The 245204-nt window shown below is 45.1% G+C and overlaps 2 protein-coding genes and 2 pseudogenes across 13 annotated transcripts; 1 reads left to right on the top strand and 3 right to left on the bottom strand.

Moving 5' to 3' along the window:
• Nucleotides 1-38738: 38738 nt before the first annotated feature.
• KANSL1 (KAT8 regulatory NSL complex subunit 1) lies at nucleotides 38739-159442 on the top strand. Of its 2 annotated transcripts, XM_081109042.1 has the most exons (14): nucleotides 38739-41150; nucleotides 93967-94108; nucleotides 108400-108498; nucleotides 114734-114846; nucleotides 115318-115513; nucleotides 139787-139958; nucleotides 149548-149730; nucleotides 150157-150345; nucleotides 150675-150823; nucleotides 155155-155276; nucleotides 156126-156183; nucleotides 156391-156503; nucleotides 157102-157354; nucleotides 157663-159442. In XM_081109042.1, the coding sequence occupies exons 1-14, from the start codon at nucleotides 39865-39867 to the stop codon at nucleotides 157888-157890; spliced, it is 3303 nt and encodes a 1100-aa protein (XP_080965168.1). In that variant the 5' UTR covers nucleotides 38739-39864; the 3' UTR covers nucleotides 157891-159442. The 2 variants fall into 2 exon arrangements, with proteins under 2 accessions (XP_080965168.1, XP_080965169.1); XM_081109043.1 differs by lacking the exon at nucleotides 150157-150345.
• On the bottom strand, nucleotides 83279-83659 carry LOC308532576 (large ribosomal subunit protein eL31-like; annotated as a pseudogene). Its single transcript has one exon. The product of its transcript is annotated as a large ribosomal subunit protein eL31-like (transcript).
• Nucleotides 159443-163924: 4482 nt separating the features above from the next.
• MAPT (microtubule associated protein tau) lies at nucleotides 163925-244510 on the bottom strand. Of its 9 annotated transcripts, none has more exons than XM_081109045.1 (12): nucleotides 244331-244510; nucleotides 204493-204651; nucleotides 200670-200741; nucleotides 198044-198130; nucleotides 194061-194126; nucleotides 189192-189247; nucleotides 185098-185224; nucleotides 181587-181852; nucleotides 171967-172059; nucleotides 169011-169092; nucleotides 166063-166175; nucleotides 163925-164398 (listed from the first exon to the last, which is right to left on the bottom strand). In XM_081109045.1, exons 2-12 carry the CDS (start codon nucleotides 204632-204634, stop codon nucleotides 164183-164185), a joined length of 1320 nt encoding a protein of 439 aa, XP_080965171.1. In that variant the 5' UTR covers nucleotides 204635-204651; nucleotides 244331-244510; the 3' UTR covers nucleotides 163925-164182. The 9 variants fall into 9 exon arrangements, with proteins under 9 accessions (XP_080965171.1, XP_080965172.1, XP_080965173.1 ...); XM_081109046.1 differs by lacking the exon at nucleotides 244331-244510 and adding an exon at nucleotides 242967-243359; XM_081109047.1 differs by lacking the exon at nucleotides 198044-198130.
• Nucleotides 205762-208108, bottom strand: LOC308531941 (vesicle-fusing ATPase-like; annotated as a pseudogene). The gene has a single exon. The product of its transcript is annotated as a vesicle-fusing ATPase-like (transcript).
• Nucleotides 244511-245204: the final 694 nt, after the last annotated feature.

Genomic DNA, 245204 nt, shown 5'->3' with positions numbered 1-245204 from the left:
GAGAAACATCTATCAGCTGCCTCCTGCACACCCCCAACTGGGGATATGCCCGCAACCCAGGTACATGCCCCTGACTGGAATCGAACCCGTGACCCTTCAGTCCGCAGGCCGACGCTCCATCCACTGAGCCAAACCGGTTTCGGCCCTATGGAAATTATTTACCGCTTTCTGTCTATATCAGGGGTCTCCAGCTTTTTTATTGGTAGCCATGGGTAAGCAATATCAATGAAGTTTGCTGTTTCTAGGTCCAGTTTTCAGGGTTAGGGTATGGGTGAGATGGGAGAGGAACAAGGAGGAGGAGAATTGGATGAGTTGGAGAAAAGAGCAAAATGAAGATGAGGTGGAGAGAATAGATAGATGGTCTTTGGTATGTGATACGGTGCCTCCGTCAGTTGTCTCAGTTAGCTCTGGCTGTTCTGTGTGCTAAACCGAATTATGATGAAAGCAAGTAAAAAGTATTCTTGACAAACAAAAGGACAGAATTAAAATATAATTCAATATGATATGGAAAGGTCTCCCAAGATATAGTTAGGTGATAAAAGCAAGATGCAGAACAGTATGTATGATGTGTTACCTTTTGTGTTTTGTTGAAGAAAGAAATGCAGAAAAGAAAATTTGTATTGGCTTGTATATGCATTAAAAGAAACTTTAGAAGAATAAACAAGAAAATGGTGACATTGGCTACTTGTTAAGTCTAGGGACTTTGCAGGCAAAGGACATTGTGGGAAGGAGAAATCTCACTATATTATATTTTTTTATACTTTTCTGTTTGTATCAAAATAAAAAAATTAAATACAAAATTTAAAACAAAACAAAACAAAAAACCCAGTATCTCAATCCTTACATTTTTTTCTTCTCCTGTGACTGGAAGTCAAGGAAACAGTAAGGGGCCACAATTGAGCACAAACAGTCCTTGACCAATGGCTGAAGGGGTACATGTACATGTTGTCCTGGGATCTTGAAGAATTTTGAATTTATAGATGTATATTTCTAATACTAAGTTATAAGGCCAAGCATTTAAAAATTTCACCTGCTCTTAAAGTTTAGTATAGAAATATTTTTATGTTTTTTCCTTCATGTTGGCAAATTAGATACACTATCATGGTTCTTGGTTGTAAGATACTGGGCAATTTCTTAATCTCTCTGATAGGGCCCTCCTTTGTATTGGTAATAATATTTATTTCAGAGCATTGTTGTGTATGTTATATCGGTAAAGGACTTAGTGTCTGGCTTAATGAACTATTAATAATAGTTCTTTTAGCCTAGTGATAAGAGTCGGGGCTGTGGCTGATTTTGGGCAAGTTCCTTAATCTCTTAGAGCCTTGATGTGTCCTCATCTGTAAAAAGGGTATAATTATAATATGTGGATCCTGGGGTAAACCTGAGTTTCTTGATGCCAAGTGCTATCTAATAACACTTTGTATGTGCTCAATAAACACTAGCTGCTTATTTTCTTCATGACACCTGCTTACCGGGGCTACTATAACAAAGTGCCACACACTGAGTGGCTTAAACAACAGAAATTTATTGTCCTTCAGATCTGGAGGCAGAAGTGTAAGGGCAGGGACATGCTCTCCCATTAAGGTGCTAGGACAGGATCTATTCCAGTCCTCTCTTCTAGCTTCTGGTAGTCCCTTGCATAACTCTAGTCTTTACATAGAGTTCTCCCTATGTGTGTGTCTTTGTGTTAAAAAAAAATTCTCCTTTTTAAAAGGACAACAGTCATATTGGATAGGGCCCAACCTAATGACTTCATTTTAACTTTATTACCTCTGTAAAGACACTATCTCCAGCTAAGGTTACATTCTGAGGTACTGGGGGTTAGGAGTCCAAACTAACTTTTTTTTTGGGGGGTGGGGAGTTTCACAATTCAACCCATAGCAACATCCAGTAGCTTTGTCAGCCCCAAAGATGTCATTTATCATGGGTGGCACACCCTTAACACCTATACATAGAAAATGAAAATTTTGGTGCAAGTTGGTAACATGATTTAAAGAACTAGATTATTATTATTATTTTTTAATTTATCTTTAGTGTTGAAAGTATTACTGATGTCCCCCTCCCCCTCCCCCTCCCCCCCAGTAGGTTATTTCTTTAGGTTTTTTATGCACTTAAGCTTATGTACAGATTTTTGTTATCATTGAAACTATAGATTTATATAAAATTGAAACTTTAGAAGGTAAGATTATTCTCTTTTTTTTTGGTATCAAACCAATCTGATTTGAAAAATTAGGGTCAAGATTACAGTCTTTCTCTCTCTCTGTCTCATCCTTTGTAGACATTGATGGAACCTTGGGATTTCCTTAATCTGTAAGAATTAGGCCAGGTATCTATCTGTCTCTAAGGGACTTGGATACCAGTAATATGGAATTAATACCCCTTTCCCTGTGTGAATAAAGAGACATTTTACATTAATCAGATGTCATATTTGAAAAAGCTCGAACATTTGGTTTCAAATTACATTGGGATAGGCAGTAGGGATCACCCCAGAAATAGCAAGGCCTTAAGGAAGTTGCTCTGGCCTGACTGATTTGGCCAGCCCTCTACTTGTGTTCCCCTCCTGTCTGTGTTTAGGATAAAATTCAAACTTTTCAACATAGAATATAGACTCCTGATGATCTGGCTGCTGATGACCCCTCTGTTTTATTTATTATTATTATTATTTTAATTTATCTTTATTGTTGAAAGTATTACAGGTCTCCCCTTTTCCCCCACATCGACTCCCTCTTCCCTACACCCACCCCCCTAGGCCTTCACCCCACTGTTGTCTGTGTCCATGGGTTATGCATATATGCACATAAGTTCTTTAGTTAATCTCTTCCTGCCTTGCTCTGTTCTGTTTTTATTTGTATTTTTTATTTTTTTGTTCTGTTTTTAAATCATGCCTTTCACCACTGGCCTGTATGCACCTCTCCTGAAACTTCTAGAGTTAAGACTTAAAAAAGTTATCATTTAGGTGAAAATCTTTTCAAAAGTTATTTTATGCCTGTCTGCCTTAAAGAAAGCACCCTGAGTGAAAAATTTTTTTCTTCACAGTTTTTTTTATTATTAAACTTATACTTTGTATTGATTACAGAGAGGAAAGGCGAAGCAGAGAGAGAAACATCAATGATGAGAGAAGCATTGATTGGCTGCCTCCTGCATGCCCCAGGCCCTCAACCCAGGCATGTGCCCTTGACCAGAATCGAACCTAGGACCCCAGGCTGGCATCTACTCAGGGCCCAAACTGGCTAGGGCCCTGAACAAAATTTTATCTTTTAGTAGCAATTCAAAGTTATCAAAGATCCTCACTATGCCCATCAGTTATTGTATTGTGTGGAAATATAATGTGTCTTTGGAGACCATAGAATGTATTGTATTAGTGGATTAGTATGTACATCCTATATAATAAAAGGGTAATATGCAAATTGACCAAACGGCAGAATGACCTGTCGCTATGATGTGCAGTGACTACCAGGGGGCAGATGCTTAACACAGGAGCTGCCCCCTGGTGGTCAGTGCGTGGTAGTGCCGCTCAGCCAGAAGCCCAGAAGCTGGGCTCATGGCTGGTGAGCGCAGTGGCCGTGGCAGGAGCCTCTCCCACCTCTGCTGCAGTGCTAAGGATGTCCAAATGCCTGCTTAGGCCCACTCCCCACAGATAGGCTGATACTCTCCTTGTTTTTTCCTCTGTTTTAATGCTTTCTTTCTGATAGGCTAGAATACCAGCAAATAAAACTTGTATAAATTATTTGCCAAGGAAGAGTAAATAGATCTTTAATGATGGTTAGAGGGACTTTTCTGTGGATAAAATACATGAAGAATGACAGGTTTTTGGCAGCCTGATGCAAAATGATACGGTTTTGCCTCTGTGCATTTTATGGATGGGAAGGGTTCATTGCTTTGCTCAGATTTTTTTTTTTTAATTTTATTGATTGCAGAGAGGAAAGGAGAGGGGGAGAGATATAGAAACATCAATGATGAGAGAGAATCATTAATTGGCCGCCTCCTGCACACCCCCTTCTGGGGATCGAGCCTAGAACCCTGGGATATGCCCTTGTCTGGAATCGAACCTGGGACCTCTCAGTCCGCAGGCCGACGCTCTATCCACTGAGCCAAATAGGGCCTTGCCCTAACCCGTTTGGCTCAGTGGATAGAGCGTCGGCCTGCGGACTGAGAGGTCCCAGGTTTGATTCCGGTCAAGGGCATGTGCCTTAGTTGCGGGCACATCCCCAGTGGGAGGTGTGCAGGAGGCAGCTGGTCGATGTTTCTCTCCCATCGATGTTTCTAACTCTCTATCCCTCTCCCTTCCTCTCCGTAAAAAATCAATAAAATATATATATATAAAAAAACCAAATAGGGCCTTTACTGAGATTTTTACAGTGGTCTGGGACTGCTCTAGATATGTACATGTTATAAAATTGCTTTGTCAGTTGTTCTCAGATTTTTTCTCCCTATTTTTCCATCCTGGAGTGCAGGAGTTTATAGTATTAGGTAATTTTGTTAGAACTGTGTGAAGAAAGACCATTTCACTAGTCCTGAGACAGTGCTGACCAGGCTGAGGCAGAGTACAATTGGTAGGGCTGGAGTGAGGAAGGGAAGTTAGGTAGTTGGCCAGAGAGCAGCTCTGGGCATTATTGGCTGGTTTGCTCCAGAGGACAAAGGGACTAGCCATAGTAAGTTCTGGAAGCTCAGGGAATACATATTTAGGTACTTGATTTGAAGAAATTAAAAATATTATCTTTTTTAAAAATTATCTTTTTATTTTGAACCTAGTGATTTTAGTTTTTGCTAGTCTTTCTTTTTTTTTTAGAAATCATCTTGTGAAATGTTTGCAATCTAGACCATACTTGAATGAGTGAGACTTGAATAAATCAGGTGAAGTGAAAACAGGAGTAAAATAATTCAATAAAAAATATAAATTAAGGTTGTAACTCTAAAAGCATCTTACTATGGGGGCTTCTTCAGAACTTAAACACCTGCCCTCCCCCAATGTCTTTCTGTCTAAGGTCATAGAGCAAACAAAGCCTGATCAGGAGGACTGTCTTCTTGGGCCTATCCCTGTCCTTGCTTTTGTCTCTTCCTATATTAGGCCCACCTTGGTCTTTTGAGTTATTTTCTTCCTCCTTGTAGGCATCTCTGGCAGACAGTTGTTTCTTCCCAACCAGTTTCAACCTCTCATTCCCTGTTGGCTCTTGTCCCTCAACTTATTAACACACTCTAGTCTTTCTCACTTTTAGGAATACAAAACCCTTAAACCACATCCCTTAGTCCCCATCTAGCTTCTACCCATGTGTTCCACTGAAATTGCCCTTACAGAGTTATCCCTGTTGCCCAAGGTAAGAGGATCCCTTTCTGTTATTACCTTGTGAGGCCTCCTTATATTTCTTTTCATTTCTTTTTTTTTTTAAAAAAAAAATATATTTTTTTTTATTGATTTCAGAGAGGAAAGGAGAGGAAGAGAGAGAGAGGATCATCAGTGATAAGAGAGACTCATTGATCAGCTGCCTCCTGCATGTGTCCTGACTGGGAATCGAACTGTGACCTTCTGGTTCATAGGTCCATACTCAACTACTGAGCCACACCAGTAGGGCAGGCCTCCTTATATTTCTGACACTGTGGACCATTCCCTCTGGCTGTGGTGGTGGTCCCTTCTGGTCTCTTTCTTGTCTTAATTTCTGAGAAGCATTGTAGAAGAATGAGACGGAACATGGAATTTGGAGCCAGGCTCCTAGATTCAAATTTCAGCTCCTCCACTTATTGTGTATATCTTGAAAAAGTAATTTAACTTCTCTGTGCCTCAGTTACCTCATCTGAAAAATGGGAAAAATAATAAGATAATATAATAACACCTACCTCACAGGACTGTTGTGAGGAGGAAATGAGTTAGTACATCGGTCACCAACCTTTCGAACCTCACGGACCACCAGTGGTCCATGGACCTCCAGTTGTGACCGCTGAGTTAGTACATGAAAAGCACATGGAAGAGTACCTGGCTCACAGTAAAGTATAAATGTTGTGAGTGCTGGCTCTTTTTATCATTTTTGTCATTTCTGACTTTCTCAGTTTTCTTTGCAGTCTTTTTCTCTTTCACATCAGTGTTTGCCTTACTTTGGCTCTCTCCCCCTACCCTGTCCAGTTCCTGGGGGACATCTTAGACATGTTGTGTCTCATTCGCCATCCATACACTGATGATTTGCAAATGAATTTTTTCCAGCTCCAGTCCCATACACACAGCTGTCTCCTGGACATCTACGTGTGGATGTCCTTTGTTCATTTCAAAATGACCTTAAAGTTCAACCTCTTCCTATCTTCATATCCCAGTGAGTGGTACCATCACCCATCTAGTCATTTAATTCCTTCTTATGCCATAGTAGTCACCATGTTCTTGAGATCCTAGCTCATGTTTCCCTAGTCATCTACACTTCTCCCTTCTGAGTTTAGACCTTGGCCACCCTTTGCCTGCATGATCTGCAATCACCTTTTGATCATTCTCCTTGACTGCCTTCCAAGTTGCTGTCATTGTAAAATGTAGATCTCATCATATGATTATGTACCTCCTCCCCCGCAGCTTACCTGGCTTTTGAGGTAAATGTCAGATGCTTTTGCCAAAGCACCCAGGCCTTGCCAGATCATCTCTACTCCTGCTTGAGCACTCTGTACTCAGCAGTGCTGAATTGCTTGAAGTTTCTTTTGTGCACCTTGTTGCTCCTGCCTCTGGGCCTTCACACAAGCAGTTGCCTCTGTTTAAAATGGCCTCCATCCTGTTCTAGAAAGTAACAGTGGTGATAGTAACAGTGACAACAATAGCTGATACAGCTTCATATGGACCCAGGCGTGGCCTTTGAGTGTGTGTACATTCCTAGTATTTCTCTTGTACAGTGATTGCAGGTTTTCTTCTCTCACCCCGCTAGCTAGTCTTTAAGTTCTTTGAGAGTAAGGGCTGTGTCTTGTCTTTTATTATCATTGCTTGCTGTCTGATGACACTTAGTAAATGTGTAATGAATAGTCTGAGGACTGCTTTGCCCAATCTGTGGAGTACATCTTTAGGGAGGGGACAGTGGAAAAGCTGAGTTAGTTACATCCATTCACCAATCCTGACTTTACCCTTTGGAACTATAGGATCCAGTCTGTGCAGTGTAGCTTGGAATAAGGCAAGAAGGTGTTTGTTTGTATTTTAATAATCTTCCATTGAATAATGAAGGGCATAGGTGTTTTTGCTTTCTTAGTGAGGACCTGTTTTTTGACAACCCAGTGTCATCTGGTAGCTACAATATTTTCACATTAGTTAGAATAAAGTATAGGGAAATGGATATTAATTAGGTTTGTGATGTTCCAAGCAGGTAGTATATTTGGCAGTGAACTGATGGTAGAATTCCTTGTGAAATTAGTTTTTATACATTAGTGATCAGGTGTCCCCTCTCTCCTTCTCCATCACAGATGTGTTAAGTATGAGTTTAGACACATAACATTTTATCTTTTATCACTGTGTGTTTGTAGCAACAGTCTAGAACAGCCGTGGGCAAAGGCCCTATCAAGCCGTTTGAAATGAATAAAACTAAAAAAAAAAAGCCCATACCCTTTTATGTAATGATGTTTACTTTGAATTTATATTAGTTCACACAAACACTCCATCCATGCTTTTGTTCCGGCCCTCCGGTCCAGTTTAAGAACCCATTGTGGCCCTCGAGTCAAAAAGTTTGCCCACCCCTGGTCTAGAAAATGGACAAGATTGTAATTGTAAACTATTGTTTTTTTAAATCTAGGTCTTGATCATGGTAGCAAATTTTTGGCCAGCAGGGTGAGCTAAAGTCACTAATATGTGTCTCCTCAACTGGTTTTCGAAGTTTGTCACAGCCAAAAGAAAGAAAAGCCTTACTGACAAAGAATATGATCAGAGTTCACAAAGAAGAAATATAGTCGTTACCTTGTTGCCAATAGAATTTGCAATCCCTCCCCCCTATTTTGCATAGAACATCATATTGTCTTTAGGGAACATTTTATAGTTATTCAAAAATTCTTTTTTGACTGGAAGCTATGAATCCTTTAGGTACAATTTAGATTTTTAAAAATACATATATTTTTATTGATATCAAAGAGGAAAGTAGAGGGAGAGAGATAGAAACATCAATGAGAGAGAATCATTGATCAGCTGCCTCTTACTGGGGATAGAGCCTACAACCCAGGCAGGTGCTCTCAATCAGACCTTTCAGTCTGCAGGCCAACGCTCTATCCACCTAGCCAAACCGGCTAGGGCACAATTTAGATTTTTCTTTTCTGTAAATGCCTTACTTTTCATTTGTGCATGCTTAACACCTGTCACTTCCCTGCCTGCAGTATTTTAGCCTCTTGTATCTCAGTATGTCTTCAAAGTAAAATAGAGTAAGAATTAGAAGGCTTAACCTTATGTTGAGTTGAAATGTGCATCTCTGCAGTTTCCACTTTGGGCCTAATTTGTCTATACAGGAACTGCGTAGAGCAACTACTCTAGTTTCTCTTTTGCTCCACAGCCCTTCTGCTATTTAGACAACTTTCATGCTTGCCAAAGTATTCTCTAAGCTGAAGAAAAACCACCTAGTTTTTCCAAATGTCTCTCATTAGTGTACTTAAAAATCCTTTTCACCTCATTTCTCTTATTTTTCACTAACAGGGAACTCATCATTACATCTACAAAATGGAGAATTCTCTGTATATCTCTCATGTAATTTATTAAATTACTAAATATAGCATTTCTAAAACAATACCTAAGATCAATCTTCTGCTTATATTTCTTTATTTGGGAGAATGCCATGTATCCACCCATTAATTTTCTGTCTAAATCATGCTCTATGGTAAATATTTTCAATTTTGGGGTCACTCAGGTTTTTATAGATCTTATCAAGGCTTTTATAAAAGCCCACATAAATTATATTCACGTACTTACTTTTTCCTCAGAAAATTTGGGTAGACTGGTGTGGTGAGATTTTCTCTTTTACAAGCCTTGTCTTTTTCTCAGAAGATTATTCATGCCACTATGTATTCTGATCTCTACTAGAGATTTGCCAATTTGACTGATTTGAAGCTCACAGCCAGAGCCCTTCTCTTGAATAGATGGGAGTTTTTGTTCATTTTGTTCAGTAGACCTTTATTGAATGCCTGAGTATGCAGGAGTAAAGCCAGAAGCTGGGTAAATGTTGATAAAGGACACAGATCCGGATTCTATCCTCCTACCTAGGTCTCTAGGAGGTCACTCCCCCTCATATGACTGTCAGCAGTAGGTTTTTCCGTGAAATTTTTTAATGTTATACTTAAGTTCTTTTAAAATTCAGAGAATGCTTTGGGACTCCATAACTACCTAATAGCTAACTTATTAGTTTGGAAGCATCTTGTTTATTGAGTGATGAATTTGATTCCCTGTCCCTGATTTGTATATTTTAAGAATAATTTAATAATAGGGTATTCTTTCTCCTATCTTCTTCAGTAAATATTTAAGCAAAAAAAAATAAAATTCAAGCAAATTAAAGTTGGGCCTATCAGCTGTCTTGCTTTTATCACTGTTTATACCCTACTTATCAAATGACTCATCCAGTAATTATTTGGCATCTGGATTTTTTATTTTTGGTGCTGAAACCCAGGATCATCTGGCTTTTTATATACTTAAGCTTCCTCTTGTGGCTTTGCATTTTCTTGCAATGTTTTAATTGTTTTGCCTACATAGGTCTTAGTGCTCCTGATCAGTTACAATTTATGGTGTTTTATTACTTTTCTGCATTTTTGTTTATCTTAACTATTTTGAGAAAAGTTGTTTTCCTCCTCCTCTCCTGCCCGCCCCCCACATCCCTCCTCCATCCCCACACTACTTAGCAATTCAAAACTTATGGTTGAGCACCTGCCTTTTTTATTTCTTGCATGGAGTATTTTAAACTCCAACTCTAAGCTTTGTATTACACATTTGCTTTTTAAACATAATTTTAATTTTATCTAACTAAAGTCTAGATTTTCTTTCTTAAAATTGGGTAACCATATATTACATTTTTAGTTTTTCCTGACTTACAGAATGTTGGTTATGCATTTTTTGTTTTTTTAAAAATATATTTTTATTGATTTCAGAGAAGAAGGGAGAGGGAGAGAGAGATGGAAACATCAATGATGAGAATCATTGATCGGCTGCCTCCTGCAGGCCCCTACTGGGGATCGAGCCCACAACCTAGGCATGTGCCCTTGACTGGAATTGAACCCGAGATCCTTCAGTCCCCAGGCCAAGGCTCTATCCACAGAGCCAAACCAGCCAGGGTGGTTATGCGTTTTTTATGTCTATTACTAGTAAGTCATATATGTCAGTTTCTGATTATAATTTAGTACCAAGTTCTGTTATATGCATATGTCTTAGTAGGTTCTAATTTATTTTTTGAGATGCGATTTATTTTATTATTTAAATTTTTATATCAGTTCCCTCCCAAAAAAGTTTTGGGTTGTTAAACACATAGATTATTGAACCCTTCATTATTGTTATTGTAGTTCTTTTATGTTTTTGATTTGATGAGCTTTAAGTTCAAAGAAACGTGATTTAAGTTAGTCAAGCTCTCTTGTTTTCTACATGAAGAAACTAAGAGCAGTAAGGTCATTTGCCCAAAGTCACATAGCTACTTAGTGATAGAGCTAGAACTTGAATGTCAATCCAGTATTAATCATATCAGTCTAATGATTACTGGGTGCTAAACTTATACGCCAATCACATTTATATGGGACCATATGCAATCAATTGTTGATTTATGGGAGAAAAATGAAATGAACAATCTGGATTGGAAATGAGTTGACTGATCATCATATTCTTTCTTGTTTAGCACATATTCTTCCTCTCAAATCCTGTATTTGTGGATCAGGGTGCCATCTTTATAATTCTGATAGTGCTGTGGATGATAATGACAAATTCTTTCTCTTTGACTACCCTTTTATAGAAGGCTTGCCAATCATCTGTTATAATTCTTCAGGGGGAGTATAATATTATTGCTTTTGTTGAAGCTTTTAAAATACTGATATATTCCAATCCTTTCTCACTGAAGATAACCCTTGCATTAATAGGATTTGTGTTTTTTAAACTCTTCACTTACTGATGCCCTAGTTTTGTATCATTTCTATAGATGACTGATTGTATCAATTACATGTTGAGTCTTCCTCATTTCATTCTCACAAAGTAGAGTAACTTCAGTTTGATGAGAACCTAATCTTTTTTTTTTCCTTTTTAAGTTAAAAAATGTTTTTCTTGCTCTAGCGGGTTTGGCTCAGTGGATAGATTGCCTGCCTGCAGACTGAAGGGTTCTGAGTTCGATTCTGGTCAAGGGCATGTACGTTGGTTGCAGACTCCCGGCACTGGTAGGGGGCATGCTGGAGGCAGCCAATCCATGTGTCTCTCTCACATCAATGTATCAATGTTTCTATCTTTTCGTCTCCCTTCCACTCTCTAAAAATCAATGGGAAAAAATATCCTTGGGTGAGGATTTAAAAAAAGAGATGTTTTTCTTTCTTTTTTTTTTTTTTAAAGGTGGGTACTTTTTTTTTTTTTTAAATACATTTTATTGATTTTTTACAGAGAGGAAGGGAGAGAGGGATAGAGAGCCAGAAACATCGAGAGAGAGAAACATCAGCTGCCTCCTGCACATCCCCCACTGGGGATGTGCCTGCAACCCAGGTACATGCCCTTGACCGGAATCGAACCTGGGACCTTTCAGTCCGCAGGCCGACGCTCTATCCACTGAGCCAAACCGGTTCTGGCGAGATGTTTTTCTTTATAGTAATCTATTATGCTGCAAAATTTCATTTTTGTGAATATGATGTGCCAGGTATTTCCAATGTATAGTTACATTTTTTTATACCTATATTTTGAGGTATCACCAGTCCTATTTTTTATTTCTTTACATGAACAGATTTTTATTTAAAAAATTTTAAACTATGGCAAATATCAGTCTTTTCTTATATATACTGCTGGCAATGAGTTTGCAAGTATAACATAAAGGCAAATTAGTGCTCTGAGGTAGTCTCTCAAAGGGAAATACTAGTAAATAGCAGAATTATGGCATGCCTTCTGACATTTTCACAAGTGGTTCAGCATTTTTTTTCAAAGTGAAATTGTTTAGAAATTAAGTATTTTGAAATCATTTTTTACAGCTTTATTGAGATACATCTCATATATCATAAAATTTACCCATTTAAACATTTTTTAGTGTATTCACGAAGTTGTGCATTCATCAGCACAATCTAATTTTAGAACATTTTTAACATATCTATCAGTAATCATTCCCTATTCTCTTTTGTCCTCCAGCTTCTGACAAGCACTAACCTACTTTCTGTCTCTATGATATGCCTACATTGGACATTTCATATAAATGGAATCATATAATATGTGCTCCTTTATAACTGGTTTCTTTCACTTAGCATGTTTTCAAGGCTCATCTGTGTTGTAGCATATATATCAGTACTTCATTCCTTTTTATGCCAAGTAATATTCCATTTATATGGATATTCCCCATTTTGCTTATTCATCAATCAGTTGGTGGACATTTGGGTGTTTCCATCTTTTGGCTATTATGAATAATGCTATAAACATTATTGTGCAAACTTTTGTTTGGATACCTTCTTAAAAATATATTAAAAAAATTGATTTTAGAGAGAAAGGTGGGGGAGAGAGAGAAAGAGACAGAGACACATTGATGTGAGAGATACATGGATGGGATACCTCCTGTATGTGCCCAACTGGGGATTGAACATACAACCTAGGTATTGAACATATGACCTTGTAATGCACAGGACGACACTCCAACCAGTTGAGCTGTGTTGGCCAGGGCTGGATCCCTTTTTAAAAATATATATGTTTTTATTGATTTTATTTTAGAGAGAGAAGGAAGGGAGAGGGATAGAGAGAGAGAAACATTCATCAGCTGCCTCCAGTACACCTCCTACTGGGACTGCAGCCCCTGACCCAGGCATGTGCCCTGACCAGGAATTCAACTGAGACCTCCTGGTTCATTGGTCAACACTCAACCACTGATACACCCTGGCTGGACATTTCTACACATTTTATTCTTTTTGATGTTATTGTAAGTGGAATTTTAAAAAATCATTTTCAGCCGAAACCGGTTTGGCTCAGTGGATGGAGCGTCGGCCTGCGGACTGGAAGGTCCCAGGTTCGATTCCGGTCAAGGGCATGTACCTGGGCTGCGGGCATATCCCCAGTGGGGGATGTGCAGGAGGCAGCTGATCGATGTTTCTCTCTCATCGATGTTTCTAACTCTCTATCTCTCTCCCTTCCTCTCTGTAAAAAATCAATAAAATATATTTAAAAAAAAAATCATTTTCATATTGTTCATTGTTAATGTATTGAAATACAATTGATATTTGTATAGTGATCTTGTATCCTATAACGTTAATGGATTTTATTATTAGCTCTAATAATTAATTTACAGGTTCCTTAGGATTGTCCATATATAAGATAATGTCATGTACAAATAGAGGTAGTTTTACTTTTTCCTTTGTAATCTGAATGCTTTTATTTGTTTTTCTTGTCTTATTGCCCTGGCTAGACTCTCCTGTACCATGTTGAATAGAAGTGGTGAGAGTAAACATTCTTGTTTTGTTCCTGTTCTTAGGGAGAAAAATATTCAGTCTTTCTTCATTATGATGTTAGCTGTGGGTTTTTCATACATACCTTGTATCAGGTTGAGGAAGTTTCCTTCAGTTCCTTGTTTGCTGTGTAATTTTGCCTTAAAAGGATGTTGGATTTTGTCACATACCTGTTTGTATTGAGGTGATTATATAGTTTTTATCCTTTATTAATATGGTGTCTTACATTAATTGATATTCAGATATTAAACCAATCTTGAATTCCTAGGATTAACCAGTTATCAAAGGTTATGTTGCTGGATTAACTTGCTAGTTTTTTTTGTTGGGAATTTTTACATCTGTATCCATAAGGTATCTTGATCTATAGTTTTCTTTCTATAGTTTTCTTGTAACATGTTTTTCTGGTTTTGGTATTAGGTAATAATGTGATCTTGCCACCATAGATATTCTAGGAAGTGTGACTAGTTTTTCCTCTTCCCTACATAGAAGGATTTTTTTCTTCTTTATTTTATTATTGTTGTTTTTATAATTCTTTTTTTTTTTAAATATATTTTATTGATTTTTTACAGAGAGGAAGGGAGAGAGATAGAGAGTTAGAAACATCGATGAGAGAGAAACATCGATCAGCTGCCTCCTGCACATCTCCCACTGGGGATGTGCCCGCAACCCAGATACATGCCCTTGACCGGAATCGAACCTGGGACCCTTCAATCCGCAGGCCAACGCTCTATCCACTGAGCCAAACCGGTTTTGGCAATATAATTCTTTATTGTTGAAAGTATTACATATGTCTCTTCGCCCCCCCCCGTTGACCACCTCCAGCCCACACCCACCCTTTTTTTTCTTGGTACCACAGAAGATAAAATTCAGCTATTTTATTATTTGTTGTTCTGCTACTTGAAATTAGTTCATTTGCATCTACATTCGATGGTGGGAATTAATCTGGAGTCTGGCTGAAAGTACTGAATACTGTGTTCCATTATTTTTGTCATTCTCATTCAGAAGTGAAAAAAGATTGCTGTTAAGAAAATGATATATGATAAATGAGTGACAGAGATGAGATGGACTTTAGCATTTCCTGAATTTCAGTCATGTTTTCAGTACCTTGTGGTCTCATTAATATTATTAGAGGCCCGGTGCACAAAATTTGTGCACTCGGGGGGGGTGGGTCCCTCAGCCTGGCCTGTGCTCTCTTGCAGTCCGGGAGCACTTGGGGATGTGGGGAGGGGGCCTAAGCCACCAGTCTGACATCCTTAGCGCTGCAGTGGAGGTGGGAGAGGCTCCCGCCATCGCTGCTGCGTTCGCCAGCTGTGAGCCTGGCTTCTGAATGAGCGGCGTTCCCCCTGTGGGAGCGCACTGACCACCAGGGGGCAGCTCCTGTGTTGAGTGTCTGCCCCCGGTGGTCAGTGCGCTTCATAGTGACCGGTCATTCCGCCATTCAGTCGATTTGCATATTAGCCTTTTATTATATACTAGAGGCCCGGTGGACAAAAATTTGTGCACTCGGGGGGTGTGTGGGGGGGGTCCCTCAGCCCGGACTGTGCCCTCTCACAGTCTGGGAGCCCTTGGGAGATAATGACCTGCTGGCTTAGGCCTGCTTCTGGGTGGCAGAGGGCAGGCCCAATCCCTAGGTACAGCCCCTGGTCGGGATCAGAGGAGGGCCGATTGGGGAGTTGGGGCGCTGCCCCCTGTCATGCACAGAGCAGGGCGGATTAGGAGGTTGTGATGCCACCCTCAGTCACGCTCAGGGTAGGGCTAATTGGGGGGTTGGGGCATCGCCCCCTTTCACACTTAAGGCAGGGTTGATGGGGAGGTTGCAGCGCCACCCCGTCACGCACAGAGCAGGGCCCATCAGGGGGGTTGGGGCTCCATACCCTGTCACGCACAGAGCAGGGTCAATCAGGGGGTTGGGGAACTCCCCCCTGTCACTCACAGAGTAGGGCTGATAGGGGAGTTGGGGCACCACCCCCTGTCACACACAGAGCCGCAGGGAGATCAGAGGGTTTGGGCGCTGTCCCCTGTCATGCTGATCCCGGTGCCGGGAGGCCTCGCAGCTCCGCTGATCCCGGTGCTGGGAGGCATATTACCCTTTTTTTACTATATAGGATAGAGGCCTGGTGCACGGGTGGGGGCCGGCTGGTTTGCCCTGAAGGGAGCCTGGATCAGGGTGGGGGTCCCCACTGGGGTGCCTGGCCAGCCTGGATGAGGGGATGATGGCTGTTTGCAGTTGGTCACACACCCTTCAGGGTGGGGGTCCCCACTGGGGTGCCTGGCCAGTCTGGGTGAGGGGCTGAGGGCTGTTTTCAGGCTGGTGGGTGACTGAAGCTCCCAAATGCTCCTTTTTTTCTTTTTTCTTTTTAATTCTGGGCCAGCTTTAGCTCTGACTCCAGCTCTGAGGCCTCTGCTGCTGAAAGCAGGTATCTGGTTTGTTTGTGTTCTATAATCGAAACACTGTATCAACTCCAGCTCTGAGATCCCGGCTCGGCTCGCTGAAAGCAGGTTTCTGGGGTTTTGTTTAGCTTCTATATTTGTTACAATGTTTCTTAAACTGCAAGCTCAGAGGCCGGCAAGGCAGGCGGGGAACGTTGGAGTCCTCCGTCACTGAAGCAAGCAAGCCTCATGTTAGTTTCAAGCTGCCTGGCTGGCAGTTAATTTGCATATCGCCCTGATTAGCCAATGGGAAGGGTAGCGGATGTACGCTAATTACCATGTTTCTCTTTTATTAGATAGGACTAGTATGTTGGGGTCCAGCCCCAGCAGGTCCAGGGGTTCCCAAAGGTGTGGACAGAGTCGGTGAAGAAGGAATGACACAGAGGCAGCGTTTAGTTGATCAGCAGCCTAGCCAGGATCTCTAGCCAAGTTCTGTCCAGGTTCTCTCACTAGGTTCTCCAGCCAGGTTCTGTGTTTTATTGTCTTATTACATCTGTATTTATACCAGTTGATTTTAATCCTATCAATTTCTATTCCAAAGGTTAGGGTGTTTCTTATCTCCATTCCAGGGAATAAAGGTTATGTAGCTTAATCGTGATTGTTCGTAGTTAAAGTGATTACCCGCCTGGCACTTAGTTAAGGGGTTTTATTCCCTCCCTAACTTAAGGGAAAAATCCCTACCTGGGGAAACAAACTTTCTCGGAGAGGTGACCTTGGTTAAAACACATAGCTCTAAGAAGGGGAGCAAACATATTAAGAACAGCATGCCATATACGCCAGGTACCTTGAAACATATGCTGTGCAGATGTTTCTTCCCTGCAGCGACTGCGTTGAGTGTCTGTCCCCTGGTGGTCAGTGCGCATCATAGCGACCTGTTGTTCCACTGTTCCGTCGATTTGCATATTAGCCTTTTATTATATAGGATTCTGCTCAGGAATTTCTTTCTGGCTTGTTAGAAGATATATCGTGGGTAAGTTAGAGTACCTTCTTGGAATATGTTTATTGTATAGATGAGAGTAATAAATCTGAAGTTGGAATATCCATAGTTCTTGCCTTTAAGAGGTTCTCAATCAGCTTCAGGAAGGGAGATGATTTATGAAAACAACCTCAGAGGAATTACAGAGGTCATATAATCAAGAGCAGAATACCAATAGTATCAATTACCTACATTATTGTTAAGTGAGTAAATGATAATGGTTGTGTGGTAGAACATATCTTGAAGGAAAAATAAGTTTGAGGTGGATTGGGGGAGAGGAATGAACAAGGAATGATGGTAATGAGGGATGGTCCTCTTCTTTGCAGCAAGAACACAGCTAAAGACATGGATGGGTATAGAGTTGTATATAGGAAGGAAGGGCCTTTTTGAGGAATAAATAATGTTACGTAAAATAAATGTTGGTTGTTACATTGTTCCTATGTAGCTGGAAGTCCAGAAGTCTTGCAGATATCAGGATTGTTTGGTATAAAGATTTAATACTGTCACTAAAGACAAAAGTTCTTGCCAACTGTCTTCCACCTTTTGATGGTGGCATCTTCAGGCTTGCTGTAAGGTAACTAGTGGTTTGAGGTGTCATGTTTAGCAAGCACTGTCTGAGAAAGAGGGAGTGTTTCTTCCTCATCCTTAGGATTGAAGAAGCTTTTCTCACAATTCTCTTTTGGAGATCATCTGGTGGGCTTTTACCCATGTCTCATTGGCCAGGATTGGGTTCCATGCCCACTATCAACCAATCATTGGCAAAGAGAATGGGTTTAAATGAATCCATTAGGATAGAGTAGATACTGGAGAGTCAACTACAATGTCTAACAGTTACTTGAAAAGTGAGTAGTATGTGTGTGTGTTTTTAATGTCTTGACATCCACTGTGTTTCTGGGGTAAATTTCAAGAAAACATATTTCTCTTCCTAAGATTTTTGTGTCTACTGGCTCACCTTTGAATGTCCTTATTTGTAAAACTTGGTGCCTAAGCAGAAAGAGATCTGATTTGAGTGTAAAACAGATTGACTTATTTAAGTGCCATAAGCACTGTGAACTCCTGAGCTAAGCAATGAGAGAAAGGGAAAGTTGGAATTTATTTTTCCCTAAAACGCATGTTTTGAAATGAGTATTTCCACCTTTTTCCTAATCCATTGAAAAAATGTATTTCATAACCTTGGTTATTTGGGGGCCTAATTAAATCTGGTAGTTGAGTTTTAAAGGTTGAAGCAGTAGTAAGATTATTTTGTGGTGGGTGTCTTTGAACATAATATTTAAGTATACACTGCAAAGGGCTTTGCCTTATTTGGTGTTTTTCATTCTGCTCATTTAGATTTCAGAAGCCTCAGATTAGGGCTCTAGTTCGCCATCTATTGGTCCTGCAATTGTATGTTTAACACCCTTATGTTATACTTTGTGGAATTACTATTATGTGGAAATATGTGTGTGTACATTTTTAATCAACAAAATATTCTTCCCCGGGATTATACATTAAAAAGCCAAAAGCAGGATCTCTTTTGGATGTGTATACAGATATGTATACATATATTAGTTTATTCTTTGTGTAATTTGACTCTGGGACTTTCTTAGCTGGTTGCTTTTGATATTTGAAAACCACTATAATTGAGAGAGTGATTTTTTAAGAGTATACACATGGAAACTCATGGAAATATAGGTGCAAATGCTGTAAGAGCTGGTGAGTTAGTGTAACTTTGTGGGAGGACTAAAGCTGTGTGTTTTTTTTGTTCTGTTTTTTACTAGAAGTGAGGCATACCACCGGATATTGGTTCTGGTAAGCCACAAGAGTATTGAGCACTTCTCAACTTCATTTTTGGTAGTAGAGCATACTCTTTTCATCTGCTGAATATGATGATTGAATTGTTGGAAACATTTCTTTTATTCAGTCATTTAAAGTAATATTTTGATGAATCCTAGGATTCTTTTTTTATAAAAATATCTTAATTCATCTTTTGTCAACTTTTTCTTTAGTTTTAAAGGATGATGGAATATAATTTGTATATTTGTGTAAATGTCACACTTTGCATTATATTACTGATTTTTTTAAATCTATAAAAGGTTCCACTATTTTAAGACCCTATTTTGGGAAATGAATAAAATACTGTACTGACAAACTGGTCATGAGAAATGATAAAGTGCCACTACTTTAAACCAACTCCGGTATGAAGGTGGGAAGTTTGTTTTTTGTTATGAGATTTGGGTTTCTCTTCGGAGTTCTTTGTTAAACTTTTAGCATAGCAGTGAACTTCCTTTTGGTGGCGACAGGAAGCATAAATGCTCATTGTGTAATGCCATTTGCCTGTTTTGGCGGATTTGCCAAGCCATGACACCCAAAACAAGACGCGTGCTTAACGAAAACTACAGTTCCCAGCGGGCCCGGCGCTGGTGGGCCATCACTTCCCCTCTCTCTCCCGGCTTCTCCTTCCCGGGCTGGCCCGGCGCGGGCCCTGGCACGCGCTTGCGCAATGACGACGTGCGCTTTTTTTTTTTTTTAACCTGGCGGCTGCGGAGCGCAGCGCTGGGGCTAGTGGCCAGGCGTGCTGCAGTGTTCGGAGGCAGGCTGCTAGGACAAAGGGCGGTAGGAAGCGCTTCAGTGGTCAAGGAGCTTCCTACCCGGTTCCGCGCGCACGTTAGTCCTGGAATAGTGTGGTACCTCGGCCGTAGCCGACAGTGCAAACAGTTCCTCGCTCACGTCCCCTCGCTCCGCCGCGCCGCTGCGCTTTGCCCCTCCGCCTTGCCCCTCCTAGCCGGCGCGCGGCCCCACCAGCCCCAGTGCGGAGGGAGTGTGACGGCGTCAGTGCCTCAGGTTAGCCTCACCTTGGCCGCAGCAGAGCCCTCTCCCGCCTTCCGCAGTGTCGCGTGCCGCCGCCGCACGTCTGGGAGCCGCTGGGGCCCTGCGCCGCGGCCTCCACAGATGGAAGCGCAGAAAGCAGCGGCCGCGGCGAGGAGCCATGACTGAGGCGGCGGCGGCGGCGGCGGCCGCGCCTCCTGGCGGCCCATGGGGGCGGCGCGGCGGGCGCCCCCTGGCGGCGCGCCGGGGCGGAGCGGCCCTTCGCCGCCGCAGCCGCAGCCGGCGGAGGCGCTGCTGTCCCTCCTCCCCGTGTCCCCGGCGCTCGCCCGCTCGCTCGCTCCATTCTCCCTCCGCTTCAGATTAAAGGGGGGGAGGGAAAAGGAGCTCGGCCGCCATTTTCCCAGTGCCGCCGCCACCGCCGCCACCGCTCGGCGAACCGGCGGGAGAACCGAGCACCGTAGCAAAGCCGACTCATCTCGCCGCGGCGGCGCGGGGGGCGGCCGGAGCGCGCTCCCCGGCCTGGAAGAGACGTTCGGGGTGGCGGCCGGGGTGCGGGTTCGGGCTGCAGACGGCGCCGCTTGTTTGTGCGGGGCGGGGGGGGGCGGCTTCACCCTCTGCCCCCGCCCGCCCGCCCGCCCGGCCGGCCGGGCTGCGGTCCCCGGCCGTGCCCAGGCCCCGCCGGAGCCGAGGAAGGCCGGAGAAGGGGCCCTAAAGAGAAGAAAAAGCAGCCGCTCCTCGCCGCCGCCGCCTTCCCCTCCCCCTCCGCCTCGCCCCCCCGCCCGGAAAGTCAGGGCGGCTCCGGGCGCCGGGGGGGAGGAGAGCGGGGGCCCGGGCCGCAGCCGCCGCCGCGCGCCCCCGCCCGCCGCCGGCCCTCGGCGCCCAGGCCGGGGGCTGTTTGCAAACTGCGCCCATTTTGTGGGGCCGAATCCGCCCGGGCGACGCTCCTCCATCACGTGGTAGGTGCTGCTGCTGCTGCTCCTTTCCTCCACCTCCTCCCGCTGCCCTTTCTCCTTCTCCTCGCTCTCCCCGTGGCTCCCATTTCTCTCTCTCTTTGTTAGTAGTAACTAGAAAGGCAGGGCAGGGCAGGAAAAACCCCCGGAACTTTAAATGGCCTCTCCGGGCTTCCCCGCTGCGGGTCCGGGGCTGGGAGTCGCCCCAAGGGCGGGGGTGTGCGGGGCCCTTCCTCACCAGCTGCCGCCGCGTTCGCCAGCTTTTCCTTTGGCGTTCTATTTAAAAACGAGGCCTTAGAACACGATTTATTCCCGTTAAAAAAACAAAACAAAAACAAACTCTGGCTTTCGCCTTGAACTTCTCGACTGCAAAAGGCCTTTCTCTGCTCGGAATACACATCTTGCGCGTTTCACGGTGTATATCACAACTCTTGATTGTTCTGTGAGATGGTTATTTGTTTCATTTAGTTATTGTTTTTGTTGCCTGTAAATTGAGGTCACTTAGGTTTTCAGATCTAGTTTCCCTCAGGCGGACGTGTTTTTTTTTTTTTTTTTTTTTTTTAACCAAAGAGGAAGAGGCATTTATTTGCTTTTAAGTGAGTTTGGGGGGCCTGTTTTCCGGCTGACGGTCTTTTGATTCTCAGCATATAGTTTGATTGTTCTTCCATATGATAAACAGTATCCTGATGCTTTACTTAAACATCCTTTTGTTTTCCATTTTTGGGATCCCAATGTGGTGTTTTTGAGAAACATGTTACTTAACTATTGCTTATTGGATTGCCTTAGGGGAGAAGGGGTGACATGATGGCGCCACTTTAAATTGCTCTTTCCTCCTCCGTTTCCCCCCTTTATTCTAGAGGTCACTGGTGCCTTTTTTGTGACCTATTAATAAAACTACTTGAGGATATTAACAGTACAACTCTTAGGGCTAGAGTTTGGTCCCTTAAGGGTCGGTAGACTCGAATCTCAAGGTTCCCAAAGTTCCGAGAAACCTCCCTAGTCTTGCCTCGCTTCCCTCCCCTCCATTCACAATCCTGATGTTGCCATCTCCTTTGTCACGTGGCTAGCAATCATTGTGTGTTTCTTTTTTTTTTTTTTTTGGTTTGTTTTGGGATGTGTTTTTATTTTTAAATTGTAGCCCAGAAGAACCTACCCCCTCCCCATTGGAGAGAGCAAAACGTTTCAGTTGTTTTAGTTTTAGAGTCGGACAACATTTGTAAAAAACGATAAAATTACATAATCTTTGCCTTGCGTAATCATGATATAGTTATAGATTGTTACTGAACTTCGTTCTAAAGCACTTTCAAGTATGGAAAAGTAGTACATCGGGGTATACGTTCTTCATATTTCAGCATAGTATAGTTGCTATTTTTCCTACTTTGGGGCCATTTAAAGTACCATTATTTACAAAGGCTTAAGTGGGTGTGTTTTCCCCTCCCCCCTTCTATAGGCTATACTTGGTTCCTTTTCTAACAGTCTGACCAATTTAGAAATTTTCAATTGTCTGCAGGTTTGTCAGTTAAAACTATTTTTCTTATATCCTAACAACAGTAAATACTTTTGAGTAATAATTATGCTTTAGCTAAGAGTATTTCATTATATTTTTATTGTGCTTTTGATCTGGAGATTTTTTGCTTTTTATCTTAAAGTTTTAAATGAATGTTTATTTATCGGTTTCTTCATATCAGTTTTCCTAATAATTGTGTAAATTCCTATTTTATAAATACCAAGTATATTTATCTGTTTTTCTACATAGGTTATTAGCCACTTTTACAATTAAAAAATATGATTTAATAAGCTTTTTTAAAAAGTAAAAATGAAATGTAGTGATTCTTAAGGATGCATTGATTCTTGTTCTCTTACTAATATATTTTCAATGATTTGGGCCATTTTCTTTGCTAACAGTTACATCACATCATGTGATATGTGCAGTGTGATGTGTAGTTCTAAAAATAAGGCAAGGTAAAATGCTCATTCCTTGAGGAATTTAAAAAATGTATTATAAATGTGGGATAACTGATTGATATTTCTGATTTCAATTTCCACTAGGTTTCCCCAACACAGTATGCAATTCTTTTGACTTTAGCGTATTTGGTATATTTGTTAATGATCTCATGTTTGGAGGTGGTTAGCTTTTTATTTCTCAAGTGTTGGAGAGAAATACTAAATGTGACCAAGATTCTGAACATCTCTGTATTATGTATGGTTGGTCTCTGATGACTGCCTCATTGAAGTAAGATACATATGTAAGATAAGCATTTTGATTTGTATCTGTAGATAGTTAAAAGAATGATCAATTAAATATTGATGGACCTTTGAGGGTGGGGTGGGATGGGGTTTTTGGTTCTTTTGCCTATATGAATTTATTAAAGTGAAGTATTTAGAAGTGTTCCTGCATCTTTTCTGAAAGCTTAATTCAGAACATTAGTATTTGGCTGTTGTGCTTTACCAAAGTCAGGTGTTAACTTTTTGTCTGATTTTCTTTTTCCTTGCCTACACATGTTATTTCTATGGCTAAAACTGCAGAGCATTCTTTGGTTGTTAAGTGACTTATCATTATCCTGTTGAGGAAAATTTTGGAAGCTAGAAAATGAGTAAGCCTTAAGTTCACTTTTGAACTTTTATCACGGTGAGAAGAAAGGAAAATAACTGTAGTACTCCATTTTTTCTTCTTCAAACACTGCCAACTCTGCCATCTTATTTGTTACACTGTAACATACATCCTCTGAATTTTATTGGGTTGGCCACAGATTTTAATTGTATTTTAAAGTGAAAGCAAATTTTAGATTTGTTCTGTTGATACAACCTGACTCGTGACCTGTAAACATAGGGCCATGTGGTTGATGGTGTTGGTTGGAGAAGGTATTTTAGTATTTGAGTGGTGCTAGTTGGGAACTTTGTGAATAAAGCTTAGTTATCTTGTCATATTAGAAACACAATTTTTAAATGTTGTAAAAACATCATAATCATGCTGTATTTTCTAAACAATAGTCATTGAAAATTCTTCGTTTAAAGAGTAATACTTATTCCTTTTATATTTAGTCAGCTTGCTTGAAGGCTTGGTAGGATTTGTTTTTTTTCTTCTTGGTGAGGCTATTAAAACAAATTTAAGTAATTTCCTTCTTGGAGAGAGAGATTTAAAAAATTTTTTTTTAATTGATTCTCCCCCCCCCCCCCCCCAAAAAAAATCTCTCCATTGCCTTGAGTTTGGAAAGGAGGGAACAGTGCAGATTAAGTATGTGATCTTCATTTGATTGCCCCAGAGCAAATTTCATCATTTAGTGGTTTATTTAGAGCTCTAAAGCACCTTTTCTTTGCCCTCTTTCTCTATTTTAAGTAAACTTCTGCCTTGATTGGTTAGACCAGTGGTTCTCAACCTTCCTAATGCCGTGACCCTTTAATACAGTTCCTCATGTTGTGGTGACCCTCAATTTCATTGTTAGAAATTGAACATAACTAAAGCATAGTGATTCATCACAAAAACAATATGTAATTATATGTGTGTTTTCCGATGGTCTTAGGCGACCCCTGTGAAAGGGTCGTTTGACCTCCCAAAGGGGTCGCGACCCACAGGTTGAGAACCGCTCGGTTAGACTGTTTTAAGTCTTAGGAAGTGTCTTTACATTAGTGTACTCTTTTGCTTGATCACTTTTTGAAGTACAGTGTAGGTGTCTTAAATAAAAATGGTCCCAAACACCTGGCCTACCTACTATCTCAGTGCAGAGTATTTGGACCATATCCTTTACCCTAAAATAGGACTTTATTTCTTGGAAATCTATATTAAGACTGGTTTTCCAGTCTGCATGTTGGTTCTGAAGATGTAGTTTTAAATGATAGTTTCTATCCCTAATAATTAGTCTCTGGGCATATTAAAAATTTTGTAAAAATATTCTTGCCAGAGTATAATTCATAACAAAATAAGGCTCTTTCAGTACTTCCCATTCTCCTAAAAACAGTGATAGGAAAGACGATATAAATTGGAAAAGACAAATACCCACCGTACTAGAGATCTCCAACATTTGAAGGCCACGAGAAGAAGGTAGGAGGTAAGTGGTATCTTTGGGTATCACTTGCAGATTGTGGGAAGAATTGTGGGTCATAGGAAAAGACCAGTTGGAAGGGTTACTATTAATTATTCAGTAATTATTTGTTTCTCCATTATGTCATGTGCCAGTCTTTTAGGATGTAGGGTGAAATATGTAGGAGAAAATAAACCAGTAGGTATAATTTACCAAAAAGACTTGACTCCAAACAGGACTGAAATTGACTTTTTTTTTTTAATGTGTTATGAGGAAACTGACTTAAGAGTTTGAAGCACAGCTCATATTTATGAATGAAAAGCAGACAAACTTGGATAATCTGAAAGAAAAACTTAAAAGTTTGTATAAGAAGGTTTTAAACCTTTATGCCAAGAGACCCTCAAGGGGGAAGATCTTTTAAATTTTTGTTTCCCTTTGGGTAGAAGTCTGGCAGATAATAGTTGCTTAATAAATGTTACTTCCTGCAAGCCTTGCTTTTCCAAGACTAAGCTAGCTCCATAAAATTTTAACATTTGAATGCCCTAAACCTACTAAGGAATTATTTAGCTATATGTATGTATGTATGTATGTATGTGTGTGTATATATATATACACACACACACACACGTGTGTGTGTGTGCATTTATCTATACATATATATATGCTTTAAAAAATATATTTTTATTGATTTCAGAGAGGAAGGGAGCGGGAGAGAGAGATAGAAACATCAATGATGAGAGAAAAATCATTGATTGGCTGCCTCCTGCACACCCCCTACTGAGGATTGAGCCTGTAACTTGGGCATGTGCCCTTGACTGTAATCAAACTTGGGACCCTTGAGTCCACAGGCTGATGCTCTATCCACTGAGTCAAATCGGCTAGGGCTAGGTATATATTTTAAGGTTGACTATAAACTTGCCTTTTTTTCCTAGTTCTAATTTTTTAAGAATTACAATTTTTCCCCAAGCTTTTGAGAATCAGGAAATGTAAGGTGGAGGTAAATTCAGTGCAGTTTTATCTAAATGTTATCAAAAACTCTGGTTCTTGTTACTTGAACCAGGAATCCCAAATGAGGTCTCACGCTGAATTTTAAGTACAGCAGATTCTGCTCTTGTTTGAAAAAAGTTGCTTGAGTAGCATCAAACTTAATGGAAGTTCCTCACCTTTTAATTTCTTTTTTTAAAAAGGATCAGCTTAAGATCAGAACTGGTTAATCACAGTTGGAGGGGAAGTGTTGGGGAATAAAAAAGATGAATAACAATTTTGTTAGAACGTTAAACCAAAAATTGTTAAAAGCTTACATCCAGGTTTCCTCCTGCTACTTGTTATTTGGTCTTTGTGACTGCTTATTAGCACCTTCACGGAAGGGTGTGAAGGGAAAAGAGGCAAAAAGCTAATTAGTTTAATTTTTTATGTTTGCTAATGTATAGGATTTGAAGAAATACTAGTTTGATAAGTTGATTTGTCAGGAAAGTTTCATTAAACTGTTTATACATTACCATGGAGAACTGAGGATTTTAAAGACCTTAAGCACATATCAAAAAAAAAAAAGTGGGCAACTGTTTATGCAGTTATTGGTTTATTGCTTACTCCTACTTTTTCCTTTGGCTTCCCAAAGGATTGAAAGAAGGATGGTAGTATTAATATTTAACATTTCCCTGGTGTTGGAAAAATGAATTTTTATTTATCATTAATTCAGTACTCTAAACAAATAAGGTAGGCTTCAGTGAGATCCCTGGAATTTGGTCAAGGATGCCCGCCAAAAGAACCCGTTTGCTTTTGAATTGCTTGGATCCTTCAAGAAGTCTCTGATTTTAAGATTGTTCAAGCACTTGTACTGTTAGAGCTTGTTAGAAAGACGAGATTAAAAAGTACTTTTTTTTCCTCTTTGTTTTTATGTGAGGTAGACTGTTAGAAAATTTGAATTCAGTGGTAAACATCAATAAGTATTTTGATAGGTAGTCATCCTTCAAAATTTTTTTTCTGTTTATGTATTTTTAAATAGGAATGGGATCATACTTATGTTCTTGATTCCCCCCCCCCCCCAATTAAGCTATACATCAGAGGATTTTCACATCAAAACATAGTTTTCTAGTGTGTCTTTTTTTAAGTTTAGGGTTTTTTTGTATTACAATTCTTCAGTGAAAGAATTGTACATACATCTTTATGTATCTATGAGAATATTTCTCTTGGATAGGTTCCTAGAAATGTAGCTATTGGGTAAAATTTTGGGTAATTGCATTTACATTTTTGATATATTTTTGCCTTCAAAAGGCTTATGTAACCGAATTTAATAGTTTAAATGCTACAGTTAAAAATTTGCCAGTCTGGGTTCAGGTGCTTGGCAATATAAATGACTGGAACTTGAGGTAGATGAAATCTGTCCTAGATTCAGTTGGTGCCAGCTTCTTGTTAGATCATTATCATTTTATGATCAGACATCCCCTTTAACTTCATAATGGATCTCCAGCTGGTACATTCAACGTAGAATGCTCAGGTTAACTAGCATATATATTGGTCCACTGTCTGCCAGGCACAGTGCTGCATGTAGGGGATAAAGATAAAACAAGCAGTAACCCCCTTTTAAGGAAGTATATAGTCTAGGGAAGGAAGAGGAAGACACATGCCCATATTACATTATGAGCTGTTGCCCAGGGTGTCACAGGGGTGCAGGTAAGACCCAGAGAGTGAGAGGGACCCCTAATTCAACTTGGAATGAATTGGGAATACTTGAAAGAGCATGTGATCTTGGAGAAGAAAAAGTAGCACAAGCAACGGTGCAAGGGCATGGAAGAGCCTAGAACTATACAATTCAGGAAGTTTGGAGCTGGGGACAGGTTGGAGATGAGGCTGAGTGTTAAAAGGACGTAGATATGCTGTGTGGGGAGTTTGGATTCATCCTTACCCTAGTGTCACTAAAAGATTTTAAACAGGAGCACAACATGGTCAGATTTATATTCCCTCTCCTCTCCTCTCTTCCTTTTTTTCCTAATAATCGTTTTGGTAGTAGATGCTATATTGAAGGCTTGCTGAGACAGGAAGAAAGAACAGTTGGGAGATTATTACTGCCTGGATTACTGTAGTACATAATTAGGGTCTGAATTAAGGCAATGGAATTAAGGATGGAGTGAGTGTGCCTATTATTCTACTTCCTATTTTGAACTCTCCCCAGTCAGCCGTCAAAATTCAACCAGAATGTCATCTCTTTCTGGAACCCTTCAGGCAAAACACAGTGCTCTATCATCTGGGTTTTCCTTTGCACCTATTTTCTATCTTTTTTGTGTTGTATGTGATAACCCTCACCCGTGGATATGTTTTCCATTGCTTTTCAGAGAGAGAGGGAGAGGTGGGAGAGAGAGAGAGAGACATCAATATGAGAGAGACACATTGATTGGTTGCCTCCCACATTCATCCTGACCGGGGCCAGGGATCGAACCTGCCACCCAGTTTGACTGGGAATCAAACTCTCTACCCTTCTGTGTGAGGGCTGACGCTCTAACCACTTAGCAACACCAGCCAGGGCTATAGTCTGTCTTCTTTGCATTAATGAAACTTACAATTTTTATTTTTTAATTTTGTTTTATTGCTTAAAGTATTACAAAGAGTATTACATATGTCTCCTTCCCCCCCCCCCCCTTGACATTCCCCGGGCCTCCCCTACCCCCCAGTGTCTTATGTCCATTGGTTATGCTTATATGCATGCATACAAGTCCTTCAGTTGATCTCTTACCCCCCTCCCCACCCCCAACCCTCCTCAGGCTTCCCACTGTAGTTTGACAGTCTGTTCAATGCTGCTCTGCCTCTGTATCTATTTTTGTTCATCACTTTATAATGGTCTTTATTATACATAAATGAGTGAGATCATGTGGTATTTTTCTTTCATTGACTGACTTATTTCACTTAGCATAATGCTCTCCAGTTCCATCCATGCTGTTGCAAATGGTAAGAATTCCTTCCTTTTTACAGCAGCATAGTATTCCATCGTGTAAATGTACCACGGTTTTCTAATCCCTTCATCTACTGATGGGCATTTAGGCTATTTCCAAATCTTAGCTATGGTGAAATGTGCTGCTATGAACATAGGGATGCATATATCCTTTCTGATTGGTGTTTCTGGTTTCTTGGGATATATTCCTAGAAGTGGGATCACTGGGTCAAATGGGAGTTCCATTAGACCATCAACTCCTGCAGTCTTTCTATTATTTGTCTGGCATTCGTATATGTTTAAGTGAGCTATCTATGATATACAATACATCAGTGATTGGGATCAAGATTCATTCACAGTGGGCCCGGCTGATGTAGCTCAGTGGATTGGGCATCATCCCATGGACCAAGAAGTCCTGGGTTTGAGTCCCAGTCAGGGCACATGCCCGGATTGTGGGCTTGATCCCCAGTAGGGGGCGTGCGGGAGGCAGCCTCTCGATGTGTCTCTCATCTATGCTTCTGTCACTTCCTCTCCTTTCCTCTCTATTAAAAAATCATTAAAAACATATTTTAAGAAAAGATTCATTCACATAGGGAATGCTGATGAACAGGAATTGGGTTAGGATTTGGTGTTGGGACCGTGGGATGGATTTTGGATATGGAATAGTTGAAGTAGCAGTATGGATGATGCTGGACCCTACATATTCTTTAGGTTTCAACTTAGATGTTATTCCCTCTGGAAAGCCTTCTATGATTCCACCCACTCTCAGCCTGTGCTAGGGTCCCCTTAATGTGCCCCCCCCAGGATTCCCTGATCACATAGTAGTGTCTTTAGTGGTCTTTGTCATTACTGTAGACACTTAGTGTGGTGCTTTTAATGTTATAGGCATTTTAATGAAATGTTTATTGGAGATAATCAGTTGGTATTCCTCTAAAGACTAAAATTTGAAATCTAGTGTCTAGCAGTTAAGGTCCTTTCAATTTAAAATTAGCGTTAAGTTACTTAGTATAATGGTTTAAGAGTTGTGGACTTTAGAATTAGGGATTTGAATTGGAATCCTGCTTCTGCATTTTAGAAGTTCTGAATGTTAAGTTTCCTCATCTATAAAATGAAAATAAGAGTACTTGCTTTACAATGTTATTGTGAAGATAAATGAGAGCGCATGTAAAACGCTTAGCACAGTGACTGACGTAGTGAAAGGTCAGTTAATGTTAGTGAGCAGCAGTCATAATAATAACCTCTAGTCAGAGCTATGATTCCCTTAGTAATTATAAATGTTTTCGGTTAAGAAGCCCTGTTGACATAGGAAAGTGTTAGGGACTAGCGTGGTGAGGTCCACATTATTTTTTTGACTTGTAATAAAAAAACATGTCTCTACTCCCTATTGTATTTCATATCTACATTGTTTTCTATTTAAAAGAAACATTTTGCATTGTGTCCCATAATGTAGCTTTCAGTACTTTATCACAAATCACTACATACATAGCTGCTTTCCTCTTTTTTATTTTTTAATTTCAGAGAGGAAGGGAGAGGGAAAGAGAGATAAAAACATCATTGATGAGAGAGAATCACTGATCAGCTGCCTCCCACACGCCCTGCACTGGGGATTGAGCCTGCAACCCGAGTGTATGCCCTTGACTGGAATCGAACCCGGGACCCTTCAGTCCGCAGGCCGACGCTCTGTCCACTGAGCCAAACCAGCTAGGGCTGCTTTCCTCCTCTTGAGAAGCTGTATACGTGTACCACTTGGCTCATCCAAATTGCTTGTGAATCATCTCCTAAATCCTTTCCCATTATTTTGTCAGTTTCTTGATTAGAGTTTCCTCATCTTCCTCTGCTTGGCAAAATCTCACCAAGTGTTGTTGTTGTTAATCTTCACTCAAGGATATTTTTTCTATTGGGTTTTAGAGAGAGCGGAAGGAGGGACAGGGGAGAGTCTATTGGTTGGGGGAAGGGGGCATCTATTGGTTGCCTCCCACATGATGGACTGGGGATGGAACCTGCAACCCAGATAAGTGCCCTCGACTGGGAATTGAGCCTGAGACCCTTCGGTCCCAGGGTCAGTGCTGTAACTATTGAGCATACTTGCCAGAGCAAACAAGTGTGTTTTGGCTACTCTAGTTCAGTCAGTAAGTGCTTACAGCACTTAGAGTTTACCGAGCTCTAGATAAAGTTACCGAGTATGCAAGAGAAGGGTCCTAAAGAACACTGCCTGTTTTGAAATATAATTAATAAATTGTGACAATTAGGGAACATTCAAACACATAATTTGAATTGAGTGATGGTGACTTTAAGTGCACTGAAAAATTTAAGCAGGAAGGAAGCAATGTGAACCTGAATAGTAGGGAACAGTTTCTGTAGAGATGTTATGTATTGAAGGATTAATTATGTTTTGGGCCTTTCCGGTAGAAGCAGCAGCCTAGGCAGAGATTGTGGAGTTTGGAATTTAGGGGGAGTTCTGGGTCCATACTACCTGATGTACTTGTTCCGATATTGTTTTACTAGAGGCCCAGTGCACGAATTCGTGCACCAGTGAGGTCCCTCTGCTGGGCCTGTGGGATCGGGCCAAAACTGGCTCTTTGACATCCCCCAGACACTTAGCAAATTAGGTTTTTATTATATAGGAAGTTTCATCTTGGAGAATTTTGACTTGTGAAAAGGCACTGGAAATTATTCTAGAATAGAGAAGTGAGATGATAAAAAAGTATGGAATGTATTGGAGGGCTGAGCTATCGATCAGGAAGCTGCTATAATTTAGGTCTGAGCTGATGAAGACTTGGCTGGGTTTTGGTTGGTAATGTTAAGAATAGAAAGGATATACCACACCTGAACAGCTTTATGAGCAATGCATAGAGAAGACAAAGTTATGAAGGAAAAGAGAGCCTTTTCTCTTGTCCTTAAGAGCCTTTACATTAATGTTTGTGTCACTTATTTGGCCCTCGTGCAAACTTTAGCCCCTCCTAATTTCTGGATTTAAGTTTGGAGAAAACTTTGACCATACTACTGTGGTGACCACTTTAGTTGAGGTTCTTGTTGCATCCTGTCTGGATTATTGCAGTAGCTGCTTCTTTGCCTTTTTGTTTTCTTTTAATCCATCCTACCCAACTGGTCTCTGAAAAGCTCAGTTCTGATGTGTCACCCCCATTTGAAAAGCCTTTAATGACATTCTGCTGCCTTTAAGTCTGAGTAAAGGCTGGCTATTTAAGGTTTTCTGTTATTGAACTGGCTTCAAACTATCTTGCTACCTTTTTCTGTACTGTTTTCTTCTATTAACTTTATATTTCAAGAAAATTGATCATTTAACCTCTAGGATGTCCTATGTTTTCCCACAGCCTTGCCTTTTCCTGTGCTATTTCCTCTCACTAGAATGCCATGTTACCATTCTCTTGTTTTAACCTCTTACATAATTAAATTTTAGCTAATTTAAACATTTCAGCTGACATTTGACAACTTCACGGACACTTCCCTTACCAACCTTCCTTCTTCTCTTTCTTTCCTTTGTGCAGAGTAATGAGGTAATGGGGAAAGAAGTTAGTAGAAGCCACATTATGGGCAAACTTTTCTTCCCCATCTGATTTTTGCTTGTTTTCAGTGCAAGTGTGGTGATTAGCCAGCCAGATGGCCAAACCCTTCTCTTTGGGTTTTTGCAGTTTATCAACATTTTTGCAAGATGGATGCTGCTAGTTTTTTCTTGTGTATTTGGGAGTCCTCTGTTGGAAACTAATGAGGAATAAGGCAAAGTTTTCAGTTGTAGGTATGGAGTGAGTTCTGACTTGCAGTATTTGAAGCAGCCAGGTGTTCTGCTTTCTGGAAAGAACATATCTTACATGTCTATCTCCATAGATAGACATAAAGATATAGTCTGTATCTCTAGGACAGTAATGGCGAACCTTTTGAGCTCGGCGTGTCAGCATTTTGAAAAACCCTAACTTAACTCTGGTGCCGTGTCACATACAGAAATTTTTTGATATTTGCAACCATAGTAAAACAAAGACTTATATTTTTGATATTTATTTTATATATTTAAATACCATTTAACAAAGAAAAATCAACCAAAAAAATGAGTTCGCGTGTCACCTCTGACACGCGTGTCGTAGGTTCGCCATCACTGCTCTAGGAAGTACTTTTCAATTGGGAGGTGTGATTTTTGCCCCCCTATGGGACATTTGACATTTCTGGAGGCATTTTTGGTTGTCATAATTTGTATAAAGGTGTTTCTAGCATCTAGTGCAGCCGTGGGCAAAGTATGGCCTGCGGGCCGGATCCGGCCTGTTTGAAATGAATATAACTATTGAAAAAAAAGACCGTACCCTTTTATGTAATGATGTTTACTTTGAATTTATATTAGTTCACACAAACACTCCATCCATGCTTTTGTTCAGGCCCTCCGGTCCAGTTTAAGAACCCATTGTGGCCCTCGAGTCAAAAAGTTTGCTCACCCCTGATCTAGCGGGTGGAGGCCAGGGATCCTGCTGAATAGAGTGTACAAGAGAGACCTCCCCCCCCTTACAACAGAGTTTCTCAGCACAAGATGTCGGTAGTGTTGAGAAACTCTGCCCTAGGGATATGTTTTTGCTTCAAAAGTGCTACTTGTGTTAGGTCGAAGTTTGTCCTTGAACCTATACTGCAGTTTAGAATAATAGAATCCCAAGTACAGGAAGGGACTCTAGAATTCACATATTTAAACTTTATTCCAACTGTATCCCTCAGAACAGTGTTCCTCAAGATATTAATAGGTGTAATGGGAAAAAGGTGTTTATTTGTTAAATAGGTTTGGTAAAGGCAAATATCTGCATATTCAGTATGATGAGAAATACATTGTGGATCTCCATCAAAGGAAGTGTTTCCCCAAATGTGTTTGCCTGCTGAACCCATTTACCATTTTCCAGTCTCCAAATGCTTCCTTGGAACTGGTAGGGAAACCATTAATTACCTAGCCCAATCTTTTATAGCAGATAGGTTCTTTTGTCTCTTTAAACTTACTGGAAAATCTTAATTTGTGTTAGCTTCATCTGCATTTGTCAGATTGTGGTTTATTAGATGAACTAAAAATTGGGATATTTTAGATTTCTTATTTTGAGTGTACACTAACTTTATTGTCTAACCCCACCCACAAATTGGAAATTATAATAATCTCAGCCTGAAACCTACTACTGCCCAGGCTGTTTTGAGAATTAATAAGTTAATTATAGCTTTTAATGCTTTGTATTCTTAGGAGAAAGGTGACTTATTATAAGCTGTTGTGCTGCTTTTGTAAAACTGCTAAAGTTTGACAGTCTTCTCTGATTTAAATTGTTGGGACAGTGAAACTTTTAGGACTTCAAGTGGGATGGGAATAATTGTTCTAAACAACATTTTGTGGAGTATGTTCAATTTTTAAGAAAAAGTCAGGCCGAAACCGTTTTGGCTCAGTGTATAAAGCGTTGGCCTGCGGACTGAAAGGTCCCAGGTTCGATTCCTGTCAAGGGCATGTACCTGGGTTGCGGACACATCCCCAGTAGGGGGTGTGCAGGAGGCAGCTGATTGATGTTTCTAACTCTATCTCTCTCCCTTTCTCTCTGTAAAAAATCAATAAAATATATTTAAAAAAAGAAAGAAAAAGTCAGTCACTGACATTTTGCCTTACTTAGGTTTTATGGCTCTTTAAAAATTTGCATTACTTTCTTTTTGCATCCTTTCCTTTTATTATATAAGTAATATATGTTTGTGGTAGAGACAATTACATACATAAGCCAGAAAACCAAAGACAGAAGAATATTACCACCTACTTTTAAAACAAAAATAAGGTTATAGTACTTGTTTTGTAACACCTTTAAAAAAATTCCTGAAACTGGTTTGGCTCAGTGGATAGAGCGTCGGCCTGCGGACTGAAGGGTCCCAGGTTCGATTGCGGTCAAGGGCATGTACCTTGGTTGCGGGCACATCTCCAGTGGGAGGTGTGCAGGAGGCAGCTGATCAATGTTTCTCTCTCATCGATGTTTCTGACTCTCTCTCTCCCTTCCTCTCTGTAAAAAATCAATAAAATATATTTTAAAAAAAATTAACAGTGAAGCCGGAACTTTTTCATGTCAGTAAATACAAGTGTGCTTTGTTATTTATTGTTGCATAGTATTCAACAATAAATATAAGTATATGGGTATTTCATAATTTAAATTGTTGGGCATTTGATTTGCTCTCTTTTTATCAGAAATAACATCATGAAATATTAAATGAATTTCTAAGCTTATGTGATGATTTATGGCAATTAAACTTAATATTGAGTGCTAGCTAACCAGATTTGTCATGTCCATTTATATGCTTTTTTCCGTAAGTGAAAAGTCCTCAAGTACAGTGACCTTTTAGAGAAATATTTGCTTAATATTTTTCCTGTGCATTAAGAAGTCTCATAGAAATTTATTTTTATATTTGCTTTTAGTCTATAGGTTATTAATAGTGCAAATAATGGGTGTTTTTGCCAGGTACTAGGCTAAGTAATTGAAAATATTTCATTTAATCATCACAGCAACTTTGTGATTTAGGCTTGTCTTTCGTAGATGAGGAAATGAAGGGAACAGTTAAATAATTTAAATGAGGGTGGAGCCATGATGTGACCTTGGACCTACTCTCCTTACCTGTGAATGCCTTTGGGGGTAATATTGAATCTCAGCATTGCATTACAAGTCAACTAAGGGAGATGGTTGTAGATTTTTATCTTTTCCTATAAGTAATATTGTTTTGGTGTAGAAAGATAAAGATTTAGGATGTAGAAATGGAATTCCTTCTGAAGAGGTTGCTTTTCCCTCTCCCTACTTCTTAGATGATTGTTTTAGTAACTACTCTTTGCAGTGCGTCCTATGGGGATATAGAGACCAAGGAGAGTGTGTAAACAAAATAAACTCTTGCCTTTGAGCTGAGATATGCGTCATTAATGTTGAGTTCACAAATGTACTTTCACAGGGTCAGAGAAATCTTGAAAGATATGGGATTTGAGCCAGCAGATTTAATTCTAAAATCATGATGAAATATTTACTGCTTAAGTACTTCTGTAGTATGTTAATTATGACCATCTTTTTTAAAATATATTTTTATTGATTTCAGAGAGGAAGGAAGAGAGAGAGAGAGACAGAAACATCAATGAGAGAGAATCATTGATTGGCTGCCTCCTGCACGAGCCCACAACCTGGTCATATGCCCTTGACTGGAATCGAACCTGGGACCCTTCAGTCCGCAGGCCGACGCTCTGTCCACTGAGCCAAACCAGCTAGGGCTATGACCTTCTTTTACATGTGCTGTGCGAGCCTGGGTTTTCCTGAGTAAGTTTTGTGTAAGCTGTGTGACATCTGTGCTCTTGCTTGGGTCCCCAGAGGAAGGCTGTTTCCTGCCATTGCTGAGACTTACATATGGTGCTCTTGGGGTAGTAGGTTACAACTACTCTTCTCACCTATTGTATTATTCATCTGGCACTGATAATGTTCCTCCTTGCATTGCAAGTATCAACAATGTATTGCTATCAGTTTAAAAGAGGAGAATATTGGATTGATGGGAAAGATCTGATAGTGATTTTTGTTTATTGCAGAAAATGCTTTGTGTACTATAAAACTAACTCAACATATTTTGCATTGGTTCATCTATCTATTGGTCATTTATACTATATTAGGAAGTAACATTAATGTTAAGATCAGAAATAGAAAAAGTGGACATAAAACAGTTTGTGTTACATACAAAGCCATATACCAAAAGGTCTACTTATTTCATAGAAAATTCATTAAAGTACAATATTAGAATGAGAAACTTTTGGCGCTATGTAGAGCAATAGATAAATTTGAACTGTAAGTGTATTGGTATTTGTATGGATGCTCTCGGTCATTTACTTAAATATTTATTTAAAAACAAATTAAAAAAAATACTTATTTAATGATTTGAATGGTCATAGTGTGAAAAAAAACCTTGGTGTAGTCCTATAGGGTCTATCATCTATATTGTCATTATCTAGCGCTAAAAAAGTTTGACCAAATTGGAAGTTGTCCTCTTGGTTTTTTTTTTTGTTTGTTTGTTTGTTTTTTAAGGAGGGAATAGGTTGCTTTAGTTCAGTGGTTCCCTAGTTTTTTGCTCTCAAGATCCCTTTTCATTCTTAAAACATGTTGAGATAACCACAAAGAACTTTTAAGTGAATGGCATTGTTTTACATTTTTGCAAATCTTACTAATGTCTGGCTTAATAGAAAACACCTGGGTTCTCATATCTGTTTTTGCATTCATTCTATTGTATGTTTTGGTTGTAGAATATAAAGAAAATCTGGCTTCACACAGCTAGGTAGGAGGAAAAAGAGGAGTACTTAATAGTCTTTTTAGATAAGTGTGGATCTTCTTTGACGTTGTACCCAAACTTGACTAGTTGTAGTTTCATTGAGTTTAGTTGCAATATGGAATCTAAAACCATATCAGTGAACCTTTTGTACTGTTAGGTCAGTAATTTTCAATCACTAGTGTGCCACAAGCAATTTTGAAACATGCAATACTTGACTATTTAGTCAGGGGTACTGACCTCTTTTCCCTTAGATACTCAAATGAAAAAATAACAGCCAACGACAATAGCCGTGCAGTGTGAATGAATCAAAATTACACCTATTTTTTTTGTCAGATCAGCAAAAAAAAAAAAAAATTTTTTTTGGTGCGCTGCAGGATTTTAGTACTAATTAGTGTGCCATGAGATGAAGAGGGTTGAAAATCACTATTAGGTTAAAATCTATTGGTCTGTCTTGAACTTACTTTTACCTGTGCATGAGTTTCTCACATGCATTGGTCATTTGGTCATTTACTGAGTTTCCCAGATCTTCCAAATGTTTGCACATTTCATTGTATGGTATCAAAAATTTACATTTATTAATATCAGCAGTAGTATATTTAATTAGAAATGACTTTTTAAAGTAATGGGAATATGTTCAAGTTCATGATGGTGGATACAAGTTTTCAAAATACTTATTTTTTGCTTGAAAACCCAGATTTTATAATTGGCAATAAACATAGTGGGACATTTTCTTGAAGGGACAGGTTCACTTTGTTCATTTTTGAGAAAATGTCTGCTAACTACATAAGTAGTTCTGCCAACTAAAAATAGTGTTAGATGAGAAAAGCTTCTAGTTCAGCTTGCAATCAGTTGTACAGGTGCTTTTTCTCAGACTACTACTTTTTGTTGTTAATTCTTATCCGAGGATATTTTTTCCATTGAATTTTTTTTTTTTTTTTTTTTTTTTTTTTTTTTTTTTTTTTTTTAGAGGGAGAGGGAAAGAAACGTTGATGTGAGAGAGACACATCGATTGGTTGCCTACTGCACGTGCCCTGATGGGCTGGGGATTGAACCTGCAACCCAGGTATATGCTCTTGATTGGGAATCCAACCTGAGACCCTTCAGTGGGTGTGCCAATGCTCTAACCACTGAGCACACAGACCAGGCTCTCAGACTTATTAAAGCTTCAGAAGTAATTTATGTGTACTGTACCTTTCATCACGAAGAATATTTAAAAAAGCAGAGTAGAGATTTAATAAATTTATAATTTTCATAATTTTATCAAGGACACTGATAAATGGAACTAGCTTTTTAAAAAAAATTCTAATCCGAGGACTTGTTTATTGATTTTCAGAGAGAGAGAGATAAAGAGGGTGGGGCGGGGAGACAGACAGACACAGATAGATAGACATTGATGTGTGAGAGAGAGATGATTCGGTTGCCTCCTGTATGTGCCCTGACCGGGAATTGAACCTGCGACTTTTCTGGTACACAGGTGCTCAGCCTTGTTTTTGTACCCTCATTGCAAATATCAACAGAAAAAGAAATTTAAAAAGGCAAATAATTTTTAGGATTACTATGAAAATAGCTCTCTTGGGACCTCTAAAATGGTCTTTGAGCTCCCAAGAAGTCTGTAGACCACACTTTTAAGAACAGTTGGCTTAGTTCTTTACATAGATTTTCTTTTGCTCTCAAACCAAATAGAGGCAAATGACTGAGGCTTTTAGCTTAGATTACTAAATGAAAGCAATACCATTACCAGAGAAAATAAATCTGGTTGAGGAGTAAGTATTGAAAGAAGAAAGTGAATTTTGATTTCCAGGGAGCTTGAGGAACATAGAGGTGGGAATGTTGACTAGTGCAACTCAGCAAGTTTTTCTGAGTATTAGGAGGCCTCACTATACATACTAGAGGTCTCACTGTACTAGTACATACTAGTGGTTGTTGAGAAGGAAGTGGGTTCAGAGAGAAGAGGACAGAAGAAGGAACCTTGGTATCAAGGACATCAGGAAAGGAGAATTTCAAGAATGATTGGTCAGCACTACCTAATGCTTTAGAGAAGTCAAATAGATTGGGGATTGAGACTTAACCATTGAGATTTGATAATGAGATTACTGGTAACTTCTGCCAGAGCAGTAGGAGACAGATTAGAGTGCAGAGGCAGCTATTTATATTATTCTTTTAGGAAGTTTTGGAGTGAAGGGAAGAGACAACTTGGGCAATTAATTTGAGAGGTAGGTTGTACTGAGGACAATAAAGAAAGCTGACAAGTGTGATCCAGTTAAGCTTGTAGTTTGAGCTGTCTTGCTGAGATGTGAGAAGCTGCTGAACACTGGATTGTTTGGCCAGAAAAATACACAGATCTATGACATTTGGCATATGAACTTTTTGGTGGGATGGGGAGTTCTTACTAATTCTTTTCTGTTTAATTGCTAGATGTTTAGTTTGCTTCATTTGCTTTAAATGCACTCATTTTAAGAAGTTTAAAGAGATTTTTCTCTTAAATGAAGGTGATTTGACTTTAATAATCTGTGATTCTCTCAGTGTAGAATTTCTGTTTTAGCTTCTTTGAATCCGTGGTAACAAGTGACAAAAAAAAAGTGGAATTCTTTTTCTTTCTCTTGTACAGAAGAGTGTATGTGCTCTCTCTCTCCCTCCTTCTTTCCTTCCCTCCTTTCCCTCCCCCCCTTTCCCTCCTTCCCCTGATGAAGGATATTCAGGTCTCCAGAGTGAATGTGACTGGAGGCAGAGTTTGGATTATAGCCTCAAGTAGTATTTGTATGAAAAATGTTGTCTATTATGCTTGTATTTCTAACTTCCTTTTGTTCTTTTTTTTTAGTCTGTTCTCTGGGGAGGCAGAAAGGGGCCGTGGAGCTGGCCTCGGCACCGGGAGAGGCTGGACTTCCTGTCTCTCTGTGCTGAATGGCTGCGATGGCGCCCGCTCTCACTGACGCAGCAGCTGAAGCACACCATATCCGGTTCAAACTGGCTCCCCCATCCTCCACTTTGTCCCCTGGCAGTGCCGAAAACAACGGCAACGCCAACATCCTTATTGCTGCCAACGGAACCAAAAGAAAAGCCATTGCTGCAGAGGATCCCAGTCTAGACTTCCGAAATAATCCTAAGGAAGATTTGGGAAAGCTGCAACCATTGGTGGCGTCTTATCTCTGCTCCGATGTAACACCTGTTTCCTCGAAGGAATCGTTGAAATTGCAAGGTGTCTTCAGCAAGCAGACAGTCCTTAAATCTCACCCTTTCTTATCTCAGTCCTATGAACTCCGAGCTGAGCTGTTGGGGAGACAGCCAGTTTTGGAGTTTTCCTTAGAAAATCTTAGAAGCATGAATACGAGTGGTCAAACAGCTCTGCCACAAGCACCTGTAAATGGGTTGGCTAAGAAATTGACTAAAAGTTCAACACATTCTGATCATGACAATTCCAGTTCCCTCAATGGGGGAAAACGAACTCTTACTTCATCTTCTCAGGGGGGTGATGAAATGGTGGCATCTGAATCAGGGGACTTGAAGGGGGGTATGACCAATTGCACTCTTCCACATAGAAGCCTTGATGTAGAACACACAACTATATTTAGCAATAATAGCACTGCAAACAAATCTTCTGTAAATTCCATGGAACAGCCAGCACTTCAAGGAAGCAGTAGGTTATCACCTGGCACAGACTCCAGTTCTAACTTGGGGGGTCTCAAGTTAGAGGATAAAAAGTCTCCCCTGTCTTCCATTCTTTTTAGTGCTTTAGATTCTGACACAAGGATAACAGCTTTACTACGACGGCAGGCTGATATTGAAAACCGTGCCCGCAGATTACAGAAGCGCTTACAGGTTGTGCAAGCCAAGCAGGTGGAGAGGCACATTCAGCATCAGCTGGGTGGATTTTTAGAGAAAACTTTGAGCAAACTGCCAAACTTGGAATCCCTGAGGCCCCGAAGCCAGTTGATGCTGACTCGAAAGGCTGAAGCTGCATTGAGAAAAGCTGCCAGTGAGACCACCACTTCAGAAGGACTTAGTAACTTCCTGAAAAGTGATTCCATTTCAGAAGAATTGGAGAGATTTACAGCTAGTGGTATAGCCAGCTTGAGGTGCAGTGAACAAGCATTTGACTCAGATGTCACTGACAGTAGTTCAGGAGGAGAGTCTGATATTGAAGAGGAAGAACTGACCAGAGCTGATCCTGGGCAGCGTCACATACCTCTGTGAGTAGAACCCATGCATAATGACATTCTGGAGAGAGGGAACACAGGAGAAAGACTTGGTGAATTCCCATCATGGGGAGAATGGGATTCTTTGTTTATAAGTACCTAGATTCCATTTGTCTTTTTTCTAATTTTAGGTAGGTGAATGCATATACTTGTTAGTGACGAAATGGAAGATATTTCTGGTATAGTTGCTGTAGGCTAAAAGCTGCTAATTTATTTTTAAAATCTAATTTATTAAAAATAGACATCTATTTGTAAAACTGTACTCATTCTTTGAGTGAATAGATTTTTTTTTGAAGCTGGACATAAGTTATTTTTATAAGTTTCTATGACTTGACTTCAGAATTTGTTGCTTCTAGTAGATGGGGACAGAAATTTAGTTGACCTAGTTCACTTTGCTGGAGTTTATAGTTGGTTTAATTGAGCTTTCAGTCGAGAATGTAACCCGTCTTCACTTTTAACACTTGCGGTTTCCTCTCCTTTTTAAGGACTAATAATCAGAAAATGCTCTGAGTATTTTATAGGTTACATCTAAGCACAATTCACTTTTTCACAACTTGTCTCTACCTAAAATACCCCATCTTTGTCAGATTTGGATTTTATTTTCTCTCAGCTAAGTTAAATGTATTAGCTTATTTGGGATAAATTCTTATTGGTGTTTCCAAATCTGTTTGTTTGAAGAAAATTCTGCATAAGCTTTGAGTGGCACTCAGTTGGTGTGGTGGAGCTCATATACTTCGCTCCTAATTCTGCATTTGGCTCCTTATGGATTAACAAGGAAGTACAGTATATAAATATATCTCCTTAAAGATAAATCAGTCTATGCCAGGGGTGGGCAAACTTTTTGACTCGAGGGCCACAATGGGTTCTTAAACTGGACCGAGGCCGGAACAAAAGCATGGATGGAGTGTTTGTGTGAACTAATATAAATTCAAAGTAAACATCATTACATAAAAGGGTACGGTCTTTTTTTTTTTTTTTTTTTTTTTTTTAGTTTTATTCATTTCAAGCAGGCCGTAGTTTGCCCACGGCTGGCCTATGCCCTAACCGGTTTGGCTCAGTGGATAGAGCGTCGGCCTGCGGACTGAAGGGTCCCAGGTTCGATTCCGGTCAAGGGCATGTACCTTGGTTGCGGGCACATCCCCAGAGCGGGGTGTGCAGGAGGCAGCTGATCGATGTTTCTCATCGATGTTTCTAACTCTCTATCCCTCTCTCTTCCTCTGTAAAAATCAATAAAATATATTTAAAAAAAAGATAAATCAGTCTACTTTTTTTTTTTAATTCTCAATGAAGGATATGTTTTTATTGATGAGAGAGAGAAACAAACATTCATGTGAGAGAGAAACATTGGTCAGTTGCTTCCCATATGCACCCCAACCAGGGATTGAGCCTATAACCTTGGTATGTGTCCTGACCAGGAATCGCACCGGCAACCTCTTGGTGTACAGGACAACACTCCAACCAACTGAGCCACCTGGCCAGCGCAATCAGTCTATATTTTATCTACTTAAAAGTGCTAAACTTGTGAAAAAGGGAAATATGATAATTTGGAAAAGATGGGCAGGATAGTTGACTAGCAAATCCTCTCTCATTTCTACTTTGGGTAGGGATTTTGTAAAGGTTGGATTACTAGAGAAGGCTCAAATAGGTGGCTATGTTGGAATAATTGTTTTTTCCTTGCCTGTAGTAAAAAGGTAACTAAGATTTTCACTGGAGACTTAATTGAGGCAGCTGTACTTTTAAGTTTAAGTACATTTCCTTTTTTCTTAAATGGATTACTAGTTTACATCACCTTGTGAGTATTTGTGGCATTATCTGTACTGACTTTGCTGCATAAACCATTGCTTCAAAAAAATCTTAATGTTAGCCTATCCAGTTTGGCTCAATGGATAGCATGTCAATCTGCGGACTGAAGGGTCCCGGGTTTGATTCCGGTCAAGGGCAAATGCCTGGGTTGCAGGCTTGATCCCCAGTAAGAGGGCATGCAGGAGGCAGCCAATCAATGATTCTCTCATCATTGATGTTTTAGTTTCTCCTCTCTTCCTCTCTCAGAAATCAACAAAAATATGTTAAAAAAATCTTAGTTAATGTTGAATTTTTTTGTGTTTTAGAGTAATTTCATATAACAAATACTGTAGTTCAAGCATGTTACTTACATGTGCTTGTTTTGTGTATTTGAGAAAATAATCTAGAAGCTTACTGTTTTCAGTATACCTTGTATTGAAAAAGTTTTTAAGTTTTGGTAATGTGGGTAACTCTAATCCAGTGAAATAAAAATAACTAAGAGAGAACTTTTTTTATTCCATGGGATAATCTAGTGATTTGAAAAGACCTTAGTCTCTTCACTCACTACTTAGTTCTGGGCCTTCTCATATAATGAATGGTTTGTTGATTTGGAAGAGTGTGAAGTGCAAGGACAGTTCACAGATATTTTAGGGATCAGTTGAACCCACTTACAATTTAAGTAAGAAAAATATGGAGAACTAAAGATACTGTGAAGTAAATATACTTTTGTACATTTTCATGTAATTGAATCAAAATTAAAAGCACCAATACACCACTACTTCAAAGATCTTGTTGAGCAAGGCCAACAGTTTGACTCCTAATGCAAGTATCTAGCCAGGTGTTTTATTTATCTTTTAATTATACATATATATATATATATATAGAGAGAGAGAGAGAGAGAGAGAGAGAAAGAGATTGATTGATTGAGATTGATTTGTTGTTCCACTTAATTATGCATTCATTGATTGATTCTTGTATGTGCCCTGACCAGGAATTGAACCTGCAACCAACCTTGTTGTATTGGGAGGCCGCTCTAACCAACTGAGCTACCCAGTCAAGGTGGTAGGCAGGTGTTTGTTGACCATCTGAGTGTTTTAAAGATTTTTCAGTAATTGGCCAGACAATGAGAAGGGAGGTATTGCTTTGATTAAAAAAGAAAAAAAGGGAAAGTCTTTGGATGCTGAGAAGCCTTTTCTTAGTGATCTAGTAGTCCATTCCAAATCCCATAACCACATTTAGAATTCTTGAGTCCTAGAATAAATAAAACTGGTGAGTTTAAACTTGTTTTCCCTTTCTGGTAGTCTAATATTTCACTCCTTTACTGAAGAACTTCTGCCAGAGATAAAGTTGCTCCTGTACTAAATATTTTCAGCCATGATGAAAATATTTAGTACAGGATACTGTTGAAATGAAATGTTTTGAAATAATGCTGCTTATAAATTATAAGTGGATGGTTCTGTGAAAATTGCAAGCCTTCACTAAGAATTCATTTGTTTTTTCTTTTCTAACTCTTAAGAGGAAAAACTAAGTCCTAGACCAGTGATGGTGAACCTATGATACGCGTGTCAGGTGACATGCGAACTCATTTTTTTTTGGTTGATTTTTGTTAAATGGCATTTAAATATATAAAATAAATATAAAAAATATAAGTCTTTGTTTTACTATGGTTGCAAATATCAAAAAATTTCTACATGTGACACAGCACCAGAGTTAAGTTAGGGTTTTTCAAAATGCTGACATGCCAAGCGCAAAAGGTTCACCATCACTGTCCTAGACACATGCTAGTAGTAGCAGAATGATTGATTTTTATATGTTGAGTTTTTGGCAAATTGTTTATCATTGTACTAGGGGCCCAGTGCAGGAATTCGTGCAACTTGAAAGGAACTCTGGGCCATGAGGTTGCAGTGGGCACAGGGGCGGGTCTTGGCCCATCCTCCGCACCCCCACCCAGCCGCTCCCACTGCGGCCCCTGGTCCCCTGTCTGCTGGCAGCCCCACTCCCGCCACTGCCACTCCCACATGCTGATGGTGCTGGCCCTGCTTGCACCCACTGACTGATGGTGCGGTGGGATTGGGGCTGGTGCTGGCAGTGGGTGCAAACGGGGCCATCACTGGCAGCAGGTGCGAGAGGTGACTGTCAACTCCCGATTGCCCCTCAGGAGCAGGGGGAGGTGGAGAAGCTCTGAGGGGCAATAGGGGCCGGCCACCACTGCTTGCACCTGCTGACAGCACTGAGGATCAGAGCCAGCGCCGGGCACCAATAGCGTGTGTGGGCAGTGGCTGTGGCGCTGGCAGCAGGTGAAAGCGCCAGGTGGGAGTGCAGTGCATGGGAGCAAAGAATTTTCAGTAACCAGCAGAGGCCCGCCCCAATGACAGCGATTGCCACCTACCTTGGTCTGGCGCTCCCACTTACCTGCTCCACCATCCCACTGCAGCCATGTTCTGCGCTCTGCCTCATTCTCCCCATGTTCCAGCGCGCACCTCCTGGTGATCAGTGCACGTCATAGCAATCAGTTGTTCTGCTGTTTGGTCTGTTTGCATATTAGCCTTTTATTATATAGTATTATACTTTACAAATAGTAAATTCTGTATTACTAGACAGGGCGTTTTAGAAAAATTCTTTCCTTTTTCATATATATATATGAAAAATGTATAAAATATATATAAAAATATATATAATATATATAATATATATAAAAATATATATTTTAAAATCCTCACCTGAGGATAGTTTTTCCATTGAATTTTTTTGAAAGAATGTAAGGTAGGGAGGAGGGGGAGAGAGAAACATTAATGAGAGACACTTTGATTGGTTGCCTACCGCACTGGGGCTGGGAATTGAACCTGCAACCAAGGTGCATGCCCTTGACCAGGAATTGAACCCGAGACCCTTCGGTCTATGAGCCAAACTTATCAAACTGGCCAGGGCTGATTAATATTTTTGGTTAACTGATTTTATGTTTAGTTTAAAACTGTCGCCTTTCTATTTTAAGCTCTTTTGGGGAAATCTTTCTAAAATATATTATGTAATTGTCTTGGTACATGTCACTACTAGTGTGAAAATCAAGGAACTAACAAGAAAGCTGTGTTTTAATAAATACCTTAATGTTTAAAAAAATTTTTTAAAGCCTCACCTGAGGATATGTTTATTGATTTTGAAGGGAGAGACAGAGGCAGAGATATACACTGAGTGGCCAGATTATTATGACCACCTGACGTTTGTAGGCAAATTAGCTATAATTTCCTGCTCAGGTTGCTAGAGGGCCAGATCATTATAAACGTCTGAATAGCACAACATACCTAAGTATAGTTGCTGATCAAGTTCATCTATCATGTTGATGGCGTATCCCAGTGGAGATGGCTTCTTCCAACAAGACAATACGCCATGCCACGGTGCTCGTATTGTGCAGGAGTGGTTTCAAGAACATGAGGGAGACTTTACCTTGTTTAGGTGGCCCCCACAATCACCAGATCTCAATCCAATTGAGCATTTGTGGAACGAAGTTAAGAGAGCCATCAGGCAGCTGGTTCTACAACCATCAAATCTCACAGGACTGGGCAGTGCTGTTCATTAGGCATGGTGTCCGATTCCTCGCATCACCTTTCAACATCTAGTGGAGTCAATGCCAAGAAGAATTGCCGCAGTATGGAAGGCAAAAGGTGGCCCAACGAAGTACTGATGGGGTGGTCATAATAATCTGGCTGGTCATAATAATCTAGCCAGTCATAATAATCTAGCCATTCAGTGTACATCTACTGGTTGCTTCCCATACACACCTTGACTGGAGATTAAAGTTGCAATATGTGCCCTGACGGGGAATTGAACCTGCAACCTTTTGGTGTATGGGACGATGCTCCAACCAACTGAGCAACCCGGCCAGGGCTAATGTTTAATTCTTAATTGTAGAAGTAGAAACAAAAGCATTTATTTATCTCCTATGTATGTAATATACTCTTGAGTGTGTGCTTGTGCGTGCGCTCTCATCTAAACTTTAGTTTATCTTTATATTCCACTTTTTCTTTTCCTCCTAAGAGTTTTGTCCTGTTATTTTGTCATGAATTCCTGAATTTGGTTTTTATTTTCTTGGTCTGTCTATGGTAAGTACTTGCTGTTAAGAAAATATTTTTTTTCAGGTAGATTAGTATTTTGGGTACCTGGACATTAATGTAGACCTCTTTTCCCTAAAAAAATTTTTTTCTTACTGAACTGTTAAAATAGGCTTATCTTGGTGGTTAGCAGAAAATTCATCCCATAAAACATTTCATTGTGACTATTGAAATGTGTTTTATATGTTAAGTATATATTATACAATGCCTTCTCTACAAGGACCTCAGGGAGAAGGACGTGCAAATAAGAGTAATTGTATTTTTCCCTAAGCTTTTAAGTCTGTTTTTATTACCTGGCTGTTGTGATTTGTGTTGTTCACAAAGTTTCTATTTTCCTGTTGGCTTTTAGAACTTTAGAGCCAAGCTTATTGTACTTTTTAAAAGCCTCATTCTTGGCTTCATTTTGTTCTCCTAGTTCTTACTTTATTTTCATGGTTTTATTTCTTCTGCTTTAATTTATTCTAACCTATGTTTTATTTGTCAAGTAGCCTTCTAATGTCCATATCAGGGTTGGGTAAAAATTAAACTAGATGCTCAGTGTAATGACACTAAAGTTATTTGAATTTTGGGTTATCTTGATTGTAGTGACTCTTTACTTTTGAGGAATTTCACACTCTCGGAGTTGTTAATGAAGACTTCCAGATACAATGAATTACTAGTATGTTTGTAGATTTTGCTTTTTCGGTACTCTGGAATGCGTTGTGTTGTAGCTTCTACTTGAATTTATTAAGTATACACAGATGATGTTGCCAAAGTCATTTTGATTTGTGCTTATTTCCCTATTTATCTTTTCACAGAATGATGGAGAGAAAGAAATATTAGCCAGGACCTAAGATCTAAGGGTGGCTAGGATTTCGATACAAAGTTTTCTTTTGGTTGTGGCCTACTGAGGTAGGTTAGTACAGGCACAGCATAAACAGGACAGAGGCTAAAAGGCATGGAGCTTTGGGTGGCTAGAGGGGGGGTGTTTTAAAGACCAGGGCTAACCATGTAATCACTTTTCTAATAAAAATAAGTAGAATTGACCTAGATGACCTCTAGGGCTAAAAGTACTTTGAATTGTGCTACTATATCTTTAAATAACATTGATGGCAAAAGTCTCTGTAAGTCACTGAGGTAACTTGAAACAAAACAGCTTTCTTGGCTTGTGACTCAGAGCTTTGATTGTTTTAATGCCTTAGGTTTTGTTGTTGCTGTCCATAAAGGGATTATTGTATTTCTCTGTGTGTGGGATACATATGTGAAACTAATTCCCTTGTGTTCTTATACAGGTTACTTCAGAGCTGAGTAAACTTTCATTTTGTGAACACCTTTGATTTAATGCCCTTTGTTTTTCTGTTAGCCTGCCTATGACATCCAGTGGCAGAAACAGGAACTTTTGTATTTACTCCCTTTTCCCTGTCCCCCTTTTTTCCTGAGAATATATATATATGCCAATAAAGAGAATTATTCTTGGTGCTTCTTTATATATTTCAATAATGAGAATTATTCTTGGTGCTGCTTTTGTGATTCAGAAGGAAGTTGGGCAACAGAAATTTGGGTTACCTACTTGGTGCAGATCTAATTGTTACAAATGTTTTTTGTTGCCTAAACAAAAGTTGAGTTTTAAGTATTCTTTTATGATTAGTGTTTAAGTAGTCATGTAATAAGTACTTGCTGAATGAGCAAATGTGTGAGACACAGGAGCTGCCATAGGTAAATAAACTGAGTCTCTGTCCTCAAGAAGTTTAAAGTTTTGATGTGGAGTGGAGATATAGTAAGACAAAGATGAATACTTAGTGCCTGGCACATCTAATCTAATAAAAAGGTAATATGCAAGTTAACCGTCACTCTGACACAAAGATGGCGGCGCCCATAGTGTCCGTGCCCTGGCCGTGGAGGGAGGGAGGGCTGCAGACACAACGCGTGGGGGGTCCTCTGCGCATGAGCTGCAGAGGAAACACCTTTTCTGACAGCTCATTGGCTAAGCTCCCTGTATGCCACCACTCGCAGTGTTCTTGGTAATTTGGGTAATAAGAAGCCAAGAAGGTAGGTGATCTAGGGTTTTTCCACCACACTCATGGAGGAAAAAACTAAGGTCTGCTGCTGGAGGGGCTAAGAAATGTCATATCCTCCCTAGCCGGTTTGGCTCAGTGGCTAGAGCCTCGGCCTGCCAACCCCAGGGTCCAGGTTTGATTCTGGTAAAGGGCATGTACCTAGGTTGCAGGCTCCTCCCTGGCTAGGGCCCAGGTCAGGGTTCATGCAGAGGCAACCAATCGCAGGGTCCCTCTCACATTGATGTTTCTCTCTCTTTCCCTCTCTCTTCCAAGCTCTCTAAAAATCAATTGAAACATCCTCAGGTGAGGATAAAAAAAAAAAAAATAAAGAAATGTCATATCCTATGAAAGACACATCTTGAAAATGCCTAAAGAAAGTTGTCATTTTTTTGTGGTGAAGGGACTGGAGTCTGTGTTGATGAAAACACCTTGGTGACTGTGGCAGTGGCAGCAACAGTGGGGTGATGGGGCTGGTGCCTTCCCCTGATCAACTGGTCACCTTTTGCAGAGGGAGGCCAGACTGTGGCTTAGGCCCGCTCCCCATCAGTAGGGCATCCCCTGAGGGCTCCCAGTCTGTGAGAGGGGGCAGCCTGGGCTGAGGGGCACCCCTCCCCCCCCAGTGCACAAATTTCATGCACTAGGCCTCTAGTCTTCTATATATATAAAAGGCAATATGCTAAGTGTCTGACTATCTTACCAGTCACTATGACCCTCACTGACCATTGGGGGCAGATGCTTAACGCAGGAGCTGCTGAGCTGCAGAGACTTGGCAGCAGCAGTTCGGGTGATGCACCCCGAAACCAGAGAGGAGGGAGCCTGATTTCTTGCTGGGCAGTGTGATTCTACCTTCGGCTGTGGGTTATGTTGTTGCTGGGGCATTGTTGGACCCGAATCTGGTTTAATGCACACTTGCATTTGCCGTCGACACTCTGTATGACAGCAACTTTGCAGAGTGCCCTCTCGCACCCCAGGACCCCTCGGGGGATGTCGGAGAGCTGGTTTCAGCTCAGTCCCCACAGGCCAGGCCAAGGGACCCCACCTGCCAGAGGGACTCCGCTCACTCCACAGATGCTGGGTAAGGGACCATGGGAGGTTGGCTTCAGGGCGTGTCCGGCCTGTCTCGTCCAGTCCTGCCCCACTGGCCACCTTCTAATTAGTTTCCTTTCAATGTGCACAAATCCATGCATTGGGTCACTAGTAGTGATATAAAGTAAATGCTGGTTGATACAAATGAAATAGGAACCTATTACAGCTGGTTGATGGTATTAGAAAGAGAGGATAGTAGAAATGAGCCTTGAAGGGTGGCTAGGATTTCGATAGAAAGTTTTCTTTTTGTTGTAGCCTACTGAGGCAGGTTGGTATAGGAAGAAGGCACAGCATAAACAGTACAGAGGCTAAAAGGCCTGGTGGCTAGAGTGGGGCTATTTAGAGACCTAGTAATAAGGGTGATAAATCTAGTGTAAAAAGGAAAAGAGAAAATTCCAGAGATGATGCAGAAGCAGATTTAATAAGACTTAACAGTAGATGTATGGGGGCAGTGAAAGAGGGATCATCATAGATGATTGAAGTTTTAATCTTGGGTAGGTTATAAGCGTACAGTTTTTAAAATAACCCTAATAGCTCATAAGAGTCTGGGTTCTTTACTAGTGTCTTAAAAATGAAGGTTTCTGTATTCCTTACAAGTTACAGCAAGTGTTAAAAATCAGACAATAGACTTTCAAGTAATCCTCTATAAAAAGAGGGAGTAGTGGTCTTGTACAGAGGCTTCAAAGACACACATTGGAGACTTTGGAATTAATTCATTTATCAGATGTATTAGGTTCTTACTATGAGCTGAGGTGCTAGGTATATACTGTGGTGAATAAGAGATACAATCTCTGCCCTGCTCATGGGGGAATATAGGGTAGAAAAAGATATTAATTACTTAAACAAGTGATCCCATAATTAATGATATATTTATGAAGGTTGTGGGTGCCACAGAAATGAAGTTCATAGTGCTATGAGAGTCCATATAGGACATCTAATTAAGATGGGTGGGGATGTCATACAAGTATCCTGAAGAAGTAATATGTAAACTGAGATTTGAATGAAGAGAAGGAATTGGTGGTGAAGAAGAAGAGTGTGTTACAGATTGAAGAAACAGCATATGCTTGCTAAGGACTTGGGAATGGGAGATGCTTGATACTTTCAAGAACAGAGCAAAGTGTAAGGAGAGTGGTGAGAAATAAGGCCAGGGAGGGAGCTAGAAGCCAGGTGATATGGGTGGCTTTGTAGGTCATCTCAGATTTAATTTTTTTCTTTTTAATCTTCACCCAATGATATGTTTATAGATTTTTAGAGAGAAAGGAAAGGGGAAGGGAGAGGAGCGGGGGTGGAGGGGATAGAGATAGACAGACATCAAACAGTTGCCACCCGTACGTACCCTGACCGGGTATCAAACCCACAACCTAGGTATATAGTCTGATGGGAATTGAACTGGCAAACTTTGGGGTATGAGAGGATGCTCCAATCAAAAGAGCCACCTGGCCAGGGCTCAGGTTTAAATTTTTAATGTGAAGCCATTGACAGGGTTTACATATCATTAGATTTTTAAAAGACCCCTCTCTTAATGTGTGAAGAAAGGAATGGATATGGACTTTGGGAGATCAGCTAGGCTGTTGTGGTAACCCAGGTAAGAGATTCTGAATGGTGGACTTGGCCTTTGGCAGGGAAGTGAGAGAATTGGTTATTGGAGGTGGAGTAACTAGGACCTGTGATTGATTTGATGCAGTGGAAAGAGGGAAAGAGGTATTATGGGTGATTACCAGATTTTTTGCAGGAGTAACTGGATTGAATGAACGTATTGAGATGGGGAAGGAGCAGATGGGGCAGGTTATTACTTGCAGTGGGAATATACTAATTTTCATTGAAACATTTTTGGCTGTTGGTATACCCAGAGGTTTCAGTGTCATTTGCAGAGCACCATATTAGATTCCATCATCATGGTAAAATAAATTGTCTTACTAGAAAAGGAAAAGCTTGGGTCCACATTCTATTTTAAATGAATAGTATTTGCATTAGTTTCTCTTTTCTCTTCCTAGACAGAGAGCAAAATGGACTAGATTATTTTGCAAGCTAGGCAGAAATTTATGCTTAAGGTTATGTGCTTTCATATCTACTAGTTTCATTGTCTTTTTCCTATTTCCCATTGTGTATTTAAAATTATGCACATATATTTAATGTAAAGAGAGCATTAAGTGTCTTTTAAAAAAAATAATATATTTTTATTGATTTCATAGGCCATAACCTGGTTCATAGATCAGTGCTTAACCATTGAGTTATGCCAGCCAGGCTTAAATCATTTTCTTTTATATTTATTTTATATTTTTTTAAATTGATTTCAGAGAGGGAAGGGGAGAGAGAAACATCAGCAGTGAGAGTGAATAATTGATCGGCTGCCTCCTACACGTCCCCACTGGGCATCGAGCCCCCAACCCGGGCATGTGTCCTTGATCGGAATCGAATTGGGGTCCCTTCAATCCATAGGCTGACACTATCCACTGAGCCAAACTGTTAGGGCTACATTATTGAATGTAATAAATGGCTAATATGCAAATTGACTGAATGGCAGAACGACCGGTCACTATCACGTGCACTGACCACCAGGGGCAGATGCTCAATGAAGGAGCTGCCTCTGGTGATCAGTGCACTCCCACAGGGGGAGTGCCGCTCAGCCAGAAGCCCTGAGCCAGGGCTCACGGCTGGCAAGCGCAGCCACGGTGGCAGGAGCCTCTCCTGCCTATGCAGCAGTGCTAAGGATGTCCAACTGACCCGGGGGCATCCCACCCAGGGCTCCCGAATTACCCGAGGGCGCAGGCTGAACTGAGGGAACCCCCTGAGTGCATGAATTTCGTGCACTGGGCCTCTAGTTTTTTTATGCATGTTTTACTTTTGTCTAATAGAATAAGTGTAGTGACCATTTTCTTGCTCACCCTTTAATTGATTCCTATTTGTGCTTCTGGTACTTGAAAGATGCATCCTGAGAAAATAGAAATTGGGAGAGATAGAGCTTAGTACCTTTGGGATTTAATGTGAAACCTGGGAGATCAGAGTCCCAGGAGGATTTTAACTGAACTGATTTGGTAGAGGTAGGAGACAACATTTGAACCAACTTAGCCTAATCAGACAACAGAGTTGAGACATATTGATAGAGCAAAACTAATAGCCTGCGTTTGTTGAATATTTTGAGGTAGGCAGTGTTATGAATGCTATACACGCATTATTTTATTTAATTTTATAATACAAAGAAGTAGATAGTATCTTAGTTTTACAGACTCCGACTGAAGAATGAAACATTTAAGTAACTTGCTAAATGTCACACAGCTAATAAATCTAATATATAAGAAATCAAAAGTATTACTCTAGGCTCTTCACCCACAGCCTTAGCATAAACACTATTAGTAAAACAATCAAATTATCCTTTAGACTGGGTTGATGAAAAGAAATCTAAACATAAAATGTTATTTCACATTATATTCAAGAGACTTTATAGTAATACTAAGTAATTTGGTAATGTATTTTGAGGAAAGGTACATGGTCAGTATCCTTTAGGCAAACTACGACCAGCTTGAAATGAATAAAACTATTGGAAAAAAAAACCCGTACCCTTTTATGTAATGATGCTTACTTTGAATTTATATTAGTTCACACAAACACTCCATCCATGCTTTTGTTCCAGCCCTCCGGTCCAGTTTAAGAACCCATTGTGGCCCTCGAGTCAAAAAGTTTGCCCACCCCTGCTTTAGCCTGAAGTAGTACCCTGCTACTCATTTCTTTCATAGAATATAATTTAGATAGGTTGCGAAGGAGCTAAATTGATTTTTAGGAAAGAAAAAGAGAACCAAGGGAATTTATATGTATTGATTACACCTTCTATATTAGGTGGTTTACAGTATTTAACTTTTAAAATATGATGAAGTGATATCACCATTTTACATTTGAATCCCAAGACTATAGATGTGTTAAGTAATTTGCTGGAGGTCAAGGTGAAGATAAAACTAGTTCTTTGTTACTGCTCTTTTCGTTTTTTCTTTGGGAACTTTTTGGGAAGAAGTCGGAGGAAGATTCTGTTTTGAGAAATGCAGCAACTTGAAGGCACATAGCTTTTTAGAAGCCTCTTTGACAGCGTTTTACACTGATGGACATGGCATTGACTAGGAAGGGTGATGGGAAGGTTAAATAGATTTCCTCTACTGTAGTAAATCTAGAGAAGTGACCTATTTTGTAATCCCCCCCCCCCCATCAAATGGGTGAAAAAACATTTTTGACATGCTAAAGGGATGATTTGTATTTTAACTTATGTGGAAAAATCCTTTTATTTCCCCAGTTGCTGGAAAAAGAAATATTTTAAGATGTGAAAATATTTTGTGCTCTTATTTTTTTATATTCTTTATTTTTTAGTCTTCTTTTGTGGTTACAGCTAATATATGAATCATAAACATGTATTTAGTCTTTATGAAAATATTTTCCTCAAGAAATCTCTTGTAAATCTGGTTACATTGCTTTGGAAATTAAGAACTTGAAAGGCATGAAATAGCAGAATACTCTCATGAAATAGCAGAATACTCTCCTGATTGGTTTCTACCCACTTATATGAATTTGTGTTGTTTCACTGTCTGATTCTGATTAACATTAAGTATCTTATTTTTATTGATTTGATAATCACCAGACAAACCTGAAGGATGAACTTGAGGTTTTCTTAGCCTTTGTGGGATTAGTACTAATCAGGAGCAATATAGTAGAAAGGATTCTGGACTAATGTTGAATTGTTAATTTTAGTTTTGTGTTTTAATCTTCCTAGGTTTAAATTCCTCATTTTAGACATATTATTTATACCTTTTTGAATAATGATGAGACACAGGCTGGGATGGGAAAGGCTTTTGTCACTGTTAGGCATACTGTCTGTTTTGCTGAGGTATGCTGAGTGGCCAGGTGACCCTTTGAGTAGCTCATATTACCTGCATTTCCATGGGGAGTCTGCAAACTGGGTCCCCTCAGGGAGTTAGTAGTAGAACTGAAGCAGTCCGCTCACTGTTTCTCTCATGAGACAACCTGGTGACAGTGTGTGTGCCTGTATTGTGGTAACTGTTATTTTATTTTATATTTTTGTTGTGTTCCACTTATGGCAATGAAGAAACCTGAAAGTAAGGTTGCAAAGTATAGACCCTGAGGCTGAGGTTTAGTGAGAAGTGAAGACAAAGGCTTTACCAGATCTGTGTCCATTTCTGTTACTAATGTTATGCTTTGGAAATAAATATGAAAAACAGTCATCTATCCTCTTCTCTTCCCCCAGATAAGCAAAAACAATAAAAAATTTTCATTTTAAAAATAAATAAATAGCTCTTTTTTATTCCTGTTTCTTAGACACAATTGGTTAAAATTATTATACGTAGATTGTAAAGTTCATTTACATAGAACAAATAAGGGACCAGCTGCCTTTTGACACTGCCAAATATAAAAGCAGAATTTCAATGATTGCTTTTTAGATACATAGAGTTGACAATGTTGAATCCTTCAGTGATTCATTTAGTTGCCTTTCAGGGGATTTTACTCTTTAGAATGAAAAGATCTGGAGTTTTTCTTTAACAATTCTCTTCAGATCTTGAGAGTTTTCTCAGATTGCTGCAACCACTGTTTCTCCACATTTCCAACTGGGTGAAAATGTTTGTTTTTTTTTGAACTGGCACTCCCCTAGCAGATTTTTCCAGCAAATATTTGGGCACACCCTATACACAGTAAGATGAAAACAGAGGGAAGCTTGCTTAAGACTCATTTGCTTCTACCCAACTGTATTAGAAATTTATCTCTTATGCAAATTCAAGTGTTCACAGAAGTGGAAAGGCTAATTTTGTATTTGCAGGAAGTTTGCTTGGTGCAATGATTGTCTTCCCAATTTGTTCTTAATGATAAGTTGATAGTAAGTAGGTCTCAGACCCAAGAGTTGAGACTGTGAGGTGACTTTGATATTTGCAAGAGTATATGAGTTTTGGTTTTACATTTTATTAGGTGTGGGAGGTTAGTATTTTTACTCAATGTGCGAAGCAATGTTAGATTATTTACACTTTCATGATTTATTGTAAACAGGTTGATAGTATTGATGAATTAAATTTCCTTAATTTTATCCATGAACATTAAGATTGGCTGACATATTTGGGTGTTTCCTAGTAGACCAGCATTCAAAGAGCTTACATTCCTTTAATAGTCCTTTAACAGTGATCAGAGAAGCTACCTTTGCTGATAATCTGAGTAGAAACTAAGATGTATCATCATTGAAGGTAGTCAAAAGTATCCCTGTGGAAGTTCCAGAAAATGAGATCCAGAATTCTCTTAGCAAAAAATAAGTATAAAAAGTTTCAAGGTGCCGAAACCGGTTTGGCTCAGTGGATAGAGCGTCGGCCTGCGGACTGAAAGGTCCCAGGTTCGATTCCGGTCAAGGGCATGTACCTGGGTTGCGGGCACATCCCCAGTAGGAGATGTGCAGGAGGCAGCTGATCGATGTTTCTCTCTCATCGATGTTTCTAACTCTCTATCTCTCTCCCTTCCTCTCTGTAAAAAATCAATAAAATATATTTTTTTAAAAAAAAAAAAAAAAAAAAAAAAAAAAAAAAAAAAAAAAAAAGTTTCAAGGTAACTCAGTTATTTGGAGACTAGCTTTTCAGGAACATCTACCATCAAGATTAACCTTGCCCCAAAGGGCAAGGAAACACTTCTCTGATAGTAAAATAAGAAATGATGGAGATACTTAAAAAAGAACTAAGAACTTGATTCTTGCCTTCAAGGAATAATTTATGTGACTGATCCCTCTTCCCCACCACCTTCAAGTAGAAAAGGAAGCATTAGAATTATGCAGTGTATATTTAGTACTAGATACATAGTAGAGACATTAATTGCTGAACTTTAAGATGGAGTGATTACTATGGGCTAAGGTGATCAGAATACCTGAGAAGAGATGGCACTTTTGTTTGGATCAGTGATGTCACTTACCTTTCTAAAAGGAAGTAGCTTGTTTCAGGTCCAAGGATGAGGGAACTCAGGTGAGGATGTTGGTGTTGGCCGAGAGGAGAGCTATCTGCCAGAGAGAAAAGTTTCAATAAAATGGAAGATGAAGTTGGAGAAGGGTAAGTTAGGATCACATTGTTTTTGAATGCCATTTGGTGCATTTGGATTTTATCCTAAGAATAGTGGACAATCATGAACATGAATGGCATAATTAAAGTGCTCATAATAGTTTTTGATAGTGGTGTGGTTTGGATGGACTGAGATTTAAGACGGTTTGGAGGAGGGTAAGGCTTTAAAAGCAACACTCTATGAATAAAAGTTTGGAATTGGGGCAGTGGACATGAAATGGGAAGAAAGGTTCAGATACAAGATTGACATAATAGAGAATTTTAGAGCTCTCTCTGGACATGAGCACAGATTTATTAGTTATAGATGAGAAATGTAGGTGCAGAGAGGTCAAGTGACTGTGCTAAAGATTATTAGGATAAGAGTCAAAGTTGTACTGGATTTTTAACTCCAAGTCATCTAACGTATTTCATTGATAACACACTTTAGGAAACTTGGTGATGGGACTGGATTTTGATCTTGGGAAATTGGCAGAATATTGATGGAACTAGGAGGGGCAAGAAGAGATGTCAGTGTATGGCCTTTTGTTGGAGAAGAATTTCCCTAAGAGGAGTGACTGTGCTTAACTTTTATGTTAGCTCTTAAAGATTAAGAAAAGTTTTTTTCTAATTGTGGTATAATTGACATACATTATATTAGTTTCAGGTGCATAATATAATGATTTGATATTTTTATACTGTTAAATGATCTAGCACAGTAAGTCTAGTTAACATCGACACCATAAATAGCTACAGAATTTTATTGTCTTGAGAACTTTTTTTTTTTTATAAATATATTTTATTGATTCTTTACAGAGAGGAAGGGAGAGGGATAGAGAGTTAGAAACATCGATGAGAGAGAAACATCGAACAGCTGCCTCCGAGAATCCCCCACTGGGGATGTGCCTGCAACCAAGGTACATGCCCTTGACCGGAATCGAACCCGGGACCCTTGAGTCCGCAGGCCGATGCTCTATCCACTGAGCCAAACCGGTTAGGGCTTGTATTGAGAACTTTTAAGGTTTACTATGTTTGTAACTCTTAAATATGTAACACAGTATTATTTACTACTAGAGGCCCGGTGCTGGCTGGGGAGGGACCACAGGAGGGCACTGATGGGGTCCCTCAGCCTGGCCTGCGGGGATTGGGCTGAAACTGGCTCTCCGACATCCCCGGAGGGGTTCCTGATTGTGAGAAGTGTAGGCCAGGCTGAGGGACCACGCTGTGCATGACTGGGGCGGGGATGAACTGTGAGAGGGCTCCAGGGCATGTCCAGCCTGTCTCGACCAGTCCCGATCAGCTGGACCCCTGCAGCAAGCTAACCTACCAGTTGGAAAGTCCTGCCCCCTGGTGCTCAGTGCACGACATAGCGACTGGTAGAACAGTCAAACGGTTGGAGGGACAATTAGCATATTAGGCTCTTACATACACACACTCTCTCTCTCTCTCTCTCTCTCTCTCTCTCTCTCTCTCTCTCTCTCTCTCTGTCTCACTCTCTCTCTCTCTCTCTAGAGGCCTGGTGAAGGAATTGGCATGGGTGGGGTCCAGGCATGGGTGGGGGTCCGGCCGGCTGGGGAGAGGGGCCGCGGGAGGTTGGCTTTTGGCCCCACCCCCTATTGGGGCCAGGCCAGCGGGGGGATTGGGCCATGGGAGTTTGGCAGGCCAGCCCGCCCCCATTGGGCTGGTTGGCCAGCCACAGTGTGTGTCATAGCGACTGGTCATCCTGGTCATTCAGGTTGCTTGGCTTTTATATATAGAGATTTCCTGGTTCATAATAGAAAGGGTTTTGTGAATTGTGCTAGCTAGATAATTTATGCTTTTTTAATTTAAAAAAATCTAATGGAGCTATTTATTGCATGGAAGTTCTGACCTAAGTAGTTGCTTAGTCCTGAGCTAATAAAAAGGCTGTGTTTGTTTTTCCTCATAGCACCATAGTGTTCTTCAGGAAGATAACTTTTCTGGATAGCTATTATCTTTTCAAAAGTCTAATGAATGTTTAGAGAATCTAGAACTATTTCCGTGATAGATACTACATTATTTAATTAAGAATAGAAAATTTGTTGTCAGTAGATTTGTTTTTGAAAGAATTTTAGGAAATAGGAAAGGTCAGGTGGTGGTGTCTGTATTTGAGATAAGGGATGGGCCTATAGAGGGTGAGTTGGGACATGACATTAAGTGAAAGTGGACTCTTGAGTTTACAAGAGTCATATTAAGAAAAGTGTTTTTCACTTTCATGCAAAACCACTCCACAGTGGCTTGTGTGTGTGTGTGTGTGTGTGTGTGTGTGTGTGTAGAGTGGATTTAAAGCAAAATATAAGAAGCAGATTTTTGGATGGGTTGATGGAATTTGTGTAGTACCTGTCAGTCCTAAAAGATCTATTTTTAGCCAGATTCTCTCTTTTTACCACCTTACAGAGTTTGACTTTGTTACCACTGTTAAGATTTGGAAATGCATTTTAAAAATATCCACCTCTTGGTGAATTTTTAAACAAATTAGTATTTATCTTGATACTTTATTTATTCATTAATATGGGCCATACATATACTGTAATTTTAAATAATTTGGGGAGTTAGAAGAAGTGCCATACATCCTATATGGAAAAAGACACAAGTTAGCAATAAATTTGGCCTCGGAGGCTTCATATTCTCTCTTTTCTGGTAGAATGTTAAGTACAGTGTTATTATCATTTCTTTGTTGAGGAGGGGACTACAAAAGCAAATTATCATTACTAGCTACACTAATGTAATGTTAATTCCATTGTTAGGATTTATCTTTTGCTGTGGGATTTATCTTCAGCTATATTATTGGGGCAGAGGTTCTTTCTAGATGATGTTCTCGATAAAACAAATTGTCGTATACAAATTATGCATATGCAAACCTGTATCTGCAATTCAGGGCTCTTTATAAAAGCTTCATGAGAACATATACTTACGTGATTTTATTTTCATAAACGATTAGAAAGAATGCTGAATCTGAGTATGTATTTTTTTGTATTGAGTTCATTTAGAGAGCCACAGGAATTGGCAAAGTTTGGTTCAACCTGTCTTTGGTTTAAATTTGAACATGCAGTTAGTATATTGGAATTGCAGAAGTTTGTTATTATAGGTCTCTTGTACAAAGGTGGAAATCTGGAATTTCTTGTTCTGTTTTAAATTAGTGTTTGTTCATTCATTCATTCAACAAACATTTCCTAATTATCCTTAGAGTTTTGACACACCGTGTGAAATCTAGAATTGTACAATCTGTATCTGTTATTGTAAATAGTAGAGATTTTGAAAGGACTTGGAAAGTAAGTAAACCTTTCTTCCCTTCAAAATGATAGTTCTATAATCTCATTCTTCCTTGGGCTAATTTTTAAAAAAAGTATTGCCTTTTCCCCTGATGACAAAGTAATAAAAACTTCTTAAAAAAGCAAAGAACCACAGGTATGTGAAACTTATATCAAATGTTTATTTCAAATGTTACTTGGTATGTTGTGATGTCTTTGTAAAAACATTCCTTTCGTTTGGGGTAGTATAGAGACCACATGATTTGGGATCTGACAGACTTCAAGTTCCAGCTTCAAGTCCCAACTTACGGTTCTCAGCATATCACTCAACTACTCTGAACCTTAAGTATTCCCATCTCCTTTGGGAAGACAGCACCCTCACAGAATTGCTGTGAAAATTTTAATGTGTGATCACATAATATGAGAGAGAGACAAACTTTGATGAGAGAGAGAAGCATCAGTAGGTTGCCACCCACGTGCACCCCCACTGGGGATCCAACCTGCAACTTGGGTATGTGTCCTGGCTGGGAATTGAACCTGCCACCTTTTAGTGCATGGGTTGTCACTCAACCAACTGAGCTGCACTAGCCAGGGCAATATTTGACTCCTAAGTGGGTATTCTCACCCTACTTTTTGCTTTTCACCTCATTTCTTTAGTAACTAATGATGTTGATTCCATTAGTATATTCATTTGTATATCTCTGATGCTTAACAAAAGCTTTAAATTTTGTTATAACCCATTTATCTTTGTGTGTGTGTTTCTTTTGGCTTTTTGTGGCATAGCATAAGACACTATTGCCTGACCCAAGTTCATAAAGAATTCACTCCTATGCTTCCCTCTAGGAGTTTTATAGTTTTAGCTCTTAGATCCTTTTTGAGTTAATTTTATATAAGGTGTGAGGTAGGGGTCCAAATTATTCTTTTGCATGTTGTTCCAGCATCATTAATTGAAAATACTATTCTTTCCCCATCATGTGTTTTAAAATGGAAATGAATATAATTATTTAATGGAAACATACTTGTTTTTAAAAATTTTGGTGATTGTATAGGTGATATATTCTTTATGCTGTTTAAAATTTATTATGAGGTTTTATTTTGGTAATTAAAACAAGTAGAGCCCAGCCATAGTGTCGTCCTTTGCACCAAAAGATTGAGGGTTCGATTAATGGTCAGGGCACATATCTGGGTTGCATGTTATTGATGTTTTTCTCTCTCTTCCTCCCCCACCCCAGTGTCCTCTGGTGAAGGAATTAAAAAGAGAGAAAAGAAAACAAGTAGAAAATAATTGTCTCTCTTGATCATGCTGATTTACTTTAATTATTATGGCTGCTTTTAGATCAGGGCCAAAAGTGCTTGTTTAATTTTAGGGTTTTGGGTGTGTGTGTGTGTGTGTGTGTGTGTGTGTGTATGTGTTTTAAGACAGTGTTTTCTAAGAATGCTTTCTGTTCCTGGAGTGATACTTTTCAGAGTCAAAGTATGCTATTATAGGAGAAGGAAGAGGAAAGGAAAAACTCCCTTAGAGGCTATTACTGACACTATGCTTTTTATATACATAATAGGGGCCCAGTGCACGAATTCGTGCACCTTGAAAGGAACTGTGGGCCGCGAGGCTGTGGTGGGCACGGGGGCGGGTCTCCGCTCATCCTCTGCACCCCTGCCCAGCTCCTCTGGCATTGGCCCTCTGTCCCGTCTGCTGGCAGCCCTGCTCCCGCCGCCACCACTACCACACGCTGACAGCGCTGGCCCCACTCACACCTGCTGATGGTGCAGGGCGATTGGGGCCAGTGCCAGCAGCGGGTGTGAGTGGGGCCGGCGCTGGCAGTGGGTGTGAGAGGTGGCTGCTGGCCCCAATCGCCCCTCAGGAGCAGGGGGAGGTGGAGAAGCCCAAAGGGGCCATTGGGGCTGGCAGCCGCCACTCGCACCCACTGACGGATGTGAGCGGCAGCTCTGGCACCAGCAGCAGGTGCGAGTGGGGCCGGCACCGGCAGCAGATGGGAGTGCTGGACGGGACCACGGCACACAGGAGGAAAGAATTTTCAGTAACCACCAGAGGCTCACCCTGATGACAGCGACTGGCGCCCCGCCTTGGTCTGGCACCCCCTGCTTGCCTGCTCCACCATCCCGCTGCGGCCAACGCCCACCATGTTCAATGCTCTGCTGCTGAATGCCCGCCATGTTCCACACGTGCCCCCTGGTGGTCAGCCCACGTCATAGTGACCGGTTGTTCGTTTGTTCGGTTGTTTTGCTGTTGGGTTTATTTGCATATTAGGGTTTTATATAGAGAGATTTATTAATCCTTTACATTTTTGCAGGTAGGAAAAAATGAGTACTAGACATAATAAGTGACTTAACTGCCATCACATAGCTTAATAATTAATAGTTAAAACCATGAGGTAGAATCAGGGTTTTATTACTTCAAAGCTTGGGGTTTTCTCTGTTCTTTGTGCTAGTTAATACATAGTAAGCAATTCATTGAATGTGTGGATAGGCATATTTTTATATAGGTGGATGAATGATATAATGGTTGGAGGAACCCTGATGAAAAAAAAATGTTAAAAAATAAAGAAGGTTAGTATGGGAAGTCAAATGACTTGAGGAAACCTTTGAACTTGATGAGAGCAAATATTTAATTTGTCACTGTATTCAAAGCATGGTAGGCATTATGCATTCTTTACCTATGAAATATTTAAAACTTGGTTCCAAAAATTTGGCCAAGTGTGGTAAGAAGACGGAAAATAATAGGAATACTGTGAGTTTACTTTATAAAAATGAGGTTTTCCTTCATTTATTCAGTAAATAGAGATAATGTTCTTAAAATATCTCAGGTATTATATGTTCTTACAATATCTCTAGATTTGACGATAGAGCAGTAAGAAAGATTTCTAGCTTTCCTTTTTCCTGTTTTCCCTTTTAATTAACTGACACTAGTCTCTACTCAAAACTTAAGACTTTATAACAAACTAGAGGCCCGACGCACGAAGATTCATGCAAGAGTAGGCCTTCCTTCCCCTGGCTGCCAGCATCGGCTTCCCTCTGGCACCCGGGACCTGGGCCTTTGCTCTGGCCTCCACCTTCTGCCTTGTCTCCGGGCTGGAGCCACCTTCCGCCTTTGCTCCGGCCTTGCTGCCCTCCTGTAGCTCCTTCCACCTCCTGCCCCTCCCCATAGCAGGTGTCCTGGCCCAGCCTCCACCATCTTTGTTGTATCAATTTGCATATTCCTTATTGCCTGTGGGCGCCTCTGTCGTGGAGTGGGGGTCAATTTGCATATTCCATCTTTATTAGATAGGATTAGGAACTTTCAGTGGTAATACTGTGTCTGATGTCTGTAGGATTGATTTTAGCCCACTGGGTTGCAGTGGAGTGTGAATAGGTTTAATGAATTTATCACAGGATTCCTTGTTAGAGGTAAGATTAGTGTGAATCATGTAATTCTGTTATTTTGTGAGTTCTAATCTTGTATATTGGTGGGCTTTTATGATGATCCTTTGACTCCAGTCCTTGCTGTTGGGTGATGCCTTTGGATCAGGTGAAAAATAATTACCTTTTTATTTGACTTACTATCTTTGAATTTGACTTAGCATTTTTAAAGATATTTGAGCCGTTAGACAAATTTAAATTCAAACAGGCAGGCTTGCTCTTGATTTAGGGACTTGAAGGCTAATAATGTCTTTGTAGTGTGTGAATAATGGTTTTCTGAAGTCAAGGCAGGAGTCAGGAAATGTGAATTCTATTCCTGGATAACTTGCTGTACCTAGGGCAGAGATCACTTAACTAGCTTTAGCAGCCCTTAGCCTCTGTTCGTGTCTGAGGGTAGCTAGAGAGCCTGGGGAACTGATTGTAACACACTTTAGCCACCTTTACATCTGGATTTTTCCACTGAAGGATGAGTCATTCTTGTGAAACAGTTTTCAAAACAGGAAGATGGAAGCCATGTTGTCATATTGTTTAAGTGCACACTGAAAAGTTTTATGACAATTGTTTGTATCTAGAGGGGTGAATTCACCATTTTTTCCAATGAATATTGAGTGTCTGCTATATTATAAGGATTTGGAGAGGGAACTCTGAAGATAGCATGCTATTGTTAAACTTTGAGGATGCAAAGTGAGATACATAAGTAGTACATTTGACCCTTGAACGATGTGGATTTGAACAGCATGGGTCCACTTACACATAGATTTTACTTTTCAATAAATACTGTAAATGTATTTTTCTTATGATTTTTTAAAAATAACATTTTTTTTCCTCTGGCTTATTTTATTGTACAAATACAGTATAATTCATATGTCACAGATATGTATTAAGGGACTGTTTGTTATCAGCAAGGTTATGCTATTTGTCGTCAGTAAGCTATTAGTAAAGTTTTTGAGGAGTCATAAGTTATACATAGATGTAAGTTTCGGTATGCAACTCTAAGAATGTTGTAATAAGCTTCTACAGTTTATAGAAAGGGGAAGATAATATCTGGTTGTAAAATCACAATATTTCAGCGAATGCTTTAGCATGAAATATTTTTGTGTGTGCTAATCCTCATTTCAAGGGTATTTTTTCCATTGATTTTAGGGAATGGGAGGGAGAGAGGGAGGGAGAGAAGACCAATTGGCTGCCTCTGGGATCGAACCTGCAACCCAGGCACGTGCTCTTTGAATGGGAATCAAACCCACTACCCTTCAGTGTGTGAGATCTGATAATCTAACCCTTGAGCAACACCGGCCAGGGCAGCATGAAATACTATTTTGACTATCAGACATTAGAGAGGATGGGGTTGGGTAGAGAATAAGTAGGTAGAGTAAAAAGGGGATGAAGGGGGATTAGGGAATAGAGATGAGCCACGGGAGTCAAGTATGAATAGAAGCTCAGCAGAAGAGGTTAGCATAATGTTTTGAGAGAAAAGTTTTACAGTCTCACTGTGTAGCATCTGCTTTCTATACCTGGCGTTACACTGTACTCTAGCTTTGTTGTAACCCCAACCCCAAATAACAAATGTTCAGGAGAAGTATTTTAATCTGTAAATAATTGAAGAATTGTGATATTTTTCTTTATATTTTTTATACTGTCTGTGAGACTCGACTCCCAGCCCAGAAAATAAAAGTAACCTTGACAAACTAAACCTTGAACATTTTGCTTTGTTTTTAATTTACACAGGTTTAATTAATTTGGTCCATGACAGTTAAATTGCGCTGTGTTTTGCCTTCTAGGTCATTAATGCTTTGAACCTTCTGGTTTTCTTCTATTGGTTTTATTAAATTGTGAAGCCTGAGAGGAAAGGTGCTATGTAAATTTAATAAAAAATTTCCCTTCCCCTTTGTTTCTTTTTTCTTTCTGAATATTCTTGGAACTTTCTGGGGACAGAGAACCCGAGTCAGGTGGGCACTGGAAAAGGCCTTTGGATTTGGTTGATAAATGACTAGAAGAAATGAGGGAGGATTGACCTTTGAGCAACCAGTCTATGTAGAGAATTTATGTCATGCATTTTACGATTGAGGATTTCAATTTAAATGTGAGTGTTGATACTGTCAAATTTCTACTTTTTGTGACGCATTTCAATCCTCAGCATTTCTAGGGGAAATTTTTTATTTTAGTAGAAGAGAGTAAAGATTTGGTTTATCTCTACTTAAAACTAAGAAGGATGATTATGGGTATGTGAATATGTACGTGCATATGTAAAATAAATTTAATTTAATTTTGGTGGTGAATTCATAATAACTGTCAGGTTTTAGGAAAGAAAACTTTGATTAAGAAAAGGAACATTAGCCGAAACCGGTTTGGCTCAGTGGATAGGGCGTCAGCCTGCGGACTGAAGGGTCCCGGGTTCAATTCCGGTCAGGGGCATGTGCCTGGATTGCGGGCACATCCCTAGTGGGAGATGTGCAGGAGGCGGCTGATCGATGTTTCTCTCTCATCGATGTTTCTAATTCTATCTCTCTCTCCCTTCCTCTCTGTAAAAAATCAATACAATATATTTTTAAAAAATATTAAAAAAAAGAAAAGGAACATTAGCCCTGGCTGAATGGCTCAATTGGTTGGAACATCATACACCAAAAGTTTGCCAGTTTGATTCCTGGTCAGGGCACATACCTAGGTTGCGGGTTCGATCCCAGCTTAGGTGTGTATGGGAGGCAACTGATCAGTCTCTCTCTCCCATCTCTCTCTCTGCTTACCCCCTTCTCTCTCTCTAATAAATTTTTTAAAAAAGAGAAAAGTAGTATTTTATTTAAAGAATGTGTAGATTAGGAATTCTCATCTTGAAATTGTGGTCTTTTATATGAAGATTACTGTGTGTTATTTTCTGTATTAAATACAGCATCATAATTGACTAGTGTATAGGGTTTTGACCCAGAGAGAGCCTGCAGCACCCAACCTTTCACTGGTTAGTAACTGTTGAGCCTTGTGCATCTCACAGAATGTGTATGATGAATGGTTTTTTAACTATTGTAGGAACACTTGATGTCTACTCAGTTAATGTGTGAAGGTTTCTCTAGTTTCCCAAGCTAATGTAAGAGATTTAAAAAAATGATAAAATTTTTCTAACTCAAGTATATGTCTTAAGAAATGAAAGTGTTAAGTAGAGCCTAGTTTGCCATAGCCCTGTGGAGAATTGTGAGTCATTATTTAAAAATAACAATACAGCCGAAACCGGTTTGGCTCAGTGGATAGAGCGTCAGCCTGCGGACTGAGAGGTCCCGGGTTCGATTCCGGTCAAGGGCATGTACCTGGGTTACGGGCACAGGATGTGCAAGAGGCAGCTGATCGATGTTTCTCTCTCATCGATGTTTCTAACTCTCTCTATCGCTCTCCCTCTCTGTGAAAAATCAATAAAATATATTTAAAAAAAAATAACAATACATAGTTTAGGGAAAAAATATTTTCACCCTGAAATTCCATTGGTGTGCCTTTAAACTTCTAGAATGTCTTGGTCAACGCTGTAAATCCTTGGGTTGTAGCTCTCATTACTCTGAGTAAAATTGAGATATTACTCTTGTGCTGGTGTTTGTCAACTCCTTTTTCCCTTTATGTTTTATTGTAGAAAATTCAAGCTTACATACAAGTGGAGAGAACAGTGCAGTTAAACCCCCATGTGTGTATGTGTGTATCACTCAGCTACAGCAGGCATTAACTCATGGCTATTCTGGTTTTATCTAGACACCCCACAACACCACCACGACACACAACACACACACACACACACACCGATTATTCTGAAGCCAAGTCTATACAACATATTTTTCATCTCTATATATTTCAGAATCTGTCTCTAAAAGATAAAAGCCACGTCTTTTTATTTATTGATTGATAAAGATGTGTAGGAATGAGATAGAGACTATATAGATGGGGCAAAAGAGTAGAGATTGGGTTCAACTAGATAATTTGACTTTCAAAAGAAGAAAATTGGGTAGACCCAGAACTATAAAGGAGATATCAACTAGAATACAGCACATTCGCCTCCCTCCCGCCTTCCCCATTGCCTTCTCTATACAGATTTCTGTTACAGTACTTCAGGGTTTAGTTTTCAAATACCCCCCCCTTCCTTATACTCTCTAAGTATCATCCATACACTAATAATTCCAAACTATATTTTTAGTCCAACTATATATTCTTTCTGAAGTTTAGATTCATACCCAATTTACTGTCTTGTACGTATTTCAGATTTAGTATGTTAAAGCGGAGTTCTTGATTCCCCTTGCTAAAATCCAGTTTTACTTCTCACCACCCTGCAACTCCACCTCCCTATCTCCACCTCATTCCTCATTCCAGTATGTAATAAAGTCTAGGAGTCCACCTTTGTCTTATTTTAGGCTGCTATAAAAAAGTACCACAGACTGGGTGGTGAATAAACAATAGACATTTATTTCTCACAGGTCCAGACGCTGGACATCGGAGATCAGGATGCCATTATGGTCATTTTCTGTGTAGGCTCCATACTGGATTGCACACTTCATACTTCTTTCTCATTATAGTAAAGAGGAAGAGCTCCCTGAGGTCTCTTAATAAGGGTACTAATCCCATTCATAAGAGCTCCACCCTCATTTTATAAGGACCTTGATTCATATTTAATCATTCCTACTATCAGTCTTTTACATGACTTTCTGGTTCTGTTCCTAAAATATATTTCGATCTGTTGACTTCATCTTCACAACCATAATTATCTCTCCTTGAACCTCTCTTAACTAGTTTCCTTGTATTCACTTTTTCTTCTTAAGTCTGTTTTTTATATTGCAACAAAGTGGTCATTTTAACTTAATGTTACTTTCTTGCTTAAAAACCTTTCATTAGTTTCCATTTGCTTTTAGAATAAAACCTAAACTACTTGCTATAGCCTTTAAGGCCTTATAAATGCCATTATTCCTGATTGTTTTTTCAGCCTCATACCTTACTATTTTCTTTATTAATTTATTGTTAATCGTCATCTGAGGATGATTTTCCATTTATCTGTTAGAGAGAGGAAGAGAGAGAGACATTGATGTGAAAGAAACTCATCGATTGGTTGCTGGGCCAGGGAGGAGCCTGCAACCAAGGTACGTGCCCTTGATCGGAATCTAACCAGGGACCCTTGGGTCCGCAGGCTGATGCTCTATCCACTGAGCCAAATTGGTTAGGTCTGTATTCTGCCTTGTACTCTGTCCCCCTTTCCTTGAACCAATCAAAATCTTAAGTTACACCTCTTGGACTTACTGTTCCCTCTAACATCTTTTCCTCAGCTCTTACTTAGCATGGCTATTTTAGTCTCTTACCCACTACAGTTTTTTGTCTCTCATCCACTACAGTGTAAGCTGTATTGTGGTACTTATCTGTAGCCCACTGCCTAACACAAGGTTCCAAACAGTATTGTGTGAATGAAGATAATAGAGAAGGTAGAAATTAAATAATAAATTTTGTTTTTCTGTTTTCTTCTGGTTCCTTTTTATCACTGGTATTGGATTATGCAGAAGGAATACTATTCAACTTGGTTAAATGAATTTGGGATTGAAGGGTGAAGAAGAGAGCTACCCAATTTGTTTACTTAAAATTTTTAAAATTAAAAAATTTATAACACTTATTTTAGATTAAAAACACTTTACTATTATCATTGGGCTTTTATAAATCTGTAGCCATTTTAGTGAGTTGATAACTCACTATATAAAAGTAGTAGGCTCTTGGGAATAGTGAGAATAGGAAGATTGAATAGCAAATATTTTCTTATGCTTTTCTTATATTTATGCTGCAGAATTATGCCATACTAATTTCTCTAAGCCCTGACTTCTGTTTCTTCCTATCTCATAATCTGTCTTTATAGTATGTCTTCGTTGTTCTTTTTCTATTTGAGTGAAGAACAAATTATCATCTCTGTTCTGAGCTTAAAGTAGTGGTAATTTCTGGTATGTTTCATAGGAAAATTATTGCAGCCAATGTGCTGTGATAGAGTAAGAAGACCGGTGTATTTGAGTGAAGTCTTAGGGTGCTTTCAGTACTGCTTCCTTACACCAGTCAGTAGTCCTAGTTCCACTAAGGATTTGGGGATCACATTCTTGGGTTTAAACGTTGACTTTACCACTTAATAATTGAGCAACCTTTGACAAATTATTTCACCTCTCTGGACCTCACTTTTTCTTCTGTTTATGTGGGCTTTGGGGGTAGGGGTGGCTGGCTGGATTGTTAAGAGGACCTGAGATAACAAATGTCAAGTGGCCAGGCCAGCATAATATCTGGCATATAATGGACCCTAAACAAATGGTCGGACCCTAAACAAATGGTCTCCATTGTTATTTTGGACAAGTCACTAAATCTCTTTAGGTTTCTACTTATGTGCGAAATTCGGAGATTTGATTAGAAGCTCCAGCTTTCAAGTTCTTCAACTTTAGTGCTCATCAGAATCACCTGATGGGGCCACATTCATTTTATGATTTGGTGTGTCCTGAGTAGAGCATTAGAATGTGGGTTTCTAAAAATGTTCCCAGGTGTTGCTGAAGCTGCTGGGGTGGGAAACATATTGAGAACCACTAGACTTGATAATCATATAATCCTGCTAGCACTAGGATTAATAGCCAGTATTTGAAACGATGTACCAGCCATTATAAATAGTGCTTTATATGTATTGTATTGTTTGATTCTCAAGGTGATTGGTAGATATATCCTCTTTTAAAAGGCTAGATAGATAAATTGTTGAAATTCACACAGCAAGTAAATGGCAAAGTTGAGTCTGCATAGACACAAATCACCTTACTGTAGGCTACAAGGTCCTACAAGGATGCAGGTTCTGTTTGCTTTTGTTTACCTCTTTGGTATCATATCATCTTACTACTTTTCCCTTGGCTCACTATGCTCCAACCACACTGGTCGTCTTACTCCACAAGGCAAGTGCATTCCGGTCTGTACACTTACTAGTCCCTCTACCTGGAGAACCTTTCTGCTGATCTCCTGTCGGTTTAGTTCTTCATCCTGCTGTAGAAAGATAACTTAAATTACAATTTAAAAAAAATTTAAATTTTAATCCTCACCTGATCTTTTTATTTTCTTTTAAAAAAAATCTTTATTGTTGAAAGTATTACATATGTCACCTTCTCTCCCCCCCCCCCCCCATCCACCCCCTCCAGCCCACCCCTGCCCTGGGCCCTCACCACCCCACTGTCTGCAACCATGGGTTATGCATATATGCATACCGGTGATATTTTTCCATTGATTTTTAGAGAGAGTGAAAGGGAGGGGGAGAGACAGAGATAGAAACATTGATGTGAAAGAGAGACATCAATTGCTTGTCTCTCGCACTCGCCCCAACCAGGGCCAGGGATTGAGCCTGCAACCCAGGTACGTGCCCTTGACTGAAACCAAACAAGGGACCCTTCAGTCCAAAGGCCAATGCTCTATCCACTGATCAAAACTTCTGGGTAGGATCAAATTACAGGTTTTTTTTTTAAAAATTGATGAGAGGGAGGGAGGGATGGATATATATATTTTTGCGCTTGCCAGCTGCGACCCGGCCTCTGGCTGAGCAGTGCTCCCCCTGTGGGAGCACACTGACCACCAGGGGGCAGCTCCTGTGTTGAGTGTCTGCCCCCTGGTGGTCTGTGCACATCATAGCGACTGGTTGTTCTGCCATTTGGTCGATATGCATATTAGCCTTTTATTTAGGATTGTTGGGATAGGAAGATTCTGAAGAGAACAGAATTGAATGCCTTTTTAGGAAATCTGGTTACTGTGTGTCATGATTGGCCTTCTGGTCCTTAGTGTGACTGAAGAGTGAAAATAACCCTTTGAACTCTGTTATAGGGAAAGTGGTGGTGTTCTCTAAAAGACATTTTATTACATACAGTTTTTGCTGGCTCCCATAATCCTACTATGTCACCAAACTTCTGAGCCAGTTATAAATTACTTCTTTTTTTTTTAATATTTTCTATTGATTTTTTTTTTTTTTTTTTACAGAGAGGAAGGGAGAGGGATAGAGAGTTAGAAACATCGATGAGAGAGAAACATCGACCAGCTGCCTCCTGCACACCTCCTACTGGGGATGTGCCTGCAACCAAGATACATGCCCTTGACCGGAATTGAACCTGGGACCTTTCAGTCCACAGGCCGACGCTCTATCCACTGAGCCAAACCGGTTTGGCTATAAATTACTTCTTGAGCTTCCTGTGGCTTTCCTTTTCTTTATTAGCATGATAATCCAGTTGGATATATTACTTAGAGATTGGGTAATGACCATGACCAATTTTTTCTTTTTTTAAAGAAATCTTTATTGTTCAGACTATTACAGTTGTTACTCTTTTTCTTCCCATAGCTCCTCTCCACCCGGTCCCCTCCCCCCGTCCTCGTCCATAGGTGTATGATTTTTGGCCAGACTCTTCCCACACCCCTCACACTCCCTTCCACCCTAGAATTGTCAGTCCACTCCTTTTCTATGCCCCTGATTCTATTCTATTCTATTCACCAATTTATTCTGTTTGTCAGATTTTTTATTCACTTGATTTTTAGATTCACTTGTTGATAGATATGTATTTGTTATCACTTTGTTGTTCATAATTTTTATCTTTACCCTTTTCTTCTACTTCCTCTTCTTAAAGAATACCCTTCAGCATTTCATATAATACTGGTTTGGCGGTGATGAACTCCTTTAGCTTTTTCTTATCTGTGAAGCTCTTTATCTGACCTTAAATTCTAAATGATAGCTTTGCTGGGTAGAGTAATCTTGGTTGTAGGTTCTTGCTATTCATCACTTAGAATATTTCTTTTTTTTTTATGATTTTTTTTTAATATATTTTTATTGATTTTTTACAGAGAGGAAGGGAGAGAGATAGAGAGCTAGAAACATCGATGAGAGAGAAACATCGATCAGCTGCCTCCTGCACATCTCCTACTGGGGATGTGCCCGCAACCCAGGTACATGCCCTTGACCGGAATCGAACCTGGGACCTTTCAGTCCGGAGGCCGACGCTCTATCCACTGAGCCAAACCGGTTTTGGCACTTTGAATATTTCTTGCCACTCCCTTCTGGCCTGCAAAGTTTCTGTTGAGAAATCAGCTGACAGTTGTATGGGTATTCCCTTGTAGGTAACTGTTTTTCTCTTGCTGCTTTTAAGATTCTCTCTTTGTCTTTTGCCCTTGGCATTTTAATTTTGATGTGTCTTGGTGTGGTCCTCTTTGGATTCCTTTTGTTTGGGGTTCTCTGCGCTTCCTGGACTTGTAAGTCTATTTCTTTGACCAGGTAGGAGAAGTTTTCTGTCATTATTTCTTCAAATAGGTTTTCAGTATCTTGCTCTCTCTTCTTCTGGCACCCCCATAATTTGGATGTTGGTACACTTGAAGTTGTCCCAGGGGTTCCTTATACTATCTTCATATTTTTGTATTCTTTTTTCCTTTTGCTTTTTCTGTTGGGTGTTTTTTGCTTCTTCGTATTTCAAATCTTTGACTTGATTCTTGGGATCCTCTGGTCTGCTATTGGATCTCTGTATATTATTCTTCATTTCAGTCAGTGTATGCTTAATTTCTAATTGTTCCTTTTTCATATCCTTGAGGGTCTCACTATATTTCTCAGAGGTTTCTAGAAGATTCTTTTTTTTTTTTTTTAATTAAATCTTTATTGTTCAGATTATTACATTTGTTCCTCTTTTTTCCCCCCATAACTCCCCTCCTCCCAGTTCCCGCCCCACCATCCGCCCTCACTCCCCACCCACTGTCCTCATCCATAGGTGCACGATTTTTGTCCAGTCTCTTCCCGCACCTCCCACACCCCTTTCCCCCCCAAGAATAGTCAGTCCATTCCCTTTCTATGTCCCTGATTCTATTATAATCACCAGTTCATTCTGTTCATCGGATTATTTATTCACTTGATTCTTAGATTCACTTGTTCATAGATGCATATTTGTTGTTCATAATTTGTATCTTTACCTTTTTCTTCCTCTTCCTCTTCTTAAAGGATACCTTTCAGCATTTCATATAATCCTGGTTTGGTGGTGATGAACTCCTTTAGCTTTTCCTTATCTGTGAAGCTCTTTATCTGACCTTCAATTCTGAATGATAGCTTTGCTGGATAAAGTAATCTTGGTTGTAGGTTCTTGGTATTCATCACTTTGAATATTTCTTGCCACTCCCTTCTGGCCTGCAAAGTTTCTGTTGAGAAATCAGCTGACAGTCGTATGGGTATTCCCTTGTAGGTAACTGAGTTTCTTTCTCTTGCTGTTTTTAAGATTCTCTCTTTATCTTTTGCTCTTGGCATTTTAATTATGATGTGTCTTGGTGTGGTCCTCTTTGGATTCCTTTTGTTTGGGGTTCTCCGCGCTTCTTGGACCTGTAAGTCCATTTCTTTCACCAGGTGAGGGAAGTTTTCTGTCATTATTTCTTCAAATAGGTTTTCAGTATCTTGCTCTCTCTTCTTCTGGCACCCCCATAATTTGGATGTTGGTACACTTGAAGTTGTCCCAGGGGTTCCTTATACTATCTTCATATTTTTGTATTCTTTTTTCCTTTTGCTTTTTCTGTTGGGTGTTTTTTGCTTCTTCGTATTTCAAATCTTTGACTTGATTCTTGGGATCCTCTGGTCTGCTATTGGATCTCTGTATATTATTCTTCATTTCAGTCAGTGTATGCTTAATTTCTAATTGTTCCTTTTTCATATCCTTGAGGGTCTCACTATATTTCTCAGAGGTTTCTAGAAGATTCTTGAGTAGCCTTATAACCATGGTTTTAAAGCCTGGGGATTGTAATATAATGGACAGTAGTGAAGGTAAAACCTGATATTACTGAACACAACCACACAAACTGGTCTGAAGGGTTGAAGTGTTGGTTCAACTACATTTTCCTTTAACTCATCTTTTCCTAATCAGTGCACTCTTTTTTTATATATATATATTTTATTGATTTTTTTACAGAGAGGAATAGAGAGTTAGAAACATCGATCAGCTGCCTCCCCACTGAGGATGTGCCCGCAACCAAGGTACATGCCCTTGACCCGAATCAAACCTGGGACCTTTGAGTCTGCAGGCTGATGCTCTATTCACGGAGCCAAACCAGTTAGGGCTAATCAGTGCACTTTTATGTAAAAGTTGGTTTTATTGTATTACTGAGTGGGGTTTCCTTTTTCCGCTCATTTTATAAGAAGTTTCCGCTGAATGTAGGCTAAGTACCTTAATTCACATTAAAGCTTGATACTTAATGAGTATAAATTGTTTGATCAGGATGGATAAATTCACTATTACTAACCATACTTGTAGTTGATAGAAGATTCTCTCCCCATTTTTTTTTTTTTATCCTTACCCAAGGATATGTTTTTAATTGATTCTAGAGAGGGAGGAGGAGGGGAGAGATAGAGAAACATTGTTGTGAGAGAAAAACATGAATCGGTTGCCTCCTGTACAAACCCCGACTGGGGATTGAGCCTGGGACTCTCTGGTACATGGGACGATGGTCTAACCAACTGAACCATACCAGCCAGAGCCTTCCCCCATTTTTTAGAAATGTTCCATATTTTACAATGAGAATACTTGCTTATCTTTATGTATGTGTGGTTAAATTAATCTTTGTCTATATCAGTGGTTCTCAACCTTCATAATGCCGCGACCCTTTAATACAGTTCCTCATGTTGTGGTGACCCCCAATTTCATTGTTACAAATTGAACATAATTAAAGCATCGTGATTAATCACAAAAACAATATGTAATTATATATGGGTTTTCCGATGGTCTTAGGCGACCCCTGTGAAAGGGTCGTTCGACCCCCAAAGGGGTCGCGACCCATAGGTTGAGACCCTCTGGTCTGTATAATAGCGGCCTAAATATGTTTGTTACCCGTGAATCTCTTCCTGCCTGGTATACTTAGTGGCTATACAGTGGGGCCTTGACTTAACGAGTTTAATTCGTTCCGTGGTGGAGTTCATAACTCAAATTACTTGTATGTCAAATCAACAGTGAACAAGTGAGACACGTGATGCTGGGCTGATGTTGTGGCGTTCACTGTGACGTTCGCTGCGCCAACTAGCAGTGGGGTATCTGAAGCTGGCTCGTAACCCGAATTTTAGCTCACAACTCAAAGCAAAAAATCAGCAGAGAGAGACGGCTAGTATCTCGAAAAACTCGTTAGTCGGGACACTTGTAAGTCAAGGCAGATGAGGGATAAGGAATGTAGAGAAGTGCCGGGAGCTGGTCCATGCTTGCTGTTTCAAGGGACCTGGCATATATGGCATACTGTTCTTAATATGTTTGCTCACCTTCTTGGCACTATGTGTTTTAACCAGGGCCTCTGAGAAAGGTTGTTTCCCCAGGTAGGGATTTTCCCCTGAAGTTAGGGAGGGAATAAAACCTCTTAACTAAGTGCCAGGTGCGAAATTAATCACTTTAACTACGAACAATCATGCTTAAGCTACATAATCTTTACTCCCTGGAATGGAGATAAGAAACGCCCTAACCTTTGAAATAGAGATTGATAGGATTGGAATCAACTGGTATAAATACAGATGTAAGAAGACAGAAGACAGAAGAGAGAGAGACAGAACCTAGGCACAGAACCTACACAGAACGTTCTCTAGGGACAGAAGAACTTCGCTGGAGAGAACATGGCAAAAGATCCTGGACAGAAACTGGCCTCAGAACCTAGCGAGAGAACATGGCAAAAGATCCTGGACTGAACCTGACTACAGAAATTGGCAAGAGAACCTGACTAGAACCTGGTGAACCTGGCTGGAGAACCAGGAGAACCTAGCGAGGGAACATGGCTACAGAACCTGGCTGGAGAACCTGGAGAACCTGGCTGGAGAACCTAGCAAGAGACCATGGACACAGAACTTGGCTGGAGATCCTAAACAGAACTTCGCTGGAGATCCAGACCAGAACTTGGCTGGAGATCCTGGCTAGGCTGCTGATCAACTGAACGCTGTCTCCCTGTCCTTCTTTATTCGTCGACTCCGTCTACGCCTTTGGGAAACCCTGGACCCACTGGGGTTGGACCCCGGCAGAGAAGGAGGGGATGCAATATTAAATAGTGTGTTAGGCATGGGGATCTGTGGAGAATACATTTTGGGCTGGGAGTAGTGGGTGACAGCAGGTGCAAAAATACCAGAAACAAAAAGGACAAAACCTTCATGGAAGTGTAACTTCTACAGGGAGAGGGAACTAGTAAGTGGTAAAGTCAGAGAGGGAAAGGAGTAGGTGGAGATAATAGGTCATATGAAAACTGATAGGTTATTATAAAGATTACTAGAGGCCCAGTGCACAAAATTCATGCAGGGTAGGAACCCTAGGCCTGGCCAGAGATCAGGGCTGATCTGCGGGGCATATGGGGGGGGCCCCCCGTTGGCACCTACTTTGGAGGTGACTGGCGGGGTGATTGCGGGGGACGCTGCCTGCTTGCTGGCGGTCGCCTCCCTCTCTGGGGCGACCAGCGGGGTGATCAAGAGCTCCTGCATTGAGCATCTGCCTCCTGGTGGTCAGTACACATCATAGCAACCAGTCGTTCACCAGTCGTTCCACCAGTCGTTCTGTCGATTTGCATATTAGGCTTTTATTATATAGGATAGCTTTTACTATGAGGTAAAAAGTCTGTGTTAGCCCAGCCGATGTGGCTCAGTTCTTGATTGTTGACCTATGAACCAGGAGGTCGCGGTTCAATTCCTGATTAGGACACATGCTTAGGCTCAATTCCCGGTGCGGGGTGTGCAGGAGGCAGCCAATCAGTGATTCTCATCATTGATGTTTCTAGCTCTCTCCCTCTCCCTTCCTCTCTGAAATCAATAAAAATATATTAAAGAAAAAGAAAAGCCTGTGTCAACCTTTGAATAGCGGAGTAACATGATCTTCTCTGGTTTGAAAGAAACAGTGACTGCTGTGGAAGAAGCAGGGAAACCAGATAAACAGGGGGCTATTATAATATCCTAGCGCAGCGGTTCTCAACCTGTGGGTCGCGACCCCTTTGGGGGTCAAATAACCCTTTCACAGGGGTCGCCTAAGACCATCGGAAAACATATATAATTACATATTGTTTTTGTGATTAATCACTGTGCTTTAATTATGTTCATTTTGTAACAATGAAAATACATCCTGCATATCAGATATTTACATTACGATTCATAACAGTAGCAAAATTACAGTTATGAAGTAGCAACAAAAATAATTTTATGGTTGGGGGTCACCACAACACGAGGAACTGTATTTAAGGGTCGTGGCATTAGGAAGGTTGAGAATCACTATCCTAGTGAGAGAGGATGGTAGCTTGGGTCAGGGTGGTGGTGGTAGAGTTTGTGAGAAGTAATGTATGATTCTGGATATACCTATGACAATACTGCCTAACTCAATGCTATTACTAAAAACTAACCTATGGCATTACACCCCCCCCTCCCCCATTTTCTATCCTAAATTCTCTGTCTCTTTTTTTCTTTTTTAGTTGTATTATATACCTGTGTTTGCCTAAAAAATTAGAGGAAAGCCAACAGATAAAAGCTTTGTTGGAAGGGCAGAAATGCTAAGGCAATTGCAAAACATACAGACACAGCTTTTTAAAGTTTCTCCACATTACTTTCGCGTATTTTTAAATTTTACAAAAAAGTGTACTGTAAGTTATTTTATTGGACTTAGATTTTCAACATTATTCCTAGAATTCATCTGTGTTATTTTATGTAGCTGTAGTTCATTCATTACTCACTGCCTCGTTGAGCAAATATACTGTAATTTATCTATTCTCCTCTTGGTGTACATTTGAATTTTCCCTTTTTAAAAAAAATATGTCCAGTGCTATTATTCTGAACATTTTTGAACATGCCTCCTGCTACATTTGGGCTAAAAGGATTTTTGGGTCTATATTCATGAGTAGAATTGCTGGGTGGGCCCCAACTGCTTTCGCTCAGTGGATAGAATGTTGGCCTGCGGACTGAAGGGTCCCAGGTTCAATTCTGGTCAAGGGCATGTACCTTGGTTGCTGGCACATCCCCAGTAGGGGGTGTGCAGCAGGCAACTGATCGATGTTTCTCTCTCATCGATGTTTCTAACTCTCTATCCCTCTCCCTTCCTCTCTCTAAAAATCAATAAAATATATTTAAAAAAAAAAAGAGTCCCGGGTTCGATTCTGGTCACGGGCATGTAACTTGGTTGCAGGCTCGATCCCCAGTAGAGGGCGTGCAGGAGTCAGCCAATCGATGTTTCTAACTCTCTATTCCTCTCTGTAAAATCAATAAAATATATATATTTTAAAAAGAATTGCTGGGTGGTGAAGTATGCAGATTTCAACTTGGTTGGATAATGACTATTTTTATTTTGTGTTGCTGCTTAACAAGCCACCTCAAACTGAATGAATGGTATAAGAGAAGCTATATTTTATTTTCCTTATAGATTCTTTGGGTGAGAATTCAGGGGACAGTTGGAGTGGCTTATCCCTGTTTCAGGATGTCTAAGGCCTCAGGTTAGGAAGATGCAAGTATTTCCAAGATGGCTTCCCCCCTCACTTGTGTGGTACCTCGTTGGGGATGTCTAGAGGACTTTGCTCAACTGGGCATCCTTGGCAAAGTGTGCCTACACTTGGACTCTTCATCATAACAGCCTCAGGGCTGTCAAATTCTGTATTTAGCAAAACAAGGATAGAAGCTTCCTGTTCATTTATAAACTAGTCTGGGTAGTCACCTAGTGTCACTTCCATCAGATTCTATTGACTGAAGTAGTCAGAAGCTCTCTCTGATTCAAGGGGAAGAGACGAGAACACTGCCTCTCAATTGGAGGAGTGTCAAAGAATTTGCAGCCACCTTTAAAATTAAAAAAAATTTTTTTAACACCTTTTTGTTTTGTTTTTGTGTAGAAAGGAAGGGAGAGAGATAGAGAGTTAGAAACATCGATGAGAGAGAAACATTGATCAGCTGCCTCCTGCACACCCCCTACTGGGAATGTGCCTGCAGCCAAGGTACATGCCCTTGACCAGAATTGAACCTGGACCCTTCAGGCCACAGGCCGACACTCTATCCACTGAGCCAAACCGGTTAGGGCTACACCTTTTGTTTTTTATTTATTTTCAATTTTTAGAGAGAGAGGAAGGGAGAGGGAGAGAGAGTGAGAAACATCCAAGTGAAAGAGAAATATTGATCAGTTGCCTTCCTGATGTTCCCCGACTGGGATATCAAACCCACACCTGAGTATGTGCCTTGACTGGAATTATACTGGCCACTTTTCTGGGCATGGGACAGTGCTCAAACAACTGAGCCATACCTGGTAGGGCAAATTGTTCTAAACTTTATCTGATCAGAATCTTTCTGTATGTTGTAATTTATAACCTTCATCTTTGAAGGAATTAACATCTCTGTTAAAATGCTGAAGCAATTATCTGATGAACTTTAATGGGATTAAGACTTGTTTTTTGGAAGCTGGTTACCTATTGACTCAGTTGACTGTCAGTCAAGAGTCTAATGACTCCCTTAGGCATTACTTTCATTATCTAATTTTAAAATGATTTGCACATTCTTTTTTTTTTTTTTAATATATTTTATTGATTTTTTACAGAGAGGAAGGGAGAGAGATAGAAAGTCAGAAACATCGATGAGAGAGAAACATCGATCAGCCGCCTCTTGCACATTCCCCACTGGGGATGTGCCCGCAACCCACGTACATGCCCTTGACCGGAATCGAACCTGGGACCCTTCAGTCCGCAGGCCGACGCTCCGTCCACTGAGCCAAACCGGTTTCGGCGATTTGCACATTCTTTAATAACATTTCAGTCAACAATTATCATTGAGTCCTGGCTGGTGTGGCTCAGTTGGTTGGGCATCATCCCCATGCACTGTGTATGTTTTTCTTTTTATATGGTTCCTGCTTATTTCTTTTTTGTTTTTAAATATATATTTTATTGATTTTTTTACAGCGAGGAAGGTGAGAGAGATAGTTAGAAACATCGATGAGAGAGTAACATCGATCAGCTACCTCCTGCACACCTCCTACTGGGGATGTGCCTGCAACCAAGGTTAGAGATCAATGATAGAGAATCATTGATCAGCTGTATGTGCCCACACCGAGGGTTGAGCCTGCAACCTGGGCAATGCCATGACCGGGGATCAAACCGTGACCTCCTGATTCATAGGTCATGCTGGCTGGGCTCTTATTTCTTATTGTTAGTTGAACCCTTGTTCCATCTCCTTTGCAGTTGCTGCAGGGTTTGCCTGGTATTGTGGGACCAGGGGAGCGAAGAGCCAATCCGGATAGCTTTCTGTTGCTAGAGTGAAAGTCAGGAAATGCCATGCCTGGGTTACCTTCTATTGAATGGGATTTTTAAAAATGCCCTGTCACTATGGTGTTCTATTCCTGAGGTTCCTTATCAGTTCACCTTTCTCTTAAGATGTATTCTTTGTTTCTAAACCATCAGAAGCTCAGTAATATTTCTGAAAGTATGGTCTTACATACTTCTTGCATAAGAACTATCTAAGAGGCTTATTCATGCAGGTCCTCAGGACTTCAATTCTCTGGTATTTCTTATACACACTGAAGTTGTAACATTACTCCTGGAGGTTGAGCATTGATAAGACATGTTTGTTCTTTGATCTTTCAGTACCTGCCTAAGCAATAGTAGTAACTAAGTGGCAGGGTCACAATTTAGAGTTCAGTGTTCACTGACTCCAACACCATGTTCTTTACAACAAGCTATATTTTATTTCTAAAGTGAGAAAAAAGTGTTTCTTTATAGGGATTCTGTTAATATACAGTTAATCTATTCAGTTAAATACAAAGATTTCTTTGTTCTAGAGATAGCCAGAAACAAGTTTTCATGGAATAAGACGAGCTGGCATGCTCTCCCCCCCCCCCCCCCCCTTCCTCCTCCCTGTCAATATGTACATTGTACTTTTCTACTCTTTCACTCTCCTTTAAGGAGCCCAGGGCTGGGGAGTTGGCGAATGGTGAAGAGAGGAGGATTGTTTTATTTCTATCTAAATTGTGATGTTTGTGAGAAGCTTTAAGTTGTAGGATGTGATCCTTGTCAGTCTCTTGCTTAGGTGAGTGAACTGGATAAAATAATAGCTGTTCTTTAATTTATGGCTATTGAGTGATTGGAATTATTTAACTATTTAGGGGTTTCAAAGGAGGAATTAATCTCACATACAGAATGTCAATATTCTAACCTCAGTGTGATTTGTTTATTTTTTTTGAAAGGATCTAAAGTCGAATCCACTCTAAAAAGATGAACTCTCGAGGCAGAAAAATGGTTGGTTTAATCTGGAGGAGCCACTCTGGAGTAGCAGTTCTTTGAATAACTGAGAGCCTTTCAGTATTAACTTTGTCATTTTGCTTTATTCCTGCAATATAACAGAGTTCTACTCAGTAACTAGGCCAGCCGTGGGCACACTACGGCCCGCAGGCCCGTTTGAAATGAATAAAACTAAAAAAAAAAAAAAAAAGACCGTACCCTTTTATGTAATGATGTTTACTTTGAATTTATATTAGTTCACACAAACACTCCATCCATGCTTTTGTTCCGGCCCTCTGGTCCAGTTTAAGAACCCATTGTGGCCCTCGAGTCAAAAAGTTTGCCCACCCCTGAACTAGGCCCATTTTTGTTCTGAATCTTCATGCTTAGATTCCATGTCCAGTCCTATAGCCAGACAAGAAGAACTATAAGCCACTTGCATCTTTTTTTCTCATTCCGTAGTTTTCTCCATCAGAACACTTCATTGTGTTTTCTTAACAATTTGAAATTTAAGCGGTACAAACAGCTAAACACATCTTAGATTTTTCATATTTCCTAGGAATTACATCTTTAAGATAATATTTTTAAAATATATTTTTATTGATTTCAGAGAGGAAGGGAAAGGAAGAGAGAGAAACATCAATGATGAGAGAGACTAATTGATTGGCTGACTCTTGTACGCCCCACACTGGGGATTGAGTCTGCAACCCAGGCATGTGCCCTTGACCCAAATCGAACCTGGGACCCTTCAATCTGCAGGTTGACGCTCTATCCACTGAGCCAAAGCGGTTAAGACCAAGATATTATTGACAATTGATTTACATTTAAAACACATGGCAGGTAGTGTCCCTAAGAAGACATAGATAATTTAGTTGAAGACCAGTCAGATATATATGCCATGACTTGGAAATATACAACATGTAAATAACAAAATAAGAGAATCACAATGAGCTTGAAGAAAATGAAGTAATGAATTATGAGGTACAATTCACCAGGAGAGACTTTCCCAGAGGGAGGTGGGTTTTAGGGATAAAATTAGTTCTGGATATTTTCAAGTTAGAGGCGTATATAGGGTATGACAAACAGATTGGCCTGAGTATTGCAGAGGGGATTATTTTATTATTTGTGGTAGATTATATATTATGTATCTGTTAACCTGATTGTTTTTTTGTTTTTGCAATTTTATAACTTTATTCGACATTCAGTTCTCATCCACATTAACTGCAGGTTTTTGAAAGTGGTGACAGGTACATAGGTGATCAATGTATAAAGAGCTTGTTTGGTGAATCTTCATCCTCATTACGATTTTCTGGACAATTGTACCCAGATAAGAAATGGAACATTCCTTATTCCTTTGGCCCAGACAGCTTTGTTCAGCCTGGTGTTAATGCCTGCATCTTGGAGTTCCCATCTCCTTCTTGGATCTCCTTGCGTGTCCAAGTGGCATGCTTCTTGAAACCCACACCGTGGGTGTGCGTGTGAATGTTGATGGTATTCTCTGGTCACCACCTTACTGATGGCAGAAAAGCCCTTCTTCTCACCACCCTCCTTTGTGGGAGCCATTATGCCCTGTCCAAGTTGAAAAGAAAAAATGTTACCATGTTTAATAAAAAATTGACAGGTGGTCATTGAGAAGTGTTTGAAATATCTTAAATAATTATTTAAAGGTTGGGTGTGTTTTAGTACATAGTCTTAAACATGTAAAAATTAAATGTACAAAAGTACAAATAATTTATGAGCTGATCTACAGAACACTAAATAACAAACTAAAGGTAGTTTAGAAGTGTGTCTGTTTATAAAGTTCAAAAGTGTAGACTTTGAGACAAAGATTTAATTGGCAAAATCCACATTGTGAGGAATTCTAAGGGACAGATAACTCTGTTTTCTACTACAAATAAATTGCAAGGGAAAAAAAGAGGAAATTTGTTACAAATTTGAGATGTATTAACTAAATACAGCGTGTGGATCTTATTTAACCTTTAATTTCGACAAACCAATTGAGACAATCAGGAAATTTGACTGATGTTTGACATTAAGGAATTAGTGGTTTTTAAATTATGAAAGTATGTATACATTTTAAGTAAACTTTACTTTTCAGAGGTACATATGGAAATATATACAGATGTAATGATCTGATGACAGGGATTGGCTTCAAAATTAATCTATGGATTTGAGGGATAGATGTTATAGATGAAGTTGGATGGTCAAGAGTTGCTAGTTATTGAAGTTGCTTGATGGTTATGTGAGAGTTTGTTATATCTTAGTTTGTATTTGAAATTTTTTATTTATAAAGAGTCCAAGATAAATGACAGAATATGGGGCCAAGATCAGGACAGCTTATATTGTTTCATGAAGGTGCCCTGGCTAGTGTGTTCAGTGGTTAGAGTTTTGGCCTGCATACTGGGTCTTGAGTTTGATTCCCAGTCAAGGGCACATACCTGGGTTGCAGGTCAGATCCCCATCCCTGGTTGGGGTGCATTCAGGAGGCAACGAATTCATGTGTCTGTCACATTGATGTTTCTCTTTCCACCTGTTCTTCCCTCCTTCCTTCCTCTCTCCTCCCTCCCTCCCACCCACCCATTGTTGGTCAGGACACATGCCCAAGTTGCAGGCTCAATTCCTTGGTAGGGGGCTCACAGGAGGCAGCAATCTAACCCCCAGGTACACGGGATGCCCAACCAACTGAGCCACACTGGCCATAGCTAAATTTCTTTAAAAAATTCAATGGAGAGCTTGCTTCGGCAGCACATATACTAAAATTGGAATGATACAGAGAAGATTAGCATGGCCCCTGGGCAAGGATGACACGCAAATTTGAAAAGCATTCCATATTAAAAAAATAAATCAATGGAAACAATGTCCTCACTCCTTGGGTGAGGCTTAAAAAAAATTAAAATGAAAAATGTTAACTTGTATTACAGATTTTATATGATCTGGCCCTACCTACCTATATCCAGTATGAACCTCAGTGCATGCTTTACCTTGTTCACTCTCTGAGCTCCATCTCCATAACCTGTATACACATCATTTCTTCCTAAAACACACCACAATTTCCAGTATTTTCTATGTCTCTCCACATTCTCTACTCCTCATCCCAGGCAAATTAGCCTATCCAAAGTCCTAATTTATTCTTTGGAGCTCAGATTAAATGTTTATAGCACAGAGAAGTCCAGATTCTTCCCTCTAAATCTGATGTCATAGTTATTATCTCTTACCTGATATTTTGTATGATTTTTGTTAACATTTGCCTTCCCCGTTGAACTCTAAGCTTAATGAGCCACAGTTCTTGTCTGTTAGTATTGTATCCCCAGCACTTAATAAAACTCTGCTAAAGAATAAGTGCTTAGCCTTGCCTGCGTAGCTCAGTGGTTGAGCATCAACCTATGAACCAGGAGGTCACCTATGAACCAGGAGGTCACGTTTCAATTCTCAGTTGGTTCAGTCCCCAGTGTGGAGCGTGCAGGAGACAGCCAGCCAATCAATGATTCTCTATCATCATTGATGTTTCTGCCTATCTCTCCTCCCTTCCTCTCTGAAATCAATAAAAATATATATTTTTAAAAAGAATAGGTGCTTAACTATTTAATCTTCACTTACCATCCACTGGTCACCAAATTCTCTCACCTGGGTATCACATAATGTCCTGGTTGAGGTCTCTATTAACATTCTTAATTACCTCCCCCTCCCAATGTGTTTTTATCCTAATAAGATCATCCTATTCTCCAGCTTAAAAATTCCATGGTGCTATTCACTTGCTCCCAGCATACAGTTGAACATACTCTTTGTGATCTGAGGCCTCAAATGATAAAGCCTTTACTTACCTACTTCTTGGGTATTTTGTGAGACTCTGACTTTTTGTTAGTCCCTAGGATTGCGAAGCACCTTGCTCAGCACTTTCACAGATTGTGTTTCTTCTGCGTGAACAACTAATCCTTTCATTTATTTGCCTGGTAAACTACTTTAAAAAAAACCATTTTGTTAATTTTTAGAGAGAGAGAGAGAGAAACATCAATTGGCTGCCTCCTGTGAGCCCCCTACCAAGGAATTGAGCCTGCAACTCGGGCATGTGTCCTGACCAACAATCTAACCAGCAATCCCCAGGTACACGGGATGCCCAACCAACTGAGCCACACTGGCCATAGCTAAACTTCTACTTTCATTGTTATTCCTCTAAATGTCACTATGTCTTGGTAATCTTCCTTGTTACACTCCAATTAGTTTTCTTTTACCCCATAAGACACATTTATTGCATCTTGCAATGTTAGCTTATATCACAATCATTGCTAAAAATTAGTTTGTAATTATTTAATGTTTGCTTGTTTTGCAAGATTATAAAGCTCTATGAAAAAAAGAATGGACTTCACGTAGCTCACTGCTGAAATCCCAGGTCTCAATGACTTTTTAAAAAAAAAATGATGAATAAAGACATCTGTAATTGGAAAAAAATATATTTGTTAAATGGAAGGGGGGAGGGGAAGAAGAGTTCAGGAGTTCATGGTGGATTGAAAGCTTGTCTGAAATAATCTGCCAAAATGCACAAAACTTATTTCTGTTTCAGAGATAATCTGGTTTAAGTAGTAACACAAAAAGGTTAAGTGCTCATCCTTCAGAGTATAGGGATGAATTGGCAGTTTAGAATTGGCTCTGGCACATTTGTCTCCTATTACTACAAACCTATAAAAAGCTGTTGTAACCTAGTTAGAGTGACAGATACAAACCGATTTTTAACCCGTTCTCATCCGAGTTTTGTTTTCCAACTGAAACATGGGATATTTCCTCCATTTCTAAATTTTGGTGGAGGGGGAGTAATGTCATTGAAGTTGTGGCTGAACACAGCGTCTATTCTAATATAACTACTTTGGTTTTACTAGTTGGAGTCGAACAGCCTTTCAGATGACTATGAAGCCCAACCCTCAAGAAACTCAGGATTCTATTGCTAACTGAAAACAGCTATTTCCTACATTATTTTGCCTCAGAGTTTTTTTTCTTTTTACTTCTCTTTTCCTGTCCCCTTTTATATCTTTTATGATATGAAATTGAAATCCAAGGTTATATTTATTTATTTTTTAAAAAATATATTTTTACTGATTTCAGGAAGGGAGAGAGAGAGAAAAATATCAATGATAAGAGGAAATCATTGATTGGCTGCCTCCTGCACGCCCCCTACTGGGGCTTGAGCCCACAACCCGAGCTTGTACCCTTGACTGGAATCGAATCTGGGACCCTTCAGTCTGCAGGCTGATGCTCAATCCACTGAACAAAACCAGCTAGGGCTAAGTTCTTTTCTAATGCACATACTATACTTTGCAGTTATGATTACATCATTTTATGAATACATCAACTGGTGAGGCAGATGCTGCTGTCATTTCTAGAAGTCAGTTTACATTGTCAGACTATATACATTTTTAAAAAAAATGAGAACTTGGTTTCAACTTGTCTTCCTGCTCTTTCCCCTATTTGTTTCACACTGCTCTTGAGCCAAGTATTGAATACTGTTGGTATCTACATTTTTTTTATGTGACTTTCAGAAATGCCAAGATTTTCTATTCTTGTCCTATCTAGCAGCTATGTGCTCTGATGTTTGGGGGATGATAACAGTTTTTCTTACTGTATTCTACTAGTTTTATAAGACATCTAAAGAACCTGGAAATTACAGAATTTAGGTGCCTGAGTGGATTGGACTAGAAGTAGGCTTGCAGCCAACATTGATACAGATAATTGTACTTAAAAATGAAAGTATCTTTAAAAAAGTATCTTAAGCTTTGCGCAGTGGCAGTATCATAGCCAGTGAGGTTTATCCGAGGCGCAATTATTGCTTAAAAAAAAAAAGTATCTTGTCCTATCTCAGTGATGGCGAAACTTTTGAGCTCGGCGTGTCAGCATTTTGAAAAACCCTAACTTAACTCTGGTGCTGTGTCACATATAGAAATTTTTTGATATTTGCAACCATAGTAAAACAAAGACTTATATTTTTGATATTTATTTTATATATTCAAATGCCATTTAACAAAGAAAAATCAACCAAAAAAATGAGTTCATGTGTCACCTCTGACACGCGTGTCATAGGTTCACCATCACTGTCCTAGCTGGTTTGGCTTAGCAGATAGAGCCTTGGCCTGTGGACTGAAAGGTCCCAGATTTGATTCCTATCAAGGGTACATGCCCACGTTGCGGGCTCAGTCCCCAGTAGGGGGCGTGCAGGAGGCAGCCAATCCATGATTCTCTCTCATCATTGATGTTTCTTTTTTTCATTGATGTTTTCTCTCTCTCCCTTCCTCTCTGAAATCAATAAAAATATGTTTTAAAAAAGAAATCCATATAAAAAGTATCTTTATAACTTTTGCTGACTCCATCAAGATTACCAACCTATAAATGCCTTGTTTCTAAAAAAAAATAACCCTATATAATAAACACCTAATATGCCAAGTGTCCAGTCGTCCGTCGGTTCAGCCAATCAAAGCGCAATATGCTAATGATATGCTAAGGCCGCTCAACCATTCGCTATGACATGCACTGACCACCAGGGGGCAGATGCTCAACACAGGAGCTGCCCCCTGGTGGTCAGTGTGCTCCCACAGGACAAGCACCGCTCAGCCAGAAGCCAGGCTCATAGCTGGCAAGTGCAGCAGCAGTGGCAGGAGCCTCTCCTGCCTCTGTGGCAGCGCTAAGGATGTCCAACTGCAGGCTTAGGCCCGCTTCCTGTGGGCTTAAGCCATCAGTTGGATATCCCCCGAGGGTTTCTGGACTGCAAGAGGGTGCAGGTTTGGCTGAGGCATACCCTCCCCCACCCCCAGTGCAAGAATTTCATTCACCAGGCCTCTAGTTGGATAATACTTTATCACAATGGTTGACTTGAATGGCTTATATTTGGACCATATAAAAGTTAGGATATCATTGCTACCCTTGGTCTTAATTATCTGTATATATAAAAGCCTAAGCGACCAAACGACCGGTCGACTGGTAGCTGTGACACGCACTGACCACCAGGGGACAGATGCTCAATGGAGCTTCCCCCTGGTGGTCAGTGTGCTCCCACAGTGGGAGCGCCGCTCAGCTGACAACAGGGTGCCAGACGCTGGGCTCACAGCTGGCGAGCACAGCTGCAGCTGCACAAGCCTCTCCTGCCTCCGAGGCAGCACTACTGAGCAGTGGCGGCAGTCCCAGTGGGGCTGGGATGAGCGGGTGCAGAGGCACCTGGCCTGGGCTCAGGCTCCTCCCTGGCTGCCTGCTGCTTCACGCATTACTACATACCCTGAGGGGTCCCGGATTGAAAGAGGGCTCAGGCCAGGTTGAGGGACCCTACTGGTGCATGAATCCGTACACCAGGCCTCTAGTAATATATGATTAAGTATTAAATCATTTCTAAACCTACTGTGGTTAAATTTGTTTTATTATTGACAACATAACACCCTATCAGGGGTCTATGTTAAAGTTTACTTATAGTCACTCAAAATTTTAGGAGTATGTATATTTTGATTGGAAGTGGGCTAAGGACAGTGTAACTGTTGCTTCTTTCTTGAAAAATAATTTTGTGGGAGATTATGAAATACTATGATTACAGATTATACTAGATGCCATGCTACCCCTCTAATATTTAAGGAGCTTTAAAATGTTGCCATGTTTCTTTTTGTTATTTAAAGAGAAGTCAGTGTGCTTGTTTTGGCAGCACATATATTAAAGAGAAATCAAGCATTACATAAGAGGTAGAGCTAAAATCCAATTTCTTCGTTTCCAGACCCTTCTTATGAATTTGTTGTATATAAGTTCTGTGAATTTTTAAAAAATACATTTTTATTGATTTCAGAGAGGAAGGGAAAGGGAGAGAGAGAGAAACATCAATAATGAGAGAGAATCATTGATCAGCTGTCTCCTACTGAAGATTGAGCCTGCAACCCAGGCATGTGCCCTGACTGGGAATGGAACCATGACCTCCTGGTTCATAGGTCAACACTCAACCACTGAGCCACACTGGCATGTTTTTATACATTTATTATTTATGACAATCTTTATTGTATGTTTATTCTTTTTTAGTTTTTTTAGTTTTCTCATTTCACATTGCTGAGATTTAGTCATGTTGATACATGTAATAATTAAACTGATAAACAGTATTCCATGAATTCCTCTACTGGTGTGTATCATAGTATTTATTTTTGTTTAGTTTGTTTTTAGTTTTTCCATTGAACATTGTTCTGAGATATAGTCATGTTGATACAGATAGTTCTAGTTAATATTACTACAGAAAATTTTATAAAAGGAATAAATTATAGTTTATCTATTTTCATACTTTAGCAGATTAGATTAACTGATTTTTAGTTATAACAGGTTCTGTTGCAATGAACGTTTGTGCTTACAGAGGTATAGGTTATGTTCTCTGAATAAAATTTCATGATGGATAGGTATGCACATTTTCCACCTACCCAAGTACAGTATTTCCAAATTGCTCTTCAAAAGTGGTCGTGCCAGTTTTTATTGTTATTAGTAAATCATGAATTGTTGATTTTTACATTTCACTGACACCTGGTTTTTCCAAGCTGAGTTTAAAACTACTTTTTAATATTTGACCTAATGCTAATATTTTAACCAAAATCTAACAAGACATAGCATATTTTTATGTATGTATTGGCCATTTGGAATTCTCTTATGTGAATTTTCACTTTGTTCATCTTTTATTAGATTTTTTTAAACCTTACTGTAGTTATATATTTTGATATTTAATCTTTAGCTACGTGTGTTGTTTTATTTAAATCATTCCCCTGAAGCGCCAAAGATACTCTTCCTTTGTTTTAAGTTTGGCTTTTCAGATTGAGAAACTCTAAAATTATGCAAGTATATCATGAAGAAGGGATCTAATTTTACTTTTTCCATGTAAAGAACTGGCCACTTCAATACCATTTGTTAAATAGTACAGTATTTCCCCACTGGTATGAATGCCAATTTTTTGTATATTCAGTTTTAAGTTTGGGGGCTCTGTATTCTGTCACATAGGTCTTTTGTCTTTCTAGACTGCCTTAATTATCTTAGCTTTCTGTAATTGTGTAATACGATTTTTTTCATCATATTTTTTTTCTCAGAATTTCTCTACTTTTGCTCCCTTTTTCTGTGTAAGTTTTTGGTTCTGTTTGTCAGCTTCCATTAAAATCCCTGTAGGGGCCCTGGCCAGGTATCTCAGTTGGTTAGAGCATCATCCCAATACATCAAGGCTGCAGATTCAATCCCAGTCAGGACACATACAAGAATCATCCTTCTAGGCTGGTGTGGTTTAGTTCAGTGGTCGGCAAACTGCGGCTCACGAGCTCCATGCAGCTCTTTGGCCCCTTGAGTGTGGCTCTTCCACAAAATTCTGTGCATGGGCCACAAAGTTTCAGTCGCACTGTATGTGCGTGCCCGCACGTGGTATTTTGTGGAAGAGCCACATTCAAGGGGCCAAAGAGCCGCATGTGGCTCTCGAGCTGCAGTTTGCCGACCACTGGAGTTGATTGGGTATTGTCCAATGCACCTGGGGGTTTACCAGTTTGATTCCCACTCAGGGTATATGCCTGGGTTGTGGACTCGATCCCCAGTTGGGAGCAAAGCTGACCCATGTTTCACTTTCATGTTGATAATTCTTTCTTTCTCAAAAAGAAAAAAAATCAATAAATACTTTTAAAAAATATACATATATTTTATTGATTTTTTACAGAGAAGAAGGGAGAGGGATAGAGAGTCAGAAACATCAATGAGAGAGAAACATCGATCAGCTGCCTCCTGCACACGCTCCACTGGGGATTTGCCCGCAACCAAGGCACATGCCCTTGACCAGAATCAAACCTGGGACCCTTCAGTCTGCAGGCCGACGCTCCATCCACTGAGCCAAACCAGTCAGGGCAATAAATAGTTTTTAAAAAAGAATCAGTCCTAGCCAGTTTGGCTCAGTGTATAGAACGTTGACCTGTGGATTGAAAGGTTTTGGGTTTGATTCCAGTCAAGGGCAGATACCTCGATTGTGGGCTTGACTCTGTGCCATGGTCTGCAGGCATGCAGGAAGCAACCAATCAATGTGTCTCCTCTCTTGCATGGATGTTTCTCTCCCTCTCTCTCTCTTTTTCCCTCTCCCCCCATTCTCCCTCTCTCCCTTCTTTTCACTCTCTAAAAATCAATGGGGAAAAATATTCTTGAGTGAGGATTAAAAACAAAAAGAACCATCCAGTGAATGCATAAATAAGTAGAACAAATTGATGTTTCTCTCACCTTCTCCCTCACTTCCTCTCTCTGAAATCAATCAATAAATAAAGTTTATTTTTAAAAAGCCCTGTAGGGAATTGGAATTTATTAGAATTTATAGATATATGTGAAATTGCTATCTTTTGAAAAAAATCTCACTATTTATGTAGGTCTTTCTGTGTTTTTTTTTTAGGTTTTATTATTTTCTCTGTAAAGATCTTTTGTGTATAATATTACCATTTGTTGGTGTTGTGAATAGGTTTTTTTATGAGTATTTTTTACTTGTCACATGTAAACACTATTAGTTTTTATATGTTAATCTTGCCAACATTGCTGAATTCTTGATTATATGTCTTATGTTAAAGTAGAAAATACTTCTATTTCCTGGGGAATTAAAACCATTTCAGAGAAATTATGTGCCACAAAATCAGTATACTAGAAAGCAGTTTCAATTAGTTATTTGGGGAGTATCTATCTGTATGTGAATAGTTTTATCATTGTGTGTCCTGTGACAGATAGGGAGGCAGACAAACAAAATCTTTGATTTTTCTTAGCAATAGAGTTGGTCTACGTAAGGGCCTTGAGATGTTAAAAACCTTCCACCCCCATCCTATATAATAAAAGCCTAATATGTAAATTGTCCCTTCTACCGGGAGTTCGACCAAGGGGCTGGGCCGGCCAGCCAACTGCCCGCGGTCCCTTACCCTGGCCGGCCCTGGGCAGCAGGCAGCCAGGGGAAGGGAGGCCCCAGCCAGCAGCCATTAGGGACCCTACCCATGCACGAATTTTGTGCACTGGGCCTCTTGTTTAGTATAAATGTTGCTGCTATAAACACACACACACAGAAGATATGAAGACAGACAGGGAGAACTCCATGTGATCACAGAGGTAGAGACTAGAGTGATGCATCCACAAGCTAAGAACACCAATGATTGACAACGCCAGAAGCTAAGAGAAGGCACAGGACACATCCTTGGGAGGAATCATGGCATTGCCGACACCTTAATTTTGGTCTTCTAGCTTCTATAACAGTGAGAAAATACATTTCTGTTGTTTTAAGTCACCCAGTTTGGGATACCTTGTTATGGTAACCCTGGGAAGATAATACAGACTTTATAAAAATAAAAACATTGGCTCAAAAAACAAAAATCAACTCAAGTAAAAATGAAATGATTGAGTTTTAGCAATGGTGGGTGAAAAGATTGGCAAGTCCTCTTCCCCCAAAACAACTATTAAACTGTATAAAATGCTTACTGCAAAAACCATTATTTCAGGGCTTTGAAATAGACTAAAGGCATACAACAAATTTGAGGAGGATTTATTTAGTAAAAATTGTTAAACTTTGGGTAAGAATAGTAAGAGTCTAGTTTTGCTTTAACATGATCGCCTGCAGCCATTATCATTCTAAAAGCTTTCATTCCAAAAATATTTAAACACACAAATGATACAAGAGGATATTCTTATTGCAAATAGCAAAATGAATCAAATGAAACTCCACATTGATTTCCTATCCTCCAATCTCATCTCATCTCTCTGTCTTGGCGTTACTGTAGCTATACAGAAGCAAATAATTTGGTTTTGTGATTGTTTTGATATTTAAATAGTCATAGTGTACTATTAAAAAAATGTTGCTGCTACTCTTGGATTTCACTCAGTTTATTTTCTTATAGGAGGCGCAGGTCAGAATGGAGATGGGCTGCAGACCGAGCGGCTATTGTCAGCCGCTGGAACTGGCTTCAGGCTCATGTTTCAGACTTGGAATATCGAATTCGGCAGCAAACAGATATTTACAAACAGATACGTGCTAATAAGGTAAGGGATAAAAGTGTCTGGTCTTTTTCAGCCCAGCTAAAATCTACCATTATACCTTTTCTCCTATCCCTCAATGACTTAGCTATGTCAAAGAGAATGGTTTAATATGATCTGATATAGTGGTTTAATTTGTTTAAGAGCCTGCTGTTGCTTAGTGGAGTGCTGATAACACTGCTAGAATACAATGATAAATTGAACATCTGTTTAAAACGAATCAGTTTGTATACCTGAACTAACAGGAAACATAAGATAAAAACCTAGATAATGTATGCCATTGACTATTAACTGTTATTTGTTATATTTATGAAAAAATGGTCATGACTAAGAAATTTCACCTTGTTTTTTTACATAGATGCATTCTGCTTTTCCCGGTAACTAAGTTGCCCTTGCTTTCTTGAGGCAAAATAGGGTCTTTCCTGAAAAGTTGTTCAGGCAGAATTAGACATTGACGGTTAAGATTTTGATTTTCTTGTGTCCTCCCATCTGCAGAGAGCTGATTATTAGTGCACACTTTTATCTTTGACAGTGACACTGTATGTAGTTTTTCTTCTTAAAATTCAACTTAGAAGAATTCTCTGCTCGGTTTGTCTTTGATTGAGGGATAAGTGTACATGGAAAATAAATCCATTTAACAAATAGTTGAGTGCCTATTGTATACTAAGCACTGTTCTCCTTAGTGAGGTCACAGTGGTAAATAAAAATCCTACTTCTGTGAAAATTAAGTTCTTGCAAGGTATTTTTTGTATTCACTTGATGCACTTGAGCTTCATGACTGCACACATGGGTCTAGATCAGTGGTGGCCAACCGGTGGTCCACGAGGTCCGAAAGGTTGGCCACCGCTGGTCTAGATGGAGAACCTACTGCTCCTAAAATTAAGTGTCACGACATGTTTTTGTCCTATCTTAGTGCTGGTCAAAGCCCTCAGAAAATTGCTGTGCTGTGAACTCTGTGCATTAAATTAATGTAGACCAAAAGTTAAAGGATGACCAATTGACAAGATGAACAAAATGATGAGAGATTGAAGTAAAAGTTTTATAGACCCCCAACCTCTTTAAGTTTTTATTTAAAAAATTCCACTTCCAGCTTCTTCCCAAATAGTCTGTATGTAATTCTCCAAAAGTTCAGTAAAACATGTTATAATTGAGGGCAAAGTCCAGAACACTTAACTTTTTTAAAAACAAAACAACATAATTTGTTCCTTTAGAATAAGGAACAAATTAAATCCTGACTACTTTAAAAATTAGCTAGAGCAAATGAAGAGTTAAAGCTAAAAATATTCTCCAAGGGTGGCGAATATTTTGCTTTCTTTTGCTCTTCTTCACAAGGGAAATTCTTCACAAGTGAGATTGTAAAACGTGAGCTGGAATGGTGATAGGAATGACTGGATGTGCCTATCCTGAATGAGAAAAAAAGTTTTGCTCTTTCAGGGACTTTTCTTCAGTGTCTGTTTCTAGGTTATTATAGCCAGTAGTTAAGTGGGAACTTCCATATTTGAGAACGAGAGTCTCTGAGTAACAACTGAGAGTAGTAAAATGGTAATCATATTTGTTGCCTTTTTTATATATACATTCATAAATATGTGTGCATATGTTTTGCTAGTTGTTCCCCATTTTAAAATTACTATATTTCATAGACTTGAAGATGCTACTAATTGTAAGATGCACCATTATTTTATGTGCCACTAAAAAATGATTTCAATTAAACTAAGACATCCCATCAATTGTTAAGGTACATTCTGATTTAAAAGATGTTAAGATGGAAAAGTATGCCTTAGAATTGATGAAAAACTGTGTTATTTCTTAGGAAAGTTGCAAAATACAGGGAAGTATAAAAGAGAAAAGGGGGGGGGGGCACCTTTCTCTTTTTTAAGTTTTTAAAGTAAGAATTTATTTCTATTTAGAAATGCTCCAAAGATTATAAAAAGGCCCAAAGGCTCCCAGGTTTAACATAAGATCCTACTGAGTTGGTGTCTGTTGGTTTTTCCGTTACTAAGGTATCAGTTTGATTCTTGTTCATGAAACACCCCCATGATTCTTCTTAGTGTCATGGTGATTTCCTCTGACTCCCAGTATTTTTCATAAATGGCCATCAGCTCATGAATGACAAAAAGTATATTGCATTATTCTTCAAAACCAAGTCCAGTGATTAGCAGTTTGAAAAGCTGAGATCATGATGTGTGTCATGTGCAAAGACTGGTATTAAATGCAGCTCTTTCAGAACAGAAACCATTGGACACACTTCAAGACTAATTACCCCTTTCTCTCAGTTTTGCTGTAACCTAAAACTTCTCTTTAAAAAAAAGTCTTTAAAAAAAGACACATTTGGGCATGTTTTATTTCACTGTTAGTTTTCTATGACTATAAGTAATTTCTTTAAATATAGTCATTTACATGGGAACCCTGGACATTTTTCTGTCATTTTTTGGAATATATTTTTACTGACTATATTTTATTACCCTTCTTGGTTGATTATTTCACTTATGTACTTTATTAAAATTATACAGGCATACCTCAGAGATACCACAGGCTCGTTCTAAACTACCTCAGTAAAGTGGAGGGTCTTCTTTCTTTCACTTTGTAAAAACTTCAGTATTTGTGAACTGCAATAAAACCAGGTATGCCTGTATTATACAGCACGCACAATAAACATTCTCACCTATGTCACAGTATGAATACTTTCATGTTCTTGATGCATGCTTGTGAGAAATTTTTTGACTCAGTTTACAGTCTCAGTTAAGCTATGTGAGTAGATAGTCTTACTTCATTTTTGGTTCCTGCTTTATTCTTTTGCTCATAACTCAGTAATAATGACAGAGCAGTTGTTAGGAACTTGCAGAAGTCTTAAATATTTCTGGAAAGTAGTTCTGGAATTTTGTATATATATTTATTATCCAAGAGTTTTGTCATGGAGGCATAATATATTAAAGAAGCACCAGACTTAGACTTGGTAATCTTTGGTTCTATTCCTGGCTTTGTTACTATATCTATATATATAAAAGGCTGAGTGACCGACCGACCGTCCGTCCATCCAACTGACCGACCGACTAGCTGGTACACATGACGCGCACTGGCAATTTAAAAATAAACGTCGACTCGCACATGCACAATACATATAAAGCTCTTGGAATGGATATTATTTAAGTCCCCCGTTAAATGGTTTGTAACGGATCTATTATTGAAGCTACCTTTGGAAATAGTATCTTCTATCCATAAATATAAAAGCCTAGGCGACTGTTGCAACCAGATGACCAGCTGGTACCTATGGCATGCACTGACCACCAGGGGGCAGACACTCAATGCAGGAGCTGCCCCCTAGTGGTCAGTGTGCTCCCACAGCCAACTTCCCGCAGCCAGCCAACCTCCCACAGTCCCTCCTCCTGACTGGCTGTCCCCAATGGGCCCCAATCAGGACTGGGCGAGATGGCCCCTATTGGCCCTGATCTCTGGCCAGGCCAAGGGACCCCACCCATGCACGAATTCATGCACCAGGCCTCTAGTCCTATCTAATAAAAGAGAAACATGGTAATTAGCGTACAACCGCTACCCTTCCCATTAGCTAATCAGGGCAATATGCAAATTAACTGCCAGCCAAGATGGCGGCCGGCAGCCAGGCAGCTTGAAACTAACATGAGGCTTGCTTGCTTCAGTGACAGAGCACTCCAATGTTCCCCCGCCTGCCGCTGCAGGCCTCTGAGCTGTAACTCTAAGCAACTATGTAACAAATATAGAAGCTAAACAAAACCCCAGAAGCCTGCTTTAGTCCGCCAGGCTTCAGCCAGCAGGTTCGCAACATTGTAAGCAAAGGCCAGAAACCTACTTTCAGCAGCAGAGGCCTAAGAGCTGGAGCCAAGCCTCAAAGCTAAAGCTGGCCCAGAATTTAAAAAAGAAAAAGAAAAAAAAGGAGCGGTTGGGAGCTTCAGTCACCCGCCAGCCTGAAAACAGCCCTCAGCCCCTCACCCAGACTGGTCAGGCACCCCAGTGGGGACCCCTACCCTGAAGGGTGTGTGACCAGCTGCAAACAGCCATCATCCCCTCACCCAGACTGGCTAGGCACCCTAGTGGGGACCCCCACCCTGATCCAGGACACCCTTCAGGGCAAACCCGGCACCCACCTGTGCACCAGGCCTCTACCCTATATAGTAAAAGGGTAATATGCCTCCCAGCACCGGGATCAGCGGAGCCGTGAGGCCTCCCGGCACCGGGATCAGCGTGACAGGGGGCAGTGCCCAAACCCCCTGATTGCCCTGTGGCTCTGTGTGTGACAGGGGGCGGGGCCACAACCTCCCTATCCACCCTGATCTGTTCGTGACAGGGGAAGGCGCCCCAACCCCCTGATCGCCCTGCGGCTCTGTGTGACAGGGTGCGGCGCCTCAACACCCCCCCCCCCCACCCCCCCGGGCCCTGCTCTGTGTGTGACGGGGTAGAGCTATAACCTCCCCCCATCGGCCCTGCCCTGAGTGTGAGAGTGGCGGCGCCCCAACCCCCTGATCGGCCCTGCTCTGTGGGTGATAGAGGGTGGCGCCCCAACCCCCTGATGGGCCCTGCTCTCTGCGTGACAGGGGGCAGTGCCCCAACCCCCTTATTGGCCCTACTCTGTGAGTGACATGGGGGAGCTTCCCAACCCCCTGATTGGCCCTGCTCTGTGCATGACAGGGGGAGCTCCCCAACCCCCTGATGGGCCCTGCTCTGTGCGTGACAGCGGGTAGCTCCCCAACTCATTGATCGACCCTGCTCTGTGCGTGACAGGGTACAGAGCCCCAACCCCCCTGATGGGCCCTGCTCTGTGGGTGACGGGGTGGCACTGCAACCTCCCCATCGACCCTGCCTTTAGTATGACAGGGGTCGGTGCCCCAACCCCCCAATCGGCCCTACCCTGAGCGTGACTGAGGGTGGCATCGCAACCTCCCGATCCGCCCTGCTCTGAGCATGACAGGGGCGGCTCCCCAACTCCCCAATCAGCCCTGCTCTGAGCCCGACCAGGGGCTGCACCTAGGGATTGGGCCTGCCCTCTGCCACTCGGGAACAGGCCTAAGCCAGCAGGTCGTTATCTCCCGAGGGGTCCCAGACTGCGAGAGGGCACAGGCCGGGCTGAGGGAACCCCCTTCCCCCCGAGTGCACAAATTTTTGTGCACCGGGCCTCTAGTCTACACTAATAAAAGAGAAAAATGGTAAGTGGCGTACGGCGCTACCCTTTTCATTGGCTAATCAGGGCTATATGCAAATTAACTGCCAACTAAGATTGGCAGTTAACTGCCAACTAAGATTGGCAGTTAACTGCCAACTAAGATTGGCAGTTAACTGCCAACAAGATGGCGGTTAATTTGCATATGTAGGCACAATGCAGGGAGGCGAAAGGGAAAGCAGGAAGAAGCCCCCTGCCACTGACAGTGATCTGAAACCCAGGGGGGAGCTAAGAGCTGGGGGGCAGGGCAAAGGCGGCCCTGGGGCCCTGGGGCCGCCTTTGCCCTGCCCCCCAGCCATGATCAGAGAATCAGGCGCCTTTTCCGCCCTGGCCAGTGATAGCAGGAAGTAGGGGTGGAGCCAGCGATGGGAGCTGGACACGGTCGAAGCTGGCAGTCCCGGGAGCTAGGGGTCCCTTGCCTGGGCCTAAAGCGGAGCCCACGATGGCGGGGCCGCTGCAGCTGCTGGTCCCCACTGCCCGAGCCGGACGCCTCAGCCAGAGGCGTCCTGCAGGGGCGGGGGCGGGGGCGGAGCCCGTGCGATCGCGGCGCCCCCCGCTGCCACTGCAGGTCCCCGCTGCCCGGGCCAGACGCCTAGGCCAGAGGCGTTAGGCCTGGGCAGGGGCGGAGCCTGCAACCGCGGGGAACTGGGGGTCCCCTGCCCAGGCCTTACACCTCTGCCGGAGGCCTCAGGCCTGGTCAAGGGGCCGATCCGGTAATTGGTGATCGGAGGGTGATGGGGGTCAACTCCTCTGTCAGAGGCATCAGGCCTAGGCAAGGGGCTGATCCTGCGATTGGAGGGTGATGGGGGTCAACGCCTGAGGGCTCCAAGTATGTGAGAGGGGCCAGGCTGGGCTGAGGGACACCCCCCCCCCCCACACACACACCCAGTGCACGAATTTCGTGCACCGGGCCCCTAGTGTGTGTGTGTGTGTGTGTGTGTGTGTGTGTGTGTGTGTGTGTGTGTATATATATATATAAAAGCCTAAGCAACTGTTACAACCAGTCACTATGACATGCACTGGCCACCAGGGGGCAAACGCTTAACGCAGGAGCTGACCCCTGGTGGTCAGTGCACTCCCACAGCCAACCTCCCATGATCTGCCAACCTCCCATGGTCCGGCCAACCTCCCATAGTCCCTCCCCCTGGCCAGCCAACCTCCCACGGTCCCTTCCCCCACCCATCCTCTGGGTCGACAGGCCCTGATCAGCCCAGCCCTGATCGGGATGGGCGAGATGGCCCCAATCAGCCCCGATCACCAGCCAGTTCTAGGGCCCCCCACCCGTGCACGAATTTGTGTACCAGGCCTCTAGTATCTATAGATAATATTAAAAAATATATCTAATCGTGCAATTGTTTGTCCTATAAATGAGCACGTTCATAAATCAAATGAAATTTTGGACATACTCAGTGGAGATTTTCACACCTATTTGAGTGATGATTCCATCGATTCAATGGATGATGCTAAAAAGGAAAATGTTCCCATTGAATTTCTTAATAGTATTACTCCTTCATGAATGCCTTGTCATAAATTAAAATTGAAAGTAGGTGCAATCATCATGCTACTGAGAAATCTTAATAGTAAATGGGATCTTTGTAATGGTACTAGATTTATTATCAAAAGATTGCAACCTAACATAATTGAAGCTGAAGTATTAACAGGATCTGTGGAAGGAGAGGTTGTTCTGATTCCAAGAATTGAATTGTCCCTGTCTGACACTGGCCTCCCATTTAAATTAATTAGAAAACAGTTTCCCGTGATGCCAGAATTTGCAATGACTATTAATAAACCACAAGGACAAACTCTAGACAGAGTAGGAATATTCCTATCTGAACCCATTTTCAGACATGGTCAGTTTTATGTTGCTTTCTCTCAAGTTCAAAGAGCACGTGACGTTAATGGTAAAGTTGTAAATACTTCATCACAAGGGAAATTAGTCAAGCACTCTGAAAGTGTTTTTACTCTTAATGTAGTATACAGGGAGATATTAGAATAAGTTAATCAATATATCAGTCCTTGCTTTTATCAATGTTTTTATAGCATGTTTTTGTTTTTATATCATGTCTTTGTTATTGTTATATCATGTTATTGTTTGTTAATCAATTTATATATTTTCATATACATTTTATTAATTTTCTTTCATCTCTGACACTTATAGAGAAAGGGCAAATATTTCTTCTAATTAATTTACTTTCAGTGTGCACAAATCCGTGCACTGGGCCACTAGTAGCGATATAACCTTGCAAAGAAAAGTTACTGAACATTTCTGAGCCTCATTTGGCATTCCAGATTTTAATATATTTTCTTTGTCTGCATCTGAATACACAATGTCTGTTACAAAATTCTGATAGGAAGAATAAATGTAGAATGGTAATCCCAGTAGGTAATATATCAAGGAAATTCACAACTTTATTAAGTGCTTATATTTATACAATGTCTATTTATGCAAATGCCTTAGTTTCCTGGGACTACCATAGCGAAGTTCCACAAATTGGGTGGTAAATGTAAAACAACAGAATTTTTTTTTTCTTGTAGTTTTGGAGGCTAGAATTCTGAAATGAAAGTGTAGGCATGGCTAGGCTACTTCTACTTCTGAAAATTCTGGGGATGAATCCTTCCTTGTCTCTTCCTAAGCTTCTGGTGGTACTGGTAATTCTTGGTGTGCCTCAGTTTATAGCTGCATTACTTCAATTTCTGTTTCCATCTTCACATAACCTCCAGTAGTAGCCTGCCTGGAGGTTATTGCCAAATTTCCCTCTTAAAAGGACAACCATTTATGTTAGGATTTAGAGCCCCCATTATTAAATAGCTCTTAACTTGATTACATCTGCAAAGACCCTGTTTCCAAATAAGGTCACATTCATAAGTTCTGGGTAACATAAGTTTTGGGGAGATATACTATTCCACCCAGTATAACAAATAAGAAATGGAATTTTCCCCAAAGATTCATTATTGTGCATTTTGTCTTCATGTTTCACTATAATAATAGAAATATTAATATTTACTATGCATTAAAGATAAACAAATGGAGAGTCTAAGAGGTTAAGTAGTTCATGGTCATACAGCCAAGTGAGTGCATAGCTAATATTTGAGTATCTGACTCTGTTGGTCAAGTTAACAGTTGCTTTAAGTGGTTGACTTTTTGAGTTATAAAAACAGGAAGTTTTTTTGTTTTTTTTAAATATATTTTATTGATTTTTTACAGAGAGGAAGGGAGAGAGATAGAGAGCTAGAAATGTCGATGAGAGAGAAACATCGATCAGCTGCCTCCTGCACACTTCCCACTGGGGATGTGCCCGCAACCCAGGTACATGCCCTTGACCGGAATTGAACCCGGGACCCTTCGGTCCGCAAGCCGACGCTCTATCCACTGAGCCAAACCGGTTTTGGCAAAACAGGAAGTTTTTAACCAGCTTTATTTTAGCGAAGTGGATTGGTGTTCTCAATTCCCACCCTGCTCCAAGATTTTCCAGAGAGTTGCCTGGGTTGTGCAGTTTTTTCATGAGATGAATTTAGGTTTGACTATAAGTAGTCTTTGGATAGGGAATTCGAAGATAAAGCTTTTGTTTTCTTTTTTAGGATTGCTCTCTTGGATATTAAAGTTAATTTTCTTGAAGGAATGTATTCCAACAAAAAAAGTATTTGAAAACTGCTAGGTGATTACCAACTTTTGTTTTGGCAAAAGTTTGGTATTACCTTCCAGACTAGATGTATGTGCTCTTATACAGGTACACAACACTTGTTTAATGCACAGAATAAATCTAACAACTCTAAAGGCTTGAAAGAAGCAGAGCTAAATTTGAACTCAGGGCTATTTATCTGACTCCAAAGCATTTTTTGTCTAACACACTGTGCTGCTGTATCCTTTTCATCATTTCTCTCAAGCATATGTATATTGAAATTTTACAGCTGGTAAATAAAACTGAGGGGGAAGCACAAAGGACCAAGCGGGTTCTGTTACTTGAGACTTTTTTCTCTTAACACATAGTCTTCATCTGTGTCTAGTACATAACATCATATCCCTTTTTAATCCATATTTTTTATCTTCTGATTGATCTGTGAAATAACACAATTGGTAACTACTGATGGAAATACTAGGAATGAGAGGAGAACGAATATTGGAGCTTTTAGGTAGAAGAGGAGCAGAATGGGAATAGCAAAATCCTGGAACACCTTTGTCTTCAAAATTGATGTCGAGTTCCCATCTTTTTTATATATATATACATATATACATACATATATATATATATATATATATATACATATATACATACATATATATATATATATATATATATATATATATATATATTATTGATTTCAGAGAAGAAGGGAGTGGGAGAGGGAGATAGAAACATCAATGATGAGAGAGAATCATGGATCAGCTGCCTCCTGCACACCCCCTACTGGGATCAAGCCTGTAACTCCAGCATGTGCCCTTGACCGGAATTGAACCTGGGACCCTTCAGTCCACAAGCTGATGCTCTATTCAGTGAGCCAAACCAGCCAGGGTGAGAGTTCCCATCTTGATAGAGTCATGAGATGAGTACGGAAGATTGACCTACTTACAATGAAATAGGGGAGTGAATATGTGAAATTTCATCTTTAGTCTATATTCCAAATTAAGGGAAAATTGTGTATCTTGTATTTTGACTCCATACATTATCTGAAATTGGTAAAGGGGGAGCAGGAAACCCCCTTTGTTTTTTCTTTTGTTTCCTTTTTGCTTGGTTTGGCCCTATTTTTGTAATCAAGTTTAGCATAATTCCTTCTACCATTTCTTCCATTTTCAGTTTTGTTTTTCAACTTATGTAGAACAGCTCTGTGTTTTCACAGAGGAATGATTTATTAAGGCTATATTATGACTGCATGCAACTGTGACCCATCCCAGTTCCTTTGGTCTTTATGTAGGCTTTCTGTAGGCCTGGCCAGCCTAGGCATGATCCTGGTTATAATTCAGGGAGTGATGGTGAAGAATGGGTTAGAGACTCTCCCAGCCTTTTACATTGGCCTGTGCTAGTTGCTATTTATTTTAGAGGACAGTGGCCTGGAGATTATTGCCACTCAGGCCTGATGCCATGCAGAATTGACCGAGTGTAAACCCAGAATGCTGGAGAAACCCAGCTTGGGGTTGCCAATACAGGTGTGGAGCAGAACTTTATGAAGTTTTCTTTGCTAATAATAACCTTTGCTTTCATGGCTATTTACTATATTAAGTACTAGAGGCCTGGTGCATGAAATTCATGCACGGGTAGAGTCCCTAAGCCTGGCCAGCGATCAGGGCCTGCTGGCTGCTGGCCAGGGCCTTCCTTCGTTCCGCGTTGCCCCCTGGTGGTAGTGCACATCATAGCGAGTGAGAGAACTAGCTGTTGAACTCCCGAGGGGACACTTTGCATGTTAGCCTTTTATATATAAAGATATTTTAAGGAATTTTAAGTAATCATATTGACCTCTTCTGTAAAGCCCTACTCCCATTAGCTTCTCTACTTAGGCTCTATCTCTTTCCTGCTCTTCGTTATCTTCTGTAGTATTGTCACTGTAATTCTTTGCCTTTAGCCCTAGTTCGGCCTGGATTGGCCTATTGGCACATGACCTTTGACCTGTGTCATCCCTGCTCTATAAAATGATGTAGAATAAGTGGTCCCTACCAAATCTTCTAAAGCTTTCTTAGGAGGGTGTCTTTGCAGAGAGGTATTTTTTTTAGAAATTACTCAGTTTAAGGAAAAATTTTTCCCTTTGGAAACATAGCCTGTTATATCCTGATTTACCTTACCTAAAAAAAAAAAAAATAGATGGAGTAGCTTTATATCTAATAGTAGAATTTATTTAGGCTCTTGGCTATACTTAATGTTTTCTTGTTTGAGGAAAATAATTTTTAACATAAAAACTCAAATTTTTTTATGTATTTGCTTTCTTGGTGTATGATTCTGTTAGGAAATGTTGCGGGGCTCAAATATATTTGTGTTGTGTTTTTTATTCTTCAAGGATCTTACCATTAGTTAACATTTAAACAGCAAATTGAAGCAAAAAGAAATGAAATAATTTGGCCGAAAGTTTTTATCTGGAAATGAGATTTAAATACACAGGATGTAAGATACAATTTTGGTGCTTTAGGAAATTTGACAATGTGGATAAAGCAAGTAGGGGCTCGGTTAACCACGGACATTTTCTTGGAAGGAGATGGGACATGGATTTGACAAGCTCTTTGAAAGGACAAATGACGTTTTAGATAAGTATAAGGGGCAGAATCAATAGGAATAAAGACATAAGAACAGGTAGTATTGTAACCTCTAATTGCATTTGGTTACATACTACTTTATAATAGCCTCCACCTCTCAACAGCAACAAGTTCATATACATCCAAACATTTTTAAAGGGGATAATGAGACTGATATAACTGTAACAATATTTGGAGAAAGTACAGTGGGGCCTTGACTTACGAGTTTAATTCGTTCCGTGACGGAGCTCGTAACTCAAATTACTCGTATGTCAAATCAAAAAGTGAACGAGTGAGACACGTGATGCTGGGCTGATGTTGGGGTGTTCACTGTGACGTTCGCTGCGCCAACTAGCGGTGGGGTATCTGAAGCTGGCTCGTAACCCGAATTTTAGCTCGCAACTCAAAGCAAAAAATCGGCCGAGAGACGGCTTGTATCTTGAAAAACTCGTTAGTTGGGACACTCGTAAGTCAAGGCCCCACTGTAATTAGAAATAGGTAAATAAGGTAGGGGGAGAGGGGCTAGTTTTATACAGGATGGGAGGTGGTTTAGGCTCTTAAGCAGGGAGGATGCTGAATGCAATATTTTGAGAAGGGAATTGTGTGCAAGATAGCTGCTTTTTACAAATAGTTTTTACTTTTAAATGATAAAGTTTATGAAGTCTACTTTATGCTTGTGATTCAGGCAAGAAACTATTTGGCAGCAGCAGTTTTTTTTTAGCCAGAGAAACCTGATTTTGAAGACCAGGCCAAATGTTTCTTGCTTAGTTAATGACCTTTCCCTCTTTTCTGAGGAGTCTGCACATCATTTTCTATGCAGGCTAGGTATGATCTTAATCCAGATTAGGTAAATTCTGTTTCTCTTGCTTTCAGGGGAAAAAAGATGTTAAATGGAGGTAAAAATTTTCATTGTTCCTCTTAAAGTCTCCCCTCCCCCTTTCATTCCATGGAGATTTTTGAGTTAGACAGGACCTCAGGGATGGATCATTGGTTCATTGGCTCACAAGAGCCTGCCAATTATGATGGCCTAGGGAGGCCAAATTGATGCAGTCAAAATTGCTAGGCCCTGAAATCTGTATTTTAGGATGTTAGCTGGAGAATTCTGATGCTGCATCAAAACTGATCAAATTTTTTTTTGTTTGTTTGTTTTCAGTTTAGAGTTTATGTTAGAATTTACCAGGGAAGCCATTTAAAAATTCAGCCCCTCCCCCTAGAGATTCTGAATAGGCTTGATGTTGGACTTGGGTAGGTATCATTTGATAAGACTTGGGTAGGTATCATTTGATGTTTCCCCGGGTAATTTAATACAAAATTTCTGTTAAGGTCTTCTTATCAAATTAGATTTTTTTCGTTTTCTAGACCAGAGAAAGAGAACCAAAGCCACAAAGCGCTAATCACTTTCATCAGTCTTTCTTTTACACAACATTATAACCTGATTTTGGTCACCTTTACTTGAATTCATGTGTGTGGATTTTTGTTTTTGTTTGTTTATTTTTTATAGTAAGCTAACTTTTGCTTTAACCACGCTGGCCCATGGTGATTATGGAGAGGATTTTGGAGGCATGTAAATTGGGTCTTTTCACATTCTTTTAATTTCCTGGAATGAATGTATTTTCTGAATTTGAATTGTCAAGCAGAAAACTAATCTGGAATAATATTTATGCTTATGAGAAACAGGTACCTTTGGAATACCTTTGTTTTTTCTTTTTTAAATAGTTCTTGGTTTCTTTATAGGAACTATTCCACCTTTTTTGCATTCAGTAGTTTTGGTTGCTCTTCATTTATTTTAGCTCATCCTATATAATAAAAGCCTAATATGCTAAATAAGTGTCTACTCAGCCATTCAACCAATCAGAGCGTAATATGCTAATGATATGCTAAGGATGCTCTGCTCGCTATGACGTGCACTGACCACCAGGGGACAGATGCTCTGACTTGTAGATTAGCTTGCTGCTGGGATCTGGCTGATTGGGACTGAGCAAGACAGGCCAGACACGCCCTGGCCTGAGCTTTCCCATGGTCCCTCCCTGACTGGCAAACCTCCCATGTCCCTCCCTGGCCCCATTTGTGCACTGGTGGAGTCCCTTGGCCTGGCCTGTGCCCTCTCGCAATCTGGGACCCCTCGTTGGATGTCAGAGAGCTGGTTTCGGCCCCATCCCGCAGACCAGGTCAAGGGACTCCACTGGTGCACGAACTCATGCACCGGGCCTCTAGTCTTTTATAACTGTAGCATTTCTAGTTTGGTAATACTTAAGCCACATTTGTGACCAACTAAACTAAAAAAGCTGCATTGCTGCTGTTAACACAGTATAGTTTGGTTGGTAATATCATATAAAATACCATATACTGTGATAAAAGATTCCATATCAAAAATGCTAAATGCCGAAACCGGTTTGGCTCAGTGGATAGAGCGTCGGCCTGCGGACTGAAAGGTCCCAGGTTCGATTCCGGTCAAGGGCATATACCTGGGTTGCGGGCACATCCCCAGTAGGAGATGTGCAGGAGGCAGCTGATCGATGTTTCTCTCTCATCGATGTTTCTAACTCTCTATCTCTCTCCCTTCCTCTCTGTAAAAAAATCAATAAAATATATTTAAAAAAAAAATGCTAAATGGTAATAAGCCATGTAGGCCAAAACATTCAAATGGAAGAAAGCGGAAGCTTGGGTCTGAGTCTCAGACCTTACGGTTATTGCTAGACTTTTTGTGGAAATAACTCTTGGGAAAGCATAGCATGAGGGAAAAGGCCTCTGGTAAACTGGTCCCCTTCCCCTAACCCTTTCGATATTAACTTTTAAATTAAATTTGTAACTTTTAATACCACTCACTTGTGCTAATTAAATTTGTAACTTTTAATACCACTCACTTGTGCTGATTTTCTCTGTGTCTTGTAGGGGTTGGTAGTTCTTGGAGAGGCGCCTCCTCCAGAGAATGCAACAGCAGACTTAGTTCTTAGTTCTGAGGTGAAGACAGATCATGGGAATGATAAATTGGTAAGTATAAATACAGAAAGGGGGACATGAATGCGAATTCGGGGTGTAGTATGAACATACAATTTATTCTATTAGAAGGATCCTTGCATTGGCTGGAAGAAGGATAGTGCATCCCCTTTTATCCTTTCAGCATTTAAAGATCTGAATTCCTGAGTATGGCAGTACATAGCTCCTCCTACTGCTGTATAGCTGACCTTAAGAGTTCAAAATTAGCTCCCAACTCTCAAGACAACACAGCCAGAGCATTGTGGCATTAGGGAGTGTTACTGGGAATCAGGAAAACACATGGCTCTGGCACCTTTGACAAGAAAGGCAACCTTTCTGGGCCACTATAAAATCAAAGGTTGGACTAGAGCAGGGGTGGGCAAACTTTTTGACTCGAGGGCCACAATGGGCTCTTAAACTGGACTGGAGGGCCGGAACAAAAGCATGGATGGAGTGTTTGTGTGAACTAATACATGTTAACACTGCTGCTGGTGAAGGAGCAGAGGGGACAGCAAGAGAACCCTCCGCTCTTTCGGCTCCGCGGGCCGGATAGAACAGCCGAACGGGCGCGGGCCGTAGTTTGCCCACGGCTGGACTAGAGGTTTAATTCACATGCTGCATGCTCTCTGGGTTACCCCTTTTAATTCTGTAATGAGGATAACATTGTCATTTTCTGTAATCTTCTGGGTCCAGTTTCTCTCAACGCCAAGGTTAATGTCTTTTCGTTTGATTTCCAATAACACTTTTTGTTTCTTTCACTTTTTTACTTCCCTCAGAATGTCACTGGTTTTTATTAATATTTGCATTTCTTGACTTAAGTAATTTGTTAGAAATTCCAAAGTCCCATGGCAATTATTTGGGAGGCTAGTAAGCAGGGCTAGCTCTTTAAATTGTGGGTTAAACTAGCTTGTCTTCTTGCATCTGCAGATCAGCAAAGCTTATTATCCTTTATCATTATCATTGTTAGCAGGAACTCATATGATATGGTGGAAACTAACTTTCCTAATGAGAGTGCTTAAATAAAGCCAGCCACTGATGCTAGGGGTAAATGCAAGACATTTAGAGATTTGTTGATGGTTCTTAACTGGAAAGTAGTTTTTTTAATCATTTGTGTACCTATTCTAGTGATTGTTCTAACCAGGATAAAACTTGTTACAGATGAGGGAAAACATATTAGTGACGTGGAAGGTCAGCTGGTGATATGTTATTTATTGGAAACATCAGATTTGAAGTATATGTGATTCGGAGTCAGTTTTGCATAGACATTTATATATTTGCGTATAGTATTTAAGGATTCCAAAATTTTTCTGGTACTCTCTTGTACTCAGCACTTATGAGGATAAGATATGATAGTGTCATTGTATTACTCATTCTCATTGTTACATTTATACACATTCACATATGTGCACATGTGTGCTCCATTTATGGATTTGTCCCTATTCCTACCTCACCATTCACTTGCATGTGTATGACCCATATTAGGTTGTCAGATTCTTGAAGATCAAGACTATCTTCTTAATACTGCATTGTTGTTGACCACAGTAGTTTCTACATTGTACAATAGATTGCTTTTTGATTCATTAAAATTGATAATAAGTATGAAAACAAGTATACACTGTCACTCTGTCTTCAAGGAGAGGTCAGTCTTTAGAAAGTGCCTTTCTGAAGAAAACAAATGCCAACAGAAGGCATTACATTTCCATTTTATTACAGCGATTTTCAATTGTTGTGCCCCAAGAAATGTTTTTTAATCCTCACCCGAAGATATGTATTCATTGATTTTTATTTCTTTTTTATTTTTTAAATGTATTTTTATTGATTTCAGAGAGGAAGGGAATGGGGAGAGAGAGAGAAACATCAGTGATGAGAGAAAATCATTGATCGGCTGCCTCCTGCATGCCCCACACTGGGGATCAAGCCTGTAACCCGTGCATGTGCCCTGACTGGGAATCGAACCTCAACCTCCTGGTTCATAGGTTTGACTCGCAACTACTGAGCCATGCCGGCCAGGCACTTCCTTTTTTTAAATGCCAAATATTTGCCAAGCGTGCCTAATATGTCAGTTGCTACACAGTTTTTCATTGTAGGAGGGCACTTTAATTTTGCCTTTTTGTTACCCAACTTGTTTTTTTTTTGAAAAGTGATTTGTATCTTGACTTCTCAGTTTTACTGTAAAAAATGTTAGGTCACATTTGGCAGGGGCAGTTGTAAATTTTCATACTCACATTTAACTTCCCTAGTCTCCTCCCTCGCCCCGCCCGCCCCCCGCCCCCCCCCCCCCCCCCCACTAAAGTAGAACTATATATTACCCTTTCTTCCTCCCCAGTTTGAAGACTTGTGGTTTAAAAATATTGTCAGAGGTATTTTTTGTTTTGTTGTGTTGATTTTTGTGTTTTCATTTATGAAACTCGCTGGGATTAACAACAAAAAATACCCCAGGGTTTTTTTTTAAAGCTGTCAAAATATAGTTTCAAGAAGTTAGGCAGAATTCTCAAAGAAATACATAGTAACTGATTAAGGTGGGAATGTTGGCTGGTAACAGTATCTTGATACTAGGTACTGATTTGTATATGTAGTCATTGAAAGGGAGAGTGCTGGAAAATAAGATTACTCAATAGCATACAAACTTTATTAATATCCTGCAGACTAATAGAGCCATAACCTTTGGAGTTATGTTTTCAACTAAATACAAATCAGCCCTAGCCTTTTTGTCTCAGTGAATAGAGTGTCAGCCTGCAGACCAAAGGGGTCCTGGGTTCGATTCAGGTCAAGGGCACGTACCTTGGTTGCAGGCTCCTCCCCAGACTTAGGGCCTGGTCGGGACTTGTGCAGGAGGCCATCAATTGATGTGTTTCTCTCACATTGATATTTCCCTCTCTCTCCCACTCTCCCTAAAAATTAATGGAAAAAATATCCTCAGGTGAGGATTAAAAAATAAACACATTCATTTTAGCATGTTAATATTCTAAATATAAATATCCAACTTAAGGCATCTGGTCACTCAGCAATTATAAAAAGTAAAACAAAGTTAAATAATTGATGGAGAGTCATAATGACCTTTAGGTGGGCTTGTTACATAATGTTCCAGTGTTACACCGAAAGGACACAATCATCTTTTTGCCTCATCTCCAAATTGAATGACTTTTTAAAAAAGAGAACACATACACATATATATATACACACACACACACCCCTATCTGCTTTGGTTATGAGCACAGTACAGATATTGCTGAAACTAAGTTATTTTTAGGAAAATTTTAAATCCTCACGTGGATTTATTTTTTAATTTTTTTTTGGCCTTAGAGGGAGGGAGGGAGGGAGGGAGGGAGGGAGGGAGGGAGAGAGAGAGAAGAAGAAGAAGAAGAAGGAGAAGGAGAAGGAGAAAAGGAGAAAAGGAGAAAAGGAGAAAAGGAGAAAAGGAGAAAAGGAGAAAAGAAAAGGAGAAAAGGAGAAAAGGAGAAGGAGAAGGAAACATTGATCAATTTGCCTTCCGTATATGCTCTGAACGGGAATTGAACCCAGCACCTTTCTGTGCACAGGCCGATGCTCCAGCCAAGTGAGCCATATCTGCCAAGGCTGAAATTAAGTTATTTTAAAGGGGCCCAACCTGTGATAAAAAAAGAAACCACTGGATGCAGCCCTGGCTGGGTAGGCAGCTCAGTTGGTTGGAGCTTCATCCGGTATAGCAAGCATGCCAAACTCCTGGCCCACAGGCCAAATGCGGCCCACAGTGAATATGTTTGCGGCCCAGCCAATATAATGGTATATAAGAAACGTTTTAATAAAAAATTTGTAACTTAATTTTTATAATATTCTGATATACATAATTATTAATTATTAATAACGCACTACAACGTTCACTAATGACTGATTACTATAATTGTGTTGCATTCATTTCCCTGATGCGGCTTATGTGCAGGCCCACCATTTCTCTCCACTAATACTAGCAGCGAATATTTTAGCAGCTGATTGCCACGTCATTAGTCTTGGACTGACTTGTTTGGTGTGCCCAACAGGAAAGTGTTGGTTGAATTATTTCAGATAGATTTTTAGTGTTGAGTAAAATACTTTATCAAAAGATTTGAACATCTTTATAACTACTTAATGTCACATTACTTTTCAAAAGAAAATCAGTATAGCATTTAAGGCAATGAAGATGTGTGCCAATTTACCATAATTTTGGCATCATTGACTAATGTAATTGTTCAAGATATTTGTGATACCTTGGTACAGTGGTCGGCAAACTGCAGCTCAGCAAACTGCGGCTCGCAAGCCACATGCAGCTCTTTGGCCCCTTGAGTGTGGCTCTTCCACAAAATACCAACCTCTGCGCATGGGCCACGAAGTTTCAATCGCACTGTAAGTGCGCTCCCGCACGTGGTATTTTGTGGAAGAGCCACACTCACGGGGCCAAAGAGCCGCATGTGGCTCGTGAGCCACAGTTTGCCAACCACTGCCTTAGTAGATGTACAGGGTAGCTGAAGAAGACGACGGACAGTTTCCCAGTGTTCACTCATGGTAGTATACTGGTATGTCTTACCTGTTTATTATATACTACTTTGATCTAACTTTTTGGATAATTTGTATTAAAACTTTTAAGTTATCTTCCCTTTCTTGATACTTGTCTATGACTGTTCTCAAGACGGCAGATCCTTTGGTGTTTTTCTCCTGTTGTTGAAAAGATAAAAACGAAATTGAGCAATATTTAATAGAATTTCAGCTCAAAATATTGGCTTTGTGCCCAGGCAGTGTGCCTCAGGGATTGAGCATCAGCCTATGAACCAGGAGGTCACAGTTCAATACCCAGTCAGGGCACATGCCTGGTTGTGGGCTCTATCCCCAGTGCGGGAGGCAGCTGATTGATTCTCTCTCATCATTGATGTTTCTATCTCTCTCTCCCTTCCTTTCTGAAATTAAAAAAATAAAAAATATTGACTTTGTTATGCAGGAAGGAGAACTTCAGAACACCTGCTAAGTCATTCTAAATGTAAGGTGACAAGGAACACAGCCATACTGTGGTATTCCAACAACTCACAGAGCTGAGGAATAACTGCACCTGTGGCTTTATTGCCTACTAGAGGCCTGGTGCACAAAATGTGTGCACTGGGGGGAGAGGTCCCTCAGCCTGGCTTGTGCCCTCTCACAGTCTGGGAGCCCCGTGATGGATCAACCCAAAGAGGTAGGCCCTGCCCACCCGCTGCAGCGCCATCACAGGGTAACCTGGGCCTCCCTCTTTGGGGCGATCATGGACCCCCCCAATTGATCGATCACCCCGCCGGCTGGTTTCCTGGGCCTCCCTTTGCAGGGCAATCATGGGGTGATGGCTGGGCCCCTGACCAATCGCATCACACCTGCCTTGGCTGGCCTGGCACCAGTGGGTGTCACAGCGTGGTCATCTGGATGATTGTTCTGCTGTTCGGCCATTTTGTCAATTTGCATATTACACTTTTATTATTATAGATACTTCAGAGACTCCATATGATTGACAGCTCATGGCTAACCCTACCCCTTCTGAGCCTAGTAAATATATAATTTGCTTCAAAATATTTAAATTAAAACTTTCCAGATTCTTTCCACCTTGCCTTTTTAAAATTTTTTTTTACTGTTTCTAAGCATATATTAGGTTTGTATAGTCCGAAGAAAATAGTTACTACCTGATAACATTGGGTAATTAGTTATTCATTGAGATTTTATTGGTTTTTTATTTTTAACACAAATATATATGTAATTTTGAACAAATTATGGTTTTCTGGAAACAGGCGTTCAGCAACCACTGAAGTTAAGCAGAAATAAGTCATTTAAATTTCCTCTTATTTGATTCAGTACTAAACTTACATATTCTTGACCTTTAGTTGAAGATTCTTGTTACTTCTTATGTAATTGTTTTTGCTAACCTTTTGTTCCGTTGAATTGTTTAGATCAGTGGTTGCCAACCCGTGGTCCGTGGACCACTGGTGGTCCATGAGGTCCGAAAGGTGGGCAACCACTGGTCTAGGTCATTTCCCTCTCAGTAAGCTCTTATTACTATTAGTCTGCTAAATATTATGGTTCCTTACACCCACTTCTCCCAAAGCAAAAGCTAATTAATTTTCTTTTTTTTTTTTTCTTTAGTCATACAAATTTCATTTTTCAAGTTGTTCATCAGAAATTTTACATATTTTATTTAAATGAAATGGTGCTGTATTTCAGACTGGGTGCTGTTGGTTAAATGTTGTTGATAGTGTATTTTTGTTTTCTTTTCCTTATTCAGACCGAATCTGTTTCTCAGCCACTGGAAAACCATGGTGCCTCTGGTCATTCTTCAGAGTCATTATCTACCAAATCATATGGAGCATTGAGACCTGTCAATGGAGTTATTAACACGTAAGTTATCTCTTCTACTTCTTACACTCAATATGCTTGTAAAAGAGCTCTTAAGTTACTCCTAGCCAGGGCTAACCCTGGTTTAAAGACAGAAACCTCATCACATAATAATATTGTGCACATCTTCTACTGTAGCAAGTATAATTAGCATGCTAATGTATTTCCCTTTTACTTACGTCTAAAATTGACTCATCAGGTAGAAAAGTGAAAGGTCCTACAATTATTGTGAAACATTGTGATTGGTCATAGTGTTGGTAGAATTCCTCAGAAGTGTTTACATAAAATCCTCTATTCTAGAACAAATTAAATTTCTAAAGGTTAGCAGTCATCAGCATCGGGAGATGAACTCCTGCTTCAGAATACTTATGTATGTCTATGGCTATTTACAAGTAGAGGAGGTTGAACCAATGTTAGAGGCTTTGTTTCCTTGAGTCTTCTGAAAAGTGAATATTATTCCTTCCTCTTGTGTAGGCTGCAGCCGGTCTTGGCGGACCACATTCCAGGTGACAACTCTGATGCTGAGGAACAATTACATAAAAAACAACGACTGAATCTAGTTTCTTCATCAACTGATGGCACCTGTGTGGCAGCCCGAACACGTCCTTTGCTGAGCTGTAAGAAACGGAGGCTTGTTCGACCCAACAGCATCGTTCCTCTTTCCAAGAAGGTTAGTACCAGTGAGGTTTGATCATTATTAAACCACTAGAGGCCTGGTGCACAAAAATTCATGCACTGGGGGTGGGGGTGGGGGGTCCCTCAGCCCGGCCTGCCCCCCCTCACAGTCCAGGAGCCCTCAGGGGAAGTCCTACTGACAGCTTAGGCCCACTCCCCATGTGAGCAATCTGGCCTCTCTCTGTGGGAGGCGACCGGGCTCATCAGGGGAAGGCACTGCTCCTATCACCCTTCTGCTGCTGCCACTGCTGGTCGCGGCAGCTGAGAGGCCTGAGCCCACGGCTGCCGTGAGCCCCAGGCCTCACAGACACTGTGGCTTTGTCCAGATGGATGTGCAGAAGACATCCACCCTGATTAGCACATTGCCCTTTTATTAGTATAGATAAACCAGATGCTCAGAAGTATTAGTCTTTTGCCAATTTTGCTTCATTTAACTAATATTTTCCAAACTTGGCCAACCACCAAGGTTTCCTGGTGAGTTTTAAATAATACTAGGCTCCTTAACCCTTGTTTCCCAGAGATTTTGATTCAGTTGCTTTTGAGTTAGACCTGGAAATCTTGTTTTTAAAAAAACAAAAACTCCTAGATGACTTTGTAGCCAGGTTTGGAAACTATTGGCTTAAGCTTTTTAATCGAAATGGGATAGAGGAAGTTGAAATGCTGCCATCAACATTTTGAAAAACATTGGTGTCTTCTCATTTGTACTGTTATCACTAAAAATGGTAATGTAGAATGCTTTTCTTTTAAATACGAATTTCCATTAAAATTTCTAAATTGGTTGCTAACTGAATGTTTGTCTTGACAAAGAAAATGGAGATTGATTCACAACTATAGGAAGTTTGATTGCTGACTTTTCAAATAGCAGAGTTGGATTTATCCCAAAACTAATGAAATAATACTCCAGTAAAATTAATGTCATGTAATGTTTAAGAGTATTAACTTTGAAGTGGATAAACTTGGGTTAAAATCATGGCACTGCCACTAGTTTTGTGATTTGGAGCAAGTTAATACCTCCTCCAACACCCCCACTCTACCTCCAGCCTCTGAGATCTCATAGGATTGTTTGAGTGTTAAATGAAATGCATGTAACTTGCTTATTGGGGTGTCTGGCTCATAAGTTACTAGTACAAAGTGTCTGTTGCTGTTATTACTTGTTTTTGTTCATTCACTCATCCAAAAATATGTATTGAGCTCCTACAATGAGTTATATCTGTTCTGTATACTGGGACTACACTAAACAAAAACAGACAAAAATCCTTAATCTCATGAAATAATAAATGGAGTTTACGTTATGTCCTATAATGTTAAGTGCTGGGGAGGAAAAAAATGCAGCAGAGGAAAGGAATGAGGAACATCTGGTTGTTCAGATGGAATTAAGCCTTGAGCATTCCAAGGCTTGTAGATAAGAAAGATAAGGAAGAGAGTAGGAGGAAGGAGTGGAGTTACTAGTGAAGTAGAAGGAAAACTAAGTATGGTATGTGGAAGGCAAGGGAAGAAAAGTGTTTCAGAGAGGAAGGAATGATCATGTCTTAGGGGCCGCAGATAGGTCAAGTTAGACAAAATTGAGACTTGACCATTGGATATGATGGGGGTCAGGGTTGTTGGAAAACTTTATGAGCAGTTTTGTTAGAGGGAGAAGAGTGAATTCTGATCAGAGCAGATACAGGAGAGAATGGGAGGAAGGAATTGAGAAAACTTGTAGATATAGTATCAAAGAATGTTTTCTGTAAAGGTAGGCAGAGAAATAGCCTGTTTCAAGGGGAATCTTTCTTAAGATAGAGCTGTTACAATACTTTCGCTGATGAGAAAAACTAATGACAAAGGGGAGGGTAGAGAAGAGAATTGTTGGAACCATTAATATTTGGACAGTGGATTTTCAGTACTTAGCTTATTTTGTTATAGTATGCATTTAAACTGTATGATGTTACCATGGGTTTTGTTTTTTTTTTAAGAAAAGTATTATAAGTGAAAATTAACTGTCAGGCTGTACCATTTTTCTCGTTTATTCTTCAGACTGCCTGAACTACCAAATGCCAGAAAAGAAAAGACTAAGATATTTTGCAGGTTTCTCATTAATATTTGAAGGTACACATACATTTTTAAAAAACAGTTGAGGCAAGGAAGAGACGCACAGAGCATACTAAAGACCCCTTGATTCCAATGCCAATTTCTAAAACATTCATCCTGTCCTGGCCAGGTGGCTCAGTTGATGGGAGCATCGTCCTGTTCGTCCCATACACCAAAAGCTTGTGGATTTGATTCCCGGTCAGTGCACATAAGTAGATTGCAGGTTCATCTGAATCTGCTGCAACTGATTAATGTTTCTCACATTGATGTTTCTCTCTCCCCCTTTCCCTCCCTTACCCCTCTCTTCCTCTCTTCCTTCCTCTCTCAAATCAATAAACATTTCCTTGGGTGAGGATTAATAAGTAAATAAAATAAATAAAACAATCATCCCGGCATATGTAAAAATAAGCTGCATAGAAAATAAATCAAAGAAATAGATTGAGTTTGGAAAATAAACAATTTGCTGGTTATAGCAGAAATACTGGCCAAAGTTGGAAATAAAGGCCATTCTCTCTATCTTGGTTATTTACAGTGATGTTTGCTATTGAGCAAGCATCTTGCCTTCTGTCATCTTTAGGTGTTAGATTTATTTCCCTATATCATGATTTCATTGTAATATAAGGGCTGATCATTATAACTTGTCTATATTGCTACTTATATTCTTTACTTTAAGGGTCTAGTATGTTAGATGTTAGTGAATTAGCTAAGCCAGTAAAGAAATATTCAAGCGGGAAGTTTTTATAATATATGTCATGTTTATTTTGTGCCCTGCTGCTTCTGTAAGGTAGATGTTTATGACAACCTAAAACATTAGTTTCTAGATAGTGAGATTTTAGGTCAAACAAATTTTAAAAATAAATCTGGGATCAGTGTTGGGTTGCTTTTTATTTTGTCAAGTGGAATGCTTTTATAAATTGAGTAAATCATATTACAGATGGTATTTTAAAAAGAAATAATATGCCTTGAAATTTTGGGGTTGGACTTAGCACTTTTTAATTTTTTAAAAATAGCATTTATCAAATGGTGTGGCAATGTTCTGGCATGATTTTAATGTTTTATAGTCTGTTGGAAGAGTATAATTATATAGGAAGATTGCTTTGGGATAAATTTTCAAGTTATCTTCTGTAGAATTTCCAGTGGGCCTCCACTTTTTCCTCTTACATCACACTTGAGGACATATAGGACATTCTCTTAAGGCCTAGTGCCATGATATTTGTGGTTGAAGACTAAAGAACCAAAATAATTATGAGTTCGTATTAAAAGTGAATAATTTCATATCAAGTGGGATGTGTTCTTTTTTGATAGGGGATTCCTGTGATAGACTTTGGAGGCCCAACTTTGGGGAAGAAGAAAGAGTGCCATGTGGAAAATTGTATTTCCTTAGGAATTAAAGCTACTTAGAATACTCAGAAGTCACCCAGTGCTTAGAACACAAACCTCTAAACTTTTATGAGTATTTTATATATGCACCATACAATTTGAAAAATTGAGGTTAAATAAATAAAAATACAAGCTCTAATGAACTGTCCTCAAGACAAAAGAATTTGTAATGCTTTGAACTAATATTTTGTAATTAACAGAGAATGATGAATATAGCCTTACATTTTTTGATCTTTTCAAATTTACAAATACAGAATTTTATAGAAAGCATTCTTAATTGTTAAATCCATGTATCAGTGGTTATATCCATTTCTTAGTCTTACTTATATTTAGTCTTCTTTCTTGATTAACCTTTTTAGCAGTTTTTCTATTTTAATAGTTATTTCAAAGACCAGTTCTTTGCTGTTAATTCCTTCTTCCTGTGGTCTTCTCACTCCCCTTCCCTTTTTTGCCTTTATTCAGATGGCTTAGTTAATTTTTCTGTTCTTTCTTTTATAATAATAAAAGCATTTAACTTTTTAAATTTTCTTCTGAGGGTAGCTTTGGGTGTCATTCCATAGCCTTTGATGTGGCAAGTGTTCCTTTTGCTATTTGTAGATTGCCTTTGAGTTTTTTAGTTATTTTCTCAAGAGTTAAGAATTGAGTTTCCAAATTCCAAATCGTTAGTTTTTCTTTTTAAATCTTTTGTTATTAATTATTAATTTTTATAGCATTTTGGTCAATCTCTTCTTGGCCTTTTGACTAAGATCAAGTGTATAGTATAGCATTTTGGTCAAAAATGTTTTAGTAGTTTCTGCTAATATTTATAGTCCATGTTTTTTTAATTTTCATTGTTGTCTAGTATAAAGTTCTATATAATTATATCTTCATAGTTAAAGCTTCTTTTTCCAGTAGTTGTTTTTGTCCTACATTCAACTTTTCTTTATATTAATGTTATACAGTATATACTTTTTTCTCACTCATTTACTTTTAGGATTTTGTATTCTGTGTGTTTTTTGAAACATCATAGAAGCAGATTTAGGTGTTTCTTTTTAATGTCTTAAGAAACTCTGTTTTATTAAATATAAATAGAGAATAGTTTTAATTTTATATTCAGTTTTGAAACTAGATTTAAAGGCTTATTTTTACTGTAATACTTTATTGTTTACTGGCAGTCTTTTTTATACTTTCATGTGCCCATTTATTGAGTTCCTAATTTGGATTTTTAATTTTTCAGTGATTAGAGCAACAATTTCATCATGTTTCAAGTTTTCAGACCATAACCTTTTTCCCTGAAAACCCTGTTTCACTTTCTTTTGGTGGGGGAAAAGAGCAATTGTTTATTCTGTTTTGGCATAGAATTAGACTGGTGTCGATCTTACTTTTATTCCTTTGTATTGATAATTGATTCTGTTCTGCCCAATATGATAGCCACTACCCACATGTAGCTTCTTAATATATTTTATTGATTTTTTTTTTGATTTTTTTTTTTTACAGAGAGGAAGGGAGAGGGATAGAAAGTGAGAAACATCTGTCAGCTGCCTCCTGCACACCCCCTACTGGGGATGTGCCCGCAACCCAGGTACATGTCCTTGACTGGAGTTGAACCTGGGACCTTTCAGTACGCTCTATCCACTGAGCCAAACTGGTTAGGGCCCCACATGTAGCTTTTTAAAATTAAGTTTAAAAATTCTGTACCTTATGGCACCCAGACACATTTCCAGGGTTCAATAGTCACATGTGACTATAAGCTACCATATTTAGTTGCACAAATATAGACATTTCCATCATTGCAAAATATAGCTGTCTAGGTTTTTTCTATAATAGCTTTGGGTTTTGATTCCCTTAAATTTGTAGTTGTCTCTGTAAGTAACCAATTATCTATGTTATTTTTCTATTATTTTTATCTAGCTCTTAGTACCTACTCTACGTTATTATGATCATTAAATTAGACCAGAGGCCCAATGCACAAAATTCGCACAAGGGGCTCAGCCCTCGCAGTTGCAGCGGCTTGCCTCTGCCCTCACAGCCCCGGCTTCGTAGGGAATGTCGTCTGGAAGTTCGGTCTAATTAGCATTTTACGCTTTTATTATTATAGATAAGGGAAGTAATTGGCACAGTTTGGCTGCACATAATGAGTATTCAGATGTTAACTGTTAACTTTTCTTGGATTTTTTTTTTTTGTTCTCATATAACGTAAAGGAAAAAGACAAGTTTGTTGCCTGTTTCCTATTTTAATTTCCTTTATCACCAGTTCTGATCTATAGTTGCTCTTAGATAGATTCTATTTCTGCTATAATAGGTTAAGATTTCCTTTTTTTTCTTCTCAGATTTTATATTTCCTTTTTATGTCACTTATTGCCCTTTGCGCTTTCCCTGTTACTATATAATAAAGGCTATGTTGTCTTTTACCATACTCTGTTGGAGATGCCAAAAGTTTCACTAATTGTTTGACCAAATTTTTTAATAGTTTTTCAGAGATATGTATATTCTTTCTGAATTTCTCAGATTTGCTTTCTTTTCCTTTGTTCTGCAGTATTCTACTTGTGAATTTGTCTTTCTTTCATAATTTTTTAAAAGTAACTTGATCTATCCAGACTTTATCACTAGAAAAATTTAGTAACTCACTATTGGTTTCCTATCACAGTTATGGAGGCTACAAGTCTGAAATCAAAGTGTCAATCCTTGCTGCCTCTGAAGGCTCTAGGAAAATTCTTTCTTGCCACTTCCTGCTTCTAGTGGTTGCCAGCAATTCTTAGCATTCCTTTCCTTATGGCAGCATAACTTCTATCTCTGCCTCTGTCTTCACATGATCATCTTACTGTGTGTCTGTATCTCTGCTTCCTGCATTTTCACATGGTCTTATAAGTACACCAGTCCTTGGATTTGAGTCCTACGCTAATCTAGTATTACTTTCTATGTAACTACATCTGCACAGACCCTATCCTATATAACCCTATATAATAAAAGCCTAATATGCAAATTGTCCCCTCAACCAGGATTTCTACTGGAAGTTCCACCTGAAGTTCAACCAGGGGGTGGCAGGGCCAGCCGGCCAATCTCCTGCGGCCCCTCCCCTCAGCCATGTATGCATTCGTGCACCAGGCCTCTAGTCTATAATAATAATAAAAGCATAGTGTGCTGATTAGACTGGACGACCTTCCAGATGAAGCCGGGGCTGTGAGGGAAGCCTGGTGTCTGGGTGCCTGCTGACGGTTGGAGGGAAGCCTGGGTCCCAGTTGCCTGCCGGCAGCCGGGGGAAGGAAGGCCTAGTCTTGCACGAATTTCGTGCATCTGGCCTCTAGTTTACAAATAAGGCCATATTCTGTGGTTCTGGGTGGGCATGGAATTTGGGGCAGGGTCTGGAGAGGAGACCCTATTCTACTCACTATACTGGCCTTTGTATGTTGTTCCTTGTCTCTACTACATGGTAGTTGGATCATTTTCTCAATTCTAAATATGGAAGATGGGTTGATAGGTGCTATTCCCAATTCAATTCTTGTGTTTGCTCTAAAATAGTTGGATTTCCTTTACTCCCTTTGACTGTTTCCTGGGACTCTTGTGTTGTGTACCATTGAATTTATTGTGTGAAGAACTTCAGGTCCCTGTATAAGGAAAAACCTAACTAGTTTTACCTGTCTCCTCCCCTAATTATTTTAATTCTGTGAAGTATAAAAAAATGAAGTAACAGACATCTATGTACATACTACCTTAAAAATTAATATGTTGACTTTTTTCACTTTATGTATTTTTTTAATAGTTATAAGAAAAATACAGGTAGCCGAAACCGGTTTGGCTCAGTGGATAGAGCGTCGGCCTGCGGACTGAGAGGTCCCAGGTTCGATTCTGGTCAAGGGCATGTGCCTGGGTTGCGGGCATATCCCCAGTGGGAGATGTGCAGGAGGCAGCTGATCGATGTTTCTCTCTCATCGATGTTTCTGACTCTCTATCTCTCTCCCTTCCTCTCTGTAAAAAATCAATAAAATATAAAAAGAAAAATACAGGTAAACAGTGTTCCTTTTTTCTGTTATCTCCTTCACCTGCTTTCTTCCCCATAGGCAACCACTATCTGAATTTTTTTTGTGTTTGTGTGCGTATCTTTTTTTTCTTTATTGAATAAGGTATTACATATATGTCTTTATCCTACCCCCCCCACTCCCCCCTAAATTATTTTTATATCTATTTTTTAAAATCCTTATTGTTGAAAGTATTACGTATGTCCCTCTTTTTCCTCCATTGACCCCTTCTAGCCTGCTCCCTGCCCCAACTATCATGAATTTGATATGTATACACCCAGTTCAGGTTCTTATTTGTACTACATGTATCAGTGAACAGAGTGCAGTATTGTTTCATTTAATGTTTGTACAAAAATGTATATATATGTATGTTGTCATGGTGTACATACTCTGCTACTTGGTTGGTGGGTTGTTTATTGTTTGTTAGTTTGTTTTTTAAGTAGAGGCCCTGTGCACGAATTCATGCAGCAGTGGGGTCCCTCGGCCTGGCCTGCAGGATGAGGCCGAAATCGGCTCTTCAACATTCACCAAGGGGCCCCAGATTGTGAGAGGGTGCAGGCCAGACTGAGGGACTACACTGGTGCATGATTGGGGCCAGCGAGGGATCCGGGAGGCTGGCCAGCCGGGCAGAGACCATGGGAGGACAACAGGGTGTGTCTGGCCTGTCTTTCTTAGTCCTGGTAGGCCAGACCCCAACAGCAAGCTGACCTACCGGCTGCAGCGTCTGCCCCCTGGTGGTCAGGGCATGTCATAGTGAGCGGTTGAGTGGCCTTAGCATATTAGGCTTTTATTATATAAGATTCACTGTTTTTCAAGATCTCTATGTTGTCCTAGCCGGTTTGGCTCAGTGAGTCCCAGGTTATATTCTCATCAAGGGTATGAACCTCTGTTCCTAGATCCCCAGCCCTGGTCAGGTGCATGTGGTAGGCAACCAATCCGTTTCTCTCTCTCTCTCTCTCTCTCTCTCTCTCTCTCTCTCTCTCTCTCTTTCTCTTTCTTTCTCTTCCCCCCACCCCTCTCTAAAAATCAATGGGAAAATATCCTCAGATGAGGATTTTAAAGAAAAATCTCAGTGTTGGTATATTTCGCTTAAGTTCAGTTTTTTGTGTTTTTGGTTTTTTTGGTTTGTTTTTTAATCCTCACTTGAGGACACATTTCCATTGATGAGAGAGAGACAGAGATATCCCTTGCCTCCCATATGTGTCTCAACTGGGAATTAAACCCACATCCTAAGTATGTGCCCTGACCTGGAATTGAACCTGAAGCCCTTTGGGGTATAGGATGATGCTCCAGCCACGCCTAGTTCAGCTTTCATTAGTAGTACACATTTCCTTAAGAAAGACACTGTTTGGGTGTGAGCATATTCATATTCTGTTTGTTGACTTTGGGTTTTAAACTTAACTCATATCTTGGGCTTATTAAAAATGTATTCCTCTCTTCTGTATGCTTTGATCTGCTTTGTTTGTTTTTTAAATATATTTGATATGTGATATTGTAAGTTTGAGGTGTACAACATGTTGATTTGGTATTTATATTGCAGCACGATTGCTGCTGTCTAACACTTGTATCGTGTCACATAATTATCATTTATTTTTTGTGATGAAACAATGAAAAAAGAACACTTAGAGCGAGTCTCATCCCAGCTGGTTTGGCTGATGGATACAACGTTGGTCCCGGGTTTGATTCAGGTCAAGTGCACGTACCTCGGTTGCGGGCACCTCCCTGGCGCAGGCCCTGGTCAGGGCTTGTGTAGGAGGCAACCAATCGATGTGTTTCTCTCTGTCTTCCCCTCTCTCTTCCACTCTCTCTAAAAATCAAGGATTAAAAATAAAATCTAGTTTTGCCCTAGCCGTCTTGGCTCAGTGGATAGAGCGTCAGCCTGCGGACTGAAGAGTCCCAGGTTCGATTCTGGCCAAGGGCACATGACTGGGTTGCAGGCTCAATCCCCAGTGGGGGTGTGCAGGAGGCAGCCGATCAATGATTCTCTCTCATCATTAATGTTTCTATCTCTCTCTCCTTCTCCCTTCCTCTCTGAAACCAATAAACAAATATATTTTTTAAAAAAATCTAGTCTCTTATCACATTTGATATTTTAAAATACAGTTGTATTACCTATAATCACTATACCAGGGGTCCTCAAACTACGGCCCGCGGGCCACATGCAAATACAAATATTGTGTTTGTTCCCGTTTTATTTTTTTACTTCAAAATAAGATATGTGCAGTGTGCATAGGAATTTGTTCATAGTTTTTTTTTTAAACTATAGTCCGGCCCTCCAATGGTCTGAGGGACAGTGAACTGGCCCCCTGTTTAAAAAGTTTGAGGACCCCTGCTGACTATACTCTGTATTAGATTTCCAGGACTTTAATATCCAGTAGTGTAAGTTTAATATTTCTCTTATTTCCTCAACCCGCTCCCCCACTTCTTTTTTCTTTTCTTTTTTTTCCCTCACCCGAGGACATTTTTACATTGATTTTTAGAGAGAGGGAAAGACAGAGGAACATCCATGGGAAAGAAACACATTGATTGGTTGCCTCCTGCATGCACCCTAAACAGGACCCAGGCCAGGGAGGAGCCTGCAACCAAGGTACGTGCCTGTTGATTGGAAGCCTTACCAATAACATAAACAGTTGATTAACATAGTTTGTATGTTATATGTATTATTTATTCTTACAATAAACTAAGCTAGAGAAAAAGAAAATCATAAGAAAAATATATTTACTGTATTTATTGAAAAAAGTTGCATGTAAATGGACCCACACAGTTCATACTCATGTTGTTCAAGGGTAAAGAGTAGTGACAAGCATAAAGATCCTTCAGGACATCAAACACTTTCGTGAAGTGTGATTGATGGGTGAATCAATTTGGAGAGCACTTCAAAGATTCATAGATGTTAAAGACCTAAAAGTCTTTTTTTTTTTTTTTTAATTTTATTGATTTTTCACATAGAGGAAGGGAGAGGGATAGAGAGTCAGAAACATCGATGAGAGAGAAACATTGATCGGCTGCCTACTGCACACCCCCCACTGGGGATGTGCCCGCAACCAAGATACATGCCCTTGACCGGAGTCGAACCTAGGACCTTTCAGTCCGCAGGCCGACGCTCTATCCTCTGAGCCAAACTGGCTATGGCCCTAAAAGTCTTTTTTTAAAAAAGAAGAAATGCTTTAATTTGTTTCCCTAACTTATTTGACAAGGGAACCTTTGTAAAGTAATACTGATTAAACATGGTCATGAATTAGTAGAATTCCAAGAGAAATATTTTAGGACACCTGCTTTCTACTCTGTAATCTTTGTAGGTGATATTTGTACACTTGGCAATACTGAAATAAGAAGTTTAAAAATGACACCTTTATCAACATTTTTCAGTTCTTAATATCTCATTCTTAAATTATGAATACATGCAGATATTTTAAAATATTATAAAGTAAATATGATATACTTGCAACATTGACTTAGTTATGGATCCGATTTTATGTTCAAATATAGTCTAATTTTATAGAAAAATAAACTAATAAGATCAAATGATTGCACATTTCGTATCAATATTTTATAAACTTACATTTGTTTTCATTGCTGTGTGTATGTACTTTAGATTTTTGAGTTGCATATATATATTTTTTAATATCAGTACAGTGTGGCCTTGACTTACGAGTTTAATTCGTTCCGTTACGGAGCTCATAACTCAAATTACTTATATGTCAAATCAAAAAGTGAACGAGTGAGACACGTGATACTGGGCTGATGTGGTGGTGTTCACTGTGACGTTCGCTACGCCAACTAGCGGTGGGGTATCTGAAGCTGGCTCATAACCCGAATTTTAGCTTGCAACTCAAAGCAAAAAATTGGCCAAGAGACAGCTCGTATCTCGAAAAACTCGTTAGGACACTCGTAGGTCAAGGCCCCACTGTACTTGGTATTTTAAGAAATATATTTTTATTAATTTCAGAGAGGTTGGGAGAGGGAGAGAGAGATAGAAACATCAATGATGAGAGAGAGAATCATTGATTGGCTACCTCCTGCATGCTTCCTACTGGGGATTGAGCCCACAACCTTGGCATGTGACCTTGACTGGATTTGAACCTGGGACCCTTCAGTCTGCAGACCAGTACTCTATCCACTGAGCCAAACCGGCACAGTACTTGGTATTTTAGATGCTGCAAATGAAGTGATGCTACAGTTTGTTTAACCATTCCACAGTTTATTATTCAATGTTATATATCAGGTGAACCATGAGAATTTTGGCACAAATTTCAAAATCTTTCCCTATTCCATTGTCATCTTAGTTCCTTTGATTGCATCATAAGCTAATTCCTTGGGGATCTAGTTTCTAAAAAGTAAAAGCCTACTATTGTTAGTTCTGTATATTGCAAGTTGAGAGTATATTAAGATTAAATCAGGTAGTACCAAATCCAGTGTTGTGGGTGATTATTGCCACCAGTAACACTTTTAGTTTTAACAGTGATTTTCTACTGTTATCAGAGACTATTCTATTCAGACTAGAGGCCCAGTGCACGAAATTAGTGCACTCAGGGGTGGGGGGGCTCCCTCAGCCCGGCCTGTGCCCTCTTGCAGTCCGGGAGCCCTCAGGGGATGTCCGACTGCTGACTTAGGCCCGCTTCCCCCAGCGGGCCTAAGCCAGCAGTCATTAAGGAGGTGGTGGAGGCTCCCACCACCACTGCTGCTGTGCTTGCCAGCTTTGAGCCCGGCTCAGGGCTTCTGGCTGAGTGGTGCTCTCCTGTTGGAGCGCACTGACCACCAGGGGGCAGCTCCTGTGTTAAGCATCTGCCCCTTGGTGGTCAGTGTGCGTCATAGCAACCGGTCATTCCACCTTTCAGTTGATTTGCACATTAGCCTTTTATTATATAGAACTAGAGGCCCAGTGCACAAAAATTTGTGCACTCGGGTGTGGGGGTGTGGAGGGGGACTCCCTCAGCCCGGTCTGAGCCCTTTCGCAGTCTGGGACCCCTCAGGGGTTGACCACCTGCTGGCTTAGGCCCGCTTCCTGGGGGCGGGGGGAACTGGGCCTAAGCTGGCAATCAGACATCCCTCTGGCAGCCCGGCAGCCCTCGGGGGATGTCCACTTGCCAGCGGGGAGCAGGCCTAAACTGCAGTCGAACATCCTTTGCGCTGCTGAGGAGGCAGGAGGGGCTCCCACCACCACCGCTGTACTGGCAGCCATCAGCCTGGCTTTTGGCTGAGCAGAGCTCCTCCCATGTGAGAGCGCCCTGACCACCAGAGGGCAGCTCCTTCATTGAGCGTCTGCCCCCTGGTGGTCAGTGTGTGTCATAGTGACCAGTCATTCCCAGTCTTTCTGCTGTTAGGGTCAGTTTTCATATTACCCTTTTACTATATAGGATAGAGGCCTGGTGCACGGGTGGGGCCGGCTGGTTTGCCCTGAAGGGTGTCCCGGATCAGGGTGGGGGTCCCGCTTAGGTGCCTGGCCAGCCTGGATGAGGGGATGATGGCTGTTTGCAGCTGGTCACACCCCCTTCAGGGTGGGGGTCCCCACTGGGGTGCCTGGCCAGTCTGGGTGAGGGGCTGAGGGCCGTTTTCAGGCTGGCGGGTGACTGAAGCTCCCAACCTCTCCTTTTTTTCTTTTTTTTATTCTGGGATTTATTTACCTTCTATGGCTGTCACTGGGACTGAGAGGCGGCTTTAGCTCTGAGGCTCAGCTCCAGCTCTGAGACCTCAGCTGCTGAAAGCAGGTATCTGGGTTTGTTTGCCTTCTATAATTGAAACACTGTTGCAGCTCCAGCTCTGAGGCCTGGCTGGCTTAAAGTAGGTTTCTGGGGTTTGTTTAGCTTCTATAATTGCAACATTGTTTCTTAGAGTGCAGCTCAGAGGCCGGCAGCGGCAGGCGGGGAACCTTGGCTTCCTCCATCACTGGAGCAAGCAAGCCTCTTATTTGCTTCAGCTGCCTGGCTGCCGGCCGCCATCTTGGTTGGCAGTTTATTTGTATATTGCCCTGATTAGCCAATGGGAAGCGTGTCGGAGGTACGGTTAATTACCATGTTTGTCTATTACTAGATAGGATAAGTTTCTTACATATTACATGAGATGGTGTAAAACTAATTCTAGGTAGACTATGTATGTTAAGTTCATGGTGCATATTGTAATCCTTAGACACACACACACCACAGAGCAGAGGTATAGCCAAAAAGCCAGTAAAAGCATAAAAAGAGAGAATTATCCCAGAAGGCAGAAAAGGAGTAAGAGCAAAACCAAAAAGGTGGAACAAATAATGGATGGTAGATGTAAATGGAGCCATCAGTTATGATACTAAATGCATATGGATATAGATATGGACTAGCCCCTTTCCTTCCCTGGGCTGGGAATTGGGCAGGGACTCACCTGCATGGTCCCTGAGGTTGGGAACAGAGCTGCAAACTTGCTAGAGCCTTGGCCAGGGCTTAGACTAGGCTGGGGGGTGGCATACTCAGCCCCAGGGCGCCTTATGTTCCGTGCCAGCTCAGCCAAGGGTGATCCTGAATGGGGCGGGGATGAAAGGATTGAGAAAAGACAGACGAGAATGAAAGCTGGGTCTCGGTGGGACGCTGCTCCCTGATGAAGAGACAGCGCCCACAAGCCGTGTCTTTATTTTATAACAGATTCCACGAGGCAAAGTAGGGGCATGATCAAGTTGTTACAGCATTCTCGTGAGTTCCAACCCTACTGAACTACATGCACCTGAACTCTAGCACAAGGCATGTGGGGCTACGTGTTTGAACCATAGGTTCAAGCGTACAACCATAGCTGTTTGCTATGATTGTGCTGGGAGGGCCCTGCCTTTTTAGCTGGCACTTGCACGTGGCAATGAGAGGACCCTGTCCTTTCATTAGTCTGAGGCTTGAATCTGTCCAAAACACTGTAGTCGCGCCCCACACTTCTATAATTGAAACTTTGTTGCCACTCCAACTCCGAGGCCACTGCCTGCTGAAAGCAAGTATCTGGGGTTTAGCTTGTATAATTGCAACTTTGTTGCTTAGAGTGGAGCTCAGAGCTGGGCTGCAGCAGGGAGGAAGCTTGGCTTTCTCCATCACTGGAGCAAGCAAGCCTCCTGCTCGCTTCAGCTGCGTGGCTGCCAGCCCCCATCTTTGTTGGTGGTTAATTTGCATATCTCACCGATTAGCCAATGGGAAGTGTAGTGGAGGTACGGTTAATTTCAATCTTTGACTATTATTAGATAGGATTGCCAAGATTCTCTTAAAATGATTTTCACAGTTTGAATCACGATTCAGATATGGCCCATACATTCAAATGAGTCTTTTAAATGTAATTTTATAGGTTTCCCCTTTATCTCTTTTTCCTTGTGTTTTAAACACTTTTATGATATGCTTAGATGTGATTTCCTTTGCATTTCTGTTCTGCTTGGGTTTTGCAGTTTAAGACTGGATTTGTGTCTTTAATCAGTTTTAGCACAAAGTTGGCCATTATCTCTTCAAATACTACTTCCCCCCCATTCTGTCTTCTCTGTCTGGGTTGCCAACAACAGGTACATTGGGTTTTGTCACAGTGTCCTCCAAGCCCTTTACATTCTATTCTGTATTTTACTGTGGTTTTTTTCCTCCCTCTGTTTCTTATTTCTCTAGTTCCTATTAAACTATCTGCCAGTTCTTATTCTCTCTTCTTTTGTACCTCATGTGAAATTTACTGAGTTATTAAGTTTCCATTTGATTCATTTACACACACACACACACACACACACACATAGTCTTTCTGAGTCTTTTCATTTTTCTTTCCCATTTTTTCCTGAACATATTAATCATTTATATTTAAATCTTTGTCAGCTGACTCCAAAATCTGGATCACTGGGCACTCTGTTTTGTTTTCAGTCAATGTAAGATATTGTTTTTAAGAGGTTTGGCTGCTTTGGTACTCTCCGGTGCAGATCCACTTTTTTTCTAGGCATATATAGAGGGGGGCTGAACACTTTTGGGTGCAAGTTGGGACTGAGCTGAGTTGCACCTGGGTTACAAATTTGACGAGGCTTTGTCCCTCTCTGGTCCATTCTTAGGGCATAACCTTGTTTCTTAACCCCCATCTGAAAATGCTTGGTATGTTGACCAGTGTCCTGTCCCTGAATTCTAATTCTAGTTTCCTCGGCAGAGTGAGACTGCCTCAAACCTCCTCTCTATTTTTCAGAGGCTTTCTACTTAGTTTCTAACCCATCACAGCTTCAGAATTTGCTAAATTCCTTGGAAGGGTAAGTACCTGACGTGTCATATTGGGAATTTGGCACTTCAAGTGTCTAATGTTCTCTCTTCTGCCCTTTTATAGAACCATCAAAAGCTCTACTCATTTCTCTGCCCCCAGAAGTGTCCCTCTATCAAGGCAACCAAATTCTAAGGATCTTTTCTAAAATCACCCATTGTTCTCAAGAAGTACCTCTATACTTCAGTGGTTCTTCCCTCTCTGCATCTTGTCTGCTCAATATTGTCATTGTTTTAGCATTTCTCTTAATAGCTTAAAGTTTTTGTTTTGTCCTTTTAAACTCTGGCCTTACTAGTTATTCTGAGTTCTGATTTGCTGTAAACTACCCCTTATCCTCATAATTTATTTGTTGTGAAAACTCATTTATCCCTTCATATCTGTGGCTTGCTTTTTTTCGGATTATTTACCTATAGTGTAACTTTCTTGCCTCTTGGTATATCTACAATGTTTTATTGGATGCTGGACATTTAATTTTATTTTTTTGACATAATGTGGATTGTGTTATCTTCATTTAAAGAGGCTTTGTTTTGTTGGCAAGTAAGTTCCTTGAGATACAGTTTTTTCTTCGCTGGGGGGTGGTGTAGAGTAGTTTATTTAGTAGTTAAGTCCACTAATAAAAAGGAATCTTCTGGGGTCTTTCTTGAATGCATTATGCCACTTGGCTGGTCAAAATTCAAAAGCCTCCCACTGTGTGAACTCTGAGAATCGTTCAGTTCACAGCTCTTCGTTTGTTCTTTGCCTTACCTGATGGAGTTTCACCCTGTATGTGGGCTTCAGATTAAACACTTAAGAGCAGTGGTTCTCAACCTTCCTAATGCCACAACCCTTTAATACAGTTCCTCATGTTATGTTGACCCCCAACCATAAAATTATTTTCGTTGCTACTTCATAACTGTAATTTTGCTACTGTTATGGATCGTAATGTAAATATCTGATATGCAGGATGTATTTTCATTGTTACAAATTAAACATAAAGCAGTGATTAATCACAAAAACAATATGTAATTATATATGTATTTTCTGATGGTCTTAGGCGACCCCTGTGAAAGGGTCATTTGACCCCCCAAAGAGGTCGCGACCCACAGGTTGAGAACCGCTGAGTAAGAGTATGTCATGAAGATTTCTGTATGGCTCCCTTTTCTGGAGAATTCTTCATAATTTCCAATCATCTGAGCTTCTGAACTTCACCTCTGGGGTTTTGTTTCCTCAATTCCATGAAACCACTATACTCTGCTTAGATCCCCTCTACCTGCTGTGCAGTCTGCAGTGTATTTCCATGCAGAAAACTGGGGCTATCACAGAAGCTGCTTCATGTGTTTCTCAGTTGTAAGCTATATGTTGTCCAGTTTTCTAGTTTATGGTTGAGGGATAAATCTGATCACTGTTGCACGACCCGCGTGGCTCAGTGGTTGAGCGTTGACCTATGAACTAGGAGGTCACAGTTCGATTTCCAGTCAAGGCACATGCCTGGGTTGTAGGCTCCATCCCCAGTGGGGGTGTATAGGAGACAGCCGATCAGTGATTCTCTCTCATCATTGATGTTTCTAACTCTCTCTACCTCTCGGTTCCTCTCTGAAATCAATAAAAACATGTATATACATATACATATGCACTGAGTGAACAGATTATTATGATCACCTGACGTTTGTAGGCAAATTAGCTATAATTTTGCGCTGAAGTTGCTAGGGGGCCAGACCATTCTAAATAGGAAAGCAGGTTGTTTACCACAACAGTAGAAGTGATTTTTTTCTGAAGATATTGGGTAAACAACTCGATTTAACAGCCTTTGAACGTGGGATACACACACACACACACACACACACACACACACACTCTCTCTCTCTCTCTCACACTCTTGAGTGGCCAGATTATTATGACCACCCCATCAGCACATCGTTGGGCCACCTTTTGCCTTCAATACTGAGGCGATTCTTCTTGGCATTGACTCCACGAGATGTTGCAAGGTGATGCGAGGAATCTGACACCATGCCTAATGAATAGCACTGTTCAGTTCTGTGAGATTTGATGCAGTGGTCATCAAACTACAGCTCTTTGGCCCCTTGAGTTGTGGCTCTTCCACAAAATACCAACTTCTGCACATGGGCCACAAAGTTTCAATTGCACTGTACATGCGTGCCCGCATGTGGTATTTTGTGAAAGAGCCACACTCAAGGGGCCAAAGAGCCGCATGTGGCTTGCAAGCCACAGTTTGCCGACCACTGATTTGATGGTTGTGGATCCAGCTGCCTGATGGCTCTCTTAACTTCTCCCACAAATGCTCAATTGGATTGAGATCTGGTGATTGTGGGGGCCACCTAAGCAAGATAAAGTCTCCTTCGTGTTCTTGAAACCACTCCTGCACAATACGAGCACTGTGGCATGGTGCATTGTCTTGTTGGAAGAAGCCATCTCCATTGGGATATGCCTTCAACATGATAGGATGAACTTGATCAGCAATAATACTTAGGTATGTTGTGCTATGCATGAATTAAAGGGCCCAAATCATGCCAGGAAAACATGCCCCAAACCATAACACTGCCCCCACCAGCTAGAAGGATTGTACTCACGCATATGGGGTGCATGCTTTCATGCTGTTTCTTCCAAATTCTCGCTCTGCCATCTGCATGATGCAACTGGAAACGTGATTCATCGGACCACATGACTTTTTTCCAATGCTCGACTGTCCAATCCTTGTGTTCCTGTGCAAATTGGAGACGTTTTATCTTGGTAACTGCAGACAGCAAAGGTGTTCAAACAGGCCTTCGGCTTCCATGTCCCATACGATGCAGTGTATGGCTAAGTTGCCTATGTCAGGTGGCCATAATAATCTGGCCACTCAGTGTGTGTGTGTGTGTGTGTGTGTGTGTGTGTGTGTGTATGTATCCATCCCATGTTCAAAGGCTGTTAAATCGTGTTGTTTACCCATATCTTCAGAAAAAAATCACTTCTGTCATGGGTGTGTGTGTGTGTGTGTGTGTGTGTGTGTGTGTATCCATCCCATGTTCTAAGGCTGTTAAATCTTGTTGTTTACCCATATCTTCAGAAAAAAATCACTTCTGTCATGGTAAACAACCTGCTTCCCTATTTAGAATAGTCTGGCCCTCTAGCAACTTCAGTGCCAAATTATAGCTAATTTGCCTACAAATGTTAGGTGGTCATAATAATATGGCCACTCAGTGTGTGTGTGTGTGTATTAGAGGCCCGGTGCATGAAATTCATATTCTTGGGGAGTTCCCTCAGCTCGGCTTATGCCCTCTTGCAGTCCGGGAGCCCTCGGGGGATGTCCAACTGACCACTTAGGCCTGCTCCCCGTCAGTCGGACATCCTTAGCGCTGCAGCAGAGGTGGGAGAAGCTCCCACCACTGCTGCTGCACTCACCAGCCATGAGCCTGGCTCAGGACTTCTGGCTGAGCGGTGCTTCTGTGGGAGCACACTGACCACCAAGTGGAAGCTCTTGAGTTGAACATCTGCCCCCTGGTGGTCAGTGCACGTCACAGCGACCGGTTCCACTATTCAGGCAATTTGCATATTAGCCTTTTATTATATAGGATATACTTTTTTAAAATTAAATCTTTATTGTTCAAATTATTACAGTTGTTCCTCTTTCCCCACCCTTGCTCCCCTCCACCCAGTTCCCACCCCACCCTCTGCCCCCCCCCACTGTCCTCATCCATAGGTGTACAATTTTTGTCCAGTCTCTTCCCGCACCCCCACACCCCTTCCCCCCCCCCCAAGAATAATCAGTCCACTCCCTTTCTATGCCCCTGATTCTATTATATTCACCAGTTTATTCTGTTCATCAGATTATTTATTCACTTGATTTTTAGATTCACTTGTTGATAGAAGTGTATTTGTTGTTCATAATTTGTATCTTTACCTTTTTCTTCGTCTTCCTCTTCTTAAAGGATACCTTTCAGCATTTCATATAATACCGGTTTAGTGGTGATGAACTCCTTTAGCTTTTTCTTATCTGTGAAGCTCTTTATCTGACCTTGAATTCTGAATGATAGCTTTGCTGGGTAAAGTAATCTTGGTTGTAGGTTCTTGCTATTCATCACTTTGAATATTTCTTGCCACTCCCTTCTGGCCTGCAAAGTTTCTGTTGAGAAATCAGCTGACAGTCGTATGGGTACTCCCTTGTAGGTAACTGACTGTTTTTCTCTTGCTGCTTTTAAGATTCTCTCTGTCTTTTGCTCTTGCCATTTTAATTATGATGTGTCTTGATGTGGTCCTCTTTGGATTCCTTTTGTTTGGAGTTCTCTCCACTTCCTGGACTTGTAAGTCTATTTCTTTCACCAGGTAGGGGAAGTTTTCTGTCATGATTTCTTCAACTAGGTTTTCAATATCTTGCTCTCTCTCTTCTGGCACCCCCATAATTTGGATGTTGGTATGCTTGAAGTTGTCCCAGAGGCTCCTTACACTATCTTCATATTTTTGGATTCTTTTTTCATTCTGTTTTTCCGGTTGGGTGTTTTTTGCTTCTTCATATTTCAAATCTTTGACTTGATTCTTGCGATCCTCTAGTCTGCTGTTGGAACTCTGCATAATATCCTTTATTTCAGTCAGTGTATGATTAATTTCTAATTGGTCCTTTTTCATAACCTCGAGGGTCTCACTAGATTTCTTGAGGGTCTCACTAAATTTATCGGCGGTTTCTAGAAAATTCTTGAAAAAACTTGTAAGTTTGGTTTTGAACTCTATATCCAGTCATTTGCTTTCCTCCATTTCTGTCATTTGTGACCTGTTTCTTTGTCTCCACATTTTTTTATGCTTCATTGTGTTGATAGAGTGGCTTTGTGCGCTGGGTGTCCTCTAGGGCCCAGTGGCTCAGCCTCCCCAATTACCTGAGGTGGACACTCTTGGTGTACCCCTTTGTGGGCTGTGTGCACAGTCTTTTGTAGTTAAGCCTTGATTGTTGTTGGTATCACTGGGGAGAATTGACCTCCAGGCCAATTATCTGTGAGAATCAGCTGTGTCTACAGTGGGAGAACTTCTGTGCTGAAGACACCCTTATGGGGCAAGACTAGCAATGGGGCTTTGGTGCTCACTGAGTCTGCCCCCTGAGTGTGTCCCTTATGAATCTGAGGAGTTGTAATCTGGATGGTCCCAATCTGACCACTGGGTACACGGGCTCATGGATCTCTAAGGAGGTGCTAATTTCACCTCTGCCTGAGGCTACCCCGCAGGAGCTATGGAGAGATCTGCAGATTCCTCTTCTTTGTTTGGAGTTTGGAGGTGCCCAGATGAGACCCAGATGTGAAGCAATGCAAGCTGCTGTGGGGCCTTGGGCCTTCTTTTGGATGTTCTGAGTCTCTCTGACCCAGCTGCAGTTTGTTAGGTAATTTTAGATTGCAAAGGGCCAGGCCTTTTATATGCAAAAGCCTCTGTGCACAGTTTGGGCGGGGCGGGGTCTCAGGGGATCAACAGGGTGGAGCAAACAGCTTTGGCTGATCCTCAGTCCTACCCTAAGAGGCCCCAAGTCTCAGTGTCCTGGTAATCGCAGCAAGCACCTCTGAGAGAAAGCCGCCCTCGAGTTCCAACTGATGCCAGACAGTCCAGTTTCTCCCTGTATGAGTCTGGTCCCCAGAGACTCACCCGGAACTGGAGTTCAGAGCATTTGGGAGCTTGAGACTCCCTCCCGTTTGAAAAAGACAACCGAGGATGTGAGGGCGATCTGGCTGCGACATCTGTCACCCCATTGATCGCCAGGGTTGATTCAGCTGATCTGGCTGGCTAGGCGGGTGTCCCCCTTCTCCCTCACCGATCCATGTGTGTCCCTCCCGAAGCTGCGCGCTTGGTCGAAGAGGACGACCTCCCCCCCCCAGGAGAGGACCGGTCTTCGGTCAAGGGTATACGAGTAGCTGCGCTCCCCTGCTAAAACCTCCAAGCAAGCTCTCAAGGTCCATGAAAAAGACAACCGAGTCCTCAGTTGCCAGCCCTTTCTTTCCACGTGCGCTTCCGTACCTCTGCACTTTACTTCCGCACCTCCTTTGGGTCTCAGTGTGCTTTTCTCTTTCCTTCTAGTTGTAGAATTTTCACTCAGCCAGCCTTCCTGTGGTTCTGGATGATGTCCGTTTTTGTCTTTTAGTTGTATTTTTAAAGTGGTTGTGCGAGGAAGCAATTTCTGGTGTTTACCTATGCCGCCATCTTGGTTTTCTAGGATATACTTTTTTTTTTTTAAATCTCGTCCCTGTTACTCCTTAATTGCTGGAAGTAGTCTTGTGGCAGTATTGTTTTCTTTTCCAAAATTTTATTATGAAATTATTTAAACATGATGAAGTTGAATGATTTCACAGTATATTTACCTGCAGTAACATTTTACCACATTTTATCACATATTCATATTTCCATTCATTAATTACATACTTTTTAGTTCATTGAAAGTCAGTGGTGTTCCTCTGCTGCATTTGCTGAAAACTGGGAGTTGAATATAGAGGCTTGAACAAATTTCATTTTGAACTTTGTCAAGGAAAAAAAAAGGCGTCTTGAGAATTTCCATCAGAAGACATATAATGTCTTGTCTCTCTTTTTGTGTTACCAGCCTCTATTGGTCATTGCCTACACCTATTATATTAGGAGTTGAAGAATTAGGGGTATTCTATTTGTTTAATTTCTGTTTCGTTTATTAGCTAGGCTATATCTATACAAAGAAAATAACTTTTTTGCAATATTGGTTTAAGCAAAGTCATAATTTATACAGAAAAAGGCATGGTTCGTGTTTGTTTCCTTTTGTCCACTAGTTTTCAAAATAACAAGTTGGTTTCCTATTATCTTCTAAGAGCAATCAGTGAAGTCTTTGATGGATGAGGGGGATGTGTATAGATTTTGAAGTCATTGGTTTAAACTTACTTGGCTTATTTCAAGGCATTGAAATTTTTTTGATGTTAAGATTGTCATCTTTGATTAGTAGAAGCTTCTCCAGGCTTGCTCTTGAGTCCTTTTGCCTTGGCTGCAGTAGTCTTGAGAGCTTTCTCATTTTTCACTATTAATATTTAATGGGAACCCACACTTTGAATTTTTCTAGGCGGCCTGACCATAATTTGAGCTTTGTGGTTTTCTATAATTTTGCTTTCCCAGGAAACATTTGGCAGTGTCTGTATTCATTTTTTATTGTCACAAAGGGGGAAGAAGGAGAGTGCTACTTGCACTAGGGACAGAGGCCAGGAATGCTGCTACTTATCTGCAGTGCACAAGGACAGCCCTTTCTCACAATCCAGGAAATTGAAAATTGCTGGACCTTTATTAACAGACTAGAGGCCCACACGGGTAGGGTCCCGAGGCCTGGCCGGTGATCAGGGTCAGTCTGGGCCATCTGGCTGCCGGATGGGGCCTCCCTTCCCTGGCTGCCGGCTGGGTCCTTCCTTCGGTCCACGCCGCCCTCTGTTGGTCAGGACACGTCATAGTGAGCGATCAAACTCCCAGTCGAACTCCTGTGGAGACAATTTGCACATTAGGCCTTTATATAGATAACTTAACAAATGTCATACATCTAACCTTCACAGGACCTTCTTTACATGCCGTCCATCAATATGGTTGCAAAAAGTAGGCATTTGAGGAATGTTGATAAAGAGCATATATGTATCTTTCTCCTATACATGATCATAAAGATAAACACCTTTAAAGTGATATCAGTGCTAAAACTAAATTTAGCTCTTGCAGTTGTTACAGAATTTTTGATAGTAGATTTTTGAGGCTACTCTTCTGTCTTTATTATGATACTACCCTTGTTCCTAGCATCCCTTCTCATAGTGCCATTCCACAGGCTAGTTTTTTCTTCTAGGACCGTGTGCTGCCAGTTAATTGGGGGGGGTGGGGGGGTGGGGGTGGAAAGGCGGTTTGATTTGTTAAATGCTAACCTTGTTCTAAAGCAGTGGTTCTCAGCCTTGGCTGCACATTAGAATCACCTGGGAATCTTTTTAAAATCCTGATTTCTGGGCCTCATCCTCCGGAAATTCTGTTTCTTTGTTATGGTGTGGGGCCACAACATTAGTAACAAAGAAACAGAATTTCCGGAGGATGAGGCCCAGAAATCAGGATTTTAAAAAGATTCCCAGGTGATTCTAATGTGCAGCCAAGGTTGAGAACCACTGTTCTAAAGTGTAGCTAATGAGTTCCATGTAGTCCAGGAAAACTTGTCACCTTATTTGGAACCACCTGAAAGTGTTTCTAGGAAGAGATGTCAGCTGTTGTTGGTTATTAAGGTTCTTAAGTGGATGAAGTTGCTGGAGAGAGCAAGTCATGTCCCACCAGGGAATCTGGAGTCCACTATTCACTTTAACAGATGGTTGAGAACCATGAAAGTGGTAGAAACATGTAGGTTTTGTAAAGTGTTCTTAGAAAGCAGTTTCAATAGCTTTGAAGTATAACAAGTTTGATGCCTAGGTAAGCATTTAGGGCTTCAAAAAGCTGGATTTCATCACAAAGAAGCAAGTTTACTTAATTACTTTGAAGGTTCATGTGTTGGAGAAATGGAAGTGTTAACAAACTAATCAAACTTTTGTTATCGGTGTCATATAGGTATCTAGAAAAAGCCTTTTAAATCTTCAGTGTAATGAGTGGGAAGCTGGGTTTTTATCAGACACTAATTGTCACTTTTGCCTGACTCTTCGCAGGTTTATCGCAACAGCCCAGTGCGTTCTGGCTGTGATGTGAATCCCTTCTGTGCACTGTGTGGCTCAAGCAATGCCAACACCATGCCTCCGGAAATCCACTACGAAGCCCCTCTGTTGGAACGCCTTTCCCAACTGGACTCTTGTGTTCACCCAGTTCTGGCATTTCCAGATGGTAAGAAAGGCCGCAGAATATAGTCTAATAAATGAGACTCAAAGAGTTGAAAGTGAAAGGAAGTCAGCCAAGATCTTGGTACAACTCAGATATTATGATTGTATTGCTCTCTGTCAACAGTCTTCTCAGAATTTTATAGATAGGATGCAACAGATCCATCAGATTTGCTATAAGAGAAAGATTTCTCCCAGCACTTGAAATGGCTAGGCGGGGCTAAGGACAGTTGCTTCCTGCCACAAAGTGGTCTGTTATATCCCTGTATATCTTTAAAAATGTATTACCTGTGTGCCCATTACGTAAAATAGGGTGGGCAGCACTATTCTGAGAGAATGTCTTCCTAGTGGGTGTGTATGTATTACTGGGAGTGGTTACATGACAGCTTTCCATGGTGTACGTGAGCATAGATCTTCATTGTTAGCATGTACTATTTTTCTAAGGCTAACCTACCTTACTGGTAAGCCTTTGTGTTTGCCAGTTTTCCTTTTCATAATTGCTCTTCTCCCATTTCACAAAAGAAAATTATTCCTCTTACCCATATTGAGTCTCTTTTCTGTTTTGTTTTTTCATATTAAGTTTCAATATGGGTCTTGCCCCAGAATATAAATATTTAGGCAGTAGGGACACCAAAGGGACCATTTCCAAGAATTCATGGCTCCTGAAGGAGAATCCTGTGGGAATTAAGTAAAAAAGAATTGGAGTAAATGAAGATGGAGTTACCTTATTTTATTTTGTGTAGATTCTGTGTTTGTCATCTTAGAGTAAATATTAAGAGACTAAAGTTAGACTTCGTTCTATCTAAAAGTCTGATTGACTAAGGTTTAAAAGAAAGATTTTTCCTTCAGCTAATTAAGCTAAATACATTTACATGTCAAGGTCTCGATTAAAATATTTCTGAGTTTATGTTGTATTTTTTTTTAATTGCATTTCATATGGTACAAGTCCATGAGCAAAAATGTTAAAACCACTGCTCTAGATATCACCTGCAAGAATCCATTGCTTTCATAATCTGGGTTATTTCATTCATTTTCAGATAATCTCAGGATCTGGCTCCAACCTACAGATATAATAAGCATTTCCTTTCAAATCACTGGTATTTTATCTGTTATGTTATGGCTGTTTTTAAATTTACTTTCCATTATTTAAATTGTAAGCTTCCTGAGGGTAAGGGACTGTGTTTTTCTTCCTATTCTGTCCTTTATAACACCTCACAGATATTCTGTGCAATTTTTTTTCAAGGAGGGTAATTGAGATAGGAATATGTTAAAAGATAACTGAAAGAGGACTCTGAAGAATGAGAATTATGTGGGATGTAAGGTTTACTTGTTTGTAGGAGAAAAAAATGTTTTAGCATGAGTGGTATGTAAACTTTTTCTTAAAGGGACAGATGCTCAGTAATTTGGATTTTTTGAGCCATACTATGTTTAGTCTGTGCAGCTTCACAACTCTGCCATAGTAGTACAAAAGCAGCCATAGACAATATATAAACAAATGGTGTGGCTGTGTTGTAATAAAACTTTATTTATAAAAACAGTCATTCCCCTAGCTGGCTTGGCTCAGTGGATAGTTGTTGGCCTGCGGACTAAATGGTCCCAGGTTCCATTCCAGTCAAGGGCACATTGCCTGGGTTGCGGGCTTGGTCCCCAGTGGAGGGCGTGTGGGAGGCGGCCATTCAATGATTCTCTCTCATCATAGATGTTTCTATCTCTCTCTCCCCCCCTCTCCTTTCTTCTCTTAAATCAATAAAAATATATTTTAAAAAAACACACACAAAAAACAATCATTAATAGGCCCTGGCCAGTGTGGCTCAGTTGGTGAGTGTCATCCCGTGCACCAAAAGGTTGAGGGGTCTATCCCTGGTCAGGGTGCATATGAGAGGCACCCTGATGTCTCTTTCTCTCTCCATCTCTCCCTGCCTCTCCCTTCTTCTCTAAAATCAGTAAAAGCATTTTTTTAAAAATCATTACTGATATCTGTTCTTTAAATAATGCAATTCTTTTGTTTATTTTGTTAATCCTCATCCGAGGACATTTTTTTCCATTGATTTTTAAAGAGGGTGGAAGGTGGGGAGAGAGAGAAACATTGATGTTAGACACATTTATGTGAGACACATCAATTGGTTACCTCCTGCACCTGCCCTGACCGACTGGGGCTGGGGATCGAGCCTGCAATCAAGGTATGTGACCTTGACTAGAATTGAACCAGTGGCCCTTCAATCCGTGGGCAGATGCTCTATTCACTGAGCCAAACCGGCTAGGGCTGAATTCTTTCTTAACCACCTAAATTCTGTAACTACTCCCTGACTTGTTATCAAAACTCTCTTTGACTAAAGAAAGGACATGGGATAATATTCTTGCTGCCATTTACTTTTAGCAAAAGTAGAAATGCTTAGAAAACTTGAAGCATATGAATAGATAGCTAGGCAGGAGTTTAGGTCAGGAATGGTAGAGCTGTAAATTAGCTTAAAACAGAATGAATCGAAGACACTAAAACATTTTCCTCTGCTTCAAATTCCAGGGTCATTGACTTCTACCTTCTCTTGCCATTGGGTTATATAGCTCATACACCTGCTATTTGTATAGCATTTTGTGGTTTAAAAAGCACTTTTCCCACAACCTGCCTTAATTGCTTCTCATAGTAATCTTGTAAGGTGTTGCTTTCAGCTTTCCAGGTTAAGAAACAGGTTTGGAGAGGTAGTAGTTTTATCTCAGGCTAAATGGCTAAAGACTTTAGATGGCTGAAGAATTCAGACTCAGGTCATCTGATGCCTGACCTTCATTTTTCTCTATTCTGTGTTCCTCCCCAGCCAGGTTATTAAGAGAAGTCAGGTTTCTACTCAGTTCCACACTCTGGGTGCAGATGAAGCCACCAGGAAGACTTAGGAACATTTCTCAGATTAGTTACTCTCTCAGGTTTACCATGTTGAATTGTGTAGTCTCATATTTGAAAAAGAAGTCTGAAGCCTATAACTGGTAGTTATATTCTGATTCCCATAAGGCCTCTTCCATACTCATTGAATATCAACTGATAAACATGGTGAGCATTCCTTTGGCAACAGTATTACCATGTACAGTTTTGAGTTGTCTCCTCCATGTGCCCTTGACTGGAATCGAATAGCTAATAGTTCCCTATTAACTGTCCTTTTGACTGGATCATATCTATAGATCTAACCACTGCCCTTATACTTCCCCACTCCATCCCATTCCAGGCAACTCGAGGTAGCAATGAGGGAGAAAAGAAGGAAAGATCATTTTCCTGCCTGCCTCTATTGTTTCTCCCTTTTTCTCTCTTGTCTTATATACACACAGAGCTCCTAACCATGACACTGGAGTTTGAACAAGAAATGGTCATTAAATTCTCCTTATAGGAAGAGAATTCATATAAAGGAGAATATTTATGTATCTTTTACTATACCAAGTTGGATGGATGGACATTTTTGCCTATGGATAAATTAGACTTTCTGTGAGTTGACCTGGGGTCCTAGATACCATATTAATATTGTTGTTATTCGGATAATTTTGCTTTGTCCTAACAACTCCCACACTCAGAATGCAATCTATTTGTAAACTGGAAGATTTGCAGGGCCACAAGTCCACAGGGCACCATCCTATGTGAATAGTTCCCCCTGAAGTATTGAGATTCCCTGTGTATCATTGTGTAGAATAATGAATAACAGTGAAGACTAGCAGCTAGAATAATGCTGTGTAGGTCAAACAGGGTCACCTTTTTGCATCAGGGTCACCTTTTTGCAACCTCTTCATTTTTAAGTAGAACCAGTTGTGTAGTTTGTGAGGATAGGAACCAACTGAGGCTCGTAATACTAGATTTCCGTCTCCCTTCTTGACCTCATTCACTCCCATTAAGTATAGCTAGAGATGATAGAATTTGAGGAACTGTAAACCAGGCAGGAATGTGGAGGCATTAGGGTGTAATCAGTTTTTAGTATTCCAGAAAGAGCGGCTTGTTTCCTTACCACCTTCCTTAATCTTGGTTAATCTTTAGCTTGAAATGTAGAGGATATATAACCTTGGGGAAAACAATGTTAGTTAAGTTTGGGTTTAATAAGAGCACCACCTGCTGGCCATGAAGATATGTGTTTTGAGAGAGCTTGCCAAGACAACTAGTTGTATAGGTGGCTACCACAACTGGCCAGCGGGAGGAGGAAGTGAGCATTGCAAAACACCCCAAGAAAGTGTGTTTTGAGAAAATGGTGGAAGAGTATGAGCAAAACGGTCAAATGAATTGACCCTGGTGAGCCTGTAGTCAAGGTCTTTTCATTTTGTTTGCAGAAATAGTAACTTAAGGTGTTTGTAATCATTTCTGTTTTCTTGTTACTGACCTGATCAAGTATGTGCAATCTTTATTCTCTAATAATAGCACTTTAATGCCATTGCCTATGAAGATATAGAGCAGTGATGGCGAACCTATGACACGCGTGTCAGAGGTGACACACGAACTCTTTTTTTTGGTTGATTTTTCTTTGTTAAATGGCATTTAAATATATAAAATAAATATCAAAAATATAAATCTTTGTTTTACTGTGGTTGCAAATATCAAAAAATTTCTATATGTGACACGGCACCAGAGTTACGTTAGGGTTTTTCAAAATGCTGACACGCCAAGCTCAAAAGGTTCGCCATCACTGATATAGAATGTATGAAATTCTCTAGCTGAATGGGTCCCTATCATTTTCTTTCCATTTCGTATCTCTTTCTTTGCTTACTTTCAGCTTCTCTATATCCAATCTTATTCCATAGGTTTAGCTCTGCGTGGATCCTAGGTTTCATTTCTTCTTCAGGTAGAGCATGAGTTCATATCAGCAATTCCTAAGAGATCGTTTTTGTTCACTGATTGGGGGATTTACCTGTTCACTCTTATATGAAAGTATTTAAAACACAGCATACTTCTGGCAAAGTGTAGCTACCTGAGTTCCCTAAATATTAGTAGTTCATTATTATCCCTAACTGCTTATTCAGTGGGTTTGTAGGAGGAGTTCCTCAACGCCAAGGATGTCCTCTCTTGTGCTTACTCGAATTGTTTGATAGTGGCTGTCTGGATTTAGTTTTTTCTTTTTTTTTTAAAATATATTTTATTGATTTTTTACAGAGAGGAAGGGAGAGGGATAGAGAGTTAGAAACATTGATGAGAGAGAAACATCGATCAGCTGCCTCTTGCACACTCCCCACCGGGTATGTGCCCACAACCAAGGTACACGCCCTTGACCAGAATCGAACCTGGGACCCTTGAGTCCACAGGCCGACCCTCTATCCACTGAACCAAACCGATTAGGGCATGGATTTAGTTATTTTTTTAAAGAAGAGTCTGCTGCCGAAACCGGTTTGGCTCAGTGGATAGAGCGTCGGCCTGCGGACTGAAAGGTCCCAGGTTCGATTCCAGTCAAGGGCATGTACCTGGGTTGCGGGCACATCCCCGGTGGGGGATGTGCAGGAGGCGGCTGGTCGATGTTTCTCTCTCATTGATGTTTCTGACTCTCTATCTCTCTCCCTTCCTCTCTGTAAAAAATCAATAAAATATATTTTTTTAAAAAAAGAAGAGTCTGCAGTCTTTGGGTCCAGCAGAAACTGTGATTGCTTAGCCTATGTTCCAGTAGACAGAGGAGGTGAGAGCTAGGTTACCAGTCCTGCTGCCTCATCTACAGATGGAGAAGCTAACGCCTGGTTAAGTTACTTGTTCTTGTTTTTCCCTCCTATTCAGTGATGGTACTGGGACCTGAATCCAGGTCTACTTCCAGTCCATTGCTTTTTTTTCACTGTCTCCTTTTTTCCCTGGCTTAATTTTCAGTTTTGGGAGAGCAGTGGCTGAGAAAAATAAAAGGAAAAAATTAAATCACAATGGTTTTGTAGTCTCATTAAATAGCCTTTGCCAAGTGGGAGTAACTTTTCTGGTGACAAAGAGGTATCCTGGGTTATAGAGGGAAGTGTTTTCTCCCCTTTCTTACACCTATATATGTTCCAGCTCAGTCCAGCTTTCAGAATGCCTCTAGACCAGCGGTTCTCAACCTGTGGGTCGTGACCCCTTTGGCGGTCGAACACCTTTAACAGGGGTCGCCTAAGACCATCCTGCATATCAGATGTTTACATTACGATTCATAACAGTAGCAATATTATGGTTATGAAGTAGCAACGAAAATAATTTTATGGTTGGGTCACAACATGAGGAACTGTATTTAAAGGGCCAGAAGGTTGAGAACCACTGCTCTAGACCAAGCGTCCTCAAACTACGGCCTGCAGGCCACATGCGGCCCGCCGAAAACATTTATCCGGCGCCGGGTGTTTTTGCCACCGCTGTCTGTCCTGCTTAGCAGCCGACTCGTCCCGGGCCCGCAGTGCGCTTGTGTGGAATGTCTGAGGGACAGTGAACTGGCCCCCTGTTTAAAAAGTTTGAGGACCTCTGCTCTAGACAATGCTTTATTTCCTAAGGGTCAGTAGTCTATTCTCAGAACTAGAAAATAATGTCTGGTCCTAAGACTGCTTGCCCATTAGGGACAATCATCCCTAAAAATGGAAATATTCTTTGTTTTTAAAAGTATATTTTTATTGATTACAGAGAAGTATGGAGAGGGATAGAGAGGTAGAAACATCAATGAGAGAGGAAGTCATCAATTGGCTGCCTCCTGCACTGCCCCATGGGGATCAAGCCCACAACCCGGGCATGTGCCTTGACTGGGAATCGAACTGGTGACCTCTTGGTTCCTGGGTTGATGCTCAACTGCTGAGCCACACCGGCCAGGCGGAAATATTCTATTTCGTATTCATTCTAGTCCTGAAAGGTCTAGTGTTCAAACTTGGTCTTTGAAATGTCATGAAATCCATGGTCTATACCAGGGGTGGGCAAACTTTTTGACTCGAGGGCCACAGTGGGTTCTTAAACTGGACTCAGAAGAAGGAGCTGCGGCCGTGTTTCCCGACGTTGCCATGTTAACACTGCTGCTGGTGAAGGAGCGGAGGGGAGAGCAAGAGAACCCTCCGCTCTTTTGGCTCCGCGGGCCAGATAGAACAGCCGAACTGGCCGGATCCTGCCCGCGGGCCGTAGTTTGCCCACGGCTGGTCTATACTATAGGAAAGAGTGGTAAAATTCTTTAAAACTGCAGAACTCCCTTGAAAATATCCTGTACTCCCCAGTTCCTTAGGAATAATTTGAGAAACATCAGTCTTTACCTGAGTATTAAACCTCTCCATTCTCTGAGCCAAAGAATAATCTTACGGTATAGTGGCTAAGAGTATGGGCTTTAAGGTTGTGCAAACCTGAGTTTGAATGTTGATTCTTACTAACTAAACAGTGTAACCTGGGACAGTTAATTCACCTCTCTGAACCTGGTTTTTTATCTTTAAAAGGAGCATAATGATGATTTCATCAGGGAATTGTTAGGAAGATGGAATGGTATATACACACAATGCCAGCCACCTAGTAATGTGTTCAGAAAATGGGTTATTTATTCCTCTTTTCTTGCCCCACCCAGTCCTAGTTTATATTGAGCACATATGCTACCCTCCGTGGGAGCCAAAATCCCTCATATGTTTAGAAAATATGTTAAGAAGAGTATGTTTGTAATAGTGCTGAAAAAAGAAGGCAGGGCATCAGTGACTAGTTTAGAATGATTTTTTTGAATAATGGAAAACAGGATAACTGTGGGGTAGGAGCTGTTACAGGGAGGTTTTTTGCCAACAGAGAAGGACACAAGCAGGGATTAGACCTGGGCATTTGTCTGGGTGCTGAATTTGAATTTGGATATCCAAGTTGGATTTTCCCCTCTCGTACCTCTGCTCTATCAGTGCCTATTGCCATCATTCTATGCTGTAGTAGTGGTATGGACTCTGAGGCTAGAACTTTTGAGTATGTCCCGGGTGTTTTAATGGTTCCCAGGAGGAATTGGGAGCTAAAGAGAAATGTGCTGGTCTTCAGATTTAAAAGAACCTTGGGAAGCTTTTCAGAACTCTGAAAAAAACAAAAAACCACCCACACTTATGTCTGTTGTGGTGAAATTTCAGCATATTGAGACTATGAAAAGGAAGATCTGAGTTTCAGGTTGCCACTAGAGGAATCTAGCCAGAACAACAGGGCAAGAAATAGAAATGAAAGGCATATAGATGGAAAAGAGGTGGAACAGCCTCTATTTGTAGATGAAATACTGTGTATGTAGAAAGTCCTAAGGAATCTACAACAGTGAAAAGCTTTTAGTAATGAGTTTAGCAAGATCACAGGATATAAGATTAGTATATTTTAAAAATTACTGTATTCTTATACTATCAATGAACAATTAATTATAAGTTGAAATTTTTTAAGTGCTGTCAAACACAAAATACTTAAGAATAAACTTAACAAAATGTAAATATGATATATACATTGAGAACTGACAAACATTGCTGAGAGAAAATTAAAGAAAATCTTAAAATATGGAGAGAGATACCATGTTCATGGACTCAAAGACTCAGTACTGATGGCAGTTCTCCCCACATTGACCTATTAGAATCAGTTTAATGCCACAACAAGCTTTTTTTGTTTGTTTGCTTGTTTTTTCAAAAGCTTAAAAGAGGAGAACAAATCCACCTACAAGTGAATAAGAATCAGTTTGTCTTACCTGCACACTGGATGTTAGAATACAATGGAGTAAAGCCTTAAAAGTCTGAGATAAGTCTAAAAAGATTAATTTGTGATGTTGAATATTAACTAATCAGCTAAAAAAACTAGATAATCTCAAATTGGGGTGGTGGGGCTCTAGAGGAAAGTGGGGGAATATGGTATAGTTCTTATTTAAGGGGAAAGATGTAGTGCACAATACAGTGCCTGCTACACAGGAGAGAGTGGATATTGAATGGTTATATCTCTTTGTTAAATGGTATTTAAATATATAAAATAAATATCAAAAATACAAATCTTTGTTTTACTATGGTTGCAAATATCAAAAAATTCCTATATGTGACAAAGCATCAGAATTAAGTTAGGTTTTTTCAAAATACTGACACGCTGAGCTCAAAAGGTTTGCCATCACTGCTCTAGAAGAATAGAAACAGGATGTTTATCAGTCTTTCAAACCAATAAAGTTAAACATCAGAATATGAACAGAAAACTCCATCAATTTAACAAAAGGTGTTTGGGGGTGTATTTTGGTTTTGAACTTGAAGAATAAAAAAGGCCAAAGTGACTTGCTTGTGAATAGGAGAATGACCTTCGTAAGGTTCAGATAAAGAGTTATTCTATATCAGCAGCAGCCAACGGGTGGTCCGTGGTATGATGTTTCCCTGGCTGGTGTGGCTCAATTCGTTGGGGCATTGTCCTGTGCACCCAAGGGTTTTGGGTTCAACCCCTTGCCCTAGGGCACATGCAGGAAGCAACCAGTCAATGTGTCTCTTGCACATCCATGTGTCCCCACTCTCCCCCTCTTTTCCACTCTCTAGAAGTCAATGGAAAAAATATTGTGGGGTGAAGATTAAAAACAACAAAAGAATGGTGTGATGTAGATCTTGCCTACTGCGAGAGTCAGAGTTACTGGTGAACTCACCTCACTTCATGAGATAGGCGCCCATAGGCCAGGTGTTTGGACTAACCTTTAGGTGTTTTGTGTTTCTTGCAGATGTTCCCACAAGCCTGCACTTCCAGAGCATGCTGAAATCTCAGTGGCAGAATAAACCTTTTGACAAAATCAAACCTCCCAAAAAATTTTCACTTAAGCACAGAACACCCATGCCAGGCAGTCTGCCAGATCCAACTCGTAAAGACAGGCACAAGTTGGTCAACTCCTTCTTAACAACAGCCAGTAAGTTTTAGAGGACCAGGGAGTCCTCTAGTTATTTTTCTGTTCCTTTTATAGTCTCACGTTACTGGTTTGCTATGGCAGTATGTTGGGTTTGGGAATTGACTATACAAAGTCAGCTTATAGTCTACTTCTACTTGTCTTGGATTTTTTCAGATGGACCCAGAATGCTCAGTGAACAGCCATCAGTGGCACAGCATTGGGCCCATCTGTGAACAGGCTCTCTTCTGTAGCCTGGTGTCACATTTCTCTGGTTGAGGACCCTTTGGGCTCCCTAGCCATTTTGCTATTTGCTAGAAGCATCAGCCCCAGAGGACTGTCCTGCTGCCCCAGGTGTCTATCACTGGCCTAGAGAGAACTCAAGAGCTCGGAATTTAAGTAAGATTAAGAGAAGGTATTTCACAGCTCTTTTTCTGTTCCCCTCTTCAGAGCTGTCCCATCACCAAACCCGGCCTGACAGGACCCACAGGCAGCACTTAGACGATGTGGGGTCTGTGCCTGTGGTGGAGCGAGTGACAGCGCCAAAAGCAGAGCGCTTGCCCAACCCACCACCACTCGTGCATGACCCAAACCACAGCAAAATGAGATTGCGAGACCATTCATCTGAGAGAAGTGAAGGTAGGGCCAGGCCCGGCACCTCTACCTGCATTGCACCTGCTCGGGGCTTTCTGGGGCAGCCTGCGCTTCTCTTAATTGCCCCCAGCTTTGTCCTTCACTCTAGGAAGGCAGAGTAGAGGGACCTTACTGCTTCTAAATGCAGGCCACTTCCTACTGCCGCAGCAACCTCTGCCCAGCCCCTTACCAGTTTGCTTCACCTTTTTATCCTCCAGGCTTAGAAAGCATTTTGCCTTTACTGTGTATTGCTGCAATTCCTAGCCTTTGCTAGGAATTACAAGTAGAGCTGGTAGAGGTAGCCACATATTCTTCTTTTCTGTTGACTTCTGCAGTGTTGAAGCATCACACAGACTTGAGCAGTTCGAGCTACTTGGCAGCCTCCCACCATTCACCGCACAGTCCTTTGGTGCGACAGCTCTCCACCTCATCAGACACCTCTGCATCCACCAGCTCCAGCCCACAGGTTACAGCCAGCACATCTGTAAGTACCTGCATGAAATTGGCCGCACAGCCCCTCTGCAGTTTCAGCTCATTCAAATGTCTCTTTGGGACAGTTTAGAGAGTGAATTATGAAGCCCAGGGCAGTTATGGGGACTCAGCTCATTTCAGAGAGGAAGGGAGAGAGGGGTAGAAACATCAGTGATGAGAGAGAATCATTGATTGGCTGCCTCCTGCATGGCCCCATACTGGGGATTGAGCCCACAACCCAGGCATGTGCTTTGGACTGGAATCGAACCTGGGACCCTTCAGTCCGCAGGCCAATGCTCTATCCACTGAGCCAAACCAGCTAGGGTGTTATGTGTCTTTTTAAAATCAGAGTGGTGGTATTTGATTTTCAACAGAAAATCAAATTGAGTTGTTTTTCATAATAGAGATGGATCTGTGTTGAGCCATCCATAGAAAGCTTGATGCAGAGAAAAACCCTTAAAGTGGTCTATGACTATTCAAGATCTGTGGGACTAAGTTTCACATAGCACTCAACAGTACCATGGCTCTAACCCTCTTAGTCTAAGAAGTAAGCCAATACCTGTAGGTATTAAAGACATTTGATCTCCCAGCTTTTAACTCTACTGGTGAGTGGAGCTACTGTACCAAGAATAAAGACTGATGTTAGGGTGCCTGGAACAGAAGGGAGAAGGCCCATGCTTTTCCGAGGTACAGAGCAGAATTACAGATCCAGCAGGCTACCCTGGCAGTGCTTACTGGTACACTCACAGTCACCTCATAAGTACTGCATTCTATCCAGAAAACTGGTCTCATAGCCATTTCAGACACACATTAGAATTTCGTTATAATATTTAGTTCCTCAAGGTGTGCCTCCTTGAATACATCTACCTGTAGTGGCTTTCTGTACTAAAGGGTCCTTTATGTAGTAATTATAATAATAATGGTAATACTAATAATAAAACATTGCCACTGTAATGTGTCAGTGCTAAGTGTTTTCCACGTGTTCTTTTGGTCAGTTCTATAATACCCTTTGAGGTATAGTTGGTGTTAAGGATTCCCATTTTGTAAACAGGGAAACTAAGGCTTTCCAAAGTTAAATAAATTGCATAAGCAAGGCAATTTGTGATGGTTATAATTGTGATTCAAACCCAGGCCGCCTGGCTGCAGAGCTGGCTCTCTTACATTACATACACAGTGTTGACCACTGGGGCACCCCATAGAAGAGGCACCTTATGCAGGTGCTTTGAAACCCCTTCAGAACTGACATCAAGAAACTTCTAAGCCCACAAAATGTGCTCACTAGGTAACTGTGATCAGGTAGGAATTCACATTGTTCTGTCTTTGCTCTTAATAGTCTCCATGTTCCTTCCTCTTCTTCACCTCCTACATTCCACAAATTTTGTCTAAATAGGTGTATGTAGTATCTATCACAAACTTAGCTACCCATCAGCAAAAGGTAGATAACCAAAAGACCAAAGGATTTCAGAGGGAGTTGAATTCTGATAGAAAATCTGAACTCTGAGATTCAGTATTTCTCACCTGCCAACCCTCCTGTGTCTGGAGACTGTAAACTTGGGCCTGGATCATTTGACATTTTTACTTATTTATTGAATATTAATTTTGTACATAACCCTGTGTTAATCATTAAGGCTCTTGCTGCCCTTTTTTATTTTTCTCTAAGAAGCTGGATTTATTTAATAAAGTGAAAGCCCAGATACTTAAAATAAGGTAGAGAAACTAAAGGACATGGAGAGACATTTAGGGGGACAGAGAGCAGGAAGAGGTGTGTATGCTAGTGCTTCACAAAAGATTGTGGATGCATCGGAATCAACTCAATTACTTTTAAAAATATCCCTGAAGATTCTGATTTCATAGTCAGAAAGGGGAGTCCGAGAATTTTTTTTTTAAAGCTCTCCCTCTTCATCTTGCTTCTGATGTGCAGCCAGGTTTGGGAACCACTGTCCATTCCCATCACCTGCTCTCTCTGATTCTAAACAGGAGAAGAGCAGTTATGTTTGACCAAATTAGTATCTGACGGAATGGGGGTGAGTCATTTTAGGGAAAATATATACCTGTTTCTGGCAGCAGTTTCACTTTTTAAAAAAATTTATTTTATAGAGAAAGAAACATCGGTTGGCTGCCTCATGTACGCCCCCTATTAGGGATCAAGCCCGAAATCTGGGCATGTGCCTGACTGGGAATTGGACCAGTGACCTGTTGTATGGGATGACACTCAGCCACCTGAGCCATACCAGCCGAGCTCGCATTCATTCTTTTTTTTTTTTTTTAATATATTTTATTGATTTTTTTTTTTTTTTTTTACAGAAGGTAAGGGAGAGGGATAGAGAGTTAGAAACATCAATGAGAGAGAAACATCGATCAGCTGCCTCCTACACACCTCCCACTGGGGATGTGCCCACAACCAAGGTACATGCCCTTGACCGGAATCGAACCTAGGACCTTTCAGTCCATAGGCTGACGCTCTATCCACTGAGCCAAACCGGTTAGGGTTCGCATTCATTCTTGATTAAGGTATATGGAAAGCTTTCTGTTGGGGTTTCCTTAAGGAACTCGTCTTATAGTAGGACATACAGTTTCAACAAAGGTGTGGCAGTCAATGACAGTCTATTCCAGTGATTTTCACCCAATATGCTGCAAGAATTTTTAAAACATGCAATACCTGACTATGTAGTCCAGGGCACTGACCTCTTTTCCCTTAGATTGTCAAATAAGAAAATGACAACAGCCAACACAACCATATCCATCTGGTGTGACTGAATCAAAATTATACCTTTTGTTGTTGTTGTTATATCAGGAAAAAATATATTCTTGGGTGTGCCACAAAATTTTACTAATTAGTTTACATGTGCCATGAGATAGAAAAGGTTGAAAATCACTGATCTATTTTCACTTGATAGAGAAGGAACTTCAGGTGAGAAAGACATTGTGATAACCTTAAGTCATAGGTAACGCAGTTAAATTCCTTGCCCAGGAAGCGCACTGCCTTTCAACATTCTCTGAGAATGTCCTGAAATGATGGGGTGAGTCAATTATATGTCGCCCTCCAGAAACAGTAGAGTGGTTGGTTGTAGGGAGCAACCTCTTCCTCATCTTCTTCACTAACCTCTTCTGGGCCAAGCACACATGGTGGTTTGGGTTTGAATGCAGTCTCTTAGGTGTTTCCAGCTGTATTGTCGCCACGGCAGCACATTTGTCACCCACTGTTTCCCTCTGGCCTCTCACAGCTCAATTGCCAGTCTCTGTGGCAGGGTGGAGGGTGTTTGCTATCTGGGCACAAACAGCTAGTGGGCTTTTTCCTCCATCTACCAAGCCCTTTGGCTTTATTCCTTCTTTGATGTCCCAGCTGCTGTAGGTGCCCACCTTCTCATAGGATCCTCATTAGTCTTTCCCAAGAGTTTCATCTTCTCAACTTACCTTTCCAGGAGTGAGCTATAGAACCCAGTCCTCTTCTTCAGTTTCTCTCCACTCATCTAGAAAGCTCTCAGCTCTTCCCCCAAGAATAATAGCCACAAAGAGGGAAATCACATAGTGGCTGAGCAGATGATGGGTTCACATTTAGTTGAAGAGTTCAGATCTATAAGAAGGAGGTGATTTCATGACATCCAAGGTTAGATGATCTATTGAGCTGGACCTATTTTGGGGGCATCTTTCAGGATAAGGGAAATCATCTTTATAACCCGAAGAATCACCACTAGGTTTAAGCATTGCTTTTAGGAGCTACTGTGAGTCTGAGTCATGGTTGGGGACAAAAAGGGGGAGCAGAAAGGATTTAAAGTGGAGAGAGGTGCCTGGCTGGAGTGGCTCAGTTGGTGTTAGGTGTCCTTCCCATGCACCAGGAGGGTTGCAGGTGCAATTTCCAGTCAGGGCCCATGCCTGGGTTGCAGACTCGACCCCCGGTAGAGGGCATGAAGGGACAGCTGATTGCTATCTCTATCTCTCTTCCTCTTTGTCTAAAAAAAAAATCAATTTAAAATGTGTATTAAAAATTATTTTAAAGTAAGGGGGAAGGGTAGTAAAGGTGTTTATAGAGGAATAGGAACCACAACTGACTCAAGGCCCCAGAATACCCACCCTGTGAAATTCACAGAATTCTCTTCACATGAGCCCATGAAGGGGGCGGGTGGACAGTGAGACCTGTGCACAGGAGGTACTTACCAGGACCCACCTAATATTTCTCCTGAGGGCTTTGTTATGGGAGACCATCTTCTAGAAGCAAGCAGCTGCTGCCCAGCCCCCACCTGTGGGACCCAAGTGCCTGTTTATTGGTGATTCTGTTTTAAGTCTCTGTGTATGCTTTGATGTTTGTAGAATTGTGCCTCTTTCAAACTTACCTTTGTCTTACAGCAGCCAATAAGGAGGAGAAGGGGAGAGAGCTCATTTGACATTAACAACATTGTCATCCCAATGTCTGTTGCTGCAACAACCCGTGTAGAGAAACTGCAATACAAGGAAATCCTTACTCCCAGGTAGAGGACTTAAATAAATCAGCTTCTCTCCTTATTCCTTTTTACTTTGTCTCTCATCACTGAGCTCTGGGTCCTAGCTTTGAGTTTTGTCTTCTTTTTAAGAGGAAGTTGTGTGTAACAGAAGTGAAATTATTTCTTATTAGTTCTCTCTCATTCCATTATTTAAGTCTAATCCAGTGGTTCTCAACCTTCTGGCCCTTTAAATACAGTTCCTCATGTTGTGACCCAACCATAAAATTATTTTCGTTGCTACTTCATAACTGTAATGTTGCTACTGTTATGAATCGTCATGTAAATATCTGATATGCAGGATGGTCTTAGGCGACCCCTGTAAAGGGTCGTTCAACTGCCAGAGGGGTTGCGACCCACAGGTTGAGAACCACTGGTCTAATCAGACCACAGGCCACAAAGTGGTGATAGACGTTATTTGGTTTTGACACAACAGTGTGTTTTAAAATACTGAATTTGTCGTCAGCATCAAAGCAGGACTTCACATATGAATCTCTGTTTCTAGCTTTTGTTGTTATATCAGAAGATTGGGTGCCCGTGTATATGCGATCCCATGTGGTAGCAATCTGCTGGTGCTAAATAGTGGTGGTCCCTTTAAATAGGTTCCTTTGTTTTTGTCAGTCTCCGAACCTGCATTGGGTTTTTTGCCCTTGTGGATATTGAGTGTGGGGCCTCTTTTAGAGGCCTCCAGGGCAAAGGAGGACAAGCTCTATAAGAGGGCAGAGCCTGCCAGCAGAAAGCAGTGTCACTCATAGGTACATGGCTCTCATTCTTGCATGGACATGTTTAACCTGCTCCGGAAACTTGCCATCTCATGATTGTCCCTTCTTGGTTTTGCAGCTGGCGGGAGGTTGATTTTCGGTCTCTGAAGGGGAATCCTGACGAAGAGAATGAAGAGGTAATGGCATGGTCATTCTTTCTTAAAGAAGATACACACGTGGGTGTACACATCCAGACCTGTGGTGTCAAATGCTGCAAGCTCACATTCCTGTTTTGACAGGGAAGAGGCTGGTGTGGGGTGGGGCTGGCTCTAGAATTGACCTACCCATTCTTAAACTCAGCTTCCTGGAAGAAATTGTTAATCATTGAAGCTGCTCTATTGCAGATCGAGGACTTGTCTGATGCAGCCTTCGCCGCCCTGCATGCCAAATGTGAGGAGATGGAGAGGGCTAGGTGGCTGTGGACGACAAGCGTGCCACCCCAGCGGCGGGGCAGCAGGTGATGGGACAGGGAATTTGGGCCGTGTCCATGGAATTGCCACTGCATCTCAATTGCTTTTGCTCTTCATATTCAGCCATTGGCAGTAGCCGAGAATACAGAAGTTCCTTGGTGTTTGTTGCAACCAGTGAGAATATAAGCAGTCAGACTCTGGTCTCCTGAAAAGCAGGCTGACCGACATTTGGAGGCCTCACCACACACTGTCTTTCCTTTGGACAGTGGAGCATGGTTGTGTGGTCGTGCTCGAAAGAACTGCCCCACCTTATCTCCAGTTATTGTTCACAGTTGAACTAATTTCCCTTCCCCTGTGAGTTCTAGGCATTGGGCAGGGATCAGCGCTGGCATTGTTCAGCTCTGGCTTTCTTTTGGGATGACAGTTCTAGATGTCATATTGGGTAGCCACCTTTGTACTCAGTGGTGGGAGGATGTGAGGGGATTTGTGATTCCTGGGAAAGAACTGTTGGTGTTAGTCTACCTTGGCTCCTCTGGTGGGACACTTGCTGTCATGCCTCTCCAGAACCCTCCTCCCCCACCCCCCAATAATATACTAGAAATTCCCTTTACTCAGGCACTCAGATTTGCACTTCTTCATGTACAGATCTTACAGGTCATCAGACGGCCGGACAACCCCCCAGCTGGGCAGTGCCAACCCCTCCACCCCCCAACCCCCCTCTCCTGATGTCAGTAGTAGCCACTCTTTGTCGGAGTTCTCCCACGGTCAGTCCCCCAGGAGCCCCATCAGCCCGGAACTGCACTCGGCCCCCCTCACCCCTGTGGCACGGGACACTCTACGACACCTAGCCAGTGACGACACCCGTTGTTCCACGCCAGAGCTGGGGCTGGACGAGCAGGTAAGGGATGCTGCCTCTGCATGCGTTGGCAGGTGGGGGGTGAGATGGGGAAGGGGCAGCACTGCTGAAGATGGATCTTCATGTCATGACTCCCTCCCATTGTGAAGGGGAGGAGGGGCTGCACTTGAAATTGACCTTCTGAAGGCACAATGGAACTGGCCATGGTTAAAAGGGCGCCCATTCTGTGAGGGGTCTTCCCAAACCACCCAGGAACTCGAGAGAGACTGGTCAGGGACTCTAGTCCACATGTGTTGGGGCAGGAGGCAGCTGGTACTGGGTGCTCACCAAGGCAACTTGTCTGCCCACAGTCTGTCCAGCCATGGGAGCGGCGAACCTTCCCCCTGGCGTACAGTCCCCAAGCAGAGTGTGAGGACCAACTGGATGCACAGGAACGGGCAGCTCGCTGCACTCGGCGCACCTCAGGCAGCAAGACTGGTCGAGAGACAGAGGTGGCACCCACCTCACCTCCCATTGTCCCCCTCAAGAGTCGGCATCTAGCAGCAACAGTCACAGCTCAGCGTCCAACTCACAGATGAGCGGGAGACGAGAATCTAAAGACTCACTAACTATTGGCATTAAAGCTTCAGAAATCTCTGCGTTTGATATTCAAACATCATATGCCGGAAATTTTCACAGTTTTTAGTGAATTTAAGGAATTTAGATTCTGCTTTGTTATTTTTTTTTCTCATTTTGATTTTTGTTTTGTTTTGGTTTTGGTTTCCATGTTTGTTGTCACACACCTGAGCACTTCCTCCAGCTGGCAACAGAAGTTCAGGATAAGACCCTGCTGGCCTGGTCCTGGCACATCCTCTGCACTGTTGAATCACTGGACTTAGCGGCGTTTGATGACCACCTCTCCCTCGCACCTGTGGGCAGGGTGGAACAGCCAAGTGGGCAGAGGGAATGGAAAGCTCCAGCTCAGTATTGCCACCTTAGGTTAGGGTGGGAGAGCAGCTCGCTCTGGGCTCTTACCCCTCCCCACTCCTCTGCTCCCCTCCCACCTGTGGCTTGGCTCAGCTCCGGCCCTCCTGGCTGGGTCTCCCTTGGCCATCTGTGCTGGAGCACCCGCGCCAGAGCCTCAGCTGTAACTGCCAGCTAGAATGGCTTCCCCTGCCACCCAGATCTCGGAGACGTATGTGGGGTTTCCTCTGCATTTGGTCATCTCTGTATTGACTCCTTAACTGCAGTTAACCTGGCTGTGGCTGCTCAGGTCCCCATCCTGCCCCTTCGTGCTCTTGTCTGCTCCCCATGCCATATACATACCTACGCACACCAGTTCTTCCACTGGGACCTTTTTCCCTCTCCTGTTCCATGAAGCTAGAGTTAGGACTACTTAACCTCTATTCCCACCTCTGCAAACCAGGGGTCTGCGAAGTGAGCAGCCATTTCTTCTGTGTAATTCTGTTTTCTCCGGCTGATCCGTTCAGTCGTTTCCTTCCCCCTCCAGTTCCCTGTCAGAGTCAGTTCGGCCCTTCCTCCTTTAAGTTTCCCTTTCCTGTGGAACATTGTCTGGTCCCAGCTGTGGTTCCCACCGCTCCCCCGTGATCACTCCCTGGTGGTTACCCTTGTGCCTGTCTCATGTATGATCACATTACCAAAAGGGGCAATAAGGACTTTTTTTTTTTTTGCCATTTTGTAATCATATAAAAATAGTAAGCAAACTGCTTAATGGTTGGGGTTTTTTCACAATTTTCAACATTAGTGATTCTTTTTGATTCTGTTTGCAAGTTAAAGGGTTTGTCATTGTTTCTTTAAAAAAACAATAATGCACCATATCCCTATGCATAAAGTGCTTCTTCTATTTATAAGGTTGAAAATTCTGAATAACCCTTTTAGCATTGTAAAAAAAAAAAAACAAAAACAAAAATGGAAAAAAAAACCTTGTATTTTGTAAATATTTTCTTTTTTCTGCTTTGAGCTGTGTATTGGCAGCGAAACATGTAGCTGTCTTTGTTCTATAGAAATGCTTTTCTTCAGAGAAGCTGATCTTTGTTAATGTCTTGATTCTGTTCGCAAAGCACAGACTAGTGCTTTAAAAAAAAAAAAGGAAGGAAAAAATGAAAAAAATAATAAAAAAAAGTTACAGAACTTTGTGTGCTGGGCCTTTTTTGCCACTTGGACATGGTATTGCTGCACAGTTCTCTGGTGTCCTGACTTGCTGTGGACTTTGAGACGTCTCTCTTCTGTCGTATGGGCACCTCGCAGGGTCATCTTACCACCAGAAAGCAGGTGGGGGCCAGTGAGAACATATGCTTCGTATGGAGCCTGAGCTGCTTATCTGCTGCCTGAGATTACAGTATCTTTGAGGAGGCCAGGTGCTTGATTTTCTTTCTATAAAGATGAGTAAGTGGGTGGGCCTGTTCTTTATTGTATTTTTCCTTTTCATGGCAGTCAAGTTGAAACCGCCAATGAGCTGCCTATCCTGGTCGTGGAAGCAGCAGTTGGCGAGGCCACGTTTGTGGCCGCCCTGCTGTTGCTCCTCTAGTTACAGTTGCGATCGCTACTTCAGCTTCTGTCTGCAGTGGCTAAGGAAAAGCTGAGCAAAGTCATATTTTGAAACTTGGAAAATCTAAGGGCTCCATGTTAAGACCTTGAACTGATTACTGAGGAACAATAAGATGAGGGTTTGTTTTGTTATTGTTTCTCTTTGTGACATTGCTAGGGGTTGGCTGGTATCCCTGTTTTGATTTAGCAGACCTGTTCCCCAGTACTGCTCCCAAGAGGAGGAAGGCAGCTCTGTAAGCCTGCAAGAGAGGTAAGCCATTCCTTCAGCTGATTGGCTGGTGTTCTGCTTCAGCCCCAGGCCTCGAGGCTCATTTCCAGGGAAGAAAACATCTCATATAGCAACCCCTGTCTTTTCAGGGTTGAAATCACTAGAATGGGTCAGCCCCAAGGGTATTGACCAGGACCTTTCTGAGCACCAGAATGAGACAGTCGGCCTGAAAATGAAAAGGTTGAGAACTCTTCTTTCACCTTCTGGGCCCTAGAGAGAGTTGGTAAACCCTCATGGCCCGGTTTTAACAACATTGTCTTTCCCTATTCGGAGCTAAGTTCTCCAAAGCTGAAAAAAGACATGAAAGTCATACATCCCATAGCATTTGTCTTTTGAATTTATGCACATAGACCTCATTTAATCGGTAATAACTTTATTCCAAATTCACTTTTACAGCAACAGTCCGTGTATATCATTTGTTAAAACACACAATACACCATGTGGACATTCACAGACAGGAAGCTAAGCTAAGATTGTTCCCCCCACCCCACCCCCCACCCTTAAAATTACTGAAGAATCATGGGACTTGCAAGTGTCAGAAATTGCCCTGCCAGACACTGCAAATTCATGGGCTAAGTCCATTAGGAGGTGAGCCTGGGTCAGTGCCCAGGATAACCCTTTTCAAAACTGAAGCGCAACTAGAAGTCTCATGAAGCCACGGACCTATAGATGGGACACAGTGACCTCCATCTTTACCCTCATCCCTGCCTCTTGGGGGACAAAGATAAAGGAGGGTGAAGGAAAAGATCTTGGCAGCTGCTAGATACTGGCTGCATGTCCAGAGTCAGTGGGAAAAGTGACACAGAGGTGCCCACGGCTTACAGCAAAGTTTGCCAGGGTCTGGGAGGCACGATTGTGGGCTTGGGGCCCAGCAAGAGACCAGAGCAACCACATCTCCAGATTCCTCCACAAGCCTCACCGCCTGCACCTGGCTGGGAAGGACATGGGAAGCAGCTGGCAGCTACTGCACTTGGGAATCCAGTCGGTGAAAAGGCGGCACCCCCAGGACCTCTAGCAAATGCAGTTGAAATGGCGAAGAAAAGGGTTACAAGGAGGTTTAACTGCTGCACTCCAAAACTTCCCCTTGCCCATGGTAACTATCTTACAGGTTCCTCCCCCCAACCCCTATAGCACAACAAGCAATCGCAAACAGGATACAGTCTCACCATTGAAGTCAATTTAAATGGAACTATTGATAGAATGGAGAGCTTGAAGGAACCCGGCATAGAGCATACCCAGCCCACCCAAGGGACACTGACTGGAGAGAGGGAATGGGGAGAACTCAGCCCTGGGGGATTGTCCTCATTTAAGGTCACAAGCCAGCACCCCTTTCTCTCTCCTCCCCAACACTGACCTGATCACCCTCAACCATAATTTTGAGGCTGACCCCAAGCAGCCCACCCTCCCAGGGAGATTCCAGGGCCCTCGGAGTCAGGTGTCAGAGAAGAGGGCACCCGAGCTGCAGGAAGAGGAGTGCAGCGCACTAGTGGCAGTGATGAGGGGCCACGTCTAACAGCTACCAGTCCTTTCAACCACATTTCCTTTTTCTTTCTCAGAACCGCAAGAGCAGCTGGGACTCACGGGACGGCCGAAAGCTCTGACTGCAAATGAAGCCTCCGGCCCAGCTGCCTTCAACTAAACCGGAAGTGGCAGAACCGGTCCCGAGGCTGAATTTCTTTAAGCAGCCGTTTCCACAGCGGCTGCTTCCCTTTCCCGAGGCAGCAGACGGACTCCTGCCAGGTCCGCGGGCTCTGGCCAGGCTTCGGGAATGGTGTCTCCTGGCGCGTCATCCTTCCTCTGCCGGGCAGCTGTGGCGGCAAGGCCTGGGACCTCTCCCCAGCTGGCGCTGGCTTCATCTTCCTGGTGATGCAGGGCTGCTGTGGGGCTTCTCCAGACTGTGGCCAGAGAGGGCATTTTCACGCTGCAAGCCAAGCCAGCCCAAGACACAGCTCTGCCCGGCACAGGGAAGCCTGGGGTGGGGAGGGGCACAGCTTCCTTGGTCCTCATCCTGTGCGTCAGGCCTTCTTCCAGCCGAGGGCCCTCCGCTGTCAGAATCTGCGCTCTGCTGGTCCCAGATGCTGAAGGAAACCTCTCGGGAGGCCGAGCAGGGGAGAGCCACACTGGCCTGGGGTCCCAGCCCAGGGGAGAGCGATCCAGGACCCCCACCGGGTGGGTTAGAAACCTCTTTACAAGCATTTCAAGATACATGCGTCCTTTTTTTTTTTTCTTTTCTTTTCACTATCATAGTCACTCAGGTGAATCCAAGCATAAACAGACAAATCTGACGACAACGCGACAGGTGCAGACGGGGAGGGAAAGGCGGCATCTATGTATATGTTCAGCTGCTCCAGCGGACAGACAGCATTGCTTCCAGCTGGGACGGGGAGAACCATTTCCAAGTGGGCGTGTCCCCTCGTGGGGTGTGGAGGGCTGACTATATGCACTTGAGGCTGAGCAGCGTGGGGCGCTCTGCCAGGCTGGCAGTCAGAGGCTGGGGTGGAGGTGAGGGACAGGGAACGTGGTCCCTCCCGGGGGGCCTGCCTATCCTGGTGCCATCTCCGACAACCAGGACATCCAACCTGCTGCAGCTCAACACAGGAAGGGGCAGGCCTTCTGGGAGGGAAAGGCTCTCCAAGTCCACATCCAGGGTCACTGCTGAGCGCCATCCTGGCCTTGCCAAGCCCCACGTCTGGATGGGAGGTAAGGTCATCGGGTTCATCATGAGAGACAGGCCAGTTGGATGAGTGTAACAGACCTAGAAACCGAGGTCCCACCTTGTTCCCCGACTTTGCCTTCCCTTGATTTCACCCCTTAGTTAAGACTAGGTGCCTCCCACATCCAAACAATGTGAACTACTGAGAAGGGTGGTGAGGCTGGGGACTCAGGACAGTGTGACATAATGAGGGGTACAGGCAGTGACTGGGCTCCACCCAGCAGACACAGGGTGTGGTGGGGGCAGGCAGCTGGCTGCAGTGGGGTGGGAGGAACAGGAGGCTCAGGACCCCCTTCTGCCCCCCCCCCCCGCCCCCGCACACTCTAGAGATGCCAGCGGCCCAGGCTTGGGAACAGGCGGGTGTCCCACAAGAGGCACAGGTCCTTACAAGAGAACTGGTTAGCCCTAAAGTCCCAGATCAGTGAGGTGGCCAAAATCGTGGCTGCACTTCCAACCTTCAGAACGCAATTGAACAGAGTGTCCCTCGGGTGGAGGGAAGCCCTTCAGGTCAGGACCACCCCGCCCCGCCCCTGCAGCGGGGGCAGAGGCCTGAGGCCAGCCTTCTCTAAGGAAGTCACCCACCCGCTGCCAGCCACCCTCCCGCCAGCCAGCCTTCTCCTGCCAGGCAGGTGGGAGGGGCTGGAGCCCTTTTCCACAGGCTGCCTGCCCTGCCCTGCCCTTGAGGGAGGCACACCCACCTGCCAGACCCTGGCCACAGCCACAGGAGGCCCCAGTGGAGGCTGCTTGTGCTCCCTGCTGCCCTTCCATAGGGAGCAGGTCTCCTCTCCCTCGTACTCTTACCTCCCCCCTCCCTCTTTCCCGCTGCCCTGCCCACCCCTGCCTCAGCCTCTCCTGTGTCTCCCCCCACCCCTACCTGTCCAGCTCACACCAACATACCAAGTTGCAAATCCTTTGTTGCTGCCACAGCCTCTGTGACATCCCCAGGATGGGGCCAGAGGGCGCCCCCAGGCCCCTGGAAACCCCAACAGCACCTTTCAGAGCCTGACTTTCTTCCTCTTCTACTCAGAGGGGGGAAAAAATAATCAAACGGAATTGCCCAAGGAAATGTTGGGTGTGGCCATCATTAACGTGTTTTTAAAAACATTTATTATTCTTAGCCCACCCATCAATTTGGAAAGATGGAATTGGCTCTTATTCCCATCACTGATTTTGAAGTCCCGAGCCAGAGCCGAGCGACAAAAGCAGGTTAAGTGATTAACCGATTACCCGATCTGTGAGGAGCAGCTGGGGGCAGAGGGCGAGGGGCCAGGTCATTACTCTTTTTTTTCCACACTCTCTCACTCTCTTCTCTCCACGATGATTGGCCGCCCCGGGGGCCTGATCACAAGCCCTGCTTGGCCAGGGAGGCGGACACTTCGTCAGCTAGCGTGGCGAGCTGGGGCGAGTCTACCATGTCGATGCTGCCCGTGGAGGACACGTTGCTGAGGTGCCGCGGAGACGTGTCCCCGGACACCACGGGCGACTTGTACACGATCTCCGCCCCGTGGTCCGTCTTGGCTTTGGCGTTCTCACGGAAGGTCAGCTTGTGGGTTTCGATCTGCGAGACAGGAGGGGAGGGAGGCTGAGAGGAAGAGCCGGAGAAAGGGGCACTGGCCCTGCCAATCTGGCCCTGGTCTGTGGACCCTTACAGACGCATCCCGCACCGGCGTATGTGTGAACACGTAAAAAATGTACGTGCCTATTTTAATACATAGGTAACAATGTGCACTGTACTTGGCTCTGTACTTTGGTTTGTAGACTTAAACCTTCTGCTATCAGCGCTAGTTCCCTCGGGCTTGCGGGTGGCTGCCTGGCATTCCACCAGGGCGGATGTACCCACGGGCATGTGCCCCCCTGGGGATGGCTGTTTCAGCTGTTCCAGGCTTTTGCTGTGACAAAGAATGCCGTGTGTGAATAACCTTGGATGACGTTGAACACACAGCATTTCACACCCTGTAAGCGTGTCCTACAAGTGGAGTTGCTAGCAGGTCCTAAGGCGTGCGCGTGCGCGTGCGCATTCTATACCGACACGCCGCCCAGTTGCAATGCAAGTGCTGAAGTTCCCCGGAGAAGATTAAGGGACGTCCCCAGAGCCACAGCTGCCCTGCCAGGGGCCACGTACACCCCCCCCCCCTTTGCCAGTGGCTGATGAGTCTGGAGGTGGCGGCGACTGTGGGCAGCACTGATGGGTGTGAGAGAGCCCTTTTACAAAAGTAGAGAAACGATGGCGTAGTCTGCAGCCCCGGAGGGCAGAGCGCCAGTGGTACCTGGGAGACTCAGGAAGCGTTAGCCAGAGAGGCAAGTGGTACAGTGATTCCTGATGAGCCCTGAAGTGATGGATGGACGCAGTGATTCTCAACCTCTCGGGGGTCCTAAGACCTCGCCGAGTGTCTGATGAAACCATAGAAACAGTTTCTCCCGCGGGCCCAGGTGAAGGGCCCCTACCGCATGGGCTTGCGTGTGGCTGTAGAGAGACTAGGCTCCCATCGGAGCCATATATGTGCTGATTTTGTTCATTTGGGGCCAGCGCTTTGACCAAAGGACTCGTCCATATTTCTGTAGTGGAAGGGCCTTTTTCACATAAGTTTTGATAAGAACATTCATGTTTTTTAAAAAGCTTTGTACTTGAGAAGAAATGACAGGGTCCTAGTAATGTCCCCAAATCCCCCAAACTGAAGGGAACTCAGGCAAGACCCAGCCACTAGAAACTGCCGGGACTGCAAGGTCCTTGTCCAGCATCCTCCCCGGGGGCACGCCCTGGCAGCGGCTGGGCTGAACTCGGGGTTTCACCGTCACTGTTTTGCTCTAACTGCCTGGTGACCCATCTAGAAAGTGAGGTTCTGTCCCCAGGACTTGTCTTTGGTGCCTGGGCTGGCTTGGGGATGGCTGCTGCCTTTTGTGGCTGCTTGGCAGCCACGGGGCCTAGGACAGCGGCCCTCACATTTGCACTAAAGCAGAGGTCGCCAACCTTTCGGCTCTCACCACGGACCATCGGTTTTAAAACCTCCAGGTGTCCAGACCGCACCTGAGACCAGTCAGCATCTCCAGGGCGGGGCCCCGGCTCCAGTCCCATCGTGCCCCCAGGTGGCTGCAGCGGGCAGCTAAGGCGAGCCCGCAGTCCTGGGGGCTGCTGAGGACCACCTCCCGCCAGTCCCCGAGGGCCTCCATCTCCCTCCCCTGGAAGCCGGGGCCAACAGCCTCCCCCGGCCCTACCCCCTTTACCTTTTTATTCCCTCCCCCAGGGACGTGGGTGATATTATCCAGAGACCCGATCTTCGACTGGACCCTGTCCTTGAAGTCCAGCTTCTCGGATTTGACTTCCACCTGGCCGCCGCCTGGAACACAGCACACAGCGCCGCCAATTAGCGTGGTTTCGAGAGTCATTCCCAGGAACACCGACTGCTGGGAGCAGCGAGGACGCGCCTTCCCTTAGAAAGCGGCGGGGGCACAAGGCAGTCCTTCTAAAGGGCTGGACAGCAGTTTGCTTCACCCTCTCACCAAGGCATGCATCAATATTGACTCAGAAAACTCTTCCTCCTGAGATAATGCGAAGGTGAGTGGCAGCTGGGTCTGGGAGAAGCTGCTCCCAGTTCTAACTGGATGGCTTCCAGACAGGGAAGGCGTCTGTGTCAACATCCTGGACGCTGCAGCCCTGCACGACCTTGGCATTAAACTTCAGGCAAAACGCACCCCCAATAAAGAAGGGCCCTGGCCCTCCTGCCTCCTCAGATGCTCGATGCCACCCGCAGCGGAGACATGGGCTGCGGGCGAGAGAAACGACAGCTACCCTTGAACAACACAGGTTTGAACTGCATGGGTCCACTTATACGAAGATTTCTTTCACTAAATATTGTGTCTGTTGCTTATGATTTTCTTTGCAACGTTATCTTTTCTCTAGTTTACTTTATTGTAATCACACAGTATCTAATACACGGGACATGCAGAATAGGCACTAACTGCATGTGTTTTTGACTGCACAGTGGTTGGCACCCGACCCCCGACGTTGTTCCAGGGTCAGCTAGACATGACTTGCTTGGGTGGGACAAAGCCGCCCAAGAAAGCTGCTCCCACACAATTCACCATAGCTAAGATCTGGAAACAGCCTAAGTGCCCATCAGCAGATGAGTGGATTAGAAAACTGTGGTACATCTACACAATGGAATGCTATGCTGCGGTAAAAAAAAAAAAGGAACTCTTGCCTTTTGCAACAGCATGGATGGAACTGGAGAGCATTGTGCTAAGTGAAATAAACCAGTCAGAGAAAGATAATACCACATGATCTCACTCATTTGTGGGTTATAGAGAACAACATAGACTGATGAAAAGGGACAGACCCAAAGACTGAGAAACAGCGATCAGGCTATCAATCCCCAGAAGGAAAGCAGGGGAGGGCGGGGGTAAGGGGAAGAGATCGACCGAAGGACTTGTATAAATGTATATAAGCCAAACCAATGGACATGAACAACAGGGGGATGGGAGCATGAGTGTGTGTGTGGGGGGGAGGTTGGGGGTTAATGGGGGGGATGAGGACACATTTGTAATACCTTAACTAATAAAAAAAAAAAAGAAAAAAAAAAAAAGAAAGCTGCTCCCAGTGGGTGACCCCGTGGAGGGTAGTTTTCCCTGGGAGAGAAACTCCCACAAAAAGTCCAAGGGAGCCCAGAGACAATGAGGCCTTCTGCACGAGGCTCCTGACGGCCTCTCCCCCACAGGATGGGTTCCGGGGGGACCTCTGCCCGAGAGCCTGGCACAGCAGAGCCGCGCTCTGAACCCGGCGGGGGGTGGCATCTAGCACTGTGTTCAACGTGGTGACCACCAGCCACACGGCCACTTCTCTTTGTTCACATTTGTCTCCCCCTCACTTTGCCCACTTCCACCCCCCCTTTCCCTCTGGCTATCACTAGGCTCTTGTCTGTGTCTGTGTTACCTATATACTAGAGGCCCAGTGCATGAAATCATGCATGGGTAGGGTCCCCAGCGGCTATGGGGGTGAGGGGAGAGGTGCCTCCCTTCCTCCCAGCGCCTGCCCCATCGTCAACGCCCGCCATGTTTCGTGCAACCCCCTGGTGGTCAGCACACATCTAACTCTGGGTCTGTCGAACTCCTGCTGGTAGGGACAATTTGCATATTAGCCTTTTATTATATATGTATATATGTGTGTATAAATATATATATATATATTTTTTTTTTTACTTAACCTCTTCACATTTTTTCATCCAGCCCCCCGAATCCCCTCCTCTGACAGCAGCTGTCAGTCTGTTCCATGTATCTATGCCTCTGTTTCTATTTTGTTTGTTAAATTATTTTGTTCATTAGAGTTCACATGTAAGTGAAATCATATGATACTTGTCTTTCTCTGACTGGCTTATTTCACTTAGTGTAATGCTCTCCAGGCCCATCCATATTGTTGCAAAGGGTACGATTTCCTTCTTTTTTATGGCTGAGCGGTATCCCATCGTGCAAATGTACTTTTAAATTTTAATAAAATTCAGCTCCTCAACTGCCCTGGCCACGTTTCATAAGCTCAACAGCCACACGTGGTCAGTGGCCTCGACACTGGACATCACAGGTGTACAACATTTGCAGCATCGCAGCAGCTCTGTGGGTCTCACTGGTTTCTTTTGGAGAGGGCGTGGGGGAGGGGGACGGTAAGGCGCCAACAGTATCATTTTCTGTTCAAAGTCACAGAGGGGACACAGCAATGGCCCAGGGTCCCGGTTGCAGTTTGTGCAGTTGGTGAAGTGTCCCCCATGTTGGCTGGGGACCAAGCTGGAACATCCATAGAGCCAAGCTTCGGGGGCCAGACCAGGCCGCTCCCCAGCTCTCGAGGTCCGCGTGCAGCCTGCGTGGAGCACTATGAGCCATGGGCTAGGGCAGTGGTTCCCAACCTTGGCTGCACATTAGAATCACCTGGGAATCTTTTTAAAATCCTGATTTCTGGGCCTCATCCTCCGGAAGTTCTCTGTTACTAATGTTGTGGCCTCACCCCATAGCCGCTAGGGTGTAGGATCAGCATCTGCCCTCCCTGCTCAGGAATGAGATAGGACAGCCCCTTCCACCCTCAACACTCTCCATGGCCCTCCCATCGCTGCTTCCCAGCCTCCCCGGGAGCAGGCACCCTCCCACCCCCACTCCACGCCCTCCCCTCCCTGCCAGTTCGCAAAGGCTACCTGGCTTGTGATGGATGTTGCCTAATGAGCCGCACTTGGAGGTCACCTTGCTCAGGTCCACGGGTTTGTAGACTATTTGCACCTGGAGGTGAGAGGGGCGGGCAGAGAATAAATGGGGTTACTTTACGGGCGGAGCACAATGAGAAGCAGCTGTGGGCGTCCAGGCGCGGCTGGACCAGGCCTGTCTGCCGATGCCCAGCCTGGGTGGAAACGTGCCCACCCTGCCCCCAGGGAGCCGGGTCTGCACCAGTGACTGGGGGCTGAAGACGCTCCAGTGCCCAGGACAAGGACCCTGGGGCAAACAGGGTCCTTCGTCTCTGTCCCTGAGCAGGGCCCATGCCATCTGCTCAGCAAACACACGTAGAGCAGCCACTCCCGACGTGACACAGACATCACATTCAGCGAGGACACAGAGAAAGAAGGCCGGTGCGACCCAGTGTGCAGCACTGGGAAAGCGAGAGCGTATCTGCTGGGCCTCAAAGAGGAGAGGGCCTTGGGGGCGGAGAGGGGGCTTTCTCCCAGGAGAAGCTTCCAGAAACCCCAGCATACCCACAGCAAGAGCAATGACGGTCAGTGAGCAGCCGTGGGGGGACCCGGCCGGAAGAGCCAGTTGGCACCTGAGTGTCCTGGAAAGTGACACCGGCAGGGGGCAGGCGGCCCAGCAGACACCCCCAGGGTTAGTGTCTCGGAGAGCAGACGCCCACACACCCGCCGAGGCCCAGGGCTTCCCCTTGGCCCCGGTCCACCCTGTGGCCAGCCACACTGGCATCCTCCCCAGGGGGACGGTGGCCCCTGCACGGCCCCCTGATCTCAGCCCAAGAGCCGGCTTCCCTGGGGGGACTCCCCAGGGGGCTCCTGGAGGAAGTCCCACAAAGCCATGGCTGTGAGGGGTCCCAGATGGTCACTGAGGGACCTTCCCAGCAATGACCTTGCGTGAGGTCACCAGAGGGTGCAGGAGGTGTCACCCAGGGGACTCCCTCTTCCTGCCTGGAGAAGGGTACCCCAGGGAGATGGCCTCGCGCCTGAGAATGGGTGTAACCAGGGGCACCAGGAAAAGAGGAGAGGTTTCTCCTTGGGTCAGAATCGTCTGGAACAACCCCATTTTCTCAGTTACTCAGAATCATCCTGGCGTGTGCCCTCAGTCAATGGAGAGTTGATTGAGGCCAACAGGTGGGCCTGGGCTGTGTGGCCGTGTGTGGTGTGGGGCGGGAGGCACAGGGCTGGCAGCCTGCATCTCGGGGGGGGGTGGGGGTAATGAATGACTCTGAGAACAGGCCTGGGAGGGAGCTGGGTTCTAGGTGGGCACCCAGGAGGTGGTCAAGGAGCTTTGGGAACTCGTCTGGGAGGGAGGGAGGGGAAGTGACCCCGGCTTCCTGCTCTTCCCTGCAGCCTGGATGGGCAGCCATCTCCAGACCGGAGAGCAGAGGGCAGGCCGGAGACCAGCCCAGGCTGGGGGTCCAGGGCCCCCGAATCACCTGAGGCTGGCACTGTGCAGCCACCTTCCCCCAGATGAGCTTTCTTCGAAGGCTCCTCCTGCAAACAAGCCTCAGGCGCGGACCAAGCACAGGGCCTGGCCGGCCAGGGCACCCATGGGTCTCTGCTAGGGCACAGGCTAACCCGCAGGCCCGCAGGGAGTGCGGGACAGACAGGAGGTGCCCGAGGAAGGTCCTCCATGCCTCCCACCAGCTGACCAGACACGAGTTAAACCGGAAAGCACATGCCTCCTCCTCTGGCCGGAGACCAGTCTGCGGCAACGCCGAGAACCAGGAGTCGGAGCTAAAGTGACCAGGGCTGGGGCGGGGTGGGGGCCGGGGCAGGCGAGCGGGGACTGGGGAGACAGCAGCACTGGTGAGGAAGCGTTCTGAGCGCCATGCAGCAGCCGCGTGGTGAGCGCCCATCCCGGGGCAGCGGGGCTGGGCAGAGCGGGCAGCGCTCAGGCGGGGGCAGCAGCACATTGCAAGAATAAACCCTCAGCTGGATGCAGATGACGGTGGCCCAGGCTGGGCATTTTCTGGAGGGAGAGCCCCTTGGGGCATCGCCACCGTCCTCCGCTGCCAGCCAGGAGCGGAGCCTGCTCTCAGAAACCTCCCCTCCCCAGGAGTGGGCCGCAGGGGTCTGGAGCCTCCTGCTCCCCGTGTTAGGCAGGGGCAGTGGGGGAGCCTCAGGATGAGTTTGCACCCACAAAGGACAGCAGGAGGGCAGCAGCAGAGCTGGCCAAGTGGGGAGGTTGAGGGTGCAGCCCCAGGTCTCGGGGACACATGCAGTGGGGATGCAAGGAGTCCCCAGAGGCATTTGGAGGCAGCCAGATTTAAAAGGGCCCAAAGCAAATACAATAAATAATCAAACGGGCCCAAAGCGGTGTTTCCCTGTCTCCCGGGGCCGCAGATGGTCCCCTGGGGCCTTCTGTTGGGCTCTTTTGCATCTGAGCCTCTGCCAGGGGGTGGAGCTGGTTTGAACATGGGCCAGAGGCTCAGGCACTGGCTCACCCCCTGCAAGTGCAGGAGACAAATGAGGCCAGGGACCGGACTCAGCTTGCTCTGAGGTAGAACAGTGCGACCTCTGTGTCCACTTGTCAGGACAGGGCCAGCTGTCCACTGTGGAACCCCTCAGAGTAGGCCTGCCCAGGTGATGGGGAGGGGGTGACAGAGCCAGATGCTGACACCTTCAGCCCAACTTCGAGGGGCCGGGCTGCGGGGCTCCCGAGAGCCCATGCTGGGCAGTGAGTGGGGTCACGGTGGGTGTGAATGCTGTGAGGACCCCACTTCCAGGTATGGGCCAGAGAAAGATCAGCCACCTTCCCTAAGCTTCCCGGGCAGGCCAGGGGCCCCCCGGTGCTGGGCACCCCTCTGAGAACGGGGCATGGTTTATTCTATGCAATGTCTCACAGGGCACACACTCATGCCACGCCTTCAACACCAGACCCCCGTCGGGCACAGGGAACGTGTGAGGTACTCACACTGCCGCCTCCGGGCACATGTTTGATATTATCCTTTGAGCCACACTTGGACTGGACGTTGCTAAGATCCAGCTTCTTATTAATTATCTGCACCTTTGACAGCCAGAAAAAAGGATGAGTGACACCCCCAGCTCGCCTGCTCTGCACGGAGGACCCTTGAGGGCAGGGCGGGGACCGGAGGCCCACGCAGCACCCCAGGAAGGCACTCCCCAACTGGCTGATCTGGGCGGACCCACCCTACAGCTTGGGGTTCACAAGACAGACCCATCCGGAGGCAACTCTTCCCCCGACACAGGGTGTGTCACGGAGGCCCTGGGCGAGCCTCTGAGGCCCTAAACCAGAACTGAGTGCTCACATGGGGGGGCGGGGGGGGGGGGGAGAAAATGTGCTCACTTGTGTTACTTTAATCCTTACCCGAGGACGTGCTTAGAGAGAGGAAGGGAGAGAGAGAAACATTGATCGGTTGCCCTCTGTATGTGCCCTGACCTCGAATCGAATTGGCAGCTTTTCCACGCACAGGACCATGCTCAACCACCGAGCCACTCGGCCAGGCCCACTTAGGCTATTAAATGAACAAATACAGAGTCCCAGCTGGGCCCTCACGCACACCCCTCGGACCCATCAGAACCTTCCCCGAGACCTGGCTGTGGCTGTTCTCAAGCTTGTCAGGCGGTGGAATCACCTGCAAGTATTTTAAAAAACCAGACCCCACCGCGATCTAGAAGGAGAATCTTGGGCTCTGCTTCTGCAAAGCGCGTGGTGCTGCCTGCACGCCTGGGTCAAGGACCGCTGAGGTCACAGGAGGACGTGGGCGCTGTATGGAGAAGACAGCAGACCGCTGCCCCCCGGGCGTGCGAGGACTTGGCTGGTGGAAGGCAGGGTAAGTGCTGCCCTTCCAGCCTCGGCTCCCCCTCGTCCACAACCAGGTGCTCAAGGGAACTGGGACAGGGGCCCAGGGGCCTCCTCTCAGCCTCCCTGGGCAGGTGTGGCCCGATGGTGTGGTCCCACTGTCGTCCTGTGAGGCTCAGGGGTGGGGATATTGACATCTTAGTGGGGAAAGATTTTGACCACTTTGTCTAAAAACTATGAAATATGCAGACAACCATGGCATAGAGACGAGGGCTGGCAAACTCCACTTTGCTGGGATGATGACACCCTCGTCAGCAGGTGTCTCCCCTCAGGAGCACTGTGCTTGGAAACGGAGCCACGGGTTCGATTAACCACTGATGATATAAAGGACCAACAGCCGGCGTTCCCACTTAAGAACCAGCATCGGCCGATGAGCCAGGCCGTCACGGTCAGGGCACACGCCTGGGTTGCAGGCTCGATCCTCGATGGGCGTGCAGGGGGCAGCCGATCAATGATTCTCTCTCCTTATTGCTATTTCTATCTCTCTTTCCCTTTCCCTGTCTCTCAAAAAAAAAAAAAAATTTTTTTTTTTTTTTAAAAGAACCAGCATCGCTCTCTGAAGTCCTGAAAACAGCACTGAGACCTCCTCTGTCTTTGGGAGCGATGGCTGGGGGCCGCTGCCCAGAGGCCAGGGTTAGGGTGGCTGAGGCTGAGGGTCAGGGCCCTGGCTGGGGGCCGCTGCCCAAGGCCAGGATTAGGGTGGCTGAGGCTGAGGGTCAGGGCCCTGGCTGGGGGCCGCTGCCCAGAGGCCAAGGTTAGGGTGGCTGTGGCTGAGGGTCAGGGCCCTGGCTGGGGGCCGCTGCCCAGAGGCCAGGGTTAGGGTGGCTGTGGCTGAGGGTCAGGGCCCTGGCTGGGGGCCGCTGCCCAGAGGCCAGGGTTAGGGTGGCTGAGGCTGAGGGTCAGGGCCCTGGCTGGGGGCCGCTGCCCAGAGGCCAGGGTTAGGGTGGCTGTGGCTGAGGGTCAGGGCCCTGGCCGGGCTCGTCCGGCGAGAATGAGCCAGAGCCGGCCACCCAGGGGTCCACAGGTCCTCAGCAAAATGAAGACCTGAGGATATGATAGCGAAATTGGTCCATCCTACCTTTTGGTGTTAAAATGGCCTTTCCTTTATTACATTATTAATTACTATATCACGTTAATAGATATTATTTTTAGGTGTCCTTTACCTGGCTTCGTAAACAGATAGCAATCTTCTGGAGGCACCCCCCCAGCCTTTTTCTCTAGCATGAACCTAACCGCCTGAGAAACCAATCTAACCCACCTCTTTATTCTTTTATGGTCCTTTCAAATAAAAGCTATGCCTGGCTGGTGTGGCTCAGTTGGTTGAGCATTGTCCCGTGCACCGGGAGGTCCCCGGTTCTATTCCTGGTCAGGGCACGCTAGATCTCTGGGGTGGGGGTGGGGGATGGGGGTGTTGTGTGCAGGAGGCAGCCAATCAATGTTTCTCTCTGATCAATTTTACTCTCATCCTCTCCCTTCCTCTCTCTCTAAAATCAGTAAAAACATATATTTTTTCCATTAGAAAAAACCCAGAACATTGTGCTTTTGAAAATAGAGGTTAGCCAAAACCGGTTTGGCTCAGTGGATAGAGCGTCGGCCTGCGGACTGAAAGGTCCCAGGTTCGATTCTGGTCAAAGGCATGTACCTTGGTTGCGGGCATATCCCCAGTAGGAGATGTGCAGGAGGCAGCTGATCGATGTTTCTCTCTCATCGATGTTTCTAACTCTCTATCTCTCTCCCTTCCTCTCTGTAAAAGATCAATAAAATATATTTAAAAAAGAAAATAGAGGTTAAAAAAATGCAAGTTTTCTTGCCTTCCAAACACAACCACTATTGTATTTCATTGCATCCCCTTGAAGCCTCATATATACGTAAACTACCGTCATGTGCGTAGAAATGGTAGTAATTAGTGCGTCCACACACTTTCTATCTTGTTTTATCAAGTAACGTACCCTAGGCACCTGTGCTATCAGATGTTTATCCTGATTCCATTTTAAAGAATATCAACAGCCTCACCACGAACACCTTTGTGCAAGGAGCTTTTCCCTGTTTTGGGTTATTTTCATAGCATGGGGTCCCAGAAGTAGAATTTCCAGGCCACAGTTATAAACACTCTGAAAACGCGCAGCACAGCCCCCTGCGTGGCTTTCTGAAGGATGTTCCCCCGAGAGCGCGGGGCAGGCAGCTCACCATCGCGCCGCCAATATTGGGCATTTAGAAATGTGTTTATTTCCTTGACTAACAGGTGGCACGGCACTGTTGGCCTCCTCTGCCTTTCTTTGATTTTTACTGAAGTTGCTCCTCTGCCCCCTTTTTGCTAGTAGGTGTATTTCTTTCTAACAAACAACTGTTCAACTTCTTTCTTTGTAATTTCTTCTTTGTTTTTTAAATGTAAAAACCACCCCTCCGTTAGCGGTAGCGGTTGATGAATCTCTAATTCCACGTCCCCTTTCTCACCACCACCCCCTTCGTTTACTGACGCGGAGCTCGCGGGGGAGGGGAGGCCCAGGGAAGTGCAGCAACTTTCTCAAGCCAGTGGCAGAGCCGCACAGGAATCTGGATCTGGGCGTGTCTGTGGCCACAGGCGACGGATGTGACTGCGGGGTTTTGCCTGAGCTGTCTGTCCTCCAGGCTGTTGTGTCATAAGTCAAAACAGCGCTCTCCCTCGGAGAACACCGAGTTCTCTCCCGGAGCGGGAGGCACATGGGCAGGGCGTTAGCCAGGCGGGAGCGAAGAGCCGGGTGAGGGATGGGCTTTCTCCCGCTGCTGCTTAAGGAGCTGCTGTCACCCTCTGCATCGTGTCTGAATCAGTGTGTGCCGCCCTCAGGTTTGAGGGAGTCCCACTTGAACTTCTTCCTTGGGGATCACTTTTATTTACAACTTTCAACTGGGAAAGTCCCAGAGGGAGACGAGCCAACTTTCACAAAGAGCAGTTTAGAATTAGAAAACAACAAACACACGCACAGTAATAAAACAAGAAAATGTAAAGGAGAATGGTAAAAGAAGGGGAGGCCATTAGCACTGACAATTACAAGACAGATTAGGACCCCCTGGCCAGGTAGCTCAGTTGGTTAGAGCTTCATCCTGATATGCCAAGGTTGTCTGATCCCTGGTCAGGGCACATACAAGAACCAACCAATGAGTGCATAAATGAGTGGAACAACAAATCGATGTTTCCCTCTCTCTCTCTCTCTCTCTCTTTTCTTTCCTCTCTCAAAAATAAATAAATAAAAACATTAAAAAACACACACACAAACAAGATGGTTCCTTACATTTAACTCTGAGCTTCCTGGAAGCCAAGGCAAAAAGGCAAACAGGATGGGTTACATAATTCCTCTTATCTGACAAAGAAAACTTACCAGTTTTGCAAGGAAAATAACCTGTTTTCTGTAAAATCCATATAAGAAATTCATCAATCAAATCAAGAGTTCATGAAGTAATAATAAAATTTATAACATACACAGAAAATTTTCCCTCCAGTGTGACTTTTTCTTTTTCCAATCCCACAAAAAAGACGACAAACTCTCAGTAGCCCTTTTATGGGATTTGGAAATAGACAAAAGGATCTGTACAAAGCAGACACAAATTACCGTTAGTCATCAAATTAAGCCAACACCCTTCACAGAATGTTAGGTTTACAGAAAGGGGAAAAACGGGTAACGGTTGGCATTCTGAAATTGGGATCCTGAAACGACTTCTCTCTGGAGTACTTTGTGTGATACGGAGCCTCAGGTCTGGCCAGACCCTGAACATACCCATCACAGGAAAGAGCCATGTTTTGGAAGCTCCAAATTTTAGTCTGGAGACTCCCAGTCAGGCAAGAAATTCCTGTGGTCAGGGTTTGGCCCTGGAGGAGAGGGTGGGGTGAGGGGGGCGGGTCCACTTTGCTTTAATCTACTTCCTGGAGGGAAGTCCCAAACCTTTATTAGACCTTGAACTTGTTCCGTTTGCGCTCAGATCGCTCAAGGTGCGCCAGGTGGCCCAGCCCTCCCCCGAGGAGCTCCCGGCTGGCCCCCGGTCCTGGCTGTCCCTGGCGAGGTCTGCCCCAGCACTGCCTGGTGCTTGCGGGGCGGCCTCACCTCCCTGGGGTCCAGAGGCCCCGGGCTGGGGATTCGGAGTGGGATGTTCTGGTGGGAAAGCTTATCTGGGTCCCGGTCCCGTTAAGTCAACCAGCCGGAGAAGAGGCCAAATAACAGGGAAGTCGCCTGTAGAATTATTCGCACTGTTCCTTTAAACAGTGACTGCCCCCAGCTGCTTTAAAATGATTTACACAAGGGTTTTCCACAAACACGGGCGGGCGCTGTGTACGGGGAGGGTCGGGCGCTGTGTACGGGGAGGGTCCCGCCCGGCTCCGCCCGCCCCTCACTGCAGGGCCCCGACACCTTAGCCCAGGTTCACCTGAGTCCAGGACAGGAAACGATCCCAGGCAAACATTCACTTACAGAAATGTTCCTCACCTGTGCTTTTTAAGTTAAGAGCTGGGACGTGGTCAATAAATATAATGAATCGAGAAATACTTCCTGAATGGAGACAGACGCTTACAGCGCTCCATCGCCATCTTGTGGCCGCCGGGAACATTGCAGCCCAGGGCGTTCCCAGCCTGAGCTCGGTAGGTTCCTGTCCAGCTGGGTCTTTGCATTCGGGCTCCGGGCCAGGGCCCCCTCCGAGAGGTGACGTTAGCTCTGTCTGCTCAGAGCCAACCAGGCCACCCCCAACGCTCGGGCCGCCGTGCCCTTTCCAGGCTATGTCCCTGCACATCCCGCTCACCCTTGGCAGCCACAGGATCCCCGGTCCTCACCAGGCAGCCTGGCCCCAAGTGCACCTTCTCTCTGACCCTGGATGGCACTGGGGAGGGTGGGGGGGCGGGCGCGCTTCCTTCTGCGCCCCCACTGACCACACAGAGGGGTGGCTGAGGTTGGTGTTGCCCCAATCTGCCCTCGCATTCAACTCTGAGGCCTCCCAAGCTCACGCCCACGACCACTGACAGCTGAGCCTGGGCTCTCTGCGGCGGGCCCCTCCAGCTCCCTCTCCCTTCCACATCCTGGCTAGAGGACAGTTCCTGTCGGCCAGGGCAGACACCGCTGGGTCACAGCAGACCTCCTCCAGCAGCTGTTCACTCTCCTCGGCTCTCGTGTGAGCGAACAAAGCTCCGGCCTAAGCCCCCACTCCCCTGCCCATCCCAGCTCTAACTTGATTTTGCTTCTGCTCTGAAAATCTCCAGCGTGCGCCTCTTCCAGGCCCTGGGCCCAGCACTGTGTGTGTGTGTGTGTGTGTGTGTGGGGGGGGGGGGCTGTCCTTGCCAAGGCCAGTGATGGTCCCAATCAAGGGTCTGCCCTGGCTTCTCTGAATTGTTGGTAACACGTGAGACTGGATGACACCCCACAACACAGGTGACTCTCCGTGTGGGGGACCCCCCATGGTGTGGGCTGCGCCCCCCCCCCCCACCACCCCGCATCCCTGGCCAACCTCTCCGCTCCCTTTGTATCTCCCTCCCCTGGCCTGGGCCCCAGGGGCAGCAACTCAGCACAGGGCCTGACACTCAGAGGTGCCCCAGAAATGTCGGGTGAATGAACACAGGGAGGTAGGGACCCGCTTCTGCTGCTACCTTCGTGCTCTGTATCACCAGGATGTAAGGAAGCCAATTCACATTATTCACCTGCAGTGAGTAGCTTTAAAAAAAATGTTTTAAATTTTAAAAAAATGTAAAAATTGATTTTAGAGAGAGGAAGGGAGCAAGACAGAAACATCGATTTGTTGTTCCAGTTCTGCATTAGTTGGTTGATTCTTGTATGTGGCCCTGACTGGGGATGGAACCTGCAACCTTGGTGTATCAGAATGACACTCTAACCACCTGAGCTACCCAGCCAGGGCCTTTAAAATATGTTTTAAATGCTGGTTCTCTGTTGCCAGGATGGAACTCTCCCCTGCTCCCCTCACAAAGAGTAAGGCTGGGACAGACTCTTGGGAGGGAGGTGCCTGGCCGGGACTGAGCTGACGTTTGGGGACACTGGGTCTTAGCCTGGGCTACACATCGGGAACACCTGGGGAGGCCCCCTGGGGTTCTTACGAACCTGGGAAAGGCTCTGGCGTCAGGATTTTTAACAGAATCCTCCCCCTCCCCCAGGTGATTCTCCTTGGCAGCCGGGTGGGGAATGAGAACCGTGTCCGGCTCCAGGAGCAGGCTCCCTGATCTGAGTGACCCGCAGCTGCCGGCCTCGCCGCCCCTGGCTCCCGTCTTCGTCTAGTTCTGTGCAGGGGCTGAGGGATTGTTCCGCACTTTCCTTTTAAAGTTCAGAATTTCGCTTTGGTCTCTGCAAGCTGTGCACCATCACTGCACAACGAGGAAAGTAGGAAGGCCGAGGTTCTCGGTCTGCAGGTTGCCAAGCAGCTGCTCTTCCTTCTTCCCGGAGACCTCCGTTCACGGAGGCAGCTGCCCCTCCGCCCGAGCGCTGTTCCCAGTGCGGCCGAGTCAACACGGACCCACAGCCCCCCAAGGGCTGAGCGTCGCCTCCGGAACCGCTGGCCCAGTCCAGACGGAGGACACGCTCGCTTTCAGAGCCTTCTCCGTGGATCCCAAGCGTCTCTGTTTCCTTTTCAGTTTCCCCGGAGGCTGACGCGTTGCTCTTTGTAGTGGTGGCTGAGGTGGTCTTTGGTTCAGACAATTGTCTAGGTTTTCTATGGACGTTAAGGGGCAGCTGTCGCTCCTCCCTCTGCGCTTTCCCACACCTCCCGCCTGGTCAGTCCTAAGGAGAGTCACCCTCTCTCCTTCGGGAGAGGAGGGCACGTCTGCGCCCGGCCTGGTGAGTGGTGACCCGGGGCACCTTCCCCTTCCACTCTGAGCCTCAGGTCACCGCCCTGGTCCCCGGGCTCCTCGCCCTGCGCAGTGCGGGGCGGGGGCAGGGCAGCCCTGGGAGAGTCCCCCCTCCACTCAGCGCTGTCACTCAGCAGAGCTGCAAGAACTGGGCCAAAGGTGCCCAGCCCTTCCAAGCCAACCTCAGATGCCCCTGGGGTGGCAGGAGGACACGGTGTTTGCTGGTGTGTGACGGCCCGCGGGCTGGGAGTCGCTCAGGGCTCCGGTTCCCTCGGGGTGCGCTGCTCACAGCTGCAGAATCATCTCCACGGCGCAAACTGGCCGGTGGGGTTTTGCTTCTCATTTTTCAAAACGGGCAAACGGTCACACTGCTATGAAAACAGGCACGAGGGCCCCCCAGCACTGAGGGCAGGGTGCCGCGTGGGGAACATCCCATCGTCTTGCAAACCAAGTCCCTGGAGCCCCCTCTGCCCCAAAACATCACAGAAGGATCAGCCTCCAACCAGCACCCTCACCGCTGCCTCAGCCCCTTCTGGAAGGAGCCAGGCATCTCTACCGAGAGGCGCACAGGCTGGCATCGCAGGAAGGAAACATGGCCCAGGGCCTCCCTGTGGTCCAAAGACAGCTCCCCCAAGAGGCGCCTGGGCCCCCAAGGCTGGGAGGGGACACCAGGAGTCCCTGAGGCTCCACAGGAGCCAAGAGCAGGGTTCCAGGGAGACACCTACACGGGCTCTCCGAGATGCCCTCTTCCAGGGACACCCAGACCCGGCCCAGAGTAATCAATTCAATGGTGCAGAGGGTGCCCGCTGTGGGGAGTCGAGCTGTCCCAACGGGAAGGTTCTGTAAAGACTCCAGCCCACCAGGAGGCTCATTGTCCCCCAACGGCCCAGCCCAAAGCCCCCACACATCTGTGGCCCCCAGAGCAGAGCCTTGGTCCTCAGTACCCCCACACACCTCCTCTTCTCCCTTCCCCGTGCCCCCCTGGTGGTGGGAGGGGTGGGCTGATCTGTGTACCCACAATTCATATGCTCAAGTCCTAACTCCCAGGGCCTCCGAACGCGGCTGTGTCTGGAGACGGGGCCGGTACAGGGTGGTTCTGTTAAAACAGCTCCTTAGGGTGAGCCCTCATCCGCATGACTGGTGTGCTTACAGGAGGGGAGGTGGGCCCAGAGACACCCAGAGGGAGGAGCGGGAGCCGTCTCCAGTCGAGGAGGGAGGCCTCAGCGGCCCTTCCACACCTCGGTCCTGGGCTTCTGCCCTCAGCCCCGGGAGGAGACAGGTTTCTGCTGTGTAAGCCACCCAGCGTGGTATTTCCCGTGTCAGGCCCAGGGAACTCGGGGGGCAGGGACAAGAGGAGGAGGGCAGGCGGGGTCCAGGCCAGCCCCTTCTCCCTCCACCTCAGGCCCTCGGAAGCTCACGGCCCCCACCTTTAGGGGACCCCAACATTTCATGAGTGCCCACTTACGCCTGGAAGAATCAGTTCAAAATGGGGCCCAGACTTCCCCAGAACTGAAGGTAGAGAGAAGCCTAATCTAAGCAACCGTCCGACAAACGCCTGACACCCACCTACCGACCAGCTGTGCCACGTTCTACACGAAGTGGGCACCCCCACTTCGAGGACCCCCGGGTCACAGATCAGCAGGGGCTGACATGGGGAGGAAAAGAACAGGCACTTTCTCTCCCCCACGCAGACCCCCCTTGGCTGCGTGGGACCCCAATAAAGAACCACAACCCATTGTCTTTCCTTGAAGAGGTCTGGGAGGGGGCCGGGGTGCTATGTGAGGGTGGGAGGCAGTCACTCGCCTGCCTCTGCCCCAGGTGTGGGGGCCGCACGACTCCCCCGGTTCCGGTTCCGGTTCGGGTTCGGTTCTGCACAAGCACAGTGGCCTCCGCACGCCCTTACCTTCCCGCCTCCTGGCTGGTGCTTCAGGTTTTCGGTGGAGCCGATCTTGGACCTGACGTTCTTCAGGTCGGGCATGGGCACGGGGGCAGTCTGCAGGCGGCTCTTGGCTGAAGACGGCGACTTGGGTGGCGTGCGGACCACAGCCACCTTCTTGGGCTCCCGGGTGGGCGGGGTTGGCAGGGATGGGGTGCGGGAGCGGCTGCCAGGGGTGCCCGGGGACCCGGGGCTGCTGTAGCCACTGCGATCCCCAGATTTCCCAGATTCACCTGGAAGAGAGGAGGGAGTGAGGCCAGAACTCGGAATGGGCGCCACTTGGCCAAGGCCCGGAACTGCCTGTCCCGAGGGCCCATCCCAGGCTCAGGGCTGGATGAGGCAGGTGGGAAAGGCTGGGAGCTCAGGAGGCTGCCCTTGAGCTCATCCAACGTCTTTCCTTCCTGGCCTTGTCGCTGAGGGCAAGAGACAGTACCCCTTCCCAGAGAGGGAGCCGATTCTGCCCCAGGGCCCGGGGCTGGAGAGGTGGGACCACAGCTCGCTGTGTGGTCTCTGACAAGCCACATGCCCCTGAGTGCGGGCCTCACCTCAAAGCCAAGCACAGGGATAAAGCCCGCAGTGAGGAGCCGGGCGGCCTTGGCCCTGAGCAAGGGCGATGCCAGGGCAGGACCAGGGCCACCTCGTCTGGACCCTGGAGACCCTTTCCCCACAGGGTGAATGGTGAGCTGCTCAGCAAGTTCGGGGCTCCCCTCCCACCAGAGCCTCCGCAGCCTCCCCGACTCCAGACACTGTGCCTGCTTCAGGCCCACCTGTCCCTCGCTCTCCAAACAAGCCATGCCCAGCCCGGTCCCTGCCCTGCCATTCCCGCCCTTCCCCACGATGCAGGGCAAATGCCAGTGCAGCTGTCACACCCTCGGGGAAGGCTGCTGGGACCGTCCTCCCCCAGGGGCCGCTACCCGGTGCTCCCTGACCTGCACCCCGCGCCCACGGCCCTCCAGTCGTTTACTGTTCCATCTGCCCCGTGGTTCAGTGGTTCCCCTAGTGTGGCCCAGGGCCCCTGCGTCAGTCTCTAGACCCGCCAAGGAGAGAGGCACATTCGTGCTTCCAGTTGTGGCTCCAGTCATGTGAGCCAACTGCATCGTGTGAAGTGACAAAGAGCACATGCAAAGTCGTATGCAGATCCAGTCACAATTCCTCACTGACCCCATAGCATAGGCATCAGGTACACGAGGAAAACACTGCATGGACAGCCAAACCAGCCCGCCTTAATGCCCGCCGCCCTTGTAGGCATCGCCCGAGGGCTGTAAGAGGCAGGTTCCCGGCCCTGCCCACACCTGACGTGACAGAATCTCTAGGGGTGCGGCCTGCAAGCTGCTGCTCCCAAGCTCCCCTGTGATTCTTGAGCAGCCGGGTCTGAGAGCCACTGGGCCGCATGCTGTGCCCCCAGGGCCGAGGCTTAGCTTCCCTCCGCTCTGAGGCACTCGGCCAGGGGAGGGTGAGCCAGGTCCTCTTAGAGTGTGATCGTCTGCTGTTAACCCTACAGTCAAGTTCGGTGGCAACAGGACAAATGAAGCCTTTTCTCCTTTTCCACCTAAGAACCCCCCCAACCCCCCCCCCCGCCCCCGTCTCTGCCTCTAGGCTCATCCCCACCCACTCTGCCCTGCCCTGCCCTCCCCTGCCCACCCCTCCTGCCTCCACGCACAAGGCCCGACTTGGCGATGGCTTCACATCCTTTCTGTGCCACCTAATTGGGGAGCGACCCCCCAGCCTGTGTCCGCATCTGAAAAGGGGGGATGTGGTCACAGCCCCCAGTGCTGTGATTGGAGGCTGGATGTGGCGACAGGTGGAAGCGTCCAGAGCAGAGACCGGCCGGCCTCACAGGCTGTGCAGACCACGTGTGGTCAACGCCAGCGGGAACGTCACACGCAGACCTGGGTTAGGGCCGTGCAACCTCCAGCAGCCACAGGCAGCCCGAGGCACGCGCTCCCCTGTCCCACCCGGCCCTCCCAGGCAGGAAATGAGAACACACAGGATTAGAAAGCTCCCTCGGACGGACGCACAGGGCTCATCAGACCACACGCCAGCGGAGGAGCGGGACTCCTGACGGCCCCGTCCAGGCTCAGCGCGTGAAACCACGGTTCCTCCAGCGGGTCCTCCAGCTCTAAACACCAAAGCCGACACACAGCCACACACAGAGGGGGGGCCCCTGGCGGAGCAGGCGCGTTACCTCGCTCAGGCTTGGGCCCCGCGGGGGGTGGTTTTCTCTGCACTTGCTTGGTAGCTTAAAAAGAAAAATCCACAGGAAGCCTCATTACAATCAGGCAGAAACGGGGCTGAGGAGCTCTTCCCCCGGCCGTGGGCGCCCAGCCAGGCCGAGGGGCTGAGGTGGGAGGCAGGGAAGGCGTCCAGGGAGCAGGGGTCTGTCAGGAAACAAGGTCAAGGGGCCACGGGGTGCTCTGTCCACCTGCAGGAGGCCACCCGAGAGCGGGTGAGAGCCAAGGAGAGAGGCACGCTCGTGCTTCCAGTTGTGGCTCCAGTCGTGTGAGCCAACTGCATCGTGTGAAGTGACAAAGAGCACATGCAAGGTCGTATGCAGATCCCGTCACAATTCCTCACTGACCCCATAGCATAGGCATCAGGTACACGAGGAAAACACTGCTTGGAAAACCAAACCAGCCCGCCTTAATGCGCGCCGCCCTTGTAGGCATCGCCCGAGGGCAGACGCGGGCTAGACGCCACGCAAAAGCCTGCCGCTGGCGAAGGGCTCTGAGCTGCCGCCCCGGCCAACGGCAGCAGAGGTGTCATCGGACCAGGCCAGGCTCACACACAGCCGTACAAGACCCACAGGCTCCCGAGCATCTCCCTAGAGCCAACACAGGCCAGCGCCCCATGAGTTGTGCGGCATCAAAACCCAGTTGCCCGGAACACGTTTCCTGCGAGAGTGGGGCTAAGCCTGGCTCTCCCCAGTCCCCCAAGAGGGCTACACCTCTGAAAGCACCGCCGGAAGCAAAATCGCTCTACGGGAGCCTTTCCTGCTACTGAACCGACCGGGTTTACTCCCAGGAGCGAAGGACAGACAGCAACTGATCAGCGAAGACCCTCAGCTTCTGTCAGAGGGTCCCCAGCACCCCAGCAAGTGAGGCTGGGCAGAGGCCGTGCCCTGTGTAAGGTCACACATAGTGACATGCCTAGGTGGCCGTCAAAACACCTCCCAGGGGCCCTGGACTGGGTAGGGGTCAAGAGAAGCTCAGAGAAGCCCCCTTCCTGCCCCTTGTTACCATGCGGCCTCATTCTCCTCCTGCTTCCAACGAGCTGGTAGACGCAGCCGTGCAAACTCTGAGCTTGACACCTTCGTGGATAAAAGGTGGGGATGCAATGTCTAACTAAGAATTGTCAAGAAGGCGGAAAAGAAAACGCACAATCCAGTGCTTAGCGAGCAGAAGGCATCGAGGAGCCACCAGAGGCATGAACTGTCAGGGACAGTTGGAGACGAGGGTTGGGTTCCGGAGAAGGTTCTTACCTGGCGGGGTCTTTGGGGACGGCGTGGTTTTCGCTGGAATCCTGGTGGCATTGGCCGGGCCTTTCTGGCCTGGAGGGGCCGCTCCCCGGGGTGTGGCAATCTTGGTTCCAGTTTTAGTGTCTGCCCCCTGTAAACCGAAGCATGGTAGCGTGGTTTTTACGGTTGAGAAAGGACATTGTTACTTGGCGTCGATGCCACTTAACCACTTTGACTCAAAATGAGGCTACGGGTGGGGTGACCCTTTGCCTACAGGATGCAACGAATGTCTCCTATAATCACAAGGGTTTGCTGGGCACACAAACCCACAGGCCCACCCAAACGCCAAGCGCTCCGAACACCGTGTCCTCCTGGGGGAACGTTCAGGTGAGTCATCAGCGTGAGCTGCGCTAATGTGCGGCGTGAAAGGCCATGGAGCTGATAGCGACGCTCAGGCTCACTCTCCACCAGGGCCGCTCAGCAGGCAGGACATCAGACGGCCCCGTGTGGACACCCGTTCTCTGCCTCTCCTCAGGCATCTGACTGGCGGTGGCTGGTTTCCCCAGAGGCCCGTGAGGACCCTGTTTGTTGAACTTGACCGAGAGTGCTCCAGAGCTAAGTCATACTCTTCTGTTCTCTCACAAGCAACCCTGGGTTTCAGCGGCTCCTTAGATGCGCTAAGAGCCCGTGGTGGGTGGACACAGCATCGATTAGCAAACCGGCCCGAGGCTGAGCAGGGCACCAGCACAGCCAGCTGCAGTGCCCGGGCCTGGTTACCCAGTCGATGACCCTGACTCATGACTCAGAAAAGACACTGCATTCACCAAGGACCTAACGATGGCTCAGGAGGGAGTCAACTAGCGGGTCAGGCGTTGCTGCCCAGCGAGGCTGGTATCCAACCCGAGAGGGCAATCTGGAAGCACTCCGGTTCCCCAACCGGGAGGGGACAGGGGAGCCCCACTAGAGCGGCGACTTCACAGCGGGGTCCCGGCAGGTGCCTGGGGGCTGCTGCTATGAGGACTAAGGGAGCTTAGAAGGAGGGCTGAGGCCCCATCCCCATTCCAACTGTTCTGTGTGGCGCTTCTAGGTAAGAGCTGATCTGAAGAAGGTCTTTTCGGCTAAAAGAGACACACATTGGAAAACCACACGAGAGCAGCCTGGTTCTTTGCGGAGGCGTTTTTCCTTACCTTGACTTTCATCTCCTTTGCTCCAGAACCGCCGGTTCGGGGCGTGACAGAAGAGACGTGTTTAGGAGAGGAGGATGGCTCTGGGCACACGGCAGGGCTGGAGGGTTTGATCAAAGGGTCTGAGCTACCAGGAGGGGGGCCTTTGGGGCTAAGGCAGGGCCTACTGTTCAGGGTTTTAGCAGAGGAAGGTGTAGATGTCTTAAACATAAACATAAATAAAATCAAAATAAAAGTCAGCACATGGGGGAGGGAAACAAACTGAAAAAGACAGTAACGAAACATAAACAAGGCAGGTAACGGTCTACGGCAGGGATCTCCACCTGTTTGGATCATGTACCCTTGGCAGCCGTCATCGGCCAGAACAGGTGGGGACGTGCACCCTCATGGACTCGGCCAACGCTATGTCATGACGCCAATATAGGCAGTGCATTATAGAACGCACATGTGACAGGACTTTTAAAAGAGAAGCCGAAAAATGGAGAGAAGTTCTAGAACGTTCTGTCTTGATCCCATTGGATTTTTTTGTGCCCGTCCCCCCCCCCCGCCCCCCAGCTCCCCACTTTGGAGATTTTTTTGATTTACAGGTGTTTCATGTCCAAAAAGTTGGTGGAGATCACCAAAGTAGATGATTCTAGGATGTTTCTCAATAAAACTTCTGCAGCGTGTCAAGCGTCCGACATGCCCAATTCCAGGTGCAGAGCCAGGCTGGCCTGCTCACCCCTGGCGCCCTCCCCCTCGCTGACAGGTTGGTACTGCTACAATCAGAGCCGTGCCCATTCTCAGTCTCAAAGATTCTGCCTGACACCACTTAGCACTCTCTCTCTCTCTCTCTCTCTCTCTCTCTCTCTCTCTCTCACACACACACACTTTCTGAATAAAATCTGCAATAGAACTGAACTCGATCTGGTGAACCCTAATCTGGCCCATGTCTCCTCTGGAACGTGGGCCACTTCAGGAAAAGCCTGGGTGGGCGGGCGGCCCAATGGGACAGGCGCCTGAGAGCCGGATGACCTCACAGAGGCAGCTGCACTTGGCGATGTGTGGCTGGCACCTGTGGTTTGTCCTGACGCCTTGGGGGGACTCTGACCAGGGTGTGTGGCCCAGGGAGAGGAGGGGCTACACTTTCAGGAATAAACCCTGGAGGACCAGTCGAGAGGTAGGGCTGAGCGACGACGGGGCAGGTCCTGACAGAGATTTTACTGGTTTCTGGGGTTTGTTCCTCATCGCCCTTGCATTCCCCACGGAAGCCTCAGCGAGGAGGACGGCCCAAGGGATGGAGGAGGAGTGAGGGGAGGGATGCGAGCTGAGGTCCTGGGGCTGGTGAAAAGGAAGGAAAGCTGGGGGCGGGTACTGGCAACGCCTCCTTCCCCAGGTGCACAGGCAGCGCTCTCCCTACCAAGGTGTCTGAGAGACCTGACCCCTCACTATGAGCAACTCTAGGGCAGGGACGTTGCACCATGTGTGGGAATGAATGAATGAATGAATGAATGAATGAAGAGTGAATGCATGAGGCTGGGGTCCCCCTAAATGTGCATCATGGTTGGCAAGCAGCCACGGCTACTGCTTCAAGCACCGAGGGCAGAGCCCCATCCCCCAAGTCTCTGCAGGACCCTCAGCTGACTCACAGGGTCTTGTGATGGGGAACCCTGACTTCCTACAGGACAGCGCTGTGGGGAGCGGCCCTCAACACGGTACCATTTTGCACCTGGGGGCGCCATCAGGGCTCCGGGGCTGATGAAGACCCAGGCCTTTCAGGCGGAATTGATAACGGGAATTTTAGGCACCTTTAAGAAAAACAGGTCTTCGTCTAGGGCAGTGATGGCGAACCTTTTGAGCTCGGCGTGTCAGCATTTTGAAAAACCCTAACTTTGGTGCCGTGTCACATACAGAAATTTTTTGATATTTGCAACCACAGTAAAACAAAGATTTATATTTTTGATATTTATTTTATATATTTAAATGCCATTTAACAAAGAAAACTCAACCAAAAAAATGAGTTCGCGTGTCATCGGTTCGCCATCACCGGTCTAGGGCCACGGTGGGATTTTCCTGGGAAAACACTGCTGTCCAGTTACAGGAGCGCAAAGTCACTGAGGGGAGTAACTCCAGCTGATGGGAAGTCCTGGGTGCAGTGCTGGTGGGCGGGTGGGGGGCAGCAGGCTGCTTCTCTTACTGACCCTGGGGTTCGTTTCTGAAGACTGACAGCAGCACACGATCAAATCACCGCCTTGGCAAGATGTGAAGCGGCATCTACTGCGCCACGGCCGCCACACTTGTCCACTTAGCATTCAAGGTGTGTGCCAGGCTTCCCTCCTCTGCCAGCCGCACCCCCCCTACCCCCCCGCCAGCTCTGCAGCCACCAAGCCAAGCCGCTTAGAGTTCTTGGAGGGCATGAGGCCTCTCTTCCCAGTCTTTGCTGTGCTGTTGCTGCCCTTAGAATGCCTTTCCCGCCCCCGCCTCGCCAACCCCCCTTTGTAGGCCCGCTCTCCTAGGGCTTTCCGGAACCTTCCACCTTAGGTTGGGGATCACGTCCTTGCTCAACACTCCCTCAGCCCCTCAAGGAAATGATATTTTTCTAGCTAAAGTGTGTGTATATATACATATGTTTTTGAGCCCAGACCTGCCGCAAGAAGTGTAAGATGTACAAAATTCAGAAAAGTCAAACGTACCTTCATGTCCCGTGAACACCTCATTTAACTAGGCTAACGGATGGCACCTAGGAGCAGGGCTCCTGAGCCTGCCGACTGCCCTGCCCAGGCAACAGGGGTAAACGCGGGAGTTTTACGTTGGCGTAAAAACAAGTGCTGGGAATGGCAGCTGTACCTCAGTGACACGTATACAGACACATTGTACATGCAAACTAATTCAGATATAAAGCACGGCTTCTTGGTAGACTCGGCGGCAGACAGCTCCGTGGTTTCGGCAGCTTACCTTGGTTTTCTTGTCGTCGGTTCCAGCCCCGTCTTTGCCTTTGCTGACCATGCGAGCTGATGAGATATAAAACGAGAATGGACGTCACACCCATTTGCACGGCTCCTGGACGGGGCCCGGGGCCGTCAGGCCACTTTCTCAGGGTAGTGCCACCTGCTTTGCTCAGGTGGGCTCAGCGGGAACCACTGATTTTCTCTCCCCTGGAACCTGTTAGGCCTCTCGCTGTTAGTATCAACACAGCACGCTGGGGTCATTGCTTGGCGCACCCTGACGAGGGCAGCAGGCTGGCCGAGGGTGGGGACATGCAGAGGGGACGCAGAGGCAACTTCCGGGCACACGTTGGCACAGGGAAGGCAGACCCTGCCTCTCACGGGTTCCCTTCCTGCCTCTGCCTGGGCCAGTCCCCCCCAGCTGGGGCCAACTCCTCTCCAAGGAGGGGCACTTGAAAGCCCCAGGGCCACCGATGGGGCAGCTCAGCCAGGCTCTGGCCCCTGCAGGACCCCTGCTCATGCTGTCACCCAAGGGTCAGGGCCAGCCCCTCACTAATGGAGGCTTTGGGCACCAGCCCCAGCTGTTCTCCAATGAGCCCAACCCGAAAATGACCCAGCCCTGGAGGATCTTCTCACCACGTGGTGGCCCTCCCAAGGGGTTAATCCTTGCATTTTCCCAAATTAGCTCATAACTGGTTACCATCGAACATCCTACAGATGACCTCTGGATTTTAGGACTAAACCATTGACCGCTTTTGTGTTTAGGAAGCCACACCGCTTGGTGAAACCAGTCTACAGGTCTACCAGGGTCACCTCTGCCTGACCTTCTCCTTCTACTGACATTCATTGTTGAAGATTGATTATAGATTTGTCTTTGATTTCAATATTGTAATCCCCTTGCCCCAAGGACAATGGGGCCTCTTGGAGCTGCTCACTGGCTACGGGAGACTGGATTTTTAGAGTGACCAGCATTGATGAGCTAGCCCAGCGGTTTTCAGACTTTACCGTGATGAATCACCAGGAGAGGTTATTAAAATGCAGGTTCCTGAGCCCACCCTGAGACTCTTAGCCAGGGTCCAGGACCTGGTTCACAGCCTTTGCCCACATCAACCATCATGCATGTCACAACCAATGCGTCTGCTAGATCAGCATTTCCCAAATTGGGGGACTGCTGAACAGGCCCTCTTCCAGGAGATGTAAGCAGATGAGATCAAATAACTTTGGGGAATTCATACTATGGGTCCTTCTCAGAGGGTCAACATGTGCATTAGATTATTAAAGACTCGGGCAAGTCCTGCACCAGCAAACCCTATTTAACTTTGTTTAGTCTAAGCTGACTGGACCATGGACACACCTGTCAGCATCCAGTGGACCAGGATTCTATAAAACACCGTTTCCAGGAAGCAGTGTTGTAAGGTGTCAAGCCACAGTTATTTGCCTCCTACTATTTTGGAACTTAGGATATTTTAAAATGGACACAGGATTTTTTTTTCTGTTTTAAATTTTAAGGGATTATAAATTTATTAGGCCATCTGGGTACCAGATGGGTTGAGCTCCAAAATGGCACCAGCCTCTGTTTTAAATTTTAAATACAGCTTCCTTTATCGACAACATTTCCAAGTTTTCTTGACATGCAGGATCTAATAAAAACTGAACAGATGTTTGCCATTGACAGCTTCAGTAGCATCCATGTCTGAACCCTGAACATAACCCTAAAATGCTCAGGGCCCTAAATGTATGGATGCACTTGACGTGGCCAGGAAGCCGCCTTGGGTTGTATACTGTCCCCTCCCTGACAGGACACAGAGACCTCCACACTTGGGAACCGCCCCTCCCATCTCTCCAGCCCCCAAAGGGCGACTGTGGTCTTGCTTCCCAGGGCTCAGGAAGGGGGGTGCTTTGAACAGGAACATTTTGTTCCGCTCGTTGTCCCTCCTGCGGGGTGGGTGTGGGTGGGGTCGTTGTGTCATTGGCTCAGTGTGGGCTGTTGGCCACCTCCGAGCGCTTGTGTGTGTCACCTGCCGGTCGTGATGCATCGTCCACTGACAAGAGCAGCAGGAGGCGGGCGCGTGCCCTCTGCGTCTCTGGGCTAGGAGGTTTCACTCCAGAACCTCTGGAAGTCACTGTGGTGTACAAGGAAGAGCTTCCTTTCCGAGCAGACCTGCCTGGATTCTGAACCTGGCTCGGCCATTTGCGACTTGGTAACCTTCAGTGAGTTACTTTGCCTCTCTGAGCCTCAGCTTTCTCATCTGCCAAGTGGGGCTAATGACACCCACTTGGGAGGGCCGGGAGGGCTCTAGACTATACATTTAAGGCGCACGATAGGCCCTCAAAAGTCGGAGCAGCTGTTATCCTCCCTGGAGTGCGGCCCACCAACCTCCCGTGGGCTGGTGGAATGTGCGGATAAACCAAGTGGCTGGGGGACTGAACAGGGCAGGAAGCGCTGGGTGGGGGTGTTGGTGACATGCAGAACGGCGGGCAAGCAGCGTGAGGGGGGCACGTGCGTCCAGGGCCTGAGGGCAGGAGGAGGCCACGGGAGGGTGAGCAGCGGGACCCAGGGGGTCCGCGTAGTGGCTGTGCCTGGGAACCTGGAAGCGGCAGGCATCACAGGGGCCAGAAGCTCAGTGGCAGTGCCCGCAGCCTGGGTGGCACACGGGGTTCCGGGAAGCAGCTCAGGAGCTCTTGACACAGACCTTTGAGTTGAGGGACCCGGCTGGCGGGCTTCCCGGGCAGCCCAGCCACAGGCTGCTTTTCAGGTGGGTCTCGAAGGTCAGTCTTTTTTGTGTCCTCTCCCTCAGAGGGGCTCGGGGGCTCTGAATCCTCTCCAGGGGCCCCCGGAGGGGCAGTTCCTCCCACATCCATCTGGGAGCCTCCCTGCTCCTTCTGCATGTTGGCTTTGATTTCCACGTGGAACGTGAACTCGGGGGGCCCGTCATGCCCTTCCACAGGCCCAGCGCTGGGCCCCTCAGGCTCTGCGGCCTGGGGCTCTGTGCAAACTTTGGGGAGGAAATCGACACGGAGGGGGATGGCACCCTCAGCTGGGAAACCGGGGGTGCCAGTGGCTTCTCTAGAAACTGTCTGGGGGGCTGGCCCACCTCGGGCTGGGGAGCTCTGCAGACCTGGGGAGACCTGGGAGGGAGGGGAATCCTGGGAGGGAGGGGAGTCCTGGGAGGGAGGGGAGTCCTGGGAGGGAGGGGAGTCCTGGGGCGAGGACTCGTCGATGTCGCGGTCTTCATCCACCTCCTCACCCCCCAGCCTCTCTTTGCCCTGATGCCCCTTCAGAGGCGGCCCCTCCTGGTGCAGGCCTCCCAAAGGCTGGTGCTCCAGCAGCCCCAGGCCACGGCGACTTCCCGCTGTGTCCTCGGGTTCTGTCCCCAAGGGCGGGTGCGCAGCTTCTCTGGGCCCCTCAGGCAGGATGGGAGCCCCAGGTACGTCGGGCATGTGCTGGCGGGTCAGACCCGGGGTCCTCAGGCCTGTGGCTGCATCTCCATGACGCCTCGGCTCTCTGAGGACGCCTTCCTGGACCACCTCTGTCTGCAGATGCCCAGGGGAGCTGGGCTCCGGGAACGCCGGGGCCTCCTCAGCCCGGGCCCCTGGCTTTGGTCCCCACTCCTGGAGGGGCTCCCGAAGGCCTCCTGTTGGAAGAGGCGGTGGGCAGGTGGGATGATGCTGAGGACGGTGACAGACTTGGACTTCTGGCTGTTTCTCTCCCCGAGGCAGCACGGAGACCCCAGAAGCTTCTCTGCCGTGTCCAGGCTGGACCTGAGAGCTAAGTCCATCGGCCAGGGGCCTCTCGGGCACCGCCCTCAGCTGACCAGGAACTCTCAACCCCTCTGGGTTTGAAGAGGCAGCAGTGGCAAAAGGTTAGCAAGGGCTCATTGATTGTTTAAGAGGAAACACACGTATTTGTTGCAATAAGAAAAGGACATTTAAACGACATCACAAGCCCACACGCGCTGCGCTCACCCTCGTTGCTTTGGTCTGCTTGGAATGAAAGCTCTCTCAGTCTATGCTGGGGGCTGGGGGGTGGGGTTGAGGAGGGGGGGCAGGGTGAGCACCTCCCCTCTGCAGGCCTGTTTTCTCACCTTGGACCTGGTGAGTTCCAGGGCCCCATCTAGCATTGGTGTTAGGCTCAGACACTTCCTAAAGCCAGGTGGCCTCAGTGGTGGTGCTAACCATTGGCTAAATCCCATATCACTTTCTGGAGAAAAAAACAGAGCACCTAGTTCCTAGCTTTTTTGCAATCTAGAAGCTTCCACATTACAGAGTAGACTCTGAAGTTCATTTATGCAGCAAATGACAGCCAACAAACCCAGCCCACGTTGTATCAGAGGTCTCCATTTCCTAAGAAGAATCTCTAGGACTTAAAAAAATTAAGTTCTTAAAGGTTGTATGCTAAATGATTACAGAAAGTTGCTTTTCTTGAACACAGCAGTTTTGGTTCCTGAGAAGAAAATCATAATAGGGTTTGAAGTTTGCACAGGCGAAAACGGAAAAGAAATGGCCTGTTGGGGATCTGGTTGAGGCCTTGCTCCTGGGACAGACCAGAGGGCACAGCCTGCAGGGAGAACCGCCCGTCACACATCTTTGCGTTTCTGTTGGATATTCATTCTCTCTTCCCCAAGTGGGACAAGGCCAGCTTTTTTTCAGAACACTAAACTCTTTAGGGTTGACTCAGAAATAGTGCTGGGAAAAACATGTTAGAGCTCTTTCTAGATCCCCACAGCCCGACTTTAATAAGTACCACCCCCTAAAAATCTGCTGGGCCTGTGACTTAGGGCCCAGGCCCAAATTCTCTTTTCAGGGTCGAGTCCGCCTGAGACTTGCCATCTCCCTCCTCCCAACCCCCAAGGCTTGGCAGGCAATTCCAGCCACTGACCTTGAGTCACATGTCCAGCCGCTTGGTCTTCCAGGTTGGGGGTGTCTCCAATGCCTGCTTCTTCAGCTGGTTTATGTGTCGGCAAATGAAGGAGAGAAAAGCAGAGACAGTTACTGTGTGCTAACAACAAAGCTCTCCGCACCTCCCGGTCGTTTTCTGAAAACATTAAAAAAAAAAAGGCACCTTTACCAGTACTGAGAGGCTGTCCCTCCGACTCGCTGAACGTGTTATTGCTGGGGATGTTGACTACACAAACCCCTTACACTGTACAGGTGACCTCAGTCCGGTAGGAAAGACCTTCCCCACAGTGGGCCAAGGGTTCTGAGGGCCCCACTGGACAAAAACACACAGGATGGGTGAGGCCAGAGGAGCAATTTGCTGCCAGGCACGGCCATGGGACCCGTGTCCGGGTGTTGAGTCCCAGCCCCAGCTCGGGGCAGAGGTGGAGGGAAGGGCTAGGCATGGGCTGTGGAGTCAGGCTGGGACTCACACCCAGGTGCCATTATTGACTTAACCTCTGCAGCGTCTCCATTTCCTTACCTAGAATCCCAAGGTGACGATACCGGTTCTACTCCTACAGGAGGGCGGTGAGGATTAACACAAGAATTTGTGTGAACGTGTTTAGCAAAGCGCCTGGCAGATAGCAGGTGCCCCAGAGCTGTTTGGTTTCTTTTCTCCCAACCACGGGAAACCCTTGAACTGCGTGCCCAGAATAGGCGCCTCCTGGTTCGAGGGAGGCCAGCGGGGCCAGTGATAGCTTTGGGGCATCCTGGGCTCCTGCTTAGCAGCTCAGCCCAAACACAGAAGACTGAGCAAAGGTTTCTGCACATTTCAGTGGTGCTGAAATCAATAAGCTTTAATGCAATGCCAATTTCAGCCTCATAATAAATCAGGATACTGCTACAGGACAGTGAGTATAACTGTCCAGAAGAAAGAGCCTACAAGACCAGTTAGCCATCCATTCCCTCGCGCTGGCCTCAGGAGCCCAGTGACAGAGAGCCCCCCGCCCCCCGCCCCCCGAGAAATGCCTGTATGCTGCTGGCTGGGCCACCAGTCTTTTCTCCCACACCTGCAATGACTCAGCCTCTACACCTGAGACAGAAATGACAGGTGACCATCCCTGGCCACACGGGCCCACCACGGAGAGCACGGAGGAGGGAAGGGGAAGACTCCCTGGTCTCCGGATAGGCCCATGATGGCCTTGTAAACACCCGCCCACTGGCTGTCTCAGGGCAGCTGTGGTGAGGGGGGCCGCGGTGAGCTCAGGAAACTCCCCATCTACCAGCTCATAGCACAACCGCCCTCTGGGCCCCCGAGCTGACACTGCGCTGCCCGTGAGGTCTAATGGTGACAACTCCATGTCATTGGACGATACTGTCCGGCAGGCGCAGCTCCAAACATCGATTCGGTCTGAGTTTCTGTTGAGGTTACGGAAGGAAAACTCAGTGACGGCAAGTCCCGCTGAATGGCACAGATCCGGGAGACAGAGCACACGAGAGGCATGCCAGGATGATGTCACCATCGTGGCCCTGGGAAGTCGGCAGCCTCCACAGGCCAGCGCAGAGCTGTGATAGCCTGGCCCTGGCACCAGCTAGAAATTGGAGGGTGCCGAGAACTCTGACGACCCCCAATGCCAGCAAGGGAGGCCTCCGAGAAGTCCGAGGGAGGGAGGGCGTGTGACCGTGGCTGGCCTGGCACGTCACTATGCGGCCTCGCTGTATTCTTGAAGCCCCAAGACGCAGGGGCTCCCACCCCAGCACGGCAGTGATTCTTGCCGTGGGGCGGCCACCCTGCACCCCCAATAGGACCTCAAATGAGAAGTGTTCAGGGGGCACCAAGATACAGCAAATGGAACCTGCCAGTTGAGGTGCCAAGCGAAGGTGCATATTGTCCAAGTCAACAGCTGAGCCTCTAACACCTTCTGCCTCATGAGGAGGCAAGAGGATGGAGGGGAGGGTATCTCTGAGGAGGGTTTCTTTAGAAAGATTGGGGGGGCCATGTAAACACCCCCCCACCTCAGTTCCAGTGAAAGGGGTTCAAGGCACCCCTTGGAGACCCTTGGTGAGTGTCCTCTATGGTTAGCGCCATGGCGGGACCCTACCTTGGAAAGTAGAGGAGGGGAGAGGCCAGCCCTGCTTTGGAGGGTGGACAAGGAATATGGTGGAGGCCCTGCTGTCAGTCTGCAAACCACAGTTTGGGCAGAGAATGTCTGTGTGTCTCCCTTAGCGCTCCTCTGGGTCAGGGCAGCGTCCGTGTGGGGATGCTCCAGACCACGTCCAGCAGGTCCCCAGCTGGAGCGAGCGCCTCTGCAGAGGTGAGGCTGCAGGTAGATCGTCAGCCCCCAAGGAGCAGTGGAGAGGAAATGTCTGCCTGATTCAAGACCAGGGAGGAACCTTCGGGGGGGATGACCGGGTGGGAGGAGACGGGAAGAATTGAAAAAAGGTCCCCATAGAGCCGTGGTCGGCAAACTGCGGCTCGCGAGTCACATGCGGCTCTTTGGCCCCTTGAGTGTGGTTCTTCCTAAGCCTTAGGAGTACCCTAATTAAGTTAATAACAATGTACCTACCTATATAGTTTAAGTTTAAAAAATGTGGCTCTCAAAAGAAATTTCAGTCGTCGTACTGTTGATATTTGGCTCTGTAGACTAATGAGTTTGCCGACCACTGGCCTTAGAGAGTCAGCTTTAAACACCGCAGAGAGGGTGCAGGCAGCGGCTCTTCCTGCCTCCCATCCTCCCCCTCCCCAGCCAGAGGGGAGGGGCTGCAGCCTGGAATGAGCTCTGACCTTTGCATGGAGTGGACCTTCTGATCGGCATTTGCAGACTGTGTTTTGTGATTAATGAGACGAAAATCTCTTTGATTACCTAGGAGTGATGGAAAGTGGGCTGCAGTGTTCACCCCGGGCAGGGGAAGGGCCCCCATTGGAAAAAGAGTGAGGGACAAACACCAGGGGACTCATGATCTCATCCCACGAGTCCTTTCTTGGCCTTCACACTACCTTCCCTGTCAAGAATGAGGCCTGCCAGGCTTCGAGAACATTTCTCTCCACCCATCTCAGAGGACCAACTCCAAAAGCCGAAACTGCTTGGAAGCGTGGCCTGCTTGGCCCGGCATGGGGTTCCCACGCGTGGGGCCCTGAGGAAGGCTGTGGCTTCCCACGTGGCTGCGGTGAGCACCGCCCTTAGGAAGGAAAGACACTCCTGCCTGGGACAGGTCCCCACTCCCCATTGCTGGTGAAATCCTGTCCAGAATTCTTCTGTGTTTCTTGTCGAGCACGCTCCCACCACCAAGTGCCTGTGGGGTCTGTACGTCAGCCCAGGGGAGGGGACGCGAAGGAAATGCCAGCAGGAGCTCCGGGCTGGGCTAGCCGTGTCCTCAGGGCCCGGGCAGCTCTCTGTGACTCTGGTGGCCCCGAGTCTGGGCTATTTCTGGTCGGTGCCTAGATGTCTGAGCTCTTCCCCATCACCGTGTGGACAGGACAGCAGCGTCATGCATGTTCTGTGCAGACACGCGTGACAGGAGGGTCGCAGGATTGGATGCTGGATTATATGCTGAACTCCTCAGGGCTTGTACTCCAAAGGTGTGGGTCAACCATCTGGACCCTGCTGCACACTCAGTGCTGCTGGGGGCACACCGGCCCCTGAGGGTGAGCCTGTCACTGGGCAGAGTCTGTGGAGGGTGGACTGACCTCGGGTGAAGGCAGGGTCTGCCGCCAGCCTGCCTTGGCGCACCCTGCGGAGCTGATGCGCTGACCGGGACAGGGAGGAGGAGCTAGAAGGGAGGCACAAGGTCCTCTCCCCCGGGGAGGCTGGCAGACGGCCATGGAGGCAGCAGGACATCCAGGCGTCAAGCTGAGAACACCCCAATTGTCCCAGGAGCCAGTGTCCGCCCACATTCCCGCCTCACTCTGAGATGAGCACAACCCCACGCACACCCTTTCCTGCAGCAGATCAGCCGGGAACCCAGCCCTGGGGTCACCCTCACCTGTGGTTCCTTCTGGGATCTCCATGTGGGGCTGAGCGGCTGCTTGCTTGCCGGGGCCTCCCTCATCCACTAGGGGCGCTGTCACGTCTGGAAACCACTGAAAATCACCTTTGTGGGGCCCGGGATGAGCCGTGCCAAGCCCCTCACCTTGCTTTGTGTGCGGCAGCAGGGCAGGGAGGGGAGGCGGGTGGGGAACTCAGCCGCATGCAAAAAAGCCACACCACAAAGCAGGTCCAGAGCCACCCTGTCTGACATCTCCCGGGAAGCACATTAATATTCTGCTTGAGTGGCACCGGCCCATGAGGCCCTCTGCCAGGAAAGCCAGGGACAGCCCTGTGTAGGCACGCAGTGCAAGAGACTGCTGGGGATGGTCCCAGGGAGAGGTGAAGAAGAGATGTTGAAAATCAGATGACTGTTCCCAGATGTCTGATCCTTAAGGTGGTGCAGGAGAGGAACTGGGCCTAAGGCAGGGCAGGAACTCCGGGGTTAGGGGATAGGGTCTACGGCTTTGCTGTGAGTCCTTTGTCCTCATTGGGCCTCAGTTTCCTCATCTGCAAAATGGGAGTATCAACTCCAGGTAGCCTCCGAGGTTTCCTCCAGCTGGCCCTGTCCCGAGCCCATGTCCCCTGGTTAAGGAGCACAGAGTCCCCTGGGTAGGGAGGAACAGGCCCGTGCTGTCCGGGGTCGGGTGCTTGACCACAGGACTGGGGCAGGGCCACCTTCAGAGCAGAGTCCGGAGGTGGAGACCCCCCACCAGGAGTTGCTGTTGGTCTCTCACTAAGGTGAAGGCTTCCAATCGGCATTGGTCCCCGAGCAATGCCCTGGCACACTCCCAGGCGGTTCTGGGTGAACATAAGGAGTTGTCAGTGCGGAAAGCTGTCCAAGGGCCTGATCAGTTTAGACAACTGGAGTCCATTTTAATTACGGTCTCGGGAGCAGGCGGAACAGCCCGGCCCAGCACGGCCCCTTCCCTGCCCGGTGGGAGCTGAGCTCTTGGGACCCACACGCGCACAGGGTCCCCAGTGCAGCGAGACTTGTTGGAAGATTCTTCCAGAACACCGTTGACGGGACACTGAAAACCGTGATGTGGAAGGCTGGCCTGGGTTCTCGCATTAGCGTTTCAGGACTTTCTCAGGGAGGTAGGCAACTTGTGCAACTGTCCTAACAAGATCAGCAGGATGTGTCTTGCATCACTGGCTCTAAGGAGAGAAAAGAGCATTTGGCCTGGTATTCTCTTCCCTGGGCTGAGAACCTGGGGGTGGGGGAAGGGCCATGCCCACTGTGTCCTCCACGGATGCACCCTTAGACCAAGCAGTTGTCAGGCACTTGACAGCCGCTTTCTGAATTCATCCAAGGTGGATGCTGGGGCCAGTTCGCACCCTGTGACACACAGGTGCAGTAATGGGCAGGGCCCGGAGCAGTGCTGAGAACAGAACCGGGAGCCTCCTTGGGGAGGATGAAGAGATGGAGGTGCAGATACCACGAACGGGTTGCTCAAAAGCCATTCTCAAGTCCCTTGTCTCTCGATTTCTCCTACTGAAGAGGCTGTAAAGCAAAATACCTGGTGGCCCCGTCTCCCTTCCAGCCAGGGGTGGGCCGTGAGACTCAGTTCTGACAAATGAGACACAAGCAGAAGCTGGCCAGGTGGGGCTTGCAGAAAACCTCCTGCTTTCCTAATTAAAAGAGAACACTTTGGATGTCAGGGCTCTTTTGGCCACTTTGCTTTGCTACTTTCTTTCTGTTTCGAAGGCAGATGTGGTGCCTGGAAGTGCAGCAGCCATATTGTAACCATGAGGCAATATAACCGTACAGGATGGCAGGAGATAAAGACGGCGGAACACTGATGAGACTGGGGACTGCCCAGATCTGGGTATCTTATCACGTGAGACAAATAAACCTCTTCAGGTATATGCCTCCCTTCCTTGGGTTTTCCTTGACCTGCAATCAAATTCAGTCTCGACTGACATAGATGGGAAGCAAGAGAAGGTGGTCAAAATCGGGACCAAGGAGCACCCCAGGAAATACACAAGGAGCTTTATAATAACCTGGACGGCAAATGTCTAGAGAGAACAGGTCGGAAGATGGGCTGGAACGAACATGGTGGCCAATGTCCAGAGGCCCAGCCACGCCCATTGCTCACACACAGAAGGACACTAAACCAAGACCAGTCCCAGCGTGTGAGCTCAGAGCCAGGCATTGACCTGCTCCTCTCCTCAGCCACACGGCTGCTCTGGGACCTGGTGGCTCATGACAGAGTGAGCTGGGCGGGGCTTTTGCAGAAGTTTGGGGAGGTCAATGGATATGAAGCAGGGGCTTTGAGGAGTTGCTTTGCCACAGACCCCAGTCTCTGCAAGTGTGGCTGCCTCAAAGCACCCACATGATGAAGGTGCCCATACCTGGCACCAGCGAGCAAGGCATCCAAGCAGGGCTTGGCTCCGCCAGCATTCCTGAGCCAAGCCTGAGCCATCCTGCAAAGCACTGAGCGAGCGTATCTCTCAGCCAGAGGGAGAGGCAACAGCAATGCAGCCAGGAAGGGTGGCACACATGGGTGCGAAGCACGGCGACACGCAGGCTGGTGCATGGGAGGAGCTGGCTGGATGGAGCAATGAGAGGAAGGAGGCCCCACCTTTGGCTGTCGGAGTGCTCTTAGCATCAGCGGTTTCAGATCTGTCACCGGTGGGGGTCCGCAGGGGAGGCTCTGGAACATACACAGTGAGTCCCTCAGAATGGCCGCCTCGCCCACCTGCCCTTGGGACCTCAGGAGGAACTCAGGAGCAGTTTGTTTTGAAGCCCAAAGTCACTCAGTATGGAAGCCAGAGGGATGGACCGTGGCCGCATGATAAAACCACAAAGAGGCCCAACTCCCTACTCCCCCTCCCCCGCAAACACCATGGTGCCCCACACCGGGGTCATTGGGCATAGGCACAGGTGAGCAGTCGTTGGTCTTGGCGAGAGGAGACAGTGCCTTTTAATCAGCTTGTGGTTCCAGCTGAGGCAGGGCTCTCCTGAAAAATGGCGGCAGATACCAAAAAGCTACGCCCCAAGGACCTGGGGCCTCATCTTTCCTTGCCGGGGAGACTCATGGGAGATCACTGCCATTAACGAAGGGCAAGCAGAAAACACCTGGAAAACACTCAGCGCTCCAGCTCCTTCCTCTGAAAAGGAAGTAGCTCAGGGCAGACCCAGTGCCCGCTTCTAACTGGACAACCGGTGCCTGGACTCCACCCAGCTCCTCTCATGGAAGGGTCTCTAAGTGCGGGCTAAGCAGCCTTGAGTGACACCTGGAATGTCAGCCTTAGTTACTTGGAAGAAAACTGTCCTTTCAGAACCGGAAGCCAGGAAGCTCTGGCGCCCTCTGGGAGAGCCACTCCACCCAGGGTGGGGGCAGCCGTGGGGTCGGTTTCATGATAGGGGGCTGGTTCTGTGCACGAAACGGATGAAAAAAAGGCAAGTGGAGTCCTAGGGCACCATGGGGTCAGGTACCCCGGACCCGTTGCTAAAACGCTGTCCCGGGACACCAGCCCTGGCTGCGCCCATCCAGTCAAAGAAGCGCTAATTCTAAACAAGCCGCCAGCAGATGTAGTTTCCTGGTCCCGGAGCTTGCAAAAACCAGCAAACGTCATGCAGACTGTCTGCGGAGTCTTATTACTAACCAGCCTTGACTGGCAGGGCACTGGCACATATGGGTGTGACCGGGTCTCTAGCAACTTGTCCCCAAACACCCCTGCCCCCAATTTGTCCTCAGCCTGCCAGCCTGCAACCCTTATCATCTGCGTTATCCTTGTTAAATTTCTTGGAGGTCGGAAGGAAGGGGAAGGGCTTCTTCCGAGTATCTTATCTAGAAGGTATAACCAGTTAACCCATTAAACACCTTTTCATTCATTAGGATGTCTTATCTGATCCGTTAACCAACTTGCACCCTTTGCAGGTCTCTTTGGCTGCATCTCGTCCTTTCCCAATGCTTAGCACCTACTTAGATAACGCTCTGCCTAGTACTTTACATGTGGTTTCCTGTCATGACCCAAAGCAGTCTCTGTCACTTACCTAAAGTGTCGCAGGTCAAGTGGCACCTCTGCCAAGGGGCACCCCTTGCTCCCCATATAAAAACAACTCGTTCTAAGTCCTTAGCAGCAAGAACAAGCCTGATGAGAACTATGGAAATCTTTCAGGTATTACTGCTTCCTTGGCAAGTATATTCTCCGGGTAAGCAAACTACCTCCAAATGCTTTCCTTTCCCAGCAGGGACAAAAAGGTTGGCCCCTTAAAACTCGCATATAAGTTGACCCTTAGACAACACGATTTGAACTGTGTGGGTCCACTCACATGTGGCTTTGTTTCAGTAAATACTGTAAATGTATGTTCTCTCCCTTATGATTTCCTCAATAACATTTTCTTTTCTCCAGCTTCCTTTTATTGAAAGAATACAGCATGTAACATAGAACATGAAACAGGTGTTAATCGACTATTTATGTTATCAGTAAGGCTTATGGTCAAACAGTAGGCTGTCAGTAGTTAAGTTGTTTTTTTTTGGGGGGGGTCAAAAGTTACATATGTATTTTTGATGACTTGGGGGGTTTGCACCCCAAACTCCCAAGCTGTTCAAGGGTCAGCTGTATATATATTATCATATGTCTGTTTGGGCCTAGAACTTCTGATCATGTTTTATGTGAAAGAATGGAGTAGTTTTAGCGAATATACTTTAGGCAACTCTGAGACACAAAATAACTCAGTCAGCTGATTCTTACTGTACAAATTGAATTTAGTTTTCCCTTTAAAAAATAAGACTGGTGAAAACTGCTTTTTTTTTCTGGACTTAAAAAAATGAGCTTTTTATTTGAGAACAGTTTTAGATTCACAGTAAAATTGCAAAGATAGGACAGAGAGTGTACCTCAAACCCAGTTTCCTCATTATTCACATCCTTCATTATTATGCTACATTTGTTGCAACATAATCTATATTTTTCACTTAATTTTTAAACCAGGCAACCCTACATAGAGCATCATTTTTCATTGGCAGAATTCATCCGGGGCAAAATTCAGCATGTTGTGATTCTAAGTTGGATTCCATCCGTGAGCGTTTAATAAAGAGTTTAATAACTGAAGTTCCACGGGGACTTGGCAGAGAGTGATGAGAGGCGTGCGGGGCGGGGGCTGGAGGGCATGTGTGGGCTCAGGTCCTCCGACGAGGGAGCGCTTAGGGCCCAGCAGCCCTCCACAAAGAGCTGAAGCTTAGCAACTAGGGCTGGAGCCAGGCTGTGGCCTGCGGGCAGGTCAGAATGCACATTTCTTGTTACCATGACGCCAGGTAGGGAGTTCAAGGGCCCATTGGGAACCCATTCCCCCCACCCCCCCCCGCATCCCTCCCCTCCCATCGCTCTTTCTGGCTGGGCAGCCTCTGAGCCCAGGGACAGCAGGCCCACTCGGCCTCCACTTCCTCCAACCTGGAGCCCGCGTGTCTAATTTCCAAGCTCCTGTGACTCCAACGTGTTCTCTGCTTAAACACATACAGAGAGGCCAGCCTTTGAAGTAAGGCCCCCAGTGAGTCCTGAAACCTTTCCAAGACAGAGACTGTGGTTCCTGCACCCAGGGCACCTCCTGGTGACCTGCCTCCTCCAGGGAGCCCTCCTGGATAGATGCCCCCAGAAAAGGTCGTTTCCCACCTAGGAGCTGCACCGCTTCTATTCACCATCCCACGCCCCAGGCTGCAAAGTGTTTTTAAAACTATTTTTACCACTAAAAGAGGAAGTAGACTGCTTGCCATTTTGTCTCCTTAGGAGTAGGTCTGGAGGGCAGGGGCAGGGTCCTCCTCACACTGAGGCCAGCTTGGTGCTCCTGGCGGGAATCAGGCCAGCATGTGGAGCAGAAGAGAGGCTGCGCATTTCCTGAATTTGGTGGCCAGACAGTGAAATGAAACATATTTGTTTGGAATGGGACAGGAGGAGGCCAAGCTGATTTGCCCAAAGGACTGTATTTTAGAATATGCAGAAGTGGATGCAGTTTATTAACGTAGGTATAGTAGGAATCCCAGCACTAACTAACGTGCCGAACAGGGCCCAGACAGGCCTGCGAGGGAGAGATGAAGCTAATGTGTCAGGCCACGTATTTTGCATGCTAATGAGTGCTGCTGATTTATAAGTCAACAGGTGTGGCTAAAGACTCGAGAGAGCACCCTGTACTGATCAGACTGACCCGCCCTGCATTCTGTCACACGGCATCCACTCGGGTGGCAAACTCCCCTTTGGAAGGTACATTTTCAATGAGCGTCGCATCTGGGTTATCTTGGCTCATTCAAATGATGAGGCGTCTCTCTATTGACAATCTAACCCAATAAAGTGTTTAAAACTTCTTTAAGAAACTGGCTGCAAACCCCTCCTGCCAGCCTTTTCCAAAGCAAGCGGACCGGCTGTGAGTCCCAAGGCCCGGGCCTGCCGTGCAGGGGGTGCACTAACCTTTCAGACCGTGGTCCCCGTCGCCCTCGTGGTCCTGCAGCAGGGTGTAGCTCCCCTGAGAGGGGAGATCTTTCCTGTCCCCAAGCCCGTAGGTCCCGGCATGATCGTCCATCATGTTGAACTCCTGGCGGGGCTCAGTCATCCTGGTTCAAGGCCCACCTGGGGAGGGAAGATGGGAGGTTGAGGCTGGGATGTTGAGGTGAGGCTAAGTGGTTGGGGGGTGGGGAGTGTGTGTGTGTGTGTGTGTGTGTGTGTGTGTGTGGAGTGGGGGTCAGGCAGAGTAAAGTGCCACCTCCCTAGTTCATGGCAGACATATCCTCACCTCCCCACTGACCTCCCCAGCAACCTCAGCCTGAGCTTTGCATCCCTGCCAAAGTGTTATTTACATGTATGTGCACCTTTAATTCACAAACATCACATCAGTTCATGTTCAAAAGCACCAGGTGGACAGGTGACTTGTTATGCCCAGCACTCGTTCAACTTCAGTAAGAAGTAAATGCTGCTGACTAGGAGTTTAATGGTTTTTGTTGGTTTGTTTGTTTTTTATGCAGAGGGTAGGACCAAACAGGAGAAGGAAGGCGTCAGCGGACACCCCTGGTAAGGACACTGAAGCAGAGAAAAGCACGTGTTGTTCAACCTCATGCAACTAACTGCACAGCAGAACCACCTCTTGACCAGTGTCCTGACTCCCCCAGTTCCGAGTTGGGTAGCCCCCTGCCCTGCCAGGAGGTCAAAGCTGTGGCCTCCACTCACCTCACTGGTACCCACCAGGACCTCAGCTGTGCATTCTGAGGGCGGGCAGGGAATCCCTACCAGCGCCCGGAGTGGGTGTGAGGCTTGGGGCAGCATGCACCCCCTTCCCTGCAAAAGCCCAACAGAGCGCGGTAGAAATGATATTTACTCAGACGTTGTTCTCATCTTCACTGAGAATATTTCTTTATTTAAAAACTAGCTCATAGCTTTGAGTTTCTGGACTTTTCAATATGCCACTCTGTGCTGGTTCACTTATGCTACTTTGGATTAGTCCATCAGCTTCCATTTTTATCTCTGGAAGTTTTTAGTCTCTTGTCTTTTACTTTGATACCTTCCTTTATATAACCTAATTATCTCATAGTACTTATTCTTTTTTTTTTTAAATAAGCACAAGGAGGGGACTTTTATTGCACTGATCATGCAGAGTGAGCATGTGTTGAAGGCAGGGAACAATTCACTTCATTTAGGGTCTTGAGTAAATCCAGTGATGATCCCAGGCCATCTTTACCTTGGTCACTATGTGTTTGCAAATACATTTTCAAAGTCAAGGGAGTGAGCTCCTACTTCTCTTAAGAGAGCCAAGAATTTTCTCAAACGGTATTCAGGATCCATCTGTGGGGACATCTTGATCAACATTAGCAGCTTCTTGATTCCTATCAAGACCTTCTTATCTTTTACTTGCTGTGCAATTATGGTACGTTCTTTATCACTGAAGTTGCCCAAAAGCTCCAAAGCTCCCAATAGCTGCTCTCCTGTGGCAATGTTGGGCACGTGGATGGTGGTGCTGAAAGCGGTAAGCAGTTCCATCTCCTGAAGGACATCTTTGCGGCTAGTGGTCCCAATAATAAGAAGCTTGCGGCCCTGAGGAGGAGCCTTTTTCAGTAACACAAGAAGAGCCTGTAATACCAGATTAGAAAATCGAGGGCCAATAGGGACATAAATCAAGCAGTCTCTCAATATCATCCACAACTATACAACTGAGCTGGGATTTGTATGCATCATCGAAGATCTTCATGGCCTGACACTTGGCTGTCTCAGAAAAGCCAATCATCTTATCAGGAGAACAGATCTTGATGAAGGGGAAGTTGGATTCCTCTGCAATCTTTGCAGCTAACGCAGTCTTCCCACTGTGAGGAGGGCCTTCCAACAGGACGCTAACCAGTGGTGTGCGGTCACTGTTTTTCGTCTGCTGGACCAGCAGCTCTCCATCTTCTAGAACTCGAGTAACTGGGTCACCCCATTTGATAATACCATTCATAATGTAACTTGCATAATCCTCTTGGTTTGTGCCAAATGCTGGTTTGATATCATTCTCCAAAGAAGCGAGGAAATCTCCCCTTGTCACCTGCAGGCTCTCTGCTTTTTCCATGCCCACTTCAACTTTAGTAGTGGCCTTTATGTGTCTGTTCATAGCAGTGGATTGTGCCACTCGCACCAGACCCTCCAATTCAGCACCGCTGAAATTCTTGGTCTCTGTGGCCAGTTCTTTAATATCTACGTCTGCAGAGAGTAACTGATGCCCTCTCATCCTTGCTGTGTGGATGTGAAGGATTTGTAGTCGACCTTTTTCATCTGGTAAGCCTATTTCCATTTTAACTTCCAGTCTTCCAGATCGAAGGAGAGCTTCATCTATCAGATCTGGTCTGTTGGTCATTCCAAGGACTAAGATGTTGTTCAGCTGTTCTACCCCGTCAATTTTGGACAGCAATTGGTTGACGACAGTGTCATGGACTCCCGTGCTACCAGCCATGCTCCCTCTCTGCTTGCAGATGGCATCAATTTCATCAAAGATGATGATGTGCAAACCACTGTTAGCACCAAGCCTTCTTTGCTCCTCTTCAGCATCAGCAAAGAGTTTACGAATATTAGCTTCTGATTCTCCCACATATTTGTTAAGAATTTCTGGCCCATTGACCACTTTGGGTTCTCTTGCATTCAACATCTTGCCAATCTGTCGAGCCAAGAGAGTCTTACCACAACCTGGGGGCCCATATAACAGGATGCCTTTAACATGTTTGCAACCCATCTGTTCCACAATCTCTGGAGGAAACACTCGGGAAGCAAATGCTCATTGAAAAATATCTGAAAATTCTTTGTCCAGACCTCCTATTCCCATTTTTTCAAAGTTCCAGTCAGGATTGATGATACACTGGCGATTTTCCTTGGTTTTAGCTTTGCCAATAAGACTGAGTGATGAATTTTCTGCTTTTTCAAATGCAACTTGACTATTTCCAAGAACCAGTCCTAGTTCAATCTTTCGTCTTTTACCTATCCCCTGCTCTCCCTTCAGGATGCTGGGATCCATGGCTTCAATATCCTTTATTACTAAGCTAAAAAGCTTTTCATTGAAGCTAAATACAAGCTGTTGTCCCACTGAGAATGCCTGGTTGTTGAACTGTTGAATAAATTCTCCTGCCATCTTGTCGGTATCCTAAGGATTGGAGTCGATGCTTTTTTCTGCAGGAAATCAATCTCGATGATCATTGTGCCAACACATTGTTTGGTCTTGTCAAACATATATAAGGACACTTCTATTTCTTGCCCAATAGAAAGTCCAGCCCATATTCGCTGAGGTAAGCTGAATGCAATGCTCCCTGGAACCACTGATGGATGGGTCCTCAGTGTAAATGTGTACCTGTGGCTGGGAGAGGTCCTCACAATCACATGCTGGCCAGATTGGAAATCTTTTTCATTCACAACTGCACAGTTGGTTAAAGATCATTCATCTGTAGGACATCTCGCAGCTTGCATACTCCGACCCGCCATCTTCGCGGACACGTCCTCAGTACTTCTTCTTTACTTATTTTTGAAACTCCCCTGTCTTATCAGCTTTCAATTCCTCCCTTTAAACTTTTACATGTAGTTGCTTCCTTTTATTGTTTAAATTATTTTTACTTTTAATTTTCACCCCAGATTTATATTAGCTTTTCATTTATTAATGTTTTTATTTTTATTTTTGAGATAATTTTAGACTTACAGGAGAGTTGTAAAAGTAGCCCCTCGGGTCATTTAGTAATTTTTAACCTTTTGAAATTCCCTTTGAATATATTTCCCTATGTTACCTTTTATCATTCTATCCTTTTAGGCTGCTTTTTTCTTTCATTCTTTCCTTTTTATATTTGTGACTTTTATAATTTTTCATAGTCTAAATGTAGTCTTTAATTTTCCTTTATAATTTGTAACAGCTATCTCCTTATGTTTCTGTTTTCACTAGAACTTTTCTCAGTGACACACAGGCGCTGCCGAAGTGGGTCAGTTGTCCAGGGAAGAGCTGATAACACAAACTGGAGTGGGGGGGGCCTTTTTCTTTCCTGCCTAGGAGGCATCTAGCTCTCAGTTTCGGTGATCAATTAATAATGTCTCCATGGGAAAGGGTTGGAGGACACACCTGATGACATGCGTCTTCTAAATGAGTTATGAGTTGCAGAATGTTTTAAACCCACAGTCTCATCTCCACAGGCGTTGAGCAACTCATACAAATGGTGAACTACAAGGTGGAGGTGCACTTGGGGTAGACTCTCCATCTAATTTTTCCAAGACTGGCTTTAGTGGTGGGACAGCCAGCTTCTGGCTCTGTGTTTATACCAGCTGGCCACTGGCACACTCATGTCCAGCTTCATTCCTCTCCCTTCTGGGCAGGACACGCTGGTGTGGGTGCCTGAGCTCTCTTCTCCATCCACGATGCAGGATAAGAAGCTGAGAGCTGGGATGGTCTAGGAAGATTTTAAGAGTGAGGTCAAAACTGATGAACTGAGTGAATCCAGAGACAGAGAAGCATGGAACAGAATGCGGAATCTCAGAGGGAAGGCGGAGGAAGGTGGGAGGGTGGGAGGTAATCAACCAAAGACCTTGTATGCATATATGCATAACCCATGGGCACAGACAATAGGGTGCTGAAGGCCTGAGGTGGGGGGCAGGGGGCGGGAGGAGGTCAATGGGGAAAAAAGGGGACATATGTAATACTTTCAACAATAAAGAATTATTTTTAAAACCCCCAAAAGCGTGAGGTTAGCAGGACCTCTGCTGGGCGAGGCAGAAGGTGGTGGCCTGGCCCCACGGAGGCAGCTCCTGCTTATAGAGAAGGGGGCGCCTTTTCATTCTGACTGAGGCCCGAGGCCCTTGCCCCTCAGAGCTCTCTCGGGAAAGGCATCTGAGACTGAGCTTCTCCAAACCTTGGACATCTCCCCAAGGACGAGCAGGACTCTATTTTTTGGAAGATAAAAGTCCAAATTCATCCTTTAAGGTTTAGGATTTGGTGGTGATATTCTCTACTCTTAGATATGCTGATGGTCTGTTTTCCTTGAAAGCCCCCAAACATAAGAACCCCTCTTCTGAAAGGCACCAGTTCCATTGTCTGAGGACTCAACTACGGCTTCCCACCCCTGTAGGAAGTAACACCTTCCTCACTGCTTCCTGATGGAGTCTCTCTGAGGCCCTCCTGGGTTCACTGCCCAACTGCTCATCCCTGGGACTGGTCCACGAGCCACCTCATCTGGCTGACTTATCAGGTGCCCCGCCCTGGAGGGGTGGAATCGGCCCAGAAGCTTGAGGCTTCCCATACTTGCCAGAGACACTCTAGCTGGCCCAGGTGAGGTAGGCCAGCCAACTGAAGTTTTAGTGAACGCTCAGAAGTTTAAGGAGCCCCATGGTTTTGTCTTGTGACTGGATTGATTCCTTTCAATGACCAAGTCTGCCCTCCTGGAACATGGCAGATGAAGGTGTAAAAGTAAGGATCTGACGAGTTGGCTTCCTCTTTCATAAAATGTTCTATCTTTTGCTCCCTCCTCTGTTCAGGTCTCAGTGCTCGCTGTAATGACTTGAGCGAGCTCTTATTTTATGAATAACATTAACCTTTTATCCTATTTGTGACAGATCGTTTCTCTAGTTGGTTGCCTTTTATCTTGGTTTCTTACGGCTCCTGATGGGCAGGTTTTAGTTTTTATACAGTCAGGTCTATTTTCTTCTGTGATTTATCCCATTGCTCTATGATACATAGAGATCGTTGATATTTTCTGCTATGTTTTTAGTGATCTAATTCTTTGTATTAAACTTAACTGCAGTGGGAAAGCAGTACATATATGAATGAGCTGTGCCCCAATTAAACTTTATATGTGGACACATGAAAATTTGAAAGGCATATCATTTTCATGTGTCATGAACTTCCATTTTTCTGTCTCCCTCTCCCCCCAACCATTTGAAAAATGTAAATTCTCAGTGTGGCTTTTGCATTTGATGTTGGGTTTTGTTCATCCGCGTCTAGTGTTTCTAGTGTTTTCCATAAGGTTTCAAGTCATTCCTGGAGCTTCAGGCAGCAGCTCATTGTTCTGGGCCTGGGGACATGCTGCCTCTTTTGGGTCCATGGAGCAGATAAGAGGGTGGTTGTTCTCAGGGCCCTGGCTTCTGATGACCTCCCGCTCCCACCAGCACCACCCCGCAGGGCTGGAGAAAGTCAGATGCGCCAATAGGAAGCTGGATGAATTATAAGGGCTGCTGGAGAGATTAAATCATCCTTAAAAACACAGGCAGCTATTCAAAATGAACTGTGTGCTTCGCAAGGGCCAATATTTTCCTTTGGAAAAAAGTGAAATGCATGGGAAGAACTCCCTAAGCAGGGAGGCTCACCATGCCACCCTCCTGCCAACCCCGGGCAGCAATGCCCTTAGGTTCCTGGATCTTCTGAATCAACAAGGCCGCAGCCCCGGAGCCTGATACACAGTTGGTGCCACACAGTTCCTGTCAAAGAAGGAGCTTGCTCTGTGTGGGCACCCCTCAGGCGTGTCACTGGACACACAGCAATCCTGTGATGTAGCTAGTCATCAGCATAGATATTAAGATTCCCAGTGGATAGATGAGGAATCTGGAAAGGTCACACAGCCCAAGGTCACACAGCCAGCAGGAGACGAGGCCAGGATGCAAAGCCCGTGTTCTGATAGAACACACACGGACTGCTCTTCCATCCTGGACCATAAAATGTTCCCCAACTTCCTGTCGGGCACAGGGCTGGGTGTAGAAGGAGCATTGTCCAGGACTCACACCCTGAAGCTGCGTGAACAAGTCACTTCTCTCAACCTTCTTCATCCACAAAATGCCACTCTTAGAAAGCCCCCCAAACATAAGACCCCCTCTTCTGAAAGGCACCAGTTCCGTTATCGGGGACCTCTGCGCTCCCTTTTCGCTCTGGCAATTTATTCTAAGTGGGACCACCGGACCTGTCCCCTCCAGCTCTGGAGCCTGAGGTCATTCACAGGACAGTAGGAGGTCTCTAGCCCAGGCCTGGGGGAGAGGCAGGAGCCCTGGCATCTCAGTCCTCCTCCTTCTTCCTCTCCTCCTCCCCCTCCGCCCTGACCCCTGCCATCTTCCTCCTTGAGAACCAGGACAAGATGATTTCTCTGAAATAACTGGACAAAGAACATGTAAACCAACTGACCACTGGCACAGCGCACACCCCGGCCCGAAGACTTTCATGCAAAGACGGCAGGCGAAAAAACAGACCAGACGTGGTCATCACCTCCCAGACCCCTATAATCTAACGGAGACACACAGACGGGAAAATAAACACACCAAGCGATGTCTTCCTTTGTTTTCTTATTCTCCTAATCAACCAATCTCTCCACCCCCCCTCTTCCCTGTCCCTCTCCCCTTCTCTCTGATTTCCTACCTCCTGCTCCCCCAGGCAGTGACTTAGAGGCTGCAGGGTGGGAGGCAGGGAAGGAATTTCAGGAGAGGCACAAAAGTTGAGCTAAACCTGGAAACGAAAGGCCACTTTTTAGGGACCCTGGGAAAAGGACTGCATCCTGACAAGAGAAAACGTGAACCAGAGGCTGCTGGAGTCGGTCCCTGTCGTTTTGTAAACACGTAGATGGAGGCCCCTGAGGCCCTGGCAGGGGCCTGTGGAGTCGCTCTAGCGTCTTGTCCTACAGGGTCACATCCCAGTCCCAGACAGGGGCAAAGAGAGGGAGAGAAATGTCCACAGGACTGAGAGAGACAGAGGGACAAAGGAAACAGGGCAGGTGAAGAGAAGAGAAGGGACCCGGAAAGGATTCGGCTCCCGTGGCCCTGCTGCCTTCTGGGAAACGGGAAGCAAGGGTGACACCCGGCTGCTCCCCACCCAGCCCTCTGCTCCTGCAGGCTCCCCAGGGGTCGAAGGTTTCCTCTGACGTGGGGTGGTCTCTACCTCATGGAAGTGAAGACCAAACGGCTTTCCTGCGCCTACCACCGCCCTTCCTATTCCTTCTAGTTTTCTTACCCACGGCAACGCATTTTGATGATGAGTAATTTAGGTTCTAGAAAGCTCCTTGGGCAAGCCAGGGCAGCACTGGACACCCTTTTGGCAGTTTTGGGATATTAACCAGTTAACTGTCACGATATTTTGAATTTAATTAAAAAAGGTCCGCCGCTTGCGTCTATAGACGCTGTGGTGTACAAATGGTTAAATGCACCTGTTTATTTGAGCTCTGACTGCCTGTAAGCCGGTCACAGTGGCTTCAGAAAGAGAGTATCTGTAATATGACAGCCCATCAGAGGGATGACTGTTTTCCCTTTCTGGATGAGGAAACGGCTCAGAGAGGGTCAGTAACCTGTGGAGGGTCACACAGCTCGTAAGCTGCAGAGCTGAGTTTGAACTCTGACCTTGTGATGCTAAAACTCACCTCTACCCTACTGTATCACACCAGCGCCTTTCCAAAAGAAAGTTGAACAAACATAGCCTTTCTCCTCACCCAGGACTTGGTGAAATGACCCTGTCCCGGCTGGAGTTAGAGGTCAGGGAAGGCCTGCGTCAGGGGCTGGTTCCGGGCCCTGGCTCACTGTACTTCAGACGCACCCCCAACCAGAGTCTTGCTGAAACGAACGCATCCGGAGCCCATCTCCGGTGGCAGCGCCTGGCGGGGTGCTTCAGGGCTGGGCTGCAGCCCTCGCTAGGGGGCAGCAGACACCGGCCTGGGTGCCCACTCGCTGCAGCCCAGGTGGCCGCCAGCTTCTCCCGGAATGACAGCAGGCTGCCGGCCCGCCCACAGTGACTCAGCGGAATCACCGCCACAGGCCGGGTGGCTCTGTCCAGATAAAGGAAAAGCGCGCTTAGATTCCCCTCAAGTTAAAAGCCCAAACTGGAATGCAGGCCAGTGATGCTGCACAACTTTGTGAATCTGCTGAAAACAGTGAATTGTACACTTTAAAGGGTGAATTTGATGCCATGTGACATACCTCAATAAAGCTGTTATTAAAAAACAAAACAGCCTCAAAGGATCGCTTTCAGATAGCCAAAGAGCAAGTAGGAGTAAATCTAGGATCCAAAAATAACCTTGACATGAACTTTGTTCTCCAAGATGATTTTTGGCTCCTGCATCCAACTTCCTTTGTTCTGGTCCGCCCCCCCCCCCCCCCCCAACACACACACAATCAGCTATAGGAACCATGATTCAAGCCTCTCCAGGTATTGAGTCATTTAATTCACACAACTGCCTCTATTATTATGCATACCTTTGTAGATGGGGACAGTCAAGCACAGAAAGGTTGAGTAAGTTGCCCAAAATTGCACAGTAGACCTGTAATGGATTCAGGGTTCAAGGCCCAGGCAGCCTGGCACCAGAATCAGATCTTAGTAAGCCAGCTGATAATGGTGATTAAACCAAGTAGTGACTGGGATAGCAGTTTAGGAATACCAGGACACATGTTCAAATGAACTAAAGCTTTAGTTTTATTGGAAAACTTTCTCTTTGTATTTACACTCTATTCTTTAATGCATATGCTCCAACCGTTTTCCTTTAAGATATAAAGATTAATGAAAGGGCAGGCATACTAGTCTCCTGAGCTGAGGTGAAGGCTGGGGCCAAGGCCATTAGGAAATCCCTGTGCTCAGGGAATGGGGAGCCAACTTGTACCTAAAGGAAGAGAAAGAGCCTGGAGGGCTTCAGTCAACACCCCCTGGGGCTGGATCTTGGCAACTGTGATGCCTCAGAAGCTCTTTGCTAACAGCTGGTCCCAATGTGAGTGTCTGAGCTGCACCTCCTTTGGTCACCTGTCCCCACAGCTGGCACCCAGCACAGGGAAGTCCTCTGCAGGACTTGCTGGAAGGAAGACAGCATGGCAAACCTCAGAGGAGCGCTCAAGTGTGAACGTGTGGTCACATCCAACACGGCGGACCACAGAACATTCTAGAACAGGGGTGGGCAAACTTTTTGACTCGAGGGCCACAATGGGTTCTTAAACTGGACCGGAGGGCCGGAACAAAAGCATGGATGGAGTGTTTGTGTGAACTAATATAAATTCAAAGTAAACATCATTACATAAAAGGGTACGGTCTTTTTTTTTTTTAGTTTTATTCATTTCAAACGGGCCGGATCCGAGCCGCGGGCCGTAGTTTGCCCACGGCTGTTCTAGAACCAAAGCTGAATAACAGTAATGCCCAGATTTCAGGCAGTACTGCCAAATTAAGTGGAGAGAAGATAAAGGAGCCCACACAGAGAAAAGCCTTACGTTGGGGAGGAGAAACTGGAATCATCCTGGGCCTCAGTCCAAAGAGAACAACTGACAATTGTCAGGGAGCATGAATGAAGGCCGCTTTTGGGGGAGGCGGCGCTGCCGGGCACACACGATGTGCCCCGGCTGATGTCAGCGGCTGCTGTCCACCCTCATAAGAAAGCTCACAGACTGTATCTGAGGACACTCCGGTTTTAAGCCTAAGGTTTCCGTTTTGATTTTTGCACTGAAGGCTGCTCGCCTCCGCTGTAACCGCTGGAATAGCCGAATACTAGTGCTATCACCCCCGTTCGCGTGACAGATCCTGCTTGGGTGGCCTGTGTTTTCAGAACTCCAGTAGTTTCCCCTCCAGCCCCCTGGCTAGCCTTCAAGGTGGGCAGTGCTGTCATGTGACACCCTGATGGGCGGTGGGAGCAGGCTGCTGAGCCTCTGTCCTGTTCAGGGACCACCAATGTCCCTGGTCACCATATGAATTCCACCCCAGATAAGTTCCCTGAACTCAGAGCACTAACTGGAGAAGGAGTCTTTTGGGATGTCAAAGCCAAGAAAACCAGAGCAAAAAAATTGCTTTTCTTAGGCAAAGCACTCTTTTTTTTTTTAAAAAAAAATATATTTTATTGATTTTTTACAGAGAGAAAGGGAGAGAGATAGAGAGTTAGAAACATCGATGAGAGAGAAACATCGATCAGCTGCCTCCTGCACATCCCCCACTGGGAAGTGCCCGCAACCCAGGTACATGCCCTTGACCAGAATCGAACCTGGGACCTTTCTGTCCGCAGGCCGACGCTCTATCCACAGAGCCAAACCGGTTTCGGCAACAAAGCACTCTTCATCCTGAGAGAGAAAGGCGTGTGTGTGTAGAATTTTTTTTCTCTTTTTTAAAATATATCTTTATTGTTTAAAGTATTACATATGTCCTTCCTACCTCCCCCATTCCCTCTCCCGCCCTCAAGTCACTCCTGATATGAATCATGGTCATCGGGATCAGCTGCAGTGAGAGGAACACCATCCGCTGTACCCAATGGTGGTTCAGTCATAAAATAGCTGGGATCATTTTCAGGTGCTGCTTCTCTTGAATGTTGAGGTGACATGGACTCTCCCCCACTTTCTTGACCGGAGCTCTACAAGCTTCAAGAGCATCTGCCTCACCTCTACACTGCAGGACGCATCCAGGGCAACATTTTAAAAAATATATATTTTATTGATTTTTCCACAGAGAGGAGGGGAGAGGGATAGAGAGTTAGAAACATCGATGAGAGAGAAACATCGATCAGCTGCCTCCTGCATGCCCCCCACTGGAGATGTGCCGACAACCACGGTACATGCCTTTGACCAGAATCGAACCTGGGACCCTTCAGTCTGCAGGCCGACGCTCTATCCACTGAGCCAAACCGGTCAGGGTGAGGGCAACATTTTTGATCCTCTGGATAACATTGTCCATGTCTGTCTTTCCTTGTCCCGTCCAGTCATGTTCCAACGTGGGCCCTGTCAACTCCAGTAATTTTACTGCACCAATTAGGTCATCATCCACAGGGTTTGAAAGGAGGGCATCCAACAACCCCTGAGGAGCAGGCTGAAGAACAACTGTTCTTAGAACCAGTCCGTCTGCCCCTTCAATCTCCAGTGGAAGATAAAGTTCTCCTTGAAAGAGCACGAACCCATGGAATTGTCTCCAAGTTGCTTCATCCCCCTTGGAAGCTTGATCTCTAAGGTCATATTCAGAGTGTATTCTTTGAAGGAGCCCCTCTGTGAGCTAATGGTCAGGTGATCAGACAGGTCACTACACAGGTGGCTCCCACGCAACAGAACTTTGGCACGGATGTGGCCTGTTGATAGATGAGTGTGGCGAGCGGGCATGGTCATGGCATACTCAGCCCCACATTGGTCGCCTTATGTGCCGAGCCAGCTCAGCCAGGTTCGGTGAGCCTGAGAGGGGGCGGTGAAGGATTGAGAAAAGACAGACAAGAGAAAAAAGCTGGGTCTGGGTGGGACGCTGTCCTCTCTGATGGAGAGCCGCTCTGATGGAGAGCTAGCGACAGCACCACAGACTACAAGCCGTGTCTTTATTTTATAGCCAGATTCCACCAGGCAAAGTAAGGGCGTGGTCAACATGTTTACAACATTCTTGTGGGTTTCGAGCCTACTCAATTACATGCACCTGAACTCTATCAAGCCCACATCACTCAGGCACGTGGGGCCACGTGTTCGGATCATAGGTTCAAGCTTACGACTATAGCTGTTGGCTATAATTGTGCTGGGAGGCTTTGCCCTCCAAGCTGGGACTTGCATGTGGCCATGAGAGGACCGTGCTCTCTAATTAGTCCGAGGCTTGAACCTGTCCAAACACTGTAGCCACTCTCCACAGATGAGATCCACAGCTTCTTGCAACGCCTCATCCATGGTGACCTAGCCACGTCCTGCAGCACCTTCTCGGTGGAGTCGAGAAGCTCCTCCAGCTCCAGGATGCGGCTCTGGAGCTCCCGGCTCTGCTGCCCCAGGTTGGCCTCCCTGTCCCTCAGTCTCTGCAGAGTGTGCTCTTTCTCGCTCTCCATTCTCCACAGGCACGACCTCTCCTCCTCCCTCAGTAGCTTGCAGGTTCTGGAAGTCCGCCTGGATTTTCTGTCTCTGAACCTTTATCTTCTCATTCCACTTGGCTATCTGCTTCTCTGTGAATGCTTTCTGGCTCATGCATTCCTCTCCCATTTGCCTCAGTTTCCTCACCGCTTCCTGGAGCTTTTCCCTGTAGCTGGGGCCGTGTCCTCCACGAGCGCCGTGGCGTGGCCCTTGTGCCGTGGGTCGCGCTCGCAGTGCCAGCAGATGAGCTGGCCCTCGTCCTCGCAGAAGAGGTGCAGCTGCTCCCCGTGCTCCTGGCGGGACAGCTCCTGCTCCAGCTCCCGCTCCAACTCCCGGAGGGCAGCGATGAGGCTGCCCAGCTGCTGGTTGGGCCTCAGGCTGCCTTTCTGGAAGGGAGACCGGCACTGGGGGCAGGAGAAGGTCTCCGTGCCTAGCTGGCTCCGGGAGGAGGAGCGCAGGCCCAGGAGGCGCAGGCGGCAGGCCCGGCAGTAGCTGTGGCCGCAGTTGATGCTCACGGGCTCGGCCATCAGGTGCAGGCAGATGGGGCAGGTGGCCTCCTCCCGCATCTTCTTGCTGGTGGTGGCCAACGCCACGCCTCTGCCGAAAAGCTGCAATCCGGGACCTAGAGGTTGCCCACAGCGGTGGCGGCGCACCCACCCCGCACTTCCTGTGGACTCCCGGCTGCCACGGCCCCCATGAGCCTTGAGGTCTTATCTGGGCCACCACCAACGCCATGCACTTGTTGGAGGAAGTCGCCTGGAGCAGCCACTTCCCAAGTCCTGGGCAGGAGGCTTAAGTAGAAATCTAGAATTTATTCTTTTATAAAAGTGATTCATAGTCATTGTTTAAAAAATACAAAAATGTGAAAGAGAAAAGCAAAATAACCACTGTTAACATCTTAGGGAACTTCCCTGCAAACATCTCTCCCATGCACACACATAATTTTCCCTAAACCAGTTCTTCTATAGCCTACTTTACTCACTTAATAACATGCCTGTAGTAATCGGTGTTATCTTAATTTCTGGCTGATCTTCAGTGGATATAATTTGTTGTGTCTCTGCCCTCCAGATCTAACAGGCAGCAAATGTTCTACAAACCAACACAAGATTACACTTAAAATGTGCTGGGAGAGGGCTCTTAAAGTATCCCCCAGCCCTGATTTTAACCATCCATGATTTCCTCTTAAAAAGAAAAAATATTTCTATAGCCTGGCATTGTTTGCCCATGATATCACATTCAACCCTCTCAACAACCCATGTGAAGGAACGAATATTATTATCCCCATGTTATGCATTGATGCTCCCTCCCAGGCTGAGGGAGGACACACAGGCTCTGAATCTGCACTCCTAGCTTTCAGTTCAACACTGGGGGGCGGGGAGGGGGTCTTGGGAGGCATCCACCATCAAATCATGAAGCCCTACCCTGAAGCCCTAATATAGGAGGAGCCACCCCAAATATACCTTTTTGAGGTGCACGAGCATCTCAGCACCATTGTGTAGCTGGGGAAACTGAGTCGTAGAGAGGCAGAGGGACCTCACATGGACGTAGAGACAGTGGTGGAGCTGGGGACAGAGTCTGGCGTTTGGAGATTTGATGGACAGCTCAGCTTAGGAATGGGGTTTTCTGGGCAGAAGGGCCAGGTGGAACCATGTCAGGGACATGAAGACACTGTATGGAGTGAAGAAACTATATTGAAAAAAACACACCAGAATTTCAACACAACTTTGGAACCAGGTCCAATCCAGGTATACAGCTAACTGGATCAATTAAAATGGACACATCAGAAATTGGGGTCAGCGAGAGACAGTAAATCAAAGCCAAGGGGACACATTTAGTTTCTGGGCCCCAAAAACCTATTTCAGGAAAAGCCCAGCAGCCTCTTTCCGTCGCACAATGTCCATTATCCATCAGAAAGGCCTGGACAACGTTTATGTTCAGAAACAGAAATAGTCGAGGAAGGAGGGAAGGGAGAAGGAGCAGATGACAGAGTAAAGGCTGTCAAGAAAGAAGTATGAAGACCTTAGACACATAACAGGAAATGAAATTCTACTTGGCAAATGCATTTTTTCATTTCCCCGGGTCTAGCTGGATACACCACTTGTCCAGCCATCTGATGATGAATGGGTCTCCGCAGTCGGCAGCACTGCGGGTGCTGGGAGGCCTCTCAGACGCACCCTCGGGCCCCTGCCAAAGGGCATTATGGGTTCCTAGAAGCACCTGCTCCTCCATGAGCCATTCCTGGACTGATGAATAGCACTTAGGCCGCTGCCTTCCCACGGCACTTTAGAACCCTGCGTGGCCACTCACCCCCACTCCTTGTGTGGAGGGCACCGAGTCCGCCTTGTTAGTTAGACAAATGGCCGGACTCCCTGAGCCCTTGGCTTCCAAGGGGCAGGCTTGGCTCCAAGTCTTCCCGAGGGACCCTTGTTCCTGGTCCAGATCTGTCCATGCATCTGGGTGGAAAGGACGCCTGGTGTGGAGCCAAAAGCCCTGGGTTCAAGGCTTAGTGGGGACCACTCACTAGCTGGTCGATGCTGGGCCAGTCACTTGAACCTTGGTCTCCTCATTTGTAAATGGCTCTGAGGACACCTGCCTCACAGGCTCTGAGGGCCACTGGAAAGCACACATGAGGTGGCACGTTCGTGACCTTTGATGCTCTAGGCTGATGTGAGGCATGCTGTCATGACGTGTGAGTTATGGGCAATGAGAAGATGTGTGAAGACAGGGAAGAGGAGGCTTACCCCAAAGGGATAAAATTAGGGGCCAACACGAGTGCCTGTCCTGAAGGAGTGGGAAGGAGAGAAAGGCAGCTTTGGGGTAGATAGCCTGTGAAGAGGAGGAGAGTGAGGGGGTCCTTCTAGGAAGGTCCTGGAAACACTAGCGCCCAGACAAAGCGATGGGCAAGCACAGAGAGGACGCGTCAGGTGACTTGGGAGGGACAGAGGGCCCTGCAGTCAGCACAAAGTCTCAGCTTGCTGGAACCGGCCCCGGATCAGCTTGGAGGCGGGGATTTGAGAGGCCTCAAGGAATGGCCAGAAATAGGCTCTTTTTGCCACGCCACTTCATGAGATGGGCACCACAGGAAGAAATGGAGGGAGAGGAGAATTAGGAAGGAAAGCAGGTAGTTTTGAAGATGTTTTCACTTCTATTTTTTGAGTCTGAGGACATCCTCTGGAGGACGCGGGGGAGGAGGACGGCGGGAGTCGACCGCTAATCAGAACTTGTCCCTCAGTAATGAACGACCTGAGCGCAGCCTGGGCTTGGGGGACGGAAAATAAACAGTGTCCTTTGAACACACGCTAGAAACGCCACAGCAGATCAAGCACACCGTCCCCAAACCTCTTTGACAGAGGTGCGTGGGCACTTTGCATGGTGGCATCAGGCCCAGAGGTAACAACAGTGCAGTCTGGGGGGCCTTGGGTGAGTCGCTCAACCTCTCAGAGTCTCCGTTGCCTTGTCCGTAAAATATGGGGATTACATGAGTCAAGTGCTAAGAACCGGCACTGACTCCCGGTAAACTCTGTGTAAGTGTCAGCTGGGGTTCTGATCTGAGGACCTTACCACCCATTCATTTAGCCAAACCTTCCTGTATCCTGTGCATTTGCAGACTAAACAGCTTCTCAGGGCACAGAGCCCCTCCCACTTTGGAGCCAACGACACGTGGTGCCCGTTGGCCCTCCCGATGCTGCCCCTGGCCAGGCAGGGCAGATGGCGTACCCAGTGAGATCATCCCCTGGTCCCGTGATGCCTGCAGACCCGGCCAGAACTGTGTCCTGGGGCACCCTGCGTGAAGCTGGCTCCTCGGGAAGGAGGAAGGGGGAGAAACACCGGGGCAGACAGAGAAGTCCACCCTGTATCGCCAAGTGAACAAAGCAGTTTTAGAAATGTGCGCGCACAGAATTGTTATAAAAAGAAGGTCATGTATATATGTGCATGCGCAGAACAGAGGCTTTCCCTGGGAAGGAAGTAGACTTATAGAGACTTTATCTTGTTGGTGTCTCCTTTTTTTATTTTATTAATCTGTTTTATAAACGTGGCTTACGTTATGGTCTGATGGAAAGCAACAAATACATTCCCGTGTTGGCAAAACCTGTGAGGTGTCTGGGGGACATGGGAACAGCATAGCTCCTTCAACTCCACAGAGTTCACCACACGTCCCCCCGACCCCACCGCTGTGGCACAAGGCTGGAAACTCCCCCTTCCCGAGACATGAGTAGGAATCATATCACCTCCCCATTCTCCCTCCACTCCGCATCTGGCCCAGTCTTTGCTGTTGAACCACTTCCCGCTCTGATTGAGCCCCAGCAGTCTCCCCATTAGACTGTAAGCCTCTTGAGGGAGGAGGAGCTTATTTTTAACCACTGTAAACAACTCAGTGCTTGGTATGGGCTCGGTGCTCAATATACCTTCATGCATGCATGAACGAAAGAACAAATGTTAATTGAGAGCCACGCCTCATACTTCATCAAGTGACACGTGCTAACTGCCACTCTTTCTCACTCCCAGACATGCTGGTTTCCCCTCCCAGAAAGCCTTCTCTACTTTCCCTCCCCTTTGTCTGGCTAACTCCTACTCAAGCTTCAGACTTTATCAAAGCAGCCATTGCTTCTAGCAGCCCTTCCCAACTGCACGGTGCTGTAATTTGACGGTTACTAATCTCTGGGGCTGGAATGATAATGCTGTGAGGTTGTGAAGACAGTACCATGTCTTCAGCACTGGCCCTGACCTGGCATGAGGAAGGCGCCCAGCCAGTGCTGCTGAACCAGTGAGGGTGTGGCGCAGGGGCAGGGGCGGGCTGTGGTGGGATGGAAGAGATGCGACAACATTAATCACTGACACTTCCCAAGCTCAGAGCTCACGGTCTGTTTCGATGCGACAGCCGTGGCCTCTTGTGTGGGCCACCCCAGTTCCCTGTGTGCTCAGGTGGCTCATGTGGTTCTCACACGGGCGTGCAGGAACACACCCTGGATTAGCCTGAAGCAGGAGCTGGCTCTGAGAGCTGTCCAGAGGTGGGTAGTTAATGATGCCGTGGAGGGAGGGCCTTTCCCAACCAATAGATAGAATCTGGTTAATTAAGAGCAATGCTTTATGCTTCAAAGGCACAAATTCAGACCCATCCATTAGCCTCTTCAGTGAAGATCACGTTTAAGTCAAAGCTGCCAAGCTGAGGCTGTAGGCAGCATCTATTATTAACAGACAGAGTGAGAAGTGGGCTCCTAAGTGAGAGGCTCACCAATCACCACACGCTTGGAGATAGGTTTGGGAGCTGATCAGAGATGTCAGCTGGGTGATAAATAAAGTTCATAGCAGCTTTCTGTGCACAACATGCATTATTGATGCTGTGCTCAGGGGCTGTGTGTGTGTGTGTGTGTGTGTGTGTGTGTGTGTGTGTACCTTGCCCATGCATGTGCATATATACCCTCCGGCGGTCCCAGGATACCTGTGGACAGGAGAGCAGGCCAGGAGAGGATGATATAAACATGACAGAGCTGTCGCACTGGCCCAGCCCTGACTGAGCAGCTGGGGAGACCTCAGGGACCAGGTCAGTGAGCAGATTATGGGGAAGGCATGTACCAGCCCCCACCAGGGACCCAGAAAATGGAGCAGATGTGGCCACTGCCCATGGATCTATTTGGTCTGACCAGGGAGATACACACAAATACTGAATGATTTCAGAGCAAAGGACCCATGGTTAACTCCATTTGTGGAATGCTGCCTACCATGTGCATGGGCTTCAGGCTAGACAAAGGGATGGAAGATAGGCTCCCTGCCCTCTTGGGGTCTGGTTTGGGAGGGGAGACAAAGACCTAAGTACACTTCAAGGCAGTAGGTCAGAAGAGAGAAAACAGATTGGCTCGTGCTCCAAGAGTCTATGATCCTGAGAGCTCAGTATAGAACAGGCGCTAGAGTCAGAGGCTGCAGCAGCTGAAAGGAGATGGGGTTAAGAAGACTGGAGAAGGCTCTGGGGACCTTAGCTAAGACTTAACGGGAGGGCAGGCTTGTAGGGACAAAGAGAGGGGTCCGTGACAGGGTCATTATCAGACCAAAGGGTCATCATTGGTTAAAGGGGTGATGGTTGAGAGACCAGACATGTTGGAGGAGCCCATGTCAGAGAGATGTAAGGCCAGGTGCCAGCTAAAAGCCTCGAGCCAACATCAGGGGAACAGCTCTAAGTAGCCAGGACAGCCAACAGGCTCTCTCTGCAGGCTCTCTCTGTGACAATCCTGCTTGCTGGAAATTAACAAAGAATAAAGAGCATGCATCTTGCAGGTTTGGCTCTGGGGCAGGCGGTGGAACTGTTAATTCTTGCAGAGTTCAAATTCCTGCACCACCCCCTAGTTCCGAGGGGGTGAGGGCCATAATTAGACAGGCTCTGGCTGTATGCCCACCTCTGACCACCTTTCCAGGGTGATCCTTGGACTAGAAGCAGCGGCAGGTTACATAAGTGAGCTGCAAAGACGCCTGGCCAGAACGCCCTCATTAGAAAAGGCTGCAGCAGCATAAAGCCTTGTGAGATGAATGAGGAGGGTGGGAAGGGAAGGAGGGGAACAGTTGAACTGGGGGACTGAGGGAGGGAACAGCATCACAGCTCCCAAGCAGAGATGCCCTGTCTCCTGAGGGAATGGCAAGGCCTCCTTGGAGGGACAATTCTCAGCACACAATTAGCTGTCGAAGTCTGCAAACCCACCACGGTCAGTTTTCAAATTTTGGTGATGGGCTCTCGGATGCAGCAGCCTTGCCCGGAGAGGCCTCCCCTGGAAGGCTGTAACTGCGGGCAGTCACCTCCACAGTTATGCTTGCATTTTTTCCAGCCAGAGGAGGACAAAAACATGCATAATCATCTAACCAGAAGAGGTCCCTTTGCTTTTCCCAATTATTAACCCTGGTTGTTAAGTAGCTGGTAGGAGCACAGGTCCTTTTAAAAGGGAAAAACTCAGAAAAGGCCTTGGGCTCAGGGTGGCCACTTGGTGTTTTTATTTGTGTTTAAAATTTCAAACGGTGCCCTGAGTGTGAACTGCAAAGTGTAGTATTTTTGCTTGGTAAGTACAATTTCTACTTAAACAAGATAAATGTTACTGAGTTTGAATAATATTTTGAAAATGGAAGCTTATTCTTCTTATATTGTTACTAGAGGCTCGGTGCACAAAGTTCGTGTACGGGTAGGGTCCCTAGCCCTGGCCAGCGATCAGGGCCCATCAGGGCCTTCCTTCATTCTGAACCGCCCCCTTGTGGTTAGTGCATGTCATAGCAAGCGGTTGAACTCCTGGTTGGTCGAACTCCCAAGGGGACAATTTGCATATTAGCCTTTTATTATATAGGATAGTGTTTAAAACGAAAGAATTAAGCAAGAAAATAAAGCAGTACATCAGTGGTATAATTTAGTAGTTGCTAAATTATAGGCAACCTTTGCAGGTGTCTCACTTTTATTAAAGTTCACCTATTAGTGACTGAGCAATGATTTACATAAAATATTATATCAGGCTGCAACCAATGGATCAAAACTCAGTAGATGTAAAAATTATTTAGTAGGTAGTTGTGCTTTTTTTCTTTTTTGTACTAAAATATTTACTTTTATTAAAAAAAATATTATGGTGTATTGTATGTCTAGAGTTTAAGAAAAGAAACATTTTATTATCCGTGTTTCTTGTCCGCCCATTATTATGACCATTTCATTTCATGATTATTTCTGAAAATAATTTTGTCACATAAGAAGGGGACTGTTAAGTGACTGGTGTTAAATGGCTTGGTGCCACTGTCCTGTAAAGTGGCATGCGGGCCAACCCCTTCAATGATCAATTAGCTTCAATCATCCACAAAACTGTAAAAGAATGAAGATGAGTTTTTCCCCAGACTAGCAATGTCCCTTTTGATGCCCAGTGATCCTTTCCCCATCTACCACCTCACACAGCAGCCACCATGACAATGCACTTTAGAATAGAAAGCTCAGTGATGTGAAGGTTCATGATGACTTCTCAGGGCCAAGGATGAGAAATCCTTGCAGGACTGGCAGAGGGTGGCGCTCCTGGCAGGATCTGGCCCCTGCCCATCATGGAAACCAGAGGCCAGCCCTCACAGCAGCCAGAGTGTGTGGTCCCTGCAGCCTTGACCTACTTCCCAGTCTTCTGGTCGGGGATCTGGGCAACCGTGACAAAGCAAAATTAAACAAATTTGGAATGAGCCTGTGCTAGAAAATCCGAACAGTATTCACCCTTTTCTATGGATGGGAAGCCAGTATCACAGATAGAGGAACAGTTCAATCACAGAAATTTAAAAATTAACCATAGATAGGAGAAAGAACACAGACTTTGGAGTTGAAATCTGCGTTCAAATTCTGATTCTGCAATTTTACTGGCTGTGTGGTCTTGGGCAAGTGACTTAAACACCCTGAGCCTCAGTTTCCTTGCCCTTGTGAATGCACCTAGTGAGGGACACAGTCGACAGTGAGACAAGTGTCACAAGGAGAGGACAGTGGATCATAGGAGTGTGAGACGGGGACTTACATAGTCTGGGGGTTGGAGAAAACTTCCCTGAGGAAGGGATGCTTGAAGGATGAATAAAGTTAGCAAGGTGAAAGGGAGGGGGTAGTAAAGAACATTCCACACAGAGGGGACAGCATATACAAAGGCCCCAAGCCAGAGAACTTACAAGGAACTCTAAAATGACCCGTAAGGCGGGAAGATTAGAGAAGCTGTGGTGCCAGATGTGCGAAGCCACTGGCACTTCAGACTTGTTTGTTACTGCAGCATAAACCTGACCTTCCTGACTAATACAAGTGGTGATAGTAGAAAGATAGGGAGCTGAGTCCAGCCTGAATTCAGCTGAGGAGGGTGGGCATGTTGGGAGAAAATAGAGGTTGCAAAAGTGTTGACAACACTTTAATACACATCAGGCCTGGCCAGCTTGGCTTGAGCATCAACCTCTGAACCAGGAGGTCACGGTTCGATTCCTGGTCTGGCCACATGCCTGGGTTGCGGGCTTGCTCCTCAGTGTGGGGCGTGCAGGAGGCAGCCGATCAATGACTCTCTCTCATCACTGATGTTTCCATCTCTCCCCCTCTCCCTTCCTCTCTGAAATAATGAACACTGTATTAAAACAACAACAACACATCGGGCTGGGAGGAGGAGGAGAGCACTAAGGCGGTTGGCCAGAGCGGGCATGTATTTTGCTTTAAAGCGGGAATCACTTAAACCTCCTAAATGCTGACAGGAAGGAGTCAGGAGGGGAGAGGACAGAAGCAGACGGGAAAAGAACAGCTAAGCGAGCTTCCTGAGTGGTGGGAGAGGTGGAGGGAACGCTGGAAACATAACCAATGTGATTTGACCATTTCATTTGATTTCTGTCGTTACTGAGATTTGGGAGTTTTAGGAAGGAAGAAGCAAATGCCCACACCCCCGGAGGTCAAAGTGCTTGGCTCGGATGACCCACGTCAGCACTGTTCTGTTCTGGCCAGAGTGTGCTCTGTGCACCTCTCCTGGCGGCAGCTCTTGGGGACCTGCTAAGGCCAGGCTCTCCCCAACCCTGTGCTCTGGATTCCTTCCCTCCACCTCAGGTTGGCCCCTTGCCAGGTGGGTCTGAGGTCCCCCTCCAGCCACTGCAGGGAGGCCTGCCAGGAAGGACCAGTATGTGAGATCCCAAGAAATGAAGAGAAAGTGGTCCCAGGAGGGGGTCTGTGTGTGGAGGAGGAGACCTGTGCTGGCCCAGCTTTGCCATGAACTTGCTGTGTGACTCTGGGGAGGTCACTTTGCCTCTCTGGGCTGTTACCTCATTCCTCAAGTGGCCCTGGCATCTGTTCACATTAACACCTTCTGCTGGCACCTCTGTGGATTCTTCTCAGTATAACCTCAGAAAGCAGGGGAGGTGTGAGGAGAGGGGGTGGGGAGTGTCCTTCCTAGAGGAGAAAAGGCGGTTGAAGGGAAAGTGGGTGACTCATTCTAAGGATGTCACATGTTTGGGGGCTGTTCCCAACACTTACATCTTTCTCTACTGGTCCCACCTTTCTCTTCCCTCCCAGCCCCCTTGTTAGAGGGTTGCTGAGGCTGAGACTGGCCATCACAAAGAAATTGGTGTGGCTCTGTAAGGAAGGCAGAAGAGGAGGTTTGGGAAGGGGTGGGGCCAGGTTGGCCTCTGGGGGTTCTTCCACATCCATGGTTCTGGGAGTTCTGAGTCCTACAGGCCAAGCAGAGTGGCCCTTGACGAAGGAACAGTGGAGACACTCAGGCCATGGGTCAGGAAGCCTACACTCTTGCCATGCTGTGCCTGCCAGCCCCTCTGGAGGGCGCCCACGGGACAGCCCAATAACTGAAACTGAGCCAAGGCCCTTGGAGGATTGGCTGGAAGCTCCTGTATCTGAAAGGGAAGACTAGAAGTGTCTTGTTGCTCCTCTGGGTGTGGGTAGCGTCCCATAGAGCAGGGTCTTGCGGCTGTGCTCTTCGTCCTTGAAGGCCTGTGGGGGGTTCTGCAGGCGCTCTGGAAAGGCCTGTGGAGCAGGGTGTGGAATCTGCGCCATGGAAGTTACCCCAGAAGAGACAGGTGTGGTACCAGAAAGCGCCTCACCCCTGTCCCCACTGCGGAGGGGCCCAGATTCTGGAATGGTAGCTTCTCTGTCTTCCCCTTCCAAACAGGAAGTGCCACCCCCTGGCCTGGAGTGGCTGGAGGATGAAATGAAGTCATTTGTGTGAAGGCACTAAGAGAAAAACTACTGTCAAGGTTGTTTTTTATATAAAAGAATTGGGCATTAAAATCGTCACCTCGCCTGGCCTCAGGGAACTTGCCCACGGGGTTCTCACTTGGAATGCAGGTTATCAGGCACTCTGGGGACCAGGGTGGCTCATGGGGCTAGTCAGGGTTGTCACAAAGCCCGACAAGGGTCAGACACTAAATAACACAGAGCACCTGGTCAGTGTGGTTCAGTGGTTGAGCGTTGACTTATGAACCTGGAGGTCACGGTTCAATTCCCCTCCGGGCACATGCCCAGGTTGCAGGCTCAACCCCCATGTGAGGTGTGCAGGAGGCAGCCAAGCAATGATTTTCTTGCATCATTGATGTTTCTATCTCTCTCTCCCTCTGCCTTCCTCTCTCTAAAATCAATAAAAATATATTTTTAAAAAATCACAGAAGCTTTTCTCCCCTTGGTCTCCTACCCCATCCCCTTCTACTTCCACGGGAGCACTCCCAAAGGTGCCTTGTACTCCATTACGTACTGTGTTTATGCTCCACACACCGTGTGTGTGAGCTCCTGTGAGTTCTATTCCTGCAGCTCACCTGGACTTTTCCTTTGTCTAAGCTGGTGAAGTGCCCAGGCTGGCCCACAAAGGCCTAGCAACAGCCCTGTGGTCCCTCTGTGAAATGAGAGGGTGAGGCTAGGTCACAGCTTCTCACTGGGGGGTGACAGGCACACCTGCATCACCTGGGGAGACTTTGAAAGAGCTTTCTTCCAGATATTTCAATCCTTTTCAAGTGAGCTGGGGCCTGAGCATATATATGAATTTATTTTTTATTTCCCAAAGGCAATATATATATGGTAAAAAAAAAAATTAAGTAGATAATAGTATAGAATAAAAATGCTGTCTCCTGCCCCTACCCACCTAGCCCAGCTGCAGGTTATTACCCGTCTGGACCCGTGCCATCTGATTTACCAATAGTGGCCTCTCACTGGTTTTATCAGCAGTCCTTTAATTATGCGTGAGGTCAAGTGTCTTTTCATGTTTAGCCACCCCCTAACCCCTTTCCCCAGTAAACTACCTGTTTTTCTCTTTTCCCAGGGATGGGTATTTTGGTAAAGTATCTGGAACAATTCTGGGCTGTCTTAGGACCCCCCCCTGTCTGTTCTGGGTGACCCAAGTCCCCTTAAAGCTCTAACACTGCACATTCGTGAGCATCATGAAAAGTCTGAGGGTCCAGGGACTGTCCAGGTTTCATGGAGCCCCAAGTGAGAGGAACCCTCTGCAGGAAGACTGGTGTCCCAGCCTGGGCCGGACAGCCCTTTTTGCTGGGGAAAAGGGGCCATGCTTGTCTTTAACATTTGCCCCTTTGTCCCACTCATTGTAGAGTGTCATTTGATAGGAATGAGAGAGGCATTTTGCATCTACTTCCTGGGAATCCAGAGCCAGCACGTTCTGCCACATCTGCCTCTCGCTCCATTTCAGGTCTGCTGCAAAGTCCTTGCATTCAGCAACCAGGAATGACCAGGCTGCTCTGCGGTGTGGGCCCCACCATCCCCCAGTGAAAGGGTGCGAGAGCCCAGGGGCGGCTCAGGTGTCAGAAATGCACCGCAGAACCAGTGGAGCTCTGTGAAGGGCAGTATCTCACGCGCTGTATCTGGCATGGCTTGTGGCTCAGCCTAGATGTACCAGATTCATGCCTAACCCCTCCACCCTTACCCAGAGCTCGTTTCATAGGAAGTGCTCAAATGACTGTTGAAAGAATAAATCATTAACACCTGCCTAATTGCCCCCCTTTTTGTTCAGAGGGTAGTTATTAAAGTTCAAATTGGTTCAGTTGGCTGTGCTTACAAAGACTCCTAGCTTACAGAAGGCTACTTTCTGACAGCCTACACCAGCTTTCTTGCGCATTTCAAAAGCCCTTTCTTTGGCCCTGGGAATTAGGGTGGCCAGAAAAAATACAGGATGTCCAGTTAAATTTGAATTTGAGATAAACAACAAATAATTTTTTTTTTTAGTTAAGTATGTCCCAAAGATGGCATGGCTCATACTTATTGTATTAGTTTCCTGTGGCTGCTGTAATAAATTACCACAAACTGAGTGGCTTAGGACAACAGATATTTATTTCCTCATAGTTCTGGAGGCCAGAAGTCTGAAATCAGAATTACTGGGCCAAAATCAAGGTGTTGGCAGGGCTGCACACTCTCTGGAAGCTCTAGGAGAAAATCCTGTGCTTGTCTCTTCCGACTTCTGGTGGCTGTCAGCATCTACTTCTCACCAATGTCCATCTGTCTCTGTCCTCACACCATCTTCTCTGCTGTGCTTCTACTTTTACTTATTATTAGAGGCCCAGTGCATGAAATTCATGCACTCGGGGTGGGGGTCCCTCAGCCCAGCCTGCACCCTCTCGCAGTCCAGGAGCCCTTGGGGATGCCCTTGGCTCCTCTAAGCCATCAGTCAGACATCCTTAGCGCTGCCACAGAGGCGGGAGAGGCTCCTGCCACTGCTGCTGCACTCACCAGCAGTGAGCCCAGCTTCTGGCTGAGCGGCGCTCCCTCTGTGGGAGCGTGCTGACTACCAGGGGGCAGCTCCTGCATTGAGCATCTGCCTCCTGATGCTCAGTGGGCATCATAGTGACCGGTTGTTCCGTTGTTCACTTTATTTGCATATTAACCTTTTATTATATAGGATTTCTGGTGGCTCACACAATGGACATTTATTGTCTCACGGTTCTGGAGGCTAGAGTCCAAGATCAAATTGTCAGCAGGGTTGCTTTCCTCCTGAGTGCCATGAGAGAAAAGCTGTTCCATGCCTCTTGACTAGTTCTAGCGGTTTGCTGGCAATCTGTGGTGTCCTTGGCTTATGGCAGCATGACCCTGGTCTCTGCCTTTATCTTCACGTGGTGTTCTTCCTGTGTGTGTGTCCACCTCCAAATTTCCTCTTTTTATGAGGACACCTCTTCTGTGTTTTTAATCTCTCTGCCTTGCTCCCCTAAGGACACAGGTGATTGCATTTAGGGTCCATCCAGATCATACAGGACAATCTCCATCTGAAGGTCCTTGATTTAATCACATTGGCAAAGAATTTTCCCCAAATAAGGTCACATGCACAGGTTCTGGGGTTATCTTTGATATCTGATATCTTTGGGGAACATTAGGTAGCACTAATACACTTGCACTAAAAAATATCTGTTGCTCATCTGAAATCCAAATTTAACTAGGCATCCCATGCTTTTTTGTTTGTTTGCTTGTTTCTATGTTTTTTGTTAGTCCTCACTTGAGGATATTTTTTTTCATTGATTTGTTTTTAGAGACAGTGGAAGGGAGGAAGGGGGTGGGAGAGGGAAAGAGAGAGAAGCATTGATGTGAGAGAGACACATCGATTGGCATCCTGTGTTTTAATTTGCTACATCTGACAGCCCTCCCTAGGTTGAGCTGATGGGGACATAAGTGGTTTGCCTTCAACTCCTCACCATCCTTCCTGACATGAACGTGGGGACCAGACCACAGACCCAACCCTGCTCATCAAGGTCTTGTTTCTTTTCTTTTTTAAAAACATATTTTTTTATTGATTTCAGAGAGGAAGGGAGAGGGAGAGAGGGATAGAAACATCAATGGTGAGAAAGAATCATTGATCGGCTGCCTCCTGCATGCCCCGTGCTGGGGATCAAGCCCGCAACCCAGGCATGTGCCCTGACTGGGAATCAAACAGCAACCTCCTGGTTCAGAGTTTGATGCTCAACCACTGAGTCACACTGGCCAGGCCAAGGTCTTTTGTCTTTGAAGGAGGGCTCATGGTATATGGTGTCATTCTGGTTTTCAGAATCTAAAGGCTTGGATTAGACTGAAGATTTAACTTGTTTAAAAGGTTATGGCAAATAGTGCATGTATTTCCATGATTAGCACTCCAAACTCCAAATGCAGACCTGTAACTGTCCACCCTCCAAGAAAGTAGAAGGATGAGCAAGTATACAATGTACCTGTTTTCCTTTCTGTTCCCAGGTCTCTTTAGGAAAGTCCTTAATTTTTAATCAGTATTGAATCCACTCATCCATTCATGCATTCACCAAACAATTACTGAATGTGTATTCTGTGCCATGTGCTGTGCCAGGCACTGAGGATACACAGGTGAATAAAACATCGCCCAACTGATGAATGTGTTGGGGAGCCTGGTTCCCTGGGGAAGCCCCCAAAAGTGGGATCAGACAAACTGTGGAAATTAAACACAACATAATGGGTGTTTGTAATGTGAAAGCAGAACATTTTAATGGATTTGCTTTAAAACTAGTAGCTTAGAGAGAAACCCAATTAATTTAGTATCTCTAAATTCTAGCAACCATTTTAGCTTTTAATTACGGAAAAATGACTTGTACTACAAGATGTGCTACTTAGCCAGGTCTGCCCTTCCTGCCTCTCTTCACCACCACTGCCCATTTTCCTGGTCCCACAGTGTGGCCCGTGCTGGTGCAGACAGGAGGGAAATAAAGTGGACGGTTGAGTAAGGGCGGGGTTGTGGGGGGGAGGTGAGGCAGTAACCCAGGAGGCTGGGTGATGCAGGCTCAGCCCCCACCTGCTTAGCTGTGACCCTTTTTCCTAACAACAGGTGCTTGCTCTGTCTGCCTGGCCCAAGGAAACCATCCTCTTTGAATGAAATTTCTCCCTGTGGACACTGCCTGGGAACCTGAATGTCATCCCTGAGTTTGTGTACTGGGCTCCTCTCAGCCACACTTTCCAGCCTTGGTCAGTCACATGTACCCCTTCATGGAGGTGCAGGGGGTGTGAACATTATTCATGCTTTGTCAGGGCTGGAAGAAAATGAGCTTCTCTGATTTGATAAGTGTGGACCAGCCCACGACACTAAATTTGGTTCTGTCGTCACCGGCGACAGAACCAAATTTAGTGGCCCAGTTTAGAGGCTAGCTTTCGGTTTAAAATACTTTCTCCAGGCTCAGGTTACATGTGACCCATTCACAGGGGCTGGAGGGCATGGCCCCCATGGTCATTGGCACTAGGATATGTCTGTCTGCTGGCACTGGCGTGGAGGGCGGGGCCTGAGAGGAGGCTCTGAGGACGCACAGGCAGCAAGGTGAGGTCCTGGGCTGAGTGAGGTGCCGTCTGGCTCCCTCCACAGCTGTGACAGCTCTGGGTCTCAGTTTGCTCCTCTGCACAAGGAGGATGAGAATCCCTGCCTGTGGGGGAGTGAGGGTGACATGAGACCATGTTTTTAGTAAAAGAAATGCAACTGCTACTACCATTATTATCAGCATCTTCATACAGCAAAACTAATTTGGACCAACAGGGGGTGTGAGTTGGTCTGAAGTAGGGCAAAGCAACAACTATAGACTATTTTGAAGGAAATGTGATTTTTATTATTTTCAAGCATATAGAGCAAGAAATAGAACCATGTACTCATAGGTGGAGGGATTGCTTTATTTAAACAGGTAAAACTCATTTAATATCAGCCTATTTGCTTTATTAGCATCCAACTGCATGAATTGAGAGTAGTTATTTTGAGTTTCATAGGAGCCCAGCTCTGTGACAGGCAAGACACTCGGGAGCAGGAAAGCCATATAAGACACAGCCTTGCCCTCAAAGGACCTAGAGCCAGTGGGGAGTTGAGCTCTGCACTCACGGCAAGAAGGAAACTAATTAAGCCTTAACCCCTGCGGTGCTGATGACTGGTAAGAGATGAAAAGCGGAGAGGCCTCCAGATCTTGTTGACTGTAACAACTGCTTTAGGCAGGACAGAGACTGAGGAAGGTCAAGGTGATTTAAAAAGGGGAAGGGGAAGAGAGAGCATGATGTCTATGAAGGGGCCAAGAGGCAGGCTGGCCAGCAGTGGGACTGGACCATTAGGACTGACTGGGCAGGGAGTCTGAGTCCAGGCATGGGGACCTGGGTGGGCAGTGCAGGGTGGGTCTTGGCTTAACTTAGCAAGGGGCAGACACCCCCGAGTCAAGGACAGGGCTTGGACGGGGAAGGGCACATGACACAGCCACTCTGGGGCAAACAATTTGGCAATGGTCTGCAAAGTGGACTGGATGTGAATTTTGGAATTGAAATTAGGAACAATTCATTATTGTTTCCATAATCATTGAGGGTGACATAATAAGGCCCATGTTCCTTTTAGAACTGGCGAGGATGGAAAGGAAAGGGCCATGTCTAGGAGGAAGGAACTGATGGTTAAGGCTGTTCTAAGGTGTAGGTGGAGAAGAAGAGTTTGAGACTCCAAGATCTGCCACATGGGGACGGGAAGATGGCAGGTTTCAGTGACCAAAGTGGAAGGGACAAGGGTATAATGAGGGCAGCTTTGGGGAGAGTAGGATAACAAGGTGGTGGTGGGGGGGGAGGGGGTTGATGATGTGGGGCCCATACACGCCCAGGAATGTTGCTCAAGGCAGCCAGGAGTAGAGCAGCTGTTGTCAGGATGGGGCGACCCACATGCCCTGAAACACTTCCCACCATCCATGTTCACGAGGTACCCTCCAGGCACAGGGCAGAGGTGAGCGACTGCAGCCCAGCTCCGGCTCAATTCAGATTCCAAGTGCAAGCGGTTCGATGAATGAGCCTTCACCTTGTCTCTCACCACCAGCCATCGGAGTATTTATTATACCATCAAAGTCAAATCCGGCCTTTAATTTAATCACCCTTGCCTTAATCGATTCCCGTCACGTGCTAAACACTGAGTGGCAGGAAGAGGCTGCCCCCCTGGGCATAATGAGAAGATGAGATGCTTCACCAAGTCCCAGTCTGATTAGGAGGAAACTGAACCCCGCCCTTGCTGAGAAAACAGAAAGGCTCCCAGGAAATTCACGCCAGCCAAGGAAGTCCCAGCCCCTTTCTGAAGAAGTCGGCATTGGCAGGGGCTGGCTGTCCCTTAAGGTGACATTAAGGGCACCCTCGACCCTGTCCTTCACCCTGGCTTTGGGTCTCCTTTCCCAAAAAAGGGGACAGACCAGGCCAGTACAGGGTGGACCAGGCTGTCTGTTCATCCATCCCCGGCCTGGGCCCTGCTGACAGGGGCTCACCCTTGGGGCCCGGTCGGCACCATCTGGCTGGTGCTAAGGGAGGGAGGTAGTGGCAGCTGCACTATATCAGACGTCAGGCTCCACTCAGCCCATGAGAGACTTCAGATCAGGCACCTGACTGTGGCCCCCAGGAGGCAGACCCCTCTGTGTGGCAATTGTCTTCTGAGAAGCCCAAAGGAATTCTCAGACTATTTTATTTCAGTTCTGTGACTATCCCGTGAGACCACATTATCGGCTATTCTGAGGAGGGGGTGGGGGTGGGCGGGGGAGTGGGGAGCTTGCATAATCCTTGTTTTGCAAATGGAAAAATGGAGGCACAGGAAATCTTATATTTTGCCCTTTAATAGGAGAATTTGTTTCTATTGAGGTGTAATTGACATACAACACTACATCAGGAAATTTTAATCCCTGCCACAAGCCTCTTAGTTGGTAAATAGGAAGGTAAGGTGGCGATTAAATTCAAGGAGTGGCAAGCCCAAGCAGCAGTGATAGCAGAAGCCCACAACATGAGGGGTTGGCCAAATTCTGGAATTCAGTCTTGCTGGCAATAAATGATAAGATCCTACAAAATATTTTTTTTTAACTTGGCCCAGATTGCCAACTTATAACATGAATTCTACCAGTCCAAAAAAAAAAAATTTCCCCTGTATTTCCCATCAGACATCAAACACTGGTTTATAATTATTTATAGCACTTTAGTGACACTGAAGGGTATTTGTGTCAATTTATTCCATTTCTATTAACACTGCAGGGAACAGAGTGCAGCCATCCCTTCCTGTGTCTGCTAAGAAGGGAGGGGGTTTGGAGCCTGAAGAGGAAGACGTGAACCCAGTGGAGAGGCGCCCAGGAGGCACACTATCCCCACAGGATTAACCCCAGGGAAAAGATTAAATAGGTTTAAAGAAGGTTCAGGTGCGTTTGTGCGTAATCAGTCCATTATTCGAGTGGATTTAGGGATGTTCTGTGAAATCCTTCGTGTCTAAGCTGGCCTCATGATGACGGCCCAGGCAGAATCTGCTTGGTGGCAAGTTGGGGCCAGGGTAAAATGTCCCTGGTATTTGGGAAGAGACAAGACAGAAAGTGGGTGGCAGAAGGGCTCGTGACTCTCCCAAGCTACTCTGGTGATGCTCCGCAGTGGGCAGCTTTGAGAGGGACAGGTTCATATGAATCTACACCACAACTGTTACTGTGCCCCATCGTAGCAGATTATATACTACTGTTTTATTTGCATATATAACCCTGGCTTGGTTTATTTACATGTTGATTTAAGTTCTGATGCATTACCAATACTGAAGTTGAAAGCTGTTCAGGTTTTCAGCTCCATCCAATATAAAAAATCCAGATATACAACAAATATGAGGTAATGAATATTCACACGTAAATATATATTTATATTCTTATAAATATATATGATATGTAATTGTAATATTTATACGCATATATATTTTAAACCAAAGAGATTCTTTAAACTGTAACCTTCTCTTGGGCATTTGAGCATTTGGCTTTAATTTTTTTTCTGTTTTTTTTGTTTTGTTGTTTGTTTGTTAATCCTCACCTGAGGATATTTTCCATGGATTTTTAGAGAGAGTGGAAGAGAGAGGGAAAGACAGAGAGAAATATCAATGTGACAGAAACACATCAATTGGTTGCCTCCTGCACGCACCCGGACCAGGGCCTAGGCCTGGGAGGAGCCTGCAACCGAGATATGTGCCATTGACCAAAATCGAACCCAAGACCCTTTGGTACACAGGTTGATGCTTTATCCACTAAGCCAAACAGGCGAGGGCAAACTTTTGGCTTTAGACGATTAATTATCAAATAAACCTCTTTTTGAGGGGGAGGCCATGGGACAGGGGTGAGGTAAGACCATGGTTTGGTGTCACTGTCGAATTAAGAACAATTAAAAATAAGCATCTCTGAAATGACCTATAAATAATGTCGGAATTGGCTTTGATTCAAGACAATTCTGTTAACACAAAATTTAGAACAACGGTTCTAATTCAGGGAAAAGAGCTGGCTTTATGCTGGGGAGGAGCACGGTTCCATGGTTCCATGAGTTGCTCCCTCCTTCCCAGCACTCCTTCTTGGCTGTATAACACATGACAGGTGTTTATGGACTCAAGGCTCCTTTAGTATCCCTGGTGTCCAGGGGAGGAGGACACAAGGATGAAAGTATATCCCTGGACTTTCTGTAGCACAGCTTCAGACTTAGGTCTCAAGACAACATCACCCAGCCTTCCTGGGAAACCAGGAAACAGCCATAGGCCGTAAGGAAAACTAACAGCTGGAACCAGAGATAATTCTGTTCCTATTCTCTTTGATGCCTGATTTGGCAGTGGAGTGGACAAGATCACAGAAGGGCCATGAATGAAACATCATCATCAATGGCTTCAGATTAATTCTAACTCGATGAGCTTAAACAGTTTTGTGTTTTTTAAGTGTTAGACCTTAACCTAAAACTCCTTTACTTCGGGGAGTTAATGTTCTAAGGGAATTTAATTTATTTTGAGTCTTCAGTGGAAATTTTGCAATGCCCCTTAAGTTGGGATTCTATGTGAATGAATTCAAAGTGCTGTGCTAGTCCTGGAAGACAGGAAAAGGGCGCCATGCGGTCTTCACACTAGGCTGTCTCCTAACTGATACCAGGTAAGAAGCAGAAGTGAATATGTAAGGCTGGATCCACAGGGCCTGACCTCCACAGCCAGTCTCCTCCTATCACAGCCAGCCTTCTAGGTCCATCATAGTTACAATGATCATAGACCTTAAGTAAGGTGCAAGCTGATGAAGCACAAGTATTAAACAAAAGGTGAATTCTCAAAATCATTATTTTGTTTTTACTGTCAAATGGGATAACAGCCATAAAATAATAGTAAACTCTAGAGGGATTCTAGATTACTCCTCAGCGTAACTCCTTTTTCCAAGAAAGTTAAATCGGCAGTCCTATGCAATGCACTATGAGTATGTCTTAGGCAAAACACACACACACACACTCGGAATTTCAACCAGCTGACCACACACCAAGAGAAGGCTTGGCCCTATATCAAAAAACAGGGGGATATGGGGAGAGGTCAATGGGGGAAAAAGGAGACTTTAAACAATAAAGAATTTAAATGAAAAAATAAAAAAAGACGGGGATAAATGTTCTTCCATCCAGTTTAAGTTAAAGTAACATGTTTGAAATATATATGTATCCTTTTTATGATTTTCTGCTTTAATGACTTTTTAAAAACTGATGTATTATGACTCTCAGTCTTCATTTCATGGTAAGAAGGCTGCTTAAGCTGAACTGATTAATCAGATATGACTGTGCTTATCAAATACTTGAAGTTCTCTGTAGAGTTTGCTTTCTTTTCTTGCTTTTTTGTTGTTGTTGTTGTTAATCTTCACCCAAGGATATTTTTTCATTGATTTTTAGAGAGAGTGGAAGGGAGGGGGAGAGACAGAGAGAGAAACATTGATGTGAGAGAAACACCTTGACCAGGGCCAGGGATCGAGCCTGCAACCTACGTATGTGCCCTTAACCAGAATGAATGCGGGACCCTTCAGTCTGCAAGCTGACGCTCTATCCACTGAGCCAAACTGCCTAGGGCTAGAGTTTGCTTTATTTAACATTTTCTACTTACTCTGAACTGCCCACCGTGAAGCATGTTTGCCAGTTTACTGACTTCAACATTCTAAGCATTTCATTTGTAGAAATCTCTCCTCCACTGCCTTTTGTTATTTCCATTATTTCTCAACCCCCCTCAGTGCTCGCTTGGTAGTCAATGAGTAAGTTAGTAAGATCTCTAAACTCGAGATGCTGAACCAGGTCTCCAATCCCAGGAGGGTGGAGGGAGGCGGTTCGGCTCTGGCTGGCGTGGAGAGTACACAGTCTATTCCTGGCATGGAGCGGATTTCAGGAAGGAAGAGGACAGAAGCAGGGACAACAGATGATACGTCACTCTGCTCGCCTGTGGCAAGGGCCTGTGTGTACATTTAAACATGGGCGTGTGCGATTTTTGGGGGGTCCACTTCCACCCAAACAACAATGCCTGGTTCCAGGGGAGCTGGGCAGCGGCCCGCTTTTTCCATCCTGATCACTATGCCGTGTAAGGATTTATCTGATACAATTTATTCCATCACTAGGGATCAGTAGACAACTTTGTACACTTATCCAATCACCAGTATTGATCCAGTGGTGGCTGCCCAAAAGGCCATTTACTAAGCAGTTACTAAGTACCAGGCCCTGGGCTAAGCACTGCATCCCCCTTGGGAGAGGTACTACTGAACCCCAAGTTACAGACAATGAAAAACTCCAAAAACCCCAAAGGCTAAACAACATGGCTTCGGTCCCACAGTGACGCAAGGAGCCATGATTTCCACTCAGGAGGTCTGTTCTGAGTCCACTAGGCCAAACCTAATGTCTCTCTACATTTGCAGGACATTTCCCTGCACTGGGTATCCAGGAAAAACCACCATCTGCCCTCAAAGCACCCACACATCTACCTGCGTAGCTGAAGCACAAAAGACACTTCTGGGGGTTAATGCTATAGTGCTCCTGATTGGGGCACACTCAGAGCCTGCTGAAATAGCAACAAAGAGAAAAAAGTAAGATAATCCACCTGGAAGTCATTCAAGTTTGCATTTTGTGGTTGCCGAGTCTAGCTGCATATTTAAAGGATGTTTCCTAATCAAAGAACCCCCAAAGCTCAAAAACCATCCTGGGCTGGCCTTACACTGCCTCCCACTCTCAGATGGGGGTCATCTGTGCAGGAAAGGAAGCTGGAGGAGGTGGCAGGAGTATGGCACCTGGAGACAGGAAAATAATTCTTGGGCAGCAACACCTTTGCAATGTGAGAGGGTTTGTCTCCCAGCTGCAGCCCCCCAATTGAGGTGCCCCCTCCCTAAGCCAGCTCCAAGTCGCTAGGGTAGCACCTAGGGTGGCAAGTTAGAAGTTGTCTGTCAGGTGGATGTTTCAGGGAGGGGTTGGGGGTCTCTGAAGTGGGAAGATGAAGAAGTGGGGGGGGGGGAGTAGAAGGAACAGAGGCAAATGGGGTTTCCCACCTCTGTCCCACCGGACCTCCTGCAGCTCCAAAGGTGGCAGGGCAGGGTCCTCCTTCCCCTGGGGTGAAGTGGCCAGAGAGGACCAGGCTGTGGGGCCATAAACAGCAAGTGCTGCTGCGAGAAGGCCAAAGGTTTGGGGAAGGCAGAGAGGGAGGGTGTGAAGGTGCACAGAGCGGCACAGGCAGCTTTTCGAGTATCATTTGGTTACAGAGTGAGGGACAAACTGGATTGGATCTGTCCCCAAAACCATCCTGATGCCATGACCTTGAGTAAAACTCACCTCCCATTCTGCTTTTTCTTCTCCACCTATTGACCTGCATTTTCCCATTTTGTCAATTTGTTTGTTGAATGAGTATGGGCCAAAATACCTATTGTATGTCCAGCACTGCATTAAGCCCCTAAAGGTGTTTTAATTTGCCTTCGAGTAATTCTTTTTCAAAGTGGGAATAAGGAAGATACTAATTAAATAGAAGGCACAGCCTAGTTGGAAAACTATCACAATTTCACTTAGAAAACTGGGAGCCACTCAAATCATAGACAAATGCTGAGGGAAGGTGGAATAAAACACTATTTCTAAAATTTTCAACAAATGAGCTTCATAAACTGATGTTAAAGGCGCAGAAGAAAATTTCAGGCTAAACAAAGGGCACCACAATCCTATTACGTCTGCAGGCTGGCACTGACCTCAAAAGGCATGTGGGCCAAAGAGCATGTTCAATAAAAGGGGCCCTTTTCCGAAAGGAATAAATCTGACCCTTCCTCAAGGAAATGGATTCTGTGTTTTCTGCTTGCAATTTGTGGGACTAATCCATTTCTTTTGTTCCTCTCAGGGGATTGGTGCCTGATACTAGAAGCCACTTAAAAGCCACGCCCTTCCGTGATGGGCATCTGCAGACCAGGTTAGGGACTCACAGTTATAGACTGTCACTCATCCAAAACCAACAACAGCAGCAAAGCCAACAATCCCCTCCCCAAATTGTCCAAAGGCTAACCCCAAAGGGTCAGGCCAGGTTACTGCAGTAAACCTGTTACAGAAGCAAAGGCCGGTGAAGGAACTGATTAGCTTCAAGAGTCACTCAGAGTGGGCGCTGGGAGTGGAGGGGTGTGTGTGGTTAATTTATTTATTCATTCAGAGGAAGGGTTTGGAGATGGGGAATGGATAAAGGTAAGCAGCATCATAAAAAATAAAAGAATACCCTGGGGAGGGGGGTGGGTACAGAGTAGAAGGGGTCAATGGGGGGGGGGGCGGGAAAGGGGGTCATTTGTAATACTTTCAACAATAAAGATTTTACAAGTAAAAGAATACCTTAATTAATGATGGGAGGAAAGGCATTTCTCGTTCTGTTGTAGGATGAGCTATTTGGAGAGACTGGGATCAGATAAAACTCAAAGCCGTCCTGCTGAGCCTAAGCTCAAGGTGGCTGTAAGGGCAGGTCTGGCAGTCGCTGTCCCAGGTGCCAACATCCCTCCCAGCCCGGACCAAGCACCCGGGTGTGGAGTTACAGGTTCCTGAGCGCCAGAAGCCAGGTGGGGTCTTCAGAGACGTAAAATAGCCTCGCCTGCTGGGGACGCAGGGCCGGCTGAGCGCGGGCGCAGACGCTGCCTCCCTCCAGATCCTCCGGCGCAGAGCCAGGGATGGCCCGACCCCCGCCACCGGGATTCCTCTCTTAACAGCCCCCAGGCTTTGTGAACCCGAGCGCCCCATCAAACCGGCAACAGATTCCAAAATCGACGAAATCTCGGACCCGTGGACTGTGCTTTGTTCCCGTCATGGGGCTAAAAACACTCTCCGGTAACCGACAGGAAGGGACCTCTGCCTGCGGTCTGCCCCGAGAACCGCTGTCTGTCTGGTCCCGGAATCTCACACCCCGCTCGGGGCGGGGTGGGATGCGGGAGAAGGGAGAGATGCAAGATCCATCCATGAGTCTCTACCACTCTTAGACCCCGACGCGAGCCATTGGCCGGATACTCGGTTCCATCTGCGCGGCACGCTTCGATGATTTGGCCCCTAAAATGTTCTCCTTCGCAGAACTGAGCGGCCCCCCCCCCCGGCCCCCCGCCTCCAGTTTTCAGCAATAGAATTAACCAGAGAGCCGCGCGGACCGGCTCCTTACAAGAGGGCAAGCCTCGGCCTTGCTCGCCAGGGGTCGTCAGTAGCCATCCTCCTCCCCTCATTCCCCGGCTCAAGGGCGGCAGAGAATTCGGGCTCTGAAGTGAAAACCCCGCACGTTTCTAAAACAGCATTCGTCCACAAATACCTCCGGGACGCCTGTCTGGTGGCTGTGGCCGCAGGAAGCCACTTAGGAAGAGCCACCGGCTCAGGGTTGGGGGCCTCCCTCCAGAGTCCCCCGCACACCCCCCAGGCTCGGCTTCGTGCACCCCAAGGTTCTTGGTCTGTGTTTAGAATGGGCAGGGCTATGCCTAAAGGCCGTTCTCTAGACGCTAGTGGTTTCCAAGGCAACCGCCCCTCCGCGCCCCCTCTAAGTCGGCTGGGGTGGGGGGTGGGGAATGGGTGTGGCTCGCAGCCCCGAAGGAAACCTCCGGCCCCCTCCTCACATTTGCCCTCCTGGGAAGCAACAGGGCACGAAGTGGAGAGGTGCCCCGCCGGCGAGCCCCCCCGCCCCCCTCCCCCGCTTGGGGGTCGCTGGTGCTCCTTTCTGGGCACCTGGAGGGGCGTGGCCACCGGAATGCTCCAGGTATGGGGTGGGGCGTCGTCCCTTCGCGGACACCCTCCCAGCGCGCGCGGGGACCTAGAATCCACCCCTTCAGTCGGTGGATGCTCCCTGGCGGGCGGCCGGGCTCCGGGAGGGGCCGCTCAGTGTCACGCCCGTTCCACGCGTGACCGCGATTCGAGTTCATCGATCCCAGCAAGCCCCGAGACCTAACAAAGGGCTCGGAAATAAGGGGCGAAACACGGGGGTGGGGTGGGGAGAGGGTACCTTGGCTCAGCATCCTTATAGAATAAAAGGCAAAAACGCAGGCTGGCAACACTGCACACGTTCGCCCCACAAACAAAGCCGCGAGCCCCCAGGAAGATCCCGGGTGGCCGTCCCAGTGCTCAACCCCGTAGCAGCAAGACGCCAAGATCTCAGCGCCGATGGCCGCCTCCCTCCTTGGTAACAGCCCCGTCTTGTCCTCCGAAGCCCAGCCACCCGGCTTGGCACGGTACCGTAAAGACGTGACACGCGGTAAAAAGATGGCACCTCGCGTTCGGAGGCGAAAAAGAGAGGGGGTGGTAGTGGGAGGAGGCATCGTCTACCCTCCCCCTTCTCGCCCACCCGGGTCCACACCCACTGCCGCAGTGAGGGGCGAGCCCTGCGCGCCGGCACCGCGCCTCCGGCAGGGCGCGCTCACCCGGACGCGGGCGCCGCGCGGAGAAAGGGGCCGCCCCGAGGTGCACCTGCAGCCCCGCGCCGGCGGGAGGCTGTGAGCCCGGCGAGCCGGACCGGCTGCGGCCGAGACCTTCCCTAGCACAAGGCCAGGTGACCCCTGCCATTCGGACACTGGCATCCGCGCGCCACCTTCTCCCGGGCACGGCGCTGCTCGCGCCTCGGCGCCAGGCGCGCGCAGGGGGAAGGGCAACTAAAGTGACAGCGCCCGGACCCCTCCCCATCTCCCCGACTCCACTCCCAGCCCCCAAATGTCCCCAGCGGTTTTCTGAAGGAGGAAAACGGGGAGAGGGTGGACCACAGCCTTACATCAGGGGCAGCGAAAGCCCCATTGGAATCGCTGCCGGGGAGGTGAAGGGAGGGGCAGGCGGGGAGTCATCTCTTCTAGAACCCGATCCATATCTTCCTCAGAGTCAGAGAAAACGGATTACAGGTTCGGTTTCGGGGGGGTCGTCATTGGACCCCCCCCCCCCGACACACACACATATAGACACACGCCCATTGCGGCAAAAGGCAGCGATCCAGAGAGCATGGCAGCCCCCTCCCCCAGGTCACCGCCATCCGCGCCCCACCCTGTGGGCACAACCTCTGCCCGGGTCCGCACGAAGCAGGGCGTGTGGAACCCCCGGCACACACCCGCACACACACATGCACACACCCGCACACACAAGCGCAACCTGCGCACACATGCACACACCTGTGCACACACACACATGCTTACACGCACGTGTGCATCCCTTGCATGGGTCCCTTTCCAAGCCACCCCAGACCTAGCTCCCGAAGGAAGAGAGCACAGGGAGTGGCCCTCACCGTTGCCCCCCACCAATGTCCACCTCATGAAACCCATCTCTGAGGCGGCGGTATGCGGGCGCAGGGGGCGGACGGGGAAGCACAATTTAGAGGCTTGCGCCTACCTGATTGTAGACAGAGGGCGAGGACAGCAGAGGAAAGCCGAGGAGCAAGTGTCTGTGGTGGCGGCGGCAGAAGGTGGGCGGCGGCGGCGGCGGCGGCGGCGGTGCTGCTGCCGGTGTGGGAGCTGGTGGGTGGCGGAGACTGCGAGCGCGCGCACCAGCCGGAGGGCGCGCTCCCGAGACGGAGGGCGGCGCAGGCGCGAGCAGCGGGAGCGCGGCCTCCCCAGGGGCGGGGCGGACAGCGAGGCCTCCGCGGGCGTCTTCTCCTCCGGCCACCAGTGGGCGCGCGTGAGCGCCCCACCCCACGGCGGCCGCCGGCCTCCCGGCTGGCTCCTCCCTTTTCCCACCCCTCCCCGCGGGCTGGGACACCGGCCGCCTCGCGCACGCGCGTTCCGTGGCGCACGCGCATTCGAGGTCTCTTCCCGCCCCGGCTGGAGCCTTTGTTTTATCGGCGGGTTTTTTCACCCCCAGAGGGAGGCTTGGTGGTTTCCTGGGGTGGGGCAGAGGCTGGGTGCCCCGCTCCTAGATCTGCTGCTCCCTTCCTTCTCGCCCTTGGTGACGAAAAGGGACCACGTGCTAAGCTGACCAGCTCAGGGCAGGCCTGCATGGCGGCCTTGCAAACGCAGAGACCTGAAGTGACCACAAAGGATGGTCTGAAATTAAAGCTTTTTAAACTAAAAAGCAGTTTATGGTGAGTAGTCATGTCCTAGGCCGGTATCTTTCCTGACAGAGGTTAGTCTTTACCTTAACTGAGCCCATTTTCTTTCTGCATCTATGATATGTGGTTGGAATGTCAAAGTAATGCTCCCTTTTCTGGACCCCTCAAAGCACAGGCAGCGCTCTTGAGACCACACATCCCCTCATTGTTATTGAGTGA

The sequence above is a fragment of the Myotis nattereri genome (assembly GCF_964212035.1).
Source record: "Myotis nattereri genome assembly, chromosome: 16".
Taxonomy (NCBI): domain Eukaryota; kingdom Metazoa; phylum Chordata; class Mammalia; order Chiroptera; family Vespertilionidae; genus Myotis; species Myotis nattereri.
This window is presented reverse-complemented; position numbering and strand designations above follow the sequence as displayed.

What these genes read in the sequence shown, in the direction of transcription:
- KANSL1 (XM_081109042.1), top strand. Translation starts at nt 39,865, where the DNA reads ATGGCTGCGATGGCGCCCGCTCTCACTGACGCAGCAGCTGAAGCACAC. An exon ending in AGTTCTGGCATTTCCAGATG is followed by an intron (nt 139,959 to 149,547) that starts GTAAGAAAGGCC and finishes TGTTTCTTGCAG; the next exon opens with ATGTTCCCACAAGCCTGCAC. An exon ending in CCCCAGCGGCGGGGCAGCAG is followed by an intron (nt 156,504 to 157,101) that starts GTGATGGGACAG and finishes CTTCATGTACAG; the next exon opens with ATCTTACAGGTCATCAGACG.
- MAPT (XM_081109045.1), bottom strand. Translation starts at nt 204,634, where the DNA reads ATGACTGAGCCCCGCCAGGAGTTCAACATGATGGACGATCATGCCGGG. An exon ending in CGGGGACCACGGTCTGAAAG is followed by an intron (nt 200,742 to 204,492) that starts GTTAGTGCACCC and finishes TGTATGTTCCAG; the next exon opens with AGCCTCCCCTGCGGACCCCC. An exon ending in GATCCCAGAAGGAACCACAG is followed by an intron (nt 194,127 to 198,043) that starts GTGAGGGTGACC and finishes CACATAAACCAG; the next exon opens with CTGAAGAAGCAGGCATTGGA.